At 41.3% G+C, this 251,262-nt stretch overlaps 12 protein-coding genes and 1 non-coding gene across 23 annotated transcripts in view; 10 read left to right on the plus strand and 3 right to left on the minus strand.

Annotated features, from left to right (window-relative positions):
• Positions 1-5,463, plus strand: part of LOC137606321 (tubulin-specific chaperone cofactor E-like protein) — a 9,698-nt gene extending 4,235 nt beyond the window's left edge. The window contains exons 5-8 of the mRNA XM_068331534.1: positions 1-63; positions 163-289; positions 389-505; positions 3,369-5,463. The exon at positions 1-63 is cut by the window's left edge and continues 194 nt beyond it. Of these exons, the coding sequence (XP_068187635.1) occupies positions 1-63; positions 163-289; positions 389-505; positions 3,369-3,714 (653 nt within the window). The 3' untranslated portion in view covers positions 3,715-5,463. The remainder of the gene's footprint in view (positions 64-162; positions 290-388; positions 506-3,368) is intronic.
• A 6,005-nt stretch (positions 5,464-11,468) lies between these two features.
• On the plus strand, positions 11,469-29,022 carry tecta (tectorin alpha). Its single transcript, XM_068331533.1, has 23 exons — positions 11,469-11,532; positions 11,657-11,796; positions 11,911-12,198; positions 12,827-12,964; positions 13,103-13,268; positions 13,358-13,770; positions 13,972-14,542; positions 14,636-15,246; positions 15,649-16,219; positions 17,608-18,236; positions 18,900-19,557; positions 20,182-20,381; positions 20,827-21,207; positions 22,695-22,981; positions 23,066-23,346; positions 23,624-23,734; positions 24,268-24,470; positions 24,950-25,113; positions 25,243-25,491; positions 26,096-26,258; positions 26,350-26,434; positions 26,661-26,780; positions 28,078-29,022. The coding sequence occupies exons 1-23, from the start codon at positions 11,469-11,471 to the stop codon at positions 28,176-28,178; spliced, it is 6,594 nt and encodes a 2,197-aa protein (XP_068187634.1). The 3' UTR covers positions 28,179-29,022.
• Positions 29,023-35,453: 6,431 nt separating this feature from the next.
• Positions 35,454-46,271, plus strand: LOC137606313 (ubiquitin carboxyl-terminal hydrolase 2-like). Its single transcript, XM_068331524.1, has 12 exons — positions 35,454-35,729; positions 39,999-40,046; positions 40,137-40,260; positions 40,836-40,947; positions 41,034-41,144; positions 42,090-42,154; positions 42,249-42,352; positions 42,714-42,794; positions 42,890-42,968; positions 43,487-43,594; positions 43,680-43,800; positions 45,347-46,271. The coding sequence occupies exons 1-12, from the start codon at positions 35,547-35,549 to the stop codon at positions 45,450-45,452; spliced, it is 1,242 nt and encodes a 413-aa protein (XP_068187625.1). The 5' UTR covers positions 35,454-35,546; the 3' UTR covers positions 45,453-46,271.
• On the minus strand, positions 45,100-45,172 carry trnaf-gaa (transfer RNA phenylalanine (anticodon GAA)). Its single transcript has one exon. It is a non-coding gene; the product is annotated as a tRNA-Phe (tRNA).
• Positions 46,272-58,296: 12,025 nt separating the features above from the next.
• On the plus strand, positions 58,297-75,772 carry tlcd3a (TLC domain containing 3A). Its single transcript, XM_068331925.1, has 5 exons — positions 58,297-58,535; positions 65,434-65,520; positions 68,662-68,881; positions 73,397-73,492; positions 75,277-75,772. The coding sequence occupies exons 1-5, from the start codon at positions 58,414-58,416 to the stop codon at positions 75,574-75,576; spliced, it is 825 nt and encodes a 274-aa protein (XP_068188026.1). The 5' UTR covers positions 58,297-58,413; the 3' UTR covers positions 75,577-75,772.
• A 6,924-nt stretch (positions 75,773-82,696) lies between these two features.
• On the plus strand, positions 82,697-91,921 carry LOC137606740 (smoothelin-like protein 2). 4 transcript variants are annotated; one of them, XM_068332137.1, is made up of 14 exons: positions 82,697-82,828; positions 82,965-83,815; positions 88,136-88,205; positions 88,279-88,401; positions 88,583-88,735; positions 88,963-89,124; positions 89,389-89,589; positions 89,687-89,830; positions 89,908-89,970; positions 90,055-90,112; positions 90,337-90,462; positions 90,546-90,660; positions 91,091-91,242; positions 91,339-91,921. In XM_068332137.1, the coding sequence occupies exons 2-14, from the start codon at positions 83,291-83,293 to the stop codon at positions 91,463-91,465; spliced, it is 2,019 nt and encodes a 672-aa protein (XP_068188238.1). In that variant the 5' UTR covers positions 82,697-82,828; positions 82,965-83,290; the 3' UTR covers positions 91,466-91,921. The 4 variants fall into 4 exon arrangements, with proteins under 4 accessions (XP_068188238.1, XP_068188240.1, XP_068188239.1 ...); XM_068332139.1 differs by having other exon boundaries at positions 82,699-82,828; positions 83,265-83,815; XM_068332138.1 differs by having other exon boundaries at positions 82,708-82,885.
• Positions 91,922-93,236: 1,315 nt separating this feature from the next.
• On the plus strand, positions 93,237-101,981 carry LOC137605763 (adapter molecule crk-like). The gene is made up of 3 exons (XM_068330475.1): positions 93,237-93,726; positions 95,770-96,374; positions 97,975-101,981. The coding sequence occupies exons 1-3, from the start codon at positions 93,507-93,509 to the stop codon at positions 98,107-98,109; spliced, it is 960 nt and encodes a 319-aa protein (XP_068186576.1). The 5' UTR covers positions 93,237-93,506; the 3' UTR covers positions 98,110-101,981.
• A 1,080-nt stretch (positions 101,982-103,061) lies between these two features.
• LOC137605764 (14-3-3 protein epsilon-like) lies at positions 103,062-112,104 on the plus strand. The gene is made up of 6 exons (XM_068330476.1): positions 103,062-103,269; positions 106,929-107,128; positions 108,013-108,119; positions 108,323-108,529; positions 108,923-109,059; positions 110,983-112,104. The coding sequence occupies exons 1-6, from the start codon at positions 103,203-103,205 to the stop codon at positions 111,039-111,041; spliced, it is 777 nt and encodes a 258-aa protein (XP_068186577.1). The 5' UTR covers positions 103,062-103,202; the 3' UTR covers positions 111,042-112,104.
• A 1,003-nt stretch (positions 112,105-113,107) lies between these two features.
• On the minus strand, positions 113,108-114,871 carry supt4h1 (SPT4 homolog, DSIF elongation factor subunit). The gene is made up of 5 exons (XM_068331688.1): positions 114,721-114,871; positions 114,286-114,392; positions 114,135-114,190; positions 113,519-113,572; positions 113,108-113,402 (listed from the first exon to the last, which is right to left on the minus strand). The coding sequence occupies exons 1-5, from the start codon at positions 114,787-114,789 to the stop codon at positions 113,335-113,337; spliced, it is 354 nt and encodes a 117-aa protein (XP_068187789.1). The 5' UTR covers positions 114,790-114,871; the 3' UTR covers positions 113,108-113,334.
• Positions 114,872-119,147: 4,276 nt separating this feature from the next.
• LOC137606767 (E3 ubiquitin-protein ligase RNF43) lies at positions 119,148-187,697 on the plus strand. Its single transcript, XM_068332197.1, has 9 exons — positions 119,148-119,678; positions 164,032-164,145; positions 184,554-184,628; positions 184,731-184,865; positions 185,049-185,150; positions 185,238-185,408; positions 185,491-185,593; positions 185,948-187,453; positions 187,561-187,697. The coding sequence occupies exons 1-9, from the start codon at positions 119,457-119,459 to the stop codon at positions 187,584-187,586; spliced, it is 2,454 nt and encodes an 817-aa protein (XP_068188298.1). The 5' UTR covers positions 119,148-119,456; the 3' UTR covers positions 187,587-187,697.
• Positions 187,698-187,803: 106 nt separating this feature from the next.
• Positions 187,804-196,507, minus strand: hpda (4-hydroxyphenylpyruvate dioxygenase a). The gene is made up of 14 exons (XM_068332198.1): positions 196,444-196,507; positions 196,210-196,236; positions 195,970-196,032; positions 195,027-195,131; positions 194,900-194,942; positions 194,732-194,814; positions 193,540-193,629; positions 193,353-193,459; positions 192,818-192,895; positions 192,434-192,596; positions 192,240-192,311; positions 192,017-192,139; positions 191,823-191,939; positions 187,804-191,185 (listed from the first exon to the last, which is right to left on the minus strand). The coding sequence occupies exons 1-14, from the start codon at positions 196,444-196,446 to the stop codon at positions 191,072-191,074; spliced, it is 1,188 nt and encodes a 395-aa protein (XP_068188299.1). The 5' UTR covers positions 196,447-196,507; the 3' UTR covers positions 187,804-191,071.
• A 2,520-nt stretch (positions 196,508-199,027) lies between these two features.
• Positions 199,028-234,753, plus strand: mtmr4 (myotubularin related protein 4). 8 transcript variants are annotated; one of them, XM_068332190.1, is made up of 20 exons: positions 199,028-199,078; positions 202,734-202,832; positions 216,129-216,218; positions 221,621-221,737; positions 222,564-222,593; positions 223,111-223,193; positions 224,230-224,396; positions 224,483-224,579; positions 225,944-226,057; positions 226,157-226,350; positions 227,124-227,252; positions 227,901-228,012; positions 228,367-228,559; positions 229,156-229,341; positions 229,456-229,626; positions 229,875-230,029; positions 230,205-231,591; positions 231,738-231,848; positions 232,002-232,090; positions 233,148-234,753. In XM_068332190.1, the coding sequence occupies exons 2-20, from the start codon at positions 202,830-202,832 to the stop codon at positions 233,323-233,325; spliced, it is 3,606 nt and encodes a 1,201-aa protein (XP_068188291.1). In that variant the 5' UTR covers positions 199,028-199,078; positions 202,734-202,829; the 3' UTR covers positions 233,326-234,753. The 8 variants fall into 8 exon arrangements, with proteins under 8 accessions (XP_068188291.1, XP_068188293.1, XP_068188292.1 ...); XM_068332192.1 differs by lacking the exon at positions 199,028-199,078 and adding an exon at positions 201,703-201,733; XM_068332193.1 differs by lacking the exons at positions 199,028-199,078; positions 202,734-202,832 and adding exons at positions 215,841-216,029; positions 219,829-219,937.
• Positions 234,754-236,233: 1,480 nt separating this feature from the next.
• ca4a (carbonic anhydrase IV a) lies at positions 236,234-243,305 on the plus strand. Its single transcript, XM_068332111.1, has 8 exons — positions 236,234-236,410; positions 239,193-239,237; positions 240,125-240,289; positions 240,437-240,582; positions 241,029-241,121; positions 241,207-241,273; positions 241,367-241,530; positions 241,618-243,305. Exons 1-8 carry the CDS (start codon positions 236,347-236,349, stop codon positions 241,795-241,797), a joined length of 924 nt encoding a protein of 307 aa, XP_068188212.1. The 5' UTR covers positions 236,234-236,346; the 3' UTR covers positions 241,798-243,305.
• Positions 243,306-251,262: the final 7,957 nt, after the last annotated feature.

Here is a 251,262-nt window from a genome sequence, read left to right on the forward strand (position 1 = left end):
ACACTCAAGAAGCGCTTCAGCACCTCTTCCCCGAACTACAAACTATCAACCTCAAAAACTCAGGTGAGACGATGAGGCCTCTTTTCGTTCTTTCATGTTTAGATTTTATTGTTTAAACAATGTCCACTTTAGTCCTGACACTTTGGTGTTTTGTGTTTTCAGCCATTAGTAAGTGGGAAGACATTGACAGGCTGAATTTCCTTCCTAAGCTGAAAGAAGTCAAAGCAATTGGGATTCCTTTATTGCAGCAGTATACAAGGCAGGAGAGACATAGCCTCTTTGTAGCACGGTAATTCATATCCCACACAAATACACAAATTAAATTCTTATTGTGCTTGAATAGCATGATTGCATCTTCAGTATCTAATCATAAGTCTTTTACCTGCAGGCTACCATCTGTTACTGTGTTGAATGGGGCTCCAATTACTGATAAAGATAGAGAGGATTCTGAAAGGTTTTTCATCCGTTACTACCAGAACTTGCCAGAACAGGAGCTTCCTCAGAGGTACTGACACACAAAATGAAAGAATTACATGTATTAAACGTGTTTGTCATGATTCTGGCACTCTTGGATGTTTTGCATAGACCAGTACTGATCCCCTGAGATTACATAGCACAGTAGAAACTGGCAAAAGCATTCTTTTACTTAAACTTGGATTTAGTTACACATAATTAAGGCTGAGCTTTACTTTTTCCGCTGAAGGGCACTTATTACAACATATCAGCAAAAAAGGGAGAAGAAATAACAAAGTTGTTTACGGTGTTAATCAATACTATAACACATATTAAATCTATAACAGCTACATGTTATTATATTAATACCAAAGCTTTAAAATGAAACAAAGATAGGATCGGACATTCATGGACATTTTTCTGTTTTCACACTGTTGATTTGAAAACAAAAAGAATCCTATTTCATGTTTTGTTGGAGGTATTTATTAACTTATTTAATACAAGTAGTATATATCACAGATGTAAATGTTGTTATTTTAATTATAATTATTATTACTCTTATTACTCTTATACTATAGACTTTTATATAATTTAATGTTACATCAAATGATCAATACCTACCATATATGTTCTTTACATAAATATGCCAGAAATAAGAATATTTCAAATATTGAAGAAAGACATCAAATTAGGTCAAATGATTTCACGTTGTTCACTAACTACATTCCACTTAACCTCAGCAGAATGCTGGGGAGGGTTTTGTGAAGGAAGGTGTAGTCCTTGACTTTGGGGGAAACTAACCTTTGGAGACAATGGCTCCAGTCTCTCCGTGTTCAATGACTTCTTTGTGCCGGGAATTCTCTGATTGGGAAAAGTGATACACAAGGTAGCAGGTTGATTTTTTTTTTTTAAGTAAACATCTCCCCTATCATCTTCAACCCCTAAGTTGGGACGTTGATGAGATTTCTGATGTCAACGGAGCTGAAGCAGCGCTCCTGGCTCTTCATCTTCTTCCTGAGTACGTGAAAGAAGAATATTTTCAAAACGCACATGAAAATATGTTTTTAATCATGGATTTGTCCCAAATGTTGTCATAATTTTTGACAGCCAATCAAAGGCCTTCACACATCTCCTTCCTGTTTTCAACTACGTTTTATTTCTGGTTTCTTTGTGTGGTTTGGTTCTCAGTGTAGGTCCGAACTTAAGCATCACCGTGACTTCATGTTGATGTAATGGGGGTGTCGGACATGCTCAGCAAGCAGTGAACACACCGCTATCCTCTTTCCTTTGGGATGGGGCTGTGGCCTTGCTACTGCGGGAGATCAGAGTCCTGCTGGGTGGGTCACAGCCTCTCAGGTGAACACATCTGACATGGCCTGGCTTTGAGTAATTATAGACGCTGCTCAAACTATAAATCCGACTGATAGACGCTGATATAAAAAAGAAAAAAGCAATAAACTGAAAGAAAGAAATGTATATGCCTGGACAGGAAGGATTAGTTGGTCGAAAAGTAAAGAGAACTGGGTTGAAGAAGAAATCTGAGAATCAGCCGAATTAGACCGAAAGGCAACTGGATCTCAGACGGGATGTTGCTGACATTTTGGAGGGGAATTAATAAAAACTTTTTAAGCAGGTTATCATTCAACCAGAAGGTAGAGCTAGTGATGTTTAAAACACCAGAAGAGAAGTCAGCTCTTGTCTGTGGTTGTTATCTGTTAAGTTGTCCCTGATGTTATTTGATTATCCATTGAAGCACGTTGGAAATTTGGAATGTTAGCAGGTTATCTTGTTTTATTTGCCCCGTTCTTTCACATTCAGCACCTTAAATGAAGGCTTTTAGCTAAATGGCCTCTCTCAGAATGGCACTTTGTGCGCTGTGGCCTTAGAGGAGAATTCCCAAGGTGTACCATAAGTTTTTGCCAGAAACTCCTGGCTGGAGCGGGGTCAGCTTTGTGGAGTTTTGGGGAGGGAGGGTGAGCTTCTCTGACTGGCCCAGCTGTTCCAGTCGCTTTGAAAGCACAGGCCTTTTCTCCTGGATTTTATTTAATCGTTCCTTGGTTCTTATCTCGAACACGCGTTCCCCTGAGGTGGCTGAAAGCTTTCTCACGGCACACAAGCAGCAGAGAACTCAGTGAGTCTCTGCCTCTTAAACTCACACTAGTTGTGTTTCATTTGCCAGTTTTCACAAGCATTTGTTCTTGAGCTTATGCCAAAAACTCATGAAAATTAAAATGAACCCCTCAGTTGCTTTGTTCCTGATTGACCGGAGTCAGTGAATGGTTAACTTTATTCATCATAAAAACACAAATGAAAGTTAAATTGCTAACCAAGCTGCCCTCAAAAGTACACCTATAAAGTTGACTTATGTCACAATGACTGCAGGAATTTTTTTGTGGCTGGCTATAAATGCCACAAATACTGTATAGTGTTAACTGAGCTTGGCTGTGGCTGGGCTGTGAAGCAGTCCCCATCAGAAACACACTTTCACACCCCTGCCAAAATGAGCATGTCAGTTTAGCCTTCATCTCCTCAAAAGCCCTGAGATGTATGTATGCATGTTTAGGCACGTGGTTGATCTTCTTGCCCATTGGCTCATGCTCACATATGATAATGGTAGCGGTCCATCAAAAGGCTGAATTATAGTGTATGATAATTATTAAGCAGCTCAGGGTATTTTACTCTCTAAATATTTTTTAAAAATTCTTCACTATAAGGTGCACCTAAAAGCCTTTATTTTCTCAAAAACTGACAGTGCACCTTATAATCCAGTGCGCCTTATATATGTAAATTTGTTTTGAAATATGTCATTCATTGAAGGTGCGTCTTATAGTCTAGTACGCCTTATTGTGCGGAAAATACTGTAGTTATGTTTACAATAAAAAAACAAAACCCTTACGTGATCTTCTGTCTCCCAGGTACCACACGCTTGTATCCAAATATGGTCACCTGGAGCCGCTGGCAGACATCGACCTAACCCCCCACATCCCCATGGTGAACGTTCGCTTCGGTGAACGTGTGGAGGTCGTCAGCCTCCGTCTGGACCAGACAGTGAGCGACCTCAAGAAAAAGCTTAAAGCTCTGCTGCAGCTGCCCAACAAAGGGGTCCGGCTGTTCTACATCAACCAGGAGGACTGTTCAGTCTTTGGACCTGAGGAGCTGAAGTTCAGCTCCCGAGCTCTTCATTCCTACGGTATTCAAGATGGGGATGAGATTCTAGTAGTTCCTAAAGACAAAAGCCGCTGCAGCTCCTCAAATTTTTGAGAGAGGAGGCTGTCTGGTATGGGAAATGGAACAGGAAATTTTTTCATAATGGACACCAGTGGATAATGGACTTTGACTTGAGCTTTTTTCAAAGATTTTGAGCGATGAATGTAAAGCTGTTTGCTCTCCATTATGTTGAACAAAATAATGCAACCGTGTATTTACGCAAAACAGACTTTATACATTAGTTGCTGCAGCTAAAGCTGCAGTTTTAATCTCAGATCTCCTTCATCAAAATTATTATAATATATAGTGTATCATGACACAGTTGTTTTGATCTAAACAAAAGCAGAACACATTTGCTGATGTAAATAGTATTTTTTTTATGGGTGCATAAATATGGTTAAGTCGTAAATCTTTCTCCCTGCCGCTCAGATTACACACTTTCCTCATTTACTTGTTAGCAAAGCAATAACCCCCCGAGCTGAAATCACAAATCCAGTGTGGTGGGGATAACATAACAGCACATGGCCACCTCTCAGTCAGGATGCCCTGGCAGAAAGATGACTCTGGACTGAGGTGAGCTTGGGTCTGGCACTGAAAAAACGAGAGCCGGTGCTCAAGTTACTGCTGGTCTTCTGGCTGTCCAGCCCATGAATGGAGCAGAGGCAGCTGAGGAACATTGAGACCCAATCTGTATGGTAACCATACACCTCCTGCTGTGTCATGGACACTTCCGCTGCATTTATGCTAGAATGGGTTCACACATCGGGCTTTGCCCCCCCCACACACACACACACACAAAACCATTACCCCTCCTCAAACCTGAGTCACAATCTGTGGTTTCACCGCATGTGGGGTTGTGAATATATGTACGTTGTTTTCATAATCAAAGAATAGATTGAACCCATTCCTGCTTACTGACAATTGACAGTGTTTTCCACTGCAGGTATTTAACTGTCCCTGATGTGCAGGTTCTCAAAACCTGAACCTCACAAGGTTCTAGGCCAGATTCCATTAAGCTGATTATGACTTTACGTGTGTTTTATTGTGTTTCAAAAGTGACTCTGCTCTGGTTGGATCATTCAGTCAGGAAGTCACAGGAAAAGGATATGTTCAACTGTCAAAATCAAACCTGTGCAGTCACAACATTGTTTTAAGAGACAAAAAGAACAATATAACTGGTCATTGTAGGCCAAGTTGTAAAATGGTAGCTACTGCAGCCTGTTTCCAAACAAGTCTGGGTGAGAATATGTTGAGGTACCGTTGCCTCGCGGTGCCATATGGGTCGCTCCCTTTGACATAAACTTACTTTGTGTAGTAGAGGACTGGAGATCTATTGAGGTTCTTTCTGTCTTGAATGGCATATATGACACTATTATATGAATGAGGGCTTACATGGGAAGCTGTGGGATGAGTATTTTAGTCTGAAAAGCAGCTGTTGATTTGCATGAGCTGTTATTTCTCGATGCGTTTGATGTGTATGCTATGTCATTTCAGGGAAACAGTGTTGTTTATGGGTATTTGTAAGTTGGACTGTCATTGTGTGATCTGTCATCCTCACCTTCCTTATACAGTAATGCCAAAAAAAACTAAGGTGCAGATTTAAAAGTATAAGAGTGCTAATCTAATGGAGTTTGCCTTGTGCTGGTTATTATGGTGTATAATTCAGATACATGTTTGCTTTCCATTGTTTCTTAAATGTAACCTGTGCGTTCATTTTTTTCTTGAGAGAATCTTGAACGTTCTCTGTATGTTATATATGATGGTGCTGTCACCTCTTTTAAAGAAATAAATTCTAATAATATATTCTCAGTTTCTCTTTGAACTGTACTTCAGGCAAATTGGCAAATTTTATTGTGATCTTTCACAGAAAGAAACCTTTCCTGCATAAAATTTAATCAAGCTTTATGATGCTTTCTGGAAAAATAACTACTGTTCTCTCTGATATTTAAAGTACTACAACGAACAATAATTGTCATGTTGTATTAGTTAAATGTTGGGCTGTTGGGTTTTGACTTAAAGATATCTAACACATATTCCTTCAAATTTAAGAAGTGGGAAGATAGTTTTTAATTCCGCAAGGTGATGAGCTAGAAATGAGTCTTCTCTGCTTCTGTACTTAGCCGCTGCAGGACACATTTAGAATAGAGAGTAGAGTAGAACTTTATTGATCCCTAAAGGAGGTTCCGTCAGGGAAATGAATTAAATTAATTTACCTCCCATACATAAAGATTATTCCATTAGCAAGAATCTTAATGTTTTCTAATTTTGTTCTTAATTTTTAAATGAAGTTAAAGCTTCCATTTAAATGTAGGAAAGCTAGCCACAGGCATCCATATTTGCTGTGTTGGCAAGTCTAATGAAACAACATCCTAGCTTTCTGTAACCATCACTGGGAAATAACTAAAATCACTTGATTGTCTCAACATCAAATTTAAGTCTTAAATATAACATACATATACTGTAAGTCCTATATATAACATATTTAGGTTGCTTGCAGTTTCTACACTGTAGACCATTTCAGAATAGTGGCTTGAGCATCTTCTGTTACCAGCAGCGTGTCCACATTCTCACTATGCACAGCTCAGTTTCACAGGCTAACTATTTGGCAGTGGACGTGTCGGGACCCTGCAGTTCTTCTGTCTTTCTGGCAGGTGTGTTCTAGTAGAGTCCATTCCGTACGTGTCAGGCGGTGTTGGTTTCTGGGGCATTCCCTCTATTTTCCCCCTCCTCCTTTTCCAACAGCACAACCCAATTCCTCCTGTGTGTGATATCTGTGCCACCCACCATCCCCACAGCTGATAAATAGTTGATTTTACTTATAACACTGAATTATTTTGCCTGCAACTCCTCAGACTTATCTGGACCATCTTCAAAAACGTTTTTATGTCGACGACTGAAGATTCTCAGTTTCATGTAGATACAGTCTAATCTCACACAGTGCATCATTTATGAATACAGATGTAACCGAAGTGTTGTGGTGCCCATTCATGCAACAGCAGATGGATGGATTCTGGATAGATGCAGTTGGATCAATCGCATCTAGCACCTTGTCTTTCAAGAGAGGACCTGGAAGTGCGACCGGTATTCTGATCTGCCACGGATCTACCGCATTGCATTATGAAGTGGGATTGAGGTCAGTAGGGCTGAACAGGGCCTATTGTGTGTTCAGGTGAGGGAGTCATTGGGGTAAAAAGGTTTGGGTTACTGGAAGGAGGTTCACCATCGTGAATGGAAGGGAAGGAGAAGAGGGCAGGGCAGAGCCAACCGCTGGTCATAAGGGTTCACTTAGAGTGGTCCACTCCAAGGATTAGGTGACTGCTGAACAGAGCTCAGCGGGTATCCAGTCCAGGACCTTCTTTGTGAAGGTCAGGCTTGATGGATTCTCCATAACGTGATGCTGGATACTATGACCCTGTTCCCACACAGTCCCCTCCTCATTTGATGTCATTTCTGCCTCTGTCTAAACAAGCTCAATGATTTGTAGCTTCAAAACGTCTTTGAAAAATGAGTTAATCTACCCTTACTCTCAGACACTCCTCAGGGCTGCGGCAGTAATCGGTTTGGATGAGATTGCTCTTTCTGTGGCCTCCTCTCAGTTGACTCTTCTCAGGTTGAGTTCTTGGATGTTGAAGCATGATTAACATCCCTCTGCACATTCAGAGACTACATTTGCCTTGTGTTGACCTTTCAAGCCAATGTTCTTGTCTCTGGTCTTGTCAATTTCTGTGAAGGTGTTGTTAACAGCTGTTGGCTTCATGTCATCTGGTATCTAGTCTAACACCTGAAAAATATCCGAGACCCTGTCAATGACAACTTTGAAGTACTGTACAAAGAGCCTAATCCTCCTCTGTCGTGCTTTTGGTAGGCTCATTCTTGTGACTTGCCCCAACAAGGATGATGATCCAATAATTCAGGACAATCAGCACTCACAAAAGGTTAGAGATAGAGTTCAAACTCCTATCTTTCTTACTTCTGTACATCCAGCCAGTAGTTTGCATTAGTGTCAACTGGTCTGCAAAGAAAATTGTCAGAAGTTGTCAGTTGCCACCATCAATCAAAATCCATGAAATCCAATGAGAACGTTGAAGGATATTGGACCAAATCAAGCTGAGAAACACCAAAGAACCTGTAACTGCAGACTCAGGTTACTATCAGTTCTTTAGTGTGATCACATATGATCATTTCATGTATTTCTTAAGATAAAAACAGACGTTAGTCAAGCTGTCATGGGACATCCCATGTATAGCAAAGAAAGAAGTGCTATCACTGTTCCTCATGAATTGAAAGTGCAAGAACCAGCTGTGCTTGCCCATCTTGATCTTTCCCTGCTTCTCCATCATCGACATTTAGAAAACACAAACCCTTAATCGGAAGGCTCACCTGAACCGGTAGGTCATCTGTGACTGTTGACTTTTATTTGTCTGTCTTTGTGCGATGCTCTCTTTCACTGGTTGGTTAAGAGTATGTGTCCATTTACACAACAAGACGTGGGAGGTATAAAAGAAGGCTCCACAGAGAGACTCAGTGCTGCTTAATGGGAGCCCAGGGCCTGCCCTCAGTCCAGGAGCCTTTCACACATCTCTTGCTCCCTGCCTCTCCAATTACTTCCACTGTCCTGCCGCAACAAAGACCCAACTGACTGCCCTCTCCTTCCCAGACCCTATCAGCAGGGATCCACCTGAGATTTCCCCTTGTTATCTCTCTGGCATCTATGGAAATTAAATGTCCTGTATAACCTTGTAAATGAGTCTTTTCCTAATTAAAAAAGGGCTTCACATAGTACACCAAGTGACTCATGTTAATGCTGTAACTCTACCTACCACAGAACTTGAAAAGCAAAGTTTCCACCTGTGTTTTTTGTCCATAAATGCCCTAGAGTGAGAGTGTACTATGCTTAGTTTGTGTGCTCAGGTGTGCTGAACTTTATCTGCACTGAGGGAACCTTGGTAACGTTTTTAACTACCAACGAGGCCCAATCCAAACCTTGATATATTAAGCCCATTCAAATGTAATTACTCCGGTTACAGCTTTTCCAACAGACTTTCCATCACAGGAATATTTTATTACCATTTCAAACATTACAGGTGTTAAAGACAGATCCTGCCCCGAAGACTTCATCCTGTCTGTTTTATCTTGTGATTTTAGTCTGGAAGTAGGGATATGATTTTTCCTCTTCCCTGACCTCCTTCCTCTACCTCTTCAATATTCCTTGATTTCCACTCCCTCTCTTCCTCAGATACCAATGCTGTCCCTCCCCTCAGCTACCCTCTCCTACCCCCGTCCCCAAAAACTGATCTCAGATTAAGTTGAACACTATCCCAGGTGAGGCTTGCTCCTGCTTCTTTAGGCAAATCTCCTTCCACCGCTTCAGCCGTTGCTTTTCAGCCTCCACTATTCTCCTCAAAGGACATCACCATTTAAACACCCAACACAAGCCTTTGGATTGTTTTTCCTTTTGCTGGTAATCCTGTGGGTCTGGAATTTGGCAAGGAGGCTGCTTAGACATCCTGCCCTCCACATACCTTGTTCTCTTCTTTTCATCACATCAGCAACTATCACCTCCACTGTTTCATTTCACCAACACCTCTCCCTGGATGGTCCTCAGCTAGATGAGACACAACTGTGTGGAGGTTGCCAGGTCAGAAGTTTGAGGTGCTAGATGTTCATCTTCTGAAGACAGGTGAGTACATCACTTCCTCCTACCACTTTTCATCAGTAAGTTCTTTATTTTTGACCTGTAAAAATATATATATATATATAAGATATGTTACCAGGTTTGTGTTTTATTGATGCAGCAAACATGCACACCTGCATGTCAGATACATGGAGTTTGTTTAGGAACTATCAATATTTTTTGTTGTTGTTGCTGGGAATGACAGTGTTAGTCTGAAATGACTGTTAATATTGAATATAAATGATCTAAGATTATAGCCAAAATTTCAAGGTTATCCCAATCAGGCTTGTTGCTGCCTCACTATACAATAAATACAGCATACATACAGGAGAGAAGAGGATGCAGAAGACAGGGTTAGATGGAGGCAACTGATTCGCTGTGGTGACCCCTGAGGAGAAGAAGAAGATACAGGTTGTTTTTGGACCAGGCCCCAAATGGTCAACTTTGACCAAAGGCTAATCAGAGTCAGAATCAACAATTTAAAAATATATATGAAGACTTCATTTTGAAAATAGTGATTTCAATTACATTACAATTATGTGATTTCTTTTTTCACCTGTCTTCAGGCAGTATGTGTTGAAAGGTTGACAATGGACCTAACAGACCTCTCTCAGTAGGGCTCATTAACCTTGGTGCACCTGAACATAATTTATCATTAGAGTTTTGAGAGGTGTCTAATTGGCCTCACATACCTCATCCATCATCAGAAATATCAGTATTGTGTGTAGCCAGAATAGAGAACATGTAGTTTGGAAATGTACACATGTATTCGTAATTAAAAAGTTTCCTTTTGTTCAACAAAACACAAACTTTTACTGTTTTCAACAGTGGCCTGACTTGAGGTCAATATGTAACTCCTATGATCCTCATTGTGCAGAGATGCTAAAATTATATATGACTATATATATATATATATATATATATATATATATATATATATATATATATATATATATATATATATATATATGTATATGTATATGTACTTTGTGTGAGTTAATGATTTTGAGAAACCCAAATATCACAGTTAATCATCCAAAAGGAGCTAAATATTGACAAAGCAGTGCTTGTAGCAAATTACCAGAAGCTGAAATAATGCAGACCCTCACACAGCTAAAGACAATCTAACTGTCCTCATTGATTTTAAAAACTATTGAAGCACATCTACATTTTATTTTTTATGAAATAGCCATGTTTAAGAAACTGTAATGGTTCCTTTTCAATGATTTTCTGTTTTTATTGATTGATTAATTGATTGATTTATATTGATTGACTGATTTTTTTTATTTTTTTTTATTTTTGGTGAGAAACAGGTGAGAATGCAGATTGAGAACTTAACCGCATCCCCACAAGGTGACCCGAAAGGACCTGTGTCTCCTATATGGGATGTGACATAAAGACCCATTAATGTTATATTCACTATAACTTTTCAAAGGTTCTTTCTAGTCCATTAAATACTTAGCTTTAAATGCTACATGGTGGCTGTAAAATGTGTCATCTTGGCTATAAATTCTACTTTGTCAGTGGGAACCTTGCCAAGTCATGTACCGAACAGCCCCAAAGGGCCACAGCAGGGACCTGAGCGATTCAAACCTACTCACTCAAAGCCATTAGTGCCCAGTGTTGATGCTCCTGTCTCTTTAGCCAACAAGGCATGAATTGCTCCCAAACACAAGAGGTAATTAGGTCCTAACAGCCTCGCTGCTTCAGACATAGAGATGCTGAAGGGCCAGTCTGGTCACCTGCAGGGATTAAAGGCACTGAGTTCCGTCGTCCGGTGCTGCTGCTCACATGGGACTGTAAGGCAAATGTGATCCTGACACATTGTTCCGGCATTCATAATAGGGCCTTTTCAGGGTTTCTCAGGGGAGACCTGGGAGCCTGATCTTAAAGAAGTGGTGTGACGTGGTTTTTGATGGCTTTCTCTTCTCTCTACTTTTCTATAATGGTCTTGTTTATAAGAAGTCGCCCCATGACTCATATCTGATGGCATTTTGTTTAGCTTTAAGGCAATAATGTGATGGTTGCTCACGTGGGGTTGCTCAATGTAAAAAGTTGTGGAGGAGTATTGATAAAACTAAGCAAGCTGCTGATGCCATTTCTCATCTCATGATCATCTTCTCTTGTGTTTAGGATGGTCAGGCCAGGCTGTCCAGTCATTCTGCTCCACCTCATCGGTGTCTTTGTGCAAACACGAGGTATTACTCACACAAATATTAAAGGAAAGGGCAAAAAACAGCATCCATTTTAGTTCTTATGTTTGTTTTTTGTAGTTGAATTAAAATAAAAGTAAAGAGTTTTTATGAATTATTCTCTTTTTAGGTAGTAATCAGGATATCTTGTACCCATATGGACCCAGTCACAGGGATCTAGAGACCCCAAAGATGGATGATGGAAGTTCTCCTGAAATTACTTTACTCATTAATTTCGTCTTTTTCAATGTTCCCTACCGTTCAATCTATGTAAGCTCTCAACTTTTATTACTGCACAAAAAGGCATAGCATGTCAATATTGAAGAAATTTAATGAAGAAAATATAAAAACCTGAAATTGTATTCCTGTCCTTGCTGTTCACAGGTTAACAACAATGGTGTGATCAGCTTCAATGTACAGGTTAGCCAGTTCACACCAGAAGCGTTTCCACTGAGTGACAGTAGATCATTCATCGCTCCACTTTGGGCAGATGTTCACAATGGCATCCGTGGAGATGTGTACTACAGAGAATCCACCGATCCTGAAATTCTGGAAAGGGCAACACAAGATGTCAGAAAGTACTTCAAGAACATTCAGACCTTCACAGCCACATGGGTTTTTATTGCAACATGGCACCAAGTCACTTTCTATGGAGGCAGTCAGACAACCCCGGTAAAGATTAAATGTTTTGTTTTAGGATGATAGTGTTTGTTAATCCTCAGTTTTCTAAGGAATATTTGCGAAAGTGAGAGTTTTGAGAGAGAGAGGGAGAGTTTTGACATGATTAGCCTACCTTAGCAGAAAGCTAAGTAAGTTGCTAATTTTGGTTGCTTTAAAAATATTTACCAAGCTGTTACATTTCATGTCTTTTGCACATTTTAACATTTTTAACTTAGCATGACTTTGTCCTCCTTGAGATGTAACTCGAATTCCTCTGCTTCTCATCTTTGAGCTAAACTAGGTAGGTAAGTATCCTAAACCTACCTCACTAGTAGCCCAGTAAGCCTTTTTGGTGATTTGTTTTTTGTATTTCAGTTTTTCTCTTACATACATACAATGAAATAGTGATAGATTCAAAGAGAAGATTCAGGACTTTTTTTCTGCTTTTTCCCTCCCCAACTTGGACATCAGTTGTGCATAAAGTACCTGATAGATCACCATGAAACTGAGTGATATGCTGGAGCATGTACTGACTATCTAATACTTTTAATTTAATTTGGGGTTTATGAATGTATGTGATCTGCTGAGGATCCTGTTTTCTCTTTGTAAATCTTTTTTAATCATTTGATTTGATTGAAAGGTGAACACGTTCCAAACTGTACTAATCTCAGATGGTACGGCATTCTTCAGTATGTTCAATTATGGAGAAATCACATGGAGCACGGGAACAGCCAGTGGTGGAGACCCTTTAACAGGACTGGGTGGGACAACAGCTCAGGTATTCTCACAATGTCCTTTGGATCATTTCACAATGTCTTATGGACTTTTTGTGACAACAATGGTTGTCACAAAAATGGTGAGAAAATAATACAGGAAACATTTCACCTCACATCCCTCACACCTTTCCCCTTTCCAGTCAGGTTTCAATGGTGGAGACATTGGTCACTTCTTCAACCTGCCAGGATCTCGGTCAAACGATGTTGTGAATATTGAACAGACAACCAATGTCAATGTTCCTGGGCGATGGCTCTTTCGAGTCGATACCGAATTGATAGATCCCGCCAATGGCTGCAGCTATAATGGCAAGTTCAAACAGGTGTATCTGTTGCTAAGAAGCCACAAGTTGCAGAGCTCCAGTTAAAATTCCTCTTGTTTCCTACATCCTCTGCAGGGCGGTACTATAGACGTGGGGAAATCTTCTGGTTGTCTGATCAGTGTTCACAGCGATGCCGCTGCCTTGACGTTGACAATGAGGTGCATTGCCTGGAGGCTCCATGTGGGCAGCTGGAGACCTGCGAACAACAGGAGGGGGCCTTTTACTGCCAGCCGATCCGCACCAGCACTTGTGTGGTCTTCGGAGACCCCCATTACCACACCTTTGATGGCTTCCTCTATCACTTCCAAGGAACTTGTTCCTACCTGCTGGCTCGGCCCTGCTGGGAGGTTGCTGGACTACCTTACTTCAGTGTGGAGGCAAAAAATGAGAACCGTGGAGCCACCTCTGTGTCTTGGCTTAGAGATGTTACAGTGGAGGTGTATGGTCATCGAGTCATGTTACCCAAAGGCAGTTTTGGAAGAGTCCAGGTGACAATCTAACAGGCCTTGATGTAGGAAAATACTGTTTGGCACACATTTTTTGGTTGCAGTTCCATTTGGGAGAGGGATTTGGGTTGGGCATCACAAATTAGCTCCTGGATGTGCCTTTATTGCTTTTGTCACAATACTCAAAATCAAGCGTACAACACAAAACAAAAGAACACATTTGTCTTCTATTCATTTCTGTAGGTGGACGGTCTGAGGAAGACTTTACCAGTCCAGCTCCAGCTTGGTGCTATCAGGGTATACCAGTCTGGAGTTGCTGTTGCTTTAGAGACAGACTTTGGACTCTTGGTAACCTATGATGGCCAACACTACGCATCTATTTCCCTGCCGAGTTCGTACTTCAACAATACTTGTGGCCTCTGTGGTAACTATAATGATGACCCTGCTGATGATCCAGTGCTTCCTGATGGCTCTCTTGCAGAGAGCGTAGTCGAGTTAGGAGGCAGCTGGCGAGCAGAGGACACAGACTGGAGGTGTTCAGATGGTTGCACCCAAAACTGCACTGTGTGTGACCCTCTTACAGAAGCTTTCTACTTCCGCTCAGACTACTGTGGTCTCATCAACAAAACCGATGGCCCTTTTAGGGATTGTAGAGCTGTGGTGGACCCTACAGCCTTTGTGTATAGCTGTGTATATGACATGTGCAGCAACAGGGATAACATTACCACACTCTGCCAGGCCATACAGGCCTATGCCTTGGCATGCCAGGCCCTTGGCGTCACAATAAGAGCTTGGAGATCACGCACTTTCTGCGGTGAGATTCACTGTATTGAGTTGGCAAAGACTGTTCAACTTAACTTAAGATCTTTGTGTAACATACTGTATCTCTTCTCCTATTGGTTCTCAGCTTTGTCATGTCCAGAGTTCAGTCACTATGAAGTGTGCACAAGTGCCTGCCCGGCCTCCTGCTCGGACCTCACCGCTCCACTATATTGTGCTCACCCTTGCACTGAAGGCTGTCAGTGTGACGAAGGCTACGTTCTCAGCGGCAGCCATTGTGTACAGTTTGAAGACTGTGGCTGTGAGCATAACGGCCTCTACTACCCTCTTAATAACACTTTCTGGGCAGGTCCCACTGGCGAAGAAGGTGAATGTACCCTCCACTGCAACTGTGGGCCTGCTGGGGAAGTCTCCTGTTTCAATGAGTCCTGTAAGGAGGGTGAAGTGTGTGTAGCGGAGGTAGGGTTGCTCGGTTGCTACCCACAAAGGGAGGGAGTGTGCTCAGTCACCCAGAACTCAGTGACATCCACCTTTGATGGCACCTCTCTGCTGTTCCCAGCTGACAGTTCGTACTACCTTCTGAAGCTGTGTGGTCCAATACCAGCTAACGGCTCAATGGTGGAAGTAAAGATAGGCAGGCAGCTGATGAACAAAGGGCCCTCCTGGAAAAGGCCAGTGGTGGTGATAGTGGCTAATCTAGAAGCTCAGATGGGAGGAACAGATTTCGATACAGTAAAGGTGAGTTTTTTCACCCATAAAGCACAAACCTTTTTATTCCCCACCACAAATAAAGTAAGGGAGGGGATAAATGAATGGGTTTCATTCATCCCATCCATCGGTTAGTCCACTCCATCCATCATGTTCACTTCCAGAGCATAATTAAAAACTGTTTTCCATTTCTTTTCATGAGCGGGGTCTTTTACATTTTAGGAAGCGGTTTTGTCTCTGTTTCATTTCATTTCAATGGTTTGTTTTGTCTCATTTTGTTGAGATCTTTTTTAGATGAGGGTGAAAAATTCAAAAACTATTGAATATTAATGAGTACAATGTGAATAATTTTTCTTCAATGAATTGTATCCTTGGCGTATTCCATGCTTTCTGTCATCTGTTTTCAGCTGCTGACATCTTTATTCATTTTAGGTGAACGGTGAACCTGTGGGCCTCCCCTATGTCCATCCGATGGAAACAATGATGATCTACAGAGCGCCTGGCAACGCTACGGTGGTAGAGTCTCACGGTCTGCTGCGAGTCCACTACACACGCCAGGGTTTCCTCAACATCTCCCTCTCCACCCTTTTCTACAACGTAACTTGTGGGCTATGTGGCCTCTTCAATGGCAACTCCACTGATGACCTTCGCCTTCCAAATGGACGTTTGGCGGAGTCTACTGAGCAGTTCACAGAGGTCTGGCAGTCTATTGCTGATGACCTCACCTGTAATGGGGATTGCGATGACCTCTATCGAATGTGCACAGGCCTGCGTGTCTACCAGAGTCCATGGATGTGTGGAAATATCAATGACCCGGGAAACAGTACATTTCTGGCATGCCATACAGTGGTCAACCCCTCCCCATTCTTTAGGAACTGCTTGTATAACATGTGTGTAAAGGAGGGGAATCGTTCCGCCTTGTGTTCATCACTGCAAGCTTACGCCACTGCCTGTCAAGATGCTCAAGTAGGCCTTGCTTCCTGGAGGAGCACTACCAACTGCCGTAAGTAGATTTATCTTAATAATAAAGGAACAGGCTGATATTTTGGTGGAGAATTAAATAAAAACATCATCAGTGTTAGGAGGAACGGTGGCCTTGCAGCAAGAAGGTTCAGGGTTTGATTCCTTTCTTTGCAGTTTGTATGTTCTCCCCATGTCTGTGTGAGTTTATTCCGATTTGCCGGTTTCTTCCCACCTCCAAAAACATACAATTTAGGTGAACTGAGCACTCCAAATTGTCCGTAGGTGAGAGTGTGTGCGTAAGTGGTTGTTTGTCTTTTGTATGGCCCTGCAATGCGCTGGCACTGCATCTAGAGCATACCCCGCATTTTGCTCATAGCCAGCTGGAATATGATGGGAAACACCTGTGACCCCTAAGGCAGAATGGTGGCTAAAAATAAGACAATTACAATGATCTTGTCTCCAAAAAGATGGACGAATGGCTGGATGGATGGTTGACACTCAGGCCCCGTCCACACGATGCCGCAATTTTTTGAAAACGCATCGTAAACGATTCGCATCCACACGACAGCATTTTCAAAAAAATCTCCGTCCACACGTAAACGCATCAGTGAGTTTATCAACACGTGTATAAGCAGAACAACTCCGAGAACGACAGGAGAGACTGTCCACATGACAACGCAGACCCAGCGTTTTCAAAAAAATCCACCTTGGTTGCATTTTTGTTCCGGATATCTACGTTGCCGTGTAGACGGAAGGCGTAACTGCAACAAAAAAGTTGCGTTTTCAAAAAGTTCCGTCATCGTGTGGATGGGGCCTCAGAATGATGTCTAATGATGATCAGACTATGCATAGAATTTGGAATTACACTTATTATATGAATTAATAGTACTTCAAAAGATAATTTTCTTTCATTTTTTTGTCACAACGGCAAATTTCCATTGAGACCTATAATTTAATGCATTTGGATCATATTCTAATCTATTCCATAGTGGGAAAGAATCCTCCAAAAAACATCTATTCAGAATTTCTGAGCAACAAGCAACAAAACTAATAAAAGCAACATTGTTGGTGAAGGTTGTAAAGTATCTTGTATTTTGTGACAATTATTCATCTTTGAAGCAGATTTTAACAGAAATATTCTAGTGAGAAAGGAAATCCTTGTTATATCATCTTTAACCAATACAAGTTATAAAAGAAGTATCAACGTGAAGTAAAGTTGTGAATTATGTCGCAGCGCTGCTTTCAAAACAAATTTTTACACTTTGCCACATATTTGGTCTCCAATGGGATCCAATATATTAGTGGTACGTTCAAGCAGTCTCAATCCAACCCTACATATTACATTATCTGTAAAATTCTATCTGTTATTGTGTGGAGTAGCTTTTCTGTTTCTCACTTGCTGTTTCTTGCCTCCGTCTTTTGCCCCAGCTCTTCCCTGTCCAATGAACAGTCATTTTGAAGAGTGCACCAGTGCTTGCCCTCTAACCTGCACCAACTTGGATGAACCCGTGGAGCCGTGCCCTCTGCCGTGCCAGGAGGGATGTCAGTGCGAGGAAGGCTTTGCGTTGCTCGATGGCCTGTGTGTGGCACGCCACGATTGCGGCTGCATGAGCCACGGGCGCCACCTGGCAACAAATCAAACTTTCTGGACAGACTGGGAGTGCAGGGAGCGTTGCTACTGCAATGGAACTGACAACAGTGTATACTGTCAGCTTGCACCCTGTCAGCTTGAGGAGTACTGTCAGGAGACTGATGGCTTGTATTTCTGTCAAGCACGAACCGAGACCCTTTGTGTGGCAGCTGGTTATGGACATTTTCTGCCATTTGGTGGTAAACCGTTTGAGCTGCAGAGCTCTTGTCCTCTTAGGATGGCCACCAGCTACTGTGGGACAGAGAACAATGACCCCACGGCTATTAGTGGAACTTCTCCGCAATTTAAATTGTCTGCACGTAATGAGGAAAGGGACACGAGCCAAGCTATTTGGGTCCGGGGGTTTGTGCTGGAGGTCTACGAATATGAGATTGAAGTTTCTAGAAGCTACAAAAACACTGTCACGGTGAGTGCACAGACAAGAATAACAGTAAATGAATCAAAGTCATGATGACATGTTGTCAGTGAATACTTGAAATGTGGTTTACAACAATGTTCAAATCATAACACACAAAGGTCAAAGGTTGTTGTTTCTGTGAGGATATTTTTTATGATCAAGCCGATAGAATAACCAGGCAGAGAGTGAATTTCTTTTGATTGGCTCAAAGTGGATCTAATTTCAATGGTCATCTTTTATCAAGTTGGATTTGGCTCAGACAAAACTCCGGGCCTGATCGACATTTGGACCAGGTTCACAAACCCACTAAAAGATCTGAGAAATGACACACATAACACAAATTGCACACACACGCACAGACACACACACACACACACACACACACACACACACACACACACACACACACACACACACACACACTTTTTCTCTTTCTCTCTGTTTCAGCTGCTCCGCTAAAATTAAAGTATATGAGAGCGACATAGAAACTCTTTCAGTGAGTCTTAATGATATAAATTCAAAACCTGGTTTTCCTCACATACTATAAAAAACAGGCATTGAGCTGGATTAGAATCAGTGACTTGGTGTAAAAAAATTGCTTCTGTAGGAATGTGTTTTTTTGTCCCATAAGACCCGTTCTTACTAGAACAGTTTTATTGAATCTCTCTCCAGGTGAATAAGGAGCGTTTGTACCTTCCTCTGAAACTGGGTTCAGCAAAGATCAACATCTTCACCATGGGGATGCAGCTGATACTGGAGACAGATTTTGGCCTCAAAGTGGCCTTCGATTGGAACACCCTCCTGCTGCTGACTTTGCCACGTGACCTCTACAGCTCTTCCTGTGGCCTCTGCCACGGCGTCCCCTTATTCCCACCCACCCTTACCTCCACTGACTGGGGCATGGACTGGGCAGAGAGGGACACCTTCTGCCAAGTAGGATGTGGGGACTCCTGCCCACACTGTGGCCTTGAAGACAAAAGCGCACATAATGATGAACCTCTTATTGTGGGCGATGCCAACGCGAACATTGGTGCTGTTGATGATGCAAACGGAGCGAACACCGGCATACGTTTCCACATTGGAGATGGACTCTACGTGTTTGTGGACCCTGAGGCAGTGAGGATGTGTGGGCTGCTGATGGATCGTGGAGGTGTGTTTGCACGTTGCCACAGTAAGGTGGCACCATCATTCTTTTACCAAAGCTGCTTGCAGGACGCTTGTTTGGACCAAGGATCTCAGGATACAATCTGTAATTGGCTGCAGATATACGCTGGCACATGTCAGACCCAAGGAGTGCCTGTTACGGGCTGGAGGAGTGATACTCCATGTGGTGAGTGCAAATCTTATGTCAGTTTCATCAAAGCAAAGATAGTTTCACAATTGTTTGACCAGGTTGTTTGCAAATCTTCCTCCACTTCTTAAAAATGGAACAAATTGTGATCTCGACCACATTGTTTGAAGGCTATTTTCAAGGTCGTATCCTGGGTGGAACTAGTGGGTGGCGCTGTTGCTTCACAGCCAGAAGGGCCTGGGTTAACAAGTCCACCTGTGGACCTGGGAATATTTCAGTGAAGTCTGCATGTTGTCCTCATTTCTGCACGAGAGCTGTTTTCTACTTCTCTGATTTTGCTGCAGAACTACTGCTAGCCTCTTTGATTTTCTTTCATTTCTGTGTTTTGGGTCACACCTAGAATCCACCGCCTTGTCGAATCGACTCAGTCCGTTTATACAGTCTGCAGTTTTTGCAAGAATTGTGGAAAAAGAGTGAGATGAGTGATCATGAGTGGGAATCTCATGGGCACTGAGTACTTGGGGTGTCAAATGTGTGCCAAACTATAAAGTCCTTACTTAATCCACTTCTACTTTTTACCTCAGAGAACCCTTAAATATGACATGTGACCCATGTGTTCACAACGATGGTTTGCTAATTCTTTACTGGTCTGTCTGCTTCCAGTCCAGACCTGTCCCCCCAACAGCCATTATTCCAGCTGTGTGTCGGTCTGCCCGCCCCAGTGTGCGCCAGCCCGCGGCCAGAGGGACTGTAACCAGGACTGTGTGGAGGGCTGCCAGTGCGACCAGGGCTACGTACTCAATGGGAAGAGCTGCATCCTGCCTCAAAACTGCGGCTGCTACACTGATGGCAAGTACTTTGAGGTCAGTCTCAAATCAAGCATTACATTAGATAAATGTATGGTGCTCATCAGGACAATCATATAATAAAGCTGATATTTCTAAACACTAAACCAGGCTTAGAGGTAGAGTGGAAACATTAGAAATTTTGCAAGAAACAGCTACGAAATATGTTCGAAGTTTGAGCTCCTTTGGCTCATTATTCCATTTATTAACAGTGAAATGTAGTTTTCAGATTCAGTCTAAAAAATAAAGTTTCCTTTTGTCCTCCTTTGCAAAGGATAAATGAGTTTCTGGCTGCAAACCACAAGACAAGCAGTGACTAGACACTAACATAGTCTTAGTCAAAAAATTAAATTGTGAAAATTTTACACAATATTTCTGCTTCAATAAACTATGATAATGTATAAAATACTTTCTGTCAATCACATCATCAGTGATTTAACTGGAGCCTTTTCCTTCACTTCAGCCCAAACAGCTGTTTTGGAACAGTGACTGCACCAAACGCTGCCAGTGCATCGGACGCAACCTGATCCAGTGTGACCCCAGACGCTGTAAGGCAGAGGAAGAGTGCACCCTACGATACGGCGTCCGGGGCTGCTTCGCACGGCGCTCCCAGCACTGCGTTGCGTCCGGAGGTGGAGTTTTCAGGACCTTCGATGGGGCATCACTGCGGCTGCCAGCCTCCTGTTCCTTTGTCTTGTCCACAAACTGTCACAAGCTGCCCGACCTCTCTTTCCAGCTCATTGCTAACTTTGATAAATGGAGCACACCCAACCTCACCACCATTTCACACGTCTACCTTTATATCAATGAGGAGAACATACTCATCTCTGGCAGCACAGTCAAGGTGAGAAAAATACTGGCATTTGTAGGACTTTAAGCTCAATTACTTTATAATTAGTCTGGAATGGATCAGTTCTTTTTTGGAAACAAACTCCAGTCAACTTCAGAAATGGACACATTTAACCTTAAACAGTCTATCTGTCACGACCATATATTTCTGATTATTCTTTTTCTCGAGATCAATACAACTTAGATTTGTAGGGTTTTTTTAACCTAAAACAACCAAAGGCAAACAAACAGTGAACACAGCTGTCAAGTAGGCCTTTGCAGCTTTTGCTGAATAATAAGCAGACAGCTTTAAGCAAAGAGGAGGTTTTGGTTATATCTTCTTTCAAATGCTGCATAGACTCACTTTGATGGAGTTATTATCTTGATTTTATATAGCCGGCTTAACTTCCTGTTGGCTGTGTCTGCCAGCTTGCCTTCAAAGATGCCTTTATGAAACCTTCAAGACACCGAATAACAGATTTAATCCAAATATCCCTTTACTTGCCTGAAGACTTGAAAATATTCTCGTAGTCCAGTTGATCAATTGCCACTATTTGTTTAAAGAGCTCTTCTAATTCATCCTTTGAACAGGCAGCTAATGACCGGCATATTGCATTCAACTTTGGCTCGTGATGAGTCTTCCTGAACAGAGTGAGCTCTTTTTTAAACCGCCTGGAGAGAACAGTGAGAAGGGGTTCAGGTCAGATTCACCAGAACTCTGAGACATTACAGGATCATCTCAAAATTGTAATGTTTGCTTTGAAATGCCTTCTTTCTTATCGGTTATATCCTGTTCTTCTTTGACTACTCCCTCTACTTTCATCACTGAGGAAATCGGTTACATCGAGCTCCTCTATCTCCATAATGAGTTCACATGTGTGTGATCATAAACACACAAGATCCCATTAGTGTAATATCCTTGACTTACAATTCTGAGCCCACACACCATTAAAGGTTAAGAGTCTCACGTGCGGCAAGCCCACTGGCAATAATTGGTACCTCAATGACATTTAGTGTCATGACGAGCTCTTCAGTGTCCGTAAAATATGCTCATTTAATTCTCCTGATACCATCATTGGTGATAAACGTGACCTGATCGCAGGTTTCAGAGATGGGACGACCTGGAGTCTCATTAACCCCAAAACACAAGTTCACTTTTGTCAAATCTGCAGTGGAATGGGTTCACTTTAATCATTATTAAAATTTAACTAGTACTTTTGCACCATTCTAGATAATGTATTTCATAAAAATAATTATCCAAAGCCAATAATGTGCCATTTTCATATTAAATGATGATATATATACATATATCCTATTACTTGATACTGAAAAAAAAAGCCTTTTTTTTTTAATCACTTTTAGTCACAACAGGAATTAAAATCCTACAGTGTTTACATTATGATGAGAGCAGAAAAGCAGAAAATGAATTTAATTAAAGGGTTTTGTGATATTGGGAATGTGTGTTTTAATTTGTCAACATTGCTGTCTCCTCTATGGTCACAGGTCAACGGCACACCGGTATCGGTGCCGTTTCTCACCGGACTGATGACACGTCTGTCCACATCTGAAGGTTTCATTGTTATCGACACACCCCAGGACATCCAGGTTCGCTACAACCACTTCAACACCCTCAGCATCACCATGGGTCAGCGTCTTCAGAACAAGGTGTGTGGCCTCTGTGGGAATTTCAATGGCGACCCCAGCGATGATTACATCACCTCCAGGGGAAAGCCAGCTGTCAGTGCCCTGGAGCTGGCCCAGAGCTGGAAGACCAACGGTATGCAGAACAGGTGGGTGAGGCTTAAAGATGCATTTAAATAAATGGAGATCATACCCACAATATAAAATTCAAATGCCATTTATAATTTCTCTAGTTGTGATGAAACTCAGTACGTGGCTCTGGCTCAGTCCTGCGACAACACCGCTGTGGTGGCCCTCCAAGGGGAAGACGCCTGTCAGAAGCTCACCCAGTTGAAGGGTTTCTTCCAGCCGTGCCATGGCCTCCTGGATCCTCGACCCTTCTACCAGTCCTGTTACCTGGACGGCTGTTACAATCACCGCAAGGCTCAGGTGTGCGGCTCCCTGGCGGCTTACGCTGAGGCCTGCCGCTCCCTGGGAACCCTCACCACCAAGTGGATCGCCCAAGAGAACTGCTGTAAGGGCGCCGCCACAGCTACAAGCATAAGCCTTAGGTTCCCTGGGCTGCCAGTCACATTCTTAAATATGCTCTGCTGATTATATATCCATTATGGAAGAATGTAGCTCTGCAACATCTGCATGTGATGTCAGTCAAGATCGGCTTTCACGCACCTTCACCGATGAATGACATTGCCCATAATGTAGTTGGTTTGACAGCATCCTGAATGTGCGTTCTAATTAAACGGAGTAGTAATTTGTGTGACAGCTAACATTGTGTGTGGACCTGTCTTTAGCAGAATGGATCTATGACCCCTGTGCAGGAGAGATTTGCACAAACTTCACTTGTGAGCTGGAGAACGGAGGCGACCTGTGTGGCTGCCCAGAGTTACCCACCAGCATTGGAGGTGAGGTTCCAACATGTATTACCCCTAAAGTGTTGTATTAGTTATTTAGCTCTGAAATTTATGCCAAGTGCATTTTGGTGTCATTCAGTGATGCTTCTTAGATTTTATGGTGCATGAAAACACTGAAATCTGTAATACACCGTATGGCTTAATGTGATTGTGCTTTCAGATTTCATGATGCATTCAAGGGCATCCCACACATTCAGAACCTATATGTGATGGTACTTAAATGTAATATACTGTAATTTTGCAAAAAGACATGACATACATCTTGACAACAATCAATAATCAATCGAAGTTATACTCAATCAAACCAAAACAAACACATACCATACAAACTACCAATGAAAGAATTAAAATAACCAGAAAATGAAATACAGATATTCATATAAATAGTAATAATAATATTATTATTATTATAATAATAATACTAATAATAATAATAATAATAATAATAATAATAATAATAATAATAATAATAATAATAATAAAGTAATAATAATAATACACTGCTTCCTCTGTGTCTCTGGCAGCAGATGATGACATCATCCAGGCGGAGGTGATCTGTAAACATGCTCAGATGGAGGTTTCCATCTCCAAGTGTAAACTCTTCCAGCTGGGCTTTGAACGAGAGGACGTCAGGATCAATGATGAACACTGCTCGGGCATCGAAGGAGAGGACTTCATCTCCTTCCGCATCAACAACACCAAGGGCCACTGTGGATCCATCGTACAGGTCAGGTTCCTTTCATACTGGCTTTTTCGACAAACCAGTTTAATGAGTGAATTCTGGAATTCTCCCAAACTTCTTTGAACACTGGGCTTTTAAGAATGCCATTCGAAAGTTTGGTTCAGCAAATTTCTTTATAATTTTAGAAGTCCTGCTCAAAATAATACCTCTATCCTTGATACTCTGCCTCCAATCTAAGCCAAGAAAAACGCCGTGATTTAAATTTGCTGCATTAAAATATAAATGGAAAAAATGGCTGAAAAATGTATTTCCTTACATGTCCCTAGTAGAAAGCTGGGACGTCTTCATAGCTACGGGAAAATGAGGGGAACTGCTTTGTATTCCAACATGTTACCCTTATCCATATAGTCCTACACTTCTTCTAATTACGTTCTCATTCTAACTCATCTTACTAAAGACACTGTTGGTTTTATCTGATGCCGTTCCAATAGCCTGACTTCCCATCTCTGTTTCTGCTCTGGCAGTCGAATGGCACCCACATCATGTACAAGAACACCGTGTGGATAGAGAGCGTGAACAACACAGGGAATGTCATCACCAGAGACAAGACCATTAATGTGGAGTTTTCCTGCGCCTACGAACTGGACCTGAAGATCTCCCTGGAGACGGTCCTCAAGCCCATGCTGAGGTTGGATTATAGTAGAATTTTGCACTCTGGAAAAGTATTTTGTTGCACATAAACCAACTGAATAGAAAAGACAATACAATTACGTCTGTAAGTCAAATAAGGCATCAAATAAAACTTATTTTTCTTTAGTGTGATCAACCTCACTTTACCGACCCAGGAGGGGAACTTCATTACCAAGATGGCGCTCTACAAGAACTCCTCATACCGCCATCCTTACAGGGAGGGGGAGGTGGTCCTCAGCACACGAGACATCCTCTTCGTGGGGGTGTTTGTGGAGGGGGCGGATGAAAACCAACTCATCCTCATTGTGAACATGTGCTGGGCCACGCCGTCCCGCTACAGCAGCGACCGACTCCGTTACATCATCATCGAGAGAGGGTAGGCGAGGAAACGTCACCGGCGTCTATGTAATCCATGAAATTATTACTTTGGTGTCAAGAACACAACACAGCTTAAAATTAGTTTTGTGTGTCGTGGATTTTTAAAAAAAAAATTTTCTCATTAATGGCTAATGCCAGGAACAACTTTTCTTAACATTTCAAGGAATTTGGAATTTTTCAACTTTTCTCAGAGTTCATTAAAAATAGCCAAACCAATTTTCACAGACATTCATGGAGGGGCAAAAACCCATTAAAATTTGTGTATGTGTGTGCGTGCGTGTGAGTGTGTGTGTGTGTGTGTGTGTGTGTGTGTGTGTGTGTGTGTGTGTGTGTGTGTGTGTGTGTGTGTGTGTGTGTGTGTGTGTGTGTGTGTGTGTGTGTGAATGAAGGTGGATGTAGGTAATTGATCTTCTTATCTAATACAATTAACCTGACTGCATTGCTATTAAAAATTCTTTCAACCTAAGTTCTACACCAGAACTGAACATAGCAGCAGCTGCTTTCATGGAGGTGGTGGTGGCTGATGGATAACTGCATAAAATATACCCCAAATCAACCTCCACACCCATTAACACCTCTCGTGTGCGTCTGCCTCACTCTAGGTGTCCTAACATTAAGGATAACACCATCGGCATGGCGGAGAACGGCGTGTCGCTCACCTGCCGCTTCCACGTCACCGTTTTCAAATTCATAGGGGATTACGATGAGGTCCACCTCCACTGCGATGTTTCCCTGTGTGACTCCGAAACAAACGCCTGCAAAGTGGTGAGAACCTGGAGAAAAAAACCTTCATCCCAATTAAAAGCATTGATCAAATATCAGCCGCTGTGTTAATGGAAATACTCTATTCAATCAGAACTGTCCACACAAGAGGAGGATGTACTCAGAGGAAGGGGAGCATAAACAGCACATACTGACTGTTGGACCAATCAGAAGGAGAGGTGAGTGAGGTATCAGATTTTAAGCTGACCTACCTTGTTTTGTTTTGTTTTGTTTTTTCTCTGATTAGAAATATAAAATCACATTTAACCCATTTCAGAATGTCCAGAAGGATTTAAGGTGTAAATGTTCCTGTTCTTGTTCAGTAAAATCACTAAATAGTTCAACCAAAACCCTTTCAAGCATTTTCCAGAGGATTTCCATGACTCTTTGTGTCTTCTCCTTTAGAATCAGACTGGTGCGAGGAGGACAATGGAGGCTGTGAACAAATCTGCACCAGTAGGACAACTGGGCCCATCTGCAGCTGCGTGACTGGGATGCTCCAAAGAGATGGGAAAAGCTGCCGCGGTAAGAAGCAGACATCAGTAGATGTGCATGAAACATGCAAGGCATGAAGAGATTTTCAGTTATAATTGTTTAAATTTGATTACATTTTTTGCCAACAAATAGATTTAATTTACATAAATTATCAGAAAAATGCTTCCAGTCTGATGATCTCAGACCCGGAGAGGCTAATTTTCAGGGAGTTTTTTCTTCATCTTCTTGGCTTGTTCCTGTTCACTATCAGTGTTTTATATTTGTCATTTTACTAAGTGGAAAAAAAAAAATCTAAAAACTTGTATCAAGCTACCTCTTAATGCCACACATGTTTCATGGTCCAGAAACACAACAACTGAATGAAAACTGGTGTCATCGACTGTTTGTCAAAAAATCGGGTCATAAATCACAAATTAGTCGCTGCAGGTTCTAATTTTTTTTTTCAATTGACCCATTTCTGCAATCAAAGGACAAACTGTTTCAAATGTGTTAAGTGTTTCTCAATTAAATGCACTTTGGATTATAGAGAATGTTGCCAAGGTTCTTGCCATGCTTCATTTTCACACATGGTACACAGAGATATTTCATATTCAGAGTTAATTAAACTCTTCTTCTCCACTGGTAAGTCTATACTGGTACCAGCCAGAGAAAATAATCTCCTTAAATTTAATTTATTGAAGTGGTTCTGACCCATTTTCACTCAACAGTTCATCGTTTATTCACATGCTGTTTAAATAATGCTGCTCGATGGGAGCACCCAATTTAGCTTATGGTTAGATATGGACATGACACAAAAGTAACCCTAACAGCCAATCACATTGTCTCTTGTGATTGTTCTGCTAAAGTACTGTTGTGATCTGAGCTGCTTTACATGGAGCCATTTATCAGCTGTGAGCTAATGTAGCTGCCAGAGTCTAAAATTAGACCCTGACGCTGATATTCTGTACAGAGAACAGAACGCTTTGTGATAAATGTTTGGGAGGAAGATAAATAATGGCGATAGTGGTTAGATGTCAACGCCATCCATGCACAGTATGTGACCTATATTTCTCTATATGTGATGCTGAAGCATGTTTTTTTATTATTATTTATTTTCCCTGAATATAAAAGTATTGATTAGGGCAGTAATCCACTGCCTCATAATTGGCACCATATCTGGAAGATGTTGTCGCATGAGATGACGGCCCAACTTCATTGATGCACAGTCCGAAACTGTTTTTAAAATCTGTTTGGTGTATCTTGATAGATATTATTGATTATATTTTCTTTGTGAATTTCCTCTATGTGGGATCAATAAAGTTTACCTTATTTTCTCTTTTCATCCTAGCGGCGAGCGCTGGCTATTACCCGGCAGCTGTTACGTCTCTGCTGTCCGTTTGCACGGTGATCTCTGTGTTGCTGCCTCGAACCCACAACCCCCTCTCATAATGCCTCACACGCAAAGGACGGAGATAAAGGATAAAGTTGAAAAGCGGAAAAGACTTGAAGATGCACAAGTGTCAGCATTGATTAGCCGGTAGAATGTCTGTGTATCTAGGCAGAATAAACTACATTCATCTGAGGTAACTAAAGGAGAAACTAGGTCATCTTCTAAGATATGTGGACATTTCATCCCTGCGTACATCCTCACCCCCACCTCCTCACACATCAGACCGCCGCATCGCATTCCACTGTGGCCTTATGGTGCGGTTCCTCCATCTTTGCTTATGCCACAAATTTCAGAAATGTACTAATAGCATAAATATTGGGTTTAAGGTCTATTAAAGTTATTTACACAAAGAAATTATTGGATATGAACTTCATTCATTGTGCAAAACATGGCTTAGATCCTCCTGATTTGTTGGACAGTAGATCTGTTGGATCCAGAGCAGAGATAATCGATCCACTTCTTCTATAATCAACAGTGTTTTTTTATTCCAACAAAATCAGCTTGGAAGGCAGTAAAAAAAAGACAATGAGTCACATAAGAGAAGAGTCTGAGTCAAAGCAGAGATCATGACTAAAGTATTTATGCACGAGGTGAAATAAACACTCGTATGCTTTTAACTCATAGACCAGGTTCAGTTGTGCCATTAAACTATTTAATGTCTTTCTTAATCAGTTAACGGGACTGCGACACTCCTGCCAATAATATCGACTGATCAATGTCTATGAACAACAGTTTTTAGGGTGGAAACTGTTGTTCATAAAGGACTGTCAATAGTATGAAGTTCCTGCTCCATTTTTTCTGTATGGCACCTTATGGCAATAAATGTTTTCCACAGGTGGCCGTGTTTTTCTACTTTCTGTGTACAAATGTACAGTCCTTGTCAGTTTGGTGGAAAATGTCATGACCTTTTTTTTAAATAATCAGTTCCTTTGTTGATAAAAACATGATCAGAAGATGTTTCATTCTTGGAGAGAAGCACAACTGTGACCTTTAATTAAAGACAAAGTTCTCAAAGCTGTTGTGAGTCACGTGTCTTTGTGTGCAGCCATTAAAAATCACTTTATCAGAAAAAAGAAAAACCTTATTTAACAGGTAAGGGTGATTAAGGACTGCCCTGATTAAAATATGTGTACATGTAATGTATGTTTATGCAACAGGTGGCGTGATTTTGCAACATCACCTTAGAGAAACATGTTTCTAGGTTTGAATCCAGTCCAGAGGATTGTCTGTGCAGGGGTTGCATGTGTTTGCATGTGTGCCATTCTATTATTTTATGAGCCTGTAATCGGTTCATCTGGACTGAAGATTGTGAGTAAATAACCATCGATAAGACGAACCACTTCAAGGCCATAATCAGTTTATTTGATGTTTTTTTTTGTCATCCAGACAGAATCCAATCTAGCTATGTCAGTAAAACTTAGTTGGTAAAAAGAGTCCAACATTATTTAATGCTCAAATGTTATATAAATGTATGTTAATGTAATTTTGCAGTAATATTATAATAAACAAAAACATCACTTTCACTTGCATTCGACCCAAACTCCCTCCTGTCCTCTTGCAGTGTAGGCGATGTGAGGTAAACTTGGATCGTTTCAGTGGTCTCCTAGCAACAGGCAGTTCCAATGGATGGAACATTTCATTTTCTCCACACCTCGTGATTGTGTTCAGTTACTTTGGCGTTGCATCATTAATATGAGTACATTTTTTCCAAGATTAAACATGCACAGCTTGGGTGCCATGCCTCTGAGGCATCATCCATCCAACTGTCAGAAGCATTAGATAATAGGTGGATGTGAAACTCATGCTTGTCATGCTCCAAAGATTCAACAGAAACTAAAGAAATACTTACAGTTGTTATTTTTTTAAATACAGAATGCACTCACTTTGTAAATGTAAATTTAAGGTAAAATAATTCAAAAAAGATTATGAAGACTGGAGACGGAGGCTTTCATCGTGTCACGGTAGTGATCACAAGTGTGATAAAAACTCATGGTAAAATGAATTAATAGAAGAATGAAGCCGAGTCAATATTGGTGTTCCTTTTTATTCACATGATAAATATATATGATATGTAATGTATCGCTTCCCGACGCCTCCCTGCATGTTGGAGTCATGTCACCTTGGTAACATGTGCAAAAAATGAATTAAACTAGTCAAATATGATGTCTAAAAAAAGTAAGATGTATATTTTAAAGTCATATAACTTATATTTACACTGAATCACTGATGATCATGCAGAGCTGCCTTGCTCTGTTATCATCACTTCTGCAGTCATTAAGCACTGATGTAACCAAACATTAGTTCGATTCGACAAACTAATCTGATTAGTAAAGGAATGTTAGCATCAGACATTTAGTAGCTACTCATGCAAAGCATTACACTGATGGTAAAAGCTCTACATTTCACTAAATTTTAAAACAGATGTTATAAAAGAAGTGGAAAAAAACAACTTTAAAAAAAGTGTGTAAGTGGAGTAAATTCTGTTAAATGTCTGATATTTTGTTGTTTTACTTTTTTTTTACTGTTCTGTTGGGAGTTTGCATGTTCTTCACATGCGGCTATTCTTGGGTGTTCCGGGTTCCTCCCACAGCATTAAGGTATGTGGTGCCCAGTCCAGAGTGTACCTGACCCCAATGTCAACGGAGACAAGCAGTCATAGAAGGAAATGAACTGATGTACACATTTAAAACATACAGGGTTTACCCTGCCTGACGTCCAATCTGAGCTTCCCTGTAAACCTACACCTGAAAAGATGTGACAGAAAATGAATTTATGTACAGTATATGACTAAAATCACATTTTTCAGCATATCAAGGATTTAGATATGAATTAATTGAATAAAATTTACAGATAATCCAAGTTAGGCTAGTCAAACAAGACAATTATTACATCTGTGTAGTATCTAATCAGATGTTGTAGACACAACCTAGTTTACAGCCGATGATTAAAGCTCATTATTGTGTAACTCCATAGCGCCTGCAGAGAACAGGTTGATCTAGTAGCTCTGAGGTTTGCCTTCTCACAGATGAGTATGACTGATATGTTCAGGAATACACTTAGAACTTTTCCAACCCATTCAGTCCCATTCTATCTATAGGGTCACAGGTTAATCCCATGCACTTTAACTGTGATGCAGGCTTTGAAAACACAGCTCGAGTGAAGTGTGTCACCCTTTTGCCCCACCGTAATGAATGGTGAGCATGTTACGTAACTGTCTTTCATATATACAAAACCAGATACAGATCTGTTGGTTATTCATCCTTAAGGCACATTCCTAAATATTTGTGGTGCTTGAATGATGTTTTCTTTGAACCATTAAGACCTACTGATATTACAGCGGTTTGGACTTTTTACCAGTGTCACCTGGTTGTGTTACATGACCTGAGAAGAGGCAACACTAACTGCTGAAGTTTTAAAGAGGAATTCTATCCTGCTGATGGCTGATAGACGACTTCAGTTACTCAACAGTCTGAAGTTCCTGCTGAAGCATTCAGTGCTGCACAAAGCTGCTGCAAACCGTCTCAAAGCCGCCCGGTAACCAGGCATCCTAACTCCCAGGGGATACAGCATCACTATGGACACCTCCCCGCCCCAAACGCAGCCTGTTTGCCCTCCTTCCCTCTGGGAGGTATTACAAGAATCTGTGTTCCAGGTCAAGCAGATTCGGGAACAGATTCTTCCCATGAGCAATTAAGAACCTGAACACTGTACCCCAGTGACAGACCCCACCCCCTATACCCCTGGGCAATTAAGAGTCACCAGTGCACTGGTGCTGCATTTTTGTGGTGGTGGGAGGAAGACAGAGAACCTAGAGCACGTGAGTCAAACTCAATGCCCGGGGGCCAGATGTGGCTTCTGAGAGAATACGAGGTCAGAGTATAAATAATTCAAAAATATGCTTTGACCAAAAACTATATTTCCCACAATGCAGTAATTGAGCTCATTTTAACATCAACAAAACCATTTTGAATAAAGTCAATGTCTTAACTTGCATTTGATGTTATTTTTCTTAATTCATTTGGATAGTCTGATCCTTGATTGATGGAGTTCTGTGGGTTTAATAACCTGATAAACTAAAAGGATTTATGTTATAACAGAGAAACAAGTAAACATATTTTTTCAATGAAACTGTATTGTTTTTAACTTGAATAAGTAATAAACTCAGTTATTTAATATTAAGGAATAATTACATTTATTTTTTATTTTAAAATTTTTTAAAAATTAAAATTAAAAAACAATTTAAACGTTTTAAATTTAACATATTAAGAAAAAATGTACTTAAAAGATTAAAGATTAGAAAATCTAAAATAAAAAATAAATAAATTTATTTTACATGACATTGAGTTACATTCAGTTACATTTATATGCTACATCTGGCCCTTTCAGGACAGCCATTATGTCGATGTGGCCCTCGGTGAAAATGAGTTTGACACCCCTGACCTAGAGACAATCCACTGAGACATTTGGAGGACAGAAGTGTTCTAGGGGGGTTTGACCCCAGCACCTTCCTGCTGTGAAAACAGTGGGACCCACTGCACCTCTGTGCTGAAGGGCTTGTAGAGAAATTATATTCAAATGCCTTCAAGCCAAAAATACAATACTTGAAAGAATACAGAATGTGTAACAAACACGTTTTCAAACTGAAACTACAATATTTAGACATTATTTGGGTCTTATGCGTCATTAACCCTTCTGAGGCCTCCTACTTGACTGATTCCCCAGCTAATGTGAGCCTCGCCCGTGGCTGGATAAGCAAAGTGGAAGCTTGATTGGTTTTGTCACAAAGGCCATTGTGTGTTTGAGGCTGTAATCAGCGTAAACATTCGAGAGAGTGCTGTCAGTCATTTTCCCTTTCGCTGATGACGGAAGCGTCCTCGAAAGCTGCGCGTCTGATAAAAAACGTTTTATTGCATGGATGTACTCGTTACATAACACACGGTGTAGAGGTGATTATTAACAATTGTTCTCATCGTGGTGTGTGGCGCATGGCTCTAAATCATATCACGTTTGACGCGATCTAATTCTGCAGGCCCAAACATTTAGGTGCTGTATGTATCATGGTACACCCAAAGGGGAATTGGTTTATCCTGTGGGGACCATGACTACTTGAAATACGATTCAGTGAATTGCATCGAACTGCAGTTGCTACGTCAGCACCTAAATATCTGAACAACTCCCTGATGGTTAGTTGGAAAATTCAGTCTCCCCAGAGGATGAATCTTAATTAGTTAAGTGTGAGTAAAAACATATTGTTTTCATAGCATCATCGGAGGGGTTTATATTTGTGACTTGTCTCCCCTGTGCTCTCCGTTTCATAGAAAGCCGGGGCGAGTCAGGACAGCTGAGATAACACGATAAACATTTATCATGCTAACAGCATTTAGTCATTTTCTGCACAGTTTTTCTACTTTCACGGATCACGGGGGCTAACAACATCATTCAAAGCATATAGTGGCATTTAACTAGAATTTAACCAGTGATTTAAAAATGTATAGGATCAGCTACTTGTGATCATTCTTAGCGCATGCTAATAATGACAATGATGATATGATAATGATAATGTATATGCATGTATGCTATGTACTGTGTGACATAGCATACAGTACATAGCTCTATGCTACGTCCTGTTCACTGATATTTGATGAGTTATTTTGACATGATGTGAAATCTGAATCGATGGGGTGTTAATGTTCCATTTTACAGACTGCTTGCATTCAGCTAAATCCTGTTGCCATGTTCGCCTGATCAGCCCTTATCCATGGTCCTGAAGCCTAATCAAACCATCTTCATCATCAGAACATTCACTGTTTCATGTGTTTTTAAGTTTGTTTTAGATTTGAATGTTCAGCTGTTCAGAATTTAGGCTACCATTAACCTAAGAAAGGATTAGGCCTTTTGTTAGTGCTCTATTTTTTCTTCTTCTTACAAATCGCACCCTGGAGTGGTCCATTATCTTGTGTACATGTGGGAGGTTAATTATGAGCTTTCCAGAAAGATTAAATATAAGTTTTGTTTGAGGCGTTCTCTCACTGACGCACATGTTAATTGTTTCCAGGGAGAGCAAGATTAAATGTTATGTCCGTATTTGTTAGTTACTTATTTAGATTAACACAAAATTTGACGTTCATGACCTCAAGAGAATAAATTGTAATATTGTTGGATACCTTTTATGTTTCACAATCAAGCCAGCACTTCATTTTAAGAGAATAAGTATCAGAATCTAATCAGTAAGTTCAGTAAACCCATTTCATTTTAAGTGATCTGCGATCCATAAATGACAAAAACATCAGCATCCGCACTAATAAATCCATCTATAAAGACTAGGAAACCTCAATCAAGATATTTAGTAATTAGGCCCTCCACCATTCCCATTCATATAGAACCACATTCACCAGCTGTGCATTGTCTGTTCTGTGAAAGCAATCACCTCCCCTTCTCCCATGGCTTGAAGTGAATGTATAAGGTTGAAGGTTTACAAGGCAGCTATCAAGCTTCTTATCACACTGATTTCTTTGTAAAGTCAAAACCACCGTCCAAAGCTCAAAGACAAGGTCAACGTGCTGCTGCGCTAAGAACTGAGATTCTGGAGAGTGGAATACATGACGTAACAAGAGATTTAATTTTAAATTACAAATTAATTTCACAAAAGACATGTATTCATGTATGTGTGCATGTATTCTGTGTTTCTGAAAGAATTGTGACAGTACAAAATTGCAAACCATGGAGTGCTTAATGTTCCTTCACCTATATTAATTTCTTCAACTATTTCTACGTGCAACACTCATGCTGACTGAAATGGTTATACTCAAATGCTTAAGTTTTGCTGCTCCTTTTTATTGAGTAATAGTAAAGCAAGTTAGATAGATAGATAGATAGATAGATAGATAGATAGATAGATAGATAGATAGATAGATAGATAGATAGATAGATAGATAGATAGATAGATAGATAGATAGATAGATAGATAGATAGATAGATAGATAGATAGATAGATAGATAGATAGATACTTTAATGATCCCTAAAAATGCTCAATACATTTTTATTTCATTCGTTGCTATTGATATATAAATGTGTTTTTTGTTTGTTTGTTGTTGTTTTTAATATAGATTTTCCATATTCCTTACATCAAAGTATTTGAGAAGCATTTTGTCGACATTATCAACGAAAGCAGCCTCGGTGTTGATATTTCCTGCAGCCCTGAAGGCGGCGCCGGCGTTCACAGAGAGGGAGGGGGCGTTCACGGCGCGCAGTAAAAACACAGGTGCGGAGCGGCTGGCCGCACAAACAGCAGGACTCGACTGGCTCTCGGTCGGCCGTTGACCTCAGCCCGTCGTCGGTGGGTTTCGACTGCGTTTGCCCGTCCTGGATGAAGCTTCCGTTCAACAGAACCAACATGCCGTCTCAGAGACACTCCTACACGGTGACAGTACCGGAGGAACCGGCCGCTTTCCCCCTAGATAAGCACGACCTGCAGCGGAAGAGTCCCCCGTTATCCCGGTCCAAGCTGGTGTCCACCTTCATGGGGCTCATTCTGAACGAGGCCAAGAAGGTGAGTCCGCACGGACCTCGGTTCATGTCTGTCACTTCAAAGTACCTCGCTGAGTACAATTTAAAATTTGATTTTAAAGAATTAATAAATACAGTGTTGGAAAAATTCGATTTTTGCATATAAATTATTGAGTCAGTTTACAAATTAATGTTTTAAAACTAAAGCACCATAAATAAAAGTACGCCTTTTAAGAGCGTTATTGATATCTTATTGAGTTATGTAATTATACATCTCACAATATTTGGCAAAATCACATCATAAAAGTGTTATTATGTGATTTAGCAAAGTAATTACGATCTAAAACTTTAAAATAAATGTTATTGTACATTAATAAGTAGCTATTAAATCTACTCACTTCTGCTGGACTTGTTTTATATCAGTCAGTTCATCAATCAACCTTTATTTATTCATTCATTTATTAATCACATCATCAGACATTTCGAAGCGCTTTAATAGACATAGAAACTCAATAAAACCTTCCAGAGCAAACATAAGCGACAGTGGCGGGGAATATTTTATACTGGGTACAGAAAAAGTCCCAAATACTAAATAACCAGCATTCATAGTTTGAAAAATCCGAACCAATTTGCTCAAAATGCAAATGAAACCTGCGTGAATACAATTCCCTTTAAAAAAAAAAAAAAAGAGAAAAAAGAATGCTCGTTGAATCTGATCTGCGCAAATGAATAATTGTACAAAGCAAATTAATAAATCACTGCTGAACATCCGACACTACATAGAATATCACAGGGAACGCTCTTTTGTCCTACAGTGAAGGTCCGGGCCCTGAACGCAACACGCCTGTCTGGTACAGTAACAAGTCCTGCGTGACTTTGGTTACATAACAGGACATAGCAGCTCTGACAAGGAATGTGTTCACACTGTCACCTTATCATGTTAACCCCCCCCCCACACACACACACACACACACACAGCCTGCAGACATGTATGTTTGATGTCTTTATCTTCTGATGAGTTTGTCACCTCAACCCATTCAACCCGTGTCTCTGTTTGCATTGTACATGAGAACTCCCTGAAACCCAGTTGTTCTTCATGCTGGTTGTAGCTGTCCTACACCCCCCACAACGTGACAAAGATGTCACCTTCATCCTGAGTTCAGGTTTGGGCTGCTAAAAGCTTGGATAAAATTAAACAAATAAAGAAAATATTGTAAAACCCCTGAAAGGTCAAAGTGATGTCATGAAATACTAGTTTGGTGCAGACGTTCCGTCTGCCGCTACGTCAGACTGGGTAAAACTAAAAGTCTTCACGTCTGAGATGCTGTTCGAGCTGGCATCATGTGTTCTTCCGACCGTGTCATATGACCTTGATCAGGAACAAACAGCTCTCCCCTCCTCCCTGAAGCCCCGCCCACCAGCGGCGAGCGTTCTGTTGTACTGTAGATACAGTCTCTAGGGAATGTGCTTGTCTGAGTGGCAGTAGGGTGATTTTATTTCAGCTCGTAGTGGGTGTAATTTTAGAAATGGTTAAAAAGAGTCATGGTCAGCCCCCCCCATTTATACGTAGAGTGAATATGAAAGAGTAAAAGGACTGACATATGAACTGATACTCTGATCAAATGCCATAATCCAGCATCAGGATTGGATTCATGGCCGCAGTTCATGTTTGGATTTAAAAATAAAAGACAGATAGATAGATAGATAGATAGATAGATAGATAGATAGATAGATAGATAGATAGATAGATAGATAGATAGATAGATAGATAGATAGATAGATAGATAGATAGATAGATAGATAGATAGACAAATCTTTTGAGCGCCTGCCATTAGGCATCCAAAAATAATACGTTTATTATAAGATTTGAGACAGACAGCGATAGATCTGATATATTTGATCCTAAAAACATCTGTATGCTCACATTTCTGTCTTAATCCCATACTCTTTAAACTATAGGCTTCAAAGATTAAATCCATAACGTTGTCCACGGTGCATTTTAAATGTGTGGTACAGATGGTAGAGTTCTGCACACACAGCACGGGTTTATGTTTAAACAGGTTCCAGGGAGTGGCGTAGCTGGCACCAAGTGTTCTTCCACACGTTACACGACCTTGACCGGAGACGTTACGGCTCCGTCCTCCCGTCTGACGTCCTGCCAGCCGGCGGCGAGCGTTCAGAATGCACAAACCACCAAACGCATCCCTCGCTGGGTTTTCGGACGACTTATTTTAGATGTGATGCCGCCTGGCGGGTTGTGCCCCGGCCCGGCTGGTCAGTATTCACACGAGAGCGGAAGATTATAAAGCTTCACCATATGGTCAGCTTCAATTTCTTCAGAGGGATAAAAATAAACGGGATGTTTAGCTCGTAATCACTCAGTTGTATTTTGGAGCACGAGGCTCATCACGAGACGTGAAAGTCATCAATCTTTTGAGGTGAAATGCTGCTATCTTTAACATCGGACACTCTTTCTGCTCACGCCTCACGTCTCTGAGTCTGACTGTCGTGACTGAGATAGTTGAACGCCAAATACAGGTCGCTGACGTCGTTGCTCGATTTACGTGTTTGGGGCCGCCGTCTCATCACTGTTCTTTCCACTTGCAGCTCCTCTGCCGTCAGTCGAGGCGTCGATGCGTGACGGTTCGGACAGGAGCAGAGTCATCGTGTTACACTGTCACTATGTTCCCTCCTTCAGGGTGAGCTGCGGGTCAATGTGTCACCTGTTAATGCTCGGGTACCGGCGTCACTGCATCCGTCTGCTTCCTCGCAATTATGCAACAATCAGATTTGTGCCGCATTAAAGCAGAAAATCACCCGGTGATGTGAGAAAAACCGCCATCAATAAGGGGAAAGGTCACAAATCCCACTTCTGTTGCTTACAGGTCAGAAGGTCACAGCCCAGTGTTTTTCCACTACTATGCATCATGGAGGTGCAAATGCTGAGACGACGCTAAGCTGTCCAGATATGTCCCCACACATCTTTCCATCTACAAATCATGATTTTGCCGTCTAAAGGATCATTTTGGCCAAATCTCACTTTGACCACAGCAAAAAAAAAGTGACTTCAACCACTGATAACCAGCTTCATACTCATATTCGAGCCGATCTAAAATGTTGTTTTCCCCCGCCGTGATAAAATGGAAAGCGCTTTAGAATTCCACATCCGTGTTTACAGTGCATCGGCATTCCTGATGTAAAAGCAGAACAATCAGCAGATGTGCAGTGAATGTCAGGATCCTGCATCAGCCGGATCTACAGATGATTAATTCCGCGCTGCCGGCGACAGCAGACCTGTCAAATACTAAAACAGCTGATCCGCGCCTCAGGCAGCGATGTGAAACTCATGACGACCGATCAACCGCAGTGTGTGTGTGTGTGTGTGTGTGTTCAGATGTTCTGCAGTGCTTTCTCTCCTCCATGAGCCTCACATGCTTCAGATCAGTGACGTCGGAACACACTGTGCTGTTTTCTGTGTTATGTAGAAGAGCCCTGCTGGCAGTGTGACCATCAGACGGTACAGTACGCTCTGAGGAAATGCCACACGGTCCATTGAGGCTGATTCACGCTGGTGGAATGTCACCGGGTTGATGTCATACAGTATTTTCTTCACACTGATGCTGGATGAAGGGCAGGCTGACCAGGAAAGGAACAATAAATGATCAGGAGCTCGTCTTTTTTTTTTTCCTTGTAACATCCTAAAAAATGACAGCAGTTTCAAAAACATTTAAAAAAAAAAGTAAATTCAAAAATGCAAATTAAAAAAAAATTCAAATTAAAAAAAATTTAACTTAAAAAAAACTTTATTTGTCCCTGAGGTGCAATTGAAAGCACATAAAGCAGAATTTGTGTAAAAGTGCAAGCATACAGTGTAAACATAAATGTAAAAATAACGATTTAAATTTGACCTTTAAATCACGATAAACTCACATTTCCCATTTAGTTGACCTCGCTGTTTGTGGACAAAACGTAAAGCATAAATTGTAAACGGGTCAGGAGTGTCGTATCCTAACTTTATCTTCACTTTGTGCCAGTAATGAGTTTAACTTCTGTCACATTTGTCCTTCGTTAACGACTCGACTTTGCAAATTCTACCTTTGACTTTTGCAGAATTAGTCTTGCAGACCTCACATGCCCGACAGATTGTAAACAGTTGTGGACTTTAATACTTGGCTGCACTTGTTGTTGCTGTCAGCCATTCACCCGCTGCTTCTTTAATGTCACAGCTGGGCCTTTCCCACAGGAGTGTAATTAGTTTAAAGAATGCATTATCCTCAGTCAAAAAGTAAAATCTTCTTATTTCTCTGAATAGAACAAGAGTCCTCAGGGTCTGGTGGGACTGAGGAACCTGGGCAACACAGTAAGTTCTGCTTGGCTTCATGGTCTAAGAAGTTCAACAATTCTGTCCGGATCGTAATTCATTAATCCTTTTTTAATTTTTTTATTCCAGTGTTTCATGAACTCCATCCTGCAGTGCCTCAGTAACACTCTGGAGCTGAGAGATTACTGCCTGAGAAACGTCCATCGCGAAGATCTCACCAACAACGGCGGGACCAACACGGCTCTTATGGAAGGTAGCGACAGACGCTTTTTAGAGTTTTGTCCATAAAATGACTTTATGGCTCAAATGTAGGCCAGGAGCAGTCAGTCATTGGATAGTTAATTGTCACCAGACTCTCAAATGACTGTTTTTTTTGCTGTTTTAACTCTTTCTGCTGCTCTTCTTGTGTAAAATCAGGAAGTTAGAACCTATGAAACTGTTAGAATTAAAAATATGTGATTTTTTTTTTTTTTTTTAATAGATGATAACATTTTTCAAAATAAAGTCAGGACTCACATTAATATTTTCTGTTCTTTGCTGCTGGGGCTCTGGAAATAGGACCAAAAAAAGTTGTGAATCTTTCAGTAGGTGTTCTAGAGTTCACATCGCCTCAGAGAAACTTGTCTTTATTGCATGGGACAGACGGGTCATGTGACACCATGTCAGTGAATGTCTTTGTGTTGCATCACAAGATCACACCATAAAAACTGACCCTGCAAATCTGTGCTAAAGACTGTGGATTGCAGTTTTTGAAAAGAAGCGTGCTTCAGATTGATGCAAACATGTTGTTTTTTTTAATCATCATGATCTCATTATTTCCTCTATCAGAGTTTGCAAAGCTGACCCAGAGCTTGTGGACGTCGGTGAACACCGAGGCCATCAGCCCGTCTGACTTCAAGAGCCAGATCCAGAGATACGCCCCCAAATTTTATGGCTGCAAGTAAGTCGTCACCGTGGCGATTTGACAGAAATTACAGAATATTTCTGTCAGTTAAGTAAACAATTTCTCGTTTGGTGTGTCTCCAGTCAACAGGACGCTCAGGAGTTTCTGCGCTTCTTATTGGACGGTCTCCATAATGAGGTGAACCGAGTGACGGTTCGCCCAAAGGTGTTGCTGGAGGACTTTGACCACCTCTCGTAAGAACACCCCCCCCCATGCTTATCACTTCAACAAACAATAAGTGACTTACAACCTACTGTCAGCGACACCTCACACCACCACTCGATAAGGCTGCAGCGTTAATGTCCTTATCAATAAGTAATTAACACTAGAAGGATGGATAGCATGGATATGCAGAGATTTCTGAACATTATATCATTCTTTAGTAGAACTAACACCTCGTATGTTAAATGACTAATCTTTTTAACACATTCCATCTGAGTAGGAATCTTTTTTCTTAGTTTGTATCTGGAGACAGACTTCTTTGAGATCAGGGGTGTCAAACTCATTTTCACCGAGGTCCACATCAGCATCATAGCTGTCCTCAAAGGGCCCGATGTCTCTTGTGAATGTACCTAAATGTAACTCAATGTAAAGGAAAATAAATGTAACTATTTAATGTTACATAACTTAAATTAAATTAAAAACATTGCAGTTGCACAGAAAAAGTATATTTACTTGTCGCTCTGTTATAACATGAATCCTTTTAATTTGTCAGGTTATTAAACCCACAAAACTCCATCAATCAAGGATCAAACTACCAAAGAAAATAAAGAACAAGAACCAATATAGACTGCAACATCCCACGACACCCCTGAATTCAAAATTGTACCCTGACTTACTTGCATGGGTCAAAGATCAAAGCTAGTTCTCAGACCTGCTGTCTTGCAAAAGTGTGCCAAATTTGACCTTGACCTAGTTTTCTCAAGGTCAAGGTCATCATCTCATTTTCACCCCTTTTGCTGCCCGAGTAATGTGCTTTTTGTTTCATCTTTCTATCTGCAACGGTTGCGAAGATATTTGGTGGAGTAATGGACGAACACACAAACGCTGACAATTACAATAGATCAATACATCATGAGTTTGAGACACGTGTTTTTAGATGATGCACATTTAAGCATTTGAGTCCATTTCATTTGCAGGGATGATGAAAAAGGCCGGCGGATGTGGAACATGTACCTGGAGAGAGAGGACAGCAAAGTTGTTGGTGTGTGTCCCGACGGCCTGCATGATTACTTCACCCCATTCCGTTTACGACAGCTTTAAAAACGAGCTTCTCCGTCTTTCGTCTTCATTTCCAGATCTGTTCGTAGGACAGCTGAAGAGCTCTGTGACCTGCACCGTCTGCGGCTCCCGCTCCACCATGTTCGATCCATTCTGGGACCTGTCCATTCCTGTTGCACAGGTTAGAAAGCCCATGTTGGAAGGGTTTAGTCTGTTGTTTCACTGAAATAGTTTTGGCCGCAGTGAGAAAGTAGAACATAGGGGAATGTTGACGTTGGTGAACTCGAATCTGCCTCATGCAAAATTAAGTCACGCCACCTAATCCTTGAACTCAAACCTAGAAACGCACATCCGGCTATTACCATATTAAGTCGTTATTTGAGTTTAATTGCAGTATTCTTATCTGTAACACGCAAAATGCTGCTTTTTCATGTCGAACTACATATTATATAAATATAATTTTCTATATATGGATCATAAGAATTGCTTCAAGTTAATGCAAAATGTGAAGGAGTTTTAAGAAAATCTCCATGTTTCTGCAGAAGAACTCGGGTGAAGTGACTCTCAAAGACTGTCTGAGGCTCTTCACAAAGGAGGACGTTTTGGACGGCGAAGAAAAACCGGTAAGGAGGCTCAATGAAAGTTGACATTCTGTTTTGAATAGGATGTATGGATTTTTCAGCAGCATTATCTCACCGCCTTGTCTGTCTTTTTTCAGACGTGCAATAGATGCAAAGCCAGGAGGAGATGCACCAAGAGATTCAGCATTCACAAGTTTCCTCAGATTCTCGTGCTCCGTATCCTTTCCACAAATCTTAGCAATCCTGGTTTGGTTCCAGTATGCAGAGGCATTTGAATGCTGGCAGTCTTATAGCTATTATATAAGAATAGATTGAATCCGTGATGTAGCAAAAATATGTGGCTTCGAGTGAATACAGTATACCACAGATGGATGGTTACGATAAATGACTGGAAGTGTACGCAGTAGTTTTGTGGACGTTGCAGGAATATGAATGTCGGAAGTGGAGCTATGTTGTCATCCATTTCAGTGGAGTTGTGTTTTTGCTCATTTACACAACAATTGTCGGGGGGCGTTTGGAAAAATTTCCACTCTGGAGCTTTTTTAAAAAAAACTTTCCATTGAATGTCAGCGTAGAGGCTCCTCTTCATATTCTGACAATTGGGTGCATTCTATGTTATGAATCGATTTAACTTTTCAGACGTGCAGTGAAGAGTATTTTAACTCTTTTCTGTCTGTGTGTAATGAAAAGTATTTTAAACGCTTTTCTTCACCTTGACTCTGCGTCCCTGTCAGACCTGAAGCGCTTCTCAGATTCTAAAATCCGAGCCAGCAAACTCTCCACTTACGTCAACTTCCCTCTCAAAGAGCTGGACCTGCGAGAGTTTGCCACAGAGAGCAGCGGTGAGTGTTACACCAAGAACAGAAGGTCAGCAGGTCTGATAAGGCTGCTGGTGTGTTGACTCTCAGTGTCGATCCTTCCCTGCAGAGCATGCTGTGTATAACCTGTACGCAGTGTCCAACCACCTGGGAAGTGTTTTAGGAGGCCATTACACAGCGTACTGCAGACATCCAGCGCTCGGGGAGTGGCACAGTTACAATGATTCAAGGTATCTTCCAATCACCTCCCAAGCTGTGTTAACAGATTGGAAACAGTGGCGCAGGCTGATACTAGTGAACTCCTCAACTGTCATAAACATCACCTCATTCTGGTCAGGTCCTCCTGACGTTAAAGTAAAGCTGCGTTCACGGTACAAGCCTCATTTCAGTTTCGGTGCTCAGAGCAGATTTGGTTATCTTTACGGCTCATAGACATAATTACAGTTGTCCTGCGTCTTGCCGTAACGTGAACGTGTCTACAACACGTGTCAAACTCAAGGCCCCGGGGGCCAAATGTGGCCCGCCATATCATTTTATGTCGCCGATGAGAGCATAAAAGGTCAGTGTCTAAAAATAAATAGGTCAAAAGTGTACTTTGACAAAAAACTACATTTCCCACAATGCAATTATTAAGCCCGCTTTGAAACAAACTTAATGTCTTGACTTGTGTTTGATGTAATTTTTCTTTATTCTCTTGGATAGTTTGATCCTTGATTGATGGAGTTCTGTGGGTTTAATAACCTGACAAATTAAAAGGATTTATGTTAGAACAGAGAAATGTGTAACTATAATGTTTGTAACTTGAATAAGTAGTCAGTTATTTAACATGAAGGAGTAGTTATATTTAGTTACGTTACATTTAGTTACATTTATTAGTTACATCTGGCCTTTTGAGGACAGCCTTTATGCTGATGTGGCCCTCGGTGAAAATGAGTTGGACACCCCCGGTCCCCAGCATTAAGAGTTGGTTAGCATTTGCAAGTCAAACAAGAACCGATGTAGTCACAGAGTGCAACATCCTGCGACACCCCTGAATTCAAAATTTTACCCTGACCTACTAACATAGGTCAAAGATCAAAGCTAGTGCTCTGAACTACTGTCATGAATCAAAGCACTAGCTTTGATCTACGGTCCTACTCACACTGGCCTTCTCCCTTGTCTTTCTATCTCTTCCTGAGTGTACAGAAGTTGAAATTTGACCTTGACCTTGTTTTCTCAAGGTCAAGGTCATCATTTCATCTTCAGCCCCTTTGCCACCCGAGTAATGTGCTTTTGGTTTCATTTTTCTGTCTGCAACGGTTGCGAAGATATTTGGCGGACTAACGGATGAACGGACGTACACACAAAACGCTGACAATTACAATAAATCACCGCTTTGAAGCGGGATGTAATCAGCATCACCAACAAATGGAATTGCAATATCGTTGAAATGATACAAAAATTAGACTGAAATAAAAGCACAACATGTATGTATGATAGTCTGAAGAAGCAAACAGAACCGGGAAACTGCTTAAAGAATGTCACCACTTTGCCGAAACCCGGGATCGAACCAGGGACCTTTAGATCTTCAGTCTAACGCTCTCCCAACTGAGCTATTTCGGCCTGTCAACTGGTTGTGCAGCTCTTATCCATGTATCTTTTTCAGAGGGGGGGGTCGCTGATAGTTTCCTTTCCCTCACCTGATTAAAATAAAAATGAAAATAATTAAAAGCATTTGTCCTCAAATGGACAATCCTCTGTGGTGTTCAGGACAATGAACGTTTGTCTTCTTTACAGGGTGAGTCCGGTGTCGTCCAGCCAAGTCCGTAGCAGCAACGCCTACGTCCTCTTCTATGAACTGACCCCCTCCCCTCACAGCAAATACCAGACCTGTCGACTTTAGGAGGAGCGATGGGATGCATTGAACCGGTCTAATAAAGGAGCCAGACTGTCTGCTGTGAGACAGCTCCATCTAGTGGAGTGGGACAGTACTGCATTAAGGGCAGTGAACATGAAGCAGTACAGAAGCTCTGCTGGTGAAAGGAGTCCGTCTGTCCTCTCAATGCCTCTCTGCAAGGAGATGCATTTGTTCATTTTCAAATATCAAAGTGCAGAATTCTTGGGAACTGATGCAACGCCGGTGAAATGCTTCTTCTATTGTCATTGAATGTTAAAATTCAGCTCAAGACACAGTTGTGTGGCAAACATTTTGGACTTTTTTTGAGTGAATAAGAACACCTGTTCTTATTTTTACTTTAAAAAAAGACATTTTAAAGCTGAGTCTGAACCTGAATCCAGAATCCATGCTGACTTGAGCAGTTTTTTTTTTTTAAATGCATGGTGAACATGAACTATTAACCATACGATTATTATGTGAGGTCTTCACAGAAACGTGAAAAGGCCTCGCAAACCAGCTACAAGATATAATTTATTTTATTTAACATGGTGCCAGTAATTTACTGTTTGTCATTTAGCAAAACCTTACAGCTTCCTTTTCAAACACTAGGAATCCACTAATGGAGAGTGGATGTTTTTTTGTCAAAGCACATTTTGTACAGTATTTATGGACAGCACAGTGAATGTAACTGTACTGTGGTGAAGCCAGACAAACCAAAGCATCCCTGCAAAAACATCCAAAGTGTTTTTACAGTAGTATTGTGGCTGACTTTGCATCCAGGTCACTCTAGAGTGTACACATAATTAAAATACATATGTTAACCTGTACTGCCTCACATGTTTATTTTTATGCTATAGTTTTTTAACCTAATCAGCCGATTAGAAGTAGAAGAATAGTTTGTGACATTAAGAGTGGAACTACGTATGGATTGTTTTTTATTGGTCAGTTAATCCTGTGTACGTTTGTTTGAACACCAACGGAAATCTTTATGCATAGTAATGAACTATGGATCGCTGATAGACTGGACTGACTTCTTCTTCTGGCTACTCAGGAACCACCTGAAAACTTGCCAGCCTGTCACCTTATCACCGAATAAAATTGTATTTGATCACCCTAGCATATGGTGACTTATTTTGCTAAAGGTGCCAGCTGTATCTCTGTACTCGGTTATTTCGCTGAAAATCCTGCACTACAGTCGAGCTCACACAGCAAAGATGGAGACCCTCCTCCCCAGACATGACTCCAGGGTGGTGTCCTGGAATTGGGTGAGTTAAACAGAATCCTGTTGTAATTCGTTGTAGGGGTATCATGAAACGACCTTAGTTTGGTCTCTTAACCAGGAGCATCTTGCCTTGCGAGATCCTACAAGAAGCAGATGGGGTCCCCGATAGTGTAACTCCTGGGATCATTTGTCCATTCGGACCCCTCTACTATAAAAAAGTGGAAATTCAGGAGGGGAAAATCAGCAAAGCTGAAGATTACATTTAGAACATAACATTTTTTACAGCTCACAATTAAAATACCGACATTTTTTTTCATGCAGTTTTACAATTGAATCATCAGCGTCTCATAGGTCGATGACTTTGCAGCACCTGCTGTGAACGTTCAAGCCAAATGAGCAGATTACGGTCAGATTGGATTTATGTAAGAAACACCTTTGACCCATTTAAAGAAAACAAGGCCACCTGACGGAGCCTCTATTTTTTTTTTCCACTAGGGGGCGCTGTGTGCGGGCGTGTGGTTGTGTTTAGGCAGATAAGAATATTTAGGTTTTTTCAGTCACTTACAAGCGTTTGTCCAAACAGTAGTCACATTTTCAAAACTATAAACACAATTAACACAGCATCGGTCTTTTGTGGCCACACCATTCACACATTTCATGGTGCTTTCACACAATATGCAGTCAGTGAACATATTACCACAATGCTTACATTTTCTTAACAGACAAGCTATACCTCCCAAAAAAAATATAGTTTAAAAAAAAAATTATTTATGAATGTTAACACACAACATCCAACAATAGCAAAAACAGTATTCCAAACCTTAGATACAGGATTAAAAAAAACCTCTGCTTCTGCAATAATATCAGTTCAAATATAATATATCGCTGCTGATAAACAAACAATTGAATAATTGACACACAGCTGATCATTGCCAAGGGTGGATCCGGCATACCAAACGGTTGTAACCCAGGTGCATCGCCTTGGATGATATCAGATGCAATGTAGATAAAAACATGTGGCCAAACCCTTAAGATCGTAGAGATTAGACTAGAGACAGTAATTTTGTGGGGTTTTTACACAAAATTAATGTCTCTTTTTTCTATTGTTGTTTTTTTGCTCAGAATGCTCTTGTGTGTTTCATGGATATTTTGTTCACTGTAAGCTTTTTCTGTTCTATCATATTGTAAACAGTATTTTTACTGTACCTCCTGTAATAAACTGTAAAAGAAAAAAAACCCCTATTTGCTCTTTATTGTAATGCTTATGAATGTGAACATTGCATGTTCACATTCAAAAGTTCCCAACCAAGAAATTTTGTGTACATTTGCATGCAAATACCAGTAAAAGTGAAACATGAAAGTCAATGCAATTTTAATAATGTCATCAATACCCAGTATTTTGAAAGCTGGTGTACTTTGATTGACTACATGTACCTTTTGAAGTGAAAACAAGCATTATTCTTTGACATAATAATTTCATTTTGAGTCAAATTTCCAGTGTTTTGGTAAAGTTAGTGTGTGCAGAGAAAGATATTTTCTATTTTGAAATGAAGAAGTAGTATATATTTAACAAAATGTGTTTTTGACAAGAAAATTATCCATTTGGTCACTTGTGCTTTGTAGGTGTGACTCTTTGTTAAGAGTTTAGAAAAAGTATTTGAAGTTTGTTAACGACTGAAAAAAACTGTAAAACTGCTATTTTGCAATGATAAGATTTTGCCAACGTTAGAAAACAACTGGTAACCTGATATGAGAAAAAAAAGTGTCCATACTGGTTGAACTGGGAACTAGAGGTGGACACCATTCCCATCTCTCCTGTCATCTAAATCTGAGTCAAGTATCCCTTAGCTTGTTAACACCTCTGTGTGTGTGTGTGTGTGTGTGTGTGTGTGTGTGTGTGTGTGTGTGTGTGTGTGTGTGTGTGTGTGTGTGTGTGTGTGTGTGTGTGTGTGTGTGTGTGTGTGTGTGTGTGTGTGTGTGTGTGTGTGTGTGTGTGTGTGTGTGTGTGTGTGTGTGTGAGATCGGGTTTCTGGGGCAGACGATAACGTTATCGGAGCAGGTAGCTGTAATGTCACCGCTGTCTGTCCCACAACACACTCCATAGTGATTCAGTATCATGTTGATACGAGGCTATAGAAGTGAAGGCCTGTAAGTTATTATCTTATAATAAATATAATAAATAATAAATCTTTTACTTGATATTAAGGTTAGAGTTAGGAATGAATGACATGCAAATGGTTTGAGTTATTAATTTTTCTTTAATACGTCACCAAAGTCTAACGATTTAGATTTCCCCTTTCATCGACAACATTTAGATAGAATCAAATTTTCCATACCTAAATATAACACATACATTATTCACATATAGTAGAGTGAATGTGAAATGAATGTATTTTACCATTTTTTACTCAAATAAAATGACGACAACAGACATCAATCAGGTTGTTACTCATTCTCAAAGGTCAAAGTGTGTGAAAATGTTTTTGATTTCACAAGAGCCACTTGGAGTAAAGAGATTGAAATGTAACTGGAAGTCTCCAAGAGTCCAATAAAAACACCAGCACCTTTGTCATTAGAAAGTGTCTTGTAGCAGAAGGTAATTTATTAACACCATCTAATTCCTGAGTTTATCGTCCCTCACTGAGAATTGAAAGTTTCTCCTCTGAAACCGATTGATTATGGATCTACATCACCTTTATCACCTGCTACATATCGGTGGCATTGCCGTGTCTCCATCCTGACATATATCCAATACATATTCTCTTCCTCTAAACATAGATTTTACTCTTCCGGATTAGTATTTAGATCATGATCAAGATTCAGATCTAGCAGTGAAACATTTAGAGTAAAGACCATGAAACTGATCCGGAAAGAGCAGCAGCACACGGATCCACCTCAATGTTTGATCAACACTTCATTGAGGTGACATCCACTCCTACAGCAAATTTGATCAAATCCTGGATATACATATGTCTCTTAAAGACAACAAACAAACATCATCATTTTGTATCTATAGACAAAACACAGTTACAAACACATAACTAGCTCAATCTAATGCAATGAAGCGAAGGAGCATGTAAATAAAATCTATTTCATATTTTCATTTCCAGCCTCACAGATACACACAGAGAGGACGCCACCCTCCCCCAACAGTCCCCCCCTGGCTCCCATGCACACCATATGGGCTGATCACACAGGCCAGGGTATTAACAACTATCTGACTGCATGGAGGATACATAGCCGCTCCCCTTGTTGACACTTCCATAGCTAATGGCCACACCATAAAACCATGAGGGCCTCATGAAGTCGATACCCTGTTTGCCAAAGATGCACATCATTTGATTTTATTTATTTTTTGCAAACACACAAACAAAAAACCTGTGAGAAAAAAAGTAAATGTTTATTGAATTTTGAGCTGGGATGCATAAAAATACGACACATGTGGATTTCACACACCATACCCTTTAACCTCATTACACTCATAAAGTGAACAAACAACTCAAGTTAACACGGAAGAATTTCTTCCTTTTTTTTTTTTTTTTTTTTTTTTTTACGACCAGCTGGACTGGATCTGGACTTTAGACCGTGTGAGCCATTGTTAAATTAGAAAGATATACCAACACGTCAGCTGTACGGAGTGATTTCAAATCATATTCTCCCAGTGAATGCAGCCTTTTGGTTAAAGAGCTAGAAAAAATAAAATAAAAAAAAAGTCAACTCATCAACAGTAAGTTCCTAAACTTCAGTTGAAGCAGAAAGATTATATTAATTAATGAATTAGAAAATAAATTCAGGGAAATATAGTAGAGCTCCTGCGTTTTAACGGTTTTAAGGTGTCTCATACACACACACACATATACACAGACACACACACACACAAACAAACAATACTTGCATCTGTCTATTTTCTTGAAGGCAAGACAACCGTAATCGGGGTCATTACGTGTTGCTGGAGCCTATCCCAGCTGACTATTAGTGAGAGGCGGGGTACATCCCGGGACATGTTGGGGCCAAACTATACATATGCAATTACATTCATAACAAATCACCCCAGATATTGAAATCCAAATAGAAAAAGTCATCTCATATGACGGACAGTATATTAAGATTTAATGTTAGATTCAACTTAGTAGACAGAAAGTTTCTGCTTAATTTCTGGTTAATAGATAAACAGGAACGTGTTATTTAACAAAAAAACAAAAAAAAAAATTCTATCAAAACTAAAATGTAAATTAAAATGCATTTCCTCACTTACAGCCAATCACAATAGCAAAAGTGGAAAAAGTAACTTTCTTGTCTTCCTCTTAGCTCGTCTTGCTTGCACTTTATTTACCATTATGACTTGAGCCAATCAGACTGTACAGTAGGATTTACATCAGACAGACTTTAAACTGTGTGACATGAATGTGGACAAATATTAGAGCTCATGATGCATCCTTCCATTCCGTCCTTGTCAGGTGTCACACCTTCCCTGTGTACTTCAGTATACCAAACACACCACCACCTGAAACAGACAGATTTATTTTAACTTTTTTTTAACATCAGTAGGTTGAGCTTGAACTCTTAGAAGCTTCTCCTTGAAATTGACAGTTTTCACATTTTTTAAACAACATATCCCACAATTCCACTTTTGAAATGCAAATTATATAATGATTACAGCTGTATTTTTTAAAATGATTGTTTTTTGTTCCAAATTTCGAATGAGATCTACTATTTATAGGCTTCATTGAGAATGAATCAAAATAATGATTTATTGTAATATCATTCTATATTTTTTGATGTAGAAATGCAGTCATACTCGTGATGATTTTACTGTGACTATATGTACATTTTCAGAGGGGTTACTGCTGGCACTGAGAATCTCAGGCTGAAATCTGCAGTGATGTCTTTCTTCATGGACAACAGGACAAAACATGATTGAGAACACAGAATTGAGGTTTTGTGTAAAAAGGTGTGATTATATTGTACTCACCAAGGGCAGCCACCCCACCGAGGGTACCAATGGTGATACCGGCTATGGCCCCCCCTGAAAGACCTGGTGACTCTTCCCCAACCTCAGTGGTGGCAACTGGAGAGGTGCTCGTGATGGGAGTTGGATTGGAGCCTGGATCCTTGGTGGGGCCTGTGCTGGCCGTGGTTTCAGCGGTGGTTGAAGTGCTGGGAGGTGGAGCAGCGGTGGTTGGAGTGCTGGGAGGTGGAGCAGCGGTGGTTGGAGTGCTGGGAGGTGGAGCAGCGGTGGTTGGAGTGCTGGGAGGTGGAGCAGCGGTGGTTGGAGTGCTGGGAGGTGGAGCAGCGGTGGTTGGAGTGCTGGGAGGTGGAGCAGCGGTGGTTGGAGTGCTGGGAGGTGGAGCAGCGGTGGTTGGAGTGCTGGGGGGTGGAGCAGCGGTGGTTGAAGTGCTGGGGGGTGGAGCAGCGGTGGTTGAAGTGCTGGAGGTTGGAGGGCTAACGGATGAAGAATCGGCTGAAAATACTAAACACAGGTGTACAAAGAGAAATAAGTGATTGAAGGCTAATCTCCAGTCTCATAGAGGATTAACTTTGTTAGACTAAAACCTTTTACAAACTCAAACAACATTTTAGACCCAATGATATCCAGCATCAACCTTAACGTTTTGTTACCACCAACTAGGAACTACAACATTGGATTGATTCTGAAAAAATAAATGAATTTTCATAATCAAGAAACCACAAACCTTCAGCTGGAAATTCTGGATCTTTAGTTTGAGATTGCATTAATCTCATCAGTGATTCATCGAATTCTGGGGGTCTATAAAACCACTGTTGACATTTTTAATCTGAATCGGGGAACCAGTAAGGAAAAAATTATATTGTTCCTCTTGTAATAAATAGGTCATTTTTTTGTAATTAATTTTGTTTTTATCGAATTAACATTTGTCTTTCCAGGTTTCTCCTTCACTGGTCAGACTATTTGATCACTGATCTTCTCTAAATCTTGACTAAATCCATTTTACAATCATTGCTTAAATTATTTAATAACTACTAATTAACATAGCATTATTGGAAAGTTTAAAAAAATATGATTTATCAATGAATTAAGGGGTGTATAACTATTATAAACCAATAACGGCAGTTTTTAAAGTGATTTTTTTAAGTTTATAGGGTCAACACAGATTTCGTTTTTACCTAAGCCCAGAAGGCAAAGCATCACTACGGTCAGGTTCATGTGCATCTTCTCAGACGGATTTATCAGTGCCACAAAAACAGGAACTCAGTCAGCGTCTTGAAATATGCAATTTGGTGCTGCAGAAGGCAAAAGTACAGACAGTGAGCAAGGTTCTAACTTTCATGAATCACAAACATGAAATTCCTTCTTAGCCTGTGGATTTAATTATTATACCACACTCGTCCTGAAAAGATGAACCCACTACCTATGAGAATGTAACTAAACTACTTTACCCTTATTTTTACGCCCTTGTTTATGAATAATTTCTATTTATAAAGAAGGTACAGTCCATCATGTTACGAAGTATCAAATATACAGTTAATCATTTATGAGATTTTTTATTTTTTTTTATTTTTGATGGTCCCATTCTTACCACCAAATTGATCATTATGACAAATGAAAGCAAAGATACTGGTTCGTTAAAAAAAAACCCAAAAGTATATGATGTTCCTAACCTTTTTTTTTTTTTTTTTGCTTTGCTTTAGAAACAGAACAATTAAAAGACACACAGCATGATTTATCACAAAACTCTACCTGATAGATCGGATATTTACGTGCGATTCATCCTTACCACATGCAAAGTTCTCCAATAAGTCATCATTAGGAGAGCGGTGGTACTCACCTGAGAGGCTATCTGCGATGAATTGTTCCTTTTCCAGTAAGACCAGTAGATGTTCTCAGATAGCTGCTTTTATTACACCTTTATCGCATCCTCCTGCAGCCCTCCCATCTTTATGGTTGGGTCTGCTTACTCTGTAATGCATCACCACTTACAACCAGGAAGACAATGCATGTATTGACCTCTTCGCTTTATTAATCCTTCCACAAAGATATATTTAGTTTATATGGCTCTTTCCCTGCCACACACCTAGTAGACATTGGTCAGGTGTACATCATAACCCTAACACTAACCTTAACGCTAACCTTAACAGTTAAATTCATAACTAATCGCAGAAACTAAAAACGCAAATGAACAGATTGAAATCCAGCTGCGTGCCTTTTACTAGACGAGGAACAATACTGAAACAAAACGAGCAGTGGATTGAGTTTATTTGAACATTGAACATTTTTGTTTTATATCAAAACAATTGCATGATAACATGTTTAAACCTCTATTAATACCTGAAATATTCATGTTATTTCTGAGCAGCAGTGGGAGTCAATGATGTGATTTAACTCTTTTCATTTTACCACGTGAATCTTGCTTTGATATCAAAAAGTGAATAATTTATATCCGTGATATTTCTCACAGTTTACAAGCATGTTTATAAGCCGTAGATAACTTCTAATAAATCTGCTATTTAGGCTATCAGTTAACGATTAAGCGCATTATCTTTTTCATGCAATGTTTCAAAGTAGCGACAAGTGTACAAGGACAAATACTTGTGGCAAACCAACAAACCAACAAACAAAGAAAATGATTTCAAGAAATTTACCAACAATAACAAATATTTCTGACTAGAATTACAGATGATTCTGAAAAAAGTTTATAAAAGTTTATAGTTTAAATATTTTTTTTTTAATTTACCATGAAAACCTTTTGCACAACCCCTCCACAAGCTGTTGTGGAAATGGTTTTCTATGCTTTATATAATCACAGAGAATATTCAAAAAGGTTGGTTGGTTGGTTGGTTGGTTGGTTGGTTGGTTGGTTGGTTGGTTGGTCTGTGAAACTATAGTAAAAACTAGGTGTTGGGAGGACGAGATGTATCTTTGGAAAGAGATTTGGTACAGATGTGGATAAAGACTTACTTTTGGCATGGCTGGATAGGAAATTTTATATACTGTTCCTTATTTATGATCAAAATTAAATGTCCAAGAATCTGGTGGGGGTGGGGCACGGGTCAGGACAGCCATGTCGACCCAGGATGAGGCGTGTGCTCCACAGAGCACCACACTAACTGCAGTTAAGCTACTTCACTGTACGTCTTAAAAACCTGTGCAAGTAGTAAGGAAATGTGACTGGAACAATGTTTGTGTGTGTGTGTGTGTGTGTGTGTGTGTGTGTGTGTGTGTGTGTGTGTGTGTGTGTGTGTGTGTGTGTGTGTGTGTGTGTGTGTGTGTGTGTGTGTGTGTGTGTGTGTGTGTGTGTGTGTGTGTGTGCGCGCAGGTGTGTTGGGGCTCATGCTTTTTCACTTGTAATCTGCTAAAGCTTTGCACACCCTGAAACAAATCTAATCTGGTGCTGACACTGGATTCACTACAGCAAACCTCAATGTTCCCCACATTTTCTGTGAATGTGAAACTTAACTGTTATCATGATGGACACTGTTGTCATAAAAAAATAAAATAGATTTAGGTATCAAATTCCATTGCTCAGGTTAATATTACAGTTACTGTTATCTGTGAGTCATGGAACATTCCAGTACCTCAAGTTTTATGAGAAATTGTCACTACTTTGACGAGAGGTGACTTTTACACAGATCTAAATCTTAAGTTGAGAAATTTTCCAATGTTTAACTTTCATTGATTCATTCATTTAACTTCCATTTCACAAATAAATTAGATTGGAAAATGATTAATTGTCTTATTAAATAGTATCATCATTTTTGGTGTTTATTCTGCTTACGTTCTGCATATATCAAAGAAATATAAATTTAACGGAGTTACCTCACAAGAAAGTATGTAATGCAACAGGTGGTAGACCTATCCTAAAGAACAAGTACTGGTTTCATTCAAGATTTAATAAAGTTTAAATAAAGTGGAAACCAATTCCTGTGTCATTTTATCAGGACCTGCATTATAATTTAATGGGTGTTTTCTTGTAAATGCCACATTCAAATGATTTTCTTTCAATTCTTTTGTAATCTTGCTGACAACCGTCCAACAAACCAAAGACAATGGATGAAAACATAACTTTTCTGGCAGAGATAATTGAGTTGTTTGTCGTGGAGATGTTTGGCATTTGAAGCGTATACACACAAACAATGAAGGAAGATTATGAGGAAGTGAATGTGAAACCTGGATTCCCATAATGACCCGAGCCAACGCCTGCACTTAAACTGAGGTATGTGTGACCTTGGGACTAAACTGGAACCAGTGGGAGGACAGAATGGGTGGGATTAAAGAATGATGCCAAGGATGGAAAGCCCTACTATCACAGGAGTTTAATGCTGAACTCCTTGATCTGTCCATTATCTGCTGTAGTGAGACAGACATGAAACAGCGGAAGATACAGAGACTTGAGATCACAGGTGAAGACAGACTATGAGGCAACAGCTGAAAAGCTGTAGTGTTATTGTGTATGGGAAGTAATGAAACATTTATGATACTATATGGTGGGATATAAAGTACAAATAGTAGCATCATGAAAGTTTAGTACAGAAATATGAGAGTGACTAAAATAACAAATGCCTTGAAGTGTGAGAAAAAGTTTAGTGTGTTAATTAAAAACATTTTATTTATAATAATTATAAATATGGTACAACATCTTTCATTCGCAAAGATATCTTGTTTCAGTGTGATTTTTTTTTCTCAGCCACCTGATTCTGATTTTACAGCGCAGCAGTCTGCCGATGGTGTCAGTGATCATGGTGGATGTGGACGCTCCTCGTGTGGCCATCAGACGCCATCAAACAAGATCAGCGACTGACTGAGGAGAGCATTTACCTGACAGCTGATAGCACCATCTGATGGCTGAAAGGATGGATGGACTAAGGATCCACAGGTGTTTCACACACACACACACACACACACACACACACACACACACACACACACACACACACACACACACACACACACACACACACAAAGACCGCACACGTACATAATCATATACATATACATATGTAATCTAAGTCTAAGTCAACTAACCCAAAGCACACGCTCTCTCTCTCTCGCTCTCTCTCTCTCTCTCTCTCTCTCTCTCTCTGTGTGTGTGTGTATGTGTGTGTGTGTGTGTGTGTGTGTGTGTGTGTGTGCGCATCCATCCAGAGCCCCCCCCCCTGCAGTTTCCATTTCCATTTTCATTTTTAAAACTCAGTTTATTCACAAACAAACAAATTACAGAATAATCACATTCACGTGAAATCCACATTCAGAAACAATTAATCGTAGGAAAATAATAAACAAACTAAAGAAAATATACAGTGCCTTGCAAAAGTATTGGCCCCCCCAAGAACTTTTTGACATTTCGCCACATTTCAGGCTTCAAACTTAAAGAAAACAAACTGAAAATATTTTTCAAGAATCAACAACATGTGAGACAGAATCGTCAAGTGGAACCAAATTTTTTCAAATTTATTGTGTTGACAAATAAAAAACTGAAAAGTAGGATGAGCAAATGTGAGACCAAATGACTCACAGACCACTCTGTTTGTCTTTGTTGGTCATTTAGGTCAACATTGGATCATTCAGAAGTCATCAGGGAACTTCTGGAGTCGTTTCGCCGAGCTGAGAGAACAGGGGGCTAATACTTCTGTACATGAAGTACAACAAAGATGAAGATGAAACAAAAAGCACATTACTAGGGCGGCAAAGGGGATGAAAATGAGATGATGACCTTGACCTTGAGAATACTAGATCAAGGTCAAATTTCAACTTTTGGACACTCAGGAACCGGACAACATAGCCAGATGAGGGAGAAGGCCATTGTAAGACCATAGATCAAAGCTAATGCATAGCTTTGACCTATCCTTAAAAGTCAAAGCTATGTACTTGTCAGGTACTACTTTCAGGGTGCCCTGACCTAATCTTCGCGGGATGTTGCCGTCTCTGACTGCCTTGGTTCTTGTTTAATTTTGCTTTTATGAAGTATGAATCAATCAAAATGTGGTTTTCTGAATGCTATCATAAAAAAAAAAAAAGAAGACATTTTGAAAAATGAAAACAGAGAAATGGGATCTGCTGAAAATTAAACAAGAATACTTGAAGATTATCACATGCAGTATCTGAACAATAAAAATTTATCAGTCAGTTGCTGTGGGGTGAGTTAGTTCCTCCAACTTCTCAGCAGGCTTTCGGCCAGTTTACAAGATTTTAAGGATCTTCTGGTATCTTCTTGGTGCCAGGTATCACAGCTCACCTTCAGAGGTTTTGGTGCAGTCGATGCATCCAAGGGTCAAAGGTGTTTTGGGGGGCAAAAAGGGGACCAACACAATGTTTGGCAGGTGATGCTGAACTCAGGACTGGTTTGTGCAAGCAGGGGAAAATTCCACCTTCAAGATAAAAGCGTTCTGTAACGGTTTGATTATTCTGTCTCTTCAAAGAACTTCTTTTTCTTCTTTTAACGTATGCAATAAGTAGTCAGTCTCAATAAAGCACATGAGAAACTATAATAGTCTGGCACTGGTGGTAAAATTTAGTTAAATTTACACGAATTTCACCCCGGCGCTGATCAGTAACTTTATTTTGACAGCGCCGCTTGGGTCCCGCGTGTTTCCGGGACTCTTACAGTGGTGCTGCTGCTGACTCTCACAGCCCCTTGAATGTGGATGGTGGACTGGTCCCGGTGAAAAAACACCGAAGCAAACATGCCTCAGCACCGCGTGTGAACGGCTGAACCTCGCGGGGGGCAGAGAGTCAAGTCTCCGGACAGTTTTAACGGAAGTACCGGCAGGATGTTTCAGGTTTTAGCTTGTGGCGCCGTAGTTTTCCCCGGTCTCTTCTTCGCCTTCAGGAGGATACTGTCGAGTGTGTTCAAACACTGGAGCGATGCCGACGTGGTTCTGGTCAGCGAGAGGTAAAACTCACTAAATTCATTAAATAACTCACAGTACAGTACTTATTATTATTAATATTATTATTATTATTATTATTACTTGTATAAGCACGCATATTACCGTGACGTTAACGTATATCCAGGTATACACACACACGTATATATCTGTAAATGACCGCGGTGTATTCCCAGTAACGATACAGTTATTTACGGTTCTTTTTATTTAACTATAAAATGCGCTTTGTAATCCCCAGATATTATAAATCCACACAAAGTGGGTAATCCCAGTGAATTGAGGCCATTTAATTTTTTTTTTTTTTTTTTTAGTATACCAGTATATAAACGAATCATGAGTCATGATCAGCATTTAGTTGTAATTTGTATGATATTGATCTGCCTTTAAAAGATTAATCAGAAGATGTGCTGCCATGTTTTGTGTGTGTGTTTGTCCACGTTTGTTGGGTTATTTGCAGCAAATCTCAACGAGAAATTGACAGATTTTGATAAAATTTTATACAGAATCTGACCTTAGCCTGAAGTGTTGATTAAAATCCCTGTTGTATCTTGGTTTGTACGTGTATTGTGTTTATATGTTTATTGTACATGATGGCCATGTCTCATTCACAGTGGTTTAACCACTATGACCCCCATGTAAAGCAGTGTTTGTGTCAAAGTCTCTGATGCAAGGAAAAATGATTTCCACCCATAATTTCAACTTGCAAAAGTAGAATATTAACGAGAAATGCAATTTTTCAGTCTTAAGCTTTTGAGGAAACTTCCACGTCAACAATGCCACCAGACAAGTTTAAAATTAGAATCAAGTGCCCCTAACTACAGTTAAAAATAGTTTTCAAATCTCCGTCCTGTACAGCATGCATTAAACACAGCAGACCCACATCTCGCGCTCACCTTCTGGATGTAATGATAATAACAGGAGCATGAAAATGAACAGTGTCATGCATGAGAACTCATTATGATCCACTGCTACGTGTAGTTGCATCCAGATGCGGATCATATTTCTGATCTGGGAAATTTCAATATATGTATTTATTATTAGATGGGCAATACGTATTGGGTTGCACAGGATGAGAGTTGTAGAAACATGAGAGTGTGTTGTAAGTAGCTGAGAACAGGCACATTCAGAGTATTTAAAATGGATTTCATGTATCTGAGAAAGGTAAGAAAAAAACGATGCACATGATTCCAAATGCTATAAGTAGGTTTCAAGGGTTACAAATACGAGTGCAGCTACATCAAGGTGTATTACGCATTTATCACACTATATTTTCATGTATATTTTTCCACTGATTGTACAGATTTGAGAGACGGTGGTGCTGCTGGAGGTACAAACCAGAACTTGAGCTTCATCTTTACATTCATTTGTGAACAAACAACATTAATCATTCTATGTGCGGGCCGTTCAGTGACCTAACATGTCACAGGCATTGTATCGCAGAGCTGAAATAATTAATATAGTTGGTGCCTGTGTGTGGGGTCAGCGTGACTTGCTCCGTGCTTCACAATGCAGTTCAGTGCTTCATTTATTTGCTGTCATTCTTGCTAATCCTCCTCTGAGCTCAGGTCAGGGCCGACTGCTGAGTTAGCCATGCACTGGAAAAATCTACTCTTGAATAACACTTCTAACAACTTACTAAACGCTCATCCTATGGAAGATATTCCTGCAAGCGTGACTCAGGGGATATGACATTGCTTATTTGCCACTAAACCATCCACTAAATTGTCAGCTTTGCCATATATGTCACAAATTTGGAGCACACTGGTGTCATTAATGTGTGTAGAGCATCCGAGATCCACCAGGTTTCAATCTATTTCAGTAACTGACATGTTGACTGTATGGTAAATAACAGATGAATTTTTTATTTTTACAAACTGTACTTTCTTCTGCGGGCGGCACGGTGGCGCAGTGGTTAGCGCTGTCGCCTCACAACACGGCGGACCCGGGTTCAAGTCCTGCTCTGTGCGGAGTTTGCATGCTCTCCCTGTGTCTGCGTGGGTTCTCTCCGGGTTCTCCGGCGTCTTCCCACCTCCAAAAGCATGCACTTCAGGTTGATTGGCCGGTCCTAAATTGCCCGTAGGAGTGAGTGTGTGTGTGAGTGGTTGTATGTCTTTGTGTGTGGCTCCGCGGTGCACTGGCGTCGTGCCCGGAGTGTCCCCCGCCTCACACCCTACTCCACTGGGATAGGCTCCAGCTCCCCGTGACCCGCTGCGGCGGATGTAGCGGTGGTAATATGAAAATGACTGACTGATGACTTTCTTCTGCAAATATTAAAAAATGTCTGAGTGTTATTTTATTTACTTAACTGAATAAAATAATAATATTAATAACTTATCTTTTATGACATTTGACAATTTGAATATAACTTAACTACAGCCACAGTTTGAATACATGCAAAGAGTCAACATGGCAGAACGTAGGTCTTTGAAATCAGTAACGGTGATGCATTTACTGTATATGTATATAAGTAACTTAAGAGCAACAACTAAATTATTCATGCCATGTTGTTAGTATTTGAGCCACAAAGTTAGATTACTTTTGTTAGAGAGGTCGCAAAGCGTGTTATATTTGTGATTTAAAGAATGTACTGTAACATTGACTAGAGATGGGAGACTTGTGGGTATCAAGTGAATGCAACTCTCCACCAACAACATTCTCTTTAGGAAATACTTTCACTAAAAAAATCCAAATTCCAAAAAATAAAAACATTATTGCAGACTTTAAGGAATAGTGATTAAATAAATATAGATACATTTAAAGGTCTAAAAATATTATAATTCAGAATTAAATATACAATAGTAACTAAGCAACTGTAGAAACAGTAGTCATTTTTTTAAATTTAGTACATCCTTACTTTTTAATGAAGATCGTTGATTAAAATGTAAAACAATGATCAGTAAATTAATACAGGAGAAGTGAGAATTGTTCTCGGTACACAAATGATAGTTGAAGGCAGGCAAGGAAAGCTTTTCCCTCCTCATTTGCAAATTATTTTACACCACTTAATCGCAAATAGAAAAAGTTGAAAGTTCCAACATTGACATTTTTAAATAAAGTTGACTAATAGAAATGTCACAGTGACAGAAACTCACTATAGATAGATGATGATTTATAAGCAGGGCAGAGCTCAATCGCTGCAACAACCAGAAGATCAAACTAAAAAACAAACATTTTTAAATCTAATGAAAGGTTTTCAAATCACACCAGGTGCAACTTTAACACGCTGTGAGGAAAAGGCTTGACTTCACAAAGGATTAGGAGCTCAGCATCACCTGGCTCATGCTAAGCTTAAGACTCTGGTGGCTACAGTTACCATATGCCTTTAAAGTTTAATACAGCAGCAGTGCTATTAATGGTTGGACTGCTCCCTGCCTTTTAGTACGTTCTGCCTCCTTAACTCAGTTTACTTCGACTGTAGCTCTCAAATGACGGGTTACGATTGTTTCGATTCAGAATTTGTGCCTTTCATACATTGTGTAGATGTCTGTACGTCTTGGACGTTATTTTTTCACCTGTACCGCTTCCACTTGTTTGTCAGTTGGTTTTCCCGTCAGCAATATTTAGCCAAATATACCTGGTGGATTTCCATGAAAATTCCCAGAACTGTTTTATTTAAATAGTTTTTTCAATATTACCGACCCAAACAAAAATTCAACAGTTTCCATGAAACTTTTCCATGGTATGCACCAAGCAGGTTAAATAGACTGTACTATTGTTGAGCTTTGGCCAGTAGTTACATTGCCACTGATATGGCATCCACCTTTAGGGCTACATGTAACGATCAATTAATCAATTCTGAATAAAATTACTGCAGGATGAAATGATTTTCAGACTACATATTAGAAAATTGTCATTTTTGAGAACCTTTCTGGGCACTTCAAGAATTAGTAAAAGTGCAAGAATTATTTTATGGCTTGCAAAGTGTTAAAAACGAGTTGGTGATGACAGGGATGTACCTGCATCCGCATCCATTTCTGCAGCTGAACGGTTGCAGCAGGAAGAGAGTGTTCTTTGATGAAATCTACATTATTCTGTTTACTTTTTTGCCTTTCTTGTCACTTTTTCTTTTACTATGCTGCAGTAGCAGTGGAGCCTTACTGGAGGAACAAAAACCCTCTTCTGACTCTGTGTATGACCGAATGCGAAAGACCGAGTGGTCCATGTATAACGGAACCGTCAGCAGGAAGACTCGGTTCTCGTGAAAGGGAAGCTGGGGCTGTTCATGGGCCTGACACAGCAGGAAAAGAAAAGACAACATTGCCGTACATGGCAGCAGAGCATTCTTCCCTTTTTCCCCTCCACATGCTCCTCACCCCATCCACATCAACCTCTCATCGGCAGAGAGTGGGGGTTATAGCCGGGCACACAATGAATGGTCTGTGCAAAATCCGGGTCTCATGATAGAGTATGTGACTACACGGCTCTAGAAGGCAGTGAAGCGTGGGGGTAAAAAATTGCGGTGGGGAGAGGATAGTTAGTCTTTTCCAGCTCAGGCCTGTTTCATAGTCGCTGGTCATGTGGCCTCCGTTGCCTATCTGATGGCGGTGTCATGGATACATTCCCATGGAGATTGGTGTGAGGTGGCAGCAGGTTCAAGTAGGAAACTGCACAATTACTGTCTTTGTTCCCCAAACTTGCCATTTGTAACACACTATAGAAAGCAGGCCGTCCTTATTGGCACTGTAAAGCTAGTCGTTCTTTACAAAAGGAGTGAATGTATGAAAGCCTGTCTTTAGGATTCACATTGGCTCCCTGTCCTGTGTTGGGGCGTCTGCTCAACCTAAACATAAACCCTTAAAGCCATATTATTTGTTTTTTATACAATATGAAAAATTAATGAGAAAACAAAAAATTAACATTCATTGGAATACCTGAAACAAAAGAGAAAGAGAGTGAACTCATAGTGGCTTTAGACACAGTATAAATGTAATAATAATGTTATAATAAGATTTTTCCATAAAAGCACATCCTTCCCAGGCTGAAGACTCAAGAGGCTAATATTATTGATAATTTTCCTAACCAATCAGTCTGTCTCTTCAAATGTAATCGAAACAATTCAGTTTTGATTGAACTATATCATTTTATAATTTATAGCTGATTGTTGTGTCAGACATATTGAAAGTGTTCTGGAATGATTTGTTTCAAAGGAAAATATCCAATCTGGTGAAAATACCTGGAATTTGTCAAAACACAGTATATATCGCAGAAAAGACAAATAAAGCAATATCAGTAATCATTATTTGTTGACGTTTCGAGTCATGAGTGTTAAAAGTAAAGTCTAAAAGAAGACTTGCAGAGGGAGGGTCATTGGTCACACTGTTCATGTCGGCAATCAGGCACTCACATTTTCCAATAGTCTGATCTTCAGGTTTTTGTGATTTCTTATCAACAAGCTGAGTGAACAGACAGTCATCCTGCTCCCAGAATGTGTCTAAAACATCCAGTCAATGATTATATTTTCTCTTTATCTACACCCAAGGCAATTTGTTTTCATGATTATCTAGAACAGTGTTGCTCTGCAAGTGGACAGTATGAGTATTTATGCAAATATGAGCAATTTTCTATTATATAATAACTTGATGATCCCTCATTCCAGTTTGTTTAGTGCCAGTGCAGTATTCCTAAACAAGACCTGAAATTGTATAGATTAAAAATATTTTCTCCATAGCTGACAATTGCCTTCCATCTGTAAGACCTCAGTGATTGTCACACTAGGTGTTTGTCTTGATGGAGATGTAAGCTAGGCCCATGACGTACTGGGAAAAGTTCAAATATTTTAACACAGTAGTCCAAAAAGGGAGACAGCAGAAGAGAGCATTTGCAGTATAGTTTCTAAAAATAAAAATCCATCTGTTATTTCCCATACAATCGACGTTTCAGTTGCTAGAGACTGAAATAGACTGAAACCTGGTGGATCTTGGACGCTCCACACACACTAACGACACTGCCGTGGTCCAAGTTTGTGACATGCATGGCAAAGCTGACAATTCAGTCTCCTATGGCTGGAGAGAGTGTTGGGGAATGAATTACATGTTTTCTGATTTCAAAGCAGCTTACTGTCGGTGCTGCCAAGTTGGAAAGCCGCCAGTGCAAGAGTTTGTCTGAGCAAAGGCAGCCATTCATACTTAGTGAACAAATTGGTGCTATAATCCAGGTTTTTTCAGAATGGCCGAAACTGAGCTTTGTTGAATCATGAGGAAACACCAACGACTGTTTGCGTACCGAGTGTTAGTTGAAGTTGCTTCACTACGGTCACAGAATGTCACTCAGTATGCTCATAAATTCTGACTTGTAATGTAATGCGAGTTATGTAAGATGACTTATGCTGGTTGTAGGCAACCTCACACAGTGATACCTCAAATAGAGATGCACTAGGTTCTCCTGTATCACAGGTCTGTTTATAGATGGGGAAAGTCAAGGCCAAGTACTGCTAATCCCACGATGGCACACTGAACTCCTAGAAGTTCACTAATCAGGTCCTGTGTTCCTCCTAGAGCTGTCAATCACATGGGTTTCAATTCTCCAATTTTTAACATTAGATACCAGTGAGTTGATATGGGTAACTTTTTTGTCTTTTTACAGTTTCTGTAGTTTTAATATCCTTTTAGCAGTGGTGTGGAGATCAAAACTTGAATCACAATTTAATTACATCCACCAAGGAGCTCTTGGATGTTAAGGTCAGCTGAAACAAACTGATTACTCAGATAAACATCCGGATAGTCTTGGTGTGCTAATATGAATTTAAGAAGCACTCACAAAGTTTGTTCTAGCAGTAGGGTTGTGATGATGATTAATCCAAAGGTTAAGACGTATGCTGGTACAAACGGTGGGCAGTGATTAATTAACATTCATGGATCAGTAACATCTTATGATCTCCTGTCAATGTATGTGTGTCTTTCTCAGGTTGGTGTCCTCTATCCATGCCGTCATGGCGACCACAGTTGGAGCCATCGTCGTATCATCGTGCCGAGGCAACGTCATTTATGACAGGTCAGACTTCATTCATTAATCGTGTCAGTGAAAGAATGGGCTGCCGCGGTGACCCTTACGCCTCAGAATACCATGATGCTTTCCTCACCTCTACCCATGGCGACAGTGTCAGATCGAGTTGAGGACTTCCCTCTCTGTCTATAAATATAGTCAAACCTCGGGTGTCATGACTCAATAGATGCACTGGGAATGTAACTGGATGCTTTTCATTGCTGACATTAAGTTTAAATCAGTTAAAATTAATACAAAAAATAATGCAAGTGGTCATTGTTTTCCTATTTCTGTGTAACTCATCAGACTACAGTATTTTTCGTATTATAAAGTTTTGCAATGGGCCGTTCATTGAAGGTGCGCCTTATAATCAAGTGCGCCTAGTTGTGCAGAAAACACTAGTCTCATCCACCAGTGATTGTAGATGTGTCACAACTCGTGTTGTTGGTTTAACTCATTTCAGAGTTGCTAACTAATGCTATTTTTTTTTAGTAGTTAAGGCACTTTGTCAAACCACACTAGTGAGATTTGACTTTTTTTTTGTCTTGCGCTCCCTTAAATATTAGGTATCTTTTCTCAACATGAAAACATGATTTAAAACCCAAGTAGTGTAGCTCAGTTCAGCTGTAAAAGTGTTATGGATCTGAAAATGAAGCCACACAGAGAAGTGTGTGTGTGTGAACAACACCAAACAACTCCAGCGCCAATAGACTGGAGATTCGTTTGTGACAGAATGCTGACATACAAGTTTTACTTTATCTGATGGACAAGTCTTTTGTTCTCATGTTGCTTTTGAAGCACAGAAAATACAAAGTACTTTTGCAATTTGAGTTTATAACTGATCGTCAAAATAACACTGACTTTGAATGAAGTTTGATCAGTATTAATAGAAATATTAACACTGATTAACTGGTATCTTAGCATTTGGTTGCATTACATTAGCTTCCCTGTGAAGTTTAAGAAAGTGTGATGCTGACCTGGCACTATTACTCCTAGCCAGGCAGGCCCAGTTTCAAGCCGCTAATCTCTGCCGCCCCTCCCCTTCACCCACTGGGCTTAATTCCTCCACAGCGCTGCTCAGTTCTGCTGCAGCCTGGAGCTTATCGGACACATGCTTCAGCGTCAGACTCATGAATGCTCTAATACTCCATCACAATCTGTCACTCCATTTAGCCTTCATTGCCTCAGCTGCAGTAACTTAAGCAAAGTTTCACAATGGGGGTAAAAAAAAAAAGACTGGAAACCAGTTCATAAAACTCCTTCCTCATGCTTTGGCTTAACAGTTTGTTGTATTTTTTAGCATGTAACCTACAACACCCAAAGCTAGCGTAAGGATGTTTTTGTTCTCATTAGAAAAGCTAAACTAACCAAAACCCAGTGTTAGATAAAATTGGTATAATTCTTTTGAAAGAATATGTAAGTTTATTTTAACTTTTTTAAAATAATCCCCGTCTGTCTTTCAAACATATTTATAAATATGTATATATATCCTTACTTTAAAACTACCGTGAAGATGCAATATTTTTTCCATGTCTAAGATGTAATATCTTGTTTCTTGCTGCACCACATAAGCTGTAAACTGATACCTATGAAGAACTAATACTATCTAATATTTGAATTTGTTTGCTCAAGTCGACAATTTTGGTTTGACCTTCAGTTAAATGGCTCAGTATGTTGATTAAAGTTAGTTTACGAACTGGTCTTTTCATGTAACAGCTCGAGTTTCTTTCCACATAATGTTTTATGGTAATGTCTTAGTGCTTGGAGATATTAGCATTTAACTCTGGTGAGTCATAAAAACAGTGGAATTATGCCGAAAGCAAAAGCAAACACGAACCGGAATTATCTACCTTATGAAGCTTACAGAATTGTAGCTGCTCTGCTTGTTATAAATATATTGTAAAAATATAATTTACAAGTATATTTCACAAAACTAAATAGTATATTATCTATGAAAAAATGCAAATGTTTTCTTTCAAACCAAAGGCCAAAGAAAGTGATTTCAGATATCTGTTCTACATTTGCAGTGAGAATAAAACTCTTAAAAATGTAGAATAATCAATGATGGTACATATAATAAATACAATTTTATCAAGTAATATTCTGACGTATTACTTTAAGGTGTTTTTGCTATTTATTACCTTCAAGACAGATGAAGGTAATAAATCAACAACTTCAACAACTTTTAACCCCTGTAGTTTTTATTAATATAAGTTGTACTTTAAATCTGCTATTAAAATGTTTAAAAGACTTTACTTTGAATTTTCTTTGACAAAAATAACAAACAAGGTGATACTCAAAGCAACATTTAATTAAGGATCAGAAAATCAACCAATTTATATAAATATTATATAGTAATCCTTAAAAATAACATATTAAATTAAGAGGGAATCCTACAATGCATCATTTGTACTCATCACTTGAAACAGTTGTCAGATTATTTGCCCCATGCTAGTGGTTTCTTTATATATTTATGAAGACATAAGATTCTTATTTTGCTCATAAAAGCATCATCTGTGTTTTTCCTTTGCTCTTAATACAGTAACTATAAATGACAGAAGCGAGTCATGTTGCTTCCATTTTACCCTGAGCTGTTTATTGTGCCTTCCTGCTCCTGACCTTTAAAGCTACGAGAGCTAACCAAAGGTCAGAGGTCGGTAGCTCAGCGCTGCCCTGCAGCTTTACTCCATTCTGTCCACATAATTAACCATCACTGTAATCGGTGCTCCTTAGGGTGCAGCTAGACATCCGACTTGTTTATTGCACTGTACTTACATAAGCATGCCTTAAAGCATTTGCATGTTGTGTTAAAGAGGTGAGGCATGTAGGTAGAAAGTTATTCTCGTCACAAATTAAACTGATAAATTATTAGACCTGTATTGAAATTAGAACCGATAAAACAGCTAAAATTCCTTCATGAAGCCCCTTCTACATGTTCCAGGTGGGTTTGTTTGTCCTCTGTTCGATGTTAGGTAGGCGTAGGCTGTGATCCAGGCCGAGATGCTTCGACCACATTTGGGACCCACAATGGAGTTTTAAAAAGAAGCTTGTTGTTAGCAGCGAGAAGCTAACAGAGATGACAATGACAGAAAATTTTTCTGTTGTGAACCAATGCTGAATGAGACATGTATTCTGTTTTTACGTCCCCAGGCATTGGCTGGCCACCCATTTTGTCATCTGGTACGGCGTACCATACATGACGTACGACATCTTCGCCATGTACCTCAGTCACTACCACTGTTTCCACGTCAAAGGGCACGAGGACTACAAGCAGCATTCGCTCAGGACCATAAACTCCTTTGTCCGCAGAGAGTTCCTGTTGGTGTTGCATCACATCGCCCTGCTCACTATCCTGCTACCTGTCACGCTGGTGAGGATGAGAACAGACGAATGTAGAGAGAAAAGAGACCGATGGCGTTGAAAGACGTTTTGCTGTCAGTCGTTTTGTCATTTTAGAAAACTGCTAGCAGCTCCGGTAATGATGGATCATCATTGCTGCTTTGACTGCTAATAGAAATGTCTCTCCTGTAGTGCTGTTTCTATAACCGTTAGCATCGATCTGGCCGTGACAGTAATACAGATTAGCTTTTAGCAAATATTCCTAATGGTAAAGTAAGTATATTTGAGTATAATTTGCTGCTAACACAAAGTAAATATGTAGATTTCCCAAAAAAGCATACACTAGCCAATTTTGTTATAAGCGAATGAATGTTTATCTTACATTTAAAATTGAAGAGCTTATATAATAACGTGATACAAAAAACCTAACAGACATTTTTAGATTCATTCATTGATCAATTAACTCATTTTCCAAGCAAAGATAAGAAAAAGTCACTGGTTCCAGATTCAGTAATGTGACCTGCTGCTGAATTTAGGTGTGCAAGTGTCACTGCGCATTTTGTTCTTATCAGGCTGCCAATATTTTAGCGTGATCCGATAATCAACTCAAAGAAAGTTTAAACTCTCTTTTCAAAAGTCCAGAGTTCTTCTTGTGATGTCCGCTGCCAGTAATGCGTTATTAGTGTGTGCTGCAACGTCCTGTTTACAAATCAATCCGTGCTCTAAGCTGCATTACATCTCTTAATGATTACTTAAGTGGTAACAAAGGAAAGATGTAAGCTCGCCGTCATATATCTCCTATCGAGCCATCTTGAAGTGTAGTTTAAATAAATATAGACTTGGAGAATAAAGGTATTACGTGACAATCACAACATGTTATGCTGTGGAAAGTGGTTTGCATTAATTTGTATACATAATGTGAACTGCATTAGCGTATAAACAAGCTAATCCACCTGGACCTGAGGTCACATGACCGCTTTAGAACAGCTGCTCCCACTGAATCAACTGGGTTTTATGTTGCAGCTTTTAATTGGAGGCTGTCAGCACACATGTGCAGACATGTTTGTAACATCAACGTTCAAACGGAAAAGATGACACTGAATTATTGTTGTTGCTGACTTAATGATTTTAATAGGGTTCCTCTCCCAGTCAGGCATCTTTAGCAGGTCAGTTTAGTTTTAATGGAAGGGACTTCCTGTTCATCTCCTCTAGGATTGGTCATCCTTTAAGGATAGAATACAAACCATCACGTGACACTAAAACTGCCCAAATTGGATTACGCTGTTGCTCCTGATGGTCTAAAAGTGTCGACCATTATACAAAGTGCACATAAAGACTGGTCAGGTGTGCAGATGTGAAAGAAGGCTTGGTTTGAATTTAAGCTTCGTACATTTTACATGTTGTGTCTCCAGTGGTAAATGAGGATAGAGTGCAACCCACTCCTGTTTGGGCAGTTATTCAAGTCTCACTCTTCAAGGACAGCAGACTTTTCACATGGCCTTTCCAAATCTGAACATCCTTGGTTGTATCAGAGGAACACTGATTAACCGGTTTGTATTTTATAACTAAATTCCAGTATTTGCACCATGTTTGCCATGTTATCAGATGTAAAATGTCAAACTAGACACCAGTGCTGCTGCAGAGAGTCAAAATGACTCTCCGGACTAGTTTTCCATTGTGTAGTTTCGTTTTAATAAAGACAATGTGGGCGAAATCGCCTGGTCGCTATGAAAAGAAATTGTTGTACATTAGAGGAAAATGAATTGTTCAACCTGGTTAGTTCAAAAGAATGATATATGTGCAGCTTCAAGAGCTTAAATGGAAGGAAAGAACATTAAGCCTCTTATTATTGATTACTGTATTTGAACAAAAACAACAAATGAATCATAATTGTTTTCTATGTCCTTGAATTGTAAGTGTTGCAAATGGACAGATGGAATAGGAGTGGACAGGAAGAGGGAATGAAAGCAGGTTGTTTTCTGCTGAAATGGGATCTAGGTAATAATCTTGACATACATGGAAAACACAAAACAAGAAAAAATGAATTGAGTGAATGAGTCTTCAGTCGGGTGTTTTCTGAGGGCAAGAGAGGAAGCAGGCAACAATGGAGGAGAGACATGGATGGTGATGACCGGCAAGTGAGTGCAGGGAATTCCAAAGTATGCCAAGAACAAGGGAATATACGTTCATTTGGGCATCTTGGACGCTTTCTCTAAAGTCTGTAGCCTATAAGTAAGAGAAATGAGCATCACAGCCACCCTCCTTTCCAGGTATCTCGGCTTAGCAGGCCAGGTGCAGTGGAAACTGAGCCCTGTGTTTGCAGTGGCACTACAAGATCACATTACCTTACATTATTCAGCTCCAGCTGCTTTCTCTAGACTCACCACACCTCCCTCTGTTCGTCCCTCGCCGGTCATCTTTATGCCGCTCCGGCGGCCCTGAGCTGACAGTGATCCAGCAAACCGTTTAAGGATATTGATGTTCACCAGAAGGAAAAAAACCCAACCTTTCACAGCAGATTAATGCATTCATCCTGACAGTTTTTCTCATGAGATGTTTGCACTTGACGCACTTATAACATTAATTCGTAGCTGATTCCTTTTAAACTTTTAGTCAGTTTGACAGTACAGCGGTTGTCAGTGCTCTCACACCAGCTGGGATTGCTGGCGTTCCAAAATGGGACTGACCCCCCCCCCCCTTTGCTTGGACAAGATAATAGAATACAATATTAGCTTTCCTTACTGTTTTCAAATTGCCCTTATGCAGTAAAAGGTAGACTGAAATGTGTTTCTTAAAACAGTAAAGGGTTTTTTTTTAATGGGAATGTCGGGTCTTGGTGCAGGGAATGTTCAAGTTCAACAGATTTGCAAATGCTACCTAGATTTTAATAAAAATCTGGTTGAGAGCCCTCATAGTTTTCCTCTAATGGATGAATTCTGTTCTGATCTGTGAGTTATTGTTTCAAGCTTGGATGCACCAATTGATGACCGTATTGAACAGAAGATGTTTGCTTTGTCTGGTGGTGAATTTAAATCAATTTGTAGGAAAATATCGCACTTTTCTCTGTTCTGTACCCTGACATGGCAAACACCCTGAGTTCAAGCGTCAGAATCAGAAAGTCAGGAAAGAAGAACAAGAATAATTAATACCGTGTCACAAACATTTGATTGTAATTCTCCAGAACTAATGAGGATGTTGTGGATTTATATAGCAAGAATGTTTTATTAAAGGGTGCAAAGCATCAACGTTTAGTGAAGTATCCTGGCTTTTAAATCAGTGGACATGTTACAGGAGAATGACTTTATGTTCATTTCAAATCAATGGCTAACCACATTTCCCATGTAAATGTAAATGCATCAAATTTGCACACAGGCTCTTATATGTAGAATAAAATTTAAATAACTCCTCATGCAGATGGCAAGATCACGACCACAGATTTACCTACTGTTGTCAGTGGCTGCAGGCAAACTAGAGGCTTGTGTGGTGCGACTGTGTGTGGGCTGACAACTCAGGCTACTTTTAGCACCTATATTAGACATATCCCACATTATAATTAAACCTGAAACTGTGTTTCAAACGTAAAAGTGTTTGAATATATATATATATATATATATATATATATATATATATATATATATATATATATATATATATATATATATATATATATATATATATTTGCAGGTGAAACACTGGGTAAAGATGAGCTGATGCTTCATGCAGTGTCTCAAACATACAGAAACAATGGTAACACAAACCCGCGGCAGGTGGTGGGAGGATAATATCCAGGTAGATGTTTAGTTGTGGTGTAAAGTTCTCCTCCGTGGTCTGTCGTTTGTTCATGGGTTCATGCTTTATTCATCGTGGACACACAGCAGACTAGGTCGCCAGACAGCGCTTGTCTGTTGTCTGGAGTGTCTTTACCCTTCCAGACCAACTATCCTATTTTAGGTTTGACTTCTGCGACTGCTCAGCTCTGTGCCGCTGGTCAATATTTGAAAGCTCCTTTCATTACTTATGTACAGGACATCACTCCCTCTTCTGCCATGTTACTATTTTGAAGTTGTGGTAATGCAGGTAAACCTCTTAAAAAATCGGCGATGACGTCATCCCTTTACCTTTATCCCTTCTTTCCCTTTTAAGATTACATTTTTGCCTCCAGCACAGAATTCAAAGTTATGTGATTTTTGTTTATTAGTCTGAGTATGAATGCAGCTTCTTTTGTCAAAGGGCCTTTTTTTTTTTACAGGTTGCAAATATAACTTTTAAAAAACAGATAATGGATCGTGACTTCTGGTTTAATTGGGTACTTCTGGTCTCAAAGGTTAACAAATTAACTTTGTAGAGGTTTTTAAAACGTTACAATATAGACTACCTGGTAAAATGTTCAGTTACAAACACCTGTTATCTTCATGTGTTATTGAATCTCCAAGCAGAGTCCGAGCAAGTCTGTCCCTGAAGTTGCATTTGAATGTCAGCTGTGTTTGTTTTTCCACATCCGTGTTTGTGTTCTCACACAGTTTGTGCTTCGTTGTCTTTTCCACAGTTCTTCAGAAAGGACCAGGGGGATTTCTTCATTGGATGCTTGTTCCTAACCGAGCTCAGCACGCCCTTTGTCTCCCTGGGGAAGATACTTATTCAGGTGAGGCAGCGTGTATGCATGTTGCAATCACCACACAAAGTTTGAATTCGTGCATCAGTGATGCTATATGCTGCCCCCTTTTATTTAAAATTCTCCAAGCTGTGCTTTTTGATTCTGTTAGAGTTTGCGTGACAAACACGTCTATGTTTGAGGTTTATCGTATGCATGAAGGCAAAGTTGGTCTCAGTCTGCACATGGAGCTGCAGTAGTCGCTAAAAATTACTTAGGCATCGTTTCCAAGGTATTATTGTCATGCTAGCTATCAGAAATTCCTGTTCACAAATTCTGTGTACCCTTGAAAAATTGGCCCAGGTCAGGTGATCACATGGTGTTATGGATCACATGGACAGGAGTTTTTTTTATCCTTTAAAACCAATAAAGACAAGTAAAGATTTACTGATTAAGATATGTGCTCTAAATTAATCAAAATGTTCTTATATCCAGTTAACTAGCAGCAGTAGTCCATTTACAGTTAGCACAGGTAATATGTGGTCTAGAATAACAGAAGCCCCATCCTGCAGTGAAGAGGCTTAATCCCAACCAGATGATATCTTAGATGGTGTTACATTTATAAAATGTGTATGTCTTGTGTGTGTGTGTGTGTGCGTGTGTGCATGCGTGCAACATGACCTTAATCCATATGTAGAATCAATGCTGTTTGGGCAACAGTACATAAATCATCCTTTTTTCCTTTATAATATTCTACTCAAGTGAGGCGTGTTTGTGGCCTTTCATCATCAGAAACTTGTGTCTATTTTGTTTGTTGTGTAGCTTCTCTATGTAGCATCTGCAATAGAAACACATCGGTAGCTTATAGCTAAGAAGCTAACGTTCATGCTATTCTCCTCCTAATCCATTCGCAGCCATCAGCACTCATGCATCCAGCAGCAGGACGTCTTTTACATGTTGACACGTTATCAGTCGACTCAGATGTGACGTATTTACAGAGGGCCATGTCTCAGAACAGACTCCTCTCCTGTGTGCATCTCAGTGAGAACAGTGGACCATGTGATTTCAGGTCTTTGCTGACATCTGGTGCCAGAATAGAACAAGAGCAATGCTAAGCATGACTGCTGGTCTCTGTTTTTAGAGGCTGTTCTCCTTTGGAGGATCAACATTGTTTTAAACTCGTTGATATTTTCTGTCGTCTCGGTTCGTATAGACGAAATGACAGTAAATGGCAGTTCTTTATATCACAGATAATTCATGTCATGTGTGATTATTACATCCTGCTTCAAAGCGATGATGTATTGTAATTGTCAGCGTTTGCGTGTTCGTCCGTCCATCTGTTAGTCCACCAAATATCTTTCTATACGTTGCTGATACAAAAATGAAACACAAAGCAGATGGTGGGGGCAGCAAAGGGGATGATAATGAGATGAAGACCTTGGCCTTAAAAAAACTAGGTCAAGGTCAAATTTTACCTTTTGTACACTCAGAAATTGGATAAGACGAGGGAGTAGGCCAGTGTAAGACCATAGAACAAAGCTGCTGCTTTGATCTATGAAAGTAAGTCAGAGAACTAGCTTTGATCTTTTACCTATGCAAGTAGGTCAGGGTAAAATTTTGCATTCAGGGGTGGCGCGGGATGTTGCAGTCTGTGACTGCATTGGTTCTTTTTGTTTTTGCATGGTAGAGTGTATTAAGTAAGGGATCATCCCTGATGAAGTGTCCGTTTTTAGATGTTAATGCATCGCATTTTTCAAAAGTGTGTCATTGTACTTTTAAGCTCCGGTTTAACGTCTTCTCTACATCCCTTTTTGTTTTTGTGTCTCCTTCTCCAGCTCAGCCTCCAGGATTGCTGGCTGCACAAGGCTAACGGCGGCATGGTGCTGCTCACCTTCTTCATGTGTCGCATCGCCCTCTTCCCCTACATGTACTGGGTGTACGGCCAACACTACGGCATCCCGCTCTACAGCGTACCCTTCCACCTGCCACTGTCTGCCAACCTGGGCAACGCATGCATCCTGGCACCGCAGGTCTACTGGTTCGTCCTGCTTTGCCGAAAAGGCTACCGTCTATATCGACGTAGCCGCATGCAAGACTTGCCGTCTGCAGTGACTGACTCTTCTAAGGATAATTGATATCCAGGTCATGTTTTCTCACCCTAGCTGCACACTTGGCTACCAATGCAACCGTTTCTGCAATAGTTTGAATGAACACTTTAGGAGCCCCACCATTGTGCTGTAGTACACCGGGGCCCACTGCTCTTCTCTCACATTTCTTGGGCATTTTCCACACACTTCAACTCCTCTATTAGGAATCTGCTGCCTAAGTGGACCTTCCCATCCATCCAATTCTACTACTGAAGTTTTTTTGTTTTTGTTTTATCGGCTCATGACTGGATCTTGTTGAAGTGCTACACTCCCGAGAAAGATCCTGTTTTCCTCACTGACAGTGAAACCAGAGACTAGCGAAGAGCCTCCTTCTATGGAGAGATGAAATCTAATCCCTCTACTACTGTGTTTACAGCCTCTGCTGATTTGGAAGGTCTGTTACAGTGAGTGTGAGAGTTGCTGTTACGACTTGATTTTATGGTTTTACTGTAACGTGTGAGATTGTTGTTTCCTCTCACACGCGGTCACTTAATCACACTGGCAAAAAGGGTTAGAATTGATTTGTTTGGGATGCAAATACAGGCAGTATTAGCATTAGAATTTACAATACATGTCACCTCACCCGCATTTGAGAGCTAAGAACAGCTACATGTTCCGACACCTTGTTGACGTGATCTTTTGTTCTTTATGTTAATTGTTTCCCAGATAACATCTCACCGTGTCATGAGTTTGCAAACCTGTATGAGAAATGTCATTTTTGACTCTGGCTTGTTTGTTTCCAGAAGCCCTGTCCTTTAGGAAGATGTAAAAGTTTTCAGGAATTCAGTTTCAGAATCAGAGTTGGAAAACGGTGACATCAGTAAGAAGTAACCTCAGTGGTGGGAACTGTTTTTCCTTTTTGCAAAAATAATGAATTAATGAAGAAAGAAACGCACGCCCTAAACCTACTCCATGCTAGATTTTTTTTTTTTTTAGATTGACGCTGAAATCTTGGATCTCACAGGAAGTTCTCTTGACAGGATATGATGTTCGTCCTGATGTAAAATATTTTTATTACATCCTTTTAGTATCTACTAAGTCTTTAAAGAGCTGCAGATGTTATTCTTCTTCCTACTGACATCTTTTAAATCTACATTCTCTTTTCCTATGACATTGGACCATTGCAGCTTCCATAGAAACACTACAAGAGGGCTGAAATAGGCTACCTTTGATTTCTGCTTTAAGTCAAATGCCAAGCCTGCTGTAGATTTGTCATATCTTGTCTCTCAGATCTTCTCATCAGACTGTAGAGGGGGTGACGGGGACACGTTGACGCCTCTCATGAGACAAACTCAGGGCCAAGATAAGAGCAATAAGGCGAGCAGTGACTCACTAGGCCACAAAGAAACAGGATTCCAATGTCGGCAGAATGAGCCACAAAATGTTAAGGGCATCAGAAGCTTTTATTCCATCCGATGATATGTTTAGTTTACCTGAAGCTCCAGAGATTTATATTATATAGCATCAGTAGCAGTGAGAAGTTCACGCAGGCCTGTGCAAACTCCTTGGTTTTAGAGATCAATTCTATTAGTTCGGTCATAAAAATGTGTTTTAAACATGTTTATTCACCGCTGCATTCGCTGCATTCACAGTTGCATAAAGATATTTATTTTTGACATAAATCAATGCTCTGCTTTTAATCTTCAGACTATTACTTCTTCACTTTAGAGAGTAAAAGGAGGGTATTATTTAATGCAACAGGGTTAGCTTCATAGACTGAGGTTAATTTAATCCAAGCTTCAGTTTGAATTTTAATATGCACCATTTATGGCCTTTTTAATATCGCGCAAATCCGATCTATGCAAAACAGGCTAGCTCCAGACCATATAAACAACATGCGTAATATCTCAAGTAGTATCAGACTGATCCATTCTTCAGTATTTTATGTCCTTCTGTTGTTTTTTTGGGACCACTTACTGTATTTGTTTCTTCTGTTACATCGCTTCAGAAATAGTCAAAGTTTCTTTAATATCATTTTAAATTTACCTTACTGGTTTTTTGATGCATCTTCAAGCTCTTGTAATGCTGGAAAAAAAGTGTACTGTATATGGATGATTCCTTGTTTTTTGTAGCATATACAAACCACAGTTGAGAAATCTGTCAGTTTTCCTTGTCGGATACTTTAAATCCCTAACAAAGGCGTTAATTTCAGAGGCACCAAATAGTCTTTCTTTATCCTCAGCTTTTGTGTTGAGTTCATATCCGAGTTATTTTCATCGCTCTCAAATAGTTTTGTGTCATGATGACTCCTTACTTCCATGTTCCATCAAAGTAAATTTAAATCACTTGACAACATTGACGTCAATGTTAATTCATAACTTTAGTGTAACAGTTGTGCATCAGTGGAATGCTTTGAACAAGGTTTTAAAAGCCAACTTTTTGTTCTCATTGAGAATTTATGGCTTTTTCTTCTTTCTTAAATGACAAATTATTACTTTTTGATAGAGAATGAATGCAAACTTAAGTGACGGAGTCAAAGTCTCAGCTCATTTTTAAATAATTATTGAACTAGACAAATTATTACAGCTTATGGACAAAGCTCGCATTGATTAAAGAGCAAAGTTAGACGCGTTTTCCAGTAATTCTAACTTCACTATCAGGGCTAGAAAAATAACAAAACTATGTCTCAATACTTGTGATGTTTACCGTGTTCCTCTTCCCCATCTACCTGATGTTAGCCCACATTCAGTCAAAACAAAGGCACATCCAAGTCAACACTGACAACTCAAGCACAAACACTGAGCCAACAAAAGCATAAAAAGCCACGGCTGTCATTTGCGCACATCTTGACTTCAGTGAAAATGATGCAACAAAAAAAAACCCCCAGCTGTTTTAAGAATTCACCGCATTTTGTAGTGTAAGGTCTCATCAGAGAAACCTGTCCAACATCCTGCATCTTCAAGGAGTACAGCCTGACGGACTCACCATCTAAGACTCCAAAATGACAAGATCCAAGTTGTGGAAAAAAAGATCTTATTCTACTATAAAGATGTCAAACATATTCTACATATGGAATATTTAAGATTCTCTTCTCAAATGGTGTACGATTTTTTTAATGACTGCTAGTTGCGTTGCAGTGTTACCTGTGTGGAACACACATCGATAAACACGTCAGGTGTGAGCAGCAGTGCAGGGAGGAGATGATTCCTCTGGCTGGTTGACTGTATACTGATGATCAGCAGAGCTGCTGAATGATGGGATTGTTTGTCTGCCTTGGCTGCAGCCCAGCAGAGTGCAGGCCTCTTTTGTCCGCTGCTGACCAGGCCACACTGGCTGGAAATAATCCCAGACTCTTTGTCTTGCTTTTAGCTGAACTCTCCAACTTTTTAAAAAAATCTCGTTCACCCACAACCTTCTACTTCCTCTTGTCTATAGATGTAGTGACATATTTGAAATGATGTCCCAAGAAAATATTGTCACATTTCGCATTTTATCTAGACTCCTCTTCCATGGTAGTTCACTTTTGGATTGGTTGGTGGACACAACATTTGTACCATCATGACACAAAACTTTGTTCCTTCGTTCCAATACTGAGATTATTGTACTTTGTGTAACTGTCTAGAATTCAAATTTCACTGCTTGAAAAATACGTCAGCTGACTCCGACCTGCTATTATTATATTTTTAGTTATTATTTGGTGAATTGTGACAGCGTTGACAGTGTTACGTGTCAGGTCACACTCCATTCCTCCCATTACCAGCAGTCTTTAACACTCGCATGCAGTCTTATTGCACATAAACAGCATCTGACCCAAAACCTGGAAATCCCTCTTTAAGAATTATAGAAAGCTCAACATATGTAGATGACACATATCATTTTAGTCACATGATAGATTCTTATCGTAGAAAGTCTTAAATCCTCTTTTCTCAGGGTGATGAAGTTAACAAATAGGTAGAGAAGTTTATTCTAAGATTGTGATACTGTGAGACTGATTCTGCAGATGATGGCATCTAGAATGGTGTGCCGTTTATTTTCTATATAATGTTATTTTAAGCATTTATTTCTTAAAAACTTATCCTTTATTTATGGTTGCTGACAGGGCATGTTTAACTGTAGTGATCGAAGGAGAAAGCTATTTGATTTTTAGAGTTTTTACCTGCTGTGGGGGATCTGACCCACCTGTCATTTAAAACCAAGCTGCCCTCCAGTTTTATCCTCTTCCTTTGTGGTACAGAGTGATCAACATCCATCTGATTCATAATAGCATGCACCCTTATTGTGAAGTACATTGAAGTCCGAAGTATGAGGCATCGTGGCATATTTGATGTGAAACTACGTAACTATTGAGAATTACCAAACATACAGACTGACTGTGAAATTCCAGTTTAGTGGGAATACAGACACCAAAATTAATGCAGCTAAGCTAACACTCTTTAGTGTAACCCCACTGCGTGGCAAGAATTTGATTTCTACTTGATAAAAGTAAGTCATTGCTACACTTTGCTGCCATTTTTATGCTGGATGGTTTTGTAGAAGGGCATGTTAAGATTTTATTTTACATTATTTATCCATATCAAACTCAAGACTGAAACTTTATATTGATGTGTTGAATGAAACCTAAACTATAGTGAGCATTAGATTTAGCACAAACCAACAGTCTGTGTTGGTCCCTCTTCCTGGGGAGTCCAAGATGTGGGCTGGAGGTGTGGTTGATGATAAATTTCACACTGATTTTGCTCGGCACTGAATCCTGATGAAGGCTAAGAGTAACTTTGACGACAGACTGTTGGGATCAGACACCTTTCTGACTGCAGCAGCGACCCAGAGCATGTATCTTGATGTAAATGATTTTTTGGGTGCTGTCAGGTGGAATAAAGTGGTCAGTTCCTCAACTTCCTTCTCCATGCCTGGAGACATTATGACCTGCTGGGTCTGTAGTCTATACAGACATGTATGATTGCTTAATCTCATAAAAGATGAAATACCTACTCTGATTGGTAATAATTTGCATATTATTTTGTGTTTGTCATCACCTGATTGGAGTTGATTAGCTTCAGACAGTAATAAGAAGTTACTAACGGGCACACGGCTGATCAACTCTTCTTTTCTTCTTCATCTAAAGTGATGTCTTTAAAACCATAGCAACAATATTTAGGTTTTTGGTTTCTGATGATTTGGTGTGAAGTTAGAGTTTTGGCTGATGGATAGCTCAGATGACCTTGAAGCATACAGATTTGAGATGAGTTTGGATTTTGAAGCTGCAATGCCCCCCTGCTGGGACTGATCTGTGGTCATTCAACCAAATTTGGTCTCCAGTGCCTTGTGAAAAACGCGATTTGTGATACCCACAAAACTTGGTATGAAAGACCTAAGTTGGCAGGCAGTGTTTACAGGTTGTGGCTGTATTTTTTGTGTTTTGTCATGTCATTAAAGAATAGTACTGTTTCAGTCATTTTTGGTGTTCACGGCAATCAAAAAAAAAAATTCTCATTTGTATAAGTGGTTGAAGCTTTTGGAAACGTTGCTATGCATTTACTGGTAGAATAATAAAAGTTTCTCTTTGACTCTGTTGGAATTAAAGCCTTTATATTAATATTTTGTAGTAATCCCTATTTTGTAGCATTCAATCTATATTTTGAATTATAATCTATAATGTTTTTCTAAAAGGACATGCATCATTTCAGATTGACACCCTTTAAAGAACAGATCTATCAGTCTTGAATTTGTTTTGATGTGTTAGTGTTATTTAGGAGCTTTGCATCTCTCAGTTTGGTGGATAAATTATTCATTTTTGATCTCGACCTGCTGTTCGTATCTCTCACTGTTCTGTAACTGACTCAAATGCAGCAACTTCACAACCTTTAACACTACCTGCCTCACTTTATTTTTGATAACATTCTAATATTTCATACATGTATATCAGATTTGATGCATCTGTCCTTTTTTTTTTTTTTTTTTAGAGTGACCTTTTTCGAGGAGATTTCCTATCTGATGAGGACTGGATTGTTTTATGAAATAGCTTAAAAGCATCAATATAAAAGGAACTATGTACTGTAGCTGCTTGTGAATCCAGAGCATCCCTTTTAAAATCAATAAATTTGATCTGATAGGCTGTTTTGAACATGTCTGTTTGGTTTTCCTCTGTTTGCATGCAAACAATTAGAACATTGCTCATGGTCAAATGATGTGTAGATGGTCCTTGCTGGCGGCCTTTTTTTTTAGCTGCAGTTTGAACACTTGCCACGTGGAGGCGCTGCTGACTCATAATGACAGCTGAGGCTGCACAAGTCTTCAAAAAAGAGTCAACTGAGAACTTTGGTGTGGAAAAAAAAAATCTGTCCTCACCGATTTATTTATTTAATTTTAAGTATAAAATGACTTGCAAAGCTTAAATCAGCTACCAGAATAAACTAGAACATAATTTTCTAAATTACTCTCAAATGCAACCTAAAAAAAAATCCCATGGCTCTTATGATTCTACAAACTGAAGATGTGTGCAACTGTTCAAGAAGAGACTGAAGTCATTCTGAAGACAACTTCAAATAGTAATAAACACATCAGTGGTTTGAGCACAAATATTGGTTGAAAATTTTCTTACCGTTTCAGCAGTCTAAATACTAAACAGAAAAAAAATCCTATTATTAAATGTGTTGATTTGGCGACACATAAGTAAAGATGTGTATTCCAAACATGGACACTGTTATTACGTGATGACATTGAGTATTTGATGTCAAATCTTACAATTTTGTCTTTATTGTCAGTATGTCCAGTATTTCTGGACATGTATTTTAGTGTTGATGAGTGGTGACAATTCTTTCTCCATCAGTTTTGAAGGTTTAAGTCTGTGGATGGCTAGGCTGCATTAGCCCAGAAAAATCTTAAAATGACTAAAATAAAATAAAATAAAATAAAAAATGACACATTAAATTCCACTAGGTAAAATTATATCCTTAATGTGTTCTAGAAACTGCACCATGTTTTAGAATTAATTAAAAATATATTGTGTCTTCAGTTCAAAAAAGACATAATGTCGTACAACTTAAACCTCAGCCACCCATTTACTACCACAGGTGCAAAAACGACAAAGAGAAACAAAATTATTTGAATAACTCTGGCCCCTCCTTCTCATATAAGCCCTTCCCACCCCCAATAAGTCCCAAAATACTGAGGCGAACCTGTTGCACCCAGGCTTTGCAGACACAGATTGCTCAGACAACACACTGAGGGCTACAAACAAATAGTAGATGGACGACCAAAGGGTTAGCCGTGACATAGTCGCCTACTGGATCCCCCTGAAAAGGTTTGTTTGGTCCTTCCAAAGTTACTGCATGCCCCGAGAACATGATCTGCCTATGCAGTGAGTAATCTACCCCTAGATGACATTGTGCATAATAAGTATTGCATGGCTTATAAATAACTGCTGTTACTTTGAGCAGATGAGAGTGGAGAGCAAGAAAATGCACACATTGAGACCTCCATGGAACTTGATGGGACTTGAATGAGTTGCCGAAGAGGAAGGACTCTTCCTTCAAATGCGCCGTCCTTTTAAAACTCTTTGCATCTTCAACTTTGTGACATTAGATGCAACAAGTGTCATAGGTATCAGAAAAGCTTCATCGCAAGGAAGGACTTCATCTTCTAATTCCATTTTACGGACATGAAGCAGAGAAAGAACTAAAAAAAAGTCAACGAAGACTGAATTGACCACCTGACTACTCATTTGTCTTGATTCTCAGGGGTGGTGAGGGTGACTGAAGACGCCATGGATGTAGGCACAGAGAGTGTTCAGGAGGCAATGGTAGGTGAGGCTCTGAGTCAGTTCAGGGTGACTTTGCAGGCTGCCGTCAGGGAGGTGCACGTGGACGTGGATGCTTTCAAACAGCGCATAGAGCAGAGAATTGAGGAGCTGTGCCTTTCCAACACACCCTTGGTCGGCGCAGTGACCAAGCTCCAGGAGGAGAACCTGCAGCTCAGGGCCAAGCTTGAGGCCCTCAGCCGCCTGGTGGAGGGTCTGTCCGGGGTAAAAATCGAGAAAACTCTGGATGAAGTGAAGAATCAGGATGATAATAGAAAGAATGTTTTGGCACAGAAACAATCCAAAACCCAGGAGGTCCCCGGAGATCTGACTAACTCTGGAAGATCAGAGAGCAGCCGGTCTACTTCCACATACCCCGAGCCATCAGGGTTGAATGGAGGATCAAGCCACATCACCGTTGCTGCCGCTGCTGCTCCCAACAACCCCCCGGCCCCACCGCCATGGCGAGTAAAGAGACACGCTGAAGTCAATGTGAGTATGAATTGAAATATTGTTTGTATTTACTTCAGGGATTTCAGGCTTCATTCTGTCGCCGTTGCTGTTGTTGCACTGATGTGGAAGAGTCGAGTGGATAAGAACAGAGGACGACTCTGATTATCCAGCTGTCCATGATTTAGACACCAAAAAAGGACGCTTTGAATGATAACTGTTAGGCAGGAATGTGTTGAAAGGCCTTGGCTGAGTTTTGTGCAGTCATGAGTTCTTGATTAAATCATGACTCAGCGATTTCTCAGACTTTTGTCAAATTATTGTTTCAGGCTGTGAACACTACAAGTGTAAACAGCAGAACCTACTACAATATAACCCAAGATTATTTCAAAATGTACAACAATATTGCAAAATAAAGGAAAACTGCAGAAATATGGAACTGATTTTAAAGAGTGAGGTGCTGTAAATGTGTACTTGCATGTATTTGGTTGACAAATGCAGTGAGTTGCCAGATTGTTGGCTCCCTCACAACACCTGACTCAATAGTTTGTAGAGCACCCTATCCTAAGGAACCTCAGCAGATTAGTATTTGTGTTCTGTGGTTCCTAGAGCCTCTGAGTCTGTCCAACATCCTTCATTTGGGCAAGAACACAGTGGTGCAGTTTCCCACTAACAGACGTGTTTACTTCTGATAAAATGAGTCATGCTTATGAACTGAAGCTGTGGATCAGGGCAAGGATTTGAGTTATTTTTAAGGGTCCCAACTAGATTAAAGGATTCAGTATGTTTGTCCAATATAAATTTAACCTTTCACCCCAGCTTTACACATTCATCTGGAGACCAGTGGTATCCTATCATCTTCAAGTGCAGATTGATGGTACATGGAACACATGCATACATTGGCCATGATAAATGCTGACACACTTACATCCTTACCCACCACAAACTCAGGCCTCCTCCATTCATGATCCTGTTTTATAACAGCAGGTCCTCCAAAGGGCACGTGTATTTTTGGGGGTCTGTAATCTGGGACAGAGAGCTTTGGAGCCACTGTTTGCGCTACATCAACTTAACAACACTTTATCTTCCTTTGTTGCCTTAAACTCACCCCTTTTGGACACAGGAACTGCTAGCCTAAATGATCAATTCTGAATTATTTCTATTTGCTGAGTTACCTAGAACACTCAGCAGAGTGCATACTTCCACCATGACTGAAAATCATCCGCATATTGCTTTATCTTTCCTGACCCATGTCCCAACACAACAAAAAGTGGAGTGGAAATTCATTAACAGGTTTTACTTGTTGAAAACTGTTCAGCTTTTTGTGTTAAAGAAAGTTCTTAAAACATTATCCAACCTTGCATCCTAATACAATGAAACAGATTTGTGCCTCAAATATTACCCATACCCGAACCCTCCACAAAGTTTGATGGAAATCCATCATTTCTATTTTGTGTAATCCCGCTATTAATCTAACTAAGCAACCAACAAAGAAACAGGCACAAGTGAAAGCATTACCTCCTTGGTGGAGGCAGTAAAGTCCTAAAATTGTGGAAGTAACTGTAGACGAGTCCGTCACTGACTGAGTAGAATGTTGTATGCTTCCAGCAGTCCAACCGTGCCGACATGCATATTGTGTTGCATTTTTATGACGTAACTCACACCCATGCTCTTAACATAGCCATATAGATAAATCTCCATGCCCTAATCCCTTGGGAATGTTGTTTGACAGCCAATCCAGGCCTCATATCTTCCAATGGAAAGTCAAATTGCATCTATGTCTCTGTCAGTAATACCCCAGCCGACACCCCGAGAGGGACAGCCAGCTGTCCTGTCGAAACGCACACCCCGCCAACGTTCCTCTCTGCTGGAATCATCTGGTCTTTTCCCACCCGTCAGACCCCCAGTCTGGTGTACCGCAATTCAGTTTCCAGGTGCTAAATTAGTCCTCTGATTCTTGACTCGGCTTGGGTTTACTCAACTCCTTGACATCATCTTCCCTGGATTTAGATCCTTTACCCTTGATAGCAGTTCCTGATGATAGGCCTAAGTTTTGGGGACGTGTTGTAACTATCAAAATGAAAATATGATGATGCATCTTTTATCAGTTTGCTACCAAGTAGCCCAACCCAACACCCTGGAGATCTAGACTACTAGCCTATGTTAGCTCATCGATGTCCTGCTCTGTTGTGGTAAACAACTTTGTTGTGGTGAATCTGGTAGCAAATTGTTACTCTATTTACACATCCATCGAACACAAAGCAATGTTCAAATTTATTTGGGGTTATAGTCTGTGCATCTAAATGCTCCACCGTGTGCACGTGCTAATTTCTAACTTATTTTTGTTAGCATAGACTGAAGTATGAGCCGTTTTACTGAATAGGTGGACAGCGTAATAAGACTGCACAAAATTGCAAAGTTGCATGCAATAACACCAAAAAAGTGAAAGATAATTTAAGGCTTCGCAGCGCTAAACGGACCTGCAGAGTCAGGAGATTATGGTGGGTTTTTACAAGTGTCCTTCTATTATAACCTTTCATTTTATACATTGTAACCGTAAAAATATTGATGAGTCTCAAAAAAGGTCCAGCTGTATTTTCTTGATTGACTTTTCGGGTGTCTCAATGTTGGGTCATTCATTTGTCTGTACAAATTAAACAGTATAGATTGTTAGCTATAGATTGTATCTTTGAAAGGAGAAATGGGTGAATTCTTGATTGTGTGCACACTATGGTGATGGCATTGCTTTACGATTTATTCATGTCCTGTGTCCTCGACCCTTAAAAACTGCTCCACTCTGAATATATTTATTATTAACTTTTAGATCAGGACTATCTTTGGTCTGGATCCACTAATGCATATTAGTGGAGTATCATGACACGTTATGTTGATGAGCTATTATTATTTTTTACGGTATTGGCCAAAAGCTGTTGAAAGAAAATGAAGACAACTTCTATCCATGACCTCCATCTGCATCTGGATCTGCCTCAAAATGTAATATTTTCTTGCTTTTAAGGGCCAGCTACGCTGACGCTTTTCTTCTCTGTTTGTTGTTTTCATGTTTCTAAGACAGAGTCAAAGTGATATTAAAGTTTAACCCGTGTCGGCTGAAAGGATTAATAGGGTCAGACAGTCAGACCGTCACGTCCCACAGGAGCAACCGTGGACCCAACAGATCACGGTGGTGCTAATCTCCCTCCTGACAAGAGTTGACGGACTGGCAGTAATGGCTCTATTGCATGGCTAAACCTGTGTCTCTGAAAAGTACAAATGTAGGAGGGTGGGAGAGGGGGTGAAGCTTCAGGCAGATATACTTAGACTCTCTTTGAACTGCACAGTCTAACTCCCTGATTTCCAAAGCATCCATTTGGGGCTATATTGGGATGTAAGAAGAGTGGAACGGAAACTCTTGCAAGTGGCTGATTGCAGGATTTAAAATAGCCTTTCATTGGGGAGCATGGGTTTGTTGGTCGCAGCTGTCATTGCAGGAGACGTTAACAGCTGAAAATCTTGCATTTAGAGCATACAAACAGCTCAGTACACGCAGCTAATAAAGGCCTAAAATTAATTATAGCTCCACAGAAAGTAGCAGTCTAACAGACAGAGGGGCCACCTTTGCTTGTTGTGAAGAAATGAATGTTGACTGATGTTACCAAGGCAGATGTACAAATAGATATCAACACAGTTGGGTGTATATGTCTTACATAAGTCACTGTTATTCCCAGGCTAGGGGAAACTAGTTGTGGCTCAAACAGAAACATGACTAACCCCACCCGTAACACTGACGTTGAAACAGAAAACATTCTAGAAGACTTTACTGTGATGGTCATCACTAATCACCACGGAGAATTATTTAAGGAACTCAAAGGTGTGATCAGGTATCCTTAAGAAACACCTCAGTTCCTTTGGTATGATAATTCTTTTTGCTAAAATCCATAAGTGGCTGATTGTTTTAATGCATGTGGTACAACACCAGAGGACTGTTGTCTCAATGCATAAGGACTGGATAGTGTAACAGCACCACCCCAGACAGGGAGGGAGAACAGCAAAACAAAAATTACAATCCTTGAAAAATACTTATTTATTGTATGTACCAATAAGTACATTGTAAAAATACACTATGAGTTAAAACCCTATATTCAAAACTATATCTATTAGTGTGTGTATTATCAATTAAATTTGCCTAAAATCGGTTTTATGCTTTACTTGTGTAAAACGTGTCTTGTGAGATCCATGTCTCTTAAAAAGTCAATTCTGATAGAAAGTTGATTTTGGAGCTTTTAATGATGATCATTGTTCAGATGTCATAGTTATATTTTATGAAAATGACATTAAATGATAGCGCTTTTCCTTCTTCCACAGGGCACCGATGTAAAAGGAGAGAAAAGTGTGGCCCATGTTGCCACAACTGCACAAGAAAATGGCAATCAAGGTGGGAAACAGTTACCTGATGAGCTGCCCTCACCTTTAGTCCTCAGAGACCTCAATGTGGAATTCTATTGCAGCCCAAACAGGTGACGCTGTCGTCCAGCCCCACTGGCCTCTCACCGCCACCTTGAAACCGAGTCCAGAGTCTCCTGTCACGACCAACTCGTCACTAACTCCCATGGAAAGCCCCAAAGCACATGGTCAGTTGGTTCATGCTTATGTGAAAGAAAATATTTTTGTATTTGACGGCCTTATGGCCAAAAAGTGTCTTTCAGTTGTGTTAAATCAGGACCAAATTACAAAAAAAAAAAAGATACGATACAAGCATGTTTAAATATATAATATATCATTCAGTTGTTTGGGGTTTTTTTTTACTTCCAGGCCAGGGAGCGTCATGTCATCTGTCTAAACCTCATCAGCCACTCACTGCAACAACTAAAGCTGAAGCTCCAGTCATACCTCAGTCAACAGTGTTGGTGCCCAAAGCAGAAAAAGAATCTCCAGTAAAATCATTGGAGCCTCCTGCTACAAGTAGTGAGCTGAAAATTCATTTCTGTTACATAATTCAATGCATTTCTTCATTATTGGAAAAAAAATGTTATGTCAGTCTAGCAAAACTCACCACTTAAAAGGTCAATGGCTTTTTTTATTATGATGCTTCTGTTGATTTTCTGGGTGGGAGCACAATACTCAAATGTGCTCAAGAGTGCTTTTAATTCAGTGTTCACTTCATTCTTTATTCACATTCTGTCTTTTTTCAGATGCCAGTGAGCCCAAACCTCACCTTCCTGTCACTTCCATGACAACCAAACCCGGTGCAGAGGGTCTGCTTTCTGCCAAACCTGCCCCGTCATCAGCACCGGTGCCTAAAGCAGCGACAGCAGAGGCACCAACAGAGGGAGCAGGGGAATATTCTAGAAGAGGTCAGAGAGTGGGTCTTTACCTCCAAGGAGGAGGTCCTGTTTTCACATGTGTCCATTCATTGGTTCTTGTTTTTCAGCAGGTTTTTGATAGGATGGGTTTTCTGCTTTGTATTTCAACATTCAGCGGTTAAACATTTTGATTAAAGAACTCTAAGTTTGAATTTAGATAATGTTTGCCTGAATGAAGGGCACTCTTCTAGTTTCCCTCTTTTAATTCTTGATTCTTTTTGGTTTAATTTCATTTTTTTGTCTTTGTTCATACAGGTGCGCCTGAAGCAAAGGAGCTGAGATCCCAGGTACCCCAGGATCAGTCGGGCACTGCATCTCAGGCTTTAGGCTACCTTCCTTGCACAGCTGTGACCAAAAACATCTCTGAGACGAGCGATCAGAGCCATACTCCTGCACCGCCTCCTTCCATACCGGAATCCCCAACAATAAAAAGAGGCGAATATCCCTTCAGACGTGGTAAGTGCAACCATACTACACTACTAGGTATAGGATAGTATCAGGGAATTAGTTTTGTATCTGCTTTTTTACATTGCTTTAATTCCGTTTCAAATAGAAGCCACTCAACCGAAGCCACAGCTGCCTCTTTCTGCTGCGACTGCATCTCTCACAGAGTCGTCATTATCTGCTGGGACGTCTACAAGCCTGTCAGCATCACAAGACGCTACAGTCAAACCTGGGGAATACCCCTTTAAGCGAGGTGAGGTCATCTCTTTCCTCGTTCTCCGTTGTTTTTTTTAAACACTGTTATGTAAATTGTCCACTTCACCTCACCAGCACCGGTTCTCAAGTCACCGAGTCCCAGTCTGAAGAGAAGCGTGAGCTTTCCTCAACCTGCAGGTAAAATATCATAAACGTTTATTAACCTGCAATTCATGTCTGTTTTCAACGTGTTCTAAATCTCTTGTTTTTGTGTCTCTGCAGAGAAGTTACTTCCCTCTAAATCAGTCATAAAATCTGGATTCTCACCGAATTTGGAAAAGTGAGTCATGTCTGTCATTTGGTTTATTAGTCCCTTTTCAGTAAGATAAGACATTGAGATCCAAGTCATCTTCAATCTTCGGAATAGTATTTCTGATGGAGACGTCATTCGATTTTCCTTTCCTCACCAGATTTCTTTCACAATGATTGTGAATAGGTTTGACGTTACGATTACAGCCCATCGACAGCCTCAAGTCTGTCTGGTGTTCACTCTTTTCTCCACAGGAAGACAAACAAGACCATTGGGGCTGAGTCAAAGCAGGATGTGATGAAATCCCAAACGCTACCGCGCTCCAACGGGGCCCAGGCTAAACGAGCCCTGTTTCAGAGGATGAACACAGAGCCTGTGAAGTCAGTATCATCCCAATCAGTATCTGCAGTCCAAGATAGGAGTGGTATTTTCCCATTCACTGAACTGCTTTTCTCTTGAATAGGCCAAAGGATTCAAAGCCTAAGCTGAAGCGCTCTCAGAGCTTTGGGGTGTCGAGTGCCAGCGGCATAAAACAGATTCTACTGGAGTGGTGCCGATCAAAAACAATCGGCTATCAGGTATGTCAGCATATACTATGTCTATATAAATTTGTGCATCTGCCAACCAAAGCTGAGGAAGAATTCTCACCACATGGTGCATATTTTATAGCATTTTATAGCATTTGATAATGTCAAATGACGCTCACTCACAGATGGAATGGTTGAAGACTTCTGGCTTTTCAAGTATCTTTTTTTTAACACTGCTCTGTTCCACATTGAATTGAAAGGTGAGGTTTAAAAATCTTCATTTGCCAGCAGCACTGGAGCTTCTGATTACATCAAATCATCTCCATCAGCACACAGGCAATTTTCATTGTTGGAATACATAGAAATATGCATTTGGAGTCAAGTAAACCTGACATTACCTCACCTCTGGACAACAGAAGAAGAAAAAGCACAGTAGTATTGAGTAGCTATTAACTGAAATTACTGATGCTTTTTCTCTCAGAACATAGATCTCCAGAACTTCTCATCCAGCTGGAGTGATGGTTTGGCTTTCTGCGCTCTGGTCCACTCTTTCTTCCCTCTGGAGTTTGACTACAATGAGCTCAGCTCAGCAAATCGCAAACACAACCTGGAGCTGGCGTTCACCACCGCAGAGTAAGATGGGCGGAATGGTTCTGAGGGATCAAATCCATTGTACTAATTTAACATTGTTTCCACCATCACTCCTCCGATTGTATTTCTGTTTTTCAGGAAACAGGCCGACTGCCTGCGTCTGATTGAGGTGGACGACATGATAGAGATGGGAGACAAGCCGGACCCCATGTGTGTGTTCACGTATGTCCAGTCACTCTACAACCACCTGAAGACGTTTGAGTAACTCTGTATCAGAGTAGATCATAAAGCCTGCAGATCTTTAGCTACACTGTGTCATGAACACTTTGAATCTAAAAGACAGTCTGAAAACACTGTTGTTTGAATCACATAAATGACTTTGAGAAATGTTTGCCAATCAGTCTTGTGATGGATGTTTGTATTCACCCCTATTTTCCCAGATTTATTTTATGACACTGATTCTTATGATTTGTGTGGTTTTGATATTGCTGTAACATAGAACACTGAATTATATAACACTGATTTTTGTTTGGAGTAGCCTTCAATCCCAATGATGAAGTAATCATATTTGAATAATAATGGATTGTATTAGTTGCTCTTGATCAATCAGTGTTTATGATCAATGTTTAAAATCATGAGCCAGGACAGAAATGCTTCAGTAATGATGAACTGGAATCCTGCCTTGCAAGATGGTATAATAAAGTAATTTTCTAAATATTTATCTATTTCTTTGTGCATATACTTTTCCTTAGTCAAATGCTCAGCAAACAAAAATGAGCAGTGCAATGTGTAAGTCATTGGAATTATTAGACATCCATGTAGGAGTGTTGTTGTTTTTTTTCTTTCAAAATTTCATTTTCAGGATAGTAGTTGACGTTCCATGCAATCATTTATTTGTTATTGATAATTCCATGCACTTTCATTTAGTAATCTTGATTTTTTTTTTCTCATCGTTTTCTGATTTGTACAAATATATCAGTGAATTGATAAATGTAGAAAAGGATCTACAGATCTATCCATCATGAGAACAAGTTTGAGTCTAGAAAGAAACATAAAATACAACCATTTGTTGCGTCCAATATGTTGGAGAACCTATAAGTGAAGTTTAAGTTTGGTTCATCACATTGGTGAAAATCATTCACTGAAAAAGGCTTTGTAGTTAGTTGCGGAGTTGAAGATCTCATTAAAAGAGTGGAGATTGCCATCTACTGGTAAAATTAATCCAATGCAAAAGGGCCTTGATGTAAAACAGTTTAATTTAGGAATTAAAAAAAAAAAAAAAGTACACATCCCCCCATTACTCAAATCACAATGTGGCACATATGAAATGTTACATGCAATTGACAATAAGCATAGCTTTAATCGAACCTTCCATTTCTTCTGCATCACTGCTTCATCCTCCAAATGAAACAATAACAAAAATTCAACTCAAGTTTCAAAATCTTACAAATTGTTATTCTTCTGCTATCAGCCAGGAATGTAGTTCAGCGATAAAGTACATGCATCGCATGTCACTGCCCTGGGCTCAATCCCCTATACGTCTGTTCTAAACCCTGATGAATGCAGAGGTTTGCGGCAGGAAGGGCATCCGGCGCAAAAAACTTTGCCAAACAAATACGAGCATTCATTTGAAATGGAAAAAGGATGATACACTGTGGCGACCCCGAACAGGACAAGCCAAAGGGAAGTTTAGTTATTCTGCAATCCACAATAAGAACTCAAATGTATTATCTGAGATGTGTCTCTAAATATATGGCCAGAGCGTGCAGGTATGCTTCCAATTTCCATTACAGATGACTAACAGTCTGAGTATGTGATTTATTTAAAAAAACAAAAAAACATTCATGAGTTGAAATGGAGCTTCCTTAACTTGATATATAAAACGATTTCTAATTCATACTTCTTTCAAAAGCGCTCCTCAACGTTCCACAAATATTTTCAAGTTGAGACGAAGTGACGACACCGACAATATTTTAGGGGCCCTGAACGCAACGCTTCCCATTGACCAAGCTTCCCTTCCGGTAGGTGAGGTCAACTTTTCCCTAGATCCGCCATTTCAGCCCGGAGTTTCTTGTTGCACAGTTTGTACGTAATTTAAAACGTTCAAGCTGTTGACTGCTGGGTTTTTGTGGGACAACAGATTTTCTATCATTTTATTCGCCTTAACATAACTCGCAAAGGTCGATAAAATTGTTTATTAAACCGCTTTCAGGGAGCAGCGGCAGTCAACTAAAGTTTTTGTATGAGTTGTGGATAGGAAGAGGCGAAGGGGAAAGGCCTCAAGCCTCGGGAAGGATTTCATAACCATGGCCGGTAATTTTGATGCCGAAGACCGCGATAGCTGGTTCTGGGGGAAGATTAGTCGCCAGGAAGCGATGTCTCTTCTACAGGGTCAAAGGCATGGCGTTTTCTTGGTGAGGGAGTCCTCTAGCATCGATGGCGACTCCGTGCTGTCCGTTTCAGAGAACTCCAAAGTGTCCCATTATATTATCAACAGCATCCGTAACAACCGACAGTCTGGCACAGGTAACGTTGACTTGTTTATTAACCTTTTATACGTGTTCACCTGATGCTAACATTACGATACGTACTTTCGTTATAATGCTAATTTGCTAACATTCAACTCTGGTCCGTTCTCACCAAGTCCCCTTTACGAATGTTACAATTCAACATCTTTTGGGTACATTTGTTAATATGAACGTCCTTAATCTCAGATATACAAGCATTTTCTGCATTTTTGAAATGTTATCCTCTATTCGTCAACAATATATTTACATATCATTGCTATTTTTTTACGAAAATTCTAACTTTTGCATGTGGTTCGTAGTTTTCGTTACCGCCCAGCGTTTGTTAAATCCCGTAGCGTTAGCTACAAAGTTAGCTTAAATGTTTAGCTAACGTTGTTGTGGATAATTTAAAACTTTGCAACGAAATTATGAATGGGTTGCTTTATTGTGGCTAACACTTGTAAAAACAGATGTACCGGTTAAACACCACAATTTAAAGTTGTGTTAAAGAAAGCTGATACCGAGTCTGAGTTTGTGTGGATGAGCAACTTCAAGTTGAGTGCAGCACTTTTCAAATGGAGATTGGTGTATAAACGATCAGACTAAAATTATTCAGCCACTACTTTTGGGATGAAACGTCCCTGACAGAGGGTTCAGGTGAGGTTTTATCTCCGTGTGGACAACAGAATCAGAATCAGAATCAGCTTTATTGGCCATCGTTTGTAAAAAGCAGACGAGGAATTTGTTTCCGGAGGAAACAAATTCAGGAGGGTAATCCAGCGGTAGTGAGGAGGGCTGGGTTGATGCAGCCTGCAGGGATTGAATGGGAATAGGCATGCTAGGCTGTTACAACTGGAGGATGACTGGTCAGACTGGCCTCTGGAATATCTGTGAACTTGCCCTGTTGCCATTGTCATACATATTCATGCCACAGGTCTGCCCATGTGCTTTTACCTCTTGGTTCTCTCTGGTCTCTCATTTTGTTGTTTTACTCTTTCTACAAGAACTGGTATGTGCTTATGAAAGTCATGACAAAAACACTGCTAGTAATAAATGGTAGTGGTCTAGCAGAGCTGGTAAATAATGGTCAGAATATATGAATACAATTTAAGCCAAGGCTTGGTCAGTATTGGATAAAAAGATAATTCTTGCACCCTAACAGATTTTTATTATCTGTGAAATGGGTGGCTTGACTTAAAAAAGCAAACTTTTTCTGATATTTTTATTTGATTGACACCTTTGGTCAGTTTACCCATGAATATGTACAAGCACTTACATTTTTAAAGACTTATTCATGTTAAAAGTGAGTGCAATCACCAAATCAATGACAGTTTGCCAGTTTGTTAGGGATAAAGTCCACAAATTCAAAACACGTTCCTGACTTGAAATTTTACTTAAAGTATTGTTTATTTAATTCTATTATTTTACTTATAAAAATATGTTGAATAGAATGTGTCCAACCAAGAATGTGTAGACCTATATATATATATATATATATATATATATATATATATATATATATATATACACACACAGTATGTGTGTGTGTGTGTGTGTGTGTGTGTATGTATGGTTTAAGAAGTTGTCAGCCAGGAGAGATTTTGCTGTGATGTTTCTTCTGGGTAAATTTCTTTCCTACAAATGAATGTGTAGGGCTGTTTTTTGATTATATTGAATTTACTGCTTTAATACAATGAATTAATTAGTCATGCATTCAATGAATTGCCCAAAAGAAAGTCAGGTCATCATGTTTTTCAATGTTTTCCTCTTATGAATATGCAGTAGTACCTTGAGGTATGAGTTTAATTATTTCGTGACTGAGCTCGTAAGTCAATCTGCTCGTATTTCAAACGGATTTTCCCCATGTAAAATGCTCAGATTTCTGCATTAGTTTCATATTTCCGTGGACTTGTAATCCTTTACTTTGTGAATGCAAAGTTGAGGTAAGCAAATGATCGCTGCCACCAATTTTGGTCTGTCTTGATCTGTCCAGGGACATCAGTGTGTTTGCATTTATTTGTGTTTCTACCGCAAACCAACAAAGAAATCTTTCCTCTGCCAGGTATGGTTTCTAGTCGGTTACGGATTGGAGATCAGGAGTTCGACGGATTGCCAGCCTTGCTAGAGTTTTATAAGATCCACTACCTGGACACCACCACACTCATAGAGCCTGTAAGCAGGGCCAGGCACTCAAGCTTTGTCAGCTCCTCGGCTGCCGTCCCACAGCAACAACCTGAGGAGGCTGAGTTTGTTCGGGCGCTATTTGATTTCGCAGGCAATGATGAGGAGGACCTCCCCTTTCGCAAGGGGGACATTTTGCGTGTGCTGGAGAAGCCAGAAGAGCAGTGGTGGAATGCCGCAAACCAGGAAGGCAGAGCCGGAATGATCCCCAAGCCCTATGTGGAGACGTATCGGCCTGCCTCCCCCACTGCTGCTGGCCTAGGTCCTCCTCTTGCGGGGACCGGACAGGGGAGCCATGTTGGAGGGGCGGTAGGCAGCACAGATGGAACAGGAGTGCCTCAGGTCAACCCTCTGGGTGAACCAGGCCAGTACGCCCAACCTGTGGTCAACGCCCAGCTCCCTAACCTCCAGAATGGGCCTGTCTACGCTCGAGCCATTCAGAAGAGGGTTCCCAATGCCTACGACAAGACGGCACTCGCTCTAGAGGTAACAGTTCCACCCACCATTCATTTTCTCCAAGGCTGCCCTTGTGTTCACTGTTTACCTCTTTTGCCTCAGTTTTCTTTTTTGGGCCTCAGCTGAAGCAGTGTAGATTGTCCAGCTTATTAATGGTGTACTCATGCATGTGAGCACACACAGTGTCTTTACAAACGCAAGCTGGCAGTGGAAAAGATTCTATGGAGAAAGACGTACACAGATCCTTTACAGTGGCCTCTCATGATGCGCGCATTGTGGATTAATGTGTCAGATTGTACATTCATTACCGCTGCAGCTCAGTGAAAGGCACTTTGTTTTCAGTTGTTTACTAAATCCAAATAGATGTTGTCAGATTAGTGAATAGAATGCAAACTATACAAACAACTTTAGCGTCTTCACTGATAACCACAAAACACTTCCACTAAAAAATATGGTGATACCTATTAAGTTTAACCTCAAAGACTGAATGGGGTATGTCATCATTAATAGACTAATAATAGATTAATAGACATCATTAATATCCACCCCACATGGCTAAAGGTAGCTTCTCTCTGGCATCAAGTAATTTTAAAGTCGGTGCTTATTTTACTGGAATGCTGCTGAAGAGCAGATTCAGAGACTGAAGCTAAAATAAGCTTCATGTTGGTCTCCATAGTCTGCTGGTGTTTAAGCTCTGATTTGGTACCAGTGTTAAAGGCAGCCAACTCTTAAATTCCTCAGCTGTCAGTTGTTCTCTTATGCAGCCAGTTTGAGTCTTCTCCAAGAACCGCAGGCACCACATTTATTTGAAGTAACAAGAATGGTGGATAGTGTGTATGCACTTGTCTGTGTGAGATCAAGCAGGCTCAGCGACATTACAACCTCTCCTGCTGATAAAATATGTCATGTAAGAGTGAATAAAGTCAAAATGCACAGTGCTGTTCTATTTGCTTCTACTGGAGATGGGACACTGTCAGTTTCAGATGGCTCACTTATTTTGACATAAAATCTATTTAAATTGTTAAATCTAAAGAACATCTTTTGATATTCTTCTATTACTTTTCTCATACACCTGTTTTCACTAGAAAAAAGCTCCAGTTCAACCGCCAAAAATGCATGAAATACCCACTGCAATAATAATTTAACTGAAGCAAACATTTGAATTAACCCCTTTTATTGCTGATTTCCTCAGTAATTCAAATAAAGTGCCTGTGATTGTAGCTGTGGGATATTTCATTGATGTCGGATCCATGTATTTCTATGTATGGACTAAAAACCAGGCTGTTGGCAGGTCATTTTGGAATTCTGTGTGTTTCATTGGTAATATAGGAGTCAATTGCTTCCTGCATATTGTCTGAATATGATGATATGTCTTTGTGCATAACAATGGATTAATCAGATTGTCTCCACTTAAAATCCAACACGCTCCCTGAATATCTGTGTCAGTTTAAAGCTCTGCTTTAGTACGGCTGAGGGAGTCTGTCAATTTGTCAATAGGTTGCTTTTTTTTCCCGTTCTGTGGCCCGAATAGAGTTTGAGCCAGATATTGAGTTAGTGTTGACATCCAGGGAGAGAGAGAGATTGTTGATCTTGTGTCCCTGCGCTCATCTTTTTTCTTGTGGTTTGTCAGGTTGGAGACAAGGTGAAAGTGACCAAGATCAACGTGAACGGCCAGTGGGAGGGTGAGTGCAAAGGGAAACGAGGCCACTTTCCCTTCACCCACGTTCGACTGGTGGAACAAGCCCATCCTGATGACGAGAGCTGAAAAACACGGTCGCTTCCATCATCTCGTCAGTGTCCAGCTCATCCCTTCTCCTCTGGTCATTTTGTCATGCTTGGAAAAAACAAGATTTATACCAGCACACAGTATATGAACCTCTGAGCTAATCCGATCAAACACATCTGAGCCTGCAGATGCAGACCGTGATGAGTGGTCTTACCTATGGTGATTTGGAAAAGTTTACAACTTGGTCTGTCTGATAACAATTTTCCAGTTTTATCTACTTTAAAGCCATTATTACACACTTGACTACAGCCTCATATAAAAAAACTGCAATTTAATATTTCTTGTATTTAGATCGCAGCGTTTTTGGTTTAATATTCACCGATGCTACATTTTAATGGGACACACTTTGGGATTATTAATAACCAATTTCATATCTTTGCATCCAGTATGGTTTAGCCCAGTCATCTGCAAGACTAAAAATGGAAAACACTGAACCTGCCTGAGTGAAGAGAAAATAATACACAGTGCTTCTTTATGATGATGAAATAAGACACGGTTGATTTCAGTGTGTTTGGTTCAAACAAACTAGTTCGTGTACTCATTCAGTCTGATTTAATTCAGCTCGTGTAAATCCCTCGAGTCTGTTAAGAGCGCTTTGATGTCAGGCCCTCTCCACATTTATTTGTGTGTGTGATATGAAAGCAAAGCAGAAAAACCGCAGGATTGTCCTTATTTAAAGGTTATCAGAAATTATAAAACAAATCTAATATTTTATTAAACTTGCTTGTATGAAAAATTACATAAGTCTGGTAACAATGATAACACACAGATGGATAGTATCTTGAAGATGAATTGAATCAGATCTGAGTTGTTCCCATCGTTTATTTTAGCAGTTATTGAGAGGGTGAAACGAGTCACGCACAACAAACTGGGATCTAATGATACCGATTTAGGCGACATTACTTCCTGGTTCTTAAGGAGTCATCAGCAGTCAGTGGACCAAAAAAACCCCTCTTATCCAGCCCATAAGAACAAATCTAACAGTGTTGGACATCTTTATGGCAGATGGAGCTTTATATGATCAACTAGGGACTGAGGCAACATCGTGAGAGGCATCACAAAGTTAATTCAATCCAGAATGACATTTTGGTGCCAAATTACAAATCAGTAGAGTTCAAGTTTACTCACCTCCAGTCAACCTACTCTTCCCTTTTGTTTGTGTTTTTCCCAACCACTGCATTTCATTCATACTGAGAAGGGAAATCAGTTGCACACAGGATTATGAAATACTCTGCTTCTTTCAAAGAGACATGAATCCCTGAGTTTTTGTAGTGCTTGACTGTGAAATGGAAAAAAAGACTTCCCAACACCTCGGCAGGTTGACGTCAACTTCTTATGTTCAAGCTACAAGCCAAGTCCTCTTTTTTTATATTAAAAGTATAAAATATGACAATACAAGTGCACATCTTTCATGCTAAATATTGTCAACATTTTTCCTTCTTGTGTTCGGTTGTCTCATGTTTTGTTTTTTGAGTGTTACACCTAGTATTTTATGCTCCTCTTTTGAAGCACTAGTTGTTGCCATCACAGACGACAAATGCAGTTGTGTGAAAGAACAAAATAGTCAAGACTAAAGGAAAGTTTCTCTGAGGGTTTTTGTCCCTCAGCAGGTTTCTTGCGTGGTATTTGGAGGCGCTTGTCGTGTAAAATCCACTAATGCGTTGTTGTGCATTACTGGGGTAATTGCCACTTTTTTTACATCGAATGATCATACACAAACAGGCACATTTAACAAGCAAATAATCTATAAAACATTCTATTAATGTATAAAATTTTTATCTAGATGTTTTTCACTCAATCATAGGCACATTAGTGACATAGCATCATCCCTGTTGTAGCTCTGGATCGCAGAATCAGGTGACTTGCAGTTGTTAATTTAAAAAATCTAGTCATAAATGCTTTTTTAACTGTAAAGCTTAGTTAAACTTAACTGATCTGTCGTAGCAAACTTAAGACTTGGTTCCCATTTATCAGGTTTTCCACAATACACAAATGTAATGGATGCTTCTAGTGTGTTGTGGATGCTAGACTACAGTCGGATGAGGATGAGTGACAAAACACCACTTGTTTTGTATGTTGCTTAGAGGATCTGCAGTTACATCCTGTCTACCTCGGGTGTTGGGAAAGATGAGGAGGGTTAGTCAGAACTTGCTGGCCTGAAACCTAAGCATCAAGTCAGAGTTCTCATGGATAGTTTAACATTAATAACACATAGCCAAATGGTTTCCATTGTGTCGGCCTAAATACACTTTTTCTTTGTGTGTTCCAAATCACAAATTCAACCATGTGTGGGTGTCAGATGTCTAAACAGTGTCTATGCACAAAAACTATTCTTCCAACAATACTTCTGTTTCACAGTATTGTGAGGTGTTCATGTTGCACATACATCATTACACATGTTGGTTTGCTTAAATGAGTTATTCTAAAACAAATGGAACAAAAGCCTCTATCTCCAGTAGAGATGTAATCCAAGGCACACCTTTAAAGTTTAATACCTAAGGTGTCCATGTGCTCTAAATGATCCCAGCTGTAGGCTATTGGAGAACTTTGCAAACACATTTGATATTTGGTGAATTGTGCTATGCTGCTGTTCTTTTTAATGTCATGTCTTAAGACAGGTGGAGCAAATAGAGATGTAGATTTACCGACTGTTTCCAGTTTGAGCTAAGTGTGGATGAGATCGGACTTAGGAACCTGCACAGGATTTATAAAACAGGAGTAAAAGAATGCTGATGCTTGTACTTGTTTGATACCTGAAAGTTTTCCTGTAACCTAAAGGTTTTTTTTTAATGCGTTTGACTCCAGATATCCTGAAATGCAGTCTTGAGTTTACAATGTGTTTATAAAATTTGAAAAATTCCCTCCGTATTTTACTATTGAGACTCAAATTTAATGATTTTTTTTGTATGCTACAATGATGTCATATTTTTTTACCAGGAAATGTTTTACGTAATTTGAGCCACAAATATGTGGGTCATATACAGCCCCTAATATATATGAATAAACATGCAGTCATACTAGTCTTCCTCATTTTAAGTTTCTTTTATGAGGTGAGATTTTCGAGCACAGCAAAGTGTATTGTCTTACAAAATTGTTCACTACTTGCAGAGGGCATGTGTGGCGCATCCATGAGTATGTAGATGACCAGTTGTCAAAGCTGTCCCAACAGTTAAGTGTGCATTTGCAAATGTGGGGCGTTGGTGTTTTTGGGAATTAAAAAAGCTAAACTCTGGTGCAAATGTATCCAAACACATGTCAGATATTGTCGTTGTTTATTTCTTTTCACAATTTAGCATCAATCTGGTATCCAAAACATGTTCTGCTTTGTGACATTTCCATTCTTTGAAATAAGTTTTTTAGTTGTCTGTCCAGTTCAAATTGATATCACATATATTTTTATTGAGATTGATATTCCAATTTTAAATGGTTGTTTATGGAACATGTACATCAGGTAAACATCTGTTGCAGTCTTGCCTTTTGGAGAAAATGGTCTGAATTACCGTCATCACACTAATGTAACTTGGCTGTCCCATTGGAGACCAGTGCATACTTATAAAGAGTCCACTAATGATCATACAGTGAGCACTTTATCTTTGCAGCTCAAAAAGAAAACACTAAGTCTTTATGCCAAATAATGTTTTTTTTATCCTATGAGGATCCTACATTTTTGCTTGTGTGCCATTTCTCCCTAACATTGAAGAGGTGCTGGAACAAGTGGATTTTTTTAAGTGCTATGTGTCAAAGTGTTAAGAAAATATATTGATTGTAGTTAAAAAATACCCTTTTATTTTCTGTAGCATGTAATGTGTTAATATACCTAGTCAATAAAAAATACCAGATTGTCAGCTTTATATTAGTGTCTCCATATGGTCTAAATTTATTTTAAAATTGGTTGGTGATGTCATATTTTAGGTGAAGTGATATTTTAGTTCAAGATTGTCATTCTGCTTATGCCCAGCTTTTCTCTTCCTAAACTTAGAACATAATGTCTCTGATGTCCTATCAGTAAGTTCTTAAAGAGATTTAAAGCACAATGATTTGTGTTTTAAGGTTTAAAAAAAAAAGGTGGATCCTTAATTGCCATTTTTTAAAATTGTTTTTGGTCATTATACTGTAATTATTTTTACTTCTACTTCCACTATCTTCAATTTATTCTGTTTAATTGAAGTTACCAGAAGCCATAAGTACATTGTATTGAACTGATTTCTTGGACTACATCTATTGATACAATTTCCTCCGGGATTAATAAAGTATCTATTACAAAAGAAATTTAGGATATCTGAAAATATATCCTTTTGAGAACTTTGATGTAGGGTTTTTTTTAGGTTGGAATGATTGAAAAGTTAGGCTTTTCATTCTTAAATTGTGACTTGATCTAATATGTAGAAAGGATATCCTGTATTAGTCCAATATCTAGGGTTCGCATAGAAACTGCAACGAAGGGAATTCAAAAGTTGTTGGGGTACAATTGTACAGCACTTCCAAAATGGGATGACAAAGTGACCTAATTGGTTGAATGATTTAAATTTTCGATTTATTTTACTAGGATAAGCAATAATCTTTGAAATTTTAAAATGTCCCTAGTTACAGGTTTAAAAGGAATAGAAAAGTTTGTTTTTAATTTATTGAGGGTATTATCACAACCATATTTAGGGACTTGGCTTAAGGGTGTAGGCGTTGATGAGCGCTGCTGCCTGGTTTCCCGGATGGAATGGCGACGCCATCTTTACACTAGTACTACCGGGGGCTGTATTTTTTTGGAGGATGCTGAAGGTAAGACCCGCCCTCCGGCATGTGTGATTGGTGATAATGTGTTAGTAACTAACGAATCACATTCCTTATACTTAAACCACGTGACCATATTCACGCGCCACACGAACGCGACGGGTACTAGCCAATCACAGGCGGAATAGGGCGGATCCTGACTTCGCCATCCTTAGGAAAAAATTAGCTACCCGGTAGGTCTTCCGTTGAGCGGAGCGACAGCGCTGTTGCCATCACCAGTAATCGCCGAGCAGCTCACAATTTTCACTTGTAGCGGGACGCCACTAACGGTCCCAATACTTAGCACCATGGGAGAGGCCAGGGAAGATTTGGTGTACCAGGCAAAACTCGCCGAACAAGCAGAGCGATATGACGGTAAGACACGGAAACAGAACCAATGCAGGGTGCCTGGCCCCTCGCAGTCTCCCTGCGCAGGGGGCTCCGAGGCGCAGGTAAAGCACTTCACATGGATATGCTGGTTGAGACAAAATGGCGGATACTTCTTCAGCATTATCAATCAGTAAATATTTTAAATCGTTTTCCGCTTAAAGGGAAACACATTTTACTGCCTGAAAATCGTTCAAGTAACGGGCCTTTGTCTAAATTCAGCTGATGTTAAGAAGTAAAACTGGTTCATGGCCAGAGTTGGCTAGCTAACACTTGCTAACTAGCTAGCTAGTTGGCTCGCCCTCTTCAGCCACGCCAAAAGCCTTTAAAAATGAATTGGTGCAGAAAACGTCCACACCCTTTCCAATATGATTTGTGAATTATTTGAAATCTACAATGCCCTGTCCAACAAGCAGTAGAAAAAGCTAAAGGTGAATCGTGCTGTTCCGTTAGCTCACGCTGACGCACGGCCCCAACATGGTTTATGGAGAGCGAAATTGGTGAAAGCTAACCGCAAACTTAAATTTGACCAAGGTTGTTATTCGTGTTTGGATGTAAAACAAATGTGAAAGTGTCTTTTTCTTAATGCGGTTATTATCAGGTGTGGTTGGAGTAGGTAAATTTAGAAACAAAAAATATAAGTTTTCTTTGCGTATGTTATAATCGAACCATTTTTGATTTAAATAAGATCATTGTTGTGTGACTGTGGTTGTCTATTGATTGATACACGTACCACCAATAGTGTTCGCGGGTAGGCGGGACAAAAACTATCCCAACTACGTGATTGGTTGCTGGGCAAGAATATCAACTCAAATTTTAGAAGTAGCCTTCATTCCTTTCCAGTCGATCAAAGTCAGCTAACTGAAATCATCTCTGAAATTATTTATTGATTAAAAAAATACACAATATACTCATCTGCAAAATCAATTCGATTTTTGAGAATTTGCTGTAATTCTCAGAAGTCATGCACCATTTCTTTTAGATTTCATAATTTGTTGATACAATTGTTTTTCTGGCAGATTGTGCAAGCATACTGCAGTTTTGGTGAAATCGAGAGTAAGTGACATCAGTAGTGCATCAAAAAACAATGAAAGTGCGCAAAGCCTTTGCATTAATGCCACAAAACAGACTAGCCTCTATGCTACCTTTGCTTACAGTGAGCAAAACATCCACTCTTAATATTATTCAAATGTGGGGAATTGTAATGTGAGCCAGAATGCTGCAAGGAAGAGGTGCGACATAGAACAGCATCAACTTCTAATGTGAGGTTTTTGTCTCTAAATTTACTTGTTGTATGGATGATCTCATATTTTGCTTGGAGCTCACGGACCTTGCATTGACTACTACTTCTAGAAATTATATGCGAGCTACTTTAAAAATTGCATCCATCCTGTCTTACTGCCTTGTTGACTCCTTTTGTCGATAAGACACCATTACTATCTCTACTGGCAAACAAAGCAGAACACAGCGACCCCCCGCTGATTCTGCCAATCCCATTCCTTTGGCTCTTGTTTCACTAGACAGCAGGTACGGACAATGGGAATCTCTTTCCAATCCATTCATGCACATCATTGATTGGATAACAAGATGAGAGCAGATTTAGATTGGGTTCATTCAAAAATTAGGAAAAACCTTCTTCTTTTTTTAGTTAACAAAGAAGATATTTCTTGTGGTGCTTGGCATTGACATGTGTTGAAAAATAAACGCTGAAGGCAGTATTTGTCTTGCAAGGTCTGTTCATTAAAATCATGATTTAATTTGAATTTAAACATATTAGGTCTGTAATGTTTAATTTCCTGATCATCTCATGAAAATATTTTGTCATGAGAACAGTCTAGAATCAGGTATGAGAACCATCTAGTTCCTGGTTTCCCTCAGGACAGTTGGCATTCAGCTTATCTGTTAAAGCAAGTGATTACAGAGGTTGAGGGACCAAACAGTCTGAATCTATTCTAAAATATAAATTTGGTAACAAGCCCTGCTGTCTGGCGAGTAAGTTGGTGTGGTTCGGAATATGTCAAATATGTAAATGTTAGAAACAGGGACAGGTTAATTAAAATCTAGGCAGGACAAGAAAAAAGTTTAGTAAAGTAGCTGGTAGAATAAAGAAGTGATTGTAATTACCCAGATAACACCTGCCCCTCACAACTCAACGATAGTGATCAGCGTCTTTCACCTAGAAGTTTTCGGTCTGTCTTTTGTTTTCTGATTGTTATTTGGTTGAAGTGTTTTTATTATCTCCAGGTTAAGCCCCAGGGAATGGCTTGTTGTGCTGATTAGTAGCTTTGTTAAAAAAAAAAGAATTTCAAATCACTTTCATTGCTATTTTGTCCCCCAGGGCGTTCATTTTTTTACACTGCTCTGAGTCACCCTGAGGAGGAAAATTCTTAAAATGCAAAACACATTGTATTTGAACCAGGTAAGGCGTCTGCGACGGCATCCTGGTTCAGTTCCTACAATGGATAGCAGTAGGTGGTTAATTTCAGCATTAGATGAGTTTAGACTTGGGCAGTGTCCCAGGTACTCCATTAATAAAATACTTATGGTGACGGAACCCTTTCAGAGATCTGTGATGTGGTTTAAAGTCTTTTTTTAATGGAATGAAGATGGGCCTAAGTTCAGTTAAGTGAGTCAGTTTATGTCCTCTACCCTTAAAAATTCGATAATTGTATCCAAGTTATAAATAACCCTAATTCCAAAAACATGCTTCCACATATACAGTGCGTACTCGTTCCTCGTGGTTAATGCGTTCCAGGAACCACATGTGATAGAGCGACAAACTATCTTATTATTTATGGTAAATTAAACTTTTATGAACCCTCACCATACTGATATTAAACCACCTTCTATCATTATTACCTTTTCCCAGACTCTTCTCGACTGTTTAAAGCACTTTTGTGTCTCACGTAAGTGCGAGACTTGCGAAATGGAACGCACTTCCGGATGCAGTCAGCCAATAGAATGCGCGTACAGTATCACGTGACTGCCTACCAATAATCCAGATGTGGTGGAGTCGTGAGCGTTGATGTGCGAATGAGCGAGGGCGCACTGTAGACCTGTCGTGTTTTGGATTTCATCTAAATGCTTCATTCAACTTGTGTTCCTGATATTTAAGGCAAATCACAAAATACAATCTTCATATATCTATAATGTATTTATGCAAACCGTTTTTGACATTTTGCAGGTAGAGAGTTTTATAGAGGCTGTGTTCGTGCACACTGCAGAGACATTATATTATAACTTTAGCAATAACAAGTTTTTCAAAAGAGAAAACAGCTGGTTGTTCATTCAAAAGACTCCTGACTTTCCCTTATATTAACCTTTGTTGAGTAAAGCACAAGTGATTAAAACATTTTTAAATTAAATTACAGAACATGAGGTATTCCTTATTCTAATGCTTTACTGATTACTTTAGTAAACAATAGAAAACTTTATTATTACAATAATTGTTTGCTGCAGCCCTACGTGGGTCATTTACCTAAATTTGTGAGATTCTGTGTTGCAACTTAAGTCTTTGGGGGATGGTTGTGGTACAAGATGTGTGAAGTTACACACTGTGTTGTTGTTTCTCCAGAGGGTTCGGGTACTGTTTTGTGCTTCGTGACTTGAAGGCTAAGCCGATAGTTATAAATTTTACTCTCTCTCAGAAATGGTGGAGTCAATGAAGAAGGTGGCCAGCATGGATGTGGAACTCACAGTGGAAGAGAGGAACCTGCTGTCAGTAGCGTATAAGAACGTGATTGGAGCCAGAAGAGCTTCCTGGAGGATAATCAGCAGCCTCGAACAGAAAGAAGAAAGCAGAGGAGGAGAAGACAAACTAGTGATGATTCGAGATTACAGAAAATCGGTAAGACACCGTCACAAACCAAAATATCAACTTCATTACACTGAATGTAAGCAGTGTGGGATAGAATCCAAACAGTTTCAGCGGAAATGTAAAGGTATCTAAGCAACAGCTAATTTGGAGCCAAGTCATGGTGGTAGTCCATTTTTTCCCCATTTTACACTTTTTCATGGAGAGGTCTTGATGAAACAAAATAACAAAGCTTATATTACGCTGTGTTGACAACAATGATCATATCTTCGAACTGGAATTTAATGCTCCCATAGTGCATGCAGGTGAAAATGCAAGCCCAAGAGACTAAAATCACACCAGACAGATGTAGGTTGGGCGTTCTCAGATAGAGTTTTCATATCCAAGTGGCAAAATATTTCAGTGGCCTCTGTCAACTGTCAACATTCATGCACAGGGTTAACATGGAAACAGAATTAGGCCTTTACTCCAAATTCAGTTTTTTGCTAGCACCTTGTTTCCATGTATGTAGTCAATGTCAGAATTAGATCGCTGCAACTGACTCTTGAGTCTTGAGTTTATCTCTGACAAATGCTTCCATGGGGACTTCATCCTGCATCTCCCCCAGAAAAGCTGTTAGGCAAGTATCTTTGTTCCAGGACAAGCGGCCCAATTCAAGTGTAATTTTTATTTTTCTATTTTGATGGGAGCTTGTGAACAACAACAACAATACTCCACCCATGAGCTATCCAAGCATTGTGATTCTCCCCAAGTTAACTGTAATTTATAAAAACTTGTCAAAAAGAGTTCCTGGAGTTACTAGACAAAGATTTGATTTTATTTTTTTTTTACTCCATGAAAGTTTTGATCCAGTGCCTGTAAGACTTCCATGAAATACCCACACGGTTGTCAGCGGCGCTGTCTGTTTGGGTTTTTAGGTGGAGAAGGAGCTGGAAGCAATTTGCAGTGACATTCTGTGTTTACTGGAAAAGGACCTCATCCTATGTACTGTCCAGGGAGAATCCAAGGTTTTCTTCTACAAAATGTAGGTATCTGATAAATCTGTGTTTCTGGATCACCAGTTAATAATTACAGTGTTGTGGTGTCCCCAGCACTGACAGTCAGGCCTCCTTATAGGAATAGAGAAAAGCTTATTGAATACTGCTGCTTTATTCATACACGTCGCATTTTGGATTCCATGCACATATGTGAAATCTGACTAAATTTTCGCTCTTTTCCCCTGCTCAGGAAGGGAGATTACAACAGGTACATGGCGGAGTTCACCACAGGCAATGACAGGAAGGAGGCAGCAGAGAACAGTCTGGTTGCATACAAAGCTGCTAACGAATACGCCAGGACGGAACTCGCTCCCACACACCCCATTCGTCTGGGATTAGCGCTGAACTTCTCAGTTTTCTATTATGAAATCCTAAACTCCCCAGACCGCGCTTGCAGGTGGGTGTGATCTCTTCACCATTTGTATTTTAAAGGGCGTGGACCGTACGGGAGAGGGGATCGAATCACTGACCTTCTCACCACCCAAGCCACAATCTCTTTTTTGATTCTAAGTTTATGACCCACACATTTACTTTAATGAACATCAAAGCTCTGATACACACAGCAAACGGAAAACTGACTGGTAGCAGGCAAAGTCACCTGTTTACTGAGGAACAGGGCCTGAATGAAAAAGAGGAAGGGTACTGGATTTAGGTTCTTTTTCCTGAACCTTGAAAGCAAACAATTAAACATTGAAGATAGTCTTTGAAGTATTGGTTGATTCAGGGAATGGGAGTATTTCTTGTGTTTTGCAGCTCAGATTGTTTTTAAAGGCTTTTTGTGTTCTGACAGGTTGGCAAAGGATGCTTTCGACAGTGCCATTGCTGAACTGGATACGCTGAACGAGGAAAGCTATAAGGACTCGACGCTTATCATGCAGTTGCTACGTGACAACTTGACACTATGGACCTCAGATGTGCAAGGAGATGGTAAGCGGGCTTTTCCTTTCTCGGGATAATCGATTTGATATTGACTCTGATTTCAACTTGGTCATTGGTTGGTGACAGTGACAAAGAATTCGCCCCTCATCATGATCCCTAACAATTTTTCCCTGACGCACACAGTTGGACTTGTTTTATGTCAGATCAAAAATGAAACTGGTGGTTTGCAGAGATGAGATTCTCATGTTAATGCCACCATAGAGTATTGACGAAACACCGATGAGCCACCAAACATTTCCTTAACCTTTCCACTCCTCGGCACGTTGGATTTCCCCAGACTCAGTTCTTAGAGCTTATCACTCACCATCTCTTCCTCATTCCTCTGTAGAGTCTTAAGGCCTGGCCCCTCCTTCACTCTTCCTCCTTTACAGCTGTGTGTTTTATAAGTTATTTTCCTGTTGTTCACCTCAATTTCTTGCTCCTGTGTCACCCACCCTTCGATAACCTCACAAAATCCAGCCTGGTGGAATGTTTCAGGGCTGCAGGGAGACGATGGCCTCTCCAGCCACGTCGGCTCACAGATCTTTATAAGTCGCAAATATATTTCTGTAAATATGTTTTTCTTCTGATCTTTTCCATTTTCTGCATGAATGGAGCTCAAGAACTGTGTTTTAGTGTCTTCAGGGTGTCCACAAGTTGGCCACAGTCTGAGTCATGCTGGATTTTTTTTTATATATCACCGGGAAACTGGGTTGAAGAATACCACTACTAAAAATAAAACGGAGGTCCTTATGCCATCCTGGCTTTTTGTTATCATTCTTTTTTTTTTTTTTTAAATGAAAAAAATTGTTTTCTTTAAATTTAACTTTTGACAATTTTATGTTTATAGAATGATTTTACTGATTAGCAAGTTTTCAAATGTTTTGTGTTTGTTAAAGGCACCAGGAGGACGTATTAGACAGAGATGCTTCATTATTTGTCACACATTTACAGAAGCTGCTAGCACGAACATATTGAACCTGCCCGCGTGCTTTCCTGTTGTTTAATCACCTTTGCTGAGGTGTGGAACGCAACAAACACCCCCAGCTTAATCAGTCAATGTCTGACTCGTGATTATTGTCTAGGTGAAGTTTCACTTTTGGGTTACTTAAAAAGGTTTGTTCACTATTAATTCAGACAAATGAATGAAAATGTGAATTAGCCTTTTCCTCCGTTAAACCTATGAGTGACTTCCGCTTTAGACGCGAACTGAAGGTGGACTTGTGAAGACGGTGCTCTTTCACCGTCCACGTCAGCAAAGCTGAACCACGGCCCACTGGGTCTTCACGGCAGAATTTGTAAAACCGAACGCAGTGTGACATAAGAGAAGCCGAGGCTGCTGCTCAGTCTCCTGTGGCTTTCTCACATCCCAGTTAGCTTTGGTGCTAATGAGCACTGTTACGGTTTCTATTTTAATCACGATGGATCCTTGAGCCTTTTGTTATGTGTGCCTCTTATTTCTTCATTACGCGGATGGCTGTGCTGTCTCTATGGTAACCTTTCTAAGCAACCAGTTGTACAGGTTCACAAGGCATTTTACTTACTCAGTAAATCTGACCACGACTTTTTGAAGGCATGGGGAATGAACTCTCATCCACTGTGGTACGTGTTGTCTCTGCTCGTGGTAAACTAGCAGATATCTGGTAAATTCAAAGTTTATGAGCCAATTCCAATCATTTCCAAAGTATTTTGTATGTTGTACAAATACTTTAGTAGTCAAACCAGAAAATTGTAGGATTTTTTTCTTTACTTAGAGTTGGACTGAAGCAAAGTTAATTAGAAAATGGTAACATAAAGTGAAATTCATTATTATCCTTTTCATTAAAGAACCATACATTCCCCTGGGCGATACTGTTGCCAATCCAAGCCACATTCATCTGCTCGTTTTGAAAGAGATTGTAATTTTGTTTTGCGTTTCTGTCATGTTTTCAGGTGAAGAACAGAGCAAAGAAGCACTGCAAGACACGGAGGAAGAGGCCCAGCGAGACTGAACAACAAAACAAGCCCTTCTCCTTCTCTATCTCATCCTCCTTTCTCTCCTCCCGGCACTAAGCTCCTGTCCCTAGCCAGTTTTCGATTGGGTTTCTACTACAGCCTCCACCTTTTCTCTACCTTTTCCTCCATTTCTCTCCATCTGTCTCTCCCCTTCTCCCTCGTATGCATGTCATCTCCCATCGCCCTCAGGCCCCGTTTGGGTCTTCATTTCCACTCCCCAGATGTTTTACCTTATTTTTGAAGATTCGTTTTGCAAAGCCCTGTGCCCTTCAAGGTTTGTGTCCTCTTACGGATTTTTTTACTTTGCTTTGCCATTTCATCTGTTGCCAAGTACGCCTTCCTGTATTTGTGACACACATATGCAAGAGTTTATTTAAAAGACAATACTTTGATGTTCAACATCTTCCTGTTTATGTAATTATAAACAATATATTGTCCATGCTTCTCTCAGCCTTTTTGTTTTGGAGAAATTTCTGTTTGCAAATTTAGGATACATTGGCGGAAGGTTTAAAAGGGATGCTTTCAAAAGCTTCCAGGAAGACCCAAGTGCCCTCTTTACTTTTTGGTATCCAAACACCATCGTTCAACACATCAAGACTTTTGTTTTTAAATAAAAAACAGCAGAATGTCCCCGTTCTCCAAGCATCACTCTGACCTCTATTCTTGTCCACTCCTGGACCAAGTATTGTGCTGCGAGGCTGAAATGCTTTTGCTAATAGCAGATAGTTAGGTAATGGCTTTTTAGCAGACAAACTGCATATGTGTGTGGGTGGGATGGGAATGCGCAACACTCTGATTGTAATGTAATGCAGTTTTGCATTGGCACTATATTAAAAAAAAGTTTGAGAAATAGAGGCCTGCTGTATCTTTACTCCCCTGAATCTTTCAGGTTTTCCTCATCTCAACCCTCTCCTCTCATTTCCTCTCTTCCTTCTGTTCAATATGTGTAACGTAAATCTGATTTGTACTACTGGATGTTCTCACCGGAGCCACAAGTACCATCTGTATTCTGACTGAAACACAGCATGTAATTAACATTAAACTGAAAAATGATAACCATTTGTCCGCGGTGTGGTTTTTAATCTGACTACCAACCACTAGAGGGCAGTGCAGACACCTAGCAGAAGAAAAGATACACAAACTTCAGTACTGGCTTGACTTGGTCTTGTCTAGTTTAATGCCCTAAGTCTGGATGTTAGGTGATGGACCGCACATCCTGAAAAGCATGGGTAATTTCTCATTTTTCTATATTACATAAATGATTTAAAACAAATTGCTCAAAGTGATCAATTATAATTAAGCCAATTTTTATTGTTTTTTATATACTTTCAAATCATAGAAATTCTTGTTATTTTAAGTTCAGAACTATTTAAGTCAATTCCATAAGTTAAATACACTGGAGTCACCAATTGAAGCATTATTACTAGAATTAAAACTGCTGAGAGATTTGTAACTCGTTCATATTAAAATGAGAAATTATTTTTCTCTCCATTAATGAAACGATATCATTAAATGAGAACAGCTGTTATTCATTATGGAAAAAAGAAATCTGGGGAGAAACACCTTAAACTGATCATTTTCTTGGTACTTTTTTCTTCAGTCATCTCCTGGGAGACCCATCAGGTAACCCTCAACTTGTACAGGAAACCGTAGAAACCAGCTGCATCTTGGGGGAATGTCTGGAACACTCCTACATGCCAGAACTGAGGAAGGAAGCAAATCCTTCAATGTGACGAGCTGCTGTTGCTCTCCAGAAACCCACTACATTCAGAGGCTACAGGAGTGACGAGAAAAACCGTCTCTGTTTCAGCTCCACGTGATGGGAAGAATAAGGACCACTACCGTATTGACATTACGATCATAAAAGGCGCCATCTCCTGGCCCAATTATGCAAGTACAGGAATATCTTTGAAAGCAAGCAATTCAGTTGCTTCTCAGAACAGTTCTAGCTGTGAAAGACTAGTAATATGAGTCATTTTAATTCAACCACATCACCAACTTAAAAGAAGTAGAAGTAGTGACATTAGTGATGAGTCAATAACATTGAAGTAGAAATTAACTACAACAAATGCATCTATTGTAAAACCGACTTTATTTTTTTTTACAATAAGTCACAAAGAAAATCACAACAAAAAACAAAAATTGAGCGATATGCATGACGGCTCCATAGGACGTCAAGGGAATGATCACATCTAATCCCTGTCAGGCTGTTATTACTTGTGGATGGGGTGTTGGTAAGTTATCGCTCTGGTGACCAGTATGACAGAAGGAACGGGAGTCAGGGTTAGGTCATGTCTTCACTGCTGTATCTCTGGATTTGTAGATTACTCCTCTGCTTTTCAGTTCTCTCACCACACCTTCAGAGGAGCAAGAAAAAGTAACCAGACAAACAACAGCTCAATTTTTAAAGATATTTACTCTCTATATGCCTGACTTGTTACTTATTGAGAAAGTACAATGAAAGTTAGTGTACCTGGAGGTAGTCTGCCTGTCACCGACACAGCATATACACCTGGCTTGAAATTACCTGTAAAATGGGGGGGGGGGGTGATATATACATAAATAAAAAAAGAAGCAGCAGTTATGTTATTGCAAACTGCTTTGGGTAAAATCATCCTAAAGCTGTTTTTACCTTTTCAAAATAACAAATGACTACATGTTAAACATACTCATTATTGTTTACAACATGTCAGTAATGACATGTTGTATAACAAACCCACATAGAATTGTAGGCGGGGTTGTTTTACAGTCAATTTTTCCTGTGGTTCAGTTCTACCCCACAGTTTCAGGGAAGAAGCAACCTCTGACGATCCCCAGTTTCAGCCAATGTCTACCAGCTATCAAAGAGATGACTACAGTTAAAAACAAGATGATTGAGGGATGTCAGATACAAAGTGGCCAAAAACATTAACATTGCTCAGATAGTACAGACCAAACCAGAGACAATTGGGTACCCCAAACAGGCTTCCAATCAGATGATAATGGTGCTTTATGTTTGGTGGATACTAAAATCAGGGACCGTTCACAGCTTAACCATCCAGTTTCAAGATATGTAAAACATCCATGCAGGTGTCGGCACACATCCTCACCTGTTCTCTGCCATTTTGCTACCCAACTGTCTTCTGGACTCATCATGGCTATCACACTGTGAAAACACACAGTATTGATAAAACGGTCTGAAACAAATCCAATCCATGTGATATTCCATGTGAACGTGTTGATTGAATGATCAATGTTTACCCATCAAATGAGGAACTTGTGCATTCATAAACCATCTCCCGGTTTCCTTTCATTTGAAGGTATGACTCACAGTTGTCACAACCATCATATTCAAACTGGTCAATGGTCTGCAGGAGAAAAACAGTATTTAGATCTTCTGAAAAATTATTACAGTAAAGATTATACATATAAAAAATCACTAAATAATAGACCCAATTGATTGCACGTAACCTACTTCTAATGCCAACAAACACACTTACATTCAGAACGATTTACCCGAGCGTGGACAATAATCAATTATCTATTAAATCAGACTTAACTGGTCAATTATTGTGTAAAGCAGCGCTTAGCTAGTGTTGTAAACATAAGAACAACACGGCGCATAATACGGTGAAGCGTTAAAGGTTAGCACAAATGTTAGCTCGAGCGTTTCTTTCTCTCATTTCAATGGTTTACCTTCACTAAAGCGCAAAGCAGACACGCCCGCAGATGACGGAGGTCTTTAGGAACCGTTTCCAGCGCCATCACGTTCAGTTCCTTGAGAAACTACTTCAAAAACTGTAATAGCAAACGAACTTTTGCTTTCAATATGTTCCCGGCGCAGAGTAATTACGTCACTGTCAGTCAGGACCCAACAGAGCGGGAGGACATGGGTGTCCCTGTCGAGCGCCTGTATAAAAGTAGTTTAACGGTCATATCTTTAAATTTTTGTATTTTCATTTTATTAAACAATTATATCATGATTCAAACTTTTTGTAGTGTCGCAGAATTTGTACATGTTACTCAGAAAAAGTTGACTTATTAAAAAAAACCCAAGAATTGTTATTTATCTGGACTTCCATGAGATCAGACGGTGAAAACTTTTTTGTTAGGCCAAAATACAAGATATTATATTCAAATATAAAAACTGAATAACTGTATTCTAATAACTTTCATCTTTTTGAATTTGAGAAAGAAAGCGATGTCCCGGCAGGAGAACACCCACTCTGGAGGGGGAGACATACGTTGTTACAAAGCCCCGCCCCTCAACATTGTTCAGCCAATGAGCTGTTTTTATTTAATGCTTGATATGAAGCTGATTGATGAAGAAGTTTACCTGCCAGGTATCGTTTGGTTTCCAGTTTCAGAGACTCCAGGAAAGTTTGGAGCGAAGCGGGTCCATCGTACTGTTGATTTCTATGTTGTCAAGCTTGAGGTCAGATTTCCTTCCTCCCTCCCTCCCTTTTTAAAAGTTTTTTTTCCGTTCTTACTTTTTTTTTTTAGCAGTGGTCCTGCTGCTAAAAAAAAATTAAGGAAAAAAAACTTTTAAAAAAAATTAGGGGGCACGACCTTCGCTCTCATCCTTATTTTCTTGTTCTTTGACCTGCAGTTGTCATAATAAATCTTCTCGCTGTACGATCTGGACTCTTGGTTATTGGTCATTTTTTACTAACCAATAATTTCTGGGTTTTTGGTAAAACAACTGTTTAATGTAGTTTCCAATGAGGGTTGGTTTCTGTTAATGGAACCACATTGAACAGTTTAATATTAAATCTGTTGTGTGACGCCAACCTGCAGAAATACAGTGGGTACGCAAAGTATTCAGACCCCTTTAAATTTCTCACACTTTGTTTCATTGCAGCCATTTGCAAAAATCAAAAAAGTTCATTTTATTTCTCGTTAATGTACACTCAGCACCCAATCTTGACAGAAAAAAACAAATGTAGAAATTTTTGCAAATTTATTAAAAAAGAAAAACTGAAATGTCACATGGTCATAAGTATTCAGACCCTTTGCTCAGTATTGAGTAGAGGCACCCTTTTTTTTCACACCTGGATTTGGGGATCCTGTGCCATTCTTTCTTGCAGATCCTCTCCAGTTCCATCAGGTTGGATGGTGAATGTTGGTGGACAGCCATTTTCAGGTCTCTCCAGAGATGCTCAATTGGGTTTAGGTCAGGGCTCTGGCTGAGCCAGTCAAGAATGGTCACAGAGTTGTTCCGAAGCCACTCCTTTGTTATTTTAGCTGTGTGCTTCGGGTCATTGTCTTGTTGGAAGGTGAACCTTCGGCCCAGTCTGAGGTCCTGAGCAAGCAGGAAGAGGTTTTCTTCCAGGATATCTCAGTACTTGGCTGCATTCATCTTTCTTTCAATTGCAACCAGTCGTCCTGTCCCTGCAGCTGAAAAACACCCCCATAGCATGATGCTGCCACCACCATGTTTCACCGTTGGGATTGTATTGGACAGGTGATGAGCAGTGCCTGGTTTTCTCCACACATACCACTTAGAATTAATGCCAAAAAGTTCAATCTTTGTCTCATCAGACCAGAGAATCTTGTTTTTCACAGTCTGGGAGTCCTTCAGGTGTTTTTTGGCAAACACTATGCGGGCTTTCATATGTCTTGCACTGAGGAGAGGCTTCTGTCTGGCCACTCTGCCATAAAGCCTTGACTGGTGGAGGACTGCAGAGATAGTTGACTTTGTGGAACTTTCTCCCATCTCCCTACTGCATCTCTGGAGCTCAGCCACAGTGATCTTTGGGTTCTTCTTTACCTCTCTCACCAGGGCTCTTCTCCCACGATTGCTCAGTTTGGCTGGACGGCCAGGTCTAGGAAGAGTTCTGGTCGTCCCAAACTTCTTCCATTTGAGGATTATGGAGGCCACTGTGCTCTTAGGAACCTTGAATGCTGCAGCAATTCTTTCGTAACCTTGACCAGATCTGTGCCTTGCCACAATTCTGTCTCTGAGCTCTTTGGGCAGTTCCTTCGACCTCATGATTCTCATTTGCTACGACATGCATTGTGAGCTGTAAGGTCTTATATAGACAGGTGTGTGCCTTTCCTCATCAAGTCCAAACAGTTTAATTAAACACAGCTGGACTGCAATGAAGGAGTAGAACCATCTCAAGGAGGACCAGAAGAAATGGAAAGCATGTGAGTTAAATATGAGTGTCACAGCAAAGGGTCTGAATACTTATGACCATGTGATATTTCAGTTTTTCTTTTTTAATAAATTTGCAAAAATTTCTACATTTCTGTTTTTTTTCTGTCAAGATGGGGTGCTGAGTGTACATTAATGAGAAACAAAATGAACTTTTTTGATTTTAGCAAATGGCTGCAATGAAACAAAGAGCGAGAAATTTAAAAGGGTCTGAATACTTTGCGTACCCACTGTACCTGAAGCCCTCAACTCTGCCTCTAAAAAAGACCTGCTGCGGAGGTATCACACACACACACACACACACACACACACACACACACACACACACACACACACACACACACACACACACGCACACGTTTTCTCATTCCTACAATTGACAGTATATGAGATACAATTAAAGTATATGAGATAGACATAGAAGCTCTTTCAGTGAGTCTTCATGATATTAATTCATCACCTAGTTATCTCCTCATACTTTGAAAAGCAGGTATTTCAGCTGGATTAGAATCAGTGACTTGGTGTAAAAATTGTCTCTGTAAAATTTTCAAAACGATTTTTTTTTCTCTTGTCTGATTCTTTAGGTCAGTACATGTCTGGAGAGTGGGGAAATTTCTGAGGAGGACTTCCTGAACATGGGCCCATTCCAGCAGCACCCAGGTTTAACATGCCCCATCAGGGCATCCCCCAGCGCATTTTCTTTTATAACTTTTATAAAATTCAAACTCAGACATATAACGTAAAGATCATTTAAAGAAACACATTTCAGAGCTTTTCATTTGTTGCCGCTGTGTGCTGAACGTGGTTGCTGCCGTGTGGGGTGTTGGACACTAGAGGGCGCCTCTCACTTGTTTTAAATCGGTCCTGCCACTGCACGGTTGCCCCGCCCTCCGCCTCTGATGTGGCCTTCAGGTGTAATCGGACGTTCCAATCCAAGAACTCCTGTGCGGGTCCTGATTCGCTACTCGTAAACGTAGAAGCAAGAGCAGACTTGTTACATATGCCTTGATTCCGAGTCCACTTGAAGGCATCAGGACAAAGCAGGTAGAGACAGTAAATGAGATCCTGAGGGAGCGAGAGACACCCCGGGAGGTGGACTGGGACGGTGTTCTAACTGTACAAGGCGTACCTCCGCATTAACAACTGTAAATGGGACCCAGGAGGAGTTTGGATCACTTTTATTTGTTACTTTTTGTCGGGGGGATTCTTTATCCTTGAACTCTTTTTTCCCATGGTGTTCTCAGGAGGATTGTGTCTCACTTTCAATACAGCGGAGGCACCGAAGTCTTGGGAATGTTTCGTTTTATTTTATTTTATTTTTTTAAACAGCGATTTTATTTAAATAAAGCTGTTTGGATGTGCTGAGTACAAAAACCCGCCATGGGTTCGGAACCTGTATAATTACTACTAAGTAATAAGCGAAGTAACGCAACAGTTCATTCGCTTGTAGTTAATAATTAGATAAAAGTGTACCGGATCGAACAACTTCTTCGAGGATTATTTTTCGCAACTCTTGGTTGTAAAGATATTACTCAACTTGCCTGGCACTGCCTTATCTGAACATGCCTTTTAACTTTGCAGCGGCAACCTGTAACTCAGCCTTTGAAGTTCAAGTCCTCCGTGTCCGTGGATTTATCCAGAGAATGTGACGGGGCCCCCAAGACGCGCTCTGCATGCTCGTGTTTGGCCCCCAGAATGTGACTGTAACCCGCAGCGACTGGTAGAAACAGTTCGGATGCGGATAAACACTGTCGCTTGGACCTGCTTTTGTGGGAGAGGATACCTCACATCCACGCAAGCACGTCACAAATGAGGACATTTGTTTATTTCTGTTGGAAACTAACCCACGCTCTGCCTTTCGCGTTAATCCACTGGATACCAGTTAGTTGAATCTTATTTTAACTCCCCGGGGGTGGGGGGTGGGGGGTGGGTTGGGGTTGGGGATTTTAGGGTTCGGAAAGGGGGGGACACAGTTTTGTGTCACGAAGCGCTTTTGCTCCATGTGGGCACTTTGCGTGGGTCCACGTCTGTGACGCGTTAGAATATTAACTCTGGAGCTGAATGGAAGTTTTAGGACATTCACGCCTGACTTGTGATGGCAATCCTCCAGGTTTAAAAGTTTGGATTGTCTGTGTTTTGCAGTAAAACGCTGACAAGAAGAAGTTGGGACATATATTTCATAGTAGCGCACGTTCTCCCCGGTTGTCTCTCCGCGGTGCTCGCTTGCTTTGAAGTCCACCATGTGCGGCCGGGCACCGCCGCCGCAGCCGAGGCCATGACCGTCCCCCAGCGCCGCTTGGCCGGGCTCTGGCCGTGGCTGCTCATGGCGGCCCTGCAGGTGGTGCTGGGTCAGCCAGGCGTGGAGTCCGAGCGGCCGGCCCTCCGTGCGCTCATCAAGGTGGCACTGCTCAATCACGATCCCACGGGGAAGCCCATCACCCTGGAAGGAGTGTTCGTGGGAGGAAGTGCCGGCTACGCGGAGGGGAAACTCATGCAGGTAATGTGTTGTTGTTATTGTTGTTTTTTTTCCATCACCCGTCATATCATCATTTAACCCTACGAATGAACGCGTAAAATGGGATTATGTTGGGATTTTCATCGGACAGGATGAAAGAAATCTTTTGTTTTTCCTTGGAGGAAAAAGTGCTCCAAAGGAATTGGATCGCATTGCCTTGCTCAAAGGCACTTGGGTAGAAAGGTATGATCTTCACCCATGTGCTTCTATAGTAGCCGTCTCCACTGTTCCCATGTTTTTATTTGTCAAATGAACAAATAGTCAAATCCTCAGCTTAAGTGAGGTTTTAAAGAAAAAATACTGCAGAAGTTGATGGGTTTCATGGTTAAAATCCCTGGAAAAAGATCTAGTGAACTAATCTGTGTTTTTTCTGTCAGCCTGTTGCAACATTAAAAGTTTATAGATTAGAAGGAGTCTTCAATAAAGTTGGTTTCCCAAACACACAGCTCTGCATCAGTCCATCTGTGGGGTGACTGCTGGCTCCACATGTTTGTCTAACCTTAAAACAGTTTACACAGCATCCCCTGTCCGATAAACCAAATGATGTTAACACCTGTACTTGTTGCTAAATACCATCAAAATACTGTAGTGACCAAGGGTTACAGCACGCCGTGTTTTCACGAGCCACTCACAAAACCACGCTTCACACTCAGCCATTGGCATGTGATGACAGAACAGCTAAATTCCTTTAACAATAGTGATGACATAGCCTGGAGGTGTTGTTGATGGAAGTTGGTTTTTAGGCTATTTATACCTTACCTTGAAAAAGCAGTTTAACTGAGGTTGGACATCTTTTTTTTTTCTTCAAAGATTTCAAAGCTTTATTTTGCAATGTCTATTAAGGATATTTCATGCTCTTCCACAATTTATAATGACAGGTGTGGTCTCAAATAGTTTAACAACACGAGTCGTGTTTGGATATAGACAGATTACTTTGGTTTTCCAAAATGCAAAACAACAACAAAAACGCTCCCACTTTGGAAAAACAGAGGCAAAAACCCCCAAAACAAAACACTGTGCTCTATTCAATGTGCATATTTAGGATTCTGGGTTGGATTAGGTGTGGCTGTGTCAATTTATTTACTGTCTCCAAAGTAACGGGACGACAGATGTGAGGTACTGCAGGATCTTGTCTCTTCTCACTCACCAGGCGTGGGACATTTTGTGAATGGTAAGCCAGATGCTGCCTCAGGCCATAATTGATAAGGATTAACATGGATAGTTCAGGGAGAGAAAGATCAGTATGAAATGCCGTGAAAGGCCATCGCTGTTTTCTTCTCTCCAGTTCACACAGACTTTGTTCTACTTTCTCATTTGGTTGATGCTAACATGTTATTGATGCATATTAAAGTGCAGTTCAGATTAGAAACACCTGCAGCCCTCTGATATGTCAAACGCTCTGCGCTGTGGTTTAAAAGTTCCATTCTTTAAAGCTAAAAATGTGCAATGAAGAAAATACATGAAATGTTAAACTGCAATCTTCCCTGCAAATTCCAGATAATGGACACAAAAGATGTATTTTACTGTGTTTTTTGCAGTCGATATCAGTTTTTTAAACCCACAATGTTTAATCTATCAACACGTGTGGGTTATTCTATTACATGTGATAGTTTCTAAGAAGTTTTTTTGCCAACAAACGGTAGTTTAGGTGTACGGTTGGCCTGATGTTGAGAGTTGAACTGCGGAATATGAGTTCAGAGGGGCAGTGTAGCCTGCTTGCAGCTTATGTCTTGTCGTCGCCACCCTGTGGCAAGGACGGGGCACTGCAAGGCTGCTGCTGCTGATTGCCTCAGAGGAAGTGAAGTCATGGGATTCTGTATCTTGTTTGAAGAACTGGAATTAGAAAAGGAATGAAAGGAAGTTCACCAATGCCTCGTTCACTTGGTCTCCTCCCTCTGCCATTGTCAAAACGATGACAGTGTAATCCTCCGCTGCTAAGAGATGTGTTTTTCATTCTTTTGGCTGCTAATAGCCTGTACAGCTGGCTGGTTTTGTCCTCTTTTCTGTTTTCAGGTGTCAGAGTGTTGATTGTAGTTCTGTTACAGACATAATTTAGACACCATAGTTTTGTGGGAGTCTCTTTTCTCCGGTTATTCCCCTGGTGCACAGAGGTGGTGTTATGCTGCAGGATGCTCTTTGTTGAAGCTTAGGCCTGTTCCAACAGGTCCTCACTACCTGTGCAGGCTGCTATACGTCCTGCTTTATACTGTTGTCTTCTTTTGGATGGGAAATGAAGTGCAGAAAGAAGGTTGCGTTCCACAAATGCCCCCCCTCCTGCGTTAAAACTGTCCAGACCTACAGAATTATTACACCCGATTTTGTCTCGGTGACGAATGATAACCACTTTTTATGCGGTGCAGTCATTTTGGAGACAGGGTGAAGAAAATCAACATGTGGTCACTCTGACTCGAGTTGCCCTTCTCGCCCTTTAGATTTCTCTCATTGTAGAAACTGATATCTAGGAATGCAGCGTTTGGCAACAGAAGTCAAACAAGTGTTTTATTTAAAAAGTGCAACTCTTCTATCCGTTAAGCAATGTGGAAAAAGATCCTGTACCACTATGCTGTTGTGTAAAATAGTACTGATAAAGGGATTTTAGTCTGTCTGGCACTACTAAGGTCATATTTTGAATGTGGCGGTTAACACATGGAAAGAACAAACTCCAGAGATTCATTTAGACAGGAGAAGTACCCTCAGTCTATTCAAGTCATAAGACTCTACTGTGCTATGAATCTCCCTCTGACCCAGTAAACTGTGATCTCCCTGGAAGTTTGCCCTGCCCTCTGAATGAGCACGTTCCCTAGAACACTGGCTGGGGTCAAATACAAATGTTTGAGGAATTTTGACTACCTCGATTTTTTTAATTTTTATTTTCAAAATAAAGCAAATGTTGGGACTGAAGCAGAAGTCGAAAGCCTCTGGGATCGCTTTGAGGCAAATGTCAGCTGCTCTCTGCTGGTGGAAGGAGTTAGAAGTCAAAGGACGGTATGAAAACCAACTTCTCTGCCTTCTTTCAATTTTTTTTTTTGTATTTTGAAACATGCAGCTGACCTCTTAGGGCTCCCACAAATGCATTGGCTATAATTAAGGAAGTAGTCCTTAATGCCTCCTTGCCCCCTCCCTGGGCCTTCTGCAGTGTGAGGTTGCTATCTACACATTTCCCTGGTTGGTCCTCGGCGTGTCTGTTTGGGAATGAGGGATGGGAGGGCGGAGGGGGGCACTGAGGGACAACATCAAAGTGTGTCCAGTTCAGAACGTGAGCTGGGATGATTAAAAACTTGACTGTTTATATTGCATTTCCCATATGGGTCCTTTCCTCTCCCTCCTTCTAGATTTCCTGCCCATACTTCCTATCTCCCTGGATGAGATAACAGCAGACCGGGGCTCCTTCTGGCCTGCTGCACATAGGAAAACATACATTACTTGATATGTAAAGCTAAAGGGTTGTGGATGAGTTACAAAGTTGGCAGGAATACCTTCATAGAGAAGGTATTCTCCTAAGTTATTTGCTTCCTAAGGAATCTGAACGGAATAAAAGAGCTCAATTCACATTTGCCAATAAACATGGTAATATCGGTGGACAGAACCGCCGAAGTAGCATCAGAGCAGAGGACTCCTGCAAACCTCAGTTAACCTTTACAGTGCTCTTGACTGGCATGCAAAACTCTTCGGTACTCCCTGGTATGGACGCCATCCTCACCTGTCGTATCTGCCCCCCAGCGACACGCTCAAATCCATAAATGTATGAATGCCACAGATATAAACTTGTAATTTCCCCTGCGCTGGTCAAAGAATGCAGACTTTCTGTGGTTAACTGCCCTCTACGTGGAAAAGGAAAGCCATACAAGCATAAACGTCAACTTTAAAGACAATACACGACATGCTTGGTTTTGTTGACACAGCCATCACTCACATTCCTTTATGTGGCCAGCTCACACAAGTCTGCTGTCAAGATGCATTTGTCTCCTATATTTCCATCTGGTCATCTGTTCAGACTGCTTGCTCTTGCTTTTCTACGGTCTACTTCCTCTAGTGATCTGCGACTACCATTCCGATTGCCTGGAGCTCTTGCCTTGAACAGACCCCCACATGTGACAAGCTGTCGACTAATGGTTTCTCCTGAGCAGGGATCTGACAAAGCTGCAGCCTGCAGCACAGGAAGCAGGGGCTAGTGCTGTCCTGTCCAGCCTCTTCCACAAGAGATGGCTGTTGAGATGCTTCTCAGGGCACCGCAAAGAAGGGAGAGGCAGGAAGGGGAAACATGGCAAATCTCTTAATCCTGTCGGCCCCCTTCTTTTTAAGTCATTAGATCTGGTCTGGAATTGTTGACTGTTATGCAACTTCTTTTCTCTTTTTCCTTGCAAATTAGAAGAGTCTTACTTCAGTACCACTATCTCGCTCATTCTGTCCCTTTCTCTTACATGTGTGCAAAAGATTCACATAATTCCAAGTTTTTTGTAATACAGTATAAACAGACATACATATGCACGGTCCTGGGGCAGGGTATCCCAACAAAAAATATACCAGTACCAACACCTGTACCAGTAAGATGATATTGATTCAAATAGGACACTTGATTTGACTGCTTTGGTGCCAAATTGGGAATGAACGCTCAACATCACCACCACAAACTGTATGTATCTGTAGAGGACAAGGCACACAAGAAATTAAAGAACGCATGCAAAGATTGATGTTATTCCATGATTTAGGAAAATTGATTGCAGCAAAAGAGTGACTCCCCTTTTTCCCAGCCACCAAGGATGACCATTGCTGTAATGTAATCAGAAACTGGGTTATAATAGGACTGAATATAAATATTTTATGACTGGAGAATTATTTTACTACTTGTTGGGTATTTTATGCCTTAAAAATATCGAAAATACTCAGTCCAGCTGAGCACACACTCGCAGTGTGTCACGGTAAGAGTTATGACTGGACTGGCCCGGAGGCTACTGGTGGTGACGCTTTCTAAAGATCGAGCATTGCACTACTATTAAACATCTCTTGTTTCTTGGCATCTTTTTTAAATGATGCATTGAACTATAGCGCTCCTAAAGACAAATGCTCTTTAATGAATGCAGCTTTTCTAATTGAGTGAGGATGGAAGGAAACGTAGGGGCCAAGTATCCAATCTTACATTTAACTGTGGTCCTTCTGCATTACCACTTTATTTGTGTGTGTTTTGACATTTCAGTTCATTAATCTCAGCCTGGAAACGCATAAAAATTGCACACAGTAAACACACAGTTAAATTAAATGTTAATGATACAGGCATTGTCCCACTCTTGCTTTAGAGAGCCTTTATTGGCAGTCCCTCTGAGAAACCACGCAGGCAATGAAGGAGTAGCAAATATACGCAGCTCTTTCAAGTTGTGCCATTGTGTACCCATGCAGCCATTACAATGGAGAGTTGTGAGTCACGGCTGACTATAAAAGAGCAAACGCACACACTCACACATGCACAGACAAACATTCATTTTCCTTTGATGCCGCCATATCTGGCGTACAGTAGGGCCAGACAGGGTAAGGATACTTTAAGGGTCAGTGGGATTCAGTTATGTCAAACAGCCGTGGTTAAACAGGTGAGAATACTTCGGCAGGTTTTGGTGCTTAGATGGGTATCCTGTGCGACCTCTCTGAATTTGGCCTGACAGTGAGGGTCAAGTGAAGCACCTGTCCACAACCGTCCGGTGGAAACTGATCCATGAGGAGTACAGAGGAAAGTCTTATGATCCATGGAGGCCAAGTGTCCCTTTCCTGTGGCTCAGGGCCACATTTATGGAGATTTACATTGAACCATGACAGATTACAGTTACACCACATGACCTAGAATTCAGTTGGGACCAATGGGAACTGAGTCTGGTTTGCTTACCTCCATGGCTTAAAGTTGATAGACACAGAGGCTGTTTGACCAATGCGTAAATTAATTATCCCAGTTTATTCATGAATATTTTCATTGTAGTACCACAAGCAAAATCATGTCTAGACATCACAGTAAAGTGCACTTCAAAGAACATTACAAAAACCAGTTGAAATCATGTCCCAGATCAGATTTTCAGAATTTCATTGTCCACAACCAGTATATCAATGCCGAGTTTGAAGTTTAATACTGAGAAATCAACCGTGGTTGTTAATTAAATAGTTCATCTTGTCTTCCCTTCCAGGCTTTTGAGACAAAAGCCCTATTTTTACAGGAGAGCCACTCTCTGACGACCACTCTCTATGCTGCCTTTGTTTATTCACATTGACCAAACCAACAGAAGCCTAACGCCGCCGCCATGTGTAATTTTAGATAACATGCTGGTGTTCTGCAAACAAAATAGGCGTGACGTATGACACTGCAGTGTCAGCGACTATTGGGACATCTTACATATGTGTCAAACAGCGCATTGTAATAAAATGGCAAAATCAATCAATTCTCCCTGTTTCTAAGGGTTTGACATCGTCTTCTGCTTTTGGGGGATTAGCGATGCCAGACTTCACATTCTTTCCCCTTTAGCTCCCATCTGCTAGCTTCTTTTTGGAATCTCTCAGTTGCAGGTCGGATATATAACACATGCATTTTGTAGACTTGCTTAACGTTTCATTGTCAGTGCTCTGTCCATGCTGATGGATGGATTGCCCTTGAACTATTTTTGTATTTTCATGGTTTCCAGAGGAGTATTCAAGTAAGTCTGGTGATTCTTTTGCTTTTTATCTTGTGCCACCCCGTTCTCACTGTGTGTAATATCTTCACATATACAAAATAAAAGCTTGTACAAATATCGGTGCTCCCTACACCTCCTGTTAACATCAAATCTTTGTCAGTCTCTCTTTCTGACTACTACTTTCCTTGAAACGCCTCCTCTGACCAGTCCTCTCTTGGTCGTTGACAGCTCTTTAAAACGGTTGTAATTCATTGCATGTGCTTCAGTTTCAAGGACAAATACGGGTACGTGTGCTGAAAAGACCGGAAGTGCTTAGTCTTCTGAGAGGATGGAGGAAAGGAGTCATCGCCGTGCCACAGAAAAATGCTGTGTGACAAACTCACTCCCTCTCTAGGCTGCCAGTGGCTCCTCTGGACACTTCTTTGCACATCTTTGTGTTTGCAGTTTTGGTAAATAAAGCCAAATTCATTCAAAGCTCTTGTACTTGCTGTAGAATGAGATGAAGACTGTTGGCCTGCAGAGCTGCACACTGATATTGTTAGAATCTACTGCGAGCAAAGAGAAGTCTTGTGAGAGGAAGCACATTTTCTACTTTTCTGCTTGAACGCTTGGCTCAACGATCCGCATGAAGAGGAGCTTTCACCTGTGCGCCGGTCCGATTCTTTATGTGTGTGTGCACAAGCATGAGCCAGTCTTTGTGAGCGTGTTCACAGTGTTTGTGTGTGTGTGGATGTGTGTATTTATGTGCAAGTGGAGGCGGAGCTCCTATACTGAGATCATTTACCAAACTCTATTAACCGGGATCAAAGTGACTTAGATCTTTCACTGGTGTATGACTACAAAAGATGTATTGTAACCCCAGATCCAGGGAGATAACACTGCTCATAAAAATGCTTTATGTCTTCAGAAGTCACGTGTTCATTTCCAAACAGTAACCAGCATTTTTTTCTTTTTGTCTTCTCAGAAAACCTTCAGTGATATGTTCGATAATGAGCTGAAGACTTATTTACTGAATCAGAAAAGTTGAACATGAACGTAATTTTTATTGAACTCACAAACATTTTGGTTTATTCATTAATCCAGTTTAATTTTATATAATAGAACAGAACTATCATGGTTGGAATTTGATTTGATTTGGATTTTTTTTTCTTGTTTTATTTTGAACATTTGCTTTTCCATGTTTTGTTTTCACTTTTATTTCCTGTTTTGGTTTTGTTGTATTGTTTACTGCTAGATTTCAGCAAAAAAAAAAAAAAAAAAAAGAGTGAGGACTCAAATGTACATGTATGATATTCATTTAATTAACATTAACAAAAAGATCCAAACTAGAAGGCACAAGATAGAAACTCAGTTTTCAAAAATAAAACAAAAGACCAACTAAAAAAAAATCTTGGTTGATTTGTCGATACCTGTCCTTACGGGTGGGGGCATCTTGTAAAGGTGGAGACAATTTCTGGGTTAGTAAAAAATTATAGTGAAGCTGCTTTGTCAAATTAACAATAGTGAAACAGCTGGTCTGTTTACGGAACAGCCAAACTAACTTCTTTTAAACGGGATGGCGTACATAGCTCCATCCTCTTTAAAAGGGCTTCAAAATACAAGCTGAATGAATTAAATGCAAATCAGTAGCAGTTGTGTTTGGTGGTTTTAGAGAGCAGTGAATAATGTGCCTTATAACAATTGGATATATCAGCAACCCAGGATTACGTGCTTGCAATATGTGAACTCCTTGTGCCTAGATTTAAATCTCATAAAATGAAAAAAGCATGCAATTTTAGGTCTTTCTGGCCTCATTTTGGAAACACTGGTGTGTGACTGTATCTGTGTCGCTCGCTAATTACATCCCCCGCAGTGGATGTATTGTAATTGTCGGTGTTCATGCGTCCGTCCATCCGTCCGTCCGTCCGTCCGTCAGTCCACCAAATATTTTCGCAACCATTGCAGATAGAAAGATGAAACAAAAAGCACATTACTCGGGCAGCAAAGGGGATGAAAATGAAATGATGACCTTGACATTGAGAAAACTAGGTCAAGGTCAAAATTTCAACTTTTGTACACTCAGGAACCGGATAAGATAGAAAGACGAGGGAGAAGGCCAGTTTGAGTAATAAAGTAGGTCAGGGTAAAATTTTGCATTCAGGGGTGTCGCGGGATGTTGCAGTCTGTGACTGCCTTGGTTTTAGTTGAGTTTGCTCTAATTAGAAAACTCACTACAGCATTAAGATGCAGAAGAAGTATCTGATTTTATTACGATTGAAACAAACAATGAACAGTAACTTCCTGGAAAAGCTTCCAGTGAAGAATCTCACAACCCTCCTTTGGTTTGACACAAAGCTATTTCTGATACTCCTCCTGTGCGAGTGGGAGGTAAATCATTGTTCCTTGAAAATTAATGGTCATCATACATTCAGTCACATGCCTGCCCGCATGATAAATGGATGCTCTCTCAGATGAATGAGCAAAATGAAAAATGCACGCTTTTCAATTAGACCAAAGGTTAGCATGTCTGCCAGTCGAGTGTGTTTAACTTATGTTTTCATCTCCGCTCACCTGCAGAGAACTTTTCCTCTTTAAAATGCACACTCAGGCTTGCTGAGACAAAGTCCCACATGATTTAGTGAGATAATTGAGATCAATTTCACATGGTGTTGGTTATCTATATCTTTCGATCTATCGATGATAGACGTCTGCATGCAAATAAACCAGACAAATTTTGCATTTCAGCACCACTTTGTTCATTTGCATGTTATTCTGCAGCACAGTGGGCACAATGAAAATGACACAAGTCCCACAGGCTGAGATTTCTCATGGTTTGAAAGATGTTCCAGCAGTGTGTTTGTGTGTGTGTGTTTGTGTGTGTGTGTGTGTGTGTGTGTGCGTGCGTGCGTGCGTGTGTGTGTGCACGCGCAGGTTGTGTGTTTCTGAGCCAGTGAGGCCAAACTCAGGACCCTGGTTAGAGAGTTAGATCTCAGGTCCCTGTCCTGTACCTCAGGTACAAATGTTACATTGGTTGTTTTTAGCCTGTTATGTCATCAGGCTAACTTTAGACTCTTTATTATGCTAACATATATCCAGTATAACCACAACACTATTCGCAACTGTAATGCCATATGCTCTTGGTAGCAACAGTTTTAACTCCACTGTAGACTTCATTACTCCTATTCTTAGACTCTCCCTCGAAGTGCGCGATAACATTGCAGCCGCCGACCCTTTTTAAAGTCTTCAGGTGGTGTCAGTGATTCGGGACTGCCATGCAATGACCTTCAAAAATCAGCCAAAGCCAAACTCTACTGCGCCCGGGGTGCCGTCCCAGCAGACCTTAGGGGAGAGGACTGCGTATGTAGGAGACTCGCTCCAATTGGCCATGACCTCCTGACTGGTTTCTCCTAATTAGAAGCCGTCCCTCACAGTGCCTCCCTCTCTTGTCCAAAGTAAATACCTTGGCACCCAGCAGGAATGCTGACAGTCTGCTGTTCAGAGTGTTCTGAGAGAAGTTTGGACAGTCACTGACTCTCCTCATGTTTAACCCTCTGGACTGTGCTAGAGCCAACACTAACAACCAACTCTACTCAGCAACGGAAATACAAATGACTTCACTGTTGAAGTCACTCGAAATATGCATTACTATCTTGGCTTTTTCATGCCAGTATGCTGCGCTGATTGCCTTTCAGATTATTCTCTCCCAATGGCCTAGTGGGACTTGGTAGGGAAGCGATAGAGGGATAAATTGGGGTTACATAACCGTTACTGTTGCATGTACTCAGATGGCAGACTTCCTAGAGCTGCTGAGTTTTAAAAAAAAAAGAAGCTGTTTCGGTATCAGTCGCCCTTGGTGCGCAGCAGCGGTTCACTGGAATCGGGTAGGTGGATCAAAAGGTAGTCTGTATTTGAGAAAGCAGGGCCATGATGTCTCATCAGGGCCATTCACCTGATAACCTCTGTGGGAGCCGCTCCAGAGCAGCAGGAAAGCGGTTCAGCTAACAAGGCATGTTTTTAGGACTGTATGGAGTCATATGGGCTCGTTGGTCTGTTGATGATCAGAGCTGCCAAGCCTCATTCCCTCCCAGGATGCTATTTAAACCCCCAGATTGCTGTGCGGGAGTGGAATGGAGCATGGTGTTTCTCTTTGTTCTGGGCCCTAGGTTAGGGTTAGTACAGCATTACACCACAGCAGCCCTGAAAACCAGCTCTAAAGACTAAAGCAGAGCTGTGTGTGGTTTGGTGTTTGGTCTGCTCACCAAGATTAAAGCAGCAGGTTGGCAGAGGATTGGATAATGATATGTCTACAGCTCCCGAATCCTTGGACTGTCTGGGACTGCAGGGACACTTTAAAGCAAGACACACACAAACACACACACACCTACTTGGAGAAGCGTCACACTTTACTTCCTGTACCCAAGTAAATTTGAAAATGAAGATTCACTGAGACAGGCTGATATTACGGTAAGAGAAAGAACATTTAGAAGCCAAAACGAGCCGGGACACAGTCAGCCACTAATAGTGGTGGACACACACAGATGTCACACAATGTTCCACTTATGACACTGAGTCTGCAGCCTGTTTATGAATACGATATGAGTCATGAACACGATATGAGTCAACAACATGTTTATGAAGCTCCAGTTAAAACCTAAGAGCCTGGAGTCGGGCCAAGTGTCCCACTGCAATGCCAGATCTATGAGGGCGGGAGTGAGGGCTGAAGGGGGGGGGGGTGTCTACTGCACTTCTCTGACCAACCTCCATGCCGCTGACTTCCCCTGTTTGCCCACTCTGTTAACTATTACCAAAAGGCTGTGTACCTTGGCTTGGGCCCATCACTCTTACACATACTGTGGCCTATTATCAAAGGAGACCTGCACTACAAGCCCTGGAGTCCTTCCAAAAAAAGGCTCCAGCCACAGTTTCTGCCTGGAGACCTATCCCAGCACCGCTGCACTATCTGAGCACTCCCTCCCTGTTTTGTCTCCCCATCGCTCCCCCGTCTACCACCTCCTCCCATTCTTTTAAGCCCTTTGCATGAACATGCACATGTTGGCTAAACTGTTCTTGGCAGGTACCTCACCCACTCACACGTCTTTTATAATCCCTTTTATGTTTGCATTCATTTTCTTTGGTGTGTTTGCAGAGCAGAAACAGTGAAAGAGTAGGAAGATGTTGCTTACTGCGACGGCGCTTGTCTCATATAGTACCAGAGTGTATATTCATATGATGCGGCTGCAATGAGTCTTATTCATGATTGTCTTTGTGTTGCAGTTTGTAACACAACATTTCATTAAGCTGTGATATACAGATGATATACAGATTGATTAGTGACTTATCTGGCAAAGTTGTTCTTCTTTAAGTTCTATTAATATCAGAGGGAGGGAAAAAAACTGCTAAAAAATTTTTAATAGCAGAATTAAATTAAATCAAAATTTGACTTAAAGTAGTGTGGATAGTAGCCCAGAAGTTAGAAATTTAAGTCTTGTAATTTCTTTTGTTTCATGAAAGTAAAGAATCCTGCGATTTCGATCGTTGACAAAATTTAAATAAATTGTACCTTAGATACACCAAATTTACAAAATATTTCACTTAATGTTAACTTTTATAGTAATCATGTTAACAAATAATCAGACAAATGCTAGTAAGAACTTGATAACATTGTTAAGATTGCTGTTATTTTAGATTGGATGTATCTCCTCCTATAGGTCGTCTCTACGCCTAAAACTGAAACACAAGAGTGGAATCATTTATTGCCACTTTATTATTTCATGATTCCCGATAGCGAGTCACAATTGTTCATTAATAATTTTTGCCTATTTTGTCAGTCAATTATTTTGCGATAACAGTTCAATTATATTGTTATCTCAAGATATCAAACGTAATATCTCATGATGACCACAAATTTATTAATTTATTATCATTTCACCCAACTGATTTTGAATGAGTTTATTCCTGCAGAAGTGGCCCATGGGAAACAAAAAAGTTTAACTAATCAGATTTAACGTCAATCAGTTATTAACTTAAAAAGTCAAATGACTTTTAAAAATAACACACAAGGTTTCCCAGGAATGTAGAACTCCAATCTTAATCTATTTCAATACAGCCATAAATCTGCTTTCAAAATATCGTGAGCTATGTAGGTCAAGATCAAAAGAAGGCAATTTTACATGGGGGCAATTATTTTATTATTGAACAAGGCCTTTGAAGAGCAGAAAATCCCAATTGGTTATTTTAAGAAACAAAAATCATTTTTAATCTGATTAGAAGCAAAAAAAGTTGAATAACTGTTGTCTTTCACTTTGTAAGAGATATTTATACACAGCTCTGGCCAGCATTAGGGTTTTATTTTTCATATAACGACATGTTTGGACTGTATTGCAGCTCATTTCAAGGTATGCAAAGTACACTTTGTTAATTTAACAACCTCTACATTGAATCATATGAGCCATAATTATATTTTGCTCAATAAATATTTATCAGTCTAAGTCCTCATAATTTAAAATTATTTTTTTTTAAATGAAGCTGACATCAGCTAAGTGAATCCCGTGTGCCATCTGTATGTTTATTACAGAGTATTATATTGTTTATTTAATCAGGTTGTAGCCCCAGACTCCAAGCAGCTGCTCGCCCCTATGAGGCTGACTCTGTCTGTGCACATTCCTCTCATAACAGCATGTAAACATACTTCGTAGTGTGGATAGTTATGTGTGCATTAAACATGGAATCTGATTCTTTATCATTTATATATAAACATAAAGTGTTTGAAGTGTGTTTGTGGTACACACTGTATCGTAAAGTGTGATGTCAGATATCATCAGGCTGCACAGAGGACTGTCGGTTCACCCAAGCTTAATAACGTATAGAGATAATCCCTCTGCCAAAACTCACTTCCTCTCCCCAGCTGGAAGCCCCAGCTTTTTTATACCCCAACAAAGCAGTGGTGGCTTCACCTTCTCCCTGGAGCCTTATCTCAGCACCTTTTAATTAATTCTTAACATTTTACTCTCAGTCCTTTCTCCCTATCTTTAAATGCCTGGGACAAAATGATTGGGCAAACAATGGACTCAATGGATTCAACTGTGTGGTTTTAATCCATGACCTGATTGTGCTTGATGGTGGATATTAAAGTTATATCACACATAATAGCTCACCTGAAATTCAAGCCCAGTTTTTTGTACATTGCAGTTCTATAGAAATTCTACAGGGCTGATTGTCCAATCACAACCGTTGATTCAAACAAGGGAGGGCAGGATGGAAGTGATGGGGGTGTGATGTTTTGACATTGTATTACATATGCAATCCAAGATTTAAAGAGCAGCTAGTAGCGGTTAGCAGCTCACTAAAAATAAAGAAGAATGTCTTCAAATTTGGGACGCAGCTCGAGGCTACTTTTAGGTCTTACAGTATGGCTTGCACGCAAAATACGTCATTAAAACATTGCAGCCCCCGTTTTTCCTTTCCACTTGGCATTTTACCAAATGTGAAATTCGGTGCTGTTACAACCACCACAGAACCACGAACAGAAGCCTTCATTACGTTTATGTAAAACGTCAGTCTTACCTCTAAAAGCTGTCTAAATGGGATGATAGAAGCAACATGTTAGACTAGCAGGATATTAATCATATGACTGGGTGTTCAGACCCAATAGTTTCACCACTGTTAAAACAATGCATCATTGTGTGAGCGGCGGCATGTTTTAAGAAGGAAGTTTATGTAACACGTTTATAATGCAGTGAGGTAAGATTTTATCAATCATTGCAGAATTTATATCTTTTTTTATGGTCACATGGTTTGCTGTAGAATGACGGTTTATGTTACAAGCAATCGAGCAGGAATCCACACATGGGTTTAAGTGGATGCCACAGCTGCACTGAATCCAAAGCCTTCAAACATGCATAATAATGCATGTTTGAGACCGGAGGGGGACGCAGCACTGGTTTCAAGAGGACCCCTGATTGTGTCTAAGCTTATGAGGAAAATTATCCAATTTCTCACTGAATTTGTCCCTTATAATACAAAGACCTGAGGGTTTTAATCACTGCTTACAAGTCTATGATTTTTCTAAACTTCTCTGGCCCTTGTAATGACAAATACAATTCATTAAAATTACTATTTCTCATCACGCGATAATCTCAAACACATTATCCGCCTCTTCACACAATAGCTTTAGCTTCCGAGACATTTCTCCCAAAAAACCACAAACCTGGTTATGTCAGTGGTGCTTGAGTGAAGGTTATGGGATCTAGGTCTTTAGGATTCATCCTCTTGAAACTATGTCCATAATGCATTTCAAACTAGTTGGAATGTGGACCAAAGTTGAGCAAAGTCCATCTGACCAACATTGGCATCTACGTATATAGCCAAGAGGCTAGCAGTGGCATTAGCAAGAAGTCCATAACTTGGTTGTGTTGTGCTCCGTTAAAGTCCTACGCTACATTTACTTTACCTTCTTCATTCACTCATCTATCAGCACAGACCCTCTTGATTCCAGTCAGTTGTCTTGCGGAACTGTCTGTAGCTCGTTATATAACAGTTTGCACAGAACAGTGGAACAAGCATTGGATGCATGAGACCTTTTGCTGAAAGGGCTGGTAAGCTGATAGTCAGCTTTGACTTTTAGAAACCCAACATCATTCAGCTGGTGTCTGGTTGGTGCCCAGAGGACAAGCAGTGGCAGCACTCTACAGTTGGGTAATTGCTATAGATTTAACAATGCAACATGCACAATGACACATAAGCCACAATATGGTAAAATTACAACTCTGCAGTTGAAATTTCTGCTGATTCCAGTGCGTAATTATGTGTAGAATATATAGTCTCCCAACAAAATCATGAAGACACAACTGTTACTTAAAGCCATCTAATTAGGTACAGCTTGAAAAGTGGCGGTGAGTTAGATATCGCACAAAAGCCACACACTTGTGCAGACATCAGATGGTCTGCAGTAACCCAGTGGATCCAGTCTGCATGATGTGCTGGAAAAAAAAAACAGAATCCGGTCCCCTTCAGAGGGTTTCTTCTCCACACCTATGATGCCTTTGTTGTCTCGCATAATGTTTTCCTTCTGGGTCACCTCTCCAGCCTTTTAGGGAAGTGAAAGTGGATCTTTCCAGGGCCTCTCCATTACATAGCCCATCAGATAGGGAGCGCTAGATAAGTCCCCTCTGTATAATAAATGTCTCATATTTGATCTTCACAGATGGGAGCGGTCTCACAGCGCTGCCTCTCTGGGGACAGCTTGCACAAACACCTGCTCTTAGGAGGAGAAAGACACGACTAGTTGCCATACACACACATACACACACACACACACACACACACACATTTCTGCCATTCAAACGCACACAAGTCCAAAAGCACACGCCCTCGTGTAGCCATTTCTGAGACCCTATACTGCGGGTGCGTGGGAAGGTGAAAGGTTAACATATCCACACTAATTCAGCCCAGCCAACCTTTCAGGAAGCTTTATGGTGCGAATCATAAAGGAGTTAACCCAGAGCCCTCTCCCCACGCCTCACCTCTCGGCAGCGCACGAGAACGGGAGCCTCAGCCTCGTGGGTTCAAAGTTCACACACAGGACCCGACAATGATTGACAGTAAAGCCTCGCTTTAATGGAAGCGACAGGAAATCGAAGGGTAATGAAGGAAAGGTTGACTGAAACAAACAACAAGCTGTAAATACAGTGGAAAGTAAATACGATGGGCTATAGTGGTGGCAGGATTGAATGGGAGGAAACCACAGCAGGAGTTGTATTTTGCTGGCTGCACAGCTCCTCAACCCCTCCTGACATTTTCCTTGGAGATCATTGGCCACCTGGGGCAGGGGTGTGTTCCACCAGATAACCCACTGCACGCTCTCCCTCACAGCCCCACCTATTGCTTAGGGTTAACTCCCGGACACTTTGTGCGCTGGCATTGTGAAAACAGTGACCTGTTTTTGTGCTATGGCCGCCTCCACGGTGGTATACAATTGTGCCATTTAACAGAGTTGCACATTCAACACAACCAAATACAATGCATGCTGGGAAAAATGAGAACACTGGCAAGAAGAGAAAGCAGCAGTGTGTCTGTGCTGCAGACGGTAAACCCGTGAACTTAACCGCCACACGGTCGACCGAAATCAGCTGCATTCATTTACATTATTACAAATCTCGCAGCACTTTGTTCTCCGTACTCGAGATATGGCTCGGAAACTTTGATTTGTTTGTTGTTTTACTGTTATTCAGGTGCCTTATCTAGAGTAAATAAATGAAAGGCTCTTTATATCGGTCAGCTATTTTAAAAACCGCATTCAACGTTTGTCTTTCCAGCAGTTTGAGTATTCACCTTTGCCCTCATCTTAAAAGAAACGTGGCTGCATTGCATTAATGCTATAATTGATTTAAGTGGTGTTTAATGACGCCACACCTTCAGTGTCTCCACACATCGAGGCATAAATCAAAAGTGAACTGAGAAGCTGACCCCAGGCCTGTGTTGTTGCTTTCAGTGTTTGTATCCAGTAGTAATGGAAACAGGTACTTCCCCTGTTTTTATCTGTGTCTGGCTCCTCCACCATACAGACTCAGTCATTGTAACTTGCACACTGTACTCTGTCATCATCCACCCGCTTCTTCAGCCCCTCGTATTTATAGATTTGTCCTCCGATATTGTCATGGCGATGCAGAATATACAAACTGTTTCGGTAGCTGCAGGTTTTCTCAGTCGGAGCCTGTCTGTGGAGTCTTTTGATCAGAGAGGCCTTTTATTCTGCCAAGAAGCTTGAGAAGCCAGGAGGGGGGCTGGAACAACAATGAAGCATCGGTGCACCCTGAACATAAGGAGAGAGAAGGGTTGGCCATTCCTCTCAGTTTTTAACTACATGTACCTTTAAATATCATAAATGCAGGGTTCAGACACAAACTTGTGTGTCATGTTGTTGTTCTTTTGCACACAAGTCATTTAATTTCAGGTTAATTTGAGTCTGAATTTGAATATTAGAAGCCCAGTTGGTCTTTATGGCTTGGGACAACTCTGGTAACAAGGAGTGCTACACCAAACCCACCCAATAAAAACTGCACAGGCACAAAGGGACTATCATCCATGTGCACACAAGCAAATGCTGGTTGATTACTTTGCAATGTGACGTATTCCTAGTATTGGAATCCATTACCCAGGTGCATCGGTGCATCACAGATCAAATTTCACCGTTTCACCTGAAGCAACAAGCCATGGCAGCCACTTGGATTCTCTAGCTGTTTCAACACCTTTGCAAATGATGTCTGTGGATGCGATGTTACCCTCTGTACACTCCACCGAAATAAAACGATTGATTTACACAAAAGGAAATTGATAGTTGTGTTTAGTGAGTGCATGGGTTGGAGTGAATGACTGCAGCCTTGTGGGAATGGGAGGTGGTGGCATGAAGTCTGGAGCAGGGGTCCGGATGCGTGTTCCCGATTTGGTTTACATGCTTCTCAAATGTAAGTGTTTGAGACAGTACATGCATGTGAAGTTGTGGATGAGCGCTGAGCCTCTCCACGGTGAGGTCATCACTCACTGGCCCTTTTGTGGGGGTAAGGTTGGGGAGCAGTTATGCCTGCCATAGAAGAGGAGTGTGGGAACCAACTGGCAATTGCACAGAGGATGGGGGTGGGGGTAAAAAGATGAGGTAAATGTTCTAGAGCCCAACAATCAGTCTTCACTGGGTGGCCTAGTTCTATGGGAGCTGCAGGACGTAGCAGGTCGCTGGGTCTTAGGGCGCTATGGGAACTTTGGGTAGTGACACACAGCGCCATGATGGATGACGGATGAGATATGTTCACTGCTAAAAATAACAAGATGGAACCATTTCATGAGGTGTCAAAATATGTGCTTCACTTGATACTGAATCCAGCAACATGCAACAAATGAAGGGACCGAACGGTATATAGTTGGCTATGGGCCAATAATGTGGGTTTAGCTGACAAACACAACCGTTAATAAGAGTTCAGACTGGTTCCATTTAATGTAGAAGCAGAGCATGCACACACATTTCGGTCGCCGTATCTACCAACGCTCTGCTCTTGCGTTCTTATCGTCAAACCTATCTTCTTTAATTGTCTCCTTTGAAAACCATCTGAATGAACTGGATCCGTGTCATTAGGTTTTTTTTATTTCAGTGCAACTGTCTGTAAAAGAGCCTTTGCAGCCATTTTGCCACTGATCTGTTGACATTGTAGTTCTTTGCCCCAGGTGCAGAAATTCCCGATATCACTGACATGACATTACATGTAGGAGGCTGAAGTGAACGTTGTTTTCCACCTCGATGGCTTGTAATTATGGTAGGAATAATAGAAAGTGAACAATGTGATGATGAATATCTCTGCTATGCAGATTTCTATTCGTTTTTTTGGACTTCTGCTGCTTGTGGAATGTGACGAAATAATACTTGTACCTGTTTTGGACCTACTAACCATGACAAGGACCCCTAACTAGACAGGGGCTAGGTTAGGTGTAGTTTAATCGCATGTCTTTACAGGTCTTTGCATGATTTTGAACAACATGCTCACTGCTATAGCTCAGCAAAATGTATGGAATAGCATCTGTGTGTATATGAAAACACTGAACATCTAAATTCATCCCATGTTGACATCCCCAAAATGCAGCCTTCCTCTCACCTCGTAATTTCCTAAAATAAGAGGATAGTCACACAAACATTATTTTCTCCAATGTTTTTGGATCCATTTCTGACTTCTTCCGCTACTTAAATTTTAAATATTTAGTTCTACTGCTGACTTTATTGCTATTACTACACCCACAACTTCATGTCATCTTCTTTCCCTGGACTACTCATCAACTTCAAAGTCAATCTTATGAAAGCAACCAGACCCGACCTCCCGTCTCAGTTACCTGTACACGACGCTGACTTCAACCCCTTGCTGCTTTTAATTCCCTATTTCTATGTTATCACCAGTCATGTGAATTTTACATCAGTTTTTTAACTTTTGTAAGGAAAGCTTTGCTTCAAACTTTACCAAAGCCGTCTCCTGATAGACGTGAGAGCGCATGTGATGGTACCCAGCTGGCTGGTTTTATTTCGGCTCTCCTAACACGACTTAAGCTCACCAGTGCTGTGTTAAATGTGGGTTGGGCAGCGCTATGTTGGCAAAACATCACAGATTAGAGTCTTGGTTTTGTGATTTGCAGCCTTGGCAGAGTTGGTACTGATTCCAAATTATGATTAGCTTTAGCTTTTCTCTAGAAATAGAATGCACTGTCATTGTGGTAATGGCTGTCGTCCTCTCCGTAACACCGTCCCAACACAGTCTTCCAAGCTACCCTCATACATTTATATTTTCTCCAAGCACAGTTGGCTTCCGTTGGAACAATGTCAAAGCCCCCTCCCACCACACCCCCTCTTTGGTGTGAAATCTTAACTGCCAGCACTCAAAGCCTGTCAATGAAAGGCCAGCTGTTTCCCACCCTCTGCCGGCCTGGTCAGGCCTCCGTTAGATGCTCGCCTCCATGTTTGGCACCCCACCACCACCACCACCACAAAAAAAACGACAGCCCGAGCTCGTGTGAAAGAATGAAATGCCATTACCAGCGGGCGTCGGGTTACGTGGGCACAGCACCAAGCTATGTGCTCACTGCTAACGACGGATGTGGTGAGAAATGTATATGCTACATGCTAATTGTGCGCTCAACATGGCACTGTTTGCTCTTCGCTTTCCCTTTCACACGCACACAACATGCAGTTTCTCAAGGACTCCGGTTGTCAGAGCACAATTCTATAAAACTTAACCATACGACAGAAATAGAAGGCAGCAGTCTTTAATGTTAGCCTCCTCCAGAAAACACAGGCTGCTGGTGGGACCCCTTGAAAGAAATGAAGGCTTGTGTGGCAAAGCTTGCATGTTGGTGTAAGAGAAGAAATCTTTGACCGAAGCTGCGGCTGATCAAACACGCTGCGGAGGAATGTCACTGCCAATAACAGCCTATAAAAAGGGAAATATAATTACAGCCTTACCATGTTGTTAACTCTCCTTTTGATTGGTAGCTTCAAACACAATTGCAGCGAGCATTTCCTTTATGTTAGCTTTATAGCTCTGCTGGCTTTGTGGCCAAAAACCCACGAGCCGAGTCGAATGATTATTAACAAATATTAGCACGCCGCATTAGCATGCTAATCAGAGGTGGTGATATCTGCCAAAGATCTGCATGTTAGCATTGCCAGTGTAGGTGAGTTTGCATTTTCCTGTTTGCAAGCTCCGGCATCACAAAATACTTTCTAATTTGAACTTGCCGTGATCTTTTTATATAATAGTTTTCATACATTACTGTCCTTGTGGAAAATAGAGGTGGTGTTCTCAAAGTGGTGAGATTTTAATCTTGTTGGACGCATGTTTTCCATGAGATATCGGTTGTGTATCACTGTATCACCAGAGGTCTGTTTTTTTTAATGCAGTCTGATTTTCTCTGTCTTGCCAGGCTTTTTTTCTTGACTCTGGAGGCCAGGCTTATGGCCAGAGGTATTCCGTTATCATCAATCCATCCATCCCATCCTTGTGATCACTGTATCTCAGGAAGGCCTTGAGGGAATTTCTTCAAATTTGGACTCAAAGATGTTGTGATTGGATTTCAGTGATCTAAGTTTGAAGTTAACTGTGACCTCACAAAACACATCTTTCCTACAAACCAGCTGTTCAATAGAAAACTAAGTAAATTTCACAGAAATTTGATGTTGGAAGTGGTGGCACTTTAAACTGAAAAGATCAGCGTTATCTGAGACAACATAATGCAAAAACAATTTTCAGGTCGTTACTCGACACCATACCCCGAGAACAGAGGGGTAGCTTGTTCCCGTATTTTGCATTTGGACAGATATTGAATTGGTGGTACTAATCTGTGGTCTACCTTGAAACCGATCTTCTGTGCTGTCATGTTGAATGTGTCCGTGACGCAGCCACATTATTTAATCCTCTTTTAAGTGGCGTTGTAAACCACGGGCCTGGCTGCTTTTGCTGATATCGTTCAATTGATGTGAAGAAAACAAGACTCAATGTCGATTATGTGTTTCTTAATGGTTTGAGTTGTACATCATAAATGCAAACTTCAAGCAAAACGATTGAAATTATACTTTTACTCTTAATATTTTTAATCCAATATTACTGGGTTTTTTTTACATGTTTGAGTAATTTTTCAACAGTACATTTTTTTCCGTCTTATATTCTTTCTGTGCTTTTATCTGCTCCGGGTCGTCTTTAATGACTGGAATCCATTGTTGCTCGGGTTGGCCGTCTGCTTGCAGCTGTGGTTGAAACTATCTCGTGTATTTGGCACGAGGCCTGCGTTCGTCCTCAGTTTCTAAGAGAAGGATATGGAGGCCAACATATTGGATGTGCTTGATGTGGGCTGATGGACAGCAAACAGCTTGCCATGTCAGGAAAACATGAGTGCTTTCCTAATCTACTTAGACCAGAGGCCGTAGATGCCAAATGCCGTTGGGAACAGGGCACGAAGTGAAGTAACTGTGTTTTACCATTCATATTTCATCTGGCGTGTTTTGCTAGTTTCTATGGTCAACGCAGTGTAATCTGCCCGTAATTGTGCGGATTTTACGCTGGAGTATGTGACAACTAAAGCTGCAGTGTAAACTCTGCCTCAGGCTGTGGGCAATGCTTTCTCCTTAGCCATTATCACGGCCCATCAGATGTTCCTGACAGTCAAAACACTGACATCTTTTATCATTTCAAAATGTCTTGATTTTCCCCATTGGGCGACTTTGTTACGGGCCTTCCTGGCATTTCTGATTCATGAATCATCTCTGACATCAGGGTCCAATAGTCCTCCTCTTTGAGCCGGAGGAAATCAAAGTCTTGGAACCCCCATATTTTTTTTACATCGTCCTCATCAGATAATGCGGAACGTGTGAAGTCTTGGGCTACCTCCATAGCGGTGTGGTGGTTCTTAAGTAACCTTGTTGTTTCGTTTCCAAAACGTCATTCAAAAACACAACATTCTTTTCCATGGTGACAAACTAAGTTGGAATCAGATGAAAGTTTACAGCCCTAACTCTAGATTTACATCCACTAGGGACAACTAAAATAACTTGGCACTGTTGTCTTACAGTGTCTCACATTCACTGACAGTGGATAATGATTAGTTCACACTTATGTGTGTATATTAAAATCAGATAAGCTGGTCAAATGATGATTTTGACAGTCATTGATTCTCTTCTGGCACAGCTTGAGGGATACAGACCTAATCAGCCCTGTAATCGTTTGAACTATTTAATATGTAAAATACGGCGTTCGGCACCTCTTTAAAAATTTCAGTTTCATTAAGTTATCGAACTCTGCCTTGAAGGCAGTAATTACTTTACCTGTTCATGTCACGGAGCACGAAATGTATGCAGATTGGAAGGATGAGAAGGGTGTCGGTAAACATAGCAGAGTGTGTGCACTGGGAGAATAGTGAAATTCCTGTAGTTGGGAGGTTTTATATTTGTTCCATAGCAGAGTGTGGGCTGGATAGAGATCCACTTAACACCTGGAGATGTAATTGTTGCTTTTGGTATTTTCATGCTGTTTTATGCTGGGCAGAAAGTTTTGCATTCCTCCTTTACTGTTGTTAATGTACATACATAGGGGTACTCATCCAGTCTTAAAGCAAGCGTCATGCTTTGTAATTGCTTTAGGAGATTTGACCCAGCAACCAGTCTTTTCTGTACTTTGTGTACAGTATATCAGGTTTTCATGGCAGTCCGATCAGCAGCAGGGCGGCCTACTTGAAGGGGCCGGAGTGGAAATAAAGGATCTGGATGAAAGGGAAAAGATTACATATTCATCTGGTCCATTTAGAGGAAGCGAAGCCTACAGAGATTCCTGTCAAAGCACACTGACAAAATCAAGATTACACACAGGTGCAAATGTGAAGCACACAAACACACACACACACACACACACACACACACTTCCATCTTCACCCCTAGTCTCCCTCTCTGTCTTTGTGTCTTCGTCTTTTTCTCTTCCTGTCGCTCAGCTTTAGATGCTTGTGTTTTGCCACCTTCATCTCACTGATCTTGGCGCGTTTCTGCATGTACGGTCTTTGTCTCTTATCTCCAATCTAACTTGCTTATCAGTTGCCTTTTATGTGCAAGTGTTTTTTTCCCCCCTTTTCCCTTGTCTGTTGGTTCGGCATGCTTTTTATTTTTCCACATTTGCTCGTAATAAAGTCCTTCATGCCAAGGTCCTCCTGCTCCAAGGACGGTGATGTTTTCTCTTGTCATTGTTTCAGAGGGAGGGTTCTTGTCATACACAGATTACAACATTCTGTGCTCTCTAGTAAAGTATGAATATTCAATCTACGTTTCCATAGTGAAAAAATACCTGAAACAATGAACACCACTTGATTTGAGTCACGCGTTGCATTCCTTTAACATACTTACGCAGATAGAGTCGTTTAATGTAAGCCGTACTCAGACAATAAAGCCTGTAGAATTTGCGTGTTCTCCTCGTGTCTACGCGGATTCCCTGGGGGTTCCACCCCAGCGTATAAATGAATTGGTTGAATCCCCATGTATCAGCATTGATTCCTGTGCCATTTTTTTGGACTCACCCACAGACATTTGCAGTAGAACCATGACTCCCCGTAGCCCATCCCACCCACAATGCAACTGGACTGTTGCAGGTTCATTAGGCCTCTAATTTATTGTCTGCTATGGTTGTCTTGTTACGTTATAACAAACATCCTGTCTTCTACACAGGTGATTTTGGCTAAAAAATCACTCATGTGTCAACCTCCAGTCTATAATTCTCGCCATTTACAAATAATATGTAATAAAATATGATGTTTGCAGATGATACAGTATTGATGTCTGTTTGACTGTTTATTATATCAATTTCCCTTCACTTAATACTTCAGCCTGTGTAATCTAACATCACAGAGCATAATGTTTGTCTGTCTTCAGTGCAGGTTTACACTGCAGATAGATTTATTGACCAAATTCCATCTTTCCTTTGCACAACTTTGTGTGAGAGATCTCTAGTGCCCTCTCTCTGTAGGTCCGGTTGATCTCCAGGTTGACTGCATGGCAAATGTTTATTCAAAGATTTATAAAATACAACTATCCAATCCATCTAAACTGCTTGACCCATTGGCTATATAGCTGAATGCACATTAGCTAGATAGCTAATGGGGCCAGCAGTTTGCAGCAGCATGTATTCAGATTTCAGAGTAGGTTTTTTTCTGCCTTTGTGCATCTAAAAACTGAATTCAAATCCATTCATGAAAAACAAAAAAAAGCAAAATGTGGTTCCGTCTTTGCTCTGGAAGGATCGACATGACTCTTAACTCCTGTCAGGCTGTGGACTGTTGAATCATTGCTATTGGCACCATTGCCCCTCAGGTGCGTTGCCTGTTTAAACCACACGGAATCATAACGTGATATGTCATCATAATTGGCTGTCGAGATGATGGATGAACCCTATGATGAGTGCACAGGCTAGGTTTGTACTCAAATGTAGAGTCAGGTCAGACCAGTAGATTGCGGTGACATAACCCTGAAATGAAGGGCTGGATGTCTGGCATCAGATTTAATGGTGAAGTGTTGACTTGTTGTTATTTATTGGCATGAATTCACAAATGTATTGGTATTTATTTGAAGACGATGTACTGACTTCAAATAGACACACTATAGACAGGCTATGGACAGGGGTAGACAGTGACTACAAATCTTTGAAATGAAGCCAACCGGGTGAAACCTCTCATTTTTACCAATCACTTTTCTATCAAAGATTGAGTTTTTGTGAATAATCTGTTTTATTGACTTAATTTCAAAGAATCTGTTTTTTAAAACGAGATCCAAGTAGACTCGGGAGTCAAGGAAATGGCTGCATCTGGCCAAGAAATTGTCACGCAATAAAACTTGTAAAACTGCTGCCTGTCATGCAGATTAAAGGAGTCACTGCATGTTAAATAATGAGATACAGAGGAAACGGCAGGAAGGAAGGACGAATTTGCTACCTGTGGACAAAGCCTGCCCAGCTGCTCCCAGTCTTTATGCTAAGGTAACCCCTCTCTAGCTTTGGACTTCATTTCAAACTTTTCATTGAACTCTTTTTGCACCTCCAAATGGTGTGGCTGTACTCAGGATGCTTGAACAATGAACATCACTCTCCTTGGTAGATTTGCAACTCAACAGGCTTGTCGGTGTATCTGAGTCATTCCGATCTAGAAGCCGAGTCCTCTCCCACACCCTGCCTGATTGGCCTGAAGGGCCAAATAGACTGCGTGCTTCTGAACAGACTTTTACCAAAGGAGCGCAGCAGCTCAGCTGTCGCAGGTTTGAGCCTCGGGTCAGATCCATTGCGTGCAACTACTTCAGCCTTTAATTAAGATCTGAAGGAAGTGACTGCCTTATTGAATATAGATTTGTGCCTCCATTTTATTCCACGTCCCAGCTCCTACAAAGGCAGGAAACTAACCCGCTTTAACCGCTCTGTAGATCAGATTCCATCTACAGGATACTTTTGTGCGCGGTGAATTTGGGTAGATCTTATTGCGTTTTTCCTGCTTTTTTTGTCGTCGCTGGACGAGGGGATGCAGCTTCTTTTCAAGGATGACTCCTCCAGATGAACAGCAACAGCGTCGGCAGCTGGAATTGTTATCTCCTTTGATATCATGGCTGCATGTAATGTGGAAAACCCTGGGATGGCTCCACTTCCTCCTCAGACGATAGAGGTTTCACATGCCAGTTGTTTTTCAGAAACCCCCGGAGATTTGTAGTTTATTCCACCGAATTGAACCTTAGCTATGCTAAACATTTCCTCATCATTTTTTTTTTTTTTTTGCACTTTCTGAGTCAAATCCACCACAAGTACTGCTTGATGTTACATCAGGCTGATATCACGTTGGATTAAATCTACTTTTAGAAGTTCGTTTGTTAAATTCTTTAAAATATGTCCAACAAATCCAGCGTGGAGCTTCTATAAAGGCAATTTAATTAAAGAAGATTCATTTGTGGTAAATCTCCAAAGTGTTTAATGTTTAATAAAATGATGCTGAACTTAGTGACCAAGTAGGCGTGGCCTATAAGCAGCAATCATCCTTTTCCACTAATGTGGCACTCCCCCGTGATGAATGTCGATGTTTCTCACCTCTCTTTCTCTCTCCCTCCACCATAACAACATGTTGCTTCGGAAGAAATACAAGGGAGGAAGTGCTTTGGATGTCATTGCCCATTTACCCAGAGGGGCTGCATGTCGAGACACCCCCGTCCCTCCCCCACCACCTTCCCTTCCCGCTTTCCCTTCACACCCCTTGCTCTGATCTCTCAGCCTCAACATCTCTCCTCAGGCAAGGGTCTCTTCTTCTTTACTCGACCCGTCTGGCCTGGGGGGGCCGGGTGGGGGGGGGGGGGGGGGGCACGCAATGAGACAAACACACCTTAGAACACTGCCATATGCAAAGTGATGCTGACTCTTTAATGTTCCTGTGTGTGTGTGTGTCTGGTGTGTGTGTGTGGTCACGTATGTCAGAGGAATGTTTTAAAGCACCAATGGAGAGTGAGGTTGAAGCAGCCGTCTCCTTGAGTCTCCTGATACAAAAGCATTTGATGATCTTTTCTCCATCCCACAGTGGTTATCATTCCATCGATAATAGACAAACCGAGGGAAACACGTGGCCTGTGTGCGGATAAAACACACTAATGTACATTCAAATACAAAAGACACCACAGAACTAATCATCACTCGATTCCAGTGTCTTCACTGCCGGAGGTGGGTCCACCCTGGAAAAGGCACGAAAGACAGACAAGTATTTATACATGTGATCAATATAAAGTCACCAATGATGTTTTTTGATGATGGCTAGAAAGAGGATCCATGCAGACACAGGGAAGACATGCAAACTCCCCACAGAAAAGTCCCAGGTCCTCAGATAGACGTGATCCCAGGACCTTCTTGCTGTTAAGCAGCGGCGCTAACCACTGTGCCAATGATTATTCATTTTATGAGCTTATTATGCTGCCTGCAATGCTGTCTGGCAAGTCTTGTATTGTGAATATTCTTAGCTATAAAAGCAATGAAATTTTTGTTTGTGTTGTTCGGCGTCATCTTGACTGATGCCACGATGTCGCCAAAGGACGGACACCCCACATCTCTTCTAGCTCAGACCTGTTTTGTTCTTGACATTAATGCCGCTCTGCACACACCTTCTGTTGTTGTTTTTTCGTCAAGTGAATGTGGAGCAACATTAGTTTGACAAGCCTGGCATATGACTGAACAGGATGCAGCAAATTTTTTAAGGAGTGATCATGAATGCATGTAAGGGGGGGGAAGTACTTGTATCGAATTAATGAACAGTGAGAGGCTCTAAATGTCTGTTTTTGTACTTATACTGACGACATATTTAAGATTAAGTCCTACAAATGCACGCTTTGTTCCAGCAGATCCAGATCATTTTCACATCACATCACATTCACATTCCTCAAAAATTAAAGAATTGAGATAATGTCATCACAATGACCGAAGGAAGTTAGATCCAGGCCAACGTTTAACTCAATTTTGAATTAATTTAATTTGGGTTTTTGCCTGACCCATCCTCCGCTCAGCCACTTAGAAATAAAGATCCATGTTTTAGTGTGATTCAGGGCAGCATTGGACAAAATCCAAGGAAATTAAGGCTAATAAAAAAATAAACCTTGAATTTGCCAAAATTGATTATGTTGCTTCATCCTGTTATCTAACCAACACACAATCGGGCTGCAGCGTGACCTGTTGGTCGATATACGGTCGTTACTTGTGACAATTTATTCCCGCAACTCAGCTCAACCCCGTCAAAGATGAATTTAAACCACTCGTCTGCCTCTTCAACCACATGCTAAATATTTTTTATTTAAATGTCGTTAATAGCTTCTGGAGTCTAGAAAGAAAGGCTGAAGTGCAGAATACAGAAGGTGTGAAACACCTCAGCTGCCTCTGGCAAACGGTAAAGAAATCCTCCTAGTCGCTCAAAACCTGAGAGGTAAACATGTTATATCTTGTTACTTTAATTATTAATTCACAAAATGGAGCGTAAAAATGGCATTCCGCTGCGTTACAGGATGTTGGTGAGCTTCAGAAGTTGCCGGTATGATTTTGTAACCACAGGATATGGCAGCATTTTTCACTGTTCAATAAACGTGTTGACTCAGTCAAGCTAATGAACCACAAGCCCCAGCTTTTCTAGTGAATGGATCGATTACAGAGTGCTTGATCTTTGCATCCATCCCACTTCTGTGTGAAATGTTTGGCGTCAGACTGAAAGTTGCTCACTGATGTCTAAAAACTACCATCAACTCTTCTTTTTAATGTCCAGTTTCAGCTTGGGCATCTGGGTTTTGTTTTGTTTTTTTCCCCCTTATACCTTCAGGCAAAGAGATGAAGGCTTCCCTTTATGGGAGGTCTGAAAGTTTAGTCTGCCTTCGTCACAGTTTATTAATGATGAATGAATTATTGATTATAGTAAAACAAGACAGAACTAAAGGCTCAGAAGTGAAGGTGAGCCCTCCCTCTAGCGCAGTAAATCAGAGCCGATCGGCTCTTGAGTGTCCCACTTTGAGGAACTGCCAGTAAAACAGCCATCATATGAAAATCAGCCTGGGGCTAAGTAGAGCTGAGAAATATAACAAGAGAGCCTGGCCCTTGTGAAGAGAAAGCAGATGATTTTGCCTTTCATGTATTAGTGTCAATAAAAAAAGTAAATTAATTAAAAAGACATGGACATGCTTTCTGTCCAGCTTGAGTATTTTAATTAACTTTTTATTATTACTCAAAAGAACACACCAACATATGTTTGGTGAGGTTTCAAAGTAAGATTTGAGATTTTTTACGACTTGATAAATCTCTGAAAGGCCCGACTTCATTTCTCAGCCATGTGGGTTTTTTTTTTTTAGATATTTACCCAACAAGCTGCTTGGATCTTAATCATCCCCAGAAGTTCAACTAAAGCACAAGTCTTTGTGGATGTGAGACGCCTAAAAATGAACGCAATCAATGTTTGTGCAGACATTTCACCCATTATCTTTATTTATTTTAGATATTTCAGTCTTGAACTCTTTTTTTTGTAAATTTTCACTGTCGAAATTTTCGCTGCAAGTCTGCTAAAATTCTGTTTTCACAAGACTTGTATTTGCTTTTTTCTGCCGTGCTTTGGGTCACATGACTGTGCAAAGGTGCTTGAACTGGGTTTTTGTTTAGCTGTAAGGGTAACGCTGATGATATTACACTCTTTTGTTGAAATGACTGACTTGTGTAGCTGACACCTCTTCAGAAGTCACGTCTGAAGAATGTTTGTGTGCCAAGAATCACAAAGATAACTGCTGCAGTTCCTCGATACGCTGCCTCAGATTGAGCGATACGACAACGTCTGCTATCATTATGACTCACATCAGACTCCCTCACTCTCACGGTGATAATAGGCTGTCATCATTACTAAACCAATGCTTGAATCACAAATGTCTGCTCCAGGAGTTGTGATTTAATCTTTCGTTGCAGCCAATGGGACTGTAGTGAAACGCATAGAGGGACACACCTACAGGTCTCTAATGCTTTACGGCCCTCAGACAGACGTAACTCCTCTCCGCTCCTTTTTGAATCCTTTGCATTTCATTGCAAAGTAGGCAAAAAGTAAAGTCCAGTATTAGAAGAATTGCTGCTTGTCTCTGTTTAATAGGATTTTGGGCTGTTGGGTGAACAAAAACGTATAATTGAAGAAGTAAACTTCTGAAGCTGAGATGGATTAAAGTATCTAATTGAAAAAATAATTCCTTTACTGTAGAAATACTACATTTGTTTTATTCTGTAAAGTCAAGTTTACTTTTAAAAGCTTTGAAAGGTATCTTGTGTCTGTGTTCCAGGGAAGTGAGAGTAAAAATATGTTCTGTGGATGGTGGAATAAAAAGATTGATATATTCTGAATAAGCATGTGTCGCTTTATTGTTACCTTCAGCCACGCACACAGATGTTTAACATCAGGAGAACACCCACACAAGCTTGTTTTGAGCTGCTTAACTAAACTTTTTAATGGCGACACACTTCTCCCCCCATCCACAGAGCTTTATTATTTCACCACCTTCCTGCAGTGATAATCAGGTGCGAAGGGCAATGGAAGGGAAATTGGGAGATGATGAGTGGTCTTAAAGGTCGTGGCTGCTGTCAGTTTGGCTGTGATTTAGGTTGGCAGAGTATCTGTTCTTTGCCACGTAGCGCTGATTTCTCCAAGGGACAGACCTGTGAAGGCTGGTTCTGGTTTGTAGCCCACCCACATAGCAGGAGAGCTTGAATGGACCTAAGCAAAGGGAATCCTGTGTTTTCCCTCAGGCTTTATCATTTCCCCGCCAGGAGTTTAATTTTATGCCATTATTTACAGCCGTCTACAGTTGAGATTCATTGCCTTTTCTTCTTTCTTTTTTTTCTCCTCTCTTTCTCGCTACCTTTTTTTCCCACCGGTTGCAGGTGTGTGTGCACTCGACCGTGGAGATGTGTTGGCTTGTCTACAAAGGCTCTGACATAGAAATGGATCAGGAAATTCTGGTTCCACTTTCTACTCATTCCCTCCTCTTATATGGCAGTAAATACCACAAACCAACCCCCTGACCCACCCACAGCTGCAGGAGAAGGTGATGAGAAGTTATAGCCACATTGTTTTTTTGTCACCTGCCCGCTGCTTGATGGAACATTCCTTTCCATTGGAAACCAGCTTTAATGGATTGATCTGTTAGACAAGAGGTATGAAAAACTTGATCCCAGTTTTTTTGTGCGCTGTAGGCGAATCAGCAGACAAAATCGACTCGGATGACAGTTAATAGGTAGGACGTCAGCGCCGTGGACTCTCCAGTTGAGACAGGATTCTCCAGTCGGCTTTCATGTCATATGAGGTCAGGCTCTTTTATGTCCAGTGTGCACAGCGACACACAGATACCCATGGTGCTCACACCCTAAGGGCCAGAGGAAGGAGACCCGGCAGAGGAAGTGTAAAGGTCTAATGTGAGGCTGCTGAGTGACTCTGCATAGAGAATGGATCGGGTTGCGGGTCCAGCCGGGGCTTTATTGTCAAGAGGACCTGATCCGTCTCGTTGAATGGGTCTCGTCTCTGTCAGCGGGGTCCTGTTTGTGGCGTAGACCACGCTGGATCTGCCTGTAGGCGCTACCTGCAGAATGTACCGTTGGAATCCCATTCAAACATTTTTGACTTGAAAAAAGATACAGGACCCCAATCATTCATGACTTTGTCATTTTCTTCCATGGTCTGACACACTCTGACACATGGACCAGGATGTGTGGGTCACTTTTAAAGGGTTAAAAAGAAAAAGTGTGTGTGTGTGTGTTTGAATGGAATTCCTTTCATAGACCTCAAAGCGTGAGATAGCTGCAAAACTCAAATGAGACTCTTGGGGATATTGAAGAAATTCATAAATAATTTCCATTAAAAACACCAAAATAATTAAACATTAAGACACAAAATAAAATTTCTTTAAAAACATTTTAAGAGGGACCTGAATTTTAATTGGAGATCACATGTTTTGAATGTATGTCAAAAAGGTGATCGGACCAGACAGGAAAATTAATTATTTTATAATTTGAGGCAAAATTTCTTATTCTGCAGCAGAATTTTGCAGGATCCATGTCGTATAAATACAGTTTCCTCTTGTTCCTCTTTACATAACTACAGTTAGCCAGTAAAGCTATGCGAGGTGCATGGAAGGATCACTCCGTTGTCAGTGATGGCCGTTCGGTTAACCGCAATATTAGAAGCTAAATGGGTGCCTGAGATAAATGCACCACTAAAGACAAGGCGAGGACAGAAAAGGTGATGTTTTGATGCGGCTCAGAAGAAAGAACTGAGTGAAGAGGGCAACCCCGCGGAAGGCTGCAATTGAAATAAATATTCCGTCAGGAAATGACTTAAGCATCTCCCTGCAACCGACACCGGTCTGGTTTAGTCATTTGCCAGATGCTAAAAGACAGCAGCGAAGTCAAGAAGGCAAACTTTCTGTCAGGGACATACCTTCTCTTCTCTGCAGAGGAGAATCTCTGTTTACCGTGAAACCTAGCCAACGATAGTAAAAGAAAAAAATGCACTCAAGACTGGAGTGCAGAAAAACAGCAATGTTTTGTCTGCAGGCTTTGAGAGCTCCCAGATTAGGAGGAGGACAGTGCAAAGCATGGCGATGTATGTATCTTATACTCAACAAGGCCTTTCTCTCTCTCTTTCTCTCTCTTATTCTCTCTTGCCTCGGGCCACCGGTTCAGCTGTGCCTACTTGTGGTATCAGTTTGCCCCTGAATCCCAGACAGATTGTCCCTGCTGAAGAGATTTATCTGACCGACTGGGTACGAGAACATACCAGCGGACCCGCTCTGCCAGGCAGCACAAGTACCAATTTTAAAAGACCCTATGATGTGATGGCGCATTGGTGATGACAGGCTGCACTCTGTTCCGGCCTCCCTTACCTTTCATCCTACAGAAGAGAGGGACAGTGGAAAGACTGCTGCCCTTGGAAGTCGGGCAACCGTAAAAGCAGGGCGTCCGCCTCAGGAAAAACTCAACACGCTTTGTTTTTTTATATGTGCCAAAGATTTTAGATTACAATAAGGAAGCAGGTCTAAAGAAGAAATAGTTTGTTCTCTTGAGACTTAAAACTGTCTACAGCCCAAAACGTTCACTCCTCCCACTGAGGTGGAATCAATGTGGGAATGCCAGCAGCAGCATTTCAGCTTGACTTTGTATACACACTGTTATCAAGCAGGACGGGTGTCTTGTGTGTGTATACACACCTTATAGACTGGTCTGAGAGCGTATATGGAGGTGCTGAGTGTTTCGTGGCAGTCTGTTTGCTACGGTCAGAGCAGGCAGATGTTGTTACACAATCTTCTGCTTCCAATATCACTTAATAGACGCTCTTTTATTTATAGTAATGGGATTCTCTAATCCTGACTTAAATCACATTTTGGCTTGCTTACAGAGTCAGGCTGTCAGGATCATATGTGAAGTTATCGTATCACACAAATGCTTTCTGCCACAGCGTACAGAACTCGTTTTGAATAAGCACATGAGAAGACAACAGCCTGTGGCGTCTGATGCAGCATAATTACAGTTTAGATTTGATTCTAAAGAGCATTTAAGCAGCATATCTGTTTGCGACAGCGTGGCCTGTTTCACTGGAGCAAAATTTATGGGAGATGCAATGGATAAAACACAGAATAGAGAAAATTAGAGAGAGCGGACTGCGTTTCTAGGAAAGCCTTAGGATATTCATCTAGAGATGAACGGTTTTAAAGAGTTGGGCCTTTATTTCAGTATTTTAATATTTTGCTTTTGCAGATATTTTAAGAAAACGTCAGTATATTCTCTATATTTCTCATTTGACCTCGTCTTGATGTTCCAACCCATTTGGAGAGTGTGTCTCCATCCCTAACCGTCACCCTGGTCGCAGGAGAGAGTGGCGTTCCAGAGGGCCGCAGTGTTTACCTGCTGCCCACTGGAGTGGATTCCTCAGCCGGTTGGCTCAGACGCTGAGGTGGAGGCTCCGGTGCCTTCGTGTCTGCTGTCTGCACCGGCGGCATTCTTAGTCTGATATCTCCGCCACACACTCAACAAAGATGTTGAAAGAGCACACTGGAGCAGGGCCGTGTGTTTGTGTGTATGTGTGTGTGTGTGTGTGTGTGTGTGTGTGTGAGAAGGAGGGGGTAGTGGGGGGTGGATAGATGGACTCTGCTCATAAAATCCACTACCGTCAGCGGGTCCGGAAACCTTCGAGTGTTATGAATGTAGAAGGAGAGCAGGTGTGAGTGTCTGTGTGTGTGTTTGTGTGAGCGAGTGTGTGTGTGAGGACGTGCTGTATATCCAGGCATATGAGTGGGTATGTGTGTGTGTGTGTGTGTGTGTGTGTGCTCCCCTGTGAAGTGCGTGCATCTGTGTTTGAGTAATAAATAGAATGGAAGTTCCGGACTGGGAGGGAGGGAGAGGGGTTTTGGGGAGGGTTTTAGGGGGGGGATGGACATCTAGCAGGGCCTGAAAATACTCACATACTGTACATGCGTCTGCATCGCCACCTGAAACAAAGCAGAACGCGCCGAGCTACAATCCCGTTGCGTGGGTTCATCCCGTCGCGGCGGGTCGCGGGTTTGCGTGGATGGAGCGCCTCCAGAGCGGCGTGGCAGCATTCTCCCAGCCCCGGCGTGTTTACACTGCTTGATGGAGTCTGCATTCCTCTGTCTCATTTTTCCATGGCATTCCACGAGGAGCTCCCTGCTCCTGGCTGCGTGCCCACGCCTCAGCGTGGTTTAAAAAGCCTGACACCCCCCTCTACCCCCCCCCCCCCTTCCCATCCTCCTCCTCTTTTCCCTCCACCTCCCTATTTAGGACATACATGCTCTTGCTCATGCAACTGTACACTCCATTAAAACAAGGAAGAATCCAGTTGGGACTGGATCACACGGCACCCACCAACCACCAGCAGGGCACCTTCGGAGAGGGGAGGGGGATCGCATGGAGGACGCCACAGGAGGGTAGAAGATCCTGGCCCTCCCCTCAGGTGGATATCCAGTCGCGCAAATGTCAGCCGGCATCTCGCAGAAACATCTGCGCCGGTTTGTCTTGAAAAGCTCTCAGCACATTCCCTGACCATAAATCAGGCTGCTTCAACGCCTGCCTCTGAGCCAAAGTGAAATATAGCAGGGAAAAAGAAAACAATTATGCTGCCAATTACAGCGTGTGTTGCAAGTATTCAGCGGCCACATCAGAGAAGTTCCCCGCTGATGTTTTTGTGACTATTTACTTGTTGGGTTGCTAAGGATGCGACATGTGCGAGTGCCTGGGTAATATGGTCACATAAACATTTGCAATGAGCAAAAAATAACACGGAGAAGCCCTTTATTTAGTCGTGTTTACTCGCTGTTCGCCTTTATGACTGCATTTCTCCGATGTCGTCGGCCACAGGTGATTATGGGATCCTATTTAGTGGGGGAGGGGGGGGTGGCATCTGTGGAGAAATATATCATTTTGTAAAAACTTTTTCCACAGGGATTAAATTAGAGATATTTCGTGACAGATTATTTTATGCTCAGAAAAAAAATACTCGCTTTCATGTTTTTATCTTAAAATCCTTTTCTTCCCGGACTCTGGGGAAAACTTTCTTAGAAGTTCTTTTCTAAAAAAATCTCATTTGTTTTATGGATGTTTTCTTCTCCCAACCAAAGTCTGATTTAAGGGTATACGCGTACGACCCCACGACCCGCTCCTATGGAATGGTTTTTCTGCGTCTAATAATTCCGCAGATGTTAAAAGACTTAAGTGTGAGGAAGGAAGTCAGTGGGTTAAGTCATTTTGTCTGTCATTTGTTTTGAGTAGATGGGAGGATGGGGACGCCTCTGAGGGTTTTTCAAAGGATTGATTTATGGTTTGAGCTCCAACCCCCGATAACAGAGACTCACATTTCTCTGCTTGTGTTTCATTCACGTTGGAATGATGCACACCTGCTGCTAGCCTTTGATTTCTGTGAGAAACTTTTCTAAAATGTGGCTTCCTACATTTAAAGACACTGCTTTGCATATTTAAATCGTACGCGTTCGACTCAGAGAAGCATTGATAGATCCTCAATCCTCTTGTGACCCAGTGGTTGGTTTGTACATCCTGGGCTACCGTAGAATCACATTAATGTTAGAATAACTGGGAAAACATCAACTAGTTTCAGGTAATATCAAATGTTTTATTTCACTTCTGCCAACAGATTCCCTGAATCCGACACACTGGACTTTATGAATAAATTGATTGAATGTGACGATGTGCAACGGAATTTAGTCCCCAGCTTGACTGGAAGAACATTTGGAAAAGCTGAAGCTGCATCAGGAAGAGGGAAGGAAGAAAGAATGGCTCCTTCTCATATGCCGTCATAAAGTTTGACCCCTTCTTTCAGGACAGTATATTCATGTGGGTTCAGGGGGGAAACAAGGGATTGTGTTTCCAAATGAAAGAGGGATGTTAGAAAAACACTCCCTGTTTTTTTTATTTTATATACAAGTGTAAAATGAGCACCTGTGTCTTGTTAAAGAGAACCGCTACAACTCGCCTCTGGTGCGACGTCTTCGTCGTGTTTTACTACCGTGAAATTGTGACATCCGTGGTCCTCAAATAACCAGGGTGTACCCCGACTTTGCCTCTCCTGCCTCAACAGGGTTGACATTTGTGGTTTTCATTGAAACTAGATGAAGGTTGCTTCAGATCCCCCTGAAAATGAATTGTGATGACACAAAATCAGTGTTTTAAATCTACATTTGTAGAAATGTGTCGCGTCATATCGGGAAGTTATCTGGTTTTTTTTTAATCTGTATCCATAAAAGTCTATCTGATAGATGGTGACAAGCATTCATGATGCTCTCCAGTTACTTTTAAGATGCTTGTCATGAAAAGCCAGTAAATGTCATGTATCTGTATGGCTTGATGTATGTTCATACTGTGCTTGCCTATTGTCTATAAAATAATAGATGTCAGAAGCTCAAAAATAACCAAGTGAAGCAGAACTAATAACTAAGATTGCTGCTTCTTTATCTCCTATAATTTGGAGTCTGAGTCTCCTGGCCAAGTTCTTTCCACATAGCCGACCTCAGGTTCCCAAATGCGAGTAACTGACACACTGAAAAGAGGCTATTCTATCTGACTGATGTTGTGGAATCCGAGAGAGACTGAGCGTGGCCCTGAGGGCCAGGGACGGGTCGGAGGAAGCCTGGAGGACGTGTGCATGTGGCCCCCGTGTCTACAGGGAAGAGGGATCACTTCAATGCTAACAAACTGCTGGGTTACCAAACCACTGACTTGTTATGACAGGGAAGTGCTCTGTTTATGTTTAGCTCAGAGCTTTGAAATGTATATTGTTGCGCTGGCCCCGGGCTGATGGAGTGGCCCTGGTTGTTTGTGGTCACGGCGTGGATATATGCGAGCGCGTGCACTCATGTAAAACCAACGGACGCATGGCTCTGTCAGGCTTTTTCCATGGCGGTCTCAGAGCGACTTTTACCTGTCGAGAGGATTCCTCGTGTTCAGACTCACCTGAGGGGTGAATGTGCTATGATTTATAACAGCAGCTATGATGACATGAATATCTTGGCGTGTGCAACTTGTTTGCTGCCGTTTATACAACCTTGGATTCCAGTGTGTTGTGTAAACATCAAGTTATGCTTTTTCTTTTTTCTTTAACATGCAAATGAATTCTCTAAGTGCATATTGTCACAGTTTGGTCTTAAAGAACCAGTCGTTCTTTAATCTGAAATCAAATTTTGCAAGACTTTTTTCTCTCTTTTACTCCACAAAATGTGTGTTTTCTTGTGGCAGATTCAAAGCTGCATTCATACAGGTCATTATAGCTCCAGCTGAGCTCATAACTCTATTAGTATTATATGACTTGTGTCATTCCTGCTGAAATTCAGCCACACAGATCAAAGCGAAGGTGCGGCTGTAATTAGTTTGGCACCTCGGTGAGCGTAGTTCATTCTAGTTCAGGTTATGTTGAAACCCTCGCTCATCTCAAAGTGAAGCGACTTTTAGAGGACACAAAAAAGATCATCAGACAAACATTTATTCTCCTAGTCTGTCACTGCGCCACTTTTATTTAATGACAATCAAGCTCCCTCCTTGGCCGCCATTCTTTAAGATCAGCTCCCCTTCCCCGCCGGGGTCCTTTCTTCTCTCTTGTCTAATCCTTTTATAGAACAGAGAGACAGTCTGACGGGCCTGCCGTTGTGGGGAAGCACTCCTACTTAAAGAAAGCGCTCAGGCAAATTTGGGGCTGGTGGTAATTATTTGGGCCTCATTATGGGATCATGTTTCCCCCAAGTCATTCTCTGTGGTAAGCGTCACTGGATATGGGGCTGACACTGTCAATAAAGCGTCGGGGGAAAGACGACACGCCTTTTGTTTTGACAGGACCAAAGCAGCTATGCTCCAGTTCGTTTGCATTTACAAAGAGAGATGAGGACGAGGGCCTTGGAGCCCCCCAGTTCTCCAGATGCTCCCGACACAGATCGCTCCCCTGACGCCAGGTGACTCTCAAACCAACCTTGGGTATAAATCTATTTAATGCAGGGTCATGAGACACAAGGCTGTTTGATGAAGGGCTGCGGCATGAGGAAGTCTATCTATGTCATCTCTGCCACCGAGAGCCGGACCACAGTGAGGGTGTAAAGGCCATAGCTGCTTGATGATCAGTCCAAGGACAGATATTGCATTTGGGAAAAAGGCTTAGTGACCCCCCCCCCCTTTTTTTTTTCTCTCTAAAGCAAGATTTAAATACACCCTTCTGCATTTGGCGAAAGTTTTTTGTTTTTTTTCAGGCAAATTAATAGACACATATGTCCACATGCAAGCACTTGCTGCGACGCCTCTAGCAACAATACATAGCTGTGCTCTCATTCATTAACTCACGCTCTTGCACAAACTCTCACCTGCGTGGATGATTTGACTTAAAGATGGCCCGACAGGAAGCAGCGAGATTCACAGCACAGGAAGTGAACCTGGGCAACCACATTCTGATTTCTGACTACTGATACCGACGGTATCATAGACGCTTTTTTGCATCCTCTTAAAACAAACATTTACTCTCATATAAAATCTTTTGCCAGGTTGTAAAAAGAGAATGATTTGATTTTCACCTCCAGGTACCGTTATGGAGTTTGCTGTCCGCCGCCGGTTTAGTTGTTCCTCATTGATAGTGATGTTAGAGATGGGAGTCAAACTTTGTCATTTATATGAAGTACAGGAGCCGTTCTGTTAACTCTGTTAATGGAAAAGTTTCAAAAGTTCCAACAACATCAAATATGATGACAGTTGGGACAATCTCCTGTTGTCCGTCTCATACATATTTGTAAGCTCCCAGAAAAAGTGTCCAAGTGCGTATGAAATGAAAGTGGAAGAAGTGGAAGAAGGCTTCCATCTTCAAGCTAGAGCATGAATGATCCTCAAGTGTGTGTGCATAACAGGTGTGTGTGTGTTTAATGTTGGACTCTCAAGAGAATGAGAGAGAGACAAAGTGGTTTCATTAGATTTAGAGCCCAGACATGGGAGGCTGAGTCACTCGCTGAAGAAGTGGGTCAGTTAGAATTCAAGCGAAGCATGATGTTTGTTTTAAGGTGTGTGCGTGTGTGTGTGCGTGCGCGTGTGCGTGCGTGTGTGCGTGCGTGTGTGTGTGTGTGGAGCTTGCATTTGGAGGGGTTGATTGAATTCTTGCCTGATTTGCACCTGGCAGGCTCTCCAGGCCTCGGGGCTGAGCTCCATTGAAGATGCCTTCTTCACTCATCGTCTTGATTTGTGCAGTACGATAGTATCATCACGCCGCTGATACGTTTCTTTTGTCTCCAACTACCGCTGTCACAGTGTTGGATTTTCTCTCGCCAGAGGAATGCTATCTGTAGAAAATGTAAATGCAGTATATGTGTGTGTATTTGTGTGTGTGTGTGTGTGTGTGTATATATATATATAAGCTGTTGTTTTACTCTCCTTAGTTTGGGTTTTGACTGTTTTCACGAAAATCAGAACAGTGAATGGACAGAATTCATTTAACAATTCAAAACCTGAAAGCACAAGCAAACATTCGCCCATTCTCGTGGTCATTGGTGACACAGCCTACCCAGCTTCAATGGAACATAACCCACAGAAACACATCAAAACCAGTGAGCTGCCATTGGGAGCAGTTTCCTCCTGAGCCGCAGCCAAGAGTGTGAACCCATAACTGTATAAAATCATGTAAAAAGAACAATTATACGTAATGAATTGTTAAATGCAGGCTAGACCTGGAAAAAAAAATAAAGGTCCTACAAAGCCTAACATCGTCCTCACATTACGGTAATGGCTTGCCAGCGAGTTCCTGCATCGTCTTCTCCTTAACAAGTGTCAACACGCACTTACCACCGCTCACTCTGACAGCGGGAACACAAAGAAATTAAAATGATTTAAGAAGCGCCGGATGATTCATTCAGTATTGACTCGTGTTGAATTAGTATCATATGAGTGTGTCTTTGAAAAACAGTTATAGTGTTAGGGTCCAACACCCGCTGCCCTTACGAAAACAATACTTATTATAAATAACAATGCAGAATTCCATCCAAAAGCTGGCAAGTGGTGTCATTTGGTGAGAGGTTCAAGCTCCTTTTGCTTTGCTCTGTAACACACCCTGACATAAGTGCCTGCGCCTGATTCCCTGCTGGCAGCAGATCAACTACAAAGAACTCTGGTGATTATTGGCAGAAGAAAAAAGAAGATCCACAGGGCAAAGCGTGTGGAAAAAAATACATATTATTGACTTCTGACTGCAGTTACTGTTCTTTCCGTCCTTCTTCTGCCCATGTGTTTGTTGTTGTTCAAAATATTTTTATGCGTGATATTTGATTGATTTGGCCTTCAACCCTGCCTACAAATAAAGCAAAAAAGCAAAGAGGGACATTTCCCCATCAGATTTGCAACGCATCTAGATGGATGAGACACAAGAGGCGGAATGAAGGAGCGAGCATTGTTAACAGTCTTTGGGGAACTGTTTGCATGCTCTGTGGTTTCTAGTCCCTGTGAAATGGAGACTCAGTGATTTGGTTTCTCAGGCCCCCTTTTCTCAGGGCTGTACAAAAACCGTGATCCAATGAAGATGCTTTAGCCGGTCTTGGCTGCCATTTATAGTTTAATGACAGACTGGTTAGGTAGCACTATTGGTGGCACATTGAGAGTGTGTAGATCCATCTGACTGTAAGTGTTACATATCTAAAAAAGAAGATAATGCTTAGTTTGTTGGTGCAAAACGCTGTGGTCATTGGGGGTTGGTTGTCCTTGGAGCCAGCCAGGAAAACCGAAAGACCTGCCACTCCTTCTGAGCCTGTTTGGCTCAGCTTTGGGATTATTACCTGCTTTAATAGGTATGATTGCACATCCCCATGCATCAACATGTTTAGTATCACAACACAGTCCTAACACAAAAACAGCCTAAAGATTCAAATTAGTTTTATGCTCCCTACTGATATAATTTTTAGTTGTATTTTTACCACAAACCTACAGAAAAATGGAGGTCAAAGCATCAATCAACTGGTGACATTTAAGACATTTAAGTCTTTTCTTTTTCTGTGTTGAGGTCCAAGTTCAGCTGTAGACTAATTTGGACCCAGATAATATGGACTGGTGAAGGCAGAGTCCAGGCCAGAGGTCCAGGCCGCCCTGCCGCTAGCCTTGCGTAACAGGATCTGCCATTCAGGGGATTTGAAAACGTTAGCCAAATTAAAATCGATCAAACGTTACTGATAGTTCAGTTTCAGCTTCAGCTCGAAACTAAAGATAGACGTTTTGGTTATTTTCAGGCCACACTACCTCCAATCCTACCCTATCACAATGCTTCCCAGCTCTTGTTGTCTGATTTACCCCCACTTTTCTGTCAGGGGTGTTCAAGGACCCCATCACTGAAACCACCTATCACAGTTAGAATAACTACATGAATGATTAAAAAACATCATGACCAAAAACCAGACCAAAAACATCATGTTGATTTTTTTTTTTAAACACTCATTTATGTTTTTCCCAAATTAGCTTAGCTACTTAGCTAAATCTTTCCACATACTGGTACTGACAGGACCACCCCCCGTATGTACAGTCCCTCCGGTTGTCCCTATGGCACCACCTCTGTCCCACGCCTACATCTTCTACTTTCCTTTATTTCGGGGCCCCACCCGGCCTTTCAAGTCCACTTCCTTTCTCCGCTCCTCTCCCTCCTTCTGACAGACATGCTCCAGCCCTTTGCACATTACGTCAATTCCCCCTGCAGTGGGGTGCCAGCTGTTGATGTCACCCTTGGGTCTTTTTAATTTAGGGATTTCCGCTGGGTGAGATGAGGGGGAGCCCTATGACCTCAGCCCACAGCCACATAAAGAGGCCCGCTGGGACCGATCCAGTCTGTGTGGATGGGAAGGGTGGGGTGGGACCACTGCTGGGGTGTGGGTGAATACGGGGATGCTTCAGGGTGATTTGCGAGCCGTGACAAGGAGCGATCCAGCAGCACTGCGTCAGTACCCTCATAGATGACTTATAAGCAAATTAGTGGTGCATAGGAGGCGTCAGAGGAGCACTTTCATTCCTCCCGAACTGCCGCACAATCCCTCGTACCCGTGATAGCATGTCTGCGACGGCTGGTATCCCTTGAGCTTTTAAATACAGCCTTTCAGCAGCTCAGAATTTCCTCCCTTTCAGAAGGGATCAAATGTTCCGACCAAAGAATATCTCTCATTCTTTCAGTCCTCGAGGCTTTGAGTGGGAGTGAACATTGCCATCTATGTAACTGATTTTGCAGGGTGGTTTTACAGGGTTTTTCCTCCTAATATCAACTGGGAAGGAAGGAAACGCCTTAATCTAACACATGAAAATCTCTTAAGAGTTTCAAATTTTGTCAAGTTTGTCTTTGGAAAAGATGTTTCAGACAATTTTGTCCACTTTTTTGACATCCACCCACATTCTTAGATCATTTTAACTACAAGTTCTGCTTTTGTGTTTTACAGATAGAGGTTTGGTATTTGTTGCATTATTTTGCAGTATGGAAGTATTAAACAGACATCAGCATTAATTAACCCTTGATTTACTTACAGCTGCATTTTTCCCTACCGCCTTTCATCAGCAGACAGACATTCTTTTTCATAGACAGATTGTGCAACAGCTCCACAATAAAGTCCTTAAGTGCAAAGCCTTTGTCTGCTACCGCTGTGCAACGCTTTAAATAATGGTGCTCCGCATGCATGACGTATGTCACGGCAGCGTCAGGTTCAAGTGTGACATCTAATATAAAGATTAACATGACAAACAACTATTTACTTGTGTGATGATTGATCTTCTCTTCTGATCAGACGATAAAAAGTTCTCTGTCTCTCCAAAACATTTTCAGTTATTTGTCTTCTCGTGTGAGATTGTTTGTAGTCACCATCGGTTTCTTCCTTGGTGTTCCAGTTCGGGCTGGACATCGCAATCTCATTCTGGGGTTACACTTTGTAACTTGTAGTTTTATCACACAACATAACATGATTCAACAGTTGTCGCGTTTTGAAGGAGTGTGCCATTGTCATGCTATGCTAACAGCTGAATGTGTAGATCTGTTGCCTGCGAAGTGACTGTTCGCTTCTCTACCGTGGGCCATCTTCAATGACTTTTCCAAGAATTTGGCAGCGCATCCAGCCGGCTTCATAACCGCAGGCTGAGTGCAACCACACCAGCAAGAACCATCACAGCCGACACCAGCCACCCAGACAGCCGAGGCAATGACTGGTTAGCTTAACCAAAGAATATCCGCACTGAAGGATCAGAAACCAGAAGCTCACCTGCCGGATCATCACCGGTTTACTAACGCGGCCGCAGTTGGTCATCAGAATCAGTCTGTGTGCAATCAGCTTTGAGTTCACCTCACATATAAATCCTGGTTTCACTGCTGTAGGAAGATGACTCCATTCCAAGGGGATGCAGCAAGCAAATGGTGGTGACACCAGAGACTGACAGTTCATTCAAAAACGCCATATATCTATCTACCCTATGCATTTCAGACTGCTTTTGCAGAAAGAATCAGCAGGTTTTGACAATTAAAGCTATTCTTCTCCCTTACAGATCTCAACAGACTCTCCTTCATCGTGTTAAATTTTAGATTTTTATACTCGATTTCTTTCCTAAATTTCACTTCTTCCTTTCTGTCTTCCTTTTCTTTTGCAGTATCACCCTCTGTCTCTGTGCAACACAAGTGAAGATGAAAGACAAGAGAGTGACTTTATCACCATTGTTAAACTGGAGCACAGGGTACCCCGATGTCTGCCGCTGCTCGATAAGGTACAGTCTCACTCACACACACACACACACACACACACAGACACATACTGGTTATGCTTCATCTCGGTTCCATCCTGTGAGAACCTCCCCTCTCCGTGACCCCTTACCCTCTCAGACATGGCAGCAGACAGATCTTGCCATCTTGTCCTCTCTCCAGTACTCTTCCGCTCATGGATTTAGACTTAAAAGAGAAGGGAAATATTTGGCAGCAGCTTCATGTGTTGTGCAGGACAGTGATCTTTTAAAGTGAGGACTTGGACAGGAGGGGGTGGGGGGGTGGGGTGGGCTTAGCTCAATGCTGCTATGTAGCAAGTGGCAGTGAGCCCTGGCTTTGGATGTAAGGCTTTCAAGCCCCAGCTGTCACTGCTCCCATCCCAGCCATCTAGAACCAGACACTCGCTGCTCTCCATTTCTGCTTCCCTCTAATATGAAAGCAGCTCCTCCATAGATTCCACCCGCAACAGTTTAAATGTATATACGACTGAGATAGATAGAACTAGATCTCCCTTGTGTTTAAGTATTCTACCATACACACTGGCTGGCATATCCTGACTTTAAAGTTATGTGATTTAAAGCTGTTGCTATTTTTTCCTCGTTTTTCAAGTGGTGACAATTTAGCAGGCAGGAGTATAGTTAGATGACTGGCTTTTTTTATTTTAGCCCATGTTTTCTTTTCCCCGAATTTAAAGCCATGTTTAGGAGCTGCCCGCCGTGGCGACGATGTAGAGACATTCCCACACTTCCCCGCTCCTTTCTTCATCCTTCTGTTGCTCGTTCAGTGGGAACCCAACCAAGAGGGCCAGAGGGTGGCAGGAAGAGGGGGTACCACTCAAGGCTGACTCAAGAAAACAGTTTTGATCAAAGCTTTAATGGCAACACTATGCCGTCCCGCAAACAAGACACGCTCTATCCCCTCATGCGGACGTACCCTTGAACAAAAGGCTGTTGCTTCCGAGTGCCTTTGCCATTTCTGCAGATCGCCTTTGAAATCAGGAAAGGAGGTTGTGGAGGGATGGGGAGGTGAGAGAGGAGGGAGGACAGGGCAGCAGAGGGGGGTCTTTCTTGTTGTTTTGGTCGTCTGGAAAGTATGTGTTGCAATGCACTCCGCTCCAACCACCTGCATCCTTGTGAGAACTCAAAGCTTTTGGTCGCGGTGTATTTATTGGGGATTCATCGCGCAGCTGTTGAGGAGTTTGCGCTCGGCCCTTTCTGAGGAGGATGAATCAGATGGTTGGGGATGTGCGCTTCTGGGTCAGCTGTGGTCTCTGGATGGGGCTTGTTTACAGTTTAGTCTGACTGTAACCCACCCCACTGATCCATAGATACTCTGACGGCCACAGAGGGTTCGTGTTGCACCGCAGTCACTCAGAATAGATTGTAAACCAAACAAAGTGAGGCTGAAAACCTTGAAGGATAAGGTTTCATTGTTGTACTTTGTTTTTATTTTGGTTTTCAGAGTCTCCTATTCTCAGAGACATGATCAACAAGGAAGATCCCTGTGCCCAGTTTCAGTGATTTGTGCTCTTTTTCACATGTTCAGTTACTGAATGCTAAAACTGTGCCTCCTGTGCTGCATTTCAGTGCATAACACTCATATTTTGACATTTTCGGGCGGCATCAAACCTGTCAAACGTTCCCTCCTCTTAGAAGACAACAGGCCTCAAACCGTTGCCCTTTCGTGGTGATCCACAATGCTGTCACCCCTCACCCTCTTCTTGAGAGTGGGTTCCACTCCTTCAGTACAAGTTTGAGGATTGAATATTTAATAACTCTTTAATGCTAATAGTATTAATTATTATTCATGATCCTGGAGTTGAATATCTAAAATTACCTATTTCACCTGATATTCATGTTATTTTTGCATTTCTTTACCCACAAGGCAAACACATACAAAAAATACCCAACTGTCTATTTCCATGTATGCATCATCCAGTATGACTTTTTCTGCCACACTATTGTGTTAGAAGGGATCTGTGTTCGACTAGCCAGCCTGCTAGCCCCTTTCTGTTTACACTAAAGTACTAGAGAGGTTCTCAAGTGAAGAGCAACACATGACTCGTGGAGAAAAGGCTTTGCAGTGGTGCCGGAGGGCTCCTCCATGCTCCTCACCAGGATGATGATGCTTGGAAGAAATACAATAATCTGGGCTTTTTGAAACTCTAACCTGACTTTCTCACCGCACTGTGAATCACCATCAATAGATTCTATGTTTTTGTGAAAACAGCTTTTGCAGCGATTGAGTCTTTGGCCCATGCCTGAACTTGTTGACTGTCAGTGAAAGACCTGCTTATTGATTCTGCTCCTCTCAGATGAATAGTCTTTTGGCCTGATTGTGCACTAATCCTGTTTGATTGTGTGTGTGTGTGTGTGTGTGTGTGTGTGTGTGTGTGTGTGTGTGTGTGTGTGTGTGTGTGTGTGTGTGTGTGTGCGCGCCTTAGTCTTCCCGCTTTTTTCTCAAGCTCTGAAGATAGCAGCTTTGTTCTGAGGCGGGTTTCTGATGTTTGCTTCCCTCACTGATATAAATGTGGTGGATAAAATAAAATAATCTCCTGTCATGAGAGAAATTTGCAATTTGCGGGAACAACAGATTCCTCTAAACTCAAAAAACGTGCCCTTCAGGTTAATTGGCTGGCCCCAAATTGTCCTTTGGTATGAGTATGTGCGTGTTTGTCTGTGTATATGTGTGGGTCTGCAGTGCACTGGCGTCACGCCTGGAGTGTACCCTGCCTCACGCTCCCAGTGTGCTGGGATAGACTCCAGCACCCAGTGACCCGTGACAGCAGAAGAAGCGTGTTTAGAAATAGAATGAATGAATAAATAATAGTAATAGTAATAATAATAACTCAAACGTCAAACAGCTCCTATTACATCCCAAGTGTAGTCCTTTCGAAAACGTTGCCGCCGTTATCATTAGCGAAAAGCATGCACTCTGAAGTGGATGCATGACCTTGAACACATTTTTATTTGAGTTTTCATGTTCTGTTATTTTAACTCCAAATAGAATCCAAAGGTATTAAGTTCGTTCAAAAATAATTTCAAGGTTCTTAACTGTTTTCTGATGTCAGTGGAGGGTTTTCCACAATTTGGGGCTGTAAAAGATAAAAATCACATCGTTACATTTCCATTTGCCCAGGGAGCGAGGGAAAAATATAAAACTTGTTCATGCCAGATATCTGTGACACAAGGTTGCCTGAACTGGAAAACCTTTTTCTCTCTGGCAAGTCTAAGTGAAATTAGTGCAGAACAGACCCAGACAGACCCACCCAAGTTAACTAAAATGTTATCAACAGACCAATCAAAGTTAGGAAGTCATACAATCCCAATGCTGACAATCGCTGTCTTTTAAACACATTCGTTTACATGCCCTTATTTAATGTCATAAAGAGAATGAAAAATAATCTCAAAAAGGAAGGCTGGTTTAAAATATAATAAGTTAAGGAGTAATGACAATGTAATCAGGCTATGTTGTCCAGAACATGAAATCTATCATACCAGGAAGAGTCGTCCCAGTGACAGGAAGTGGCTGAAAACAAGGAAAGCCTACTGAGTGAGGAATAAATCACGGCCATGGTGACAATGTTTTTGTCTACCCGTGTCTGATTGTCTGCAGGGGGTGACACTGACCTCAGGTTATTCCTGCTTGCTGTTTTTTTTTTCAGCAAAGACAAGGACTGGAAATGCAATGGCAGCTGCCTTTGGCTTCTTTTTCCTCAGGAGTCCCGTCCAACGTCTCCACTTCATCAGAGACGAGGAGGAGCGGGAACATCTGGAAAAAGGCGGACATTTCAGCTTTTGAGAGCAAATGCAAAAAGCAGCAGATACACAATGGATATTTTGGCCAGCGGGAAGTGCATCAGTGTTGTGCTTGTGTTATCAGACCTGTGGGTTTCACTTCATTATTAGCTTGTCTCTGCCAGACAGCTGCATAGCTGCCTTCAAAAGAATGAAGTAGGACTTTCTGTTCCCTTCCACTGTTAGTCAGTTGAACTTGTAAATCCTTTACTATGGTTACTTAACAGACCAGACTGTTTACTTCTCAGACCGCTTCATGCACCTTCGATTATTATTCTTAATCCTCAGAGCATAAAACACTCACACATTGCAGCATCCTTACTGTGTCCACTTTGACTTTAACTGTAATTCACAACATAAAACATTTTATAACCCATTGTTTTTGTCCTCTGAGCAAAGGTAGGTCTATCTTCTAATTACGTGTTATAATCCTTCTGTTCCTTGTTGGACTTGGTGTTATCATCTTGAACACACCAGCTTCAGAAGTGATGCAGGTGCAGTCGTGGACGTATCCGTCGTTTTGTATTAAACAGCAGACTCATTATTGAGGTACATTGCTGCACCCACTGTTCCTTTGACATTGTTTGGACTTTTTCAGAGATCTCCTACCTTTGCCATTGTGTTTGTCATTTCTCCTCACATAAGGAACAGCGAAACGAACTAAACATTCCTCCTGTTTCTGCCTTTTCCCTCCCATTTCCTCTGTTGCTAAAGTTAGCCGCTGTCATACCTCACCATATCAATGTGAAGATAACTTAGTAGGAAGTACTTAGCTTTGAGTCCAGCAGCCTAATGACTGCCTTCTATTCAGTCAGTACATTCATTACAGCTCTTGCTACACCCATGATGTAATTGGTAGTTTGATTAGCCTGCCTCTGAGGATCGTCTCATTTATCTTGTCTTTTATTTTGACACAGATATCTTAACGCGCCTGCATGCTGTCTCTTGTGCCAATCGTGATATTGCAGATATTAAAAGGAAAAACCGCACTCACAGGGTTTTAATTAAAGCCAAACAATGGGTACCTTTGTCAGGCCCTTCCTTTATCCACCATTCTACACAGACAGAATTATAACCCTCCTGTTATGCAGTGTTTACTGTAGCTACAGTGTGCATACGTCTTGTACTTTACGGCATATTCACCCCATGGAGATCGAACTTCAGCAAACAGGTTAAATTTTTTAAAAAGGCAACTGGAAATATTGAGTTGGACTCATTACTTAGTTCTGTGCTCTTTTACTTCTAAATCAGCCAGCTGTTGGGTTCTAATCAGAATCTAAAACTGAAACCAAAATGAAAACTAAATTAAAAATGAAATACTTGCACAGTATTGAATGAACATAAATTGGATATAATATTTGATTATAAATGTAACTGTCAATGTGCTGCACTTGACCTATTTATTTTCTTTGTGACTTATTTTAAATGAATGTATGTGTGGTAGGGTGAGAAAAGAGCCATTGTATCATAAATATATGAATAGGCTTCATTTGTGTGAGATACTGCGTCACTTTCCTCTGTTTTAGCACTTTCATTTTAGTAGGTAACACTATATGTTTCACCAGACACTCCTCATTTCCAACCTAAAACACTGTTGGGCCAATCTGTGCACCGCACCTGTGGAATTCATCATGAATTACTGAAGTGAGCTGCAAGGATGAATTCAACCACAGTGAAATATTGTTTTGGGTCAATGTAACCTGGAGTTGGGGAGAGAAAATGAATTGTAGTTGTGGATGTTCATGAAGTATAAGCTGAAGTCCAAGGACAGGAAAACAGTGATAAGTCTTCTCTGGTGCACAAACGAGAGAGCTCCTTCTCATGGGACAAAAGCTCAGCAACAGGAACTTCATTCAAGTTCAAGAAAATGAAGCTTGAGTTGCAACTGGGAGGGCTTGTGTACAGTTTCAGAATGTTTTCTGCTCATCAGTTCCAAATACTCGGTCTTCTCATACTGTTATGTCTCGCCATTGATGTCAATATCCTCTCAATATCCTTTACCACCAACATACCCAGTAGTTTTATGGAAAACTGGCTCCAGCTGAAGTCACCGATAGTGAAAATTCACACCACCAGTGGAATATGTGTAGCGAGATGGGGCTACAGTGCAGTTTTAACACAAGCTCTGTGCAACTGAGGGGATTAGCAAGCCTTGGAGCCAGCCTTTATCGCCGGTTGTGGACCTTTCATGGAGAGCTTGCTTTGTGAGCACCTGAACAATGAGAGGAATACTTCAGGTTTCCCTCCTCAATGGGAAAGTGCATTCCTTTTTTTGTCAACACTTCAAAAACAAGTGTTGTTCTTTGCATTTCACAGTCATGTGTGTTTTTTCTTAGTGAGTTCAGAAAAAAAGAAGGGAAAGCAAGCATCAGATTTAATGTGTCTGTTCAGGTGAGCAGGTGGGAGACACCGGGACAGCATGGTGACTCAAACCTTAGGAATAGACTCAGGAAAGTGGGTTGGGCTGCTTGGTGGATGTGTTTGATTTTACTTTATATATATGGAGGGGACATTTTAGGTAAGGGGAGGATGCTTGAATCCATTAACCATTAATTGTCAACAAGACAGCAAGAAGGTGTGAGGTTCAATTACTTTCTTTGAGGAGTTTGTGTGTTCTCCCCATTTCCTCCAGAAACAACCAGCTTAGGTGACTTTATCATACCATAATTGTCCTTAGTTGTGACTGTGTACTTGAGTGGTTGTTTGTCTATCGTGTGGCCCAGCGATGAGCCAGGGTTAACCCCACCTCTTGTCCATAGTCGGATGGGATGAGCTGCAGAAGAGCCTATTACCCAAAAGTGGCTGTGGACAAGACAATTTTAATTGTCTTCGTCTCATCTACAAGAAAATGGATGGATTTGACCATCAGGTTTGGAGCTAAGGTGCATCTAACAACTACATTCCTCCAGTACTTTAGACACTGAAACTGAGCCTCAAGCCAACATGGACATGTATCAATAGTCAATTATGCAAAGTTTAACCAGGAGCATTTGAACTGCAGGTTTCCAGATTTACAGAGAGACTTAAAACTGGAGGTCAGCTCGGGTCACAGCTTAACAGATGTCACCTTGACCTGCAGCATTGTTGTCGTTCGGCTCGGATCAGTGCTGTCATCGCTCCAACCTACAAGGTGTGAGTGATCTGAAAAGTGCGCGCTCCCTCTGCTACACTCTCTCCACCCATCCTGTCACCTTTAAAAAGGTGGAGAATTCTCTGGCCTAAAGGTACATGTCTCACTCCTGTCAGGGCCTTTTCAGCACAACACTCCCCAGCTGTGACTACAGCTCTCATCATGTCCTCGCTTGGTCTCCGTGCGTGCGTTCCTAAGCTCAACATTAGCCGCTAGCTAAGGACACGGTCCACCCCACACGTGCCCATCGCCGGGAGAGGAGGTGTTTTCAGATGGTGGCTTCCTGTCTGCTCACTGACACAAAGGCTGTGTGTTGGCTGCACAGTTATCGTAGGCATGCTGAGCAAATACCGTCTTCCTTCATTTGAACTTTCCAACAGCATCACCACAAAACTTTTATACACAAACAGTGACATGTCTACACAGTGCTGCTCTCAAAAATAGAAGCTCCTGGAATCTCACCTGCATGTATATTTGTGTGGATTGCTCTGTTAGGAAAGTCTGGCTAATATTTGTTCAGAGTCATATTAAAAACATGTTTCACTTTTACAACCTTTTTCTCATTAACCAGAGAAAAATGGTTACAATTTATTAATGTTAAGTATGTTCAACTTAAAATTTAGACCATGTCAGAACTAAATAATTCAATTTTTGATGTAAAAATTATGCTAAACAATAACAGGAGATTAAATTAAAGTTAAAGGTTCAAGGTAGCAACAGAAAAAAAATCACATTTTATTATGAAGTTGATTAACATGGGTTTCTACCTTTCTAAAGGTTATTCATTAACTGTAGATCTAATGTACAAACAATAACTCTATCTGCAATATTGTATAACTTTCCTGTCATGACACAATAGGCGATGCAGACAAGTGGAAGACATTGTGGTTACACCCTCCGAACAATGTAAAGCTCTTGCTAACAGCATTACCTTCAGCTTAAATGTCACAGAAAACACATCCATAATAGGAAAGAGCAGTTGTATGATTGACGAAGGGAAAGAAATCTGAGCTATCCTATTTACAAACTGACAAAACCTAAAGACAAGAGAAGCAAATGGATCGCCATTGGTCTTCAGAGACCTTATCACATTTTCAAGAAGACGCTCAAGGATGTTTAGTCTGACAATGAAATACATAATGTGCAGCTGAAAGAGCCTGCGGAGCCTCTTACAAAATGCCAATATTTCCTACATTTCCATAGTTCAGAAAATATCATCTAGTATTACTCAAGACAATCTTTTTTCTTAAAATAAATCAAAGTAATAGCAGTAAACATTACATCTGTTTATTAAAATGGTATTATTTCTCCAAGAAGACCACAATTTCACGCCCCAGAATGCTCCTTTTTCTAATTTCTGAAAACTCTACACAGATCATTTCCATCTAAGTCTTCACTCCCACATGTAAACGTGTCGCTACAGGTTGTCATGAAATTTGTACAAACCTGTAGACCTAAAACCTCAATATCCATTGGTGTTCTCATCACTTTAATTTCACCAACAAATCCAGAAACCAAATTCCAGAATTGTTTTGTGCATTCCCTTAGTGTGGACATCAGACATATATAAACGTCACCAACCTAATTCCACATTAATTTCCATGAAGTTCTGATTCTTTAAGTTTTAGGGATCACTGTCGAGTCCATTTGCCTTTGAGATAAGTTTCTCTTCCAAAACATGGTAGGAACGTCTCGTCACTCTTTCTGACTGAAGAGATCATTAGTCAATAATCATTTGACCTAAATTCGTAGTAGACTTCATTATGTAAATAAACAGGATAGCACTTTTTAGATGAGCCTATGTAAATTGTTTTATAATATATGAATATGCAGAATGAAAAAGTTTCACTATGCACACAGACATACATAAACATTCATTAAAAACATTTGCTCACAAAGGCATTTGTGCATGCCAGACTTCTTATCTGCCCCCTGAGGGAAAACAAGCCTCCCTCTTGCAGAGTTGCTCCCAGCGTTGGAGAATGCAAAGTGTTTGAATCCGAAGGCGTTATTAGGGCAGCACATCTCTCACTTGTCACTTCAAAGGGAGTTTGCGGGAGTTAGGGTTTCATCAGGCTGTCGTCGGCGCGGACCATCAGAGAAAAAGGCTACCCTAAATATAGAACGCTGTATCATGCTTGTAAAGACTGACAGAGCCCAGATGATACTATTTGGAGTCAAATAGTTGTTATTAAAACGCCTCCGTCCCAACTAGTTGAAAGAGACGACCTCGACAGGCTGTGAGAGGGAAGGCGGGGAAGGGATGGAATTGTTTTAGCCCGAGGTGAGGTGGGAAGTTATGCACAATGATTTGGGACAGATTTGGAGTATTTCGTCAAGGGCATGATGTTCATGTACTTCTCTTATCAGTTCGGATTTTTGGTGTGACTGACTGGAGTTCATTTTTCACTCTTGCTACTTTTAATGCTGAAGATGTTTATTCATCTGCTGATGGAAAATAGGATCATATGAGGAGCGCTTAATGGCCCTGCAGTTATTAGTGAACTATATCACTGCCTCTCCCTGATGAATGTGGCGTTCATGGGGCAGTAACTTATTACTGCAATATTAGGTCTTTGATCTTCCAGTGGTTTAAACCCTACAGTTCCTTCGAGGGGTGGCTCGTCGACATAATTTTGCAGAAGGGATCGGGCCTGGTCTTGCCCCAGTTATGGGGAGAGGAGGCCTGGAGGTGTGCAGAAGCACCAATACACAAGGGAAACCTGACTATAGAGGATCGTACTGATGTCTCATTGACCTTTGAATGGATCAAACACATAATTCATTGTCTTATTTTTGTGTCTTGGCTGTTCTATTTTTGTTCAAGCAAGTGAAGGGCTGATTATTCTTCCTGCTCTAGGTTCAGGGGAAAAAGAGCAACCCCCTTTTTTTGGCTTGGCAGATCAAAAGTCGGGCCCTGAATGCGAAGCCGCTGCCCTTGAATTGAGACTCAAAAGCCATGATAAAACACCAGATGCTGCTCTCAGCCGGGACATTCCTCTATTAATGACAAAGGCGACTGAGAAAGCCTCCCGGTGAAACATGAAGAGGGAGAGGAGAACGGAGAGAGTAAAGAGAGGTGGAGAGGTGAATGGGTTGGTTCAGGCAAGGCCAAGGGGCAGCCAACACAGGTCTTGTCTGTCTATTGCTTCAACGTCAGGACTACCAGGTCAGAAACAGGACTGTTGACAGGAAAATTTGTTGCTTTGATTTTACTCTCTCCTCGCTTTTTGTAGTCGGCAGTCACTCTCTGCTACTCGCCTTCCCCCTGTTTACCTGCCTAATTCTCCACAATCTCTCATTGTGCAGCCTGAACTACGGGCCCTCTTGAAGATCTGCAATAGAATGTTGTTTTTATATAGCAGCAAGCGGAGGCATGTGGACTCTGTTTTGAACTGCTCTGCAAACAGATGGAAATTTTCCTGCAGCCATTATGAGATTATGTAAAACATTTTCCTTAAAAAATCTAGACATTTCCCCATCACCCCTTCTTGTAGTTCTTGCTGCCTCCTTCATTCTCCCTCTCTTTTTTTGCCTCAGGCTTGGGCAAAGGCACACTATTGATGGAAGTGAACTGGAAAGTGGACAGGTTTGTGTTAACAATTACTACTTCCCCAGGCAAACCAGCCCTCAGCCTCTTCCAAAAGTTTAGAGCAAACCAGCAAACAGGTCTTGTGAGTCTGACACTGAAGGCAAAGAGAGAGAGTTCCTGTTTCTCCTTGGCAGTATGAACTTGTTTAACTCAGGTAGACTAGTGCCATGTGCCCCCTCCCCTCTGACTTAGCAGGGGTTTGACAAAACAGATTCACAGGGTGGACAGTGTAGCTGTACGCTGTAGTTCACCGGGAAACAATGAGACCATTGAGGCACAGATTTGAGCTAAAGAACTATATTGTAAAGTTAATAAAGTTGTTTTTGCTTCTCTCCTACTTCACAAAGAGTTTAATGTATGCTAACATTAGCGAAACCTGAGCCATCATACTGACAATTTCTCACAGAACGTACAACATGGAGGCGTATGTACGCAACCTAAGTCTACTCTTCATCCTACTATTGTGATTTGACTTATGGAAATTACTATGGATGTTCACACTCAAATCTAACTAGAACCAAGGCAGTCACAGACTGCAACATCCCATGACACCCCTGAATTCTAAATTTTACCCTGACCTACTTGCATAGGTCAAAGATCAAAGCTAGTGCTCTGACCGATTTTCATAGATCAAAGCAGTTGCTTTGATCTATGGTCTTACTCACACTAGCCTTCTCCCTCGTCTATCTTATCCGGTTCCCGAGTGTACAAAAGTGGAAATTTGACCTTGACCTAGTTTTCTCAAAGTCATCATCTCATTTTCATCCCCTTTGCCACCCGAGTAATGTGCTTTTTGTTTCATCTTTCTATCTGCATCAGTTGTGAAGATATTTGGTGGACTAACGAACGGACAGACGGACGAACACTGACAATTACAATACGTCACCGCTTTGAAGTGGGATGTAATAAAGAATAACAGCTTTTATTGGATCAGAACTACGTAAAAACGCATACAAGCAACCTGCACTTTTTCTTTTGACTGACATCAATGTAGATTTATATTATTTAGCATAAAATCACTTTAAACGATCTGAAATGGCAAATGATTTAAATACATTTATCTGCAGTTTAATCTGATTCCACTGATATGCCTTCTGTCATTTTATACATACTGAAGAGCGAGCACCACCATGATTCCATAGAGTTCAACCGCCCTCGCTAATCAAGAAAGTTCGTACAGTTTGGAAAGTCTGTGACTTGAGGCCCGTCGTTCTGACGTCACTTTTGTTGAAAGCTGAAGTGAACTGCAAATAAGACCAATTAGTCAAGAGCACGCTGTCAAGGCTTTGATGCACTTGGTTTGAAACATCTGAAGGACAGCGGAGCTCATGCTCGGTTGTGTTTTATTGACTTAAGCTCTGCTGTTAGCGCTCCTCGGCCACCTCTTTTAATTCACAAAGTCAGACAGCTGGAGGGCGGCTCTAAAGATGTCGCTCATTTTTAACAGAGAGAACTCAGCTGGTGCTTCTTCACGCTGCACACAAATTAGTCCTGATCAAGCCTTTCATTAACCACACTTCGAAATACACGGCTTTTTAAGTTTAATTCATGGGCTAGGATTAGGGCAATACAAACACCTGTTGATGACATCTATATCTTTCTATCTATCTCTATCTACTGTATCTATCTCTATCTACTGTATGTCTATCTATCTATCTATCTATCTATCTATCTATCTATCTATCTATCTATCTATCTATCTATCTATCTATCTATCTATCTATCTCTATCTACTGTATGTCTATCTATCTATCTATCTATCTATCTATCTATCTATCTATCTATCTATCTATCTATCTATCTATCTATCTGTCTAATCTAGACTTGCATTACATTTAGTTTCATTAGAGCCAGCTTGCATGTACGGATTTCTTGTGTGTGTGTGTGTGTGTGTGTGTGTGTGTGTGTGTGTGTGTGTGTGTGTGTGTGTGTGTGTGTGTGTGTGTGTGTGTGTGTGTGTGTGTGTGTGTGTGTGTGTGTGTGTGTGTGTGTGTGTGTGTGTGTGTGTGTGTGTGTGTGTGTGTTTGCTCTGCAGAAAGGCATGGCTTACTGCTTGCCCTATTCCAAGAATGAATTCCTGGAGGCTTACAAGAGCTGTTGAATGAGATGGAGGGCTCAGGGCAGGAATGATGGGAGGGAAGGAGAGGTGGGAGGCTGCTCTACACTGTAGGAGGGTTGTCAAGCTCTCACTTACAGGCCTGATTAAATAACAGGATGCTCAAAGAAAACAAGAACATTATCTGCCTCTTAAAGGTTTGGCAAAGGCTCTCTAATTTGGCCTCCCCCTTGCCTCTGTGTTGCCGCCCTTCGGTGAAAGAAAGAATCCTCTGCCGTGGGCACAAAATGAGAGAAATTATCAAGGAAGGTTTCTCTACCTCCTCTACTTATTCTCTCATCAGCACTATGGGAATGTATCAACTCACTGATAACAAGCATGCAAAAAAGGTGTTTCTCTCCGCTCAAAGGAGGGTTATTTCTGCCTGAGTCTCTTCATGGAGTGTGACGGAAACAATAAAGAGACTGTCTCTTCTCTGTGGGATTGGCTGGTTTCGAACATGCCAACTTTCTCAGGTAAAAAAGATTTCAAGAGGAAGGAGAAGGAAGCGTCTGAGGTGGGACTGGTGTGTTTGTGGCAAGAAAAAGAGTCCAGCGATCTAATGCTTTGTTCCTGAGATTCCTCATTTAATTATGTTTATCACAGTGGAGATAACTATTAATCTGGACATATTTCATATGCTTACACAGCTTTAGGTAATTGTTGGTTCCATCAAGTAGCAGTACACCAAACACACACTGCTGCTTAACATCTGTGTATTCAACCGTATCCACACTGACAATACTAAAACATACACACAATGAGTCCAGCATTAAGGTCACAGGTCACGGTAGCCGCCGGCCTGGCTATTAAAATAAAACTCTGCGACCAGGCATGAGGCGGCGTAGGTTTCACCAGTGAAGTGGAAGGTCACATCGCAGCATGCCCACATTTAAGACGGGCAGCCGCCTCGTCTCATCTGCCCGCGGGGACGTCAGCGCCGCCCTTTGATGTCTCATGGATGCGTTTAGCAAACGATGATAGATCATATGACATTGGGCTTTCTCTGTCACCCTGCGCTTTGCATTTCAAATCCGCATTGGAGCTCCGCCAGGGGAGGGGCGAGAGACAAGGACAGGGCAGGTAGAGGTGGGGGTTTTAGTGCTGTGGATTCTCAGATCAGGTTCGTGCCTCCCTCCTCGGCGGAACAGGAAGGTGGTCGAGTTAGCGCATCGGTGCGTGTGCGCCAGGATGAATGGGAGGCTAGAAGACGAGTGTGTGTCTGATTCAGGCCCGACCCCGTAGGCTTAATACTTTTCCTCAATAATCTGCCTTCTTGCCCCAACGTGCCTGGACCCCCCACCCCCCACCCCCTTCCCACTCCTTCATACATTAATCATCCCCTCCAGCAGCACCACATTGAAGTGACTAATGGATCGCCAGCAGTGCCACGCCCTTCCCTCCTCCAACCAACTCAACTGTCAACCAGCATTCAGCCAGTGGGGAGCACCAGACAATCACAGAGCACACAGTCATACAGCAATATTTCACACACCATTAGAACTAGAATTAACAGCTTGGTAAACAACGCTAGTGTTAGCTCAATGTCCTTTAACGTTCATGGAAGGAGGTGTACCTAGTCCCATATGTCACTGGGAGCAGTTAAACAGTCCCTGATGACACATCTTTACTGGCTTCTAGTATATTTGTAGATGTTAATCATGAAAATAAGGAGGCATGGTGATGCGGTGGTTAGCGCCGTGCCTCACAGCTATCGGGGTTCTAGGTTCGAACCAAGACCTGGCGTCATTCTGTGTTTGCTTGTTCTCTCCACGTCTGCCTGCGTTCCCTCCGGCTCTTCCTCCCGTAGTCCAGACATGCAGGTTAGGTTAATTGGTTAATTGTCTCCATGCCCACAGGTGTGAATACTGGCGTGTATTGTTTGCTATGGTTTGTTGTTTTTCAAACAGTTACTGAAAATTAATGGGTGGGAAAAAAAATAGCAGGTTCTTCACACTTGTCACAACTGGGGAAAGTCCATTATTTTGACACGTTGGGGAGAAGGAGTGAGAAACCGTCCCCATACTGACAACACGCTGTAACTGTGAGGATCCATTTACAAACCTGTCTGCATTTCCTCTCTGCAAAACAAAAGTACACAAATTAAAGTATTGCAAATCAACATTGTGCTTTTCTTGACTGTAAGAGGATGAGACGATGATGACGATGCTTTGGTTATCACTTTACTTTTCACCTGAAGCCGCCAGCAGTCAAAACTGACTTTTCCCACAGCACTAATGAATGAATGAATAAATACTTGAATAATCCCAAAGGGAAATTATTCAATGGATTTTAATGGATTTTTTACTAGGAAATTTGACACACACTCCTGCCTTCTCGAGGTGATCACTTTGGTTTGGACTTTTCATCCGTTTTCGTCTGTCAAAACTCGTATTCATGAAGTGGTTACTGATAAAATAACATGCAAAACTACTATCCAGTGTTAGCATGCTAACACTGGTGAACAATGTAAACTTGCAATCTAAATGTCAGTATTTTAGCGTTAGCATCATTAGCATTTTAACACACTGATAGCCTTTGTCTCTGAGCACCACTAGCCTCACTGATCAGATAGCATAGATGTAGATCTGGCTCATGTTAACATTTAAAACTGTTATTTTTTATATTTTAACGTATTCAACTTGATGCTTCCCAACATTGTGAATGCGAATGACAGCATATAGCAATCGATTCGACCGTCACCATCGGTGATGTTTGGATGCTGCCCATAAAATCAACTGTTGCACCTGTGTCGCCCCCATTATCACCAGCAGCTCTTGTCCCGTCTGCTTTTCATTTAGCAGTGCGGTGTGTCCCGGCCCCTCAGCAATGGTTCCAATGTGCCAAACCATCAGGAGAAATGACAGAGCAGGGAGTCGGCCTCAGACCTGTAGGCCCGGAGCGCCCTACTCTGTCATTAGACACTTTAATGCTGCAGCACCACAGCCGACTCGCCTCCCGCTCCGACCTTCCTCTTTCTTTACCTCTTTCACTCTCACTCTTTATTCCCGCACATGTTATCCCTTAGTATAATTTACTTGTGCAATGAATGATGTGAATAGTCACTCCGCTCTATGGCAGAGAGTGTATTTATATATAAGGGCACAAACAAGCCTGCTGTCTTATTATCTTAATTTGAGATTAAAATTCATGTCTGCGATGTTAAAAAATGTTGAAAATTTAGTTGTGTTCTTTACAAATAACAAATGTTTGAAGTCATTTAATCTGGTTTCAGTTGGAAATGTTGTTGTTTTTATTACTTTGTAATCTTTTGCTATGTTTTATGCTCAAATTTATTTCTAGACATGTAAAATTCTCCATGTTTTTTTTTTTTTACACTAATTATTTTAGTCCATCTGCAGTTTTTTCTTTGTGGTTTAAAACAAAAATTTTCTTTGGGAATAAATGACTAATATTTTACAGAACTCTGCTGTCAAAAGGAAATCACAGATTTTTAATTGATACAACAGATGTTACTCCGTTACTGTCCTCATGGCTGTTTCCGTTATGTTGGAACATGGATGCAGATTAAAGGAACCGGCGATGCCATCTGCACCACATTGACCTTATGACAAACACCGAGATGCTAACAAGCGAAGCGATGTTGTCAGGAGACGGAAAATACTCGGCACATCCCTCATGTATGAAAGACATCAGGGCAGGGTAGTGTGTCTCAACCCTGTAGGGAACACACTGTAATGCCAGGCGTGCCTCAAAAACCACACTTTCACCGGGGATGTAAACAAACGGCGCTGGCTGACCTCGAACAGGCCACCCAGTGTCACCAGTAGGACTGATCCTGGAGTCATTCTCTCCTGTCAATTTCAGAAGGTGTCACAGTTTTAGTTTATTCTGATGGCCAGCATCGCCGTTGCCAATAATATTGGTGACGTTTTGGTGCGAAATATCTTTTTGGCGTTTTGGGGTAGTTCTCAGGGTTATTCAAGAGTTTTGTTCTAAAATACAAAAAAGGCCTCCAGGTCAACTGAATGATTATCTAATGATTTCAAGGAGTCCAACATGCTTCCATACTCAACAACAGCTGCTGAAGTCACGATCTAAACCCATCAGGAATTCGAGGATATTGAATTTAGCCTTTGACAAGCTTCTCCTGAAGATCCGACCCGATCGACTTTATTCAATGAACTCTCAACGCCTCAAATACCTGTTTATGTTCAACATGTGGGCAAAGCATTCCGTTTGTAATCTCCGTTCGTTTCAGAAGTGTTTCTGCACGTCCTTAGAGAACTTTCAGAAATGAAGGAGACCCATATGCAACTATGGGTTCACGGTGACATTGCCACCTGCTGGTACAGGAAGTCCTGTTTTGATTCAGAAACATCGTAATGTGTTGAGTTTGTAAATGCAGAGTCATGTAAACCTGGAAGGTGTGACGGGCTGTTAGAGGCTCTGGGTTTATTTATGTTTTTCTGAATTGAGTATTTTAATTGAGTTATTGTGTTCTGTGTTCATATTTCTGTTTTATGACCGATCATCAGAGCTGGGAGAACCTGAGATGGGCTGACTTGTGGGCTGTCTCTATACTTGTTTGTATACCTGTATGACCTCATATTGTGTGTCTCTGGCTGCGCCCTCAGGTGTGTTTATGTTTGTGACTTGCTTCCCCAGAATGCTCCATACCACTAACTTCTCCTCTCCAGTCTTTTGGGAATCCCGTTGGGTTTTGCCCACGGCTTGGGTTGCCCATGGCTCACACTGTCACCAGCACTTCTGTAAAAACAGATTGTGTTTTCAGTTTTTCGGTGACGTCCCCATGGTAACCGAAAACCGCAGTCGTTTCCGAAGCTGCATTTGTTTTCATTTGGTGTTTAATCATGTGTCAGGTTGCATCTGCTGAGGATGGGTATTTACCTAACCACAGAGATGTCTGTCCCAGCACACACCATAACAAGCATGGCGATGTTGAAACCCTCGCACTGGCAGCCGTTTTAACTGCCTTGTTAGCGTCAGGGCTGCGCTTTTGATTGTGCCGTTAAAGGATAAATATATCTCCTATTAATCCTGTAATGAGATCTCTGAGGCCTCCTCCTGGTGTGTGGCTCATCGGAGGCGTACAGCCTGGTGACCACTCTGTGGTGCTGCTGCTGCTAATACGGGGTTATAATAAGGCCACAACAGCAAGCATATTATGATATATCCTAAAACCTCGGACCATGTGAAACTCCTCAAATTCCTGTGTGTGTTTGTGTGTGTGTGTGTGTGTGTGTGCCCTGGACCACACCAGCGGGCTTCCCTGCATTTATTCAAAGATTAGAGGATGTATGCGTTCAGTGCAGCAGGGGGAACTTTTGAACCCCAGGTAAAGCAAATTTCCACATGTGAGGGATCCAGATTTTTTTTTTTTCTTCCTCCGATGTGACCGCACCTCGTTTAAAGCCCACGTATGCACTAGAATTAGCATTCTGATGAAACGGGAGGACGGCTGTTGCATCAGATCTGAAAGCCAGATCAAACAGGATATGTGAATTCTTTATTTGACCTCTCTCTGGCTGTCCATACTGTAGACTTTGAATGTTCTCTGGGATCATTTAATATAATCAGCGTACACTCATAGGATTAAGGAAATGCAGTACGATTGATTTCTGCTTTAATGAAAGGATGTGTTTAAATACCCTCAAACAAAACCTCTGTTAATTGTCATCTATTGACTTTCTGTTTTTGAAGTGTTACAAACCAACAACAATTCTACATCCCCAATTAAATTCCTTATTAATATGAGTAACAGATGGACTGAGTGATGCGTTTATTTTTGTCTTGGATGTGTGTGAGAGAGCGCGTACCTTCCTGAGCAGAAGGCTAGAAATTACTGTTTAGTGTTGTGTTTTAACTGGGCGATTAGGTGTTTATACTTGTGTCTGCTGTGTATGAAGCCTCTGCTGATGCCAGACACCAGAGGATGTGTTGAGATATTGATGAAAAGGCTGCATTTTTGCTTTCTCACTATCTCCTGGCGATGCTCTTGAAGGCAGGGATCTCAGAGAGCAAACACAAAGTTCAGTGTCAGTGCAGAGAAACCTGCCGGCCTGATACACGACACGATGTCAGGTCATGGAGGAGCTGGTCAGAGGCAGTGCAAACACAGTCCCACACACAAATACACAATCAAGGTACACAACTACAATGACAGCGCGCGGAATATCTCCGTCGCATCAAGAACAAAGCTCACAAAGATGGCGTGATGTGACCTTCGAGATAATAATGAAATCAAATAAAATTTGGACTTTAAATAAACAGTTTAACACACTGAAGAGGATTTGGATTTTGTCACTTTAAACCTACAATGATTATATTCATCCAGTCGACATGGAATTCAACTTACAGCAGGGTTTGATTCGACATTTATGAATCAGTTTCAGGGCTCTGAAGATGTGGACTTTGCTGTGGGAACTGTGTAGAGTCCTTTTATTTGGTTTGCAGGTGGGCTTTCTGTACATTTTGTAACAAGTCTCCATCGACTTTGTCTGTTTTGAATGCGATATCTTCTTGTTGCGAAGCGCTCAGATGCTAAAAACTCTTGAGGGCACATTCCAATCCAGGAATGTTAAGTACATAACATTGAACATTTCATTGATTATGAACTACATAACTTCTATGTGAAATGTGGTGCTGACCATGATTCAATTTAATTCAAGAAACTTTATTTGTCCCCAAGGGGAAATTAAAGGCACTTAAAGCAGGATTGGTGCACAAAAAGAATATGCAGAGTGCAAAAAGCAAAAACCAGCCTGAATACACAGAAAGCCAATGTTAACACTAAAATACACAATAAACAGAAATGTATATAAAAATATAAAAAGGTACGTGCAATGATGTAATAAATAAAGCTATCCAGACCCTCATATTGTGGCAGCATTATGTGTGTTGGTATGAAGGGTGTAAATGTGCAAACATACATCGAAAACTTAAACAGTTTAAACATAAGCAATAAACATAAATAATGATTAAATAAAAACTTAAATACAGTGTACACTGTTTATGTTAAATTATTCAAAACCTAGTGAGTTCGTTTAAAAACCTAGCTACTTCATGATGGAGCCAGAGAGGGAACGGGGTCACCTGACTCCGTGTTTTCCCACAATTTACACAGCTTTATATGCTTCACAGCTTTACTGTTTGTTTGAATTATATAGTTTAGAATGCAAAATCCTTTATTGTAATTGTACCAAACTTGCTATTATATGCAACTCCATCAGACCCGACACTGAATGGAAAGCTGCAGGAACGTACATGCATAGAATTCACCCAAGCACCCAGCAGCACCTGTACAGCACTTTTTAAATAATGCAGCATTAATGTAATTAATATCCACCTGCAGCCTTGTGTTGGTTACTGCCTGCAATGCCACAAAGCACCACTGTTGCTACTGTGTGGTTTAAATACAAAATGCCTCACCCTTTTTTCTTTCTTTCACTCTTATACCTTTCATTTGACCTCAGATAGTTTTCTTAGAATGGGTTTGGTTTGTCTCTCGTACAGTAGAAGAATCTTTGGATCAGGCAGCGGATTCAACCTGTTTTCCCCAGATTCCTGGTTTTGGCCGGCGTGTCTTCCATCCTCAGGTGGCAGGAGGACTTTGGTCTGAGGGTTGGCTTAAGGCTCAGTGTGTGACTGCCACCTAGTGGTGCTGAAAACACTTCAGGAGTTTTATCTGTAGTTTAGGCTCTAAATTTTTCCTGCATAAGACTACTGCAAGAACATCCATCGAATGTCCTGTTTTACACACTCCTGTTTGTTTGTTCGGTCGATAACTTCCATCTGTCCTGCGTTTCCTCCCCCAGGCTCGCATGGCGCTGGACAAAGGAGCTCAGGCTGTTATCTTTGATGTCAGTGACGATGCCAACGCTGCGGCTGAGGTCAGTTTGCAGACACAGTCGTATCCCTTTTCTGCTTCTTTACATATGTTATTTCATATCTTTGTCGCGCCTACTTTGGTAACACACACAATGCGCACACAGCTACGAGAGACAGACTCGCTTCCCCGTCCGGTCGTGCTGGTGGAGGCGAAGGATGCTGAGGAGTTGATGGGTTTGGTCAACAAGAACGAGGAGGCCAATGTTCGCATTGAAATCTTAGTGGAGCAGCCTAGATGGGTAAGCATGGGAACACGGGAAGCTCTCCGGTTTAATATGTGGTGGTGTTCAATTCAAAATGTAGTGGAATGTATGGATCTGGAGATACAGACAGATGTGGATTCACATATTTAGAAAATGACGTAATGACTACTGTGTAATATTGTGCATTAATTTTATAAATATGCTGTCTTCCCTCTTCAGCCACATTATGATGTGGGAATCCTGCTCACCATCGTCCTGGCAATTCTGACCATTGTCCTGATCTTTGCTTTCCGATACAAGTGTAAATCCACCAGAACCTGGGTGAGTGAAAGCAGCTGACGGAGAGAAATCGGTTGATTGTGGTTATTTGCTCAGCCGTAGATCATACGATTATTTTTGTGCACGCAGGACTCCGTCCATCAGCAGACCATGCGAGCTATCAGCCGACTGGAAACCAAAACCTACACCTCCCAGGGTTGCTCGGAGTCTCAGCAGAATCGCGCCGCCTGGGGGTCAGCCAGCAGCTCCAACTCAAGCCCCGTTTGCGCCATCTGCCTGGAGGAGTTTCAGGACGGGCAGGTAAGAGGAGAAACCAAGTTTTAATTGTCTTCATCATCTCTTCATCCTCATATTCTCCCTCGTTCACCTTTTTTTATCCCAGCACCTGAGGATCATTTCCTGTGCGCATGAGTTTCACAAAGACTGCGTCGACCCCTGGCTTCTACAACACCGCACCTGCCCCCTCTGCATGCACAACATCATGGGTGAGGAAGAGCAGATTTCCTGTTAGGATTTGCCCTCTTTTACTTTTTTTTTTCTACTTTAGCCTTGCACGATTTTTCAATCATTGCAAAAAATTATTCACAATTCCTTTGACCCCCGTCATCTGTTTGAAGGGGATAATCTTTATTTAGCTGCTTCATGCTAACAGAAACACAAACTAGATGTCTAGGTTACACAGTCTTCATTATTCTCACTATTCTTCTGATCTAATATTTCGATTTGGATCCAGATCTGTGAGACGTGTAGGATTGTACGTCCTTAGTGAAGCTATTCTCTCTACTGGATGTCATTCTAACCCGTGTTCTGTTTGTTCTGATCTCTGCGGTGGTCCACAGGCACCGAGCGACAATCCCAGAGGAACAGACTCCAGCAGAGCACCGAGCAAAGCCAGGGATTCCTGCACACGCAGCCGTACAGCAGCCCACGCAACCACCCCTTCCCCCAGCACGCCATTCCCTTCTCTATGAGGCCCCACTATCCTCGCGGACCCTCTGGAGCCTATCCCCCTCTGGACCACTACACTGGCTCTTCTCTCAGGGAGGCCCAAACATTACGATTCCTCACCAGCAGGAGACTCGGCTACGGGTGTGGCTACCACCTTCCTGCAGAGGTTCCGGGAAGGCCCCACAGGGTCGGAGGCAACTGCAGGACTTCCACCCATCACTACAACCCCCGGCGGTCCTGCAACAACTACCGCTCATCCTGTCCAGCCCAGCGCAGCGCCTCCAGTTCGAGGCTGCACCACGTGACCTCCATCGGGCTGCAGAACCGTGGAGCGCCGCCCCACGTCCGGCAGGAGGACGGCAGCTGCTCAGGCGGCAGCTACCACACGGAGCGCAGCGGATACCTGGCCGACGGGCCGGCGAGTGACTCCAGCTCGGGGCCGTGCCACGGCTCCTCCAGCGACTCGGTGCTGAATTGCACTGATGTGTCTCTGCAGGGGGTTTACGGCAGCTGGTCCACCTTCCGTAGCTCTCTGAGTAGCGACTACGATCCGTTTGTGTATTACGGGCCCGGTCCTGGTCGTGCCCCCCGCAGGAACAGCCTAGAGGCGTCTGCCCAGGCCCGGCCCAGGTCTCTGGACTCTGTGGTGAACAAAGCAGGTTGCCCTGAAGAACAGCCACAGACTGTGTTCAGCCACATCCACTACCACCGCCACAGACACCACCACTACGAGGAGGGGGAGCACAACCAGGGCCCGAGCAGAGGCTCAGACGAGGAGCAGACGACTGGAGCTGCAGTCTCCCCTGCTCCTCTCTTCCTCGACAAAGACTCACCTGTCGGCCCCCCCAAGCGCATCCCTTGCAAGTGCTCGAAGGCCGATCACTCAGATCGGCCCAATCCCGGTGCAGAGTGTCAGGATCACGATTCCAGCAGCCCTACGGGACCTCCTGTCCTGGTGTCCCCAATCCCCTTACAGCTTCAACCCCACTGCTGCCACCAGGGACACGGGCACCCTCCCACTCCCCTGGGGCGAGTGGGTGGCTGTGTGCTCGACGGACCCTCTGTTCGCTTCCACCAGAGCTTAGATCTGCAGGACGACCGCAGCATCCACATCCACTACGGTCAGGGCGCGGGCTTCTGCTGCTCTCCCCCCGAGCTGCATTCCGCCTTACTCCCCGTGCCTCTCATTTTGGACTCTGGAGGGATGGAGGAGTGGCCTTGTTGCGCCGGGGCCCATGTTGTGTGGCAAAAGCGGGTGCAGCAGGCCCACTCAGAGCCTCAGCTCCAGGGGCCCGGGACCTCTATAGACAGGCCACCCTGCAGGTCCCACCAGGGCCCTGCTGTGGACCGCAACACAGACATTTGTTTGTACTGCAAAACATTACACCACAATCAGGGTGGGTGTCTATTCACATTACCAGTGGATGGAATGATTGTCTTAGACCTGCTTAGCGTTTTATGTTTCATACTTTGAGGATGACTCCAGATGTTTTTGTGTCCGCAGGATCAGAAGAGGAGTCTGGTGTGTGAGAACTTGTTGGATCCCCGTTATCGCGCTGCTACACAGGAGCCACAATGGACAAGTCTCTCATCAGTCGTCGGCCTCATCTTCAACATGATTCCACCAGAGTTGCCTTCGTTCAGATAATTCTCCAGCTTCCCCCCAGGCATTTAAGACTCAAGTGAAATATTCTTTCACCTACACTGGCTGTGTTATTATGTGAAAATATTGTGATTTTTTAAAAAAAAAAATTCATAATAGAAGATCAGCATGTGTTGGATGATCTAAATGTTCAGGAGTTGCTGGGGGAAACAGCTCATACACCACAAAGGGGGAAAAAGAATTTTTACCTGGTCATTTATCGGAAGAATATTCATTACCAGCATGATATCACAAAGTTCCCATGACAACTAATGATCCTTGCTTACGGTGCTGAACCCTCATGAAGTGAGACTCCATCCCTGCATTGCTCACTCTATTACAAAGTAACTTGATTTATCTTAGAGGTACTTATTTTCATTTGCGTGATTTTCACCTTCCTTCGCTGAGTCCAGTCTCAGCTGAGAGAAGCTTTTCTCTCCAGCCTACCTCAGCTCAGATTTCTTAACATGCCTCACACAGGTAGTCTTTAAAGGTACTGCTGTAGTGATTTTTTTTTTTTTTGGGGGGGGGGGGTCATTACCATGTAGCTCACATCAACTCAACATAAAAACTTCAACTTGTCCAAATGGAGAGAAAGTTTGATGCTCAGCCTCTCAAACAACAAGCGTTTACTGAGGTTGTTGAGCCTCGCAAGGGCCTCGTTTTCATTATTTCAGTAATGGCAGCTGTTTTCAACATGTTTTGTTTGTGTTTTGGATCATTTTCTGTTGCTTTTTTTGTCTTCTTTTTTTTTTTCACCTTTTAAAATGAACCAGTTTGACTGAATCATGTCATTGTCATTACAAACCATCGTTCTTGTCATTTCTCTTGCCAGTAGTTACTTCACATGTTTGACCTTGGTGCTGTTAAACTCCCCGATCAGTGCAGAGTGAACAGGCCTGATCAACCTTTTCTTCTGCCTATTACATTGCAATGGTTTGTGATCCTTCAACGAGCAAAAACCCAACCATTTCTCAACTAAAGCTGCACAAACCTGCTATTCATTCATTAATTTCTCAATATAACTGGAGTCAATGCATTCAAGGTAGACCTCTGCTCAGTCTGTTGCACCAGTTTTATGAAACTTATGTGTGCTTTTCCCATGATTTCAAACTCGAAGGTCGGGAGTTCCTGACAAATTTCTTTGGGACAATCAAACACTGGAAAAATGGCAAGAATTCATCACATTTACAATCATTGTACCCAAATCCTCGATCGATATTTTCTTGTGGTAACAGCACAGTCACTCTTTTTCTCCACGATCTCTCCAATCTGTAACTAAATTAACTCAATTTGTAATTAAAACAATAGAATCAAAGGTTCAATCCTGGCTACCCTCCAGTTTAGGCTGGTAGTCATTGCAGCAAAGTTAATCTGAACGACTAAATCATGTGGATTAAGGTCTATCAAAGATTACTTTCTGAGTTTCATTTTTTTTGTCTTCATGCTTGGATGTACTAGACTAAATGTTCTGAAATGAATAGGTCTTCTGTCATATTGTGGACTTCACAGTGAGAATGTGAAAGCTTCAGATACAGTTAAGCTTAGCGTAGCTAGCAAGGAGCTCATGGGTATTGCAATATATAACCATTAGCACTTACTAAAGCCTCATATGTGCCTTATTCATTCAAAGTGTTCATAATGATAATTCAGGAATCCTCCCAACACATTAAGCTCTTGTCTGTCAAACCAAAGCGGCAAAATCTTGAACACCATGAACTCATAATTTACTTTACAGTATGTGTCGTGCCTTTTTTTTTTCCTGCTCAGACCTTAAATGTGTTTTCAGCAACCTCCGGATAATAATCAGGGTTTCCTCATCTGTTATTCTTACGTGCCCAAACAGTCTCTGCGACTGAAAGGTGGAAATGACTGAATTACCAATAGCACTTTGGCATAAGCAGATTTTATATTGAAAAAAATAACAAAAAACTACAAATCTCAGTTTATTCATTTAAAACAAGGCCCCAAAACCATCAGTTTTGGAAAATAGCATTCAATGATGCTGCAGAATATTTCATTTCATCCTGACCCTTTCAAGACCCTTCCTGTTGTGTTGTTTATGTGTTTCTTTTGTCGTGTTTTGCAAGAATAATGAGCTGAAACTGCCTTTTCTATGAGTAAAAAAAAAATCCCTCTAGAACATTAAGGGATATGTCAGTATATTTTGGATACTTTGTATACAAAACAGAACATCAAAAAACAGAAATGAAATAGTGTTGTATTTTATATATAATAGAACATTTCATTATAGTGACATGTCACTAATATATTTATTTACTAATATATTTATCCATTTTGTCCAGGATTGAAAGAGTGGTTTCTGTATAGACTGAATGTTTCTATATGGAATCTGACCAGTGCCATCACAGATGTATCAACCTGCCTTCATTCCAATTATATGCAAATAAATTATTTTGAAATAAAAGTCACGTGTTCAATTTATTTTTCTCTGGGAGAATCCAGAGGAAAGTATCACAAGAGTCTAATGAGTTGTGCTTGCAGATTTTTAAATGAATAGAAACCCAACATCGGTTCCAGATTATACTGGATGTTACATTTGAGGTAATCACTAGTTTTATTTGTTTTATCACTATGTTCACAGAAAAGATAATTCATCCCATATTTACTGCATTTAAAAAAAATTTACTGTTTGTTTCGTTGATTTAAAACTTCAAATACCTTTTACCTTGGGCTCAAAACTCAAAACTGGTTCACCCTTGACTTGTTACACTACCTTTATTCTCAATTGGCTGTGGGCTGAAAGGTTTCAGCAGGGTGGATAGAAACCTTTATTTTTGAAATATCCCTGAGAGTCACATATTTTAAGAATAAACTTGCAGCAGAGATACATACAATTAAAACAGACTCAAGGAATAACTCAAGATTTTAGAATATAACTTGAGAGCATTGGGTGAGAAGATTGGTAACCATAAATAAGCTACAGTCAAAAGACGCTTAGCTTGGTGTAAAGACTGGTTAAGAAGTTATATTTTAAAGGTGTGGACGCTATGGTTTATCTCGTTTCCTTTATTTCTACTATATTAAACTAAAAATCTGAAGATGCTAACTTCATATTCAGCAAACACACGAGTGCTATAAATCTCCTTATACCCAGAAAAAAATCAAATTACCACATTTCACGAAATATCATATGGTTTCTTTATGATTGCTCACCAATACATAAGTTTCTCTAATTAGCCATGAAGCATGCAATCGTACAGATTAAAGCGTATCTGTTAGCATTTGCAGCTTGTCCCCAGAGGATAGGCAGTGGTTTAGTCAGAGTTTGGTTTATGGCAGTAGTAGAGGGAGCTGCTGATGGACGCTTAATGTAGAACCTAAGTGTGGTTTGGCAGCCGAAGATGTAGGATCAGTTGAAGGCTTTGGCCTGACCATCGGGTGTCATCACTTTGAGGTTGCCCCTGGCCTCTTGGTCCTTCTCAATTGCCTCAAAGAGAGACTTGAAGTTTCCTGCCCCAAAGCCCTGAAGGAGAACAAACACATGCAGATGGCTAATTACCCAGAGATCTGCCGTCTTCGGTGTCATTTCTTATGGCTCTGGGGATCTTTTGCTAGACTGGGTTAAGAATGTAAAAGTCTTTGAAGTCGGATCATGGTGGATAAATCTTCTCAAAGGATTTGAACATGCACAGAACTCACCAGGGGCTCATTAATTAATCGTGCAAATATTGTCTTAGATAGTAAAGGATCATGTGTTTTCAGCTCTGGTTCAGATTCAGTTTCTCACTTTCATGCATTGTATCCACACTTGTAGAATCAGTGAAATGCTGGTGAGTGATGAGATATGCCTGTTCTGACAAGACAAATGGGTGCTACAGTGAGAAGTGAAGTGCCACGGGGTGCAACCCAATCCAAAGATTCCCCTTTCTGTAAAGCAGGGAGCCTTTTAATCTGGATGTGTGATAGATTTACCGAGCTTTTACAAGTGGGCTACTGTTATACCGTTCATCTTGGGTGGGAGCTGTAAACAGGTGTTCAGGCAGGTCTATCTCGTCTTCTCAAAGGTGGCATAGTTAAAGTAAAAGTTTCATAGGTGTCTGAATCTCATCACAAAGACAGAGTCTACATGTAGTTATAACAGTTGTTATAGTTTCACTTACAAAGTGGTTAAAACGTTGAATGACCTCCAAGAAAACTGTTGGTCTGTCTTGCACGGGTTTGGTGAAGATTTGAAGCAGGTAGCCCTTGTCATCAAAATCAACTAAGATTTTCAATTCCTTGAAAAAAACACAAATATTAAAACATCAGGTAAAAATGAAGGATCCACACCTGCTTGAATGTCAGGTCGCCTCACCTGTAAACGGTCGAGGTCCTCCTTCACCTTGATCTTGGCCGTTTTGAGTTTCTGACGCAGGACGTCGTAATACGTGTCGGGCGCCAAGAGGAACTCTGTCCCTCGGGCGCGAAGGTTGACTATCTGTTTTAAGACAAAAACAGGAATAAAGAGATCTGCAACTTGCCTATACTTGCAGATTTTGGGAGGCTGTGCAAAGATGAGGTTAAATCAAGGGACTCACGGTTTCAATAATGTTTGATGTGTTCAGGGCGATGTGCTGAACACCTGGTCCCCCATTATAGTCTACATATTCCTGAGAAGAGGGGATATAGAACATTAAATACAAAAAAGGTGGGACTTAAAGACCAAACCTGAATGTCACAATCCCAACAGACGAGAATCTGTCGTAGGAATAAAATGCAGATTAAGTCAAACCTGGATTTGCGATATCCTTTTCCCAGTTGCAGGTTCATTGATCGGCATCTTGATGGTCTCCTCATAGTTTGTCATCACAATTGACCTCAGTGCGCTGTACTCCGTGTGGATCTGCTTGTCATCTATTGACCAGAATCGATGGAACATCAAACACTTTTGATACCTGGAATTTGGAGAGCAGAAACAGAAGATGTGATAAACGGAATTAAAAAAGGGACATATTTGATTTGGGCTTATTAAAATATGACGGATTTCCGCTAAGCAGTGTTGCACTGCAGCTTGTCAACCCCTGTGTCGACCCTTCAGCCAGCGGCAGAGGGAATGGACTTGTGCTTCCACCCCATGTTTGTTCAGTGTGTACGTGAATTCAAGCAGGATTCTTACCAGTCTGAAGTTGGCACCATTTCACTATCTGGCTGGTTTCCCACAACGTGATCGATGAAATTCAAACTTGGTTTTGGACTACAAATAAAAATAAAAAATAAATAAAAAGTTTAAATGGGTACTTTGTCTATGAAGTTTCAAAGTTCAAATATCAAGCATAAATGTTAGTTTAAAAATCTGACAATTACTTCTCATAATATGAAATAAGTGTGTCAGGAAAAGGGCATTTTATTTTTACTGCACACTCAGAAACTCAAATTGCAGCAAAACTAAACTATAAAGTTTTATCATGTCACACTGTAAAAACTTAGCTCTGAGCTCATACAGCATACCTGTAATTAGATGAATATAAAGAATATAGAGCTTGATATGACGATATAGTAGATATTTTGATGAGCTACAGTATTTAGAAATGCAGGAATTTTTTTATCAGCATAACTCTTTACCAAAATGGTTCTCAAAGCAGTTTAATCCAAAAACAGGATTTATACAAATCCCAAATGCACTTTGGTGTGTCTCATTTGGAGATACTCACAGTTTGGCTAACAGAGGATCCCTGAACAGAGGTTCTTTGTAGCCTGGCAGGAAAAGGCCTTTGTAAGGGCCGAGGTACTCGATTAGTGTGTGTGTTGTATCTCCATACTGGGAACAAAATATGAAAACGGCATTATTAATTGCCTTTTTTCACAATTGTAACTATCTGAGGCTTAAAGCATGCCTACCGTTTGAACCACGGCATACTTGACCTTCCCGTGGCTGTCCTGCTGCACCCAGGGCTCCTTGACAATGACAGCTCCTTGTTCTTTTGCTGTCTGTCAATTGAGGAGTTTGGCATGAGAGGAGAAAACAATATGAGCACATCTGTCTGAAAATGACTCCTTAAAGCCCCCCAGTGGCTGAATACAGAATAACAGATAGATAGATATATACTTTAATGATCCCAAGGGAAATTCAGGAGTAACCTCCTACACATGCTGTGATATGGAGCTTATATAACTTAGATGATGCTACCGTTGGTCTCAGGGTACAGGGGTGAGTCTCTTTTTATCTTTTTATCCACTCGACAGTCAACAGAGAAAGTTCATGTAAACCTCAGGATGACCTTGACTTAGCTTAAGAGTTCAAAAGAGCAGCTACACCATCATGTTTGTATGTATTTCAACACACTGGACTCCAGAATGGGCTTAGAGAGCAAAGATGCCCTCTGGGATACCTCTTCAGTTGAGGAAATATTGTCGTAAAACAAGCAGGTTAACTGACTGGATCATTATCTATTCAGGCAGATGATGATAGAAATTCAGAAGATAAGGAAATATGTCTGCGGTTTGATAGTAAAATAACAGCATCCCCCAGCTGGACAACATAGAACAAACAAGAAGTGATTCCACACGACTCATTCAGTGTAATGTTAGTCTCCTGAAGCCTGGAGAAAAGTTATTTCAATAGATGTTTTCATCTAAAATAAATAAGAACTTGAACTCACTGTATGCAGGACATTAGTATTTTAATTTTGCTTGTAATTCTTACTGTTTAATTTTTTCATTTGATAACTCACTTTGCTCGCATTTGTTTTCCACCATTGTATACAAATATGAAGTTCTCTGTAAGGTGAGCACCAGTATAGATAGATAGATAGATAGATAGATAGATAGATAGATAGATAGATAGATAGATAGATAGATAGATAGATAGATAGATAGATAGATAGATAGATAGATAGATAGATAGATAGATAGATAGATAGATAGATAGATAGATAGATAGATAGATAGATAGATAGATACTTTATTAATCCCGGAGGAAGTTGTATTATACATACACCAGATGTTCTAATTAAAGTTAAATACACACTAGTGATGAATAAATCCATTAGCACATCAAAATTGAACAGCAACACACGTGTGTTGTTGCTACCTTGACTATGAAGTCACAGTCCTCCACTTGGAAGGCGATGTCTTTGACTCCATCTCCATGCTTCATCATATGCTGTCCCATCTCTGAGGGGAGATGAAACCATATTGACACAGAGACATCGCCATGCTCTTCTTTCATATTCACAAGTTGTTATATGAGAAAACCTGCCTTCATTTCCAGGGTTTAGGGGACTTTCAAATACAAATATTATCTATGAGGAGAGAAGAGAGAGATAGTGTTTGTATATTCAAGTGCTTGGGTGTTATTCAGACTCAGAAGATGTTCAGTTTCATACCTTATCCTGTCTGATGACATGAGACACCACCTCTCGGCTCCCTGTCTCTAGACCCTTGTAGGCAAAGGCCTCGAAGCCCAGCTTGTTACAGTAGAAGGAGGCTGCCTGCAAAGATGGTGACAAGAGGAAGTTTTTGAGATTTATCTTCAGCCAGAGTGATGTGTTCAGACTCTGTACCTAAGCATTTTCATTTACATAACAACAATAACTACAACAAAAAAAGTCAAATAAATTAAGCCCTATTGCAATTTAGCAACCTTTTTTCATTGCTCATTTGATGATTATTTATTTTGGCTACAATTAAGCAGAAGTTTTATCTATTTAGATGGAATATATATTTATATTATAAGGTTTACGGAGGAGGTTTATGGATGTAATGAGGGAAGACATGAAGGTAGTTGGTGTGAGAGAAGAGGATTCAAAGGACAGGGCTAGATGGAGGAAATTGATTCGCTGTGGCGACCCCTGAAGGGAAAAGCCGAAAGGAAAAGAAGACATATTTATATTATAACACTTAAATAATGAAAGGTGAAATATTTCAATTATCCAACATTCTAAAAACCAAAGATGTGAAAGAAGAATGATTGAATTGATGAATTGCTTCTTCATTAAAGAAGCATATTTGATAGTTAATCTTCCATTAATCATTACTGCAGGTTTACATGTTTAGAAGCTACAGTTATAACAGAGAAAAGTCTGAATCATCCAGGGGCTACATGCTCATTATGTCATTACCATCTGTTAGTAGGTAGGTGCGTCTCAAAACTTAAACTCAACACAGTAATTATCCAGGTAAAAAAAAGCACCAGGAAACACACCAGGAACTTTCCAAGATGGCGTTCTACGCAAAGTAATTCCCATTTAATAGCAGCTAAAGATATTTGAGTGGAAATGACAAACTTGGTATAAACATTATCTTTTAGTCAAACATTCAGATACTGACCTGTTTGGCATTGCCGACCCAGAAAGTAAGGTGGTGAAAATTGAGAAACTTTCCCCTCGGTGGCTAAAAAGCAAATGTACAACATTTGGTGAATTGCAATTTTCCTTTCAGGGTTCATTTTATCTTTTTTTTTTCTTTACTTGTTTTCTTCTACCAATCCGTCAGTCAGTAAATATTCAGGCCTTCTTTCTACAAATAAGTTAATACATCACAAAAAGACGTATTTTGTTTTAGTCTTACCTTTAGCCCTTTGTCTGTGTAGCTTGTCTAAAAAGAAAGAAAGGATCAAAATCACTTCATTTTCTCAGTCTTTGCTACGGTCAGTGGATCTCATAGTATTAAAGACATTTAGACCGTTCTTATTCATTGACCATATAATTATCCATTCATATACAGTACTCAACTGTGAAAATATCAAAGCCTGATAAATGACAGTATCTGCTCATTTTAATTCATTGACATAATGGCACTTACCATGATGAGACTGAAGATAGGCCTCAATTCATAGGAAAAAAAAGGTTCCAAATCAGTGTCAGGGCCAGTGGAGAGTAGATAAGTACTGACCTGATATTCAGCTGTGATTGGTCCTTCACAACATACACCCACCTGTCCGCCTCCTTGTTTTCAGCCGCAATTCTGTTGAGGGTTCAGCAGCAAGTTTAGTCATTTCCACTGAGACAAGTGTCTTAAACAGTTGCAAGAAGAAAAACTGCAGCATTCTAAAGAGAATAAAGAGATGCTGAACTCTAGTCTAAGATGCTTTGAGATGTTCAATGCTGTTTTCATATAAATGCACTAATAGCAGTGGTAACTGAGGCACAAGACAGTTCTCACACCAGTCTTAGACACCCTCTCTTTGAATTTTGATTTTCACCATTAGGGGGCGCAATAGGCCCTGAATCAAACTGTCGAAAACGACAAATCAGCAATTCATTTAAGATCTGTATGTAAAACTAGAATTTTCTGTGAACAGAGGAACTTATTTTAGATGATTCGTAACAAGTACTAATCAAATTTAAATAAAAGTCATTGTGAGATCTTGTTATGCCCAATATACGACCTAATAGAACATCTAATGTAATGTCCATTGTTAACTATTTGGGTTGCTTCTTTTGTCGGCTAGAACACTAAATAAATAATGTTATGAAGTGTTACAACTCAAAACACACTGATGTTTTGTTTAACAGACCAACCCAGGGTTGGTTGTCACACTGATTAAATCCATCAATGATGTCTTTCTGACGTTTTCTATTATCAGAATCTGGGTCACAAAATTCTCTATTGATTTCTCATATTAGGTTTTACACAATGGCTTTCTTGAAAAACAATTATTACAAATAAAAACTTTTAAAAAAAAAAAACAACTTTTAATAGTTCAGGTATACAGTGCGTCCTCGTTCTCTGATGTCAATAAATTCCAGGAACCACATAAGATTAACGAATTCCACAGTGAGCGACGAACTATTTATCTTATTATTTACATTAATTTAAACGTTTGTAACCCCCCCCCCCCCTACTGATATTGAACCACCTTTTGTCTATATTACCTTTTCCAAAACTCCGATAGACTGTTTAAAGCACTTTTGTGACTCAGGTAAGTCCGAGACACACGGACCTAGCGCACTTTCGGATGCCGTCAGCCAATAGAATGCACATACGGTATCACGTGACTGCCTACCAAAAATCCGCGACGAGGTGTAGTCGCAAGCGTTAATACGCAAATGCGCGAATGCGCACTGTACAGTATATTTTTTTCTTTGCCTGGCTGCAACGTGTGGTTGTTGGGTTGATTATCAATTTAATCAACCATCGTGAGTCACTGATAAGAAAATGGCTGGAGTATTATTTTTCTTTTGCTATAAAAAGATTTTTTTAAATGCCTTAAAAAGTCCAACATTGAGCCCAAAGAGAGTGAGATCACCCCATTCCTTTCTGACAATTTAAGCTGAAAGGGAATCTATTGAGGATATGTTGTTTTGAGGAACTAAAAAAAAAAAGAGAATGGGGGAAACGCAGTTCTTCTCCAAATCAGACATCAAAATTTTCTTTTCAATGACTGATTAACTAATGAGGTAATAGTTTAATATAATTATCAAGAGAAGGTAAGTATCTAATGATATCATAGGACTTTCTAGTCTTGAACTATTGTACATTCATTTCCTTTGAGGCTCTTAAGTATTTACTATAAAATCTACGTCCCCTTTCAACCCATAATGATCCAATTTTCTTATATCACTAGTATTATTAAAATGTCATCTTTGCGTTAGTTCATCTGAGGCTTTCACTCTGCACACTTGCATAATTGTTCCACAGTAGCTCAACTCCTTTAGCAAATATCTCCATCTATGAACACTGGAACTGCATAAGATTTTTTTTTATTTACTTCTCTTTTTAAATTATCACCCACTTTTATTACCCAGAAAATAAATAAAGCACCATGGATGTGTCTCTGATAACATCTAGGCTTTAGTTCTTTAAAAAGCAATAAGATCATTTATTTCCACGGATTTCTTCGGAACCTTTACGCGTGACTTCCTTCTATTATCATTTTAAGAACATTTGTCTTGCTGAATTCTGTGGAATACTCGTTGATCCACCTTGATCACCATCACACAGATATTCAGTATTACATTTTATATTTTTTATATTTTGTGCCTGTCAGCTTTTGTAAAACACACACTTTGTAAGACGCAGCTTCCTTGCAGCCAGTGTGTGTGTGTGTCACACACACACACCACACACACACACACACACACACACACACACACACACACACACACACACACACACACACACACACACACACACACACACACACACACACACACACACACACCGTGTATGTGTGACTCCAGTTTGTGCCGCGCTGTGATTTTCTATTGGTGCGCTTTACAGGTTTAGTAGCGCCTTATTGGCTCATCTGTGGGTGTGTACGTTTCCTTCAATTGACTGTTGTAAATCCGCATTGGGCGACACGGATGCTCAATCCTCATTGGTGTAGAATCTTCAGTTTCCTGCTTTTCTAGTGGCTTGCGTCACTGTCATCTTTGAAGAATGCGGAAGTGGTGTCGTCTACTGAGTCACCGTCATGTCAGCTGATTCTTTCTGAGTGAGTAACTCGGTTTTTCTTTGAAAATTAAGTAACTTCTAGATATCATTGTGTGCGTGGCAGGTGCTTGGGGTGTGGGCCGGTTAATTCCGAGTGAAAGTGACAACCTTGAGCCATCTTGTCGTTCTCTATGAATGAACGAGTGTAACACAGCGGCTTGTAGCAGTGTGGTCTGTGGCAGCTAGCATGATGCTAACGGTTGGAGTAGTCCACGTACACGCACACACACTTCAGTTCGTCTTGATGAGTCTCCTCCTTACATAAGTTCCAGTCTGACATCAGCTTGTCGTCTACTTTCACTTTCAGCTTTGACGTCGTCAAACTTTGCCCTCGTTGCCAAGCCCTCACACCTGTTGTGTTGTGAACAGGCGCCACGCCGGGCACCTGTTATTCACAGATGAACGGTAGCGCTGCTGCTGTGGTTCTCACATGCTAACTAGTTTCCCTCTTTAAGCGAAGGTAAAGTTTGAAGGAATCCCTGACGACGTTTGAAATTTGTTATAATCTCAAACTGATCCCCCCCCCCCCCGAAAGTTATTCTAATAATTATCACTGTCATTAGCTTTGCAAATACTTTACCTTTTGAAGGTTTCTCCTTTTAGTGACATTTAGTGACACAAAAACTGGTAATGTAGTTTCTTGTGCAATTCACTTGTGCACTTGAGTATTTTATGTTGTTGGGGTTTTTTTTGTTGTTGTTTTTTTGGGGGGGGTATAAATCATGATTTAACTTGTTTTTGGAATACTTTAATGTCTGTCACTTAAGGCATTGTAATCTCCACTGGATGATGTGGCAGTATAATCAGTTCTACATTATTTTTTTGAGAGATTAAGTTTGGCTGAAATGCGATATTGAATGTTTGCTCAGTTAGTTTTTAGTTTTTGTTCCTAAAGTAATTTAAATGTATGTCAAAGATGTATTTTATTATTTTATATAGCGTGTGCTTTGCAAAAAATTAAGATGATTGCAAGTCAAGAAAAAAACAAATTTGGAGCATGACAAGCGTACAAAATCTCTTCAGCCTTAAATGCAGGTGTCAATCAGTACTCCGTAAGGTGTGGTTTCTACCTGGAATAAGAATTTATTTTCACAACCTTAACGGTGAGGGAAAAGTCATTCTGTCATCAGTGTTTTGACTTGAATCTGTTTTCCATCAGTCGATCTCACTTAACCTTTACAAAAGCATAACAATGAGACGAACTGTTGCTTTCTGTTTCTTATTGTATGTTTTGAGTGGAAGTAGGCAGGAAGGGAATCCTTAGATATTCAACCAATAGTTTATGTGTAATGCCACTAATAAGTCAAGTAAATAACCAAGCACCCAAAAAATCTGGGTGAAACATAACCTCCTCAGTTAAGGTAAATTATAAAGTGAATGTGACTACTATTTATAGGAAAGAATAATCACACCTATTTGGAGCTGCCCAGCTTTTGTCCCTTTTTGGTTCTGTATTTGTAGTAGTTCACTCATGTATTTTAGAATCTCGCAGATGTTATCAATTAGCAGGCTCTGATAAGCTCATGGTATATAGTCAGTCCAGCAATAAACGGCACACAAGTGAGCATCTAGTTTAAGATCCAAACCGTTTTGGATGTAGAAAGTTCATCTCAAGTCAAATTTATATGGTGAATTTAAAATGACCGTGGTCTACCACAGCACTTTATAAAGTAAAAAGGTACCAAAATTCAGTATGACAGTAAGGTCTGTTGGAATTATAATTTTCATCTCAAAGGAAAGGCCAGAGAAGGCACGGGCTTTTAAAAATTATTTAAAGCATTCAAGAGTTCAAAAGATGACCGGTCCAAACCCACATGAGAAGAACTACTAGTACGGTCGAGATGTTAAATCTTTGAGACGGAAGTATGCCTTTGCCTTAGCGATTTTTCCTTGCTGAAAAAAAGTAGACTTCACAGCAGAATAAATATTCCTGTCAAACTTAAACTTTGTTGAAATAAACACTACGAATCCTGACAGATGAGGGATTACTTGATACTAGTGTCCGCATCTAACAATTCAGGGTGTCCAAACGCTATCACCTCAGTCTTGTTTTCATATAGTTGATAGAAGTTGAAACTGAACTTGAACTTCAGACAAGGTCTGAAACACAACAAGGAACACAACCAGTTATTTATTGGCATCAAAATACAAGATCCATGTGTGGAAGACTAAGATGAAAGGAGATGCTATCAGAGGGACAGTTTGTGGGACCTCAAAAAGAGAGGGGGTTGATATGGGCTCAAACCAGTCCAGGACAGCTGGTCACATGGTGAGAACAGAGGGTTCAGGGTCAGTGGGCGTGGTTTAAGAACAGATTTTTTTTTCTCAATTTATAAATATTGTGATTGAGTGTGGATATAAGTACAATTGGAGCTGCATCTAAAAGATCTAAAAACACTACACAACCTAAGGTCTCGGTGTAATATGGTCTCTTTCACTTTGAAAAGCCTGGCACAGGAGAGTGGGAGGGAGAAAGAGTAAGCAATAGAGACGGACGGAGGGAGGGAGGAAGGCAGGCATGTCATGCACTAGATTACAACCAGTGCATTTTAGGTTGAAGGACTGCAGCTACTTTGCAAGGCACTGAGCATTAATTCGATCTTATAAGGCAGACGTATACTTTGTCAGGGGTTAGAAGATTCGGCACTTTGCACAGGTGAGCAAAGACAAGTCCTTTCAGATTAGAATTTCGTAATTTGAGAGTATTTCCTTTATTTTCCTGGAGCGGCGTACAAAAGGAGGTGTGTCTGGAAAAGTATGTGTAGTGAAATGAGAACTTCATTCTTGTTTCAAGGTGTGTCCTTGTAATAAGTTCAGTGTAGTTTACTCTATTCTTAAACACAAGAGTGTGATCACCGTGTCCTTGTTTTGTCTCGCTGCATGTGTGTGTGTGCTGCTACTCATAGTAAATGCACCCTCAGCTTCCTGGCTGAGCAGTGTGTGTTACCAGAGGGCTATTTTTTTTCCTTGCACGTTTTGCATGAATTGATATTTGATTTTCATTCACTCATTACATCATTATGTCTTTATACTGTCTAGCAGCCATTGCACTATACTATGACAGTTTATGGCGTCTTCTCAGAACGTTAGTTCTGTTGGTCACTATATCCACCTAAGTATTTTTTGGTTTCCCGAGGAGTTGTGGAGTTTGGCCATATATACACTCGACTTCTACACTTATCTATCTGGCAGCTGATAATCAAATGAGGAATGCTGAGTGGACAGTTCCTGTAAATTACACTTTTCTCCCCGGGTTCAGCTGAGGTGATATACTTCATGTCACATTCTTCACACATGTGCCTGCATGTCTGTCTGCAGCGCCGCTTGTCTGGCGTGTGTTTACATTGACTTGGCCTGATTTTGTAAGGCTATGTCTTCTCTCAGATGGTCATCAACTTATATTATACCACAATGATGTGAGAGCTATCAAATGTCTGGGGTTAATTGCTATCAAGATAAGCACATCCCCGTCTTCCGCATTTTATGGTTTTATTACCAGCTTTCCTTCTACTTGCTGCACTTTGGACTGAGTAAGGCTTTTTTTTTTTTTTTTTTTAATACAGCCGTGTTTGCAATCACAGACACCCACCACAAATGCTCATGCACACTCACACATACTAAAGGTAGTTTTTGTTTTTTTTCCCAAATGTTGGCAGAAATCACTGCTGGCACAGCAGAGACCAGCAGACGGGAGGAGAGGGAGGGATCTGAAGAGGAGCGCCCAAGTTGACTCCACAGCACTGGCTGTAAGCATGGTGAGTCAATCACACTATTGGGGAAGGGGTTGCCATGTTCATGTATTTATAGACCCTGCTGTGGACTTCAGATAGCCATGAAACGTGGTGTCTCTGAACTCTCAAAATACTGTCTGAATGTAAAGTCAAGTCGGGACATTTCAGTTACACACAGGAATTGGTTCTATAGTCTTAACATGCCTTAACAGAGCGTTTGGTGTTGCAACAGGTTTCGGGAGAGAATGTACTGAAGCCTTTGTGATTTTTCCAAAGCTTCATATTTGAGTTAGAACAGATATTTTTTTTGCATTATCGTTTGTCCATGCATCCAGTTAATTCATGTTATTGTCATAAACTTGTATATAAATTGTCATATAGGATGTGTTATTATAATGGTCAGAATCACAGAAACATTTCACTTCTACTTGAATTAAATACACAAAACACTTTCCTCATTTGTAATCAAAGTTGTTTCTTCAATCATGTAGGCAAAATTAATATTTATTTAAAATGGGGATATATTCATAGCATAAACAAATAACTGGATTTATACAGTGAATGACCGCTCAATGTTCAGCTTGCATATCCTAACAGTGGAACTGAATGTGAATCAATTTTATGAGCAAAAAGTAAACTAAAATACTTGTGCTGTTGGGATGCCCTCATTGAATACAAGCAATGCATACCTCTGCTACTTATAGTACTGACATGAAATTTGTCCATCTACAGATAGCCCACTAGTGTATGCTACTGACTTTCAGCTCTTAGGCTAAACTTAGAGTAATTATTTATGTTATGTAAGGATAAAAGTGTTCAGAAATAATTTGGCATCGTCAACCTTGGCTGCTTTCTTTGGGAATGCTGCGTCTCAGATTTTACTTCATGTGAGATGAGCAGTGGTTTGTCTTACCACACGGCAATCAGAAGCCTGTATGTCAGTCATACTGAAGAAAAATTTAAACCGACCTCTGAGATATGTCTGCAAATCACAACTCTAGTAATCATACGAGCCATGTTTGCTGCATTTTACAACCATTGTAAGATGCATTATTTGCCAGCGCTTTGATTTGTCAGCAATGCCTCATTTTTCAGTTATAATAGACACAAGACTTTTGAAACTAGCAAAGAATAGATAATACTAAATCTTGTGATAATGAAATTAATTCTACATACTCACTAATAACATCTTGCAACACAGCACATGACAACCTGTCCCTTTGCTGCATCTTACTGAGTGTTCAGTAAATGTGCGACAGTTAGAAAAGACTGTTCTTAAATAGAGGCAAATTCCTCTCAAATAGTGTTGCAGCTTTTATGGGACAGAAATAGGAAGTGTAACAAATGGATGTGTGTCCCAAGGTTCTGGTCAACTGGTTCCACAGAATGCCACCGTGGCTGACTGCCCAGCTCTTACCCTTTTTATGGGACACAGTCGAGCTCTGAGTTTAATTGATGGCAAAGCTGATGAACAAATAATGGTTGCGCTAAGGCACATGGGAGAATACAGAGCTCAGTTGGACCTGTGTGGGAAATTTGGTTTCTAATTGTTTGGAATTTTTTCTCAGTGTGTTGTATCACATGTCATCACCCAATTATGTTCTTGGATATCCTGAACACATTTTTCCCCCTGCAGCAGATGAGAAGCGACCCCTGTATTTGAAGGTGCTTGGGCATATTTGACATGAATATATTGTCATTTTTTCACATGTATAGAATGAGTTGCCTACAACACCTAATGATGGTTCTGTTTTCAGTTCTGAGACTTACTTTCTCAGGTGTTTTTTGGTTTGTTCCACAGGTAATATGATTCTTTTTATCCTATGTTGTAAAGCTGTGTTCATTTGATTCCCAGCCTCCAGCTTCTATGAGTTCATATTGTCCACTCATGCTTCATTATTGTTAGTGGTTAATGCATGCATGGAAATGAGGACAATAGATTTGTTTTATGTTCCCCTCACTACCCACAATGCATTCTAATACAGTACCATTTTGTAGAGGTTATGTCAAACAACTTAAAGGCATTAGTGTTCTTTGCCTTTGCCCCTTATGATGTCGCTTGCTTTACATTAGAATCACTTGTGTTAGGGTTTTTCCGTTCAAAAGCCAGGTGGTTATAGTCAAAGCCAGAGTGTTCATTTCAGGTGGTTGTTAATGATTTCGGTGTTTCTTTCAAAGCCTTCGACTTTGCTTCCTGTAGTCTGGCCCTCGGTGTCAGTTCCTCTTCTTTGGTTAAATATGTTAACTCCAATCTTTTTATCAGAGGCTGCAAACCAGACTACTGCATGTTCTGGCAAGCAATCGAAAACACAACATTGTTGGGTATTTTTATGTAATATATTGCATTACTTGCTTTAAATGCATCATATTTAGGTAAATCTTGTTTCTGAGGTAAAGGTCAATGTTGTCAGATTAGGTGTAACAAACACTAGTCAGTTTTAATGTGTGAAGAACAGCATTAGGACAAGTAGTTATTTACATTTACTGACACACACACACACACACACACACACACACGTGTGTACAACGTTTCCTTGTTCTATAGACTTTTGCTCCATATCCTTCCTCAGACCTACTTTCTTACTTGTATCCCACTTCTCTGGCATCAACATGTAGGCTGACACTCTGCCTTGGTGACTCGCTGCACTCCTTTCCTAAAATAAAATGTGAGGCACAATAGGCTAAATCAGGTGCCTGGTGTTGCAGCCGGTCGAAGTCCAGTGGACCTAAATATTCTCCATTTCCTATAAATTCAATTTGGTTTCTTTTCGTGTAGAAATTTTCTTAAAGCTGACCTATGCAAGGACAATGGCATGCATTTGCATATTTCAGGGGTTTTTTTTTGTTTATCTTCATAATTTGTGTTCATACATAGCTCTTTTTTCTTGGTCTTCTTGCCCAGATTGTAATGATAGTCTGAATAAAAAGTGGGGGGAAAAAACTATTCTAATCTCATCAAAGTAAAGCCCTCCATACTCCAAACCTGATAGGCCTGCACTTGTCTGTGATATGAAAAATTGTAATCATTGGGATCTTGCCAGAGATATAAAGACTTGAGATTAAGATGCTGGGTAATTTTTGTAATGCATCATGAGACGGATGCTAGCAGAACTTTGACACTGAACATTTTTCTGTTTCATACTCAATAGGACAGCTCACACGATCATAACCAATCCGAATCAAATTCTGTTCTATATGATGATCATTTATTGTACATGCAAGGATCAGGAAATAAGTTTTAAAGCTTGAATGGCTTGGCTTCACTGCTATGAATGCTTTATTTCACTTTATTTTGAGTCACATGCTTATGACATTCAACTGATTTTGCTTGATTTATATAAGTGTGATTTATCGCAGCAGTTTTGAGTCTCTGTACCTGATGAGATGGAAGGCACTGTATGCATGAGCAGCTTGATGGTCACTTCTAGTATTTCCACATTCCATAGACAAAAAACCCTCAAACTACATGTTTAAATATAGTGAACATTAAAACCGTGAGAAACATTGCTTTGTAAAACTTCATTATCTTGTGTAGAGCAAAGAAGCCTAAAAACATTTTAATCAGTAATTTTACATAATTTTTTTCCTTTTGAATTAGACCATAGAAATAATCTGTCTAGGTATATTTTTTTTAAAAATCTGATTTGGCTAACCTCTACTAAAGACAGGTCATTTCCCCCTGTGAAGTTCACTTCTTAATGCAATTAGTTGCTGTATGTTAATTTCCCTGTGGTTCACCTTCATCTTTTCTAAAAAAAATCTGTAATGGAGCTCACGTTCACAGAAGCCAGGTGACCTTTCCTGGAAAGAGAACGGCGGGCATAGCCCTTCTTTACTTATCTTACTTATGAGCCCTCTTATCAGGCAACAAATCAAGACCAGTGCATTTTGGGACTTTTAATGGTTTTGATGTCCACCAAAATGTAATGGATTGTATCCTAACCCTTTGAATTGAAAATCCTCAAAATATATAATTTTTTTAAATTGTGCTAACAGACCACCAGTGCTGGCAAAAACATAACCTTGGAGGAGGTGACGTACCTCCACGGTCCTCTTAAATTCTGTCAAGCAGTCTCCTAAGCCAAACTCATTACCCTATCATCATAACTATAGGATACTGGATTTGTAATTGTCAAATACTTAAATCTACTGGATCAAGTTTTGGTATAGCTCTGCACTAAAATGTAAAGGACCCGAGACCTACTGTCCCAAATTTTATGGAAATTCATCCTGACGTTTTTCTGTAATCGTGCTGACAAGTCAAGAAATAAACAGACGCTGGTGAAAATGTTACCTCCTTGACAGAAATTCCTACATTTGAGAAACTGGAACAGCAGATGTTGCCTCAGAAATGACGAACGATTAATCAGCTATCAAAAATGGTCTAATTTAATCTTTTGATCTACTAATAGATTAAGCTACTAATTAGAATCCTGGAATATGGATATGCTTTATTCTGTATAAATTACACTGGAAAGAAGCACTGCATTATGATTGTGCATGACTGTATTATCAATATTGGTTAATATTGGTCAAAAATGATAATCTGTAATATGTGTGTACATCCTCCATTTCAGAGGGCGTCACCCTTCACCAATGAACTTTTAGTTCTACACATTCTATTAAAATGAGCTGCCATGTAAAAATTGTAAAGCACCCCCAGTCAAATAAATCCTTTTTTTAAATAGTGCTGCGTTGTGCATACAGCCTATGCTGCACGTTCTCCATGTCTTATGTAACGTGGGGTCACACAGCTGAAGGCAAGTGGCTGTCACGACTCACGGAGGATGTTCAGAGAAGAGGGGGGAAATGGCTGCACGTCCCCCCTGTATGATGCATAACGCTACAAACATATGGATTCTGTGACTTTCCAGGATTTGTCGAAAGATGTTGCAGCTGTTACGATAACTATGTCCTGCATTTTGTCGAACAGTGCAAAGACGACAATCGGAGACTCTGTAGGTAGCACTGGCGCTATAAATTGCTGTGTCACTGGAGATCTCTGCATAAACTCGCTCTCAACACCCTCCCTCCTGTCCTCTGCCATGTTTTGGTATCCTACCCTACATCAACTGCTACCAATGCAGTGTTCGTGTGATGGGATGTTGTCCATCTACGGGATAGGATGTTTCTCTTATCTGTCTGCGAATGAATTTGACTTCCGGATATGTTTTTGCATTCAAGCTACCCACAACTGAGAGCATATCCACAATGCATGCTGGGAAGAGTCGGTGTTCTGCCATATGATGCATGCATGGTGGTCAAAGCATCTTCTGGATCCCCATGTTCCTCTCTAGTCTTCATTGCCACGTTGCTCTAAGAAGAGAAGCATATTTATAAGGAGATGTCGGTGAAGGGTGAACAAGGAGGGAGTGGGGGAGGAGTGAGGGATGAGGGAGATGGAGGTAGAAATGCGAGCATGTGAGAGAGGGAGAGGAGGTAGATGCGCATGCAGAGGGTGGAGCCTAGCGTCAGGCAGTTCCCTCCGTCTTTCTCTCCTACTCTGGCTTTGCGCTACAGTTGGGAAGGTACATCTGCAGTCGTCTCGTCACTTTTGCTTTCTCTTCTGTTGTGACCCGGCTGACCGTGTGGACTCCTGCTATTGTTCGGATCATTGTCTCTCAGTAGTGCAACACTGTCTTCAGATATCAGCTTCTCCTCTCTGGAAGTGTTTGGGTGGGGGTGGTGGTATTTGGGGGTGGGGAGGGTGGGTTGTTCCTGAATGAGACACGGGACCGGCTTGTTGTCCCACAGCATCTATTGAGAAGGGGAAGCCTGCAGAAGGTGGTGGGGGGCTGGGTGGAGGCAGCAGGCTGAGGGGTACAGAGTGGATGAGGGGTGAAGAGGCTCCAGCCGGGAGGAGAATGGTTCTGCCGGCTCCCTGTGCGCTGGTCGTGCTGCTGCGTTGTAGGCTGCGTGTCGTTCAGGCACACCCCTGCCTCTCCTCGACATGAACCTCGCTGGAAGGGTGTCTTGCTCCATGCTTAACTGCTTTGTAAGTCCACACGTTCATAAAAGGGCTTTTGTTTCTGTTTGTGGTGGGTGTGGGAATTGCTCCCCCCTGTGTGTGTGTGTGTATGTGTGTGTGTCGACCAATCAGTGGGGGATGGGGGTTGGGTGGGTGTACTGGTTGACACACGTGAGCGCTGCAGATATTAAGTAAGTAACTAACACTCCATTCTGCACATACAAATAATTGAATTGCCTCGGTGTCTTCCTCCACGTGTGGCCATCACAAGCTACTCCCATTACTCGACTCGGTGTGTGGGGGGCTTAGAGCTACCGGTTTGTTGATTGGCAGGGAGGAGGGAGGGTACCCAACGAGAGTAAGACATAAAATGTGTGCTGCAGAGAATATGATTGTATGGCTACTGTTTCAGTGTTAGAAAATATAAGTGCAAGCTGTTTGAAGACCTGAAATTATCAGTTCGTGATGACATTTCCAGTCAATATTTGGTGCATAGTCAGCAAATAACAGGTGTTCCTCTTAGTCTCTTGGGGTTTAGATGAATTTACGTGGGAGCATTTTCAGCCTTAGTTCAGTCCTCAAACATGCTTGCTTTCGTTGCCTTAAATGTTAATTTAAATCAGATGGAAATATAAGATCACATTCTGTGGGATGCAAAATCTGACAGCTCTTAAACCTCTAGTTCCTTAGACAGTGCACTCAAAAGTACAGATGGTGATCGTGTGATGCTAGAGGAAAAGTCTGATCACTGATTTCAGTATATTCAACATACGGCAGGTAGTAATGTTTTATGCAACATGTTGTGCCAATCTGTTTAGTCACTGTTGGGATAGCTCACTGGATGACTTTATTCTCATCACTGGCCATCATAATTCATCGCCTGGGGAGCATGAATGCATTTTTTTTTTTTAAATCAGTTGAAGCAACCTTGTTCACAGTAATGGACTAACCAACAGAGATCGTATATTGAGCTATTTTGTGAACATGGTTAAAAATTATCAATCATTTGAAGTTAACATTGTGCTAAATGGAAATCGCCCAAAGTGTTATGGGTATAAATACACATCACATCTGCTCTCTCCAGGCTCATTGCGCAGACCGTCTGTATCTGGACGGCAGTGAAGCATTCTTAACATTTTAGCATTATTAATTGTGATGCTAACATTGATGAACATTCTGTCATTAGGAAAGCTTCCAACTCTGTTTCTTAGCAGAAAAAGTTTGTGAAGTTATCCGGTGCATCAAGAGAGCAGCTGCTGGTGTTCCTCATTAGTATTCCTTGTGACTAGACACAACCAGGTTTTATAAACCATTTATGATCTGTCTTTTAATATGTCTGTGGTGCCGTTGACTTGGCAGTTTTGAATCTGTCACTGTCTGTATAATTTAGTGTCCCCGTCCTGTTGGAACTCTGCTCAGTCAATATTGTCCTGTGGGAGATCGCTGCATCAAGTTTTCATCACCACCATGAATCGTGTGATCTGACTATGGAAAAAAGTCTCTAGTTACTCCTCAATCTCTCTCAAGTATATCATGTTGATCTCACCCTGGATATGTTGTCTGCACCAAATGGAACTCGTAAAACCTTAATTAAATTGTTTGATATTTTCCCATCTCTCAGAGTCTATCATATCCCTAGCTAAATGAATCAAGAGCATGAGTACCGCCAATACATTTTTAATAGCTTTATGGTGGGGTTTCCCTGGATTTATGTTTTTAGTAGGTAATGGGATAACATACATGGATGCAATGATCACGTTTATATATTTTACCTACTGGCTACTACTATATTGGGTGACATCTAAGTCTTCTGGTTGGGCTACACACGATACAAATCAACATGTATTGTGTAAATTTCAACCTGTAAGTGTCCCATATGCATCTTTTGAGAATCCTGAACTTGCCTGCACAGAAAAACATCGCTTCTTTGTGTTTTATATTCTGCTCACTTTGTCCCTGTGATATTGGCTCAGGTTCCTGTTTCAAGACTAAAGTGGGAATGATCTTTTTGAACATCGTCTCTGAAATATTAACACGGAATGAGAGGATAGAGAAAAGTAGATCTGACAATATTGGTCACTTACTCTGCCATCTTTGGGCCTTGACCTGTTCCTTTGACTGTCCTGCCAGATTTATATATAAAGTATGTTTTTGTCCTGTTTTTCATTTGGTATTTGCTTCCGATTCTACCCTGCTTTTCCATTTTCCTTCTTTTCTTTTTTTTGTCCACTTTTTACTCTTCTTACCAACTGACACTTCAGTTAGAATCATCATCTCTCCAGCATAATAATGATGATGAATAGTAATTTTCAGGTTATAATTATATACAGGAGCAGAGGTAAAACTTATGCATACATAAATTATTAAATCTGATTGGCTGTGGCCAATCAGATTTAATAATTTATATCTTATCTGTTCATTTATTTCAGTAAAAAGTTGGAATGATGTTCATGTGAAGACCCAGGATCAAAAGCTCATTGGCTGCTTTGTCAAAAACAAATGAGCAACTGTCTGCAATTCATATTTAATACTAGTATGGCTCTACACTTCATACAGTTTATGGCTCTCCTACTTTGCCACATCTCTGCATGTGAGCCTGTGTTCCCCTCATATTTAGGGGGTCACCTCTGCATCTTGTCACATCTCTAATCTACAAACAACTCTTGGGACAAAACTGATCAGATGAAGGAAATACCAGCAAAGACTTATTACTAAATGCTTCACAGAGAAAGAGATTCTTCCATGAGCACAAATTGTTGTATCCATGGTAACCAGACACTTATTCATGAAGACTGTGCTTCATTCTTTTAAGCCATCTAACTAATCTATTGCATTGCTTTGTTAATTTTTCCAATCATACACATACAGAAATGTTCTGAAGGCAGTTTGACACTCATGCTTTCACAGAAAATTTAAAAAATGCACTTAACAAAGCAATACCTTTTTGCATATGCACGAACACGGCATTAGATTATGTAAAGGTATTAAATTTACGTGACTCTGTCAAATGAAATGAGCGTATTTGTACATGCACATGTCTGTCAGCTCCTGGATTTTGCTTGCAGGTGGGGGAGGGTGGGGGAGGGTGCGGAGGCTCCCAGCAGTGACGAAGCAAAAAGGTGTTGTGCACAGGACAAGCTGTGCTTCATCTTTGCGAGTCAGTTGACGTGGAAGTGAGAGCGTTTCTCTTTTCCTTTTTAATCCCCTGTAAGCTGATTGTCTGGTTGTGGACAAACTGCATGGGACCAGAAAACAGCCTTTCCTTGCTATCTGTTAGTGCTTAAAATCTGTCATTGCTTTTACAAACTGTTCAGTTGTGCAGCAAAGGAATTATAAAACTGCGGGCTGTCTGCAGAAGTTTCATTAGCTAGAAATAGTCCTCCAAATTAAGTGTCCTTAACGTGTCGTCTTTTAAATGTCAAAATAACTTGTGAAATACAGTAGGCAATTTGGATAGTGACGTCTTTATGTATTATGTTGACACGTATGCAGATGGAGCAATACGACAACCACACAACTGTTAGTCTGCAGATTTTTTTGCCTTTAATGTACACTGCGTTCTAGCAGACCTCTCAAAGGAACAGCGCCATAAGAGAAAACGAGTAAGTGCTGCCAAGACTGTACTTGGTATATAGTACAAGACTCATCATAGCTGAGAGTGGATGGATTATTGTGTTCCGTGATTGATTGCATCTTCCTTTTTAACTGATTAGCATTGAATTTTTCACTGGGAAGTTCTGTGATAGCTCCTTTAGTAATTGTTGGCAGCAATCTGGCAGCTTAACTTTATTCCCTTTCAGGAAAAAAAAGCAAAGAAGTCGGTGCTGTGATGTCAGGGTGGTGATTCAGATTGCCTGGCAACAGTGTGTGAGATCAACCTATAATGGCTAAATCCTTCAAGGATGCCCAAGACTGATGGCTACTGTCATAGTCCCTTCATTTTCAGGTGAAATTAAGCACAATTTAATGTTGCACCCCTGCCTCATCCATCTTGATGTTGAAGGCTGGTTGGTGTCAAAGGTGAGGCGATCAGTAACATCGAATCGCAGAGAGTTGAAGTAGACAAGTTCAGGTATTAGTTGAGATGTGAGGAATTTGTGATGGCAACTGTATTAGCTACTTGAACTGCACATTGTGAAGAAATGGTTAGTAATGCCAAGCTAATTGTAGTTATCATTTTTGAGTTATTCAGTGAACACAAATAATACGTTTGCTTATTGTGGCATTTCCTGTATTCCTCCCCAAATATTTGATTGTAGTTTTAAGCCAAAAAAAGAAGCTTCTATCTTACCCTCATCCTGAATGTCACTTATTTTCAGTTGGAAACCCATCTTTGTTATAAATATAAAGTCATCATTTGGATGGCATTCAATCCAGCACTTAACATTGGAGAATATTTCAAGGAGTGTAGACATCTCAGCTTGGCACAGACTTGGCACCCACATCCATGTCTACCATTAGCTCTGCCATTTATAATGAGTGATCAAGTCGAAGAAGCTGGTAGACTGACTTTGTGTAGTCACTTATCCCATTAATCTCACACACAGACTCGTCCCATAACTTCAGGGAATGTTTACCTCAAATTCTGCCACAGTGAAGGACTGCACCCCAATACCCTTAGGAGGACGATACTTGTACCTTGTATCCTCTTTAAACTGCAGCTTTTGATTACTTTAATTACATCCCGCTTGAAAGTGATGTATTCACCATGTATTGTAATTGTCAGTGTTTGTGTGTTCGTCTGTCCGTTCGTTAGTCCACCAAATATCTTCGCAACTGTTGCAGATAGAAAGATGAAACAAAAAGCACATTACTTGGGCGGCAAATGGGATGAAAATAAGATGATCACCTTGACCTTGAGAAACCTAGATCAAGGTCAAATTTCCACTTTTGAAAACTCAGGAACTGGACAAGATAGAAAGACAAAGGAGGAAGGCCAGTGTGAGTAAGACCAGAGATCAAAGCTACTGCTTTGATCTATGAAAGCAGGTCAGAGCACTAGCTTTGATCTTTGACCTATGCAAGTAGGTCAGGGTAAAATTTTGAATTCAGGGGTGTCGCAGGATGTTGCAGTCTGTGACTGCATTGGTTCTAGTTGTCAATCGTCTTTTTTATTTCACTGGTGCTCAAGATGGCTGTTTAAATGGGAAGGAGGAAACTGTTTAAAAAAGGTTTATTTGCCATTTTGTTAATAAGCTATTCCCCCATCTTTAAAGCTAAAAATGACTGCCAACAAAACTGATGAATGGCTTTCCTCATCCTGTGATCTCTTCGCCTTCTACATCAAATAATGTCACCGTAGCAACACTATCTCCCTCTGTTACTGATGAATGGTATGCTCATTTGATTCAATCACTGGCTAGGACCTTTGAATCATAGATGTAGTGATTGTAAACATTGGAGATCTACATGGTGAGACATCATGGGGTGCTTCCCTGCATTCATTTATGATGCTTGTCTTTTGTTCTTGAAAACAAGTCTCATTAGCAGAAACCAGCACGAGTCGGGAGATGTCCGCTGGAAAAAACACCAGGGACTGTACTCTGCTTTTCTCTGGAACCCCTTCAGAATTCTATTACTGCTTTCATTAAGGAACAGCATGGACTTACAGCAACAAAGAATCCAAATCTAGAGAAGCAGGGACCAGTCAGTCAGTTAAGGCTAATGTGTACTCTACTTACATAGGAAAATAAGTATGTCCTTTTGAAGTTGAATCCCTCAATGCCAACATCCTTCCATGAATCAATAATACCCACAAGAGGGAAGTGAAGAGGCAGAAGTTGGGAGAACAGCAAAAATGGTGGCAATAGACAAGGTTTTGATGTCATTGGTAAACAAATCTAATTTTATCAATATTTAATATAGTATTGTAAAATCTTTTTTCCATCTTTAAATATTTGTTGTACCATACTGTATGTGAATTATGGCTACACTGCCCCCACTGGATCATGATGGTACTGCCCAAATGTTGACCATTTCATCCATACAGTCTTGGCATTAAGCACGACCTAGTCTTAATTTGGTCGCAGTAGAAATGACTGCTCTAGGAGGACATCCTCCTGCACAAAACATAGCGGATGATCATAAATATGGATAATGTTAAAGAAAATTTTCTACTTAGTTGGACTCAAATATATAGTATGCATTTAAATGTATGTACATACAAAGTTTTCAAAAGAAAACGGTGTTTGAACAAAAGAGCATGAATAACAAGAACATGTAATTCACTTTCATCATTTTGGTACTTAGTGCCATTTTGTCGCTGTGATTGTCGCATGACCTGTATCTGATAAAAGTGTTTGCATAATGTGAGAGGTACGTGACACTAAACCTTGTCTTTCCCTTTCTGTTCCTCTCATGTCGTCATCGGTGCCTCTTCATGGGGCATTACATTCAAAAATCGGCCAACCATTGGTTTTAACTTGACATAATACCATTTAAATGTTTATTTTTGTTCATTGGTAATATCGCCCAAACATTAAGTCAGTTCTTGGTTCTCTTTCTTTTTAAAAAAAAATCAGATGTAGGACTCATAAGGACTCAAAAAAACCGTAAGACTCAAAGCATGACTCAATAAATATTAGTCAAGTGTGTAAGATATTTTACCGAGTCCATTTCTCTGTTTGACTGGGTGTTACACACCCAGTCAAAGTCTACAGCCTTTTGGAGTCTCTTGCCAGTAACTGTGTAGCATGTGCTCATGCAATAACTATTTGCGTAGTGCCAAAGCAAACAACATAAATACACAAGGGACAATTGCCCTGCAGGATTTGTTATATCAATCAATTTATGTTATATCAATATCAATGAGGGAAAATGTTTCATAGGGTTGCAGTTGGAAACATTTGAAAAGACAAGGTCATATGCTCCCTATTCAATGGTAATTCTTGGATCTCTTGGTCAATATTTAATTTTGTACGTGATCACTGCGTTACCCGATGGAGGTTGTGAAATTATTCCTGGCATGCTTCCTACATCAGAGTCTGGCCAGTCTGATAAAAGTTCAAGTCAGAGACTGCAACTTCCCGCGACTTACCCTGACCTACTTTAAGGGCAGGACAAAGCTAGTGTGGACGGACGAACGCATGAACACTGACATTTACAATACATCACTGCTTTGAAGCGGGATGTAATAACTCTAACTTTGGGGCTGGTATTACATAAAGTTGTTTTGACAAAAGGCCTCCCAGTGGTCTTTTTCATGATTTGATGATTTTTAATGAAGAGCATTTGTCTTTTTTTTTTATGTATAGGTATTTTAACACTTTCATCCTGCGATTATTAAATGATTTTTTAGAATTACAACTGAACTATTCATCTGACCACCAAATTGTTTCTGTCGTTCACAACAGGGTGAAGAAGGGCCTCCCAGTCTGGAGTATATCAAGGCCAAGGACCTGTTCCCCCAGAAGGAGTTGGTGAAGGAGGATGAAAGTCTTCAGGTGAGCCAAATACTTGATCAGTCACTGATGAGAATAAATCTATCTGCAGGGACATCAAGCTTCAGCCCCGTAAACAAATGACCAGAAGCTGTTGAAATCACCAAATATGGTATTCCTAGATGATGACCTCATAGTTAATCCTAGCTCCTTGTGAAGACTTCTGAACTCCCTGTTTCAGGTATTGCATATGGAAGCAGTTTTAATGCCAGACCGTGAAGTACAGATGGTCTCATTGTCCTGGAATTACTTTTTGTCATTACTTGGCATTCCTTTATCGGTGTTCAACACCAGAAAGTTAATTGGTTGACGATTTAGATAAGACAGTATTTGAATTTGAATGCAGACACTGCCCACATGCTGTACAGTTGAACCATCGTTCATTTTTCATCCCAGTGGAAAGGGCAGCCTGGCATGCCAAGGATATTAATCAGCATAATCCATTTCTGTTTATATTCTTTTTCTCAAAAGCAGCAGTAAAAACGGTAGAAATGGCAGATAATAAACCTGAAAAGTACGATGTTTCACTCATGTGCAATAGCGTCACATCTCATTCATGACGGTCAATAAGCAGCAGTAATAAAAAGCATATTAACCCATATTCTATGACAGAAAGCATCAAAAATATGACCCACCTAATAATAGCACAATAGACATAGTATTTACTAATTAAATTCAAGTAAATAATAATGAATATACCAAATCTAATTTATTTAATGGACAAATATATAATCATTTTTCATGTAAACTTTTAATATGTTAACTATTATACACTATGTTCAGACCACTATATACATATGTAGAAAAAATATGGACCTAAAAATATGGGCACAGAATGGACAAACTTGATTCCAAATTTTGGCTTTATATCCCACAGCTTACAAATTTCATTAACCTTTTAATTGTGTTTATCAGTAACTAAACTGTTTGGATTCTACAGGAACAAACATTATCAAGTTATAACGTACAACACAAGGGAAGCAGATGTAAGTACTGTGCGATGATTCAACATGGCAATAGCAGATATTATGCGTACAACATGAAGGTAAACAAGAAAACAAGGGCTTACCAAGTGGCTGAATACTGGGTGGAAAGTGAGGACAATGAAAACAAATTTTGTGTTGCTTTATAATTGGATAAGTACTGGTCAGGTGGGCTCTCAGCACTTCTTCTTTTCCTTTCGGCTTTTCCCTTCAGGGGTCGCCACAGCGACTCAATTGCCTCCATCTAACCCTGTCCTTTGCATCCTCCTCTCTCACACCAACTACCTTCATGTCCACCCTCATTACATCCATAAACCTCCTCTTTGGTCTTCCTCTGGGCCTCCTGCCTGGCAGTTCAAAACTCAGCATCCTTCTACCAATATATTCACTATCTCTCCTCTGGACATGTCCAAACCATCTCAGTCTGGCCTCTCTGACTTTATCTCCAAAACCTCTAACATGTGCTGTCCCTCTGATGTACTCATTCCTGATCCTATCCTTCCTGGTCACTCCCCTCTGTTAAAGAGGCACTAGTTAATTGGCTATTGAGTCTTACTTAGTGCAATTTCCTCCAGGATTAATAAAGTATATATCTAGCTATTTGCTTCATTTTTAGCTATTTTAAATGTAAATAATAACAAAATCACACAAATGAGAGGTCAAATATATTCCCACATAGAGTATTCCCTTTTGTTTTCATAACATTTCTGAAATTTTCCATTAAGGTAAGATATGCATTTATGTAAGACCACAAGAACAGAAGGAATATTTGCTGGATGGAAAGGTTGACATTTTTTATATTCAATTTGAAAAGACTAAAAAAAAATTGTGATTTGTCTTTTTTGAAGGATTGTTCCACTTTTTGATGTTTTATTCATCAGTAGTTTTGATGATGCACCGTAAAGGGAGCTGAGAATGAGGTGACACTAAGCCCCAAGGGCCAGGGAGGGAAAATGAAATCTGGTCGCTGTCATGAATGACCTTTTTATTACAAGAGTGTGCCCGCAGTGGTCTCCATGCACTGGTCTCGACTCTGGCACTGGGACCAGGGTAGATCGGTGTGGCAATTTTCCTGTACCTCATAGGGAATAATGAAATTCGCCTTGACGAGCTTCCACTGGTTCGTAGTCAACTTAAATGTGTCTACTCCTGAAATTCAGTACCTCCACTGTATTTTACATTTCTACTACAACAGATCAACTGGGCATGCTCGTGTCATTTATGCTTTGCAGTCTCTTGCATGCATTCCACACTTGCACAAAAACTGCAAAGAATAAAAAAAGTTTAAAAACATTAAGTCAGTGAAGTTAGTGAAGTTGGACAGCTTCACGTGAAGACTGCAGTAGCGCCATTGTGACGGGCAAACTGTGCTCTGCCCTTAGGACTCATGAGTTGGTGCTCTTTTCATGTCTGGTGGTTAATGGACCAGAGCATCACGAGTGTGGACCAGTGAAGGATGGTAGGATTCGTCCGGCCTGTGGGGTCACGATAAGCTTATTTATGATTTCCAATTGAGGCGTGCTCCCTCTTGGCACATTGATGTGACCAGAGGAGATCTGTAATACAGCCGTTTCTCTTCTGAACGCTGTTCTCATTTTATTCCCCGTGCAAGACTTTCAATGTTCCTGCACTGTTGTACTTATGCTCCCCCTCCTCCTCGCATTCACACTTTATCGCTGCTTTTGTGTCCTTCAGTGCGTGCAGCGACACCCGTGATAGATTCTCAGACAACTGTTGTTTCTTCCCACAGCTTTCCCTGAGGGAAGATTACAGGCATTGCCTACCCCTCCATATTAAATATTCTGCTGCCCTCCCTCCTTTTGTGCGTGCAAGCCGTGATGCATGCTTGCCGTTGTGTTTGCACACGTGCTTATTTTCACAGGCAGGCTGCTGAACCGGAAGTCACGACTCACACACATTTCTCCCTCTCTTTTCCTGTTTTTTTTTCTTCCCATTTCTCCTACTGAAGCCTTTATAGAGGAAACATGACACAGTATTTTCTGCTGCACTTTCTGGCTGCCTGTGACTCATCCATCTACTTTTGGAGCTGTTTGTTTAACGCAGCTCCCAGGCTGTACAGCATGATGGCTATAAACTCTCCAAGACACTTAAGATCTCCCAGGTTTTTCATTTCAACCCTTGCTGCAGTTTGTGAGGCAATACTTCATGCAAAATTTGTGGCTTCCCCTGACTCACGTTGAAGGCAGAAGATAGAATTCTCAGCTTTGTTGGGTGCCTCTGCACGTTACATCCCTGGCTGGGTGCCAGAGGGGGTCTGGAGCCTATATTTGGCTCTGTTGCTGTCTGAAAGTGGAGTACTATGTGCTCCATTTCCCGGGTTAAGCTGTACTTTCCCAGTCACCATGCGTCATGGCTTTACTCACGTACACGTTTTTACTCAGAGATGAGCAGCAGCAGGTGCCATGATGAACACTCTACCGACAGGCTGCTGCAGCCGCAGCTTTTTGCTTCATGCTTAATCTGCAATATACCCGGAATAGCTTTGTTTTTGTGTTATTGGTAAAACATAAGAGTGAGTTGACATTGACTTTTATTTTACAGATCTGTTCATGTGCTCTGTGCACCAATAAGGCTGTGCTTTTAACGGTGTTTGTTAATGTTGTTTCAAGTAAACCTGGCTACATAATCCCTCATCTGCCCTGCTGCATGTCCTCTTAATATGCACCCGGGGGGTGCCTCCTCTGCATGACTCAGCGATGCATGCTAATGGACGATGAGGTAATGTTGTCTCTAAGCAACACTGTTGTCCCCACTACTAGTAACTAAACAGCAAGATCTGAGTTGTGATGTGTGGTCCCAAATGGCCATGGTTGTGTTCAAGCAGGCAAAAAGTACATCAGTGCATGCAGGCAGTCACACAGAAAGAGTTGACGTGGTATAAAGGGGTGATGTCAATAGAGAAAGATTGTTCCCTGAGCGCTGCTGTATCTCACAAACGGTGCGTCGTGTCATTGAGGAGCTTTTTTTTCCCCCCCGAGGGATTGAACAGGATTTTATCTCTGTACATAATGTAGCTTAGATTTTCCTGATCAACAGGAGCCATTAAAGGTCTTACAGAGGATAATATTTAAATGCCTTGAAAAGTCGCTGTAGTAAAATTCATCAGTCTGAAAGATGTTGGATGCTTTCATGTTATACAGATTGAGACACTTTTTAGAAGTTGGCAGCTTTAGCTGTGTGTCTCATCTACTGTACGTGGTTGGATTTTTAAAGCAAAAGCTCTGCCTTAAAGGGGGGTGATCCTCTGCTGGAAACCTCTGCTGGAAACCAGTTATCTTGGGTTCTGTCATAGCCTGCACTTGGCCAGGCCTATAATAAAATGGTACAATTTTTTTTTTTAATAAACCGTTTGGGATCCCTCACCATACCGTCAGTGCTGTAGCTGACTTTGGCCCTCCCGGTTCTGCCTCTTGTCTGTCTGTTTCTTCATTTAGACTCACCGGAAAGTCCTTCTGTAACTACTGTGTGCTAAATGCACTGCTACACATGTAGTTTAACCAACTTGTCCTTCTTTACTGTGATGCATTTATTGCGATTCCATCATGTGAGTTTAGCTCCATTTAGCCAGGACAGTGAATTTCACTGCCATGAAACTTGAGTGTGACACCATAATGATACAGTCCGTACTTCCTTTTAACAGTTATGAAGATTTTCAGATCAGAAGGGTTATAATGAAAAAATATAAGCTTAAGAGCTGACCCAACATTTCAGTACTCATGTGTTGACGAGTTAAAAGGTTTTTGAGCCATGCTGGCAGTTTTGTGGAAAGGATTTTGCTATCGATCTCTCCTTTAATATCTCACACATGTGGGTCAAACAGTAGGTTGTCATGTTCTTCACTTCGTTCCAGACTCGAATTTCAATATTTTTTATTTGCATATACTTTAATGACCTCTGTTGACTTTCCCTCTGTTTGTTGGTCTTTGTGTCCCAGTGGAGTGACTTTTATCTCCTTAGATGAGTTTTTTGCAGATACTTGTTGTTATGAATCAATTGATTTTGATGTAACTTCTCTTTGACATGGAGGAATTGATTCAAATGTCTGGTTAGCTGTTCGACATACAGTATTGCCAATAAATTTCATGTATGTTGGCCTCAGAATGAATTGTTAGTACTTGAGGATATGTTATTTGTTTACAAAATATTTGTGAAGCTAATGACATTCCCGTACTTTATATTCAAGATAAATTTCAAATGTTAGCATTCTTAATCACACAAACATTCTAAACATCTTTTTGTCATAGTTTTCATTTATTTCCAAGCGCTGCTACACCATTTGCGTGCCAGTAGACCGTGCTAATGTGGATGCTACCATGTTAGCCCCACTCAACTTGATAAATCTTGACAATTGTATTTCCACTGCTTGAATTTCAACAGTCTGGTCATTCTGTGTCTCCACAGGTGCCGTTCTCTGTTCTTCAGGGGGAAGGGGTGGAATATCTCGGCAGAGCTGATGATGCCATCATTGCCATTTCTAACTACAGGCTCCACATCAAGTTCAAGGACTCCGTCATCAATGTGAGTGCAATTCACGGAAAAACATGGGCAGAATGGAAATATCAATGGCTGAGTTGGCAGTGTAATTTCTGTTGTTGCTATTGGCTCCTGTAATGGCACAACGGCTGGGACGAGACTATAATGCGTTGTTTGCTTGGAGGTTTTAATCATCATACAACGGTTGTTGTAATATTCCTGCATTGTGAGTACGGTGTCGTTTGCACCACCGGAGTGGAGTTCGCTGGGATTTAGAAGCAGGAGAGTTTTGGCATCTAGGCTCCAAATGCTTGACCTCTGATTCCCACTATATAACGCCTGCTCTTAACGACAAGCAGGCTGGATGTTGATGTTTGCATTCACTGGTGGCCAAATTCCTCCTTCCAAAAATCGTTTCATCTTTCCCTGATGACCTCTGTGAAAAGTGATAGGTAGGAGGAGGCGACACCTCGTCACCCTGTGTCACTGTAGCAGTGAGTTCAGCCTCTAACAGTTGTTTCCCCTACTGGGGAGCAAGTGTCCTACCTAAATATGAGCGCGCCCCCCCCCCCCTTTCCACAGTCCCTCCACCTACTTCCATCTTGCCCTTTGCTCTCATCCATGTTTGTCTTTCTCTCCATGATTTCCATTTGGTTTGGTCATGTGCTCTTAGCACACTCCGTGATCCATTAAGTTACCTTTCATCTTTCAACCTGATATTTTCTCTCCTGTTAACTCATGTCTCCAGATTTTCTTTTTTTTTGTTTTTTTTGTTTAATAGCTCTTGTTTTTCATTTCCCATGTCCTCTTGTCTTGTCTTCCCTCCCCCCTTTCTTTCTTTGTGTTATGCTCCATGGTGTCACTGTTTCAGACCTCCCCAGGTGTGGACAATGACATATCTGTGAGTACCATATGATAAAACGACACCCTCTGCCACAGACTACTCAGCTCTCCTCTTCTTTTTAATTATATTATTTTAATCACTATTATACACGAGGGAACATTCACATTGTTATAATTTTTGAGAAATAACATTGCAGAAAACATGAACCATGTTGACTGAACCTTGAACTTTAACAAAACAAGTGCTGTTTTTGCAGTAAGGCACAAAAACAAGGTCACAAACTTTGACCTAAAGTGACATTGCGTGGATTAAGGATGAATCTGCTAAAAACAATAAGTAGGCATGATAGAAAACCCTATGGAAAAACCCAGATTTATGTTATGCCTAACAGTATATAGATATATTGTATAAGGGATACTGGAGACCCCCCTCCTCCCTTACAGTGGGATTAAAGCGGAATCTCGCCTGGACTGAGTCAGCACTAAAACAGAGGGTGGTAACTCTTTCACAGATGTGATGTCGGCTCTGAGATCTGGCAACCAGTCTGACACACCTGCTCTCTCTCCCCCCACAGGTGCCTCTCAGGCTGATAGAGAGCGTGGAAAGCAGAGATATGTTCCAGCTGCACATCAACTGCAAAGACTCCAAAGTTGTCAGGTAAGGGAAGGGTTCACTCAAGCATAAAAGATCTTACATTTGTCCTACAGGCAGATTGAAGCTGTTGCTGCATATAAGCTCCAGAGACCTGGTGCTCATTTAAACTCATAATAGTTCAGTTCCATGTGGCTGTGAAGAAGCAATTAAATCACAAAACCACACTTGACTACTAATCAATAATCCCAATTTTAAAAATAGTGTTTACTTAGAGCAGCAATACAGTTCCATTAGCATTATTCTAATCCCCCTCTTTCTTCCTGTCCCACTTAATAATATCAATGATTATCAGCTTCATGTTTCATGTAGTCAAACAAGGTCGCCCTTTTAGCTAATACGTAAATTGAGTTATCAGGTGGACATACAAAACAAAAACTGGTTTCAATTCGTGCAAAAATGTAATTATTTCTCGATAAATGGTACCCTGGCCATTTTATTATTATTTGTGTTGTTTTTCATCATGGGAAACATTAAACAACTACTGGATTTTTATACCTTTATACTGTTGGTCCAACACAAGTTATTGAAAGATGGCGCCTTGTGCAGTTGTAGCTCACTCCACGGTCAGGCTTTTAGATGTTACCTGATTCATTATCGAGATGAAAATGTCATTCATCACTTTTGCTTCGATGTAATATATCATTTATTTGCAGAGCCATCACTAAAATCGTAATTAAGGATTATCTACAGTATATAGGAGTCATATTTATTGTTGTGGGTACTTTTTATGTTGTTAAGCATTAGTTAAACTGGAGCTGTTGTGTTTGAGTTTATTCCATTTTTAATTTCTACATGATTGTTTGCCAACACTTGACAGACGGTGAATATTTAACTATAAGCTTCTTTGCACTTGCTCAGCATAATAAAAACAAGTTTAAAACCATTCCAGTCATGAGACTCTCAGAAGCAGATATTGGTTCCTTCACATTAACTGGTCCAATTATTGCTCCTGTTCAAACATCACCATCCATCATGATCTTCTCTTGTTCTTCATATCTATAACAATATATTTTGTCTTGGGGATATTCTTCCCCCACAGATGCCACTTTGCAACTTTCAAGCAATGCCAGGAGTGGGTGAAGCGTCTGAACCGGGCCATTGCTCACCCAGCCCGGCTAGAGGACCTGTTTGCCCTGGCCTATCACGCCTGGTGTCTGGGAGGCAGCGCAGATGATGAAGACCAGCATGTTCATCTCTGTCGTCCAGGTCTCAAACATACAATAAAGTTTCAAGAGTTTGGATGTTAATTTATTAAAATGTTACGATAATAGATGGGCTATTTTTGTGTGCAGGTGATCATGTAAGTCAGAGGATGGACATGGAGGTCAGGAGGATGGGCTTCGACTTGCAGAATGCCTGGAGGGTGTCGTCCATAAACTGCAACTACAAGTATGTCACAGATGCAGGACGCCAGCACATAAATGATGAGTAGTCAGCGTTTGAAGATTAAACAAGAGTGACAGTGTTCTGGAGATGTTTTGGAGAGCTGTAAAAAGTAGTTGGGGCTACAGATATGATGCACATCTCAGCATCATCAGACATCTGTGGGGAAATGAGTTTTGAATTTTAGAAGAATTATAATTTTTTTTCAAATTCAAACACATTTTGTGTGGCTGTCTGATTTCACATCAACATGTTAGTCTTGTTTGCATCGGCCAAGAATTGTAGAAAATGTGACATGAAAATTTAAGGTGTGGTTATCCTTCAAATCAGAGCAGGACCAGAAGTAATTGGAAATGCTGCTGTGATGGTACAGATTTTCTGACTGCAGTGAAAAAGAAAAATCTAACACATAACTGTTAACCGCACCGCCGCCCTCTCAAATCGTTGTAACACACAATAAAAAACACAAACGGTAGCATATAAACTAAGAAAATGTTATTTAAAATCCCAGTTCACTCTAAAACCTTTAAAGAGCACCAGGAGAGACGTTTATTACATAAATCTACGCAGGTAAAAATATAATTTACATTCCAAGACACCTCTAGTGGCGTATGAAGAAGGGGTGGTGAACCTGGCGCTTAAAACAATTGGTAAAATATTTAGAACTACAAGCTAAGACGTGTTGGAGGGAGTAAACAACACAAACCCACTTGGCATAAGTTAAACATCCCTTAAAACAATCTCGTTGATCAGGCTCTGCAGGGAGTCGCGTTATAACAACCCCGCCCATGTAACTTAAATATGCTGCCTGCCTCATAGCACTCCCAGAAGTTCTAGAGCAGCCTATTCAAAGTGTGTGTGTTACATCGTTTAATACCTACTTCATTCCTCCAAAACACACGCACATTAGTTGTTTCTAAAATGTGTGTATCACAAATAAAATAAAGGTCAGTCTGCTCAGATGGACCTAAACAGCATTTCCTGCTGAGGGAGACCGACAAACTGGACACTGGCTAATTAAACAAGCTGCAGCCTGCTGAGGCCCATGACTCAGCACTGTATATCACACAGACACACACTGTCTCCCCCTCCCATCCAAACAGCAGGTGGAGAGAAGCTGGTCTCCTCCTCTCCTCTCTTGATACTTTCTTCAGAGACAGATGGAGTCGGGCACCAGCGCTGTGATTTGTCCTCCATAGTGACCCTGAATAATGAAACGTTTTTGTTTGCCGCAGCTGAAGCATGATTCCATCTTTTTATTTTTCTCACTAATGGATAAAGTCAGAGTGTACTGGTGGTATAATGTTGCAGCAATATGAAATGCATTTTAACCTCTTCTGAAAACTAACATGTCTTGTTCTTGACCTCAGGCTGTGCTCCAGCTACCCACAGAAGCTGCTGGTCCCCATCTGGATCACTGACAAGGAGCTGGAGAGTGTGGCTTCCTTCAGATCCTGGAAGAGGCTCCCTGTGGTGGTCTACAGGTGGGTTGACCGACACACTATCACATGTTTGCACCAAGTTTCCTTTTGGGTGTTTCAGGCCTGTATTTATGATGACCGATCCTCGAAATTAAATTTCAGGCACCAGAAGAATGGGGCGGTGATCGCTCGCTGCAGCCAGCCTGAGATCAGCTGGTGGGGCTGGAGGAACAATGACGATGAGTACCTGGTGTTGTCCATCGCCAAGGCCTGTCAAATGGAGAACAATGCAGCACGGAGAGCTCCAACCTGCCGACAGAGCGGGGAAGCACCGGATTCTAGTGATAGTGATTTTGGTAAAGAGATGAACAGATCATAAGTTTTTAGTCTGCACATACACACCAAATACCTGTTAGGTATGGTTTCTGTTCCATTCTAAGTGCAGTAACTAGTGCGTGTGTGTGAACTGTGAGCACACACTTTTATTTGTAGGAATGCTCTTGATTTCCATTATTTATATGCCTCATTAATTTTCTTGCTTACTATCATAAACACAGGTGCCAAGAAATACGCCATTTTTAATTATGCCCGCATGTATCAGCCTAATTAAATAAATGCATTGTCAACATTTTATAAGCAATTAAATAACATTACAACTTTTATATGCTCATTTTTTCCATGTAGTATCCATTCATGTTACTACTCATCATTCTTAGCTGCAGAACAAAGCAACAGAGTGCACATATTCAATTATTTATGTCGGATTCCAAGTCCAGAGAATATGGTGTCTTCTTTGACGCAGAGGTTTCTTTGTGCAATACTTTTTGGACAATAACAAGCTGTAGAATGAGCAGCAGCGATTGACTGCACAGGTCAGTTGTTCAGTTGAAATCCCTCAGTAATTTATTTTCCGTTTCTGCTGTAGCCATTGAAAGAACTCTTGACTTTAGTCATCAGGAACAGATATTGATTTTCAGTAGGTTACAAGTAGTCTGTGTCTATTGATCGTGTCACCGCTACTTCTCTGATTCCTTCTTCCCACACACTTTCATCTGTCCTCGTGTCTCTGGCTGTTTGATTTTCATAACACTACAGAGTTGAGTGAAAATTCTCGTTTTCTCACCACCAGACTCTTCCCTGACTGTTGCCACCGGCTGCGACGACAACGCCACGCCACGGAAGCTGCTGATTATGGATGCTCGCTCGTACACTGCTGCTGTCGCTAATCGAGCTAAGGGGGGAGGCTGTGAATGTGAAGGTAAGTGGGACAAAGTATTCGAAGTCTACCTAATGACTATTACATTTTGACAGGACTTTGAAGAAACTAGAATTTGAGGTTTTCCCACATGTTTAGCACGCAACTCTGCACTTCCTATCATCTTTTCATTTTGCTGTCATGAACTGCGTTTGTGGTGACCACAGTAAGCTATTTTCAGTAAGTCATTTGCTCCACATCTAAATCGGTTGACGAATAAATAACTTGCGATCAATGAAAGTCAAACATCTATCAGTTAGAAGCCAATAGTTTTCTCAGCAGATGGAGACCATAATGGAGCTAAAAGCAGAGATAAAATTGGATTCTAATGTTTTTGTGGCAGAATCATGACTTGACATAATTCCTAATGTTTCTCTGGAACTGCTTGCTGTGTAAATAAAGGAAGTGCTGCTCCACCCAACATAAGAAGTGACATCATTCTGCAGGATGCCTTTTATTATGGATATTATTTGACATATGATATTCAGTTAACTGCTTCCATTGACTTCTATAGCTGATGGTTGAGGTTAGGAATTCAAGTAATAGTCCTAAAATTAAACTCCAGCGTCTGAATGCATGATGCGGATGAACCTTAACAAGCTACAAGTTGTCCACATCTTATGACTTCAGTTGTTTTGTTTCTGTGCATAGAGTACTACCCAAACTGTGAAGTGACGTTCATGGGAATGGCCAACATCCATTCCACCCGAAACAGCTTCCATGCCCTGAGGACCGTCTGCAGTCAGATCCCGGATCCAGCAAAGTAAGATGATCCGCTTGACCGTTCTGTCTGAGTGGCTTCTGCCTCCCTCTCCCTCCCCCCCTCTCCCTCCCCCGTTTAATTGGCCTCACCTCTCTGAAAGGCAACACCGCTCTGGGATGGGAGAGCTGCCACAGTCCAGTCCCCTTTCTGCCATGCTGACAAGTTGTCTGTCTGTACAGTCAGTGCACGAACATTTGTGTTCGTGTTTGTTCCAGAGTTTACACCTGTTTTTACCGTGTGTGTGTGTGTGTATGTGTTCACGTGTGATAACATGGTTGTAGGGCTTCGAAGTCGATCATCTGAGGTTCTATGTAGATCTGTTTATACCTAATGAGTCTCGTCTGCTGTTTCCAGCTGGCTCTCGGCGCTTGAGAACACCCGTTGGATGCAGAATCTTTCCTTTCTGCTAAAGGCCGCCATTGTGGTGTGTTCAGCAGTGGAGAGGGAGCGTCCTGTCCTGGTGCACTGCTCAGACGGGTGGGACCGGACGCCCCAGATTGTAGCCCTCGCCAAGATCCTGCTGGATCCCTACTACAGGACGTTCGAGGTGGGTTTAGGGTTTTCAAACAGAGCAAACGGTTGAGTTCAGTTTGACAGAACTAAGTCAACTCGAGTTGGAGTTGCAAGAGACTCACAAAGTCTGGAAATTCGAGTCCCTATGAGTTTGGGCGGTAGACAACAGGGCTTTTCACTTGTCATATAGCTGAGATAACATTTCATGCACACCTAATGAACCTCGTCCTACAGCTTGTTGCACACAGCACTTCTCCTAATCCTGGATTAAGTTATTCGCTTGTGAATGTTTACAATCTGGAATAATGCGTCACTGCATTTTAGCCGATTGATTTCCTGGTGCTAACTCTGGAACACTGGACCAGAACAGAGCCTGAGGTCAGGACTAGTCGTTTTGGTTTAACTTTAGAGCTAGTATGAACGTTCCTTGAGCCCTAGTCTAATAAGGTTTATAGCCACTGGACTGTGAGCAGGGTGAAAATAAGATAACGAATGAAAGGCAACTCCTAGATTCTGTCAAACTGGGAGACCTCATTCTTTGGTAGAGAACATATGTTTATCAGCAGAATACAGTTTTACTGATGGTTCCACTTTAACGTCACATGAAACACGGACCTGCGTCGTCCACAGGGCTTCCAGGTGCTCGTAGAGACCGACTGGCTGGACTACGGCCACAAGTTTGGGGACCGCTGTGGCCACCAGGAGAACGCTGACGTCGTGAGCGAGCAGTGTCCCATCTTCCTGCAGTGGCTGGACGGCGTTCACCAGCTGCTCAAACAGTTCCCCTGCCTGTTCGAGTTCAACGAAGCTTTCCTGGTGGGGGTCGCACAAGAAATGAGCCTCAGTGTGGAAGACATGTTGCTAGATATTTAATCCACACCTCCTATGTCACAATTATGTTAATGTGTGGTTACTTTGTCGTTTGTTCAGGTGAAGTTGGTGCAGCATACGTACTCCTGCCTTTACGGCACCTTCCTGTGTAACAACGCCCGGGAGAGGGAGGCAAAGAACATCTACAGACGCACCTGCTCGGTCTGGTCTTTACTTCGCAGCGGGAACAAGAACTTTCAGAACTTCCTTTACATCCCGAGTTATGATATGGTACCTCCTGCTTTTAATTGTGCTGTTATTATCTAAAGTTAAATAAATTAAAACTGGAGGAGAAACTGATCTTATTTTCCCCCTCTTAAGAATTGTCTGGTTTTATTGGTCTCACCCCCCATAGAGCACACGTGACTCGATTATTGATTGTCCGCCTTAAATTTCCCTCTCATCCCCAAACTGATACAGTAATGGACACGGTTTATTGATCTTGTGGGGAAAACCCTCATCGCTTCTATTTCTGCCAGGTGCTGCAGCCAGTCTGCCACACACGGGCGTTACAGCTGTGGACAGCCGTCTACCTCCCCACCTCCTCCCCCTGCGCCGCTGTGGACGATGCTATGGAGCTCTACCGCCCCCCGAGTGTAACAGCAGATGAACTCACTCCCCGTTCTCTGGACAGGTGCAAATTTGTTACTGCTACTCTGTATTCAACATGTCCTTGAAAGGAGATTTACTCAAACTTGACAAATCATTGTGACAAAGTAGATCACACTGCCCTCTAGTGTCACGAATACAGAATTGCATCTTCGCACTTCTGCACTTGTGAAACTGATTTTTGTGTTTCTGATTTCCAGACTTCCCAAGACCCGCTCCATGGACAACCTCGTCTCAGCCTTTGAGAACGGGGTGTCCCTGACGCGTACATCCAGCGACCCCAATCTCAATAAGCACTGCCATGAGGGTCGCCCAGCGCCTGAGCCGTCGGCAGCCCCCGAAGATAACTCCACGGACTCTGCTGAGATCATATGTGAGACTGAACTGGTGAGCAGCGAGGAAGAAGTTCTTCATCAGAGTCCTGCCAAGAACCCGGAGGAAGACCCGGGTGCAGAGAGCTGTGGAGACATGGAGCAGCCCTGTCTCACCACACAGCCCCTGCCCACTTCGCCCCTTCCTCCTGCCCCCGTCACTGAGGGTGTTGTACTTCCTGATGCTCCCTCCCTCCTGCCCACTCCTGTTCTCCAAAAGGATTCCCCTGACATCACTAATCCTCCTCTTTCTTTACTTGTGGTGGAGGCTGAGAGCCCCTGTAGGACTGCTGAGAGCACCGCCTCACCCACTCCTCAATCAGAGCCATGCAACAACACACAGCCTCCAGCCCCCACCACCTCGCTGCTTCACTGCCACACTGACCCTCAGGTGAACCTCCCACCGCAGCACCCAGACCTGCAGGAGCTGAAGCAGCAACACGTCATTCCTATGGAGGACTCCACGGAGACGCTCACGGGCGAAGAAGAGCCGCCGCCGACCCCGCCTCCCCCAGCGAGTCAGGATCCTACCCAGAGTCCCGTTGATGACGAGAAGCCCGAGTCACAACCCCAGGAGGTGAAAGAGGACACGAGAACACAAGAAGTGAAAGGAAGAGAGTGTGTGTCCGCAAACGCCCCCGTGAACGGCGCCCTGGCTGCAGCTCGCCAGGCGTTAGACTCCACCCCGTTCAGCTCCAGCTCAGAGAGCGTCCACGGTCCGGTTCCGTCTGCCTGCAGTGGCGCCAGTCTCGCCGGCGTTGGCCGAGCCACCGGGACGCACCAGAGCCGCCGACTTGCCAGCAAGCCGCTGCGCCCCCAGGGCGTCACCAACGGGGGGTCATGCCCCCGCCGGGATGCTCTCTGTAGTTCCAGCAACGCGTCGCAGCCTGGATGGTTGTCTGCTTCCAGATCTGCGGGCTACGCCGCCCCGTGTGGGCCCACCCCCCTTTGTGGCCTCGCTATGGCGCCGTACACCTCCACCTCCGCCTCCGCGTCCTCCTCCCCTCCCCCTCCCCACGCCCCGGCTTACCTGGACGACGACGGCCTGCCGGTGCCCATGGACGCCGTGCAGCAGAGGCTGCGGCAGATTGAGGCGGGCTACAAGCAGGAGGTGGAGGTGCTGCGGCAGCAGGTGCGACAGCTGCAGATGAGGCTGGAGAGCAAACAGGACACCACCCCCCCCTCGGAGCCAGACATCGACTACGAGGACGACATCGTGAGTAGATTTTTTTTTATCCAGCGGTGACATTAATGCCAGACAGCTGGGCGCTGAAAGCTCTTTTTATCTGCAGCGTTGGTAAATATTTTCGATTATCTTCAGCTCTTTCCTCACTCCTGTGCGTCTGACTGATCTTTTTCCAGACGTGTCTGCGTGAGTCAGACACCAGCAACGAGGAGGATTCTCTGTCCACCCACAGCGACGACCGTCTGTCCGAGGGCAGCTGGGACCGCGTGGAGTCCAAGGACACAGAGGTGATTGTCCTTTCGCGATTTTTTTTTTTCACGTCCACTTCCTCACTTGCCTTCATTTCCTCACCCTCCCTCACTTCCTCACCTCCCCTCCTCCCTCACCCGTGTGGCTTTGAGCACCTTCTTAACTATGGCGCACTGTTCTGATGTCTGTAGGTCACCAGGTGGGTGCCTGACCACATGGCCTCCCATTGTTTCAACTGTGACTGTGAGTTCTGGATAGCCAAGAGACGTCACCACTGCAGGTTGGGCTTCACTGTGGTTGTTTGTGTTGTTTTTTTTAACATTCAAATGTGAAGGTGAAAGAAAAATCCCAGGATTTGAACACAACAAAAAGGGAAAAAAAAAGTCTGGGTCCAACATTTCAGCTCAAGTTGACTGTGATCAACTTGACTCTTCTGATAAAGTTTAGAAAAAAATTCCACTCCTAAGCCTTTGTAGGTTAAAAATTGATCAGTTTACATTCAGAACTCTTATCAATAGAAAGTGATCAAAGCAATCATTGCTCCGGTTAGTCTGAGGTGTAGTAATCAATCACTTCCTTTACTGATCAGGAGTGTTGTCATGGGCAACTGAATAGTTGGATGTTTTAGAATCATCTTGGCAATCAATTCCGCAAAAAAACCCTGTTATCTCTTCTTCGCTGGCCTCATTTCCTTGAACCGCTCGTTTTCCGTCTCTTGTACAGACAAACCGAAACCCTCCGCCGCGCTTCTTTTAAACTTTTTTTTTTTTTAAACTTTCATCCTGGCACTGGTTTGTTTTCGCTAAAATCTGCCAGAGAAGCAGCCTGCAGTTCAGAGACAAATCCAGTTTTGATCTCAGCCCGGGGTTTCAAAATTAAAGGTTCTTGCTTTGCCTGACAGTAATTTATACGCTCCACAAAAATTCATTTCACTGTGCAAAACAACAAGATTTAGTCACAGTAGATGTCGTTAACTCTTAGGTACCAGTGGAAGAAATAAATTAAAATCCTTAACCTGGGATATTAAATAGAGGAGTTCAAAGCTGCTGTTTTGATTTCTCATTTTAATTAATGGAAGAAACGAGTCTCGAGATTTCGAAGTGTTAATGAGGAAAGAGCTCTAAATATAGATGCAGTGGAGGCAGCAGGATGACAGGAAACTCCTGTTAAAAGAGAACGAACCTGGTACGTGTCGGCCTTGGAGGATGAAGTTGTACCTGTGCACCGGTTTAATTTGTTTGTGTTTAGACGGGATTATTTCTGTCCATCCTTTAATGAACTAAACCCTAACAGTTATTTAAATGCATCGGCCTAACTTCTGTCATCTCCATCACCAGGAACTGCGGTAATATTTTCTGTAAAGACTGTTGTCACCTGAAGCTGCCCATCCCCGACCAGCAGCTGTACGACCCCGTGCTGGTGTGTAACTCCTGCCACGACCTCCTCCTGGAGTCCCGAACCCGCGAGATCCGCAGCCAGCAGCTGAAGAAGGCCATCGCCACAGCCTCTAGCTGAGTGAGGCGTCAGCAGCGTCACCCACCTCGGCTCTGTCCTGCTCGTTTTGGACTAGTCAGCTGAGCGCCCCCACCCAACCCCTAAGCCTGCTGTGGTTTTGTCTGCGGGGAAGGGGAGATGGAGGAGGTTTGGTTGCTCTTTGGGATGACTGTTTGGAAGTCGGATGCACTGTGAGGCGGAGGAAGTGGAAGGCTGGGATGACGGAGGTGTCAGCAGAGGAGGTTCACCCACATAACAAAGCCCTTCTGTTCAGAGACAGCCCCCCCCCCACTCCCACACCTTCTACCTTTAGAACCATACACCTGCACCCTCCTCACAGGACCTGTCTGGCGCTTCAGAGGACAATCACTCACCCTTCCACATGTCGGGGACTGGATAGCCTTGACCTGTACTACTGGAGGCTTTCAAAAGAAAAGAATTGCTGCTACAGTATTTAAAAGTCTAATTTTGTATTCTTATTTTGTGCACTACTAGCTGTTGTGTATTTGAGAGAATTTGAGACCAAACTCGAGCAAAAAGGGAGGAAATCTGCTGTTTACTTTGTCATCGCGTCTGTTCCTTGGAGCCTGAATGTAATGCATAACGGATAACTGGATAGACTTTACGTTCATGCACATTTGGTGGGTCATATACTCTGTGTTCATTGCTGCAATGTGTTTTTCTAAATGATGTATATGCACAGTCAATGTGGTTCTGTCTTGATCGACGCTTCTCTCCAGTATAGCCATGTTTGACTGTCTCAGATGTGCGTGGACGGATCGGTGCGACGCTGCATGTTGTTTTTGTGGGACGTGCGCTAGATGTGATGATGCTGAGGGAGGACAGACTTCTGTCACGTGTTCTTCATTGGGAGGTCTGACATGAATGATGGGATGTCTGACTCTGACTGCCAGGAAAGACCGATTGGAATATGACTGAACAAAGATCTAGGAGTTTATTTTTCTGATGGGGTGGGGGGACTTTTGTCCCCAAACCCCTTCCCTTTTGACAGAGATGTGTTGTGTCTACTGGTTGTTCCTTGAAACGATAGTGCCATATTTTGTTTTGTCTATTTTTTTAAAGCCTTTTTCCTTTTTTGTGTATGGCAGCAGGTTTCTAATTGGCCATTAATTAGTATGTTGTACTGGTACAGGTAGTTAGCTGCTTAATTACACTGAGGTAATAAAGATTAACAAATGGTTCCAGTTGATAACCAGGCTAACCAGTTCAATTTGATGATTGGGTGTCACTGAGTTTGTGAAACTGTTATCCATTGTCTAATATTTGGGAGTTCTTCACCTGGTGTCCATGAAGTCAGACTCTTTAAAAGGAGCCTATGTAGTATCTGATCAATAGTGGTGGCTAAAACTCCTCACTTAATAATTGTTGTAAAGAAATGCACTGTAAAAGCTAAATCCCTTGGGTTAAAATAAAAGATCATCAATCATTCTTCAAGTGTCCTTCTTGGTGTGTTCAAAGTGAGTTTGTTCCTGGTTTGACGTTGAATTTTGAATCTTGTTTCATGCAACTGAATCAGATTGCTGTGATGAGAGTATTTTTATCGTTTTACTCTGATCAATTTATTTGAAAATTGTCCCACTGGGATGAATAAAGGATTTTTATTAACCTAATGACAACTACAGACACAACATTGAAGTCCTGTGGAATTTATATCTTGAAGTCTTGAATTTGCTGGGAGTTGTATAAATTAATTACTTTGATCAAGACCAAAGACCTGTCATCTATTTTGACAGAGTAGGCATTTTATCACTACCCCTGTCCTACAAAGATGACAAATCCTTTGAAGAAAAAAAATAAATTCAGGACCCACTTAGTTTCCCTCAGTATCCAAAGATTCCTGTTTGAAGGCAGACAAACTAAAGGGGGCAGAAATAATGTCAAACATCTGAGTGAAGCAGGCAATTAAAATACATCAGTGAGAAAAAAAAGTGCTTCCATTCATCCACCAGATGGCGCTTCCCACCGCCTGCAGCGGGTGTTCCTCTTTTCCTCCATGAGATCAATAATTCATGGATTATTTTCAGTCCCAGGGAATGAAAATAAAGATCACAGCTGTAAATTTTCAGAACGATGCTTTGGGATTTTGTGCTGGTTTGACTGGTTTTCAGGGGGACCAGGGTGTTTTCTAAAGATTCAGATCTCAAGTTGAGGCAGATGTGTGTGTTTGAGTGTTGAAACGACACTGATCAATAAAGTTATTTCAAACAAGAGATGTTCAAACCGAGAGGGATTTATTTTGAATACTAGAACGAATCTCATCAGAAATATTTTTAATCCCGCTCCATACATGTCACAGATTAAAACACGGTCTGTTTAGACAATATGGTTTATTATTGATCAGATGGAAATAATTGTGACCTCATCAATAAAAACGATCTACGACACAACACGACGCATTCTGGGTAATGTGTACTTTAATTATTCATGCTGTAAATACATTAATACAGTATAGGATGCAGGATTTGTTTTTATTTTCTTAACCTTTTATTGTGTACCTTCAGATATCTTGAAAAATTTATGTTAGTTCGAGTTGATTATTTTTAAGATCCGACAAAAAAAACAGGACCTGTGATTAGTTGGGAGAGGAGTGAGACCCAAACGTCCTTAAATGTGAAGCAACAAGGGGAAATGAAGGAGATTGAGATGACTAATAATAACGTTCCTCTCACATTGCTCCGCAGTTGGTCCTCTGGGGGCCACTCGGGGCCCCACGTGGAGCGGGGAGCGCACGTCTGATTACCCGAAGTGGCATAACAACGTAACACATCACCAGGAAACGTTTCACCATCACCATCTGAACAATGACCGCGGTGGAGGGGGCTCCTAATTGATGACCCCCCCCCCCCATCCCTTTGTCGGAGCTCTTATTAGTGAGGAGCTCTATTAGAGGCGATGCTATGCGGAGGGAGGGGCCACTCCTTTCCTGTCTGGGTACGGTGATGGATAAGTATGAGACCCCCTGCAAGAATGCGATCACATTGATTTGAACAAGTCATTGTGTCGAGTCCCCGACGCGCCAACATGCAGCCGCTGATCCCGATCCTCCTCCTGGCGTCTCTCTGGACAACCTGCGCTGAAGCTGGAGGTGAGTCCGATCCGTTCATTGGCGCAAAGATGCGTCAAAGCAGAGATGCGTTTATTTAGGGATGTCCAGATCCTAAATACGCAGGTATAGTCAAGGAAGTCTGGTAATTGATTTGATTTATCAGGTGGATCATTTACCTTATAATCCAGATCCAATTTTGTGAGCTTATTTAACATCCCAGCATTAAACGTGTACATCATGAAACGTTTCAATCAATGCATTGATTCAAACATAATCAATAGTTGAACGAATGCGTCTGACAGAATCATGATGAGATCAGCAGAAGGTGAGGTTGCTTTTCATCATTTTTTCCCCCCCAAAACGTGTCACTTCAGTTTTCTCTATTTCACCGTTCAATCAAGAAGTTCATTTGTCAGAAAAGGAATAAAATCCGATGGAAGACAGATAAGAGAGACTAAAGAGCCCCAAACCCGTCTTCGTGACTCTCTCTCTCCCCCTCTCTCTCGCTCCACTCTCACACACACACACACACACACACACACACACACACACACCTGCCCCGTCCTTCACTCTCACGCAGCAGTACGCATTCCTCCATCTGTCACGCTGTTTTTGTATCCGCGAAAAAGGAAAAAAACCAAAGCGGGTCGGACCGAGCTGAGATGTTCGGAAGCCTCTGGCTCCCCGCGGTGCACCTGCTCACATCATCCTGAGCCAATAGCGCACGTTTGCGTCCATGCAGGCTGCAGCAGAGAGACACCGCGATCTGCGCACCACCATGTCTCCGCATCCACAGCGTCACCTTCATTCCACAGAGAGAACCTCGCGATTCTCTGTGGAATGAAGGTGACATTTACGCCTTTAAAATACTTTTGAATTATTATTTTTTTTACAATACTGCCCATTTTAATTATTTTCAGATTATTTGAGGGTATCATGATACGACTAGAGATTTTTTTTTTTAAATCGCTGTGACGACGCACCGCCGTTTCTGCGAGCAAGTTCACTCATATTTCTAATTTTAAAAGTTCAAAATCTTCAAATAACAGTCCTTCATCTCGGATGATGATCAAATTTTCTCCTAACGCTCCTTTTATAAATGTAGGTGCTGTGATTCCTCCAGACTTCGCTGCTGGACCGTCACTCGATGCGCTTCTGGTTGCGTTTTAATGAATCAAGGTCGAGGAGGAGCGTCTCTGGTTCCAGACGTCCAATGCGCGCACCCGCGAAACAAATAATAATAATAATAATAATAATAATAATAATAATAATAATAATAATAATAATAAACGAGTCCTCAGTTCGATTGGGATTCTCTAACCACGTTTGACGCACGAACGACCGCAAGAATTGGCGCAGTTTCTCCTATTCCTCTTGCGCCCTTAACCCAATAGATCGGGGGGGAAAAAAAGTTTTACGTGTCAGCTTTTGTTCGCTTTTGTTTCGTTTTCTCTCTGGTCTTTCTTGGCCTCCTTTCAAGTAAATTTGACGCGCTCCTCCAAAGTTTACTTCCAAGCCAGACCCCTCACGTCCACTGGAACCCTTTTGCGTTGCTCATTTGCTCCGCTCCGCACCAGAGTTGTGAATCGTGCGCTGATTGGTCGAGCCTTCTGCGGACAGAAATCTTATTGGTTGAGATGAAAGCTTGCGACAAAGACCCACAGAAATACTTTTCTATGGACAACAGACAGGCGCCACGTGTCAACGAAGTCATTTTAGTGAAAGTCCTGCATTGAATTTTCACATTTAAACGATTATAATTGATTAATTAAATTTATACATGTCGGCGTAACATTAACTAGATTTGTTGTAACGCCGTATTAGATATGTAAGCTCATCAGTACCGTTAACCAGAGCTGTCAAATGAATGAAATGCATTAAAACTTCATTTTCGCTCTAAACGAAGGACTGACTGCCATTGGATGGAAATAATAACAGGAAGTCACTCCTTTCATTTTATGTAATTTATTGTTTTTCACAAATTATTTACAGGAAGAAAAAAAAAACAATGATTTATACCTCAGTGTAGATTTGAAGGGATGGAAAGTGACATGATTTCAAAGCTACCATCAATATCGTTGGATCGCATAGCAGGAATTGTTTTAATGAAACATTAAAATAAATCACATAACTGAGAATGTTTTTTTATTCATTTGTAAGAAAAATCATCTGAAACCCTGCAAAATGCTTGCTTCTGTCAGTTTCATTCAGAGCCCACTAACATGCAGTAGCGACTCAGAGCAGTCTAACAGCAGAGTGGGAGACCCTGTATTTTTTCAATGGCATGTGTATCTCCATAAATATTTGATTTGTGAGATAGCTGCAGATATTTGTCTCTGAGCACAAGGTGGAAAACATGCAAACCCAATTGTGAAATATTGATAAACCCTCAGACAAACATGTGACAATGGGACCTTGATGCTGAGGATTGCCTCAGTGTTTATTCTGATAGGACGGAAAGATAAGGCACAACTTGATGAATGGGGTGTAAACCTCTGTGCATCAGGGATTTTTCAAACACCAGAAACAACAAAAGACTTAAACTAATAACAGAACAATTCACAGGCTGCACATAGGAAAAAATAAGCTATTGGTAAAAGGGGATAAAATCTACTTGGAGAGTTTTCAGCGCGTCTGTCAAGAGGAAACATCCTATTCTGTTTTTTTGCAGTTGGCTGAGGCTTGTTGGTGTCACCCAGAGGTTAAGAGTACAGGGACCTGAAGTCAGTCATGTGCCATTGAATCAAGCCTAGAGGTGGGCAAGGATCAGCTCACTGAAAACCTTGTCTTGACGCGATTGTCTTCATGTTTTGTTTTCCAGATTGGTGCTATCAGTCCCAGTTCACTTGTGATCGTCAGTGCAATGGTGAGGACGCTCAAAGTCAACCAAATCAAATGTGCTTTTCTTTACATTCCTGTATGTTTGGAGGGTTGATATTTATTGTTGAAGTTCTGCATTCCCTCCGACCTCTTTTAAAAGTTAACTTTCAAATTCAACCTTATGCAACCCTCAGCGCATGTGCTGTTAGAGCTGCACAAACACCTAGAATAGTAACCAGAGGCATTTTATGTCCAAGCAGTTTTAAATTTAGTCATCTGATTTGAAATAATCACATGATTTAATATATATTCTGGACTTTTTGATGAGGGAACAGGAACATTTGACATTTTAAAAATGTTTATGTGGTAATTATACATTTTTATTTCCTACAACAGAAAGAGAGCATAAGAAATTTTACGTGCATCAGTAGATGAGTAGAGGGGATATGTAAATTTACTAATTTGAACATTTAACACCTGAAGTTAGTTTCACAATAATGCCAAAGGGAGGTACAGTAGAAATGGCTGATTGAGAGAAATTAAAAATCAATAGAAGTCTAACAAAGTAATTTAAATTTAAGAAATGTAGGAAGAGATTTTGAAGAAAAGTCTATTTATCAGAGGAATTTAAGTTGTTTTGGAGCCGTTTTGTTCTTAACTCAGCAGCGGATCCCAGGCTTACATGGTGAGCTTCAGTTGGATCTATGGTCAGGAACCAGTCCCACGCACAACCTCCAGACCTTCATCAGTTCTGTAGACACATGTCATGACACATTGAAATATTTGACCTAAAAGCAACTCTATCAAGAAAATGCTGATCAAATCCCTTCTTAGTTGAAACTAAGTGGGTGGGAACGTTAGATGGCTCAGATCTCATCCCAAAGAAACTGACCTAAACCGAAGTCCAACTCTGAGATGTTTGACTTGTTTCAGCGCCAGAGAAGTGGAGCGAAGTCAATGATAACTGTAAAGGAAGATTCCAATCACCCATCAACGTGGTCACCAGGAAGACGCTGAAGGACGAGCGACTGACGCCTCTCCAGTTTGATAACTACCAGCAGATCTTCAGAGGAGCCATCAAGAACAACGGCCACTCCGGTGAGCAGGTTCTCCGTGAGACGTCACCGTCGCTGCTCTGAAGCCGTCATGTGACCTCTTTATTCTGTGTGTGTGTGTGTGTGTGTGTGTGTGTGTGTGTGTGTGTGTGTGTGTGTGTGTGTGTGTGTGTGTGTGTGTCAACTCCAGTCGAGGTGGGAGTCCCTCACCTGAGCACCGTCTCAGGTGGACGCCTACCGGGGACCTACAAGGCGGTGCAGTTCCACCTGCACTGGGGCAACAACGGAGGCCCGGGCTCTGAACACACCATCGACGGGGAACAGTACCCCATGGAGGTACCTTCACCTCAGCCAGCCTGTTTCTAATTGGCTCAGGAGATGATTAGAAAGATGCAAGGAGATCATTTGACCCAGAACCTAAAATATTAACTTCCAGTTTTCCAGTTTCCAAAAAAACCACAGTTTTATTCGAGTTGACAGACTGTTTTGTGTTTGACAGGATTTTACCAAAGTCTTAGATTCATTAAAGCAGAGAACTATTTCGATTCAAAGCAGCTGGATAAGGATAAGCAGCTGTAGACAAGATTAATTACCTCATACGACACATGAAACTTTGTGGTGTGTGTGCAAATGAAGACGAAGCACAGCAACACCCAGTTTTTCCATTTTTTTTCCTAAATATTATAAATATAAAATTCCTAGAGAAACATAATACAGATGACAGCACCCTACAGGTGTTTTTTTCCAGCAGTTCACTGAGATCAGTGGTGTTTCCTCTCCAGCTACACATCGTCCACATGAAGCAGCAGTACACCGACCTGAAGACGGCCCTGTCCGACTCCGAGGGAGTCGCAGTCCTCGGCTTTTTCTACGAGGTAGGGATCTCACGTCATCCGAATGAAATTGCTTTTACAGAACAGGCCTCGCGTTGAAATAAAAAATCTATATTTCCATTTCCAGAGGTCTAACAGTGTCAACAGAAGATATGACCCCATCATCAACGCCCTGAAAAGCATCAGAACTACAAGTAAATATTTAACCTCAACGGAACGCACCAAAAAATGCGTCTCCAGATCTGCATCATTTCTAATGTTTCTCATTTTGCTTTTCCTGTTTTCAGACGAGAACATCTCCCTGCCTCCCATCTCTCTGGCGCAGCTCATCCCAACCAAGCAGAATCTGACATCCTATTACCGCTACAAGGGCTCTCTGACCACCCCAGGGTGCACCGAGGCCGTGATTTGGACCCTGTTTGAAAGTCCCATTCCTCTAAGCAGAGATCAGGTCAGAAGTACTCAAGAATATTTACTTCAACATCATTCTAAAGTCCACAAACACGACAATCACAAGTCTGATCTTCTGTTCCTGCAGCTGCGGGCGTTCTCAGACCTCAAGTTCAACGATGGGAAGGCGATGGTGGGAACCTTCAGGCCGGTCCAGCCTCTGAACGGTCGGCAGGTGTACCGGTCAGGAGGCCCCGTGCTTCTGACCAGTTCCACCTTCATCATGGCCGCCATGGTTACCGCCTTGGCTCTGTCCCAACTGAACTAGACCGAGGTATCTCCTGCCGCACTGCGACCTCCATGAACTCCACGTTCCGTATCCCTTCTCAACCGTATCCCGGTTCGCAAAACATCTTCATCATGCGGTTGCTAGGTGGACCGATCACGTCGTAGTGCAGGCATCACTCACCCGTTGTTCACCGCTTACATCACAAATGACAAAGGCATCTGAGGAACGCCTTAAGAGAGGTGCTGTAAAGGTTCAACCAGCATTCGTGCATGTATAGTGAGGCATTATGTCTTATTCAGCATTATGAATGTGCCATAAAGCAGTTACAAAGACATTTGTGTCAACTGAATCCCAACTCGCCAAACAGATCCTTTAGTCATCACATAAAAATAAGCACACACACACACACACACCCACACACACATATTCTCATAGAAAGTTAGACCTCATCCGCCTTGTCCAGTGTCAAGTTCATTTAGTCTCCACAAGTCGCCGATGTCAGCCCCACACCCCCAACACCCCCGACCTGGCATGTGATGCGTCGCTCTGAGTGGGACATGTGAACAGCATGGAGCTATTAATAGAAGCTCTAAGTCACAGAAAACAAGCTCCATTTCAACGCCGGAGGTCAGAGGCATCAGCAGTTTGGCTTTTGTCTTTTTTCCAATCCAGGAGGGCGCGGCGCGGCCGTCAGGTGAAGCAGCCACTCAGTCAGCTGTTTGGATTGGGAGGATGGGGGGGGGGGCATGAAGGATGTCAGGTCTTTCCTCTCCCTGCAGGAGATCGGAGATCAGAGCCACAATCCATCCCCTGACACCTGAGCCAATGATAATAAAGCACAGATGCTAATGCTAAAGGCTAAAGCGAATGGCGGAAGGGGATTTAAATATTCCCTCGGTTCATAAAACCAGCATGGTAACTTTCATGCATCTGAAGTACCAGCATGAATCTGCATGTCTCTCTGAGCTACTTGTACAGTTCATAGCAACCGGGGTGAAGCTGCACGCACAAAAACCACACTTGCCAAATTGATGCACACACACACACCCCGGGCACTCCATTTCCCATTTGTGACCCGTGAAGTTCAGTGAGATTATATCATGTGACTGTGTTCATGGCTCTCGGATGCACTGAATGTTATCAACTGTGAATTACACCCCACTGAGTCCTGGCTCTTTCCTTCTGGAGGACTCCTGAAGTATTCTACTGAGAGATCTGTGCCAGATTAACTGTGATGATTAAGTAAGGAATCTGTATATTTTCATGGGGCATCAAGATATATTTCTATGCTGTTTCTCTGTACACATGTTTTTATGTACCGAATGTGTATATCGATATAAAAACGCACATTTATTGTTATTTATGTATTGCAAAAGTTTATATCGTACTGAATGCAATCCCATATATGAAGCATCAAGTTGTTCTTGACTCAATCAATTTTGCTCATGATGTTTAAGTGTATGAGATTTGTCAGGTTGCTTGAACGTGTCATGAATAATGTGGAGAATGTGTTTCAAAAAGAATAAACTGTGCAGATGCCTTTGTAACCACGCTCCCCCCCTGCCTGCACGACACAATCCTGCTTATTTTAAAGCATCTCTGCCCGGTCAGAACCGATATCGGACTCCCGTCCTTTAATCCATTTCTAATTGTCTTGTCCTTGATGTACGAAGGGTTGTTTTTGACCAAAGTTTGCCAACACACCCCAACACACACATCTGAACAGGAGTATCACTATCAAAGCCATCAGAGGAGGACGTGGACACACACACTTAAAACTACGAGACAACACACACTTTTCTTTCCCTGGCCTCTCAGACAGATTACATGTGTTTCATCCCTACCTCTCTTCTTCTTCTTCTTCTTCTTCTTTTTTTTTTTTGTGTGCTCCCCCCCCCCACCATAATTAAGGAATCAAAAGGCTTATTGTGACGGGCAGACAGCAGCCTCTCACAGTGACATGAATGGAGAGCAAAGATAAACGTTTGAATGAAAGTCTCCCGTTCATTCCCTCGCTCAGGTCGTCTCCGTTTAAGCATCAGGAGGGATTTGCAGATCAGGGGATGGATGCTTCATATCTGGCAGCGGCGCTCCGGTCTTATAATTAACGGGACGGCACCCACGAAAACGTCTTCAAACCCCCCAGTCTCTCCTCACATGACCCTGTCTCCCAGGAGTCCACGGGACAAAGGCCGTCATTCTCCTCAGGAGAAACCGGAGGCATCCTCATTTTGAATGTTACCCTCGCTGAGACACGCACTCACACACACACACACACACACACACACACACACACACACACACACACACACACACACACACACACACACACACACACACACACACACACACACACACACACACACACACACACACACACACACACACACACACACACACACACACACACCATCAGATACCTGCTGCAGCTAAAGCTCACCAGGTGAATCTTTGTTCATAAAGTCATAAGAAAAACACAAACAGCATCATCTTCACTGCCTTTTTCCCTGTGAGACACCGCCCCCCCCCCTCCAACATCCTGCACCTCCAGCTTCAAAAATGAATCCAGTGACTGATGATGCAATATGTGCGAATCTACAAGATGCTGATATTTGTGAGCTAAGTGCTTTCAGTCTAATCTGATTTATAAACCCGCAGACTCAGTCATCGTGTCGTCAGGGATATAAATCACAGATATTTGAGTTATTTCTCGCCATCAGGGGGAACAAACTCTCTAGTTAGGTCATGTAACAGCAGCTCGTGTTTTTTTTTATTATTATTAAAAATCCAAAGGAAGCAAAAGCTTAATATCCTTTTCAATTAAACTCAAATTAAACTCCGCTATGAGCAGAATGTTGTTGTCCGTCCAACTCCAGCGCACAAAGACTTTCATTTAAAGAAAATGAAACAAATCCAGCAGAGGGGAGGGGGTAGTTAACGTCTAATATCATTTTTAGGATCCCTCTCGTCACGGTGCAGACACCGTTACAGACATTAGCATATATTTCCCATTAGCGGGGGTCATTTCCTGCCATCTACACACAGACGCTGACATGAGTTTACATCCATCTCGGTGACGGACGATGAGAAAGAATGTAAAGCAACTTAAAACCCTCTTTGGTTTCACAGAATGAATAAATAACTGCTTTCAAATAGCTTCTTCAAACGATTGAGTTGGCAGGGGAGAGGTCAGAGGTCACCCTGGTTAAAATTAACCCTTGTTTGCGTCCTGATCTGTGCTCCGATTCCGCTGAGGTGTTTAAGGAGCGCCGAGGCGACTTGTAATGGCAACTCGCTGCTGAAACACTGGATGCGAGGTGAACAGACGGACCCGGTGCCAGAGAGCCTTCTGAAGCGATAAGTTCACCAGTGTAATGCATTATGGGAGCAGCGGCTTTGGGAAAGTGATCTGGATTAGTCTGGCCAAGAACGCCCAGCAGGTCACGGAGGGACAACGGGGATTGGACACACAGATATGAAGGAAAAGCCCAGATGAGAAGCACCCATTGTAAAGAAGCTCACACAAGCTGTTGAATGTGTTTTTTTATTGTTTAGTCATTGTTGACATGGTTGTGTGTTTGTACATTTTACTCAGGACCGACCTTCAAGGGAACAAACCGGATAAACGTCTCTGCTCGCCCCGTTGAAACGAAGGTCCGCTGATGATTACGGTGATGAGTGCATTTTGAAAGGAGGTGGTCGAGGGTGGAGGCCAAGGTTGAGAGTCACTCATCGGTTACACACATCAGTCATGATTATGTTCCTGAGGGGTGTGCGACACACTCATGTCGGACTAAAACAGCCTGGGCATCGTGTTTCCACAGAGAAAGGACTTTCTGTCCTTCGTCTGTCAGCGTTATGAAGAGATTTCTTCACGGCCGCGATGTTCTAGATTTAAAAAAAAAAGACAGTAAGTTTTATCCTGAGCATCACAAACCTGTGGATGAACAGCGCTTCTATCTGGAGAGACACATATCTTTATTTGTCATTGTTAAGCCAGAAAACATAATGTGAATGGAGATAAATGCAATAGTGTGGCGGCGTGACCTCCAGCGATCCCCGTCGCCTCTGGCGCGTGATAAGATTGTAAAAGAAAATAAGAATAAAATGTGTGTCTGCATGTGTGTGTGTGTGTGTGTGTGTGTGACGTCATCCTGGTCGACTGTTAATCTGAGGGTGTGCAGCGGTGAAAAGAAGCAAGTTTAGTAAAGATACGCCTCATATGGCAGTAAATTCAGTAAAATAAACAAGAGAAACGTTGAATATCTGGGGAACCGTATGGATAGAAATCAACATTAATACTCAAAGGTAACTGACGTGATTGTGAAAGTGGCGCTCCGGCTTGACCTCTGTGCAGACTTGGACCGAGATGGCGTCAATCAACAGGAAGGCAGCGAAGGCAAAAGACGTTCCCCTTCTAACAGAAACGTTAAGTACCAGCGCTCACAAAGAGCCAGAGGCAAACATGGCGAAGCCGTTCTATTTTTGAGAACAATGTTTGTTTGCCCACATTGTTCTATGGGGGGGGCATAGGCCAGAGCAAGGGGTGAGGGGTCCTGTACAAAGACAAGACTGATGGGAAGCGTCGGCTTCACCCCTCACTCTCTCCACTAAACCAGATTTACAGCAGGCTTTTCCTGAAGAGGCGCTGAAACAATCCGAGCCGCCGTCACGCCCGGATCACCTCTGGCGTTGTCATTAAATCACGCTTTTATTGACTTTAATGTTCCAGGATGGGGCTGAAGGACACGGTGAACACTCACATATCGACATTACTCTTGACCGAATTATCAATCAAGTTACAATATCCGTAAAGTAGGATTTATAACACATTATTTATTCTAAGGCTGTGACTGCAATCCTTCCACTGGTGGTGTAAATTACGTTACTAGCTGCACGCTCTGCAGCTTTTTGAATGCAAACAAATTCAAAATGAAGAAAAGAAAAAAGCTCAGGTCTGCCATCAAATAAATATTTGATGCAGAAGCAGGAAAAAAAGAGGTTTCATTCCTTTGAAGAGGTAATATTTCTATTTTTAAAGGATGGAGGCAGACAGGCTGGACCAGAGGAGGGCGATGGGAACGTCCTTCATACCAGTGATGCAGTCTTGGGCCGAACTGATGGAACGCTGATTATATTGAACAATAACATCCAGGATTCAAGCAGAAGAAAATAAACAGTGAGGGAGTGAAACTACAACCAGCGATTAGAACATGTTGGTGGCAACATTCCTAAACAGGAAAACACAACACAAATAGACCTGCGTCACCTTGGGTGGGGGCCGCGAATTCACTCTGAGTCATCTGAAAGACGGGTGTCAGTTGTCATTAGATAATCACGCTCCTGGAAAATAAATTAATGCCAAAAAATTGGTGAAATTCTCCGAGAAATCTGAGAAAATAAAAATTTTGCTCAAATTTTCGTCAGGAAAGTTAATTGAAATCTGCAGATTCAAGCATCTTGAATGTGTTTTAACTTCAGGATGTCAATCAATGCAAACAGAACCGATCAGTTTGACGCACTTTACAGTTATTGAATTAGTTTTACCATCACTTTACCACATTTCTCAGTTATTGGTTGTATTTGTCACCACAAACACTCTGATTGGCCCATTGTGTTCAGACGCGCAGCCAGACACATGAAGCCACGGTACTGACATGTGACCTCTGAACACAACGTTTATTTTTGGGTCGTTTTGTTGCACTTTTGATCAATTCTCTCAACGTCTTCTCCGGCAGCATTAAGGGAACGGCGGATCCTCTAATGGAAACGTTTTTACAGCGGCGGGGTGTCAGGAAATACCAGGATATACATCCAAATGGATTGGAGGTCAAAGGTTAAAGGGTTTTCTGTTGTTTGGTGCTACTTAGCCTGTCACGACTGAAAATGAAGACCTTTGCTGTTTGTAATGTCAACAAGTGGACCACAGAAACCCACGGTTCCAGTGCGCTTTTTGACAGTTTTACATCCATTAGAAAGGAAACAGTAGGAGAAACAATGAGTTTTGAAGTTTTAAATGGTGAAGTAAATCAGTTCTCCACTAATCATAATCATTTAATTTGCTTAAAATGTGTCACAGAATGTTTTTTAATCCCTGTTCAGAATTAAATTATTATTCTAAATTGTAGATGATGGCTAAAAAAGATGCTGATGATGATACGAAGTTCTAAATAGAGACGTTTCCTTTGAATCCTGTGGAAGTCAAAGCCTCTTCCACCACAATTCATTCGTGGTCGACTTGAGATACATTTGGATTTCATGCGTCATCAGTCATTCATTTTCATAAAACTACATTCATAGCAAGAAAAACACTTTATTTTAATATAAATGTGATGATTTTCTATCTTTTCACTGATGCTCTTCTAGTGCGTTCTTATTAAACAATTTATTTGATTTCTGTTTGTTTGTCCTTTTGTAATACAGTATATGATTACACCATATAAATAACAAGAACGTCACAGTCTAGTTTAAATAATTGCGTTTGCAATAAATAAAAGTGTGTTTCACCGTCATTGTGACAAAATGTGGATTGCTTGACTTGTAAAATCTGTGTTTAAGTCCCGCTTGAACCCAGACGGGTTCACAAACTTATGTGACGGTCTGCGGTCTGAATGGAGGCCCAGTGTGGGAAAGAACTCCACCTTTCTTTAGGAAGATCGGCATAAAACTCATACGTATAGCAGATTTAATGCGGGGCTTGGTGCGGAAACATCTCCAACATAAAGCAAGATTGATTCCATGAAAAGCAGGTCTTTGCGGGGCACAATGGTATCTTTATGATCCAGGACCCTAACATCGTATAGCCGAGTCGGGCTGGTGCTGCTTCGCCCAGCAGATAACGTAAGTTTACATCCTTCTTTAACGTGTGTGTGTGTGTGTGTCTGCTTCCATTCTTCAGATATTCTGCAGCGGTGCAGTCTCGGTAATTCAAATCTGCTTCAGGTCAGCGGTGTGTCACCTTCCGTCTCTGTGGCAAAGAACTGGGACCTTTCCAGAAACTGACCAAATATCTTCCATATATTGTTACACCGCCCCACCACCTTTCTCAGGGGAGCTATGGCAAAATTAGTGGCAGCTCGCCCAAGAAAACGCTCACCTCTGACGCCTTTACAACAGAGGAAGGAAAAAGGAAATATCAAAAACTTCCCTCTCTTTTTCTTCCTGTTGGTTGACTTTCAGGGGCTCGTCATGAACGCCGTGACGAGCCGTTTGAAACGGGAGGCGGCTTCCTCGTGAGGCGTATGTGACACAGCTGAATGAGTTTGAGGGGCGTCTAGCGATGCGGATCAAATTCAACCGCCTCGATTTTACGCTGAATTAGACGGACGCTCCGGTTTCAAGGAGAACTCATCGATAGAGTTGGAGGCCGAGTCAGACATTCACACAAACACAAACACAGGTTCCACTGCATGTGTGGATACTGGAAACCAGTGCGGGAGGCCTCGCCGCTGTGGTAAAAATACCTGCCAACATTACGGCGGGTTGTTGTCAACACACGATGCTTCTGAAAGAGCTCAGCGAGACGCGCCCCGTCCTGCCGTCTGTTGGGGGTGCCTTTGGCGACTTCACTCTTCACTCTGCAGTTTGAGACACTGCAAGCCTCTCAGGTGTCCACTTTAAGTTCATTCAGCTTTTTTCTTGCCGGCCGTAAGAGGTTGGAGGGGTGGAGGGTTGAGGGGTTGGTGGGGGGTCGTTTTTTTTTCCATCGATTTTGCTGACTTTGTGCTGATTTGGAATGAGAAACAGAGACGTTTTCAAAGATACCTGCAGACAATCCGCAGGGTAAACTTAGCCCCGCTGAGGAGTTGGTTAGTTTGCCTGTGTGACTCTTAGATGATCTGCAGAAGCACAATGCCATAGATTATGATGAAACTCAGGTTAAAGTTAGTTAATCGTTATAAATAAAATAAAATCTGATAAGAATAATAAAGAAAAATTAGGACTGGCTCAGTTTCTTTAGTGCACACTGCATTTTAAAAAAAGAATTACTTGACGCATTTATTGGACAGACAAAGACAGGAAATCTTTTATCATTGTATGCATGCGCATTTTATACATAAACCTACACATTGCAGCAAAGGTCACGGCTTTTCCTGAATCTGTTAAATCTAATATTTTCCCACAGTCATGTCAGCAATTGTTGAAACATGTTTTGGGTGTTTCTGGCCCTGAATTCTCTCCCAGACGAGTGGTTCTCAAAACATCAGTCCCAGAGATTATTAATATTTATCATTCACACATCCTGTCATGAATTATTCTCTTGAACGAGATGAGATTTTGTCACGAGCTGAAAAATGTGAGGTTGTTTGTTTAGAAAAACAGGGGCGCCACTGTGGGGGATATTATTTGTGTCACCTAGGCTCTGACTTCTGTCTCTGATGATTATATAATCAATGGCATAATGAGCGAGTAGACTCTGTCACTGAGCATTTGGTACAATAGTTTTATAATCATTTTTCTCGGCGGAAATATCGTAAATGGCAAGTAATGGAAATAAGGACACGTAGAAACCCAGGAGGAATCACAAACACTTCATTAAATTGCATTTTCACAATAGAAAAGATTCTTAATTAGTGGTGCTTGATTGCCTGTGAGACGAGAAACGCTTGTGTTTATCTGTCATCCTTATCTACATCCATGCCCACAGCAGGGGGGCCGCCAACCTGCCCTGAAGCCACCACAGGATCCACACAGGAGCCTGCAAAGCTGCTATTTATAGATTTTTATTTTTATTTTCAGTTTACTTCAAATGAATATTAGAGAGCAAAAATTATTATTTTTTATTCCCTGCTTGTTTTGGCTTGGAATTAATTTCCGATCATTTAATTTATTGTGTTGAAAAAGCCAAAATATAAATTTTTGCATATTTTCATTATAATTGCTTTAATTCATGCCTAATACTACTTTACAAAGCATTTTTAACCACTTCAATAACAACCTCAGTGTCTGAATAATCAATAGAAGTTGACACAGATATTAACACTGCCCTTCATGATAATTTGAATTTCTGTTCAAAACTGCAAATTGACGAAAATTTGGGTTTCTCAAAAAAAGCCTGCAGAGCTAAACATACTGATCAGTATGGCATTCTGACCTAAATTTATTTTACAAAATGAAAATTGTCAAACCTCAGCTATGATCAGATTTAATATCCTCCTTTATGAATCACATGCTAACATTTATAATGAATTTATAGAAAAAGAATTTCCTTGTGACTATATATATATATCTGTCTGTACTTGTGTATGTACATAAATCTGATTTGAGGGTTTCTCACTTTCTAAGAAGCCACTAAAGGCACTGCTGTAAGTAAAAAGATCGTTGTGATTAAATGTCCTGCACAATAGAGTTGCTCAAATAGTTCACTGTATGTTTTAATCTTAAAGTGTTAAATTAAAAAATAAAAATAAAAATACTAGAACCAGGAAAAAATCTTTTCAAAGCATGAATAATTCTATCAAGTGAATAATAATGATAATCACTTATTGCAGCAGATTAAATGTG

Source organism: Antennarius striatus, chromosome 13 (genome assembly GCF_040054535.1).
Source record: "Antennarius striatus isolate MH-2024 chromosome 13, ASM4005453v1, whole genome shotgun sequence".
Lineage (NCBI taxonomy): Eukaryota > Metazoa > Chordata > Actinopteri > Lophiiformes > Antennariidae > Antennarius > Antennarius striatus.

Coding starts and splice junctions, on each gene's coding strand:
- tecta (XM_068331533.1), top strand. CDS start 11,469: ATGGTCAGGCCAGGCTGTCCAGTCATTCTGCTCCACCTCATCGGTGTC. Junction 25,114..25,242: donor GTCCTCAAGCCCATGCTGAG/GTTGGATTATAG, acceptor ATTTTTCTTTAG/TGTGATCAACCTCACTTTAC. Junction 25,492..26,095: donor TACATCATCATCGAGAGAGG/GTAGGCGAGGAA, acceptor GCCTCACTCTAG/GTGTCCTAACATTAAGGATA.
- LOC137606313 (XM_068331524.1), top strand. CDS start 35,547: ATGAAGCTTCCGTTCAACAGAACCAACATGCCGTCTCAGAGACACTCC. Junction 40,261..40,835: donor CAACACGGCTCTTATGGAAG/GTAGCGACAGAC, acceptor TTCCTCTATCAG/AGTTTGCAAAGCTGACCCAG. Junction 41,145..42,089: donor GAGGACTTTGACCACCTCTC/GTAAGAACACCC, acceptor TTTCATTTGCAG/GGATGATGAAAAAGGCCGGC.
- tlcd3a (XM_068331925.1), top strand. CDS start 58,414: ATGTTTCAGGTTTTAGCTTGTGGCGCCGTAGTTTTCCCCGGTCTCTTC. Junction 58,536..65,433: donor GTGGTTCTGGTCAGCGAGAG/GTAAAACTCACT, acceptor TGTCTTTCTCAG/GTTGGTGTCCTCTATCCATG. Junction 68,882..73,396: donor TCCTGCTACCTGTCACGCTG/GTGAGGATGAGA, acceptor TCTTTTCCACAG/TTCTTCAGAAAGGACCAGGG.
- LOC137606740 (XM_068332137.1), top strand. CDS start 83,291: ATGGATGTAGGCACAGAGAGTGTTCAGGAGGCAATGGTAGGTGAGGCT. Junction 88,206..88,278: donor ACAAGAAAATGGCAATCAAG/GTGGGAAACAGT, acceptor ATTCTATTGCAG/CCCAAACAGGTGACGCTGTC. Junction 91,243..91,338: donor CTGGCGTTCACCACCGCAGA/GTAAGATGGGCG, acceptor TCTGTTTTTCAG/GAAACAGGCCGACTGCCTGC.
- LOC137605763 (XM_068330475.1), top strand. CDS start 93,507: ATGGCCGGTAATTTTGATGCCGAAGACCGCGATAGCTGGTTCTGGGGG. Junction 93,727..95,769: donor CAACCGACAGTCTGGCACAG/GTAACGTTGACT, acceptor TTCCTCTGCCAG/GTATGGTTTCTAGTCGGTTA. Junction 96,375..97,974: donor AGACGGCACTCGCTCTAGAG/GTAACAGTTCCA, acceptor GTGGTTTGTCAG/GTTGGAGACAAGGTGAAAGT.
- LOC137605764 (XM_068330476.1), top strand. CDS start 103,203: ATGGGAGAGGCCAGGGAAGATTTGGTGTACCAGGCAAAACTCGCCGAA. Junction 108,530..108,922: donor TCCCCAGACCGCGCTTGCAG/GTGGGTGTGATC, acceptor GTGTTCTGACAG/GTTGGCAAAGGATGCTTTCG. Junction 109,060..110,982: donor CTCAGATGTGCAAGGAGATG/GTAAGCGGGCTT, acceptor TCATGTTTTCAG/GTGAAGAACAGAGCAAAGAA.
- supt4h1 (XM_068331688.1), bottom strand. CDS start 114,789: ATGGCGCTGGAAACGGTTCCTAAAGACCTCCGTCATCTGCGGGCGTGT. Junction 113,573..114,134: donor AGCAAAATGGCAGAGAACAG/GTGAGGATGTGT, acceptor CCCATTTTACAG/GTAATTTCAAGCCAGGTGTA. Junction 113,403..113,518: donor GACAGGCAGACTACCTCCAG/GTACACTAACTT, acceptor GCTCCTCTGAAG/GTGTGGTGAGAGAACTGAAA.
- LOC137606767 (XM_068332197.1), top strand. CDS start 119,457: ATGACCGTCCCCCAGCGCCGCTTGGCCGGGCTCTGGCCGTGGCTGCTC. Junction 184,866..185,048: donor TAGTGGAGCAGCCTAGATGG/GTAAGCATGGGA, acceptor TTCCCTCTTCAG/CCACATTATGATGTGGGAAT. Junction 185,594..185,947: donor CTGCATGCACAACATCATGG/GTGAGGAAGAGC, acceptor GGTGGTCCACAG/GCACCGAGCGACAATCCCAG.
- hpda (XM_068332198.1), bottom strand. Junction 192,597..192,817: donor ATGGTGCCAACTTCAGACTG/GTAAGAATCCTG, acceptor TCCAAATTCCAG/GTATCAAAAGTGTTTGATGT. Junction 191,186..191,822: donor TTCAACGTTTTAACCACTTT/GTAAGTGAAACT, acceptor GTTCTCCTTCAG/GGCTTTGGGGCAGGAAACTT.
- mtmr4 (XM_068332188.1), top strand. CDS start 208,759: ATGAACCTCGCTGGAAGGGTGTCTTGCTCCATGCTTAACTGCTTT. Junction 224,580..225,943: donor TCCATAAACTGCAACTACAA/GTATGTCACAGA, acceptor TCTTGACCTCAG/GCTGTGCTCCAGCTACCCAC. Junction 231,849..232,001: donor TGGAGTCCAAGGACACAGAG/GTGATTGTCCTT, acceptor TGATGTCTGTAG/GTCACCAGGTGGGTGCCTGA.
- ca4a (XM_068332111.1), top strand. CDS start 236,347: ATGCAGCCGCTGATCCCGATCCTCCTCCTGGCGTCTCTCTGGACAACC. Junction 239,238..240,124: donor TTGTGATCGTCAGTGCAATG/GTGAGGACGCTC, acceptor GACTTGTTTCAG/CGCCAGAGAAGTGGAGCGAA. Junction 240,290..240,436: donor CAAGAACAACGGCCACTCCG/GTGAGCAGGTTC, acceptor TGTCAACTCCAG/TCGAGGTGGGAGTCCCTCAC.